Genomic DNA, 261,412 nt, shown 5'->3' with positions numbered 1-261,412 from the left:
CCTTCTCCTTTTTGACCAGAGTCTCCCCCCCTTTCTTTGAGATTTTGATGAGATGCTGTCACATCTGAATTGTTTTCCTGTAACTTATCACACATGTTAACTGATAGTGCCTTTTTGTTGGCCTCTCCTATTAGACTATAAGCCATTAGTAGGCAAGGTCCATATAGAAGGAGACTCTAGCACAAATTAATTCGTAAACAGACATTATATCCCAGATGCTAGACCATGAAGTGCTTAAACTGTTACAGTTTGACTATGAAATGACCCCACAGGCTCATGTGTAGAGTCAAGAGTAGCACAGTTTTATGAGGTTCCAGGATCTTTAAAATGCGGGGACTGGTTGGAGGAGCTAGGTCACTGGATGTGCACCCTACCTATTCCTTAGTTCCTCCCTGGTTCCCTGGTTCCTACCCACCACAAGGAGAAGACTCTCTTTTTCTGCATGCTCCCACTGTCATGATGTTCCAGGAAACAAGTGACCTAACACTCTGAAACCAGGAACCCAGACAAAGCAGTCCTCTCTTCAATTGTCCTCCCAGGTATTTTTGGTCACAGCTTTGAAAAGTAATTAAGACACAGACCAAAATTTAGAAAGTAGGCTTTCTGTATAAATTTCCAACAAATGGCGTATAGCTGTTAAAATGGAAGATAAGTTGCTTTCTGAATTATTAACTATATTTTCTGAGTAATACATAGATGACAATTTTGGTTGCATGTAACAGAAAACCAACTAAATTTCTGTGCATAAAGGCTGTTAGAAACACATTACTTGGCACTTTAAAGGCAAGGGTTAGGTTGGGAGTAACTATGGAAATTAGGAATGGATAGAGTCAAATCTGCCCATCTGCTGGCCTCTTGGTCTCATCTTTCACCCGAACAAGTACACAGAAACCAGTCCAGAACTGCAGAACACATAGCTTTGCTGCCAGAGACACACAGGTCTTCTTCCTTGCACTTAGTTCACGAAGTCCTCTAGAAAAGAGTTTCCTGGCCTTCTCTGAGTCAGACATCCTCAATGAATGAATCACCAGTGTCCAGAAGAAGAGTAGTGATCAGCCTTCCTTGAATCATCACCCTAAAAGAGTCACCTGTCACCAAGAGAGGTCACTCATCCGCCTGACTCAGGTCCACCCTGGTGAGTCAACCATGAAGGAGAAGGCAGGAATCAAAGCTAAGGGGGATGGGACCAATCCTTACTTCTCAAGTTGAGGACCTCAGCATCATTTGAGCCTACTCAAAACAAAGAGACCCGGGCCTTTGAATTCACTGGATCAGATCTGTATTTTTAAATAGTCCTCAAGTGATTTGCATTCAAACTGATGTTTTTGAAGATAAGATTAACCAGGAAGAGTCACTCTTAATTTCTCCGAATGATAAAAAGTTCAGCGCTGATGTCAAGAGATGGGAGGAAGCATTTCAAGAAATGTTTACCAGGTTATCTTAAGTACTTGGAACAAAATATGACAAATTTTGGAATTTCCTCCTTTGGAGGAATTAAAAAATATATTTGTGGCTTATTTACTTGTTTGTTTATTGGTTTTATTGAGACAAGAGTCTCCCTGTGTATTCCTGGCTGTCTTGGAACTCACTATGGAGATTAGTCTGGCCTTGAACCCAAGGTTCCTTCTGCCTCTGCCTCTGCCTCCAGAGTGCTAGGATTAAAGGCAGTGCCGCTATGCCCATCAAAGGAATTTTTAAACAGAAAAAGTCACTATTTTCCTTTAGGATAATTTGTTACATATGCAAAGACATAGACATTTAAACTTTGTTTATAGTTTTTATGACAAATTTACTTTCCTCAATTCACATGCTGGAGATTAAGTACTGGCTCAGAAATGGTCTGTAGCAGTGGTGGGCATTCTCCTGGGGATACCCTCACTGTGTTTCCCCATATGGTCCCATGCTGCTTGTTGCACGTTGGCTGATAACTCCTATGGTAGACCTTTAGAGGTATCAATATCCCCTCAGTACCAGAGTGATCTGTGTCAGCTGGTCAGCCAAGTGTGAGACACTGGGTCCTCTGTACCAAAGCCTCTATAGGTTGTCAAAGCTTTTTCTGCTAAGAATAATGGGAAGCATTAACATGCAAATCTTAAGTTAATACAGGTTTCCTGTATTTGCCAATCTTCTGGTACATATACATATATATCATATACACACATGCATATGGAGACATAACTAACTAGGTTAATTAATTTTAAGCACAGAAGACTTTTTACAGAGTTCATTTTTATGTAAAGAAAAATGGAGTCTCAACTGAAAGGCTTTTCTGGGTTATAAAGTAGGCTTCTGCACTGTGACAAATGACGTTTTGTATACACAGAGATACACACAGACACACTGATACATACACACACACACACACACACACACACACACACACACACACACACACCCTTTCAAGCTTTAAGACCAACTGTGTTCAAGTACTGGAAATATGAATGTTATATTATTAATAAGTCACCAGAAAACTGATTTGTAATGTGTTCCCCAGGTTTTCTGCCCTGTCAAAGCCCCTTGTCAACTTAACACTCTATGCCATTTTAGATGTTGCCAACACCAAGGGAAAGTCAGTATACCCCATCAGCTAAGTCCTGCCTCACTCTCCTCAAATACATACATACATACATACATACATACATACATACATATTTTAAGCACAGAAGACTTTTTACAGAGTTCATTTTTATGTAAAGAAAAATGGAGTCTCAACTCCATATGACATTTCATAAAAGACTTTGGAAAGAAGAAGGAAGGACCACATTACAACAGGCAGATTAAAGAATTAGATCCCATTGAGACTGGCTAACTTTGTGTGTGGCTGGTGAGCTATACACTAATTTAATGGAACATAGCTTGTCTAGCCAATGTTGAAGCATTTGCCTTTCATTTCCTGGACACATGGTTGGAATGTTTTGGATCATCATCTATTCTTTTGAACTGTGACAAGTTAGGGTAGCCAAGGGACACTCTCTGTCCAAAGATGTCCCTGAGAACTCAGAACTCAGGTAGACTGAAGATTAAGCAGGAATCAGGACACAATCAGTTTTCAAAGATTTATTTATTTACTTATGTATGTTATGTATACTGTGCTCTATTTGCATATAGTGCCTGCATGACAGAAGAGGGCATCAGAGAAAAGAGGGCATCGGGACCCATTACAGATGGTTGTGAGCTACTATGTGGGTGCTGGGAATTGAACTCAGGACCTCTGGAAGAGCAGCTAGTGCTCTTAACCACTGAGCTATCTCTCCAGCTCCCTCCCCCACAATCAGTTTTGTTGCTTTTCCAATATATTCCAATTTCTAAAGTTATCTAGGGGATGGTTTCTGAAGAATGAGGTATTCCCAGATGGGAACACCCTGGTTCTCAAGCATCCAGCTGCTACATAAACCAGTATGGGAGGATCATTCACATAGGCAGATCTAAGAGAAACAACCCCAGCTGGTCTGTTACTCCCTGTTGCTGTTTGTATGAGCCACTAATCAGAAGTTTCCTGATTTATATAATAATGTCAGAGAGTTTTCTAGGTAAGTGGTTTGGTTAAGCATAAAGTTTGAATCTATACAATGTTAATGATTCTTTCCTTTCTCGGTGTGTTTTGGCTTTTGAATTATACAGATGATTTCTTTGTTATGTGTACAAACATCTGTTTGGTAAATAAGGTATGTGTATTTGTTGTTTTAGTTTGTAACACACCTAAGGTTCAAAAAAGTTTAATTAGCTATTATTACACACACACACACACACACACACACACACACTTTTTTTATCTTAGAATATCAAGACACTCTAGCATTGAAACTTCTAAACCCTGTATAATATATTACTAACAACCCACTGAGAGACTTCTTTGGAATGAGAAGGAAGAGGAAAGCAAAGATGAAACATTGAAGTTGCTAAGTGCTTCTTCGGGGACCAGCACATAAGTTAAATATAGAAATGTATTAATTTTCCTAATTTACATATTTAGTGAGTATATATGTATTTTAAATAATTTATTTTGTCTGTAAAATGCTTAATAAATCCAATCTAGAAGAAGAATTTCATCATACAAATAAATCATAAATCACTATTATTGTTAAATGTTAAGGTTGTGTCCATTTGAGATCTTTAAAACCCTGCTGCTATGAAAGTTATTAAAATTTTAGCTACTTCCTTAAGATAGATAGCTCACCTAAACTGATGTTCTCAGGGCCAAAAACTTTTATAGACCTTAACATTATCAGCTGCCTTCTAGAAATATGTGTGCTTATTTCTAGTCCATGAGATAGCAGATAAGAACATACTCCTCGTTGCACAAGTATGAGCCTTTAAAGATACTTTGTTGGTGGGAAAAGTAAAGAATCATTATTTAATTTGACAACATGATTTTTGATGCTGTTGCTATTGCCAGTCATTTCAGTTGCACATAGAACACAGGAAATCAGGCCCAGATGCTTTCCCAGTTTTCAGAAGAGGATGTTAATGAACCAGTTCCGGTGCTTGGGATATTCCCTTTGATACTCCTGGTAACCTTTGTTACTCACTGCTTGTTATTCAGGATTGTTGATTCGATGCCAGGGAAGTATGTTCAGTACGTGTGTTTCCATGTAGATCTGACCCAATCCAGAAGTAAACAGAGGAGGAGATAAACTACTGAGACAACTTGGTATCTAGCAATTATGTTAGCTGGCAAATTTCAGTAGCATGTTACCCAGCATCAGGACAGAAAGCAAAGCAAACAGGCGAGTAAGACAATGACCTGTGACCATTGTTAGCAATTTGATTGACACATAATGCTAAAGTCAACAGCTATACAGAGAACAGTTTCTTTTCGTGAGTCAGTGGGGTTTTGGTTTATTTCCCAGTACCTGGTTGTCCATAAATTCAGACTTATAAAAAAAGTATACAGGCTATTCAGGTAAATGCCAAATGTTTCTTCAAGAGGAACTCCATTAAATGTTTCATGTATATGGAAACATTAAGATAAAATGTTTCCTGTGTCTGTAAGATCCCCACCTTTGGAAACTGGGCTATCAGATAAAAATGGTATCTATAATAACATTATTTAAAAATTCTTGCCCAGAAATTAAATTACAATAAATATCAACTATTAACTTGTGATTTAGTGATGTCAGATAAATTTTTAAAATATTAAAGTTCCCTACTATTATTCTGGAAATAGCTTCCAGTGATCTTGTCTGGGTCAGTGAGCAGTCCCATGTGCCTGCCAGCAGATTTGCAGTCATAGAGATGGATCCAAATTCAGAGCTGCGTGAGGTAGGAGAGCTGCCTAGCTTGGAGTGCTGACGAGCTTGTGACTTGAGCCAGTTTGTGGAATCACTCTTGGCTTTGACCTCCTGATTTGTCTAACTTGGACAATAATATCAGGAACATGACAGAGTTTCTGTGAAGGAAAATGTAATACTGTAGCAGACTCCTTGGTTCAGTGTCCAGCACAGACTAGCCATTCCAATGACTACATCTAACCAATAATAAATATTGCTATTTTTCAAATAATCATTACCACTAAAGAAAGTAAACGCTGTTCCCCTCATCACCAAGCTCATATTTCATTAATAGCATCAATGTAATTATAACTATATTTCCAGACCATCTTGTCAATGAATTAACTAAAAATGCTATCTGGTTGAAAGAAATAGAACGCCTGAAAATCTGAGGCATCTCCACTATTGGTCCAAGCCTGTGATTGGCTTTCTGTTTCAGAGAGATGGAGGAGTAAACTGATCTAAGGGGCTGGTCTCTAGAGTCAAGCTAACTTCAAGCTGCATGTGGCTTAGTCACTTCCTAAAGGAGACTGCAAGCAGTACATTTGGTTCTAAATCCCAGGTGCTTGTGGAAGCAGCCATGGGAGGACACTTTTCCTATGGGTGGCTCTATGCCTGCCCTTCCTGGTCTGTGCTATCCTAGGGCTGACTTCCTTGGCATCAGACTGTGGTCACATGTGGTCCTGTCCTCACAAGGGTCCTGTACTCTCTTAATGATCTTCTCTAGTTATTTTGAAATTCTTAAAAACTTAACTTCTTAATTTGTATCCGATAGAATCATGGAGAATGTGCTTAAGAAGAGGGGATAGGATGTGGTGTGTGTGTGTGTGTGTGTGTGTGTGTGTCTGTGTCTGTCTGTCTGTCTGTCTGTCTGTCTGTCTGTCTGTCTGTGTCTCTGTATGTGTGTGTTGTGTGTGTGTTGTATGTGTGTGTTGTATGTGTGTGTGTTGTATGTGTGTGTATGTTTTGTGTGTGTCGTGTGTGTGTGTGTTGTGTGTGTGTTGTGTGTGTGTTGTGTGTGTGTTGTATGTGTGTGTTGTATGTGTGTGTGTTGTATGTGTGTGTATGTTTTGTGTGTGTTGTGTGTGTTGTGTGTGTGTTGTATGTGTGTGTTGTGTGTGTGTGTTGTGTGTGTGTGTTGTGTGTGTGTTGTATGTGTGTGTGTTGTGTGTGTTGTATGTGTGTGTATGTTGTGTGTGTGTGTGTGTGTGTGTGTGTGTGCTGTTCCTTCTTGTGTGATTTATGTATACGTTTATGATGCTCATTTACACAGAATTTTATTTGGCCCTAAGTTGTGTGGGAATTGAGAGACTCAAAGACAAATGTGTTGCGTCTAGAATTAGAGATCATGTAAGCAGATGCCCTGAAGTCAGAGAAGCCACACCTCCAGTTCAGACCAGAACTTCAAACACAGAAAGAATGAACTGATAATTTAAGAAACAACTAAAGATTTTTTATTTGTGTTACTTCTATGTATCAGTAAAACTAACATGTAGAAGGGCAGATATAATGAACCATATTTCTTTTTCTTGTCCTTAATTTCCAGTAGGCCAAAAGTAGAGAATGTGGATAGAATGGGATCATATAAAGGGTGATATCAGTCTTTTTTTAATCCACATAACATTTTTATCAGTTCTCTGGGGATCTCACCTCATGCACCCGATCATTCTCACTTCCTGTCCTTCCACGTCTGCCCTCCCCATCCTTGTGACCTCCTCCCACAAAACAATAAAATATCACTGGAGCATGGTCAAACCCTCAGTTGACGGGGAAAGTCCTTCTGTGAATATGTTTCTCTTATTAGTTGATGAATAAAACACTGTGGCCATAGAGGGATATTCCGTGAACCAAGACACACGGGGGAGGGCCTAGGCCCTATCCCAAAGGCTATGACAGACTCTGAAGACCCCCTATGGAATGCCCCACCTTCCCTGGGGAGCAGAAAGGGTATGTGATAGGTAGAGTTTTAGTGGGGGGTGGTAGGGGAGGAGGGGAGGGAGAGGGAACTGGGATTGACATGTAAAACAATCTTGTGTCTAATTCAAATAAAAAATGAAAACAAAACAAAACACTGTGGCCAATAGAGACAGTGAGATAGGCAGGACTAGGAGATGAGGAAAATTCTGGAAAGTGTAGGCAGAGAACAGATACCACGTGAGACCAGGAAGGCATGACATGCTGGACCCTTCTCCGGTAAGATAAGACCCCGTGGAAATACTTAGATTAATAGAAATGGGTTGATAATTAAGACAGAGCTAGCCAATAAGAAGCCCTAATCATTGGCCAACAGTTTCATAATTAATATAGCGTCTATGTGTTTATTTGGTGCAAAATGGCTGTGGGAGCCTCATGTTACACTCAGTGACCTACCCCTAAAGTAGAACTGATTCCTTCCCTTCTCGTGCCCCTGCCAATTGTGGAGAGCTAATGACAGCGTCCCTTCACCCTTGTTGAAAGTTCTCTTCAATGACTTCCTGTCTAGACTGTTACGTTTTTGTGTGAGGGGCTTAGGGTGGTGGTAGGGGTTGTCCCAGAAGCCTTTCTTGTCCCTCTTTCTCAACTGTGCATCTGGATTCATCAATATCACCAAAGCCAGTAGGTTCAAAGTTTGAATGGAATATTGGGGTGAGAGATAGGGCCTCGTGAGAGGAAGCAGGTCACTGGTGGCATCTTTGAAGGGCACACTTTGCCTTGGCTCTTCCCGTCTCTGTTCTACTTCCTGGACAGCACATTGTGATCTGTTTTGTTCTGCCATGCACTCCTCATCATAACGTGCAGAAACCTCCAAGTGTTGTCATAACAGCAAAAATCTAACACATCAAGGGAAATGAAAACAGAGGCTGGTTTGTAAAATACTTTCATCCTTCTGGCCAAAGTACACAAGCATGTATGAGCAAGAAAATACACACTGTATACATACAAAGCCAACTCTTACCTCCTCTGGGAACAGGGCTATGGACCCACATCCATGTGCTTGTGGGCAGTACCACTCAGACTCAGGGGATTATCAGTAATGGGAAACTAGAGGACGTGAGGTTGGGTGGGCAGTGGTGTGGAAGGCTCTGGAAGGCATAGGAGGGAAGTGATGACAGGTGGATATGATCAAAGTACAGTGTATAATGGATAAAAATGTAAAAGACCACATAGAGCAGCTATTAAAAACTATTTAGAATGGACAAGGTGGTTTATGACAGTAAGGAGCTGAGGCGGGGGATTTCCATGGATTCAAGGCCAGCTTAATATATATGTATACATATATACTATCTATAATGTGTATATACACACAATACATATGTGTGTGTATATATATATATATGTGTGTGTGTGTGTGTGTGTGTGTGTGTGTGTGTGTGTGTGTGTTGAGATGCTGTCTCAACACTGAAACCAATCTACCCCATTAAGCCCTCTTGGGATATGGGGACTATGTATTGGAGAAGGAATAGAAAGAAAAAAGCATTCACTGGCTCATCTTGTCCTGAGCTGCCACATGCCAGTGTGACACTGAAAGACTTTAAAATCTGAATCTGGTCTTCCAGGTCATTCTGCAGATACATTTGATGAGATAGAAAACACAGACATTTGACAAGTTGTGCCGAATATAATAATTTTAAGGGCTTCGTTGTCCCCATACTCTTTGTGCCTTGGCAGCTAGCACAGAGTTTGTGGTGCAATGTGGGTACTTACAAGATATATTGAATAGGCAATGGAATGACTCAAGCCTGTTAGAAGATAAGCCCCTTCGTTTTTTGAGTGACCTCTCTGATCTTGTCATAGTTAACAGGGTCTAAGTATAATTTGTATCCCTGTCATGAGGCTGCTGGAGTCCGTGGTTTAATGCTGGGTTGCTGTAATCCCAGCCAGTGGCTGTAGAAGTTGGAGGCCCAGGGCAATGGACAGATAGTCTCTGGGTCTTGGACTACACTGGCCATCTGTATGCTTTTTAGCTTCCTCCCAGGTCGTCTGTTGTTCCTCAGGGGTCAGTGAGTTATCAGGATTAATTATAGGGCTTCCCAAGAAAGGTAAATTGGGATGGGTCCTCAGAGAAGCTTCCTAGCGTCCCCTGCATTGCTGAAGATCTGTGAATGAGAAGGGGACATGGATTCAATTGTTCCCCATCTATGATTTTCCTTAAGGGGAATGCTGGAGGCAGCACAGTGGGTGGTCAACAGCAACTCCACTCTCTGTATGGGTTGTAGGGCTAGACTCTTCTTTCCTGGTCACCTGGAAAAACTGGGAGAATCCAGAGATGGGTGGAGCTTGGCAGGGTGGCAGAAGATTCATGACTTCAATCCTGTTGCCCTTTATTTTCTGCTTTAAAAGCAGGATTTGGACATAAATGGGGACCTTTTAAGATAGGAGAGGTTTCTCTTTTGTTTTCATTTGCATAGCCCAGTCCCCAATTTAGACAGCTTGCACATAAAACACTTTGCAGCATTTCCCTTGATTTTTACTAAGTGGGTCCAGTTGGAGGGTAGGATTATAGTTTAAGTTTCCACTCTGTGTTGTCTCCCTTACCGCTTGTACTGGTGGTAGATGGCATTTTAGCAAAATGTTAGCCTCTTGCCTTAGGTTCTCAGAATCTATGTTAGTCCAGTTCTTGAAGCCGTATCATAGCAGGGAGTCTAGGGGACAATCCCAAGTGAAGAAACAGGAATGACAGCCTCTGCAGTGGAGACAAGCAGCCTCTGTCTCTAAGGAGATTTGCTGGGTTAGACTCTCATGACCACCATCCACTAACCAGGGGTCCATGGGTGAGTCTGAGCGTCAGCATAGGAGAATTAGAAATTGGAGCTTGAGTTCCTACAGGGGATGCTAAATAGTCCTACTTTATGTCAACACTTTGTACAACAACCTTTGGAAATAATTCGTAAAAAATTTCCACAATCTCTTGTTTATCATTATATGGATGATATTCTTTTATCGGATTCTAATAAGGAAACTTTGGAATGTATATTTGACATGTTGAAGGAAGTTCTGCCTAGTTGGGGGTTACAAATAGCTCTGGAAAACATACAAAGAGGAGATTCTATTAACTATTTAGGTTATAAGATACACTTACAAAGACGTACTGACCTCAGTATGGAAGCCTGGACATGTGTTACGTTGGGGTAGGGGTTTTGCGTTTGTTTCCACGGAGAAGAAAAAGTTTGGATACCATCAAAATTGATCACAATTCGAGTTGAAAAAGACAAACCTCTCGACAAGGATGACTGACAGTTATTTACTGAGGTATATTTCATAAACTAAATGAACGCCTCCCAAAGGAAAGGGAAATGCCTTGTTTTATCTTCACAGACAAACTCACCTCCAGAAGTCAAAGGACACTATATGGGTAGATGCTTAAGAAGAGAAGGTAGCTATAACCATCAAACAAAAGGAACATGCCATACGGTAAACTTTACAGCTGTCTCGCAAATAACTCTATTTCTCTTTATTTCCTAGTCCTTACTCAAGTAAATCAATGCTGGATTTAGAATTGGATTTGGCTTTCCTTCCCTAAAATCCAAGCATGTTGTTTAACTAAATTTTAGGGTTTCTGTATTATATCAAGAAGGCAATTGATGTAATACAGAATAAATTAAAAATTTGAGGACTATCTTTTGTCTTTTCTTGGCTTTTTCTTTTAAGGCGTACACCCTCTCATAATTGTTATTCTCCCATGGTTGCCTTTCCCAGCATGCATACATATACAAGCAAACATTTCTCTGCTAACTGTTTATGTTTGAGTCCCACACAGCCAATGAAGACCTGCCTGACAACAATCCCTGGACGCTCCAGAAAAGGAATTGGACCATACCTCGTAGACTGCACTGGATTCAACTTACTCCATTTCAACTGACACTCTGACCAGAGCCTCGAGTGCTGGCTTCAATCAAGTTGAGGATTTCAACCTAGATCTTCAATCAACCAAATCCCATCTAACATGGACTGGAGATAACCCATCAGAGACTTTCACTATACTAACATTTTCTTCCCACAGGACCCCACAAGGCTACCATCATCCCGTTTCAGCAGGAAGTAACTTGGAAGATGCTACATCCCCGTTCCCCATTACTGTCTATTTGGGTGGTGTAAGCCTAGTTAGGAATAACTTTCTTATTGTTTAGAATTGGGATTGGAAGGAGGTGTTCAAGTTGGACACCCTTTCCACATGACTTTAGGGCTTAGCTGGAATAGACATCGTTAGGATGTGCAATAGCAGATTATTGTATCTTCTTGTATTTCACCTTTATGATTGTTAATTTTGGATGTTTTACACTATTAAGTTTTAATCCTCTTTTAGACTAAAAGGGGAATTGTAGGGAGACACTGTAGCCCCACCTCCTAGGAGCTGGGTACAGGCGTGCTTGACTACGCCTATCAGGGCGTGGTCAGGGGAGGTTCAGGATGATGCCTGGGGAGTTCTTAAGGGGGGGACAGACATGTGGGGGGTCCCTCTCTCTGCCTCCCTAGCCTGCTGCCTCTGGGCACGCTCTGGCTTATGCTTGGCCGGTGTTTATCTAAATAAATATATCTTAACCTCACAGACTACGGATGGTCTTCACTCACGCTTTACCCAACCCCTTCCCCAGCAGGAGTCTCAACTACTGATCAGGTTGACTCCCCCACTCAGGACTGTTCTGCAATTAGGAGCACCTCTGAGGTTATCATTTTTACCTCGGTGGAGTAAGGTCCTCCTCTCAGGAATCCCTTTAAAGAACCAAATGTAGCTCTTAGACCTCTGGGTTCAGAGGGAGACCTGTTACTATGAACAGCTTTGGCCACTCAGGCTCCAAGTGCAAACTAATGGGTTTGGATCTCATGCTCAAGGGAATTTCCTGTCACCTCAGGAATTCTCTCCACACTCTTAGGACAGGATTGTCAACAGTAAGTAGTCAGAGAGAATCGGGGAGAGTCAAGGGTATAAACAGAAGTTCATAGGGCACAGAGGTAGGACAGTTGGGAGTAAAGTTGGCTATGTGTACTGAGAGGGCAAAGGACCCATTGCTCCTGCTTGAATAGCATCCTTGTGTCTCAAACACCAGCTCAGGTGCTTAGCTTCTGGATAGTGTTTTTGTTTGTTTCCCATCATGTCTCACTGTACTGCTGCTTTCATCTTACTCTTTAACCTCTGGGCTCATTGGGATTTGGTCCTAGACTGCAGGTTTCTGTCTCCACCAGGGATTTGTTTTGTAGAAAAAACATAAGCTTGGAGATGTCTGGTGGGACAAGCATGTGACACCAATGGGCATTAGGATCCTAGGGCTGGCAAGTTTGGCAACTGCTTCCCATATCTAGTTTCAGGAAGATGTGAATTCCTGGAGAATGTCTCTGGAGGAAGGTATGGGCAGTGGCTGCCACAATGCCTGTGCCAGAGCCCCAACCAAGTCTCTTGTTCTCATCCTTGTAGGCCTTAGGGAAGGTTAAAGGAAAAAGAAAAGAGGGAGAGAGGAAGAGTAGGTCAGGCAAAGGGTTGCTAGTGGCACTGGGAAGTCTGATACTGCAGTGATATTCAGAGGATTTAGTGGTAGTTGGGACCACTGGGCATCTCTTGTTTTATTAGCACCATCATGCTCACCCTTAATTGAGCCACCATATTGACTATCTACATGACAAGCCATTACCCTTAAAACAGGAGTCCCTGGAGGATCCTGGCTTTGTGCCTCTCAGGCTGCACTGGAGGCACTGAGGTTCTATGGTCCTCCCAGTTTAAGGCGCGGTCCCATAACAGCTGCTGATCAGTGTGTGTGCTTGTTTGCCTCTGCATTAGACCAACTAACATCCTGTAGTCTGGGTGGGAGAGGCAGTTTAAGCACTCCCTGGCCAGAATCTCCTGAAGGGACAGGAGGAGGGACAGGTTTCATATGGCTCCCCCAGGCTGTGCTCAGGCCTCCCTTGGAAGTTTGCCTTATAAAAATTTCTAAGTGCTCTGGGGAAAAGGCAAAAGGAAGTATAGAGAAGGAAGGAAGAGATAAGAAGTAGCTAAGATCATATCTCCTTGCTGGCTGCACTAAATTTTATAGGTGTGGATTGGACTCAGGGGTGTACCTGCTGGGATTTCCAGATTCTTGTTTCCTGGAACAGTGACCTGGGCCAGGGACACAAGGGTAGTAATAAAAATAGAAGCAGTTTATTAATACAAAAAGAAGTCACTCTTGAGAGTGGATGTGGACAAGTGAGCTAAGGAGACAGTTGCTCCAAAGACCTGTACCATGTGAGCTCTGTTCCTTTGTAGGTCTTTTGCGCAGCACTTGCTGTGTCTGGGAGAGCTGGCTGGCTGTGCCTCTCACACATACTGTTTTGTTACATGTGTCCCTGGTGAGGAGGAGAGTCCAGTCTTTCTGACAACTGGCTTTGAGCTTCTCTTTGTCTGTGAATCTGATGCCTCTTTGCCCATGCCTCTACTCTCCTGTCACAAGTCCTCAGACAGCATGCTCATTGGAAAGCTAGGTATCTTCAGGGCAGATGTAATAGGATGGTAGGTAGTGAGAAATGAAGGTGTTGTTAGGAAGGACACATGATGCCCAGGGATGCAGGGGCCCCACAGAGATGGGTAAGAGTGAACAGAGTAAAGATACACAGCCCTGAGAGCCACCATTAGATCACAAAGCCAGTGTAGTGGGCAGAAGGAACAACTCGAGGGGTTGGAGTTTGGGTGGCTAGAATAGGGTGCTGGGATTTAAGATTCTACAGGGAAGTGGTTTAGTGGAAGCATGGTGAAGTTAAAATACTTTTATTCATGGTATTTGCCAAACCATCACATAATTTCTCTACCACTCAGAGCAACTGCAGGAGGGTTGGGAAGAGAATGCTGTCACTCAGTGTCTGTCCGAGACAAGGCTAACAGTGACAGTGAAAAGAAGGGATTGTGGCAGCACTATATCAAAGGAATAGAACAGACACATTAAAGAAAGATTATAGGTGTAATGCCCAGCTCAGAGCTTCATGCAGGAGCTCGGTGAATGCCCTATGCATCCTTCCCCGGTATGTGGTGCTATCATCCAGGCACACCAGGTCCCGCCCCTTCAGGACCTGAGTACCTGCATGGCACGCAATACCCTGGCTCTGTACACAGGTGCAAAAGTCCCTTTAAGAGATAAGCTCTGGCTGGGCACTGGTGGTGTTTTCCTTTAATCCCAGCACTCTAGAGGCTGAGGCAGAGGCAGGAAGATCTCTGTGAGTTTGAGGCCAGCCTGGTCTACAGAGTGAGTTCCAGGACAACCTCCAAAGCAATACAGAGAAACCCTGTCTCAAAAACCCAGAGAGAGAGAGAGAGAGAGAGAGAAGAGAGAGAGAGAGAGAGAGAGAGAGAGAGAGAGAGAGAGAAGCTGTGACCACTCCTGCTCTTTCTTTCTCAATGTTCCCTTGAAGAGGCAAGCAGGTCCTTGCCCCCTCCCCTCCCCTTTCTCCCTTCTCTTCCTTACTCCTTTCCCTTCCCCCAACAGACTTCCCACATAAACTCTGTCTGCATGGTGTGGTCTGTCCCTCACCCACCGTGGGGCTTCCCACCAAAGTCCTCACACTGAATCACAACATTGTGCCATGAGAGACTGGCAGGTTCTCCTAGCAGTTCCTCCTGCCCGGTGACAGTCTGAGGTGCTCCAGAACCCTGAAACCTTCAACCCCGTCACTTTTCCAACTAAAGGATGACTGTACACTGGTTGGTCGGTAATGGTAAGCACCTCCGTCTCCATCTCTAGCCATGCTTCTAGGAGTGGATTCATCCTGCAACCATGGTTTCTCACCTTCGGCCACAGTCGAAAGCCCCATGGGCAGCCATGCATCCTTCAGGCTCAGAGCCCTCAGTACTCTTGTTCCAATGTGATGACATAGAACAGCTTGTGTCCATGGACTCATTACAGCTCCTGGACCTTGCAGGTCGTCACCTGACGACTCAAGGCCAGCCTGTGCTGTGTCCAAGCTGAATTTCTGGAACGCCACAGTTCAGCCTCTGGACCTTATTTCTATTTCACTCATGGAAATGTGCCCACCCTAATACCCCCACCCCCCATACCAATCTATGTGGCTGCTTATCACATCCAGGTATTGGACATTTGCAACATTCCACCAGCGATGAAACAGTTGGAAATGTGTACTCTATAGCCGCAAGTTCTCTGTTCTTTCTCCCTGTTGTGTTTCTCTGCCTGCCTCTTGTTCCTGGTGTGTGATCTAGCCCCGCTGAGACTCCCTCTCCTGCCTGCCTCAGCAGCCTCTGCTACCTCCCACCTTGGCTACAGTTTAGCCTGTGTTGTTTCTTCTGCCTCTGTTCCCTTCCTTCCTGCTGCAGCCCAAGGAGGTGGTATCATCTCTACCCAGCTGTGCTGCTAATGCTCGCCTGACTGCTGCAGGCTGGCCTGAGATGAACAGCGGGCTCCGGATGCTCAGGAAGAGTTTTTGCTTCCTGTCTGTTTCATATGTATGAAAAAAGTATGTGAAAGGTGTCCCCAGCGAGTGTGACTCTGAATGCCTGTGTCCTGTATGTGTGTCATGCTAATAGTCTATGGATTGTGGGTGGGCGCCATCTAGGCTAAGGGCAAAGACAGGTCAGATAACCTAAGTGCCATTTTTACCAAGGGTAACCAAGTGACCATTGCCATTTAGTTTGCATTTGAAAGAGCTACTGTACCACCGTTTTTACTAAGGGCGACTATGTGGAATGGCAGCCATCTTTACTAAGGGTAAAGACTATAATTCTTAATCCTAAAGCTCCCTCTCTCTGTTCTTTCTCCCTATGCTGGTCTGGGGCGGGTGGTGGTGAGTCTGCAGCCGCATGCAGTTGGTACTCTGACTCTGCACTTCCCCCTTGGCATGGCTAGGGCTGACTGATGCTCGGGGTGCTGCACAGCCCCTCACTTCACTCCAGGCAGCTGTGCAGCCTGAGGGATCCCAGGGGTGGTTCCGGCCCTCGTGGTTCCACCCTGCGTAGAGCCCACAGCCTACCCCAGCCTCTGCCTATAAAAGCAGCCGTTGGGCAGAGTTCATTCACTCTCTTTGCCTTTTACTTATTTCTTTTTACCTTTTACTTCTTTGTCTCTAATTTCCTCTTACACTGACCCTATTGCATGTAGCACGTTTTCGTAGTGGATGTTCCCAGATTTTCAAATTGAGAGAAGGAAAAAGGCCAGGGTCACAGTTCCAGCCAGAGGAAGGTCTTGTCTCCTGGAACCCAGTTCTAACAAGTTCCAGACCACTTTGCATGAGTTACAATCCTAGGTCGTTGAGCCAGATTTCTTATTTATGCATACCTCTTGCCTTCTCTTTAAACTAAACCCCGTGTTAGCACTTTGAATATGGAATGGGGGGGTGCTAGACATTTTTGTATATTGATATGCCCATATTGAATAAATCTCTGTTTTTCACGATTACTTGTGTATTTAATTATCCTAACTTGTTCTTAAACTCTACTTGTAATAAGGAAGTCTTGAAAGTAAACAAAAACACCTTGGATGTATGATGTAGGAAGAGTGGCTTCCTTTATTAGCTGTGAAAAGCATCCACGGATTTAACTGAGTACTGCTGAGTAAGCTCATGTTTGTAAGCTGGTGCCATCCTTTGAGTAAGAATGGCCCCATAGGCTCACATATTTGAATGCTTGGCCCTTTGTCGGTAGAACTCTTTTGGGAAGTGCTAGATGTGGCCTTATTGGAAGAGGTGTTTCATTAGGGGTGGGATTTGAAGTTTCAAGATACCTGCCAGGCCCAGTCCCACCCCTACCCTGCTTTTGCTACCAACTTGAGGATAAGATGTAACCCCTCAGCTATTCCTCCAGTGTCATGCCTCCTGACCTGAGGCCACACTCCACATCATGAAGATAGACTAACCCTCTGACACTGTGAGAAGCTCCCAATTAAAAGCTTTTTCCCGTAAGTTGCCTTGGCCATGGTGTCTCTTCACAGCAATAGAAAACTAAGGCAGCTGTTAATAGAGTATTTGTAAAAAATTATGAAATATATTTTTGTTCCTGTATCACTTGGCCTGAATCTAGCTCCCCTTCCTCATTTCCTACGACTGTGGCTTTAAGCATCACTGATTCTTGCAGTTGTGGGGACATAGTATGTATTTCTACACCCATGGAACCATCAATGTGCTATTCCTTCCTACGGTGAAATCCTTCTGTTGCGTTTGTACCACTGTGTTGCCCCTTGTGGGAGGGGGCAAGTAGGCACAGACTCTGGGAGACAATCTGGGCATAGCAAGCTCAGTTTATTTCAGGAAGGGGAAAGCCTTATATACCCTCCACCTGCCCAGGGAAAGGGAAGCAACCACACTGGCATCAGGGTCTTTTGTGGCAGCTGGAGACAGGCTCAGCTAGTCTTATCTCATGGCATGGCAGCTATTGCTGGGGCCTCCAGCTAGCTGGTTTAATACAGGTTAGGCCACCAAGGGTCTGTAGGCCCCCAGGCCATTTGTTCCTGGGCAAATATCCCCCCATACCCTTCCATAAATGTACCATCTTTACTCCGATCTAGGGAAAAGAAGACACATTCTTGGTGATGTTAGTCCAAGGCCCCAGAAACTAAGAAACCAGACCTTTTGCATTTAAATAATTTGGTTTGACATTTCTGATATTTTAGCAGTCAGTAGATTAACTAACTGCAATTGATTGTTATTTTTACCTGGTAAAGTTTTTTAGGACAAATTAAATTTGTACAAGCAACATTTGGTTCTTCCCAGCATTCAAAATTACCATCCAAAGATGTAGCAATGATCAAACTTTAGAATTTTAGCAGATAATTTTTAATACACATGGATGCAGATTTTGAGCTTCCTATATTACTATATTGCCCCCTACAGGAAGTCTAAAATACATTTTAGAAACTTCTACAATGAAAGGAATTATTTATTTACTTCCAAAAAATTCAGTGCAAGCCTAGAGTCACCTGCATCTCCCCCAACCACTTCCACATTATTTTTAACACATGGATGCCAGGAATGGTGCTGTTGACACTAACTTCAGGGCAAGGAGGAACCGTGTCTTCGGAAGTAGGTGGCTCCTCAGTGGGGATGAACAGAGATACACGTGCAATGTTAGAGATTTCTGATTTCAGGTTGGACTTATCCACAGCCTGGATAGCAATGAAGATGTCTGTGCCATTTCCAAAACTATTGTCTTCCAATTCAAATTCGAAGATTTCTTCAGAGTTGGCCTCCTTGGGGATGAGACTAGTAGTGTTCACTTGGACTGAGGTATTGAACTTGTCTCTGAGATCAGCAATACTTGTGCTTATTCGGATGATGTACTTGGAAGCTAAAATATGAGAGAGAGAGAGAGAGAGAGAGAGAGAGAGAGAGAGGAGTGAGGAAGGTTGTAACTTGTAATTCTCAAGTCCTGAGCTTTAAAAGCCTGATTACAACGTCATCTCATGAAGTTACCATGAATAGTCTGATCCTGCAAACCATATTTAGAAGGGTTATTACCTACTACATGCACTTGTTACTCTTATCAAAGTGATGACTACTGTGTGATTGTGTGATTACCTAAAGCCTCTGAGCATAGGGCTTGGCTGAAAAAGGGTGGTTTTGGTGCTAGTGTTTCTTGAACATTATTGTATTCAGAGGCTCTTAAAACACAGACTCTGGTTTCTTTAGGTCAGGCTGTCGTCCACACATTTCATGAACACACGCTAGAAATGGAGTGGCTTAGGCTCCATCCCAGATATTGGCGCCTTGAGAACCAAAGTCTGGTAGGGTGGGAGGCTTCTTTCGAAGATGTTTGGAACCCTTCTCTATTCATAACCCTTCTCTAGAAACACTACAACGCCTCATTTGTCGGCAGCTTAAAAAACAAAAATAACAACAACAAAAACCCAAAAACCAAACCAAAGCAAAAAATCTCAAAGTTTTTTTTTCCGAGATAAAATATTTTATTCCTTAAGTAGGACTTTTTAAATTTTTTCTTTTGATTTCAGAAGCCATCCGAGATTCCCTACCTCTGTCTTCTCCTGCATTCTACACAAGTGCGAACTTATGCTGTGCCTCTGGGTGGCTGGCAAACTCCTCTTTAGCGTCTGTACCACATTGTCTTACCTGTCCCGTGGTCATAATCATCCCCGGGAGCCGTCCAAGTCAGATTCACCAGGTTCCGCCCTTGGATGCTGGCCTTCAGGTCAGTGATTCGGCAAGGTGGCAAGAGGTCAGGGATGGGCGCCGAGGGGACATTGGAGGCTGTGAACGATCCCCCCGAAGATGTCCTGCTGAAGCACAGTTGCTTGTCTTGAACATTATTGGTTTCAGGTTGTGGAGGATTGAATTTTATTTCACCTGTGTTAAAAATTATTCAAAACATGAAGAGCAACAGCACCAAAAGTCTAGCCTTCCTGTTTCTTACTGGATCTTTCTTTCCTCCTGTTTCTTACTTCTCTCCTTCCACCAACAAAATCCACTTTAAAGTCTGGTGACAAGACACCAAGTCGGGTTGCATAAAGAAGAAAACGAGCAAAGGGAGGCCCACATTTCTTTACCTAACAGGTGTTTCCTGATTGTAATAGAAAAAAATGTAATTAATTTTTCTAGCCTGTGTCATGGATTATGTTCCTTCTGTCATTTTTTAGTGTAAAATTTTATTTAGTTATTATTGTAGGAGAGGGCATGTGGAGGTCAGAGGACAGATCGCAGGAGTGGGTTCTGTTCTCCCACTTGTAGGTCCCAGGAATGGAACTCCAGGTGCCAGACTTGGCTGCAAGCTCCTTTGCTCACCGGTCCATCTCACTGACCTCTTGTTTCTCTGTGTTCTGTAATGTCAGTTTAAATTCCGTGTCTGTTTAAACATGGCATTGCCATAAGAAGTCTCTCATCACTTTGATAATGTATCGAGTGTCACAGTCTCTCTATTTATTTCATACTTAGTTTCCTTGGCCTTGGAGAATTTCCTTGATTGTTTAATGTAGGCTATTTTCACACTCTCCATGCCTGTGTTTTTATCTTTCTTACTTGATTACAATTTCTCATGAAGTAGTTTATGTTAAGAGTTCTAAAACTTGATACTTTGGAAAGATCCCTATGCTCTCTCTTTTTATTTTGAGACTGTGACTCACGATGTAGCCCAGGTTGGTCTCAAACTCATGATCTTCCTGCCTCCATTTCTGGAGTACTATGATTGCAGATATATGCCACCCACATCCAGCCCAGTTGTCTCAGTCAATACCTGGGAATTTTTTCATGTAGGAATTACAGAATTCACTTCACACTCTTACATAAAACTAAGTCTGTCCCTCAAAAACTACTATGGCTTGTGCAGTCAACTAAGCTCTCAGAAATCTTCAATAAAGGCATTCTGTACAGAATATGGTATTATTCAGAATTTACTTTTTCATAAATTCTTTAAAACATTTTTTGTTTGTTATCAAATGGGGGGATTTTGCCCTCTTACAGGACAATGGGAGATGGCTAGGGACATTTTTGAATGTAGGAACCTGGGGGTGTGGCTGTCACTGGTAACTAGTGGATTAACTGATTCCAGTGATGCAGCACAGAGTCCTACAGGACCTAAGAGTGTACTCAAGACAAAGGAGCACCCAGTCCCAAACACCAAATTGCTGGACCGGGTTTGGTAGAGGTGAGACTCAGAATCCAAGAGTCATTATTCTTCCTCACAGGCTTAATGATTCTTCTAGATCCAAGTCTTTCAGTCAAGTCTTCAGATCACTTACCATTTTCAATCCAGCCATCGATGTACTTGGCCGTATTCTTCTGAGGTGATGTTCTCTGTCTTTCTGCAGTAACTCCTCCCAGAGCCCATATTTTTATGCTGTATCTGCCATTTGTATCAAAAGCTGTAAAATACCTTGAGTAGACACCGTCATTCTTGGTAGCATCAGCACCTTGACAAGGAGATGGAGGAATTCATGAATACCCTAAAGGTAACTGGACACCTGTATTTCCAATCCATATGTGGGTTAACATTTTGCAAACAGAAATTGAGCATTATCTATCAAGAGGCTTGGTTATGTATAGACCGAGGCCTGAGGCTTCTTTACATTGTGTGTGTGTGTGTGTGTGTGTGTGTGTGTGTGTGTGTGTGTGTGTTTATCTTCTCACTCTGAACTTTCCTTTTCTTCTGAAGTCAGAGGTCATGTCATATGTCTGATAACATCAGCTACCAACTCACTAACTATCTCTCAAGTCAAATCAGATGCTCTATGTACAAGACTGGGAAAGAAAGAAAAAATTGACATTTCTCCCCAGGTCATGTTTGAGTAGGAAATCCATTTACAAAATTCATTCTAATTAAGATACTTCTGTCAGAGTAAACAGACACCTTCCAAAAAGGAAATTCAGAATTGTATTTCTTCCTTATAGATTTCTTAAATGCAAGAAAAATGGGCAGAATTTCTCACTTGGAGATCAAGCCTAACCAAAGACCACATGGACATATACATCATGTAGAACTGTGCTGAAATTCATCTCTGTTGATTAAAGTGTGACAGTATTTCTTCACCAGTAATGGAGGGATAATAATACCTAAAAAGTATGTGGTGTATATGTTTACATGTGCATACATATCAAGGAGGCAATGGACTTGACAGAAAATTATTCCCTTCCCTTAGCTTGGAAGGCAGACAGTTCTGTGCAGTCTCCAACCCTGTTGCATGCAAACCACTAATGCTCTTTGGATTGAGGACTGGACCCCTCCTCATGTTTCCCAATGTTTTGGAACATGGCATGTACAAGGATGCTGAGAGCTCTTTAAGCAGCCCCCATTGCCAACTGTCCTGATGGGATCATGCCCATTAGCCATTCCATGGTGGTGTCTTAGAAGAAGAACTATTCTCTAGTTTCTTTGATAGTTACCTGCTCCGTTATCCAGTAATTCCAGGGTCTCTGTTTTCCCATTCACAGATTCTATCAAGGCTGTGACACTGGCCCTGAGAATGGGAGTGGCTCCTTGGCGAATAGTTGCATACACGATTACGGGGTTGGGGAAGGTTCCTGTGTTCTGATTCACCACTGGGGTCACTGTAATCGGAGGCAGGGTCGCACTTGCTGCACGGGAGGTGACAGTCAGAGTGAGGGTTTGGGAGCTCGCTTGCAGGCTGTATTTCCAGAAGCCAACCTGATGGAAACACATGCAGATGTTTCCAGTGAGTAACAAAGACTTACAACAAATGCCTGTGTGACCAAATTGTGCTGCAACCATGTCTAAGAAGATGTGGGTGTCCTTTACACTCTGTCAGTTAAGGCAAACCTGAGTGTATTTGGATTAACTACATGCCTCCCATTGTCAAAACAAACCTAATAGGGATAATGAGGCCCACAAGTGTGTCCTCATTGATCACTACTTGGAGTTTGCAAGGCATGGGTTTCTGAGGGATAGGAAATAATTTTCATAACCCCAAAGAATCAAGAATCATTTGTCATCCTGACTGCTATGTAGTTCAATTATTTCCCTTTCATTTGGGGACATAAAATTATCCATTTCTTCTTTCTTGACTTAATTGGCTGGCTGATTTCAATGAACAAACTGTTTTCATCTGAATCCAATACTCACTCTCTTTAAAGAAAAAATGTACAGTCTTTTGTTTGTAAAAAATAAATTTTTCTAGTCTGCAAGGAAGCAGACTCCATACCTTGGCAATGCCAGGGACTTGGAGGTAGGCCATCTTGGCAGTTGTGTCCACAACAAAACCACCTTGTTTGGTTCCACTGGGATCCCAGAGAAGGATCTGAGGAGCCTGTGTTGTCCAGGTGACAAGAAATAGAGTGTCCTTCCCCACTGTGCTGTCCACTACCACTGAGCCATTCATCCACTGGTTCTTCTGGAGATTCACTCCCCTGCTCTCCAGCTGTTGAGAAGACAAAGCTTTACTTCCTGGACAATACAGCATGCATCACAGTCTTTGCACCAGGTTCTGGCCACCAGGAGCCAATTAAAAGGCCTGCATGTATTCTTAAGTCCTTTGTTGAGAATTTAGGGTCATTTAGGATTCAGTTTTAAATTACTATTCCACCTTCAAGTTTTCATGGTATTTCTTTCTCCACCAAAAAGACCACCTCCCTCCAAGGATTTATGAATCCCAAACCTCACACTCTCTGCTTCTTCTAGACATCATTACTTCCTCTCTGCTTGTCTGAGTCTTACTGACTCTCCAGAATTCCATTCAAATGTCACTTTCTTCATGAAGCCTTCATTGACATCTGTCTCTTAGGACACAGGAGTCACTCCTTTCCTATGAGTTTCAGTGCAATTTTCTCCCTGGCCATCCTTTGATGCCCATCACATTCTGTCTAACTTGTGTAAACTTACCACACTAAACCCCGAGGGGACTGGCTGTACTCATTTCTTACCCGTGAACCGATGATAGAAACTAAAATTACAAATCACTAAGTGAAGCATCTTGCCATCCTTATGAAGGTGACTGAAATAAACCCCAGAACCAGGCCATCCCTGTTTGGTGTAGAATGGGGTTGCTACAGAGTAAGGACCAGTAGTAGGAAAAGAGTAACAATGTTTCTGTAGAAAACCGGACTTTGAGAACTGTCTCTTCCATAGTAATTCATTATCTCTAAGTTGATACCTCTTAGAAGAGGTAATGGCCATGTAGCCAGGCTTTCTGGTCCCAAGGTTAGATAATGAGTGAGTCTGGATGTAAAGGACTCTTGTTCTCATGGTAGCTTGATAATGAGTACAGCTCACCCTTCCATTACCCTCCTTGGTTGTTTTCTTAAATAAAACAAAAAACAAAAACAAAAACAAAAAAACCAGCCTGGTGGTGTGGTGCAAGCCTTTAATCTCAGTACTCAGGAGGCAGAGATAGGTGGATCTCTTTGAGTTTAAGGCTAGTCTGGTCTACAGAGTGAGTTCTTTGACAGGCTCCAAAGCTATACAGAGAAACTCTGTCTTGAAAAATAAAAAAAAAAATGTATGTCATAGACATGTCTGCGAGTTTCTCAGCTGCCGAATTCATTTTCTGGCGCACATTCATTTCTTTGCAAAAGAAGGCCCTGAGTTTCTTTTTAAATTTTCTGCAGGACAACCAACATAGGAGACATTGCTGTCTCCCTAGACTGGAAACAGCACATTGGTTGGCCCTAAATCCTACTGTTTTGAATCATCCAGGCTTTGATGCTCCTTCTTATTTATGCAAACTTTGATTGTGAAAGTTGGTATTCATGCTGTGCTGGTTGTTTATTCTCTCCAGTTGAAAATTCCAAGTACAGTTTCTGTGATTACTTTAATGGAGCACTTTGAAACCCATTTGTCCTTCTCAGAAATAGTCCCAATATATTTGAAAGATAATTTGAGCTTCTTGGCATTTTAGAACCAGAGAAGCATTCTGCTTCATACTCAGAGAGGTAAGGTTCTTCACTCAAAGTCAGTAAGTGGTTGACCCAGGGTCAAGGTTTAGGAGTCTGAATGGACTATGTGGGAGTTCCAAAGTGCAAAGTGCTGTCTCTCTAGTACGGGGAAAATCATGGCAAATCATAGGGAATGGAAAAATAGGACAAGTTATATCTGAACACTTGTCCTAGAAAATGTACTGATGATCTGTTCTGAAGACAACACAAGGCAATCATACTCCAATGAGTGCGTGGTAGCAAATGCTTCCGAGGAATTATTAGACACATTATACAAGTCATTTTGTTTTCTTATGAAATAAGTAAATGCCAACTGCCTCATTTAAATAAGGTTACATAATGTTTGATGTCAAGCTGAAGACTCTGAATTTTAGTTAACATGCAAAGAGTGTAGAAATCAAACTGTCTAGTATTCTAGTGTGGTAATATTTTGTTTGTGATCTAACAAATAAAACTTTCATGAAGATCAGATTGCAGAGCTAGCCATACTAATTAGACATAGACTACAGGCTGTGGTGGCCCACACCTTTAATCCCAGAACTCGGGAGGCAGAGGCAGGTGGATCTCTGTGAGTTCAAGGCCACCCTGAGCTACAGGAGATTGATCCAGTCTAAAAGAGAAACAGAGCCAGGTGGTGATGGCTTTAATCTCAGTACTTGGGAGTCTCATGCCTTTAATTCCAGCACTAGGGAGGTGGAGACAGGAGTGATATGGCTGGGCAGAGAGAGGACTATAAGGTGGGAGGAGTCAGGGCTCATTGCATTCAGTCTGAAGATTCCTAGAGACAGGATCGCCCATTTGGTTTAAGGATTCAGTAGAAGTAAGAAGTCTCTCTAGTGGCTGGCTCCTTTACTTCCCTGATCTTTTAGTATACGCCCCAATATCTGACTCTGGGTTTTTATTATTATTAAGACCAATTAGATCTCATGCTATAGACTAGTCTGTGATTACAAGTATATATGAGAAACCAAATGGCAAAAATTCCAACCTGGATGGAGCGCTGAGAGACAGCTCCATTTCCTGACGACAGGGCTGCAAAAGCATCCACAAGACCATTGTTCTGGGCCTGATCAGATGCATATGTCTGCAAACCTCCTAAAACCGAAATTACATCATCAGAAGTTATTTTCCAGGAAGCAGGTATTTACAACATTTTAGCCATAGTTAAGATAGCAGGATAGGCAATACAGATCAATATCAAATGTATGTGCACATCAACTCAGAAACTGATTTGGGTATACATTGTATATTCATATGCTTGAGACATAGTCTCCTGAAGCTCAAACCAGCTTAAAGCTCACTATCCAAAAATGACCCTTACTCCAGATCCTCCTACCTGTCCCTCTTTACCACTGGGATTACAGGTTTATACCACCATGCCCTGTTGCTACTGACTTTCCAGTCCTAGTAATGAATAACTTCAGAAACGTCAATCACGAGGCTGCTTCAACTCTGCACCAATCTCAGGAGAATCTACGTTTTAGAGGTCATGTGCTTCCATGCGAGAGTCTATTAAGCTGTAGTCTACTCTGATTGGCTTACTGTTATTTAATTGCAATTCTAACAAACTGAGTTTTAGACTTGAATCTCAAATCAGGGAAGACACATGTGTGACAATATCTAGAAATTACAGTGAGCAAAGGAGCTATTGCAGAAAATTGGGATGTACAGTAAAAGAAAGAATATGCCAGGCCTAGAAGCTTGGATATGGAGAATGAGTGTAACTAAAGAATGGGATAGGAAGTCACTTCTAACTATTTGTTTATATTTATGTATTCGTGTGCTCATGTGTCACCATGTGTGTGAAGGTCAGATGATGACTTGTGGCAGTTGGCTCTCTCTTTACACAGCGTGGGTTCCAGGGACTGAATTCAGGTTGTGAGCTTGGCAGCAAACACCTTTGCCCACTGAGCCATTTTGGGTAGTCACTTCTAAACTCTTAAATAGCATCCAAAGTTAGGGACAGTGTTTTATGCTGCTTCTGATGTCCCCCATGTGTCGTCTTGTAGGTGAGGGAAAGTTTGCCTTGCTCTAAGGGTTGCCCTAGTAACCAATGGCTACCTTATTCTCTAGAGGATTGCTTCACACCAGGACCAGCCTACACAGAAAAATGATTCTTACATCTGCTGTGTTCTAACAACAAATGAATAAATGCCCATTGACTGATGGGTGCAGTGATGCAAAGAGGAGTCCTCTTGTCTCGAGGGAGGACCAGGGAGGCTAGGGTGTAAATCTGCTTCCATCCTTTGCTCTGTTTCCTGCTCTGTCTGTCCTCCATTTCTTTTCCTTTGAGAACCCTTCTTCTATAATTATATGTGTCAAATCCTCATCTCAGTCCCTACTTCTAGAGAACATGGGCAGATATTTTGGGCTCCAACTGTAATAATTTATATTTCTAATAGTACCCCTAAGTAAAAGAAAATGTTCTCCTTTTCTGCTAAAGAAGCCAGGGTCAGATGAGATGTGGCTGAATGATGTCTGTGCATGGGACTTAGATACACAGCTCATTGGTCTTTGTGGAGAAACTGCCTGTGCACTGCATGATTGAACCAGACTTCTGCATTCACCAGGCTCAGGACTTCTTTCCTCCTTCTCCTTCCTGTCTTTCTTAGAGAAAATTAAATACTTATAAGGCATCCAGGAAGGGCTCCCTGAGTTGTCTCTAGTGTGTAGCACAATTATACTTTCTGTAGTTTGGTCTAGTCCTGGAACCAGGACCTTAAAGAGAATGGGTGGAGCCGGATCTGATGGTCATTTGGGAGAAGCTTAGCTATCGGCTGAGATTACCCTCTTCTCTCCTTATCTCATTTTTCCTGACTCCTCAGGTCCCTGGAGCTCAGGTCCATTGGTAGAAGCAGTGGTGGGTCTCTGCAAATCTTCCCTCACCTGTCATTTTGGACAGCTGCTCAAGCTCTTTAGCAGCAGCTGGTCCCAGGGCCACTGTATGGATGATGGCTCCACTCTTCTTCACTAAGTCAAAGCAGGTACTGATGGTGCTGTCCTCCCCGTCGGTCAGCAGCACAATTTCAGATCCATCGGTTGGATATTTCTTCTTAATCATCTAAGGGCAAGATTAACAGCAGGAATCAGTCTTGGGGTGGGCAGGGTGTGCGTGGAAACTGCATTTTCATGGGACAAGAAGGGGCAACTGCAGAGGGAACAAGTGTGTGTCTGCAAATGCTGGCCGAGCATCTGTCTTGCAGTGACACTGCTGTAGAATGTCTATATCATGGAACTCAACAGTGACCTTTTCAGGCCTGTTTCCCGCCGGCCTTGCTCTGCCCTGCTCGGAGACACCTGAGGCCTGGGGACTGCTCACAGTGGATCCCATCTGGGCGGGATCCAACCCACCCAGAGACTGCCAAGGCTCCAGTACAAGTCCCGCCTCCACCCACAGGAAGAGGAGGGGCATCAGAGTTTTGGAGTTTCCATGTTTCCCACAGAGAGGCCAAGGTAACTGAGTTGAATGGTCAGGTAAGAGCAGGTGATTCTGCTGTAGGCCTGGGAATGTGGAACCCAATAGAGCTGGATGCAGGAGACACATGAGACACATTTTGGGTGCAGAAATGCATGCAGAAATGCCTGATTGCCTAAGTGCAGAAAAGGACAGAGGCAGGGAGAAGTGGATTAATGATACCGGTTGGTGGCCTGTGTCTTTGGACCCTTTTACCACAGCTTTGTTCTTGGTCATATAATTCAATTTGACACCAGCCATGGATATGAAAACTTTGTAGGAGCAAAAATCCCAAACAGTTTCAAACGACCACAGTGGAACACGCCTTACTGTAAATGCTGCTTGAAGCCCAGAGCATATAGACGTCCTTCCTGAAGATACTGTGGGTAAAGTCTTGGTCAGCAGGTCTCTGTCAGCAGCACTGTTTATCTGTTTGAGTTCACTTTTTATATAGGCAGCACTGTCAAACGCCACCATCCCGACCCAGGATCCCTGCTCCACGGTCTGCAGCAGGAAAAGCTTGCTTGCTTGATTCATTCTGTTAAGACGGTTATCATTCTGAAAGGGCGAGCAAATAAATGGAGTCAAATTTGCCCTTAAATGAACTGGCTAACAACAGACCAGGCTAAAGGGTATTTGGAAGTGACTACCCAAAGTAAGTGTGTAATGAAGCTGTATCCTTCTATGGGGCCTATCTTCAATTTGTACCTATGATTCACTTTGGGTAAAGTTTTAGAGTTTTTGCATAAATAGCTAAAGGCAAAAAGCTGTATTAGGCAATCACTAGAATATAATGTATTAGTAACAGGTCTAAATAAGGCTGATATGGAACTCTAGACTGATTTATGATGGCAAAATATGAGCAATATGAAGCTTATTAATCAGATAATTATAAACATAATGTGCTCATAAGTTGACACTAGTTTAATTTGACAAAGGGGACAGTTGACACTCTGTGTGTGGAATGAGGCAATGTGAGGTGTGTGTGTGTGTGTGTGTGTGTGTGTGTGTGTGTGTGTGTGTGTGTGTGTGTTTCTCACCATCTGGAGCTCCCTAGTCAAAGAGCTACCTGTCTCTACCTACCCAGTGGTGGTATCATAAGTGAATTTTGGGCCTTGAACCCATGTCCTGATGCCTGCAAAGCAGACACTTTGTCAGCTGAGCTGTACCTCTAACCCAAGATAAGCATTTCTGATGACAAAGCTGTGACCAGGTTTTGACCCTGTTGCTGTGTTTATTCTCTACCAGGTCCCATTGTGAGCCAGATTGTATGATACACTTACACACACTTATGACCCACAGATTGTATAGTATACTTACACACTCCTATGATCTGCAGATTGTGTCCTAGACTTACACACTCCTATGATCTGCAGATTGTATGGTACAAAAACCTATTTGCCACATCCCAACAAACAAAGACTCCGTGGACATACCGACATACTCCCAGACTTATCAAGAACTAAAGACAAAATTCTTTGTCCCATCTGCAGTAATGAGAAGATGGGTGTGGGTGGCTGAGTCGTCATGGGAGTGCTTTGCTGAAAGTCCTTGGAGTCCTGGATGACTTCCCACGTGCTTCGGAGGTTACATCGTTTGTTCTGGGCATTGGGGGCTTCCTTGTTGTGATTTTTTTCTGTACAGAATTCAACCACCTGAAATTGTCAATATAATGATACACATGACAGTGATGTACTACTTGTTAAGATATCTAACAAAATAACCCCACGTGTCCCCACTGCTAGCACTCCTCTGCTAGCTTCTAACCGTGGCTCAGAGTCACAACTGGTGTCTGGCACTACTAGGGAAAATGAGTCTCAAGTCCTGTTTCCACCCATGTCTTCAGCCTCATTCACCTTCAGTGCTGCTCCTCAGTGAACAACCGTGACGCCCTTTACTCTTCAGAGTTTCTGCCCTTCTTCACACCACACTCTTCCTCTCACTGTCCAATCTTATCTCTCCATCTTCAGACTACCAAACTCCAATTCTTTGCCTTCTGCATCCCATTAACTAACTTGCCCCGTTCAGCCTTGAACATGCATCATCCCAGCTCTCTCTAAAATCTACCTGGAAACCTGTTTGCTCAGACTCCCTCATCACTCTCCTCTGGTGCTCCCCAGACTCCCTCATCACTCTCCTCTGGTGCTCTCTCAGCCTCTTTGCACATTTCCACACTTGATGTCAGCACTTGATGTCACCCAGCTCAAGAAATCAGGAAGTTTCTGCTCTTTTCCCTCAATGGAACAATCAAGTGCTAGACATTTTTTTCTTACTTACAGTTCATATTTCCCATCTGGTCCCGTTTCAATGAAATATCTGAGTCCTCATGGCCCTTCTTTTATGCCATAAGTATGACTAATCTGGCTTTTTGACCTTGCTGTTTCTCCAATTTGTTCATCCCACAGTGTTTGAGACCTCCTCCCTTTTACTCTAATCTGTAAGACTTGCATATTTATATTGTATGTTGTGTTCTGTGTGTGTTGTGTGTACAGATATGTGTGTGGGTGTACATGCAAGCATGTGGATTTGGAGGCCTGAGGTCAATGTTAGGTGTCTTTCCTCAGTCACTCTCCACACTCAGGTTTTTGGGACAGGATTTCCCAGTGAATCTGAAATACATTTATTTGATGACCTTCAGCGATCTACCTATCTATATCTCTCAGGGCTGGCACCCTTGGCTTTTACGTAGGTTCTGGGGATCTGAACTCCAGTTTTCTGTGCTTGACCAGACTCTTTACCAATGAGCTGTGTCTTCGTAACCCTACAAGAGCCTTTGTGTGTCCGTGATTACTCACACCCTACAAACCTTGCAGCTTCCGAGCAAACAGCACTTACAACGTGCAGATTTTCCCTTCGCTCCTCACCTTCCTTCTGGCTGGCTCTGTAGTCCAAGTCCTCAGCTCCTTCTGCTCTATCCTGTTGGTCTCCAGGGTTCTTCCCCCTATCCCATTGTTCCTGAGTGTTTATCAGGGAGTTCTTTCTCCATTGCCTGCTTTGTATCCCTCCCTTCATTCACTCCCCAAATGTTTCTCTCATCTTCTGTCCTCCTAGATAGTGTCCAACCATTCAGTCCTCTGTGGTTTTAGAGTGCAATGGACAAATATCAACAAACTCCTTTGCCATCCAGCTGTACATTTGGGCTATAAACTCAACAGACAATGTCACATTCATTTTGCTTCCTCAAGATTTGGCCCTGTGTGATACATAGCAAGAGTTTTGTATGTTTGTTTTCTGCAACCAACATTATCTCAATGAGAATCACTGGCTGATTACCCCCTAAAGCTGGTACTATCTCTAAAACTTGATCCACCCTTGGAACACCTGGGCAAAACCAAAACCAAACCAACCTCACTAAATTCGTACAAGCACCAGGGAAAAGAATAAGGCACTTACGGAACCAATCGTTTGATCATACATTATGGACGCCTTCTCACTTTGTTGTTTGTCTGGTAAGAACACACAATTTTCTTGATACAGTCCTGTTAATTTGTCTTTTCTGCAGGCTCCTTCATTGACACAACTGCCTCCCTGGCACCGACGAACTTTATTTTTCCCAGTAATAGCTGCTGAACATCTGAAAACACATTAAAAGTTAAATGCTTAGGCAATGTGTTCATCTCAAAGGGTCACCTGAAATTTGTATGATTTTTTTTCATTGAACCAATGAGAAATTATATACCCTCATATAAAAGAGCACTAAGTTTATATCAGTCATTTCTGTGGCCAGAAAGTACCTGAGGAGCTTCAAAAATAGTACCAAAATAGCCAGAGTTAGGATCAAGGTCCTCAGGCTCCTCCAATCCAGGCTCCTTATTCCAGAGAACCTGGAGTCCTTTTAGCTTCCCCAGAGGACTCACTGACATCTTCCCTGTGTGAACTTACTTGTCCTAATTGTCTAGGCCAAACACTTTTTCTACAGTGATTGTACTTTCATCGACATTTAATTTTTTATATTATATGTTTATGGGGTTTATTATAAATGGCATGCTTTCGCATGTAATTTCTTTGAATTACAGATTTGAGCGTATACATAAAAGAACATTTGAAATCCCATAAAAACCACAAAGAGAGGAGAAAAGCATGTTTCCCCATCAAAAATAAATGACTGCTAGCTTGTGGAAAGATTTTCTGTATGTCAGCATAACAGTGCTTTATTATCTAATTTTAAAAAATCTTATAAAGGTAGAATATTTCAAATCTTAATGGATAGGTATGTAGCACATTCTTGCACAATGCGGCTTTAATGGTTTCTATCTTTTGACATTATATGAATCCACCCGAACTTACTAAAGTGACTTTTCCAGTTAATTTTTCAATACCCCAAATAAAACATGTGTAAACATATCAAATTAAATGAAATTTTTGTCCAGACTGACTGCAATGAGCTTCTGTCTCCTCCTACCTTATAGTTCTCTCTCTGCCCAACCATGTCACTACTGTCTCCACCTCCCTAGTACTGGGATTAAAGGCATGTGATCCCAAGCCTTGGGATCAAAAGTGTGAGCTCTGTTTCTCTTCTTGCCTGGATCAATCTTGTGTAGCCCAGGGTGGCCTTGAACTCACAGAGATCTGTCTGCCTCTGCCTCGTAAGTGCTGGTATTAAAGGTGTGTGCCACCATTGCCTGGCCCCTATGGCTAACTAGTGGCTAGCTCTTCCCTCTGATCTTCAAACAAGCTTTATTTGTTAAAGAACAAACAAAATATCACATTTCCACTTTTTGTGCAAAATAAGAAGGTTATAACTAATATAAGAAAAACTACATATAATAAGTCCAATAATTATATACAAAATATAAACAGGCAATAAATACATCAACAATGTGTAGTCCATTAGCATTTGACAAATTCAGAGGAAATACTCCATTGTCTATCCTATCTTGGTGAGTTCAAAGGGTTGTACCTAATTCATTTTCTATTCTACTTGCATTACCAAAACTATCTTTTAATGTCTTTCAACCCTATAACTTTACCCATTTTAATTTGACAAATTTATCCAATTGTAAGAGATTCTGTTCATTTTTCCCAGAGTTAAAAGTTTTCTTTATATCTTAAGAAATCTTACTTCTCTTCATAGAACTATTAATCAAACTCTGTTAAATTACCATGAATATAAATTACTGTTGATATACATTATTTTATTTAATTTAGTCTTGAAATATATTTAAAAATCGACAAGTAAAAGTCCATTTTATTATGATCCCTTTTCAGAAATGTCACTGAATGAATGCTAGGATCTTTAAATAATATACAAATAAATATATTTTACTAGAATATTATAAAAGTCACAAATCAACTTTTGTTGAATTTATGTACTTCATGTATTGAACTCCTCTCTGCCTTGGATTTATTTTAAACCTTTTAGGATTATTTTGCAGTTGTTTTCAAATTTATCTTTAACACTTCTTGCTATCTCCAGTGAGTTTTTTTTTTCCACTATACTTTTGAATGCGTTTTGGCTAATATACAGAAAAGCACTTGGAACATTCCCTTCGTATCATGTCCTTGTGCTGACTTCTCTTGACAGTCTGAATTTCGCTTTACTATCTTGCGTTTTTTTAGGAGGAACACTCATTTGTGTAAGCTCCTTTTTCTCTTTTCCCCTCCAGTAGCCTTGTTTTGTGCTGCCGTGCTACCTCGGTTTTGTGTGCTGTTGAATTGGATACAACTTTCTGATTAAAGTGAGACCGCCTTTGTCTCCTTGCTGGACTGTCTCTACCACTTCTCTGTTAAATGTGGTATGGCCTGTTGGGTGGCGAAGATATTCTGTAATATATGAAAACAGCAGCTTCTGGACAGCTATTGTGTTTTGATTACTTCAGGGCCTACACATACTTTATAAGTTTGTTTGGGAGACAAGGGACAATGAATATTATTAATATGCTTAGATAAAGTTTTTGTTTGTTTGTTTTTCAAGTCAGGGTTCTCTGTTTTAACAGTCCTAGGTATCCTGGAATTCATTTTGTAGACCAGACTTGCCTCGAACTCAGAGAGATCCATTTGCCTCTGCCTCCTGCGTGCTAAGATTAAAGGCATGTGCCACCATGCCTGACTTGATAACGTTTTATTAAGAGGGCATGGCACTTATGTAGGCTAATGTGCTTCACAGCTGTGGAAGGAAGAATGAGTCCATAGATATTTCTAGATCTCAGAAATCAGTGTGCTCTTAAGAGGGACACAGTACGGAATGGTGTGGAGGCTTAGAATGGGAAAGTAGGAAAAGCAGACAACAGACTTGGAATGGTGTCCACTGGCTGAGCCTTGAATAGTCAAACCGACATGTGGTCATGTCAGCAAAGTGACTCAGGATACGAGCTGTGTGACAGATGACAAGCAGAGGCGCCTGGCAGACTGTGTACCGCCATGATTTACAAAGTAGGAACTCAGTTAACAGAACCGCTTGAGTAAGACAGAAAACTGGTATTTTTAAAGTTATTCGAGGAAAAATTGGTTTCATTTTAAAATTGTTTTGGTAAATTGAAGTCAAAATATACATACCTTACTGCTTCCACTCTTCCTTTGGATAAGTAGAATTTCTCTTCCTTGTTGTACTCATCAAACACTCCCCATCGGAAATGAGCCCACTCATGGACAAATGACCGCTCTGTGAGAAAAAAAGTCAAACAGCTGAAGATAAAAAATATGGTAAAGTAACCTCACACTAGAAAAACACTCTTCTAAATATCTGTTTTGATTGGCTTTATCATTTATTTCTAAATAATAAAATTGGGAGCTTGCTTTGCTTACCATGACCTAATATAGCAACTATACATTTATGTGGAACACACACACACACACACACACACAATTTTGGCTTGTTGTGTGTTCATGGGGTGACGAATGAGAGCCCAGAGGTTATTCACACTGGTCAGGCAGTTGGCTCATCACACAGTGTGCAGACTTGGAGGACATGCAGGAAGAGAGAGAAATGCCTTGCAGTATGTGGGTTAAGTCCATAGCACAGTGTGGGAGCACTTGATAACTCAGGGTGGGAGCGCTTGATAACTCCAGCTGTTTCCCTGCTGTTGGCCTCTGTGCTCTATCATCACAACACTTTCTGAGTATTTTACTCTGGGCCACATCATCCTCTTGCTCACTGCTGTTTTTTTTTTTTTTTTTGACACATGCTTTCTCTTGTTGGCATCTCTCACTGTCTCTGCAGTGCTGATTACTGCTCTTCTTTCAAAACCCAGCCTCTGTCTGGGCCTGGGGGAGAGTGCCTGTAATCCCAGCTGTTCAAAAGTCTGAAGCAGAAGGATCATTCATTCAAGACCAACCTTGGCAACATTTCCCAGACTCTGTCTCCAAAGCATTAAGAAAAACATTTAAAAAAGTCCTGCTCTACCCAACTGTTGCCCTAACATGCTCAGACCGGAGCAGACACTCTTCTTTTGCAATTTTATCATATAGCATATGGCTTTTAGCATCCTGTGCTGTCATCATCATAGCTTATCTCCATGACAACAGACAAAATGATTTCTCTCCTGTTGTATCTGGGCACATCTTATCTAGAGATTATTTGGCACCCATCAAGTATCTGTTATATTTGGATGACTCATAGTGGCTTATGTGCATGTTAGCATTTCTGATTTATAATGCCGGTGGGCTGAGTTTGGAGAGCTGGGTGAGAGGGACATGCTGGTGAACTCCAATCACTGCTGTGCTCTAGGGGTTTGCACCAAAATTTCTTCCAAGGTCTGGGAAGGAAATGACTGTCCATCAAGGTAGCAGATTTTGAGGGCAAAGGACTGGGGTCATGGTATATAAAGAAATTATTTAAAGGAATGGTGTGATGCCAGCTGTGGTGGCTAGCATAAGCTCAGGACTGGAAAAGCAGAGCTAGACCAATTAATTCCACAAATACTAATTGAGTCATAGGTCGGGAATCTTCTGTTCCATTTACGGAAACGAAATGGAATAGTGTAGAACTAAGGGGCAAGGTTCAGACCTCCCTAATCAATGTGTAATATACGGGGGTGAGGTACACAGCACCATGGCTTGCCCTTTTCCTCTGCCTTGCCTAGGTTGAGAAAAGCAAGCTGATTGTGCAGGAGTCTAGTCTAGTCAAGAACACCAGTTATTCAATAAGTAGCCACATTTGTGTATAGGTATAAAGCTCACATATGTACTTTGAATATTTCCATCAAAGATTGCTCTATATAACTCATATTGACACGATGGAGTGTAGTTTTGTAAGTAATGAACTTCTTCAGTTTCTTCCTTTCTTTTAAGCTTCTCCCTGTATAGCCCAGGCTGACTCATACTCATTATCCTTCTGCCTCAGCTGTCCTGGGATTACTGGTGTGCAACACACGCGCGCGCGCGCGCACACACACACACACACACACACACACACACACACACACACACAGAGAGAGAGAGAGAGAGAGAGAGAGAGACAGACAGACAGACAGACAGACAGACAGACAGAGACAGAGAGACAGAGACAGAGACAGAGAGACAAAAAAGAGCCATTTGACAGATAACAGCAAGATGATTCTGTCTGCTTCTTGTGCAGCACGATCTGGAACCCTGCTGGAAAATCAGAATGTGAGCCTCTCCTGAATCCTGCAGAATCAAGAATCAAATTCTGTATACATTTTGGGGATCAGCCCTCTGTCAGATGTGGAATTGGGGAAGATATTTTCCCATTCTGTAGGCTGATATTTTGTATTATTGACTGTGTCCTTTGCCTTACAGAGGCTTTTCAGCATCAGGAGGTCCCATTTATTGATTGTTGCTTTCAGTGTCTGTGCTACTAGTATTATATTTAGAAAGTAGTCTCCTGTGCCAATGCGCTCAAGGCTACATCCCACTTTCTCTTCTTTCAGGTTCAGTGTAACTGGATTTATGTTGAGATCTTTGATTCACTTGGATTTGAGTTTTGTGCATGGCATCTATTTGCAATGTTTTGCATGTTAACATCCAGTTATGCCAGCACCATTTGTTAAAGAGTTTTCCTTTTTCCATTGTACCATTTTGGCTTATATGTCAAAAATCAGATGATCATAGGTTTGTGGATTGATATCAGGGCCTTTGATTTGATTCCATTGATCCACCTGTCTGTTTTTATGCCAATACCAAGCTGTTGCCATTACTATCGCTCTATAGTAGAGTTTGAAGTCAGAGATGGCGATGCCTCTGGAAGTTCCTTTATTGTACAGGACTGTTTTAGCTATTCTGGGTTTTTTGTTTTTCCATATGAACTTGAGTATTGTCCTTTCAAGGTCTGTGAAGAATTGTGTTGGGAAATTTGATTGGGATTGCATTGAATCTATAGATTGCTTTTGGTAGGATTGCCATTTTTATTATGTTGATCCTGCCTATCCAAGAGCATGGGAGATCTTTCTATTTTTCTGATATCCTCTTCAATTTCTTTCTTTAGGGACTTAAAGTTCTTGTACAGGTTCTTGTTTTGTTAGTGTTACCCCAATATATTTTATATTTGTGGCTATTGTAAAGAGTGATGTTTCTCTGATTTCTTTCTCATCCCCTTTATCATCTCTATATATGGGAAGGCTATTAATTTTTTTTGAGTTAATCTTGTATCACGCCACATTACTGAAGGTGTTATCATCTGTAGGAGTTCCCGGGTAGAGTTTTGGGGATCATTTATGTATACTATCATATGATGTGAGACTAGTAATAGTTTGACGTCTTCATTTTCAATTTGCATCCCCTTGATCTCATTTTGTCTCAATCTTAACGCATGGGAGGGGGACCAGGCTCTTCCCTGACCTAATGAGCCAGACTATGTTGACTCCTAAGGGACCCCTTACCCATGAGGAGGAGTGGACTCAGGGTGGGCTGTGGGGAGGAGAGGGTGGTTGGGAAGAGGTAAGCACTGTATTTGGAATGTAAAATGCAATCAAAAAATGGGGAAAAAAACTCACTAACTTCCAAAAAATAAAATAAGTAAATAAAAATAAAAGAATCAAACTCTGCTGAATCAGGAATTCAAATCAATTGAGCCTGAGTACACTGTCACCATCTGGTGGCTGTCTTATGAACTGTGGGAAGGAGATTTAATTCAGTCGGGTGAAGCCATCGATCCATAGGCGTCTAAGGCTTCATGCCAAACATTTTTACTGTAATAACCTGGCACTACAGTAATTTATAAAGGTAAAATGCCACACATATGCCATTACACAAGTCAATGTTAAATGATAGCTCAGAAATCCACGGCTCTGATTCCTTGTTTTAAATGAAAAAGCATGCTTCACTGGCTTTTTTCTGGTTAACTTGTCGTCCATAGGCTTACTCGGAAAGCAAGAACGGTGGTTAATACACACTTGGTGTGCTAAGTGTTCGCTGGAATGCTTTGGCGGAGCCCATACCTTGTGGTCCATACACATCCAGCCTCTTTCCTGCTAGGAAGTCAGGAGTCAGGTGGATCCTGATACCCTTCTCTCCGCATGCTCCCACATGCTCAGTGTATGGCTGGTCATTACCCACGGGGCTGGTTGCTGACACCAGGACATCAGCCTGAAATGTAAGTAAAGATGATCACTGGTTCAGCAAAGACATTGACCTTACTCACAGTTGGGGGATTTTGGCACAATTCCATTTTATTCCACTCTATTCTGCCTCGAACAAACAAATAGAAACAAAAAGTATGTCACAATGCAAAAAAGAACTTGTTCTCACATTTTTGAAGGTTTCGAGTTTTGGCCTCTCATAATCAGGTTTTGTCTTCCAGTTTTCAGGAATCAAAATGGCAACATTTTTAAAATAGAATCTTTTCCCTGTAGCTTCAAACAGGTATGGGGAGGCCCGAGTCACCATGTCCTGGGAGGAGAGAGAGCATGAAAAACAACATCACTGAAAACAGACCGAGGTACAAGTCATTTAAACATGCATCTGTATTTTTCTTTCAAAAGCCTAACTGGGCATGGACATGGCTTTCTTGGTAACAGCAACTGTTCTTGCTTAGTGTTGATCACACCACAGAGCAACACTGAGCAACACAGATCCTAAAGGCAGATGCTAATCCTGGCTCAACCACTTCTCTTTTGGGACGTTAGGTACTTCCCAATTCTAAGCTCTGATTTCACCTCTTGTAGCATGGGAAACATTGCTGTGACTGCTTCACACAAATGACATCACACATGTGACACTGTTGTGGAATATTGGTTTCAGATGTGTTTCATTTGTTGATGCTGTGGAGTATTTGTTTAAAGATGCAAAGGTGTGTTGCCTTCTTTTATGTTGTATTTGTTCAACTCTGTAAAGCTGTGTTGCTTTTCCTTCCCAAAACAGCTGATTGGTCTCATAAAGAGCTAAATAGCCAATAGCTAGGCAGGAGAGAGAAATAGGCAAGGCTGGCAGGCAGAAAATAAATAGGAGGAGAAATCTAGGGGAGAAAGCAAGGATCAAGAAAAGGAGGAGAGGAGGATGCCAAGGGCCAGTCACATAGCTACACAGCCAGCTATGGCATAAGAAGGAAAGAAAGATGTATACAATAAAGAAAGGTAAAAAGCCCAGAGGCAAAATGTAGCTAAAGAGAAATGGGATAATTTAAGTTAGAAAAGCTGGCTAGAAACAAACCAAGCTAAGGCTGGGCATTCATAAGTAAGAGTAAATCTCCATGTATTTACTTATAAGCTTCGTGGTGGGCCTCCAAATAGTTAAAAAAAAAAAAAAAAACTGACTACACAACACACTAGGAAGAAGAGTGCTTCCTTAGCATTAATGCTTGCTCAGTGTCATCTAGTACCCCCATTGCATTTAATCTCTCCACCATAAATAAAGCTTGGAGAGAGAAACCGAGAGCTGTGAGTATAATTCTCCAGGCCTCACAGTGCACAGCAGTGGAGAGAATATGGTATACTTGAGAATTTCACAACAGTTAAGCTGAGTCTAATGGTAACTATTGTGGCAGCATTCATTTTAGTACAGTATTAAGAGTTAGATTTAATGAAGCAGGGTCCTTAATGTTTGCAAATTGTGCACAGCTTGATTTCTTAGAATTGAAGGCACAGCAGTAGAATGTACCCCTACAGACTCCCTGGGTTGCACTACGACAAGGAAGTAGAGAGAATGTGTAAACAAGGCTGTAGAAAGAAGGCATTGGGCCAGCTAGGACCACGGATGGGAAAGAAGGGAACTCTGGTGTTCTGAGTTGGGCAGGGGATGAGTGAGGGTCAGGGCACAGAGAAGAAATCAGAAATGATGGGAGAAGACTGGAAAGTGATGCTGCCTTGGGCAATATGGTGAGCATATCTGCGGAATGGAGACAACAGTGCTGTGTAGGTGGAATCAGGAGGGTGAGCGGTGAGAAACTAGAGGCAGTGACAACAGACAGCAGACTACGAGTGCTCATTTCAGTAAAAGGGGAAGGGGAGTATAGGCGTGGTCTTTGTTGTAATGGGAACCGTCATGATACGCCGATGCTTACAGGAGAGGATAGTGAAAAGAGAGAGAGGGCTCCCTGCAGGAGCAAAGTCCCGGCTGGGGCTGGAGCAGAGCTAGAGAGGAGACACTACACTGCCCAGTTGGAGAGGACGTGGGAGAAGACAGTCCATTGCAGTGAGGGGAGGCCACACTCAGCTAATAATGCAGGCCTGAGTCCTGGGCCTGCCCTTCTTGGTAGATAAACTTGGGGAATTTCTTTCTTTCTTCAAGCCTAACCACCACCCCCCATTTCAAATAGTGGCAATAATTATTCCTTTTCTAACTTAGAGAGCATACTTAGCACTTTGCATTTCTATCCCTCAAAGCCCAGATTTTAATAGTCACAGGGAGAATTTAACATGCTGCCATTCTCCCAAATTAAAAAAGAAATTAAAATCACCAAATGCTTGATGGTTGTGTATAAACCTGACTGTGTTTTAATGCTTGACTATGATTCCACTTGTGAGATGTGACTGCTTGATGCCTTCCAGGAGAAAGTTCAAGCAGCGTGAAGTAAATATGCTTTCTGGTCTATATGTTATAATAAAGGCACATACCATCTGTTCTGCATTCTGAGAGCATGACATCACCTTCACATAGATATTTAAACTGGGGGAGAGAAGGGTGTGGGACATTGTTTACTGGATGGGCCCAGTATTCCTTAAGGACAAACAGAACATGGATGGCAGCTGGATCCTGGTACCTGACATAATGGAGTGCTTTGCAAATATTTGTTATACAAATGCATAAAAAATGGGCTGACTGATGGAGCAAATTATTATGATGAATGACAAACTGGTACACTAGTACCACGCCAGGTAGGACCTGGGCTCTGTGCATTGAAGAGATGCCTCCAAATATTCCCATTGTTATTTGTGTCTCTGTGAGACAGAGAGAGGGAGGGGGAGGGGGTATTCCTCCCTGAATTTCATCTGTGGAACATGCTCCCAAGGCTTCTGCATGGGCCATTGGCAGTATTGACAGATGCCAGGAATGGGGGACAGTGCTACTGTAGTAACCCTACTTTACACACAGGTAGGAGACCCTTGCACACCATCTTGCTGAAGCTGAGCTGACTTAGTGGCTGTGCCACAACAAGGGATCCAGTAGAGAATCTCTCCTTGAAAAGGTCATTGGAGCAGGGATCAAGGAGGAGCCAAGAACGATAGCTGCACTCGTGGCAGGGGTGGGGGTGGGGGTGCTGTTCCCTCAACTCTTCAGACCTAGGATATCAAATAGTAGGAGTTGTCTCTTCCTAAGCAGGGACCCTGGGAACATCATCAGACTTAACTGTGCACAGAAGGATGTAGTGAAATCCAACTTAGCTCACATCATTCAGTCAGTGCTTACTTTAGAGAGCCAATGTAATAACTGTGGTGAGAAATAAATGTTTCCAGGACGAAACCCACCAAAGATGGTGAGGGAAAGCACCCTGAAGACTCAAAACCTCATGACACACCAGGTTGCCGTTATTAAGGATACGGCTCTCAACACATCCCTGAAAGACACCGGGCTGAGACGGAAACAAACTAGTCCTGCATCTCTTCCATTGTCTACCTCGCTTCTTCCTCCAGTATCTGCTTCATTCTTCCCGTGGCAATCAAAAGCTCAGCTGAGGTTTCTGACTACTGATCAAGCTCAGGCATGAGCGCGCCTGCACTGAAGATGGCCTGGAGGTCTTTAGATTGATCATGAAGGCTTCCTACGAAGCAGTGACACTCTAGCCAGGAATCCTGGCAGACAGAGATGGTTCTTCACCCAAACTCCACTTGTCCAAGTTTGCTTCATAAGGCATCCTTGGCAGTCTTCTGGACTTTTGTTCTAGGAATCTGACCTCAGAAAGGGTAAAATGGTGACTAATGAAGGAGGGGCTCAGGGGTCCTAACCTTCACCGCCCAACTGTTTGCTGGATAGATTCAGAGAGAAAACAGTCACTGCCTCCAGTTGTGCGCTCACTGGTGACCACGAATAGTTCCCATCCACTTGTCACACAGACAGCCACTAAATGTGCCACTAAGCTAAACTAGAAGTCATGAATCTAGGAAAGGGAAAGGGACTGTGAGAGGATGAGAGACAAGAGACAGTGGGGGGTGGGGTGGCTACTATTCATAATGCATTATATACATTCCGAAATTGTCAAAGAGAAACATTAATTTTTAGAATGCTAAAGAAGAAACTAAATATAACATATTGCCTAATAATGAAATGAACAAACAAATCAATACCTGAGAGTAACAAATGCAAACATAAAAAATTAAAAATACAATAAAGTAAAATTACTGCTAAAATGCGATAAAACTGAAGAACAAATGACCAGGTAACTGGAAGCAGTGACAGTAGCTGCAGTTTATGAAGCTCCTGCTGTGTCTCAGGTACTATCGTGTGTTTTCATACGCTCCTCCCAAGGCTCTGTAGGGGAACTGCTTATTATCAACCCACTTTACAGAGCAGGACACTCACCCACTCCACAGCATGGACCATGGATGTGTTATGGCAGAGAGGACTCCAGGGTGATCTGTTAGAAAGTGACCTCCTCTTATCCCTCTACCTGATGACAGTTTGGATGACTCTTCCAGCTCTTCCAGGACAAAGAGCTTTTGTGTACTGCTTCTCCCCTTACAGAAGAGGCAACAAGGTGTACCCATGCCCCCCTACACACACCCGTGCATCTCTTGCTTCCAGGTGAAAAGGATACAGCAATGTCTCTGCCCATTGGAAAGGTTAAGTTAGAACTTGCACCTCAGGTTCCTATTTAGCATCACAGATTAGTTTCAAATAGAGTAAAACAAGGGTCTACTTCGTGCTGGTGGTAGAAACCTGCAGAGGAATTACTTGCTATGCAGCTATACTCTCTGCTGAATATATCTGAATTGGCCTTTGTATAGAACAAAATAATTTTATTGACAACCTGCAGCCAGAAAATACAGATGCCATTTGTTAAGTGCCAACAACATTTCTAACTTGGAATTATGTGCATGTCCTTCACCTTATTTCTCGTAAAAATCTCATAAAAATCCTAGTGGGGAAAGAGTTATTGTTTTCCTCTTACAAATAAAGAATCTGAGATTCAGACATAAAAATACCTTGCCAAGTCAAGCAACTGGAGCAAGACAAATCATGTTCTCTTTACCACAGTATGCTCATTGATTTAATTGCTAAAAGCTAGGAATTGTCAAAGCATAGAAAATTGCCTCTTAGGACATACCTTTATCTGTTGAATGAGGGCTTCATCTTCTGGCACATTGTGGTCGATGGCGATGACGATGCCTTCATAGCCATTGTTGTTCAGCTGGATGAGGGAATTGCTCAGAACCCCTTCCAGTAGGTAGAGGACCAAGATGAAGACAGGACTCTTCAATGATCCCATCGTGTAGATTTCCCTCTGGAAAGGGCTGGTTGTAGAAGTGTCTTTACTACTATATATATGCACCAAGTAGAGACACAGTTTTCTCCTTATCAAAGGTTTTTTATTATAGGTCTTTAACCTCTTGACCTTAAGTGGTTCTTTATCACATTTGTCTACAATATAAGAGTAACTATTGTTTAAGACCAAACTGTGTACTTCTGAGTGTTTCTATTTAAAAGGAATGTTGGATTTGCCTTGGGCTGTGCCAGATGCTTGAGCAAGGGTGGGGGAGCCTACATCCGGTTCCCAGAAACATGCATGCCAGAAAAGCAGGTTGACCATTAGAAGATATGTTTACTTACAAATATTTGCCTAGTTAGGGACACTGATCCACCCACCACCACCCTGAACCCCACCCTCCCAGCTTGACTTTCATGCATTTAAGTGAGTTTTTGTTTCCTGTGAGACATCGCTCCCATTCCCTCTCCTGGTGGACTTGACGCTTATCCTCAGCTCACTGGAGTGAGCTCAGCATGGAGCTCTTGGCATGCTCCTTATACAGTCCTTACACACCCAAAGCATCAGTGAGTACTTCAGATGTCACAAAATACTTTACACTAGAGAGAAAAGGTAAAACTTTCATCTTATTTTGCAAAACAAACATCCTCTAGTTCCCAATGTACCCCATTGCTTCTCAACCACACATCTCCTGCCAGACAGTAAAGTTTAAACCAACAAGATGAACTAATTTTGCCAACATTAAATGTCATCCTGAAACATAAATTATGGAGGATCAGCTACTACACTGATTATTTCAAGCTCACCAAACTTCAGATGAAAATCCAAGGTGGCCCACCTGACTTCAAATTACTTGGAAATAGCTTTTACCCAAACTTAATTTGGTCTTTAGGTAGATGAAAACATCAATTTTACCTTGTCTGTCCATTTTATTTGACTTTTGGCTCATAACAATTAGTATTTGCTGCTAACATAATATTAAATGACTGAAAATGAAGAATTAAAGTAGAGGTTTAAAGTGATTGTCCAGATGATCAAAGTACATGTTCATAGGAAAAGATGAATGCATTTATCATGCATGAAAATACAAAGTTTAGATTCCAGGCCAGAGAGATGGCTGCGCTTTCTGTCAAGCCTGACAACCTAAGTGTGATCCCTGGAACTCTCACGGTGAAAGAGCAAAAAGCGTTCCTGCAAGCTATTCTCTGACTTCTACATACACACTTTAGCATATGCGTGCATACATGCACAGGCACACACACACACAAACACATGCCTATTTTCCATAGAAAAAAAGGCCCAAAGGTAAGTTTAGGATCTATTTGAGAGTTAATTCCATATAAAAGAAAGGAAACTGAGTCACAGAGGAATGGGACGCAATGAAAGCAGAATGTTGCAGGGTATTTGTACACTGTGAAGGTATTTGCTGTGACTGGTGTAATCAAAGCTGAGTGGCTAATAGCTAGCTAGGCAGGAGGTATAGGTGAGATTTCCAGGGAAAGAAAGGAAGAGGAGGAGATAATTGAAGTACAGAGGGGATGCCAGGAGATACAGAGAGGAAACAGGAGATGCAAGAAGAAAGAAAGAGAAAAAGCCACATGGTAAAACCTAGATTAATAAAAACAGGTTGATTCAAGTTATAAGAGCTAGTGGGATAAGCCTAAGCTAAGGCAGAACTTTCATAATTAATAAGAAGTCTCCATGTCATTATTTGGGAGCTGGCTGGCAGGACAGAAAAAGACTTGACTATAGGAGAGGCTACCAAATTTGTATGGCAGTGGCCATACAGTGGGAGACTAGCCAAGCCAGCCTGCATCTGTCCCTGCCCCGCCTTGGAGGAATGACTCATAAGGGGCTGGACTAAGAAACCATGCCTGGAAAGGACCACTCATCAGAGTAAGGGTAAGCATTTGGTTCCTGTTCATTTCCAACATGTAGTCTACTCCCCTGGACTGCCTCTCTGTTATCCAGTGCCTCCAGCAGTTGTATGGGGAGAACTATAGACTTTTAAGAGCCTTCCTGATGTAAGGAGTCAGCAATTGCAAAAGGTGTCAGATTGACCTGAGGTGGTGGGGACACTTGGGTTTGTCTATAAGCGATGGATGTTGACTCAGGTGAGCAAGTGCCTGAGGGTCCAGCAGACACATGCAAGCAAGAAAACCTGGAGGTTCACTAAGATGAATCTAACATTCTCTATGATGAGCCACTTTCGGGACTTCTCAGATTGACTCTCCTCAAGTTTTGTTTGAATACTAAACAAGGAGGTTGCAGTGTGTGTGTGTGTGTGTGTGTGTGTGTGTGTGTGTGTGTGTGTGTGTGTAAGCTGAGAGCAAGGGCAAGTTTAGTCATTCCTAGAATCAGAAGTTGATGACCAATCACAATTGCCTAAAATATATGAGTAGGACAGTAATTGGGAGACTGCTATCAAAACCATACATAGGCACATCTGTGTCGTTCTGAAATGTCAAAAGTTAATCAATAGACTTAGATTGCTAGGCTACACCAGTTCTACCTGATATGGTTCATCGAGTTGTCTTGATTTTTCTCTAGACTATGGCTGTCAACAATCCGAAGTTCTGGAATGCTCATCTTAATTGCTAGTGTTAATTCTCAGATCACATGCTGTACTGCACATAGATATACATACCCATAGGTGTGTATTTCAGAATATCTACCAAGCATTTAAAGAGGCCACACAGAGAACAAATAACCTCATTCAAGGCAGCGTTGGAAAGATGCTACAGAGGCAGAAGAGTCACTGAAGAAGCTTAGATAAGATGCTGACAGACCCACTGAAGAGCTTGTAGACATTGAGGCACTGAAGACAGGACCTTTGAAGTGAGTCATAGGCCAGGTTTATGTGTACAAACAGATGGATGGATGGATGGATGGATGGATGGATGGATGGATGGATGGATGGATGATGGATGATGGATGGATGGATGATGGATGGATGGATGATGGATGGATGGGTGGACAGACAGCAATTGAAGTGGCTCATATCAAACAGTGGGGACTACTGAAATGAAGCCCCTGGGTGACATTCAAGAGTCCTCTGTCTGTTCCTTGACACATGGCCCAGTTGATCAGACAACAGGTCCATGGTTACATCACCATCACCATCACAGTGTTAGGAGTCCCCCGTTTCATGGGTTCCAGTCCCCCTTTCAAGGGTGTTGCATCTTGTTCATCTGATGTGCTTGGTAAGGTCTCATTTTTTTTTTCTGATACGGTTTTTAAACCCCACATGCCAATGTGTTCTTAATTACTTTGGTAAGTTCTTAAGTAGTATTTTATTACTTGCACAGGTAAGTTATTTATCAGCTTTTGCCTCGTGGTTCATGCTGGACAGATGGCCGCATCCATATGTGCAAACAAGATGCAGATTTATTCTGCCTCTCTACCTTTTCCCTGAGAATGGAGACAAAGTGGAGCCTTTAGCTGCACTGTCCTTGCTGGGTTTTTGCTTTTTGTTTTGACAACAGTGGTTCCTGTGAGAAGGCCTCACTCGGTGTTTGTGCCTTCACAGATTGACTTGGCCTTCCAGCTGGGCCCCCACTGTTCTTTCACCTATGACATAGTAGGCTCTTCTTAGCTTCTTAGCCAAGGGCCTGACCTAGCATGGCCACCATTGTACAATCTGTGGCTGGTTTTCTGTTTGGGACCCACCTGTGTCCTGTTGAATGTGGAGGTCTTGGCTCAGATAAAGTGCCACAACACAGCACTTGGGATCTGGCTTTCCAAGCCAGCTCTTTGAGTCAAACAACACAAATGTCAATTGCAGGGAGTTAGCTTTCTTGGGGACACCTTTTTCCAAACATGGAACATTTGCTGCCTCCTAAGAGTCCCCTTTCTGAGGCAAAGCACCCAGATGACATTACTGTCTTCCTTCTGTTGTCACATTGGTTAACATTGTCTGATTTTGAACTTCAGGTTATGAAATTTTGTTTAGCTACTGTGACACTACATGTTATACGTGAAATTCAGCCTTGTTGTTTAAGTGGCAGTGTTATGCTGTCTTACCATCATATTCCTTTGTAAGAGTTTACCCAGTTCATTTTCCATCTGCTGTTGCTGAACTTTTGTATTGTTTTCAGTTGGGGCCAATGTGACTAAAGTGTCATAGAGAGTTGTTTTGATTTCAGTTGCATGTATTTTAAAATCTTAGCTGCTGGGCCTTAGAGTGACACATATCTAATGTCAAACTCTCCTTTGACCAACACTCTACCCAGAATCTGCAGTATCTTTGATGAGGGGTTTCTTCCTTGTAGAATCTGGTTTGAACTTGAATTCTGCTAAGATAGTTTAGGGAAAATCCCACACTTGGCATGTGATTAACTTCAAAATCTTATCTCCCTGGCCAGCTTTCAGACACTCCTTATTCTCCATGTTTCCTTTAGTCCATGTTCATCCACTGAACTCACCCTGTTCCTTGGTTTTAAATCTCAGCTTGTCCTCAGTGGAGTGAGAGTTAAGCATAACCTCTCTTCACCACTGCTAAACTCCATTGTGTGAACGCCACAGCCCCTCATAGCATCTTAAACAGATGTTTATGTCTAGGGTGTCTCAATGGGAGGGAATTGTCAATGGTATTTTTATAGTTACATTTTATAATTGTTTATTGGTGTTATATAAAAATATAATTGAAAAAATGTAATTGGTTTCATATATTGACCCCCAAATTCAATGATCTTAATAAGTTCACTTGTTTCTAGCAATTTATAGATTTGGTGTAGGTGTATATGTGTATGATCCTGTCATTTGTGACATGTTTATTCATTTTAAAATCTTGTATCATTTGACATTTCATTTTCATGTACCAGCAAGGACTACCAGTGTTGTGTTTAATACAGACAGAAAGAATGGATATCTTTTTGTTTCTTTGCCCAGTCTCAGGGTGAGCATTCATAAAATATTCCATATATCATCATGAAGCACACCATTACCAGAGATATTTTTATAGCTACCTATATTTGATCAAATCTACCAAAATATTTTTTTAAAATCATGAATACATTTGAACATGTGGCTCATGCCTGTCGTCCCAGCACTTGGTGGGCTGAGGGAGGAAAACTGCCACAAACTCAAGAGCAGACTTGCAACATAATTATTTCCAAGATAGCCTGAGCTACAGTGTGAGACTTGCCACAACCAACCAAAAGATGGCTATGGATAATTCCCAAATGCCATCAGATATTTTTGTATCTCTACTAAGATGAGAACATTATTTCCCTCTTTATTCTGGTAATACAGAGTTATACTGGTTGGTTTTGCAGTATTAAATCACTCTTGCCTCTTAGAATAAATTCCACTTTTTTTGTAATGCAGTATTCTTTAAATTCTACTGATATTTCACTAAGGATAGTTGCATTTTTGTTCAGATGAGAGACTGGTATATGCTTTCCCTTCCTGTAATGCATTTGCCAGCTAGCAATACCATGCTTGCTGCAGCTTTGCCCATATCCTTGAGAAGTTATGATTCTTTTTCCATTCTCTGAAAGAGTTTGTATGATTAACTCCAGTTCATTAAGTTTCATTTCATTCTTATACCTTCGTCATCTATGTTCTAAAATCACATGTTGTAATGATGCTTATTTCCAAGTACTTTATAATTTTAATTTTAAATTATTTTTAGACTATAAATTAAACAGATATTTACTGCTTAATTTCAGGACACTCAGTACTTCTATAACTGATCTTTTGTTGATCTGTAATTTAATTCCACTGTATTAGAAAATGTGCCTGGTGATTTATTTTTCAATGCTTGTGATGTCAGGTGTTTATATGAACCTGTGACTTGTATGTGTGTTCATGTGTATATGGAGGTGAGAGGCTGGCATCCCATGCCTTTCTTGACTGTGCCCCACACAGCTTTCTGAAACAAGGTCTCTTCTTGAATCAGGACTTACAGATTTGGCTAGATTGGCTAGGTAGCAAGTCCCAGGATCCTCCTGTTTCCTGGGCCCACATAGACACTGTTGTGGTAGAAGCAAGATCCATTATGGTGTTAGGTGGGACTCCATACTCCCCCACACACAGTGGGGTGGTTAGAAGCATGATCTACTATGGTGCTGGGTAGTTATCCAGACCCTGGTCCTCGTGTTTGCATGGTGAGTACTTTACTGATTGTGCTGTTCCTAAAGCCCACAGTTGAAGATTTAAACCATTTGAAATTTGTTGAGACTTGAATTTTTCATCATCTTAGGTATTTTGGTAAAATACTGCATATGCATTTGAAAAACATATATTCAACAATGGTGGGGTATATTTTTCTATATATGCCAGATAAGACAGGGTAGTTAACCATCCTAGTCAAATCTCTGTTTGTTGTCTGTTTGCTCTTTTACTTGCTAGGGAAGAAGTATTGAGAAATAAAAGCCAGCATAATTGTGGATTTCCCCCTCTCTATCACTTCATGTTAGATTTTGCTTTAAATGTATTCCAGCTATGTTATTTGGTGCATACAAATTTAATAGTATTACATTATAATCTCCAACAATATATCTTTCATTATGACCTTTTATATTATTTATACCATATTGTTGTTTTAGTGCAGAAATATTTAAAACCAAAGCAAACATAACATAGCTAACACAATGCCTTGCATCTTCAATTAATTCAGTAAAGATTTTCTTTATACCATTAATTTCCTTCTATTCATCCAGTAATTGCTTTTGGAAGAATAGATGAGAGAGTAACCAACAGGTTAAAGCAAGCTAGGGATTCATATCAGACGACATTAAGACAGGATGCCCATGGATTAATATAAAGATACTAACCTTAAAGAGTTAATTCAAAACCCTGTGTCACAAAGCCTTGATATGACACCTGCCCCTACCTCCTTCATTTCATTAATTCCCCAGAAGAAAGCACCTATAGGTTAACAGTGGGAAAATATGCAAATGTTTTAAAGAGTAGTAGTCATCAGCGTTTAAGTGTGTAGTTTTAACATAGCAATTCCACTTTTGGGAATATAGCTTACAAACACACAAGGTTGACAGTTTTTCATATATGAGAGACAAGCCCACGTAGACTTATGAAATTATATGTATGAGGATGTCTCATAAAGCCTTCTTAGTGTGAAATTGAATGGACCAAATATCTATTAATAAAATAATATTTAATATTTATTAAATATTTTTAATTTAATATTTACTAAATATTACATTACTTTATTACATCTTCTTTATTCATCTACAATGTTTACAATATCCATCCTTTTTATAATTGAAAACTTATGAATAAAAAATACTGGGCTGGACACCATCATTTTGAATCCTAACTAACCTGTTAATGTAAGAATGAGAATCATGTCTTCTTTATTGATGTTCTAGTCTCCCTTTTTCCTTATTCTGATTCCCACTTTCTTCTTCCACTGTTGTCTTCATGCTCTTCTTTCCAGGGAGAAGTGAGGTCATGCCAATTTATAAGTTTCTCCTTTCAGAGTTTTGTTCATTTATATTGCATCTGCTTCACAGAACAAGAAAGATAAAACGGGACGTCCTACCGTACTGGCTACCCTGCTATGTTCTGTGCTCTTAAGTCAATTGTTCCCCCAACGTGGCTTCTTGATAAGACTCAACAGATGTATCAGGAAGAGGGAAGTAAGATTAGCTGCCATCTGGGTCCCTCTCCACCCATGCTAGGAACCATCTTGCAGATAAGAGTGCTCCAATCCAAGGGAACAGGGGTTTATAGAGCAGGACTTTTTCTTTTGGTCCCTAGGGACAAACTGGAGTCCTCTCCCTGCATAGATGTGCAGACTCCCGAGAGCATCTCTTTCATCATAAACTTTGTGACCTGTGTCCCAAACTTTTATCTTCTTTCCTCTTGTCTTCATGTCTGTTCTGTATGCTTTGGCTTCCTGCAACATACACAAGAATCAGGTCTCACCACTTTTCTGATTTCAAATCTCCCTTAATTCCCCGTGTACTACATTCACAGATCCTAACACACAATGCGGCATCCACCCAAATACATACTGTATGCCATTCTTTATTTCCTCTTCAAAAATAGCTTTACTGAGATATCCATGTGCCATACAGTTAATGCTTTTAAACTGTACAACTCAGTTAGTTTTAGTTGCTTTCAGAATTATGTAGCTATCGCCACAAGCAACTATACAATATTTTGTCATCCTCAAAAGGAGCATCTGAAGTCATTCTTCCCTCTGCTGCTTCATGACCTCTATTTCTAGGCCAAGACCTCACAAGGTCAATTGTGTGTGTGTGTGTGTGTGTGTGTGTGTGTGTGTGTGTGTGTGTGTGTGTGTGTGTGCATGCTCGTGCATGCGCACGCGTGTGCTTAGAATTCATGTGTGTATAATCATGTTCTCTGCAAACAGGAACAGCTGACCTCCTCTATTCTAATTTGGGTATTTGCCTTCCTTCCTTCCTTCTTTCCTTCCTTTCTTTTTCATCCTTGCTCTGGCTAGCACTTGATGTACTATGAATAGAAGTGATAAATTAGGCAATGTTACCTTTTTCAGACAGAAGAACAAACACCTTGTCTCATTATAATGTAGCTACATGTTTGTCACTTATGGTTTTTATTTTATTAAAATACATTCTGTGTTTAATTTGTTGAGAGATTTTACTGTGGAAGGAAGGATTTTATCAAATACCTTTTTTCTTGAATTCTTGAGATGATCATGTGTTTTGTCCTTAGTATAACTGATCACATTTATTGGTTTGGTCATATTGAATCACCTTTGTATTTTTGTGGTAAACCTAATTGGGTCAAAGTGAATGATCTTTTTATATGTTGAATTTAGTTTGCTACTATTTTATTGAGGAATTTTGTGCCTATATTCATTAAAGATATTGGACTGTTGCTTTCTTTTCTGTTGTTTTTTTTTATTTTTTTGGTTTGTATGCCATGAAAGAACCCATCTCATGCATTGTGTTTGAAAGTATACATGCTGTTTAATTTTTTGAAAGCTAGAGAAAAATTGGTATAGATTCTTTTTGTATTTGTGTAGAATTCAGAAGTGTAATTTTGGAGAAGTTGTAGAGGAAGTGAATATGGATTCTACATATTTGAGGGTAGAATCAAAATAGAGAAATCATCAAGTCTCAGTCCTTCGTTTGATGGGACACCTTTTTATTACTGACTCAATTTCTTTGTTCACTATTGGTTTATTAAAATATTTCCTATTTCCTCATTAGTTGGTCTTGGAAGAGAATTTACCCATACTTCAAATCCGATGTTTATTGAGTTTTTGCTCTAAAGAGTGTGCATTGCTGAGGTTAAGATGTTGAAGTTCCCTCCCACTGCTGTATTGGGGTCTGTCTCTCCCTTCAGAACCATGAATTTTGTCTTTATATATAATCCTGTCTTCAAATCATCTTATGTTTCTTCTATAGTATCAATCAGTAATCCATTTGAAAATTTTCATAGATTTTACTTTTTCAAAAGGATTCCCACGCTTCCTTTCTCCCTCCCTCCCTCCCTCCCTCCCTCCCTCCCCCCCTCCCTCCCTCCCTCCCTCCCTCCTCCCTCCCTCCTCTCTCCTTCCTTCCGTCCCTCCTTCCTTCCTTCCTTCCTTCCTTCCTTCCTTCCTTCCTTCCTTCTTTCCTTCCTTCCTTCCTTCCTTCCTTCCTTCCTTCCTTCCTTCCTTCCTCCTCCTTCCTTCCTTGGAGCTTTTAACTATTTTAAGTCAACATCACTTTCAATACTATCCAAATTAATTTACAGAGACATCAATAGTCATTTTGTGCCTAGCTACATGCTTATATTGAGAAATAGTGAATCATTTGAGCGCATCTCTGACTCAGGTGATGTTTCTACTCTTGTGTGCTTCCTTTACGCACAGATTCTTTTCTCATACAATGAACCCTGACTATAGTTTCCCCTCCCTCCTTCCTCCAGTCCCATCCTCTCCTCACATCTGGATCTGCTCACTTCCTGTCTTCTTCATTAAGATTGCCTTCATACATTTTAGCAAGTTTCCATTGCACTACGTTTCCATAGCACCCCTGAAATGCCCCTCAAATTTAGGTGTCTCTCCCCCCATTTCCTCCCTCAACCTCATCTTCCCTCCCTCTCCCCAGTGGATCTTCCCATTCCTGTCCTCCCTGGCTGCCTGTCACCCAGAAAATCGACTCTATTTTCCCCTCCTCTATGCCTATAACCAGTCTGGGTCTATGGGTTATAGCGTGGCTATCATTTACTTAACAGCTAATATCCACATAAAAGTAAGTAAATATTTATCTTTCTGGGTCTGGGTTAACTCACTCAGGATGATTTTTTTTAGTTACATCCGATGCTATTTTTTAAAACAGCTGAGTAACACTCCATGGTGTAAACGTACCACATTTTCTTCTGTTAAGACACATGTAGGTTGTTTCCAGTTTCTGGCTATTATAAATAGAGGAGCAGTGAACATGGTTGAGCAAGTGTTTCCATGGTAGGATGAAGTGTACTTTGGGTATATGCCCAAGAGTGGTATAGATTGATCTTGTGGTAGACTGATTCCTATCTTTCTGGGGAACTGGCATGGTGATTTCCATAGCGGCTGTGCAAGTTTCACTCTAAAGAGCAATGAATGTTCTCCTTATTCCACATCCTTGCGGGCATGGGCTGCCACTTGTGTTATTGAACTTAGCCATTCTAATAGGTGTGAGACAGAATCTCAGGTACTTTTGATTTGCATTTTCCTGATGTCTACAGATATTGAACATTTCTTTAAGTGTTTCCCAGCTAGTTGAGTTTCTTCTATTGACAATTCTGTTTAGATCTGTACTCCACTTTTAAATTGGATTATCTGTTTTCTTGAGATATCTAGTTTCTTGAGTTCTTTATATATTTTGGATATTAGTCCTCTATTGGATGTGGAGTTAGTAAAACTCCTTTTCCCATTCTGTAGGCTGCCCCTTTATCCAAGTGATGGTGTCCTTTGCCTTACAGAAGTTTTTCAGTTTCATGAGGTCTCTTTTATTGATTGTTGATCTTAGCGCCTGTGCTATCAGCTTTCTGCTCAGACAGTCTTTTCCTGTGCCAAAGAGTTCTAGGTGTTCCCCCACTTTCTCCTTTATCAGGTTCAGTGTATCTGGTTTTATGTTGAAGTCTTTGATCCATTTGGACTTGAGGTTTTGCAGGGTGATAAGTATGAATCTGCTTGTATTCTCCTATGTGCAGTTTGACCAGCACCATTTACTGAAGATGCTATTTTTTTCCAGTGTATATTTCTGGCTTCTTTATCCAAATCAGGTGTCCATGGGTATGTAGATCTATGTCTAGATCTTCAGTTTGTTTCCTTTGATTGACATGTCTGTTTTTACTATGGCTCTGAGTAGGATGGTGAGATCTGCAGCTCTTTATTGTTCAGGGTTGTTTTAGTTATCTTATTTTTTGTTTTGTTTGTTTGTGTGTGTGTATGTGTGTGTGTGTGTGTGTGTGTGTGTGTGTGTGTGTGTGTGTGTGTGTGTGCATCTCTATGAAGCTGAGAATTGTCCTTTTTAAGATCTGTGAAGAATTGTGTTGATATTTTTGATGGGGTTTCCTTGGAATCTGTAGATTTCTTTTGGTAGTAACTGTTTTTACTATGTTAATCCTACCAATGCATGAGAATGGGACATATTTCCATTTTCTGATATTTTCTATTTCTCTTCCTTCCTTCCATCCTTCCTTCCTTCCTTTTTTTTTTTTTTTTTGGAGTAGGGTTTCTCTGTGTAGCCCTGGGTGACCTAAAATTTGCTATGTAGACCAGACTGGCCTCAAACTCAGAGATCCACCTGCCTCTACCTTCTAGAGTGCTGGGATTAAAGGCATATGACACCATGTCCAGTCAATTTCTTTTTTCAAAGACTTGAACTTTTTATCATATAAATTTTTCATATGCTTGGTTAGAGTTACACCCAGATATTTTATATTATTTGAAGCTATTGTGAAAGACATTGTTTCCCTGATTTCTTTCTCAGTCCATTATCATTTGTATATAGAAGGGCTACTGACTTTTAAGGTGAGTTAACTTTGTGTTCAGCTATTTTGCTGAAAGTGTCTAACAGCTGTGGATCCCTGGTGGAACTTTAGGCTTCACCATTGCTTTCTTTTTGAATGTTTGGAAAATTTCTCAAAATTCTCCTTTTCCTATAGTATATCATCTTTATAATAGTTGTTATTATCTCATTGTTATCTATTTCCAGATCTAGATAATTGTTTTCCTTCAACCAACAGATTTATTTACTTCTCTCTCTCTCTCTCTCTCTCTCTCTCTCTCTCTCTCTCTCTCTCTCTGTGTGTGTGTGTGTGTGTGTGTAGTATTGTATGTATTATTTTTCTCTGAGTTCTAGTCTAGTACTAGTTTAATTATTAGTTGTCTTGATTTCTAAGGAGACTTGACATCAGGCTTTTTCAGAGCAGATCAAAATTCTCCTTTGCTTCTAAGCTATAACTTAATTAGGTAACATGGTCTCCACTGTGGCCAGAGAAAACCCAATGTGCTTACCACCTTTCTCATGTAGATGCAGTTGAGTCTTCAAGCACCTTTTCCTCAGAATGAGGCAGTAGCTAAATATTTATCCAGATCTTTTGCCTTTGAGATATTTTTCTCACAAAAACACCCTGTGCAATGTAAGACTCATCCAAACAAGGAAAAGGTGTCGATTGGCAACTTTCCCCTGTGTGATAACCTGCGTTCTCAGATTTCACTTTCCAATTTCCAACTACACTAGTGTCCTGAGAGCCTAGTTTATTCACCCCATAAAACTCCTGCTTTGTGCCTGAGCATTGTCTAATGTTTCACACAAACAGTGAGAGTCTCCTGGGGAGAGCTGGCTAAATAAAATCAGATCTTACCTTGAAGACATCCCCACTGATGTGGCACAGCCTGCCTGGTTTTTGCCTGGTTTTGTTGGTGTTTAGTGTCTTAAGAACCTTGTTTCATATTCTGTCTACAGCTTTAGTTGTGGCCAGCAGGAAAATTTGTTTGAAGTGAGAAACTTCACTTATCAGTGCATTGGATTTAAAATTGAAATAAGTGATATAGCGGGTTCAGTACTTCTTGGAATAAATACATTTTAAGAGCAGACTGACAAAGGCAAATAAATCTTTTGGGGGGGTAGATTTTTCTGATAATAACATGCAAGCGACACAGTGCGGGCTCAGTAGTGGCCTTCTCAGTGGCTGAGCATATGCTCTGTTAATAGTCTGTAAGAGGGCACCATCTACTACTTTTGTCTGTCGCCCATCGAAATTTAATTTAATCTTTATTTTCCAGCACTGAAAGATGAACAAAAAGTGGGAAGGCTTTAATGTCTAGAACACAGTTTTATCTACTATATAACAATTACCGTTCTGTCATTTAAAGACTATGCCCTCTGCCTGTATTACTTTCACTTCCCAGACTTCTCTGTCCGGATCAGATAACTGAGTGTCTAGGTCACATTTTTCCTCCTCTTATAATCTCAGGTCAAACTTTTAATGATGCTATTATTCCCGTTGTATACAGCCGGTGACTAATACTTCATTCTTCCTTGTTCTCCCTGTCCCAGTTTTCTGTTTCTGCTTTCTCATTTGTTAATGATCAACAGGAACTTGACCACAGCTCTGCCCTGTGGGCGGCTGGGGTCTCGAATTCCGTAGTCCCTCTGTCTATTACTCTACTACTGCGTGGTTCTCGTTGCCTCCAGACTCTCTGCCCTCCTGATACTGAGTATCATCTACCCTCCCCACTGCACGCGACCACCCTGCTCTACGCATGCGTTAACTTTACGTCTTTGGTGCCCTTCACTTTTGCCTCTGCCCTTTGGTTAATTTCTAGATGTGCTTGTTTATACTTGCTGTAGAAAATGGGGGAGAAAAACAAGAGATAAATCAAGTCTTTTATTGTTTTTTTTTCCCTTTTCTTTTTCTTCTTTTTTTTTTTTTTTTTTTTTTTTTTTTTTTGTATTTTAGTTTTCTGAGACAGAGTCTAGGTATCTGGTCCAGTCTGGCCTCACGTCTCTATCCTTTTGCCGCAAACTCTTGAATGTTGGGATTCAAGTATGCATCAAACACAACTGTCTCTGGCCAGCTAGTGGACCCTGGAAGAGTGAAGCATCCCCGGCAGCTCTCAGACCTTCTTCAGTAGGCAGAGTGATAGCTGATAACCAGACTCTGTGTTTATGCAGTTCTGCTATCCTCCAGCACGGGGCCTTGATCCGCCCTGATTGTCTGTCTTTCTGTCTGTAAAATGAGAAAAACACCCGAGGACTTGAACCCCTTACTCAAGGCCCCGTCTCTGTATTTCACCAGCCAAATCTGAAGCCACAGAGACGCAAAATCCTGGCTATCAGTTGTGGTGGCAACACAGGGCAGAAGGGTTCAGCTCCATGTTGAGACCCAGCCTGTGGGGTTTAGGGACTGGAAACATAGATTGTCTACCCACCGACCGACCATAACAGGAATTCCTGGGAGGCAGCTGGGGCAGAGAGAACCCCTGGCTGTTTTTCTCCCACTCCACTGACTCTCACTCCTGGCCTCGTGTCCTCTCTTTCCATTTTTCCCATGTCCCCAACTACATGTCCCCAAATGTGACAAAATCACTCTTAATTGATGCTGGTTATAAACGCAAACTTCATCTATATTTTTATATTTATTCAATAGTTTTAAGTGCTTGAATGTAAAAAATGAAATGCTGTTACTATTCAATAACATTTATTAAAAAATAGGAAGTAATTTTCGAAGGCTTTCTTCGGTGTTATCTCTGCTGCCTCCTTTCTCTGTCCTTGATGAAGAATAATTGCAGGTTCTTATTTAACTAAAGGACAGATTTTCAAGTTGCTTCTGAATGCCTGTCTTTCCATGACTTCTTCTTTGAAACAGAATAAAACTGTATGGTGTACATAACAAAATTACTTAAGAATAATGTTTTTTATTCTTTCCTTAAAGCCTCATGAGAGCTGCAATTAGTTTTATTTAATCATTTCCAAGACAATATCTTAGAAAGCCACTTCAAAGGGACTAGAATCTTACAAACAACAAACTCTGGTGACCTTTGTCACAGGTCAGTATCTAGGAGCAAGGACATAGCCATATTCTAAGGTCTCTTCCCACAGTGAGAAAGGACCTGCCCAGGCACTGGTGGGGAATATCACATAGTGCCCTTCACCAGAGGAGAAGACATAAAGAGCCCTGCAGTGGAGACCTTGTCTATATAGCATCTTGGGGTTGTCGGTTGTAAACACTCACCCTGCTCTGCACAGATAAGCAGAGATGAGAAATTAGTCAAAGTAAAATGGTTTCTTCACACAGTGACACTGCCTATTTTCTGTGCCTGGAACATTTATTTTCCCCAACTTCAATAAGACTAGCTTTTCTTAGGCCGGGCATTGGTGGCGCACGCCTTTAATCCCAGCACTCGGGAGGCAGGAGGCAGAGGCAGGCTGATCTCTGTGAGTTCGAGACCAGCCTGGTCTACAAGAGCTAGTTCCAAGACAGCCTCCAAAGCCACAGAGAAACCCTGTCTCAAAAAAAACAAAACAAAAAAAGACTAGCTTTTCTTGACTCAGACTTGATTTTGCCCTTGCCTTCCTTTCAATATTTTTAAAATTTTTTAAAAATTATTTTCCGTAATTGGAACCTTTCTATTTTTAACTCTCCCCCTTAAATGAGTATTATAAAAGTTGGTTTTTTTGGGGGGTTGTCTATCTGCTATGTATAAACCTGAACCATATTATATAAATACCCAAATGCGTTCCAACATAGTGTTGATGTTAATTTGATTTTGTTGGCGTTAGTTTTATTAATGTAAAGGCCATACACATCACCTCAAGGAAGATAGGTACTATTTGTTCATAGCAATTTTGTTACATTGTCTTTCTTTGATTCTCTCTTTTTCTTGTTTAAAGTACAGTGTGCTACAGCAACAACAAGGCAGACGATTGCTATCAAACCTAATGCTACTAAAACTCCTTTCAGTATCAGGTCTTCTCTGTGAAATGTAGGAGCAGACTTTGGGAAAGCTGACAGTGACACCAGGGCAATGTTTGACACAGCTGACTTCAGGGAGTTTTGATCCATTGCTCTCATGGCCACATATACTATGTGGTTTTCTTGCATTTCTCCATCAGGTTCATGTTCAAGTTCCTCGGTGACAATCTTGGGTGAGAATGTAAACATCTCCCTTGTGCCAGCTTGCTGGGGATTTAGTTCTGATGTGTTCACTAAAATGGCATTGTTAAAGTCATCTTGAATCCGCTGTAGACTTTTACTCATTCTTATTTCATAGCTTGTAGCTGAAATTGAAAATACAAATGGGAAAGTTTAGTCACTGAGTAAGTTTTTTAGTTTATTGAAAATGAGTAATAAAAATAGCCACAAAAAGTCAAACCATCAAGAAATATACAACTAGAAAAGCAGTAAATACCAAGTCACAATGCAAAGATTCATGCTAAAATCTAAGCCTGAAGGACTTGGTGCTTTTTGAAAGCAAGATGCAACATAACCAAGATGTCATCCTCCCTACAAGTTATTACATAAATTTTAGGCTGTTTTATTTTAACTGTATCTGGGTCTTGATTTAACTAGTGAAACTTTTTAAAAAGTTTATATGGAAAACTGTTGTGCTATATTTGATCACATTGTGCCACTTTTTTTGTTCTGCTTGGTTTAATAAAGAGCGGAATGGCCAATATCTAGGCAAGAGAGAATAGGCAGGATTTCTGTTGAGAGAAAGGAACTCAGGAGATGAATCAGACATGCAGATTTTGACAGTGAGATACATAGGAAGTTGGACATACATTGTGGAGAAGAGATAACAGCCACAGGACAGAATGTAAACTAATATGAATGGATTAATTTAAATTATAAGAATTAATTGTGAACAAGCCTAAGCTAAGGCAAAGCTTTTGTAATTATTAATAAGTCTCCATGTCATTACTTGGGGGCTGGTGGCCCAAATAAAGACTGACCAGAAAGCTTACTACAGAAAACAATAAAAAATGACCACAGAGAAAGAAAGAGAGAGAGAGAGAGAGAGAGAGAGAGAGAGAGAGAGAGAGAGGAGAGGGAGAGAGAGAGAAGAGAGAGAGAGAGAGAGAGAGAGAGAGAGAGAGAGAGAGAGAGAGAGATACTGTCATACTATCAGTGGAAAGGAGTTATGGCAGTTATGTAACAAAGTCAGCAAACCTACCCTGGCCCTGATCATAGTCTTTCCCAGGCGCTGTCCAAGAAAGGATCACATCCTCTTCGAATTTTACGGCTTCCAGGTCAGTAATTTTGCATGGTGGAAACATGTCAAGATGGCTGCCAACTGGAACTCCCAGCACTGAGAAGGATCCCCCAGAGCTTACTCTACTGAAGCCCCACTGCTCCTTCATGCCTCTTTGGCCTATTTGTTTTGGAGCATTCATTTGAATATTATCTGGAGCACAAAGAGAAAGCCAAATAGCAAATTACAAATCCCCTGAACTGCTTTGACAGATTGTTGAGACAATTATTAGAACAATTGAGTTTGCTGAGTCAATAATGTGTCCATCCATCCATTTATTCCCTACACACATATTCTTTGTGTTGGACTGCTGTGCTATGAATCATACTAAACAGTCTCCCTCATGAGATTTATAGCCATGGCAGTCATATCAGTATATAGATATTTATAAACTGTGATTAATATAGGATAATAAAAACGCAGGGTGCTCTGCAAGGTCACATCATTTAGGGTGGTATTGAGAAAGTAACATTCAAGTTTACCAAGGGCTGAGCTGGTCAGGTAAGGAGTGAGGGGAGAAACATCCTGGGCAGAGAGAACCTTGCATGAAAATCTAGGTTCAGGAAAGCTGCGGGTTAGGGAGACTAAACTTAAAAAAAGAGGGTGGCTATAGCTGCTGCATGCATGCATGCTACCCTGGGATTCAGTCTCCAGCACTATAAACAAACAGAAAGCAGAAAGGCCAAAGAGCAGGTAATAACTGACCTCAGGGATCAGTGTAGCAGGCTTAGGTTTTAATTCTAGTGCTGTGGGGAAGCAGAGATGACAGGATTCATCATGTTGCTTTCTAACAGGTCCCTAGAGAATGGATCAAATGTCAGTAAGCAAGAGGCCACTTAGAAAGAACTATTCAGTGGCTAAGATAAAAAATTACTAAGGACAGCTTATGTTGCAGAGGGTGTGGAGTAAGGGGAACACTCCTCCACTGCTGGTGGGAGTGCAAACTTATACATCTACTTTGGAAATCAGTATGGCAGTTTCTCAGAAAGTTGGTAATCAATCTATCTCAAGACCCAGTGGTAACACTGTTGGGCATATACCCAAAGGATGCTCAATCATACCACAAGGACACTTGCTCAACAATGTTCATAGCAGCATTATTTGTAATTGCCAGAAACTGGAAGCAATCTAGATGCCCCTCAACCAATGAATGGATAAAGAAAAGGTGGTGTATTTACACAATGGAGTACTACTCAGCTATAAAAACCAATGGCATCATGAAATTTGCAGGCAAATTGATGGCACTAGAAAAATGTCATCCTTTGTGAGGTAACCCAGACTCAGGAAGACAAACACGGTATGTATTCACTCATAAGTGGATACTAGATGTAAAACAAAGGATAACCAGACTACAATCTAAAATCCAGAGAAGTTAGGTAACAAGGAGGACCCTGAGAGGGACACATGAATCACCCTGGGAAGGGGAATTAGATGAGATCCTAGGTAAACTGGGGGTGGGGTGGTAGATGAGAGGGCATGGGGGAGGAGAACATGAAGGAATGGGATGGTCAATTCAGGGGATGGATAGAGTGGGAGAGCAATGAAAGAGATATCTTGATAGAGGGAGCCATTAGAGAGAAACCTGCTGCTAGGAAATTCCCAGGAATCTACAAGGATGACCCCAGCTAAGACTCGTAGCAATAGTAGAGAGGGTACCTGACCTGGCCTTCCCCTGTAATCAGATTGGTGAATACTCCAACTGTCATCATAGAGGCTTCATCCAGGAAATGATGGAACAAGGTGCTGAGATCCACAACCAAGAACAAGCTGAGTTCTGGGAACCCAGACAAAGAGAGGGAGGAGGGAATATATGAGCAAGGGAGGTTAAGATCATGACAGGAAATCCACAGAGACAGCTGAACCAAGCTCATGGGAACTCATGAACTCTAGACTGACAGCTGTGGAGCCTTCATGGGATCGCACTAGGCCCTCTGCATGTGGGAGATAGTTGCAAAATTGGTTTCTCTGGTGACCCCTGGCAAGGGGACCAGAATCTATCCTTGGTGCATGAGCTAACTTTTTGGAGTCCATTTCCTATGGTGGGACACCATACTCAGCCTTAATGCAGGGAGGAGGGGCTTGGTCCCAAGTCAACTTAATGTGCCAGACTTTGTTGATTCCCTATGGGAGGTCTTACCCTTTGGGAGGAGTGAGCTGGGGTGGGGAGGCGAAGGAAGTTGGAAGGAGGGATGGGAGGGAGAACTGTGGTTGGGATGTAAAATGAAATTTTAAAAGAGGAAAAGAAAGAGCCATTCAGTAGTCACCGTGAGAGAAGACAGAGGCAGCCTTTAATGCTAACTTCAGGAGGATGCAATCAAGGGCAGTTCAATGCATAATTTGCAGACAGCACAAGCTGATGGTAGATTTGACTGTGGAATGGCAAAAGAAAAGTTGATGGAAGGCATCAATTAGACCCATGTGGGGAAAAGAGAACCAGTTTGACAAGTTGTCTTCTGAGCGCCACACACTTGCTTTAGCATTTACACACTCAATAATAATAATAAAACAAGCAAATATTTTAATAGTAGTTCCTAAAATAGTTTCTAATTGGTGTAATTTGATAGGAGAAGATGGCCAAGGAGCCAGAGACAAAAGGTAAGTTAATGATTCCTCTAAAATGGAGCTAGTTTCAATCATTTGAAAATTATGAATTTGGAGGTTGTGGGTATATAAATGTTATCAAAACTATATGAATTAATAAAGCTATCTAATGATGATTTTTAACTATAATAAATGGTATTAACTGCAAAGTATTTTAAATATCTTGTATTTAGTTCCCCTAGCAAGGTAATGTGGAAGGTGAAATTATCAATACATTTATTGGTAATGAAACCAGAGACACAGAGCTAAGTAAGTTGCTCCACATTGCACAGCAGTAAATGGAGGAGCTGGGCCCAGGCAGTGCCACCCCAGAAGGTAGATGGGAAGAACCTGAGAGGTGGGGGAGTCACATGTCCAGTGTGCGCAAGTGCTTGGGGGCCAGTCCCAGCACTGCAAAATAAAAGCAAAAATAAAGAAAACAAGTCAAAGCCAATGAAGATGGGGGGGTGGCGAAGGACAGCGCTTGTCTCAAATCCTCTATTTTTAGAAATAAAAATTATTAGGAATGGTCCAGAGGCACTGCACAGCATAGCACATCAGATTACTGTTTTGTTTTCACTAACGCTTCCTAACATGAACTAAAATATTATTTTTCCATAGAACTTTTATTTGAGGGGCAGCAGAACCTCTGTTTAGTTGTCTATAATGGACAAGCTCATATTTGGTCAGGAACTCATTTCCCGTGTTTATCTCTAGGGCTGTTTGCATCAAGCTTGCAACTTGTTGCTCTTGCCTAAGTCTCCATAAAGGATATATGAGACCCAATAAATTGTAAGGAATCTCTTTGTCTGTTACTGACTGCAGCCAAGCAGTCACAAGACAGTATTTAGAATAAATTACTAAAACAATGAGAGGATCAATCCATAGGAAATCCCTATTTTCGTTATTGTCTACCACAGATCATTAAGAATTGAAGAAGCAGTCAATTAATAGTGGTTTGAGCATAGTGTGTGTGTGTGTGTGTGTGTGTGTGTGTGTGTGTGTGTGTGTGTTACTGGTGACTGAATCTTAGTTCATGTGAGGCAAGTGCTCTACCACTGAGCTCTAGCTACAGTCCCGAGTATGGTTTGAAAATTTCATGTCTCTCTCAGTTCTTTCCCTTCTCCTGTCTACCTCCCTCTGCCTCTTTATCTCTCCATCTTTTCTCTCTCCCTCCTTCTTCCTTTATCATCTCCCCTCCTATCTCTGCCTAACACACACACACACACACACACACACACACACACACACACACGCACGCACGCACGCACGCACGCACGCACGCACGCACGCACGCACGCACGCACGCACACAACGCACGCGCGCGTTAATATTACATATATTCACAGTGTAAATGGTTCTTACCGTTTGCTATATAACCTGGTACATACACAGCGTGGCTTCCTGGAACAGAGTGGGCTAGGGTGGTTTTGCTGGGACGGTGAAGGACATGCACTGTCAAGCTATATCTACCACTTACAGCAAAGGAGAAAAAATACCTGGAGTAAATTCCATCATTTTTTATAACATCAGCACCTGTGCACATAGATAAAAATTCATCATCAACATGTTATCAGAGTTGATTGCTGATATTTGATAAGTTATTAACTGTTTATCCCTCTTGCTGGAGGGAACAGAGAGGTCTTTGTGCTCACAGATAGGCACTAGGGGAAGCTAGGATTTTAAGCACACCGAGTTGTTCCTCCTAGGAAGGAATGCAAGACCTGTTTTTCACCCAGAAGGCTGGGAGCAGGTGTGCTTTCTAGCCTGGTAACCTTTGTCCTATCTGTGTGGCCAGACCCTTGTCCAGACGCTTATCATAAGTTGGTTTTTCTCAGTCAGTCTATAGAACCTTTCTGTATGGAACTGTCACATGTGTCTCATAAAGGGTTTCACTGTAGTCACGTCTGGCCTTCATTTAGCTTATTTTGTTTCTCAGAGAGATTTGTATGTGCTTTGTTTTGCACACAGGTTTGAGTTAGTAGTCACCAGGAAAGTTTTCATCAGATTGTGTCAGACTAGGGAAATTTGAACCGAGCTGTCTTCTTGTCTCCTGCAGATGGTCTCTCTGTAGGCCTGTGAAGGTCTCAGAGACATCCCTCACCCCTGCAAAATTATTTCTATCTTGGCATATGTTACGGTAGCTACTTTTGATATTATCATGTGATTTAAAATAAGATGGCATCATAATTTCTTCCCGTGATTACTTCATCTCTGAAAAGTTGTTTCTAAAGCTGAACAAGCTGTGAACGTATCACTCTGAATGCACCCAGTGTCATTACACCTAATTCAGAGGCAACACTTAAATCAATCATCTTGACATCTTTCATTCAAATGATCCAAGATAACAACAGAATATATTGTACTAAAATCTATTTTCAACTAAAAAGCTAATAATAATGTCTACAGAAGCAAAGTATTCTTAAGATTATTTATGGACACATGACCACATTTATTCACCCCTTTGAAATAAAATTTGCCTCCAAAAGATAAACTCAAATGCACAAGCATAAATTTTCATGTAAGTTCAAGAGAAGCCTTTGTTTAAGAGCCTTGAATGAAATGCTAAACAGCTTTGGTAGTTGATAAAATAGCATGCAGCTAGTTGATTTCCTCAATAGAGGACACACTACGCTGCCATTTAGAGCAGAAAGAGTTCCCTGAGCTGCAGGCTTTAGTTCCTACCATTGTGCCTTGCTGTTGGAAATGAAATAGAACCCTGTCTAGGGACCAGGGTTTAAGTTATGGATCTGTACCAGGACAGCTTGAAGTTGGATGCCTTTGACCTTGGTTTTATATCTATAAAATGGGTGAGTGGCCACTTCCTCTTTCACCACTCCAGGCCCATCCTTCCCTCAGTTCAAGCAGAGGACCCTTCCCAACAGAGGAGGACCAGTCTGTGATCAAGGGTCCTAGGAGTAGCTGGATTCCCCTTCAGACAAGCTCTCGAGAATCTGATCAGATTGACTAGGAAAGCATCTGGGCTGAAAGGATTTCCCAGGGGTTATTAACACCTGCCTCATCATAGCACAGCGCCATGCTGCTCTTCCTTACCTGCTCCATTATCCAAAAGATGCAGCATAATGGGATCTCCGGCCTCTGGCTCAACTGTTGCCACCACAGTAGCATTAAGAATGGGGTACAGACCCATCCTCACGTTCGCATAAATAATCACCGGCTGAGGAAAGTGGGTGCTGTCTCTTTCCACAAAGGCTTCCACAGTGGCTGGGGATATGGCCAGGCTGGAGGCACGGGAGGTCACTGTCACTTTCAGGGCTTGAGGAGAATGGTGTGTGTTGTTCAGTGTGTAAGTCCAGTGCCCATGCTGCAAAACAAGGTATTGCATTTTGTCAAGCATGAAGACAATAATCAGCACTTTGTTGATGCTGCATTTTTTTTAACTTGCTGAAAATATGTTAGGACAGGTACTGTTAATTAAGTGATGTCTTAACTAATGGTCACTGTTACGGTTAGGCAGCTCCAGAGGGCAAATCCATCCTGAGTTTATTTGAGGACACATTTTGCCTCCTAGTTTTATTACATCATGGCAAACATCACAGCGTCAAAGGACTTTGAAATTATTCCTTTATTGAAAAGAAAGTTAAATACTTTAATTCATTATTATATAAGTTAAGTAGACCATTGTGGTATCCACCGATACTCTGGGCTAATATAACCACACACTTCTTTTGTTCCATGCCTCTCAAGCCCCCGAAATTTCGAAGAACAGAAAGTGCCCACACCACTGTTATAAACAGGTCAGAATCCAAAAGTGCCTATGCCCTGGGATATCCTAAAATTCTGCTACCTATCATCCTGTGATGGGGGAAGTCCTTCTGTGTATATGTTTGCCTTATTGGTTGATAAATAAAGCACTGTTGGCCAATAGGGGAGCAAGTTAGGCAGGACTAGGAGTTGAGGAGGATTTTGGGAAATGTAGTAAGAGACGGAGTCGCCATGTGATCCCCTAAAGAGAGGATGCTAGCAGCTGGCATCCTCAATAAGATGTCCTTATAAAATATATAGATTAATGATTATGGTTGGTAATTAAGACTGAGCTAGCAGATAAGAAATCCTAGTCATCGGCCAGCAGCATTGTAACTAAGACTCTGTGTGTTATTTGGGGCCCTGGTGTGGTGGAGGGGCTCAGGCGGCTGGTGGAAAGAGTTATCATTACAGTCCTGTTTACACAAGCTACCTGGAAGAAACAACACAAGTAAATATTAGAAAGAAACAAAAAGTCTAAGATTTCTATGCAACACAGTGTTTCTTTTTGACTGAGCTGTACATGTCTCTTTTGGTGTTTTTTGTTTGTTTGTTTGTTTTTTGTTTTTTGTTTTTGTTAGGATTCCTCTGTTGCCAGTGTTTCCCTCCTGGAAATAACAGGAAAGAATCCGCAGGAATGCAATCCATCAAGGTGAGACTTGGGGAGGGGAATTTGGTTGCCACTCCTCTCTGGCCAGTCCTTCCTCGATGGGACTCATGAGCTTTGCCATCTCCCAGGGACGACTGCATCAAACACCAAGGTCACCTCTTTCACCGTCTGCCTTTGAACTGATGGCATCACTAGCAGACATGTGGGAGGAACCTCCCGATCGAAAAAATTCTCTCTGGTGTTTCTAATCCAGATGAAGGGGTCAGGCAAGAGAGCAAGTAAGATAGGTGGCGGCCCCTCCCTTTTGTGAGACGAGCACAATGAGTTTGCAGAAAAGTTCACTGGGGACAAAGAAGGAGATACTTTGGAGATGGGGATAAGCTGGGGAAGATGCCAGACAGGAACTGCCCAGCAGCAACCGTAACTTGGCATTTAGAGTTCCAAGCAGGAGGCAGGCGGGCCCCAGGAGGGACAACTGAATGGTGATTGGAGGTCACCAGCTCAGAATCCAGTAAAGGAGCCAAGCTGGGCCAGGTGGAGCATCTGTACAGTCCCAGCACTCGGCAATTTGGGAAGCTGAAGTGGGAAGAATGCTTGAGTCTGAGAGTTTGAGACCAACCTGGGCAACATGGCAAGACCCTGACTTAACAGAGCTAAATGATGGGAGTAGGCAGATAAGGGCAGCGCTTGATTAGGCAGTCAGGACTGAGGGCTACCCATGCCCGCTCCCAGCCTCCGGGGCTCCCCTACTCTCTGTGCTGTCCTCAACAGCACTCGTTGTTTATTTCCTGGCCTCATCGCTCCCCTCTCCTCTCATCACTTACACTCTTAGCCTGCATGCTACTCTCAGGTTCATCCATCTTGAATTACCACAGCCCTGCTTTGTCTTTGAGCCTTCCTCTGTTCTTTTCCTGTGCCCAGAATGCCTTACCCACTTCCAGGTCTCTTGTGTTTCCATAATGATGTCTTCATTGCTAGGGAGCTTCCTTCTTCCCATCTTCACGTATGTTCTAATGGTACCGGATGCTTACTCCTAATCAGGGCATTTTATTCTAAGTGTAAGACCCAGGACAGAGCAGGCACTCAAAAACTCACACACTTTACTAGTCATATTATAATATATATATATATATATATATATATATATATATATATATATGCTCCCAAACATATAGGAAACTATATTTATATGGATACCTCCTATAAAGAAAGATACAGGTTTCATAAAACTGCTAATGCTATAGAGAAACATTGATTTACATTGCGAATGTAACAGTTTTATCTAGTACTTAACACTGTGCATATGCTCTGATTGCTCCTCTTAAATTTTTAGCACTCACAAAAATGTTTTTATGATGTTTTGATGTGTCAGCTCATTTCCTTTACACAATACATTTCAGCATGGGACTCACTTGCAAGCTCTACACTTGTCTGAGCACTGTCAGTTGTGAACAGGCTCCCACACTGACCTTAGCAGTTCCTGGAACCCGAAGGCTAGCTGTCCGGAAGGCCAGATTGATGACAAAGTCACTAGTGTTGTATTTCCTTCCACTAGGATCCGATAATACAATCTCAGGGGGACCGCTGGTCTGCCACATGACTAGGAAAACCGTGTCGTTACCCACAGTTCTATCCACAGTCACAGAGTTCGTCAGTTGGTGCTGGGGTAGCACAGATTCACACACGCTTTCAAGCTGTTGAAGAGAATGTATGAGAAAGTTTCCAGTGAACACATCCCCTTTCCTTCTTTTACCTTGCTTTCATAATGAAAAAATGAATAGGCAAAAGTAGAAGACATTTAATCCTGACATGCCCTATACATATGCAGATCAAAGCAAAATATTGTACATTACACAACTAGTTATAAAAAATACCTTCTTACAGTTAATGTAAGCATACTGAAATATTGGTTTTGTTTGTATGTGATAAGGTCTCGAGTAGCTCAGGCTAGCCTTCAAATGCTGATCCTCTATCTCTAAATACAGGGATTATAGTTTCAGGTTACAGTGCCTGGCTCCACTGTTCATCTGTCTGATTGCTTTCGTTCGATGCTGGGGATTAAACCAAGAGCCTGGCCTGCTGGGCAGATGTTCCACCATTGATCTGTACACCTAGTCCACTCCATTATACTTCAAAACCGCTTATCTCTTCGCCTGTTATCTCTCATGAAAATAAGCATTGGCTTTACAGTGCCAATTGTGGTAATGAGCTCTTAGAAGATTTTGTTTGTTAATACATTTAAATGGTTTTAATATGTATAACTATATCCACATGCTTTTACAAGTTTTAGTAAGAAACTTAAAAAGAAGTTTTAAATTACTTGGTGGTTGCATTTTTGTTTTGTGAGGAAGCGTAATGATACTCTCCTCAGTGGCTTCACTCACATTCTCGTCAACAGTATGAAGTTCTCACCTGCACGTCATCTTTCAGCCTTTTGACATCAGCCATTTTTCGTAGAACAAGGTGATATCCCAAGGTGGTCTTATCTTTATTTTTCTGATGATTAATTGTTTTAAACATCTTTTTATACACCTGTTGGCTATTTGTACATTTCTTTTTTAAAAAAATGTCTGCTTGATCTGTTGGGTATTTGTATGTTTCCTTTTTAAAACTGTCTACTTAGATCTATTGCCCAATTCTTGTTTTTTGTTGTTATTTTGCCTGTCTGTTTGCCTTTTTTTGAAACATGGACTCACTGTATATCCCTGGCTGTCCTGGAACTTGCTCTATAGACCAGGTTAGCCTTGAACTCACAGAGATTCTCCTACCTCTGGAGTTCTGGGATTAAAAGAGGTCACCACCGCATTCAGTTTATTGCTCAATTTTGGGGTATTTTCACTCTTTGCTGTAGAGTAATTGGAGTCCCTCATATATTTTGGATATGTCTATTGTCAGAATATGGTTTTCAAATACTGCCTCCTTCCATGGGCTCTGGCTGCATTGGGCTGATTGTTTTCTCTGATAAGCATCTTTTTAGTTTGATGTGATTCCCATTAATTGATTTTAACCTTTATTTCCCATGCTTTCAGGATCTTATCCCCTGCCCCATCCCTCTCCCAAAAACCCTTGTTCATCCTAAAGTACAAAACTATTTTCAATGTTATCTTCTATGTCAGGTTCACAAGGAAGAATTTGATCTCTGTTCACTTGGGTTTTGAAATGGGTGAGTGATCCAGGCCTACTTTCATTCTTCTGCCTGGGAACATACAATCTTTTTAGCAACATTTACTGAAAAGTTTGTTCTTTATTCACTGCATATTTTTCAACTCTTTTTGTCAAAATTCAATTGGCAATCTGAGCACAGTGGTCCATGCTTCTAATTCCAGCATTGGGGAGGCTGAAGCAGGAAGATTACTGAGAGTTTAAGGCCAGCCTGGGGTAGTGGGCTAGCCTAAAGGATAGTTTTGTATGCAGAAGACTATTGGTGGGCAGAATTTTCTTTAGCACTCTGACTATATCACCAGATCTATAGAGATTCTGCCCAGATGACTACTGTCTGATAAACTGGGAAACCCTTATGTGATATTTATTTCTTTTTTTATCAATCTTCACTTTGTCTTTGACCTTTGAACACTTGATTACAATGACTCTTGGGGCATTTATTTGGCTTCTAGTGATAGGACTATTACTGTCTTTACTGTGCATACAAAATCTGCATGTTAAATATTTTCTGACAATAATTCACTGGGTTCATTGTTTATATCAAGCACATCTTGGCAGGTTTACTCACCATCTGTGAGGAAATTGCACATGAAATTCTGTTTGAAACATTATTCATTCATGTCTAAACTCTTTAAAGTATTTAGACAGAAAAAATTTAATGGTACCTTGTTTAGAGGAACATTTTGTGCCCCCAATCAAATATGTTGTGCTAAATAAAGAGGTAATATAAAACTAAGGATGGTGGCTATGTCTGTAGTTTGAAAATAGAACCAAGCAGATCAGGAGTTCAAAGCCAGCCTGGGCTACATGCAGTCTAATTCATGTGAACCCTGTCTCAAATCAACACACACACACACACACACACACACACACACACACACACACACACACACACACGAGCACATCTACACACACATGTGCATGGCAGGGTAAAGATCTAGAAATTTCTATCTAGAACTTCATGAAATTATTAATATTCCTCATAAAAGTGAGAAGCTGTAAAGCAAGAGTGAAACACAGTGTGGTTTAGGGGAAATTAAAGTAACTGAAAAAAATGAAAATGTAGCTTCTTAGTTTTGTTTTGAACCCTGCTCCACCTCACCTACCCTACCCTGACCTACCCCACCCTACCCTTACCAACCCTACCCCACATTACACTACCCTACCATCCATAACCCACCCTACTCTACATCTAGATGAATTTTTAGTCATTAGGAAGTACTTTCAAACTCAAGAAGTTAGTCACCAAAACACCAAACAATCCAATTAAAAAGTGGGGTACAGAACTAAATAGACAATTCTCAAAGAGGTATCTAAAATGGAGGAAAGACACATAAGAAAGTCATCAGGGAAATGCAAATCAAAACAACTCTGAGATACCATCTTACTCCTGTTAGAATGGCTAAAATCAAAAAACACCAATGACAGTTTATGCTGGAGGGGTTGTGGAGAAAGAGGAACACTCCTCCACTGCTGGTGAGAGTGCCAACTTGTACAGCCACTTTGGAAATCAGAATGGCAATTACTCAGGAAAATGGGAATCAGTCTACCACAAGATCCAGCAATTCCACTCTTAGGCATATACCCAAAGGATGCACATTCATACAATGTGCATACAAAGGACATCTGTTCAACTATGTTCATAGCAGCATTATTTGTAATAACCAGAAACTGGAAGCAACCTAGAAGCTTCTCAATTGAAGAATGGATAAAGAAAATGTGGTACATTTACACAATGGACTATTACTCAGTGGAAAAAACAATGGAATATTGAAATTTGCAGGCAAATGAATGGAACTAGAAGAAACATCCTGAGTCAGGTAACCCAGTCACAAAAAGACAAACATGGTATGTACTCACTCATATATGGATATTAGACATAGAGCAAAGGATCACCAGCCTACAATCCACACTGCCAGAGAAGCTAGGAAACAAGGAGGACCTTAAGAGAGACATACATGGTTCCATGGAGAAGAGGAAAGGGACAAGATCTGAGCAAATTGGGAGCATGGGTGGTGGGGAGGGGAGAGGGAGTTAGGAGATAGAGAAATGGAGAAGAGGAGGGTGAGGAAGACATGAGGGAGCAGGAAGATTGAGTCGGGGGAAGAATAGAGCAGAGCAAGAAAACAGATACCTTAATAGAGGGAGCCATTACAGGTTTAAAGAGAAATCTGGCACTATTGAAATATCCAGAGATCTACAAGGATGACACCATCAAAGATTCTAAGCAATTGTGAAGAGGCTACCTTAAATGTCCTTCCCTAATAATGAGATTGATGGCCTTATATACCATCCTAGAGCCTTCATCCAGTAACTGATGGAAGCAGAAGCAGACACCCACAGCTAAACACTGAGCTGAACTCCTGGAATCCAGTTGTAGACAGGGAGTTAGAAGAAGGAGAAGGGGAGAAGAGGAGGGGAGAGGAGGACATAAAGGAGCAGGAAGATCAAGTCAAGAAAAGAATAGAGGAGAGCATGAAAAGAGATTCCATAATAGAGGGAGTCATTACAGGTTTAAAGTGAATTCTGGCATTAGGGAAATGTCCAGAGAGCTACAAGGTTGACCTCAACTAACAATCTAAGCAATAGTCAAGAGGCTACCCTAAATGCCCTTCTCCAATAATGAGATTGATGACTACCTTATATGCCATCCTAGGGCCTTCATCCAGTAACTGATGGAAGCAGAAGCAGACACCCTACAGCTAAACACTGAACTGAACTCTGGAATCCAGTTGCAGAGAGGAAAGGGGTCAAGACCAGGCTGGAGAGACCCACAGAAACAGGTGACCTGAACAAAGGGGAGCTCATGGACCTCAGACTGATAGCTGAGAAAACAACATAGGACTGTTTCAGACACCCTGAATGTGGTGTCAGTTAGGTGGTCTGTGCATTCTATGGGGCCTCTGGTAGTGGATCAGTATTTATCCCTAGTATACTAATGGACTTTGGGAGCCCTCTCCACATAGAGGGATACTCTCTCAGCGTAGACACATGGGGGAGGGTCTAAGCCCTGCCCCAAATGATATGACAGACTTTGAAGATCCCTCATGGAAGGCCTCACCCTTTCTATGGAGCAGGAGAGGGACAGAATGGGGTGTTTGGGGGAATGGAGGGAGAGGGAACTGGGATTGACATATAAAATAAGATTGTTTCTAATTTAAATAAAAATATGTCAAAAATAAAACAAATTAATACAGAAGTCCTTTTATGGACCTTCAAAGCTGAAGTGGTTGTTAGAGAAAGCAACTCCTAGAAATGAGACACACAGACATGAGGTAAAATGACATTAGGCTCTGGGGACACCAAGAAGCTCATTAGAACCTTCTGCACACAGAGTTACATATTCGAAGGATAATGTGGATGGTGCAGTCCATCGGGTCCACCCCCATCTACACATAGAAGACTGAGGTTCTGACCTGCAGGCTCTGCTGGAACATGTCTCCCATTCCAGAAGAGATTCTACTGAAAGCTTCAGTCATTCTGTTGCAGTGAGATTTATCTGGAATGAAGAACTTTAAACCTCCTGAAACACAAGAGATATAAGACATATAGATAAAAATAAAGATTAAATCCTCTCTAACACACTGTGTCTGCATCAGTGTTTTAGTCTAGAGTTAGTGGGGGGGGTTTGTTGGCTCATCGTGAAGGCTGTCTGACATAACTATGAGGCAAGTGGCCTTAAGGAGGTGATTTTCACTGTCAGTTCATGTACTCTGCCCCCTGCGGAAGAACTCAGTAAATACTTAGTGGGCAGTCTTAGATCCAAACTAATTCCTAAATAATCTAGATTAATTGCTGGTAATTGCATTTATATTCTGACATTTAAAAACCTAATGAATCTTAATTTTCAATGGTCAATTTGTTTGATTATCTTTATGGAATGTAAGATGAATTTACTCTTTGCCTTGTCTAGAAAAAAAGCAGACAAGTACCTTACAATGCTGCTTTTGCATCTACTCTAGAAGTCATGGCAGTTAGTTAATGTGATTTTAGCTTCATAAACATGCATTTTCAGGCTGGTTTAACAAATCCTAAAAATACTATTTTCATTGGAGGTACAAAACTTCAATTATAGAGAAAACATTTTAAAATTGGGAAAATTTTTAGCTAATTTTAGCGGTGATTTGTGTGTTATAAAAGAAATCTTTCCCATTTTACCCCCAATAGAGACATGTAACCTGGCTCTCATAGCTGGGCTTTGAATGTTTGGTTTTAAAGGCATGCTCTAAAAGACGCCTCCTTGGGAGGTTTTACCTGTAAGACGTGATAATTCCTCCAGTTTTCTGACTGTAGAGGAACCCAGGGCAATGGAGTGAATGGTGGATCCGCTGCTCGTCACGGTGGGCAGGCAGTTGTTTATGTGCTCATCTGTGCCGCTGGTAACCAGTATCATGATAGAGCCATCAGCTCTTCCATTCTTCTTCTCAACCACCTGAACACAGACAACCAACCATTGCTTAGAAGGAAGTATGATTCAAATTGTCTGACTAAATAGAGGAATTTATTTTTATGTACAACTGCCTACTGGTGTTGACAACACCTCTTCAAGGTTCCCTATGCTCTATGATCACCTCCATGTTGCTCCTCACCTCACTCTAGCACAGTACATTTGTACAGACTTTGCCATAGAAGATATTGTGCACATTAGGACATGAGACCCTTGCCTCTAAGATCCAGCCAGTGACAAGAAAGAGGGCTGAGAGCAATGGGTTCTCAACCCTAGCTACACCTTAGAATGTGGTGGGAATGTTTAAACAATTCATTGCCACACCCCAGATCAATGACATCAGAACCACAAGATACAAAGCACAGGCATCGTGGGTTTGTTTTTGTTAGTTTGTGTGCCTGAGATCGAACCTAAAGTCCCATGTGCACTAAGCAGGCATTCTACCTCTGAGCCCCATTACCACCTCCTGGTTTTCAATCAGGCAATGTCAGTGGGCAGCTTAGGTTGAACAACTGTTGGCTAGGGTGGCAGCAGTCTTGACTGATGTTTTGTTTTCTACCAGATGTGGACATGTGCATCACAGATACTGATTTAGACCAATTCTTTCTGTCCTGAAACATGTATCTAGTCTTAAGTGTGTGTGTGTGTGTGTGTGTGTGTGTGCTCGTGCACTGGTGTGTGGGTCCACACGTCAGTATGAGTGTTGACTTATTTATACTCTCAGGCCCTCTTGATAGACAGAGACCAAAAATGTTGATTTTTGCCTTGAAACATACAAAGATAACAACAGCCATGGCCAGGGCCACTTCAGAATGAATAGGGACAGTTTGGAAAGGCTCTAGATGATACTTCAGTCCCTTAGCCATGGCCATTGTACTTATTTATTTACTCATCCTTTCAACAAGCAGTTCTTCATCAATTATTATGTTGGTTACTTTGTTGAGCCCATTGAGGGCAATGGGAGTAAGAAATGGGTTGGGAATGATTCATTAGTCTCTAACAGGTGAGGCTGCTGCAACCATACTATAAGAGAACACTCCTTTTCAATAAACAAAAACAACAAGCAACAATGAACAAACACAAAAACCCCTCAAAACCTGAGATTCAAAATAAGAATAAGATAGTGATGACAATTGAAGCTCAGGGAGCCCTACCTCGAAGCCTCTTTTAACCCCTGCGCAGGTGTTCGTTTCCTCTTCAGTGGACACAGTGGTAGGCAGATAGGAAACCAGTAGCCTCCGGTCATTGTCACTGTTAATTTGTTGCAGCTGGGCTCTGATTTCTCCTTTGCTGTCAAAAGTGACGATGCCCACAAATGTGTGGATTTCAACAACCTGCATTAAGTACAATTCGGCCGCTTGCTGCAGTCGAAGGAGTCTGTCTGCCTAGGTCCCCGAAAGAAAAAGACAGAAGCAAGTCACATGTGATTGGTAGACCAAGGATGATGTAATGATTCAATTATTGAAGTGTCTGTTAATTCTTTACAGACATTGTATGGTTCTTTGAGGTACAAAGAGTGGCATAGTGCTAGAATGTATTTTTCAGCTAATTAAATACTCAACACACAATTCCGCTAATGGTGTGTTGGGTGTACAGAAGAAAGAATGCTGAGGAACTAGTCACAATTAAAATGATATACCCTCACCATTTCACTCCAGCTCAGACTTTTAACAACCTATGGCGTCAATTGAGAATAGGTTTATAGTTGATCTATTTGAAATCAGTCCAATGGAGAGAAAACATTACAAAGGGATCTGGTAATTGAGAGATATGGTAGTCAGCAACACCAGTGCCCATCCCTCTGCTGTGGTGACCATTTGCGGCTGGACACTTTGTCTATCAGTGAGCGTGCAACACTATGTTTATTGGTTATTTTAGTTGGTATATGGAGTGCCTTTAATATGTACATGACAGGTACTAATCAAGTGTAGAGATAATGCTACCAACTAATTCACTGAAGTTGCTTTTACTGATGGCTCCGAAGAGAGGCAAGGAGGCAGTCTGCTGATTGTCAATGTCCAGCTGCTCATATATGGCTATGACCTCTGTCTGTGGATATCTCCCTTGTCATTTACACCTACCTCTCACACTTCTCAGGACCCATCACCAATTCAATGTCTCATAGAGACCTCAAACTAGACAGCGTTTTCATTTATTGTCCCCTTCCCAAATACTACTTCTCTTCCAAGCTGGGATGCCACATGGACCTTGAATTCTGCCTCTACCTTTCATAATTATGAGGGCATAGAAAACGTTCCTTCTGTGTAGCTTTGGTTTCTTCTGTCACTGATCACGGGGACTGAGTAGGAACACAGTAACTTTTGTTTTACCATGGAAGTTGTGCCATCGTTCTCAATCACAACCTCTAAAAGTGACTAGAGTGTGACCAGGCAACAGTTTTAAATTGTATGTAGATTTCAGAAATGGGTCTTGGGGGAGAAAAACTATAATTAACAGCAACATGGGGTAGCCAATGGGGTTAGGGATTCCGTGTGAGTTTCACTTATCTCGCCTTCTCAATCTCTGGGCCCCATTCTGAGTTTGTCCTATCTACTTCCCAAGCAAATAAGATCATCTTGGACTCTTTAAAATCTTTTGTGCCTTCCCCTATCATACTTTGAGTAAAATAAAGCTAAAAACCTGATGGGGGGAATTGTTTTTAATTCTTTGGAATCAGTGTGTTACCTCTGCCATCTTCCTGGACACATCTATCACTAAGCAGATGACTTTGTCCCCAGCTTGCAGGAGGGAGCATGTGGGAGGGGGTGGAAGCTCAGCTCCATGCACAGGGGGGCTGTGACTGATGTCATCAGAGTCTGCAATGATGTCCCAGGTGCTCCTGAGGCTGCACATTCGGTTCTGCAGGTTTGGGGCCTCACGGTTGTGGGTACTCGAGTTACAGAATTCAACAACCTGGAAAAGAACAAAGCTCCCTTCCCAGACCAGAGACACTTCTCATTCTCCATGGGCCACAGGTAAAAAAGTTGACAGAGTTGAAAGCAAGATCACATCTTCCTTTTTTTCAAAAGTGACAGTAAGTTTGCAGATAACTCTTGACACCTTTTGCTTGAAATAGTAGCACCCTATGGTCACAGAAGCAATCTCTCGTAGAAGTGTGTTTGCACTGAGAAAACAGAGCAGACTGTGTATATATACCTTAGTCTTAAACAGAACAGCCACCACTCCTCCCTTGCATGGTGTTGTGTTAAAGAAACACCATAAGAGATGTTATCCTGGCCAGCCCATTCTTTGGAATCCCATTATGTGACACTCTATCTTTTCTACAGGTCAGTCAACATATATTGATCTAGTTCAAATATTGGTCTTTGTGAGGTTAAGACAAGGGCAAAACAACTTAAATCAACTTCCTGAAACCCTTTTCCCATTTGGAAATCTAGATGTAATTCATTTAATGATAACCAACCTATGCCAGCACCCCCCTTTAGAGTTACAGTTTTTGCAATGCAAGGGATTGCCTCTCTATTCTCAGTGGTTCTGGCCGTACAGAGGACAGATACTTCAGAGAATAAAGCCAGGGAGATAAGAGTTTGAAAGAAATGTATAGGTTCCTGGCCCCAACTCTGATTCCATAGAGGACGAAGCTTAGCTGGGTAACACCTGCTTAGTTTTTCAATAGAGGGGGTCAGGAGCAGCTGCTTCGTTTAGTGCTTTTTATCCCTATATTTCATGATTGTAGCAAGGTGGTTTTTAAATTTTTGTGACTGGATATGTTTGAGTGAGTTTTTCAAGAGGTTACAAAGATTTTATCTAATCACAAATAACATGGATCAAATATCTAAAACTGGGTTCAGGCCAGATATGGAAGTTATAAATTAAAAACAGAACGGATAAAGGCAAGAAACATAAACAGTCATGTTCACATTGCAAAGGACTCCTACCGTTGTCTAAAACCAGGCTGAAGAAACAAATTAGCAAAATGAAGGAAAGAAGGACAAAAGATGGGAGTGAAGGATGGAGAGAGGGAAGGACGGAGGGAGAGGCAGGAGGAAGGGTACAGGGAGGTAGTTCCAATGCAAGCAGGGCTGGTCAGCCATGGAACAGGGAGAAACTCCAGAAAGACATGTGCCCGCCACACTTGCAGCCCAGCAGAGAGAAGATCTACAGATAATGACTTTCAGGTCTTTGGAAAGTACAATAGACAAACGAAGCCACACAGGCTGGTTCCATTAAACCCAACAACTAGCCAACTCCCTCCTTTCTGACTCTATGCTTTCTCCTAGTGTAAGGTTCTGGTGACAGTTTGGCTATATATGTGACATGAACTGACCAGAGAGAAATCCTGCAATATTCTTAAATATCAGCTTTAAAATGAATTTACACATTCATCTCTTGTGAGTTAATATGAAATAGTACTTGACAAGACTTAGGTGCAAAGCTGAGGGTCAGTTCACTTCCCTGGGCTAGCTTGTCTGTCTTTTGAAATTCTAGATTTTTTTTTCAAAACAAAGGAAAGAGAGCCTCAAGTGAGAGGACTATCATTATTTGTTCCACCACTCTTGCAAACCTCATACCTCTTGCTCTGAAATGACACAAGAAATGAATGCCACAACATGGGCAGCTCACTTTGTGGCATCCAAAGTCTTCTTGTTGGACACTTCCTGGAAAGTGGGCTTTTGCTTTTAAAAACAATCTGTATTAGTTATCATTTGGGGGAGACAGATTTTATTTTTGTTTTTAATATGTAGGATAAAGACTAAATTAACTGTAGACCCCCAGACTCTAGTATAATGACTCTTAATTGTCCTAAGTTTTACATACTTTAAGCGTATCTGTGTGTCTTAGAAAGACGTGGTAGCCTATAGAAGTCCATTGTTCCAAGGACATACTTACAGAAGATAAACTTTGCATGAACATTATTGATCCAGTTGCATTCTGGGTGCTGTTGTAGATGAATGTGCATCCCTCTCTGAAAAGTTTGCTAATGATACAGTTTTCATGGGGACAAAGGCCCTTTTCACACACAAAAACTCCAGTGATGTCAGACGAACACCTAAAAAATGGAATGAGAAACTAGGAATTAGGTATTTTTTAGAAATACGTATTTTTCCTGGATTATCTTTTCTAATAGTTTGTTTCAGGGATTATAGTTTAGTTAACATGTATAAGCTTTAAAAAAAATGTTCTTGGGAAGTTTATTAACTTACTCTCCAATACACTCTCTCCAATTTATTTTAAAGCCTTGAATTGGATGAGTGAGCAGAAAGAGGACAGTGGCAGGAACGTAACTTTTTATGGTTTATAGAGGAAGCTGAATGAAGATGGTGAAGATCACAGCTTTTCACTGTTCATATTTGAATCACATAAACATTTGCCCATTTTAAACTTCAATAAAAATTAAGAATGAAAACAAGAATTTATTTCTTGCTAATATTTACTTGTCACTAACTTATTTTTATTTCTTATTTTTTCTGTCACATCATAACTAAGTCAAGACAAAGATGCCTACACTTTCTTATTTATCATTTCATGTTTTACCCTTTTGAGAACAAGATCTCACTAAGGAGCCCTGGCTGACCTGGAGCCCACAGTGTGGAGCAGGCTGACCTTGAATTTGTGGCACACCCTGTCTCTCTAGTGTTGAAATAATAATAGCATGTGTCAATGTGTCCAGCCACTTAGTGTAAAAAAAATTCTAAAGCCCTTCTAGTTTTTGAAAAACTCGGTATACTCAATCAGTAGTCAATTTTAAACATGAGAGAAAGCACTGACCTTGTGACTTGAATTTCATTCTGGCCATTTATGTAGAACGGCTTGTCGTTGTTGTATTCGTCAAACACACCCCAGCGGAGATGGGCCCATTCATGGACAAACACCCTGCCTGTAGAAGAGAGAGTTGCGGCTTTTTGAGCGCCTAAAATCTCAGCAATGGGCCTTGCTAATCAACGTAGACATAGTAACCTGACTACATTCTTATTCCAAACAGTTGAAGGCGGAGTTTTTGCCACTTTCCTCACTCTTCCTCTAGCGTCACAGGAAGGCAGCAGGAAAATGTTTGCTTGCATGACGGTGAGGCACCCTGCGCTGTTCTCCTCCTGGCTCAAGCGGTCTGACAGCTTCTCCTTAGCTTCTTGCGTGCAGCCCAGCAGGTTCAGGACTTAGAGGGAAGGCGAACATCATCTCAATTAAATAACGTTTCCAAGTTTAGTCTGGGCCTAAGCATGCCTGCTCTCCTGTGGGCCATTCCCGGTGTCTACATCAGTGACTGAAAACCAGAGTCCAGGGAAGGAGGAAGGATCTGAAAAGACACAGCATCCCCTCGCCAGCCTCCACGCGCCTTCCTCCTTACCCTGTTTCCTAGTCCTGGTCCTCGGAAATCCTCATTGTTAACGTCACATCTGTGACAGATTTACCTTGTCGTCTCCTATCTTAGATTTCATTCCAAGTTCAGCTCAGTAGTTAATTGTTCTCCGTGGAAGCGTTTCGGTCAACGCCATTCCCAAACCAAAGCACACGTTCATTTTTTCTGAATTAGTTCAGGTTCTGTAACTCAGGGACTGCCTGCCTGCTGCACTGACTGGCTGGGGCACGTTGTGCAATGTTTGCATCTAGGGAGGAAACGGCCACCCCTGAGAGTAATAAGGGAACGCATGTGTCAACTCATGAATCTAGAGATGCTGATGAAGTCTTACGCAGGGCCAGACAACGTCACCCTCATGGTTAGTTGCCAGATAGGGGGAAAATCCAATCTTTAAGAATTTTATAAAATATCCTATGATATATTGCTTTACCCCCTGCTTGCTAAGCAGGAATAACAAAATCTACTTAGTTTTAAATTTCATAAGAAAATAAAGATCTTTGAAAGGCCCTATTTAAAATTCAACCAGAACTGAAGTCACAGATTGGAGTTAGCACCAGGATGGCTGACTTGTTCTCACTAGTGTCTCCCTCAGACCTCACAGATGGCCCACCGTCTGCAGGCTAGCGACTGTCACCTTCTTCCTCAGTGCCCCACGCCAGTGTCTGACCACAGGCAGACATCTGTAGGGCAGTCCGTTGCTCCTCGCCACCCTCTTGCCTAACCCAGAGCCATGGCCTCCCCTTTCCACAACCCGCCTATTTCCCAATGCCTTCCTTGTTCTTCACGCCACCTGCCCTTGCCTCTTGACTTTTACTTGGCAGCCAGCCATGCAGAACTCCTTTCTGGGATACTCAGCACTTAGGGCCACTCATATTTCATAAGAAAACATTTTAAATGAAATTGGCAGAGCATTTGGGCATGGGAAATCCTGGTTGCTTGTATTCTGGGCTCTGGGCCTTTCTATCTTGCTGCCTCAACTCCAGCCTGCTGAGCACATCCTGCAGCACCCCCATGTAATGAGCTCACCCCTGCAAATGAGCTCACCCCTGCAGCACCCCCATGTAATGAGCTCACCCCTGCAGCACCCCCATATCCAGCCTCTCCTTCATCGATTCTAGCCAGCCCAGATATGCACACAGACAGTTCCATCTTCTGAGAATGATACGGCCCTCAGTGGGGACTTGATGATGTAGACATTGTACAATGCTCCCATCACCTGGTTGTTAGGTGCATGTTGGCATTTCCCTCCCTGCCCAATTTCTGCCCTGTCAGTGGGTCTAATGCTTCCCTCAAAAGCCTGGGGTTCCTCTTCGTACTCTCTTTTCTTTCCATTAATCAAAACGTTGTTAAGCTCTCTTTTGTGAGACTTGTTCTTGGCTCAGTTGTCTTCACTGAATTCTCAGAGCTCTGCTCTATGCCTAACCTGGTTCGTGGTCTTCCGGCTCATTCTGTTACTCTCTTTCCATGTGCACTTGGCCTGCCTCCCCCTCCAATGGGAAGGCATTGACAGGTGAGGGTTTTATGAGGCCATATCTGTGCCAAACACAAAACGTTGTGTTGTCACACACCGTTTTATGATTTTATGGTCAGCACTCACCTCTTGAGCCATATCCTGCCGCTAGCTCATCATTTAGTAGGAAGTTGGGAGTGAAATGGATGTGCTTCCCCTCGTCTCCACACCCTCTGTGCTGTAGCGTATATGGGTCATCCCCGTGTTCCCCATTCTGCTCAGTCACTATGACATTTGCCTAAATTAAAACAAATACATTTTAAATAAATTTGAGCTATAATTTTGCTGTAATTATACATGATTTCAAGACAGATTAAAGGCAAAAGGAATGCCTTGAAGTTAGAGTTAAGATATTCTGACAGCTAATTGTTAGCTAAATTCTTTGGCGCTTTCAGAAAGATCACCTTTAGAAGTTTAGCCAGATTTCATGGAACTTCTTTCCATCCTTTATTACCTTCCCATTCTCCAGAACAAAATATTCTCAGACATCAACATTGTTAAATTATGATATCATCGCACTGTAAAAGCCATATAATCAAGAACATTTGATAGTATTTACACATCATCCAGGACTTGAGAGTAAAGAGTTTCAGCTGTTTTCAGTCAGCTGTGTTTATTCTGTCAGTGTGGGCAGCAGGACATTGTGCAGGAGGTCTCTTCTGTACAGAACTCAAAACATTGTAGCCCCATCTTTCATTTCTATGGCCAGATAGATCAGTATCATTCACTAAATGCTTCCTTAACTGACATTATGATGTTTGTGCCCAAGACATTTGATCTTATAACATATGCTGTACTTATACCTCTCATAGGGAAAGGGCACCACCACTGACTTCTTAGTTGGACTGAAGGACAAGTTCATTAATGTAATCTTTGTAGAGACTACATAGCTTGGTGCAAACAGTATAGGTTTTGAAGTTAAATAGATGATCAGTAATTATTATTTGCATGGAACATAGTTATTAATTTTTGATTATAACAACTAACTTGAGGCTGCATAGACTTAAGGGGAGCTTAATAAACACTAGATTTCCCCCAGTTAGTTCCAGTTCCCTACTTATCTTTGTGCCAAGTGCTTCTATCTGATGAGAAGTCAAGTGTTTTGTAAGCCTCTCAGCATCTTCACGCCTTCGGGCAACAATCTACACTGCTAGGCCATTCAATTTCTGAGAGAATCTTCAAGGGAGAGCTAACAATTAAAATAACCTGAGGAAATTTAAACCAGGTGACACAGATCTTTAAAAATGACACATTTTCCCATGCTCCATCTATCCTGATGGCACCATAGCTACAGACACCAAGCCTATTCCATTGCTGAAGTCCCAAGTTCTCCTCCAGGCTCTGATACAAGCCCTTCCCTCTATGCAATGGACTCTCATTCATAATCATTTTCAAAGTGCTTTAGCATCTATTTTTATAGGTGCATGCCAGTGAATATTTACATATCATTTGCAGTTTAGTAGTGTTCTTCATGGTTAGAAAAGAAAATGGAGCCACCTGCCCCTCTTGGATCAGCATGCTGGCCTTAGTTAAAGGCAAAACATGCTCATTTACAACATGGTTGCATTTTTACATTCATGGATGGCTCTTCTCATGGACTTGACTGTTCCCAACACAATGACAAGTGAAGATCACCAGAGTCGGATTGTGCTGCTCCCTGCTCCCCCTCAGCAGGATAAACCCAATTCCTTTTCCTTGACTAAAAACTGAGCCAGGATCTTGTGCATCCCAGATAGAGATGTCCTGGGAGGCAGATCCAGCAATGGCACATGATTCAGTTTTTGACTGAGTAATTTACACTTATTATGTTTCCATTTTTCTTTTTCATAGTTGTTTATTAAGCTCTATGTGGTAAAGTCCACATACTTTCTCAGGAATACTCTTCCAAGTTGCATAGCTCTGTCCCAGAAACAACGACAAAGTCTATTTTGAAAGTACTCACCCTTAAGTTGAATCAGGCTCTTTTAAGAGCCTCCCAAATCCTTACCTTTTCATAGGATTCTTGCTTTATTTTGCTGTAATTATGAGCTGTCCAAGTAGCGGGTACTAAAATCTGAATATTTCTGAAAAACACTCTTCTCTTGGTAGCATTGAACAGATAAAAGGAAGCTTCAGTTATCATCTCCTATAACCAAACAGAAGGAACATGGCCACATGTAAATCCTTGTTTCTCTGATGACACTTAAACAACAGTGAAAAACAGGTAAACAGATTTTGAATGACCCTCTGAAGGTTTTTTTGGAAAACACATTGAATGGCTTACCTGAAAGGGAATTTTAGCACACTGATTATGTGTCGGGGCTTGCCCTTGTGACTTCCCCAAGTTTGAGAAAGGGTTTTAAGCTTTTACTGGACACATCTTTATGTCACACCTATGGGCATGTTCAGGCCTGTGCCTTTTGAGGATATTATTTTCACTTTAAGCAATACCTAACAAAGAGACTCTTCGGCAATGATCCTCCCTAACCATGCTAAAGTAAAAACATTTATTTCATAGAACATTGGGAGAAAACAAAGAATTGTTCTCTCTGGCGGCCTGTATAGATTCTCTCACTTGAGAATTCTCCTTCTTGAAATGAGATATCACAGGACAGTCTTAACTTGCACTTCCACACCCCTGTGTCATCAAACATCTGGCTTTCTTTCACCATAACCAACCTTCGCTTCTCTAAGCTGTTCTCCAGAGAACAGTCACCTGTGAAACACCTTTGAAATGTCCAAATCCTAAAGCCAACAGAAGCTAACTAATGAAAAGTCAAAAGAAGGCTCTATGAGTACAGACTACACACAACTATGTGATCTAGCCAGAGTACGCACAATCATGCGTACTTGTCTCTGTACTGCTCAAGTTCAAACCTGGGGGGGGTGTTTACTTCCTAAACATGGTAACAGGTCTGTACTAATGGGCTAGTGTTATCGACTGCGTAATTGCCACTCACCTTAATGTTTGTAATCAGGTCCAGATTCTCAGGTACCTGAGGACTGATCGCAACAAGCAATCCATCGTACCCATTGTCTTGAAGCTTCAATCCGGCTCCTAGGATTGGACTCAGGGCAAATAGAAGAGTCACAAGCTTCAGTCTGCAGACAGGTGCTGTGCTACTCCTGTGGGCCATGCTGTAATGAAACCTCTGGTTTACTCACAGGAGCCTGCTGGGAACCTTGAGTCAGGTGATCAGTGTGGAAGCAGATGGCTTCTTCCTGAATTTGGAAGGTCTTCCAATGCATGATGAAGGAGTTGCCTTCTTTGAGAAATCTGGGGTGGATCTCTCTGGGACCTGTCTGTACAAGTTCTTCTCTCAGGCTGTAATACTCACCTGTTCTGTGGCTAAGCCGCTTCCTGAATCATAGTTGGACAAGAGACCTTTCTCTTCCTAACTTCGTGTCTTCCCAGAAAGAAAAGAGAAAAGAGGCAAGCAGGAGCTTAAGAGCATTAGGCTTGCTGCATGGCAGTCAGAGCACTGAAATCAATCAGTCTGCCCAAGTACACCCAGAGGCCTCCAGTGATTTTCCTTCCCCGGTCCTTGGCAACTTCCACCATCGGCACCGCTTCCCGTCTTCACTCAGGACACTGCTCCGGTCTGAGATTCTATTGCTATTTTGAAGATTTGGAAGTCATCCCATATGCCTGCCCCTAGAGCCCTGGGCTGGGCAGTCTGAGCAAGCTCTGAGCTGATGGCTGGGAGACCAGATACCCCCCAAGGGAGGGCCAAACGCCAGGAACTTGGATGCTGTGCAGGCCAAGGAGTTTCACCTGGCCCCAATGCCACTTCTCCTGGTGCCAGGGAGAAGAATGAATTTTTTTCTAAGCAGGCCTCCCCTGGGGATAAGAGCTTGGTCTAGTCAACCTGTACCTCCTGCAACATCACAGCATGAAGTAACAGGCTTCACAAATATTTTATGCCTTGTGTATGATCGCTGATAACAACACAGTGCTGTGTAATTTGCAGTAGAACCCGTTTAAATGTCATTCCCTTGATGCAGTCATCATTTTCATTCCTGATTTTCAAATTCTGATACTTAGCCAGTGGGGAAAAGAAGGTGCATTTTTTATTTAATTTAATTTTTACAAAATTATAATTTCACATGTCAATCCCTTCTCCCTCTCCCTTCCCTCCCTCCCTCCCAACCCCCCTTCCCTCTCTGCTCCCCATGGAGGGTAGGGCCCTCCACAGGGGCTCCCCAAATTCCACAACATCATCCTGGTCTGGTCCTAGGCCCTCCCCCATGTGTCCAGGCCGAGAGTGCATCCCTTAACGTGGGGTGGGCTCTCAAAGTCCCTTCTTACACCAGGGAGAAATACTAATCCACTACCAGAGGCCCCATAGAGTGCCAAGGCCTCCTCATTGACATGCACTTTCAGGGGTCTGGATCAGTCCCCTGCTGGCCTCCCAGACAGTAGTCTGGGGTCCATGTGCTCCCCCTTGTTCAGGTCAGCTGTTTCTGTGGGAGGATGAACATTTTTATTGGATGGTGGGTTGTATCATCCCTAGCTCACAAGTGAATATGGTGGCTGAAGAAGAAATAGCCCCCATCCCAAGCTGGTGGCATCCCAAGTTTGGGGATGCTTAGGAGGTACAGTCTTGCTGGAGAAAACAATTTCACTTGCAGGAGGCTTTGCCACTTTAAAGCCCCATGCCATTTCCAGTTCACTCTGTGTGCTTTGTGCTTATGGTTGAGAGATCTGTCACCTTCCTGTTCCTGCAGGCATGCCCGCTGCTCACTGCCACACCTTCCCATTATAATGGATTCTTGTACCTCTGGGACCATAAGCCAAATAAACACTTTCTTCCTTTTTTTTTGAATCCTTTCTTCCTTAAGTTACCTTAGTCATGGTGCTTTATTTCAGCAACAGAAAAATAGCTAATAGTGTGTCAAAGCTAAGGCTCAGAAAACCTAAAAACCCCTTTAAATTGGTAGTGGCAGCATAGTGTTAAAATAAGAGTAATGGGCTTCAACTTCCGTTGTTTATCATTATGTCATGTCTTCTCTTAGTTATCAAATTATATTTACAAATTGTCCTTCTCTCACAGGCCTTTCAACCTGCGGCCTATGGAACTATGTAGATGACAGCATCTTGTGTCATTGTCAGGGTTGGACCTGCTGACTGGCTCCACACACAGTGACAGCTATTGTGAATCTTTTTGAAAACCAAGGGAAAGTTTTGTTTGCATGGAGAGCACATCTGGAGATCTCCAGTCACGTGTGCATCCTGCCTGACTGTGACCCGTTTCTGAAGACTGCTAAGGAGCGGAGGGTATTAGGTCAAGAAAAACACCTCTGACTGCTCTCCTTGTGGAGGTCACACTAAGTCAATGCTGTGCTCTAACGGCCATCTTCAGGGTAGGTTCATTGTCTTCTTCTTTCCCTAAAAACTGGAGTCTTTGAACCAGGGCTCCGGGCTCTGGTCTTTGCCTTTGCACATATTCACGATAGCATGCAGTCTTCAGCCAGTACTTACCACGCATGCTTCTCCCTTACTGTATTAGCTACTTACCATGTTCCTGCGATAGCATGACTGACATAAACAACTTACAGGAGGAGATACTTATTTTAGCTTGTGGGTATCTAAGGGTTTAGTCCGTATTTGCTTGACTCCATGAGCTTGGGTAGAGTACCATGGTTACCACGGTAGCTGAGCATGCCGTTCAGGAACGTCTCTATTTCCTAGCTGACAGCAGGCAGAGGTGTGTGTACCGAGGACCCAGTATAAGCTTCACAAGTGTGACCTTAGTTACTTGCTTCCTTCAGGTAGACCTCACTTGCCACTATATCCAGAATTTTCCCAGATAGTACCACCAGTAGGAGACATTTCATGATCAATCCATAACACATTCTATGTCTCACTTTCAAAAATAAGTACTATTAACATCTTAATTTTACAGAAAAGGATCAGAAGTTTAAACAGTGGGGGGGAGGGAGGGAAGGAGGGAGAGAGAGAGAGTAACATTCACCATTTAGGCTGGTTGATGATAGTGCTCAAATGCTTACAACAGTCCTTAACATACAGAAAGTGACATTTATCACTGTTATTACTACTGTCATGACATTTAACTCTGTCTTTCTTCCTCTCACTAATACTCACTGCTCATAGACTATGTACTATAGGAAATGCTTAGGATCTCAAAGAATCAGGTTGGCCCCTGTCCCCAGGAAGCTCACAGCCTAGCAGGACGGATGTTAACCTAGGAAGGTTAAGTCTCAGAAGCAACTGAGTCACACTGGGAAGGATCTCTCTGTGGCTCAGGAGGGAATGAAGGGAAAGAGTCTCCATGTAGGTTGAGTTGGGAAGGAAGAGTAGATGGTAGGTGATATAGGGAGCATGGGGGTGGGGAAATTTCCAGAGCAATCACTCTGAGGGTAGAACCATACTCAGAGAGCCCAGGAATGAGTTGCAGAGCTAAGAGCTAGTTCTGAGTTAAGAGCTGGTTGTAAAACTCAGAGATAGAGAGGGGACACTTCCCTGATGGCCTTTTCCCGACAGCCTCCTTTCTTACTGTTCGCCAGCTTTTCCTTCAAATTCCAGCTATGGACTAAAAACCTTACACAAGTGTCTCCATGAGCCAAATCTCCCCTTTCTTGCTCTGACAGCATCAGATGTCTGTATTCTCCTTTGATGTACCATTTACCTCACACACTGATGTTGTGGTGGCTGTATGACACAAGGGACATGGCCACTTTTGCTTACTACTCTTCCAGCATCTCACTCTATCAAGTCTGAATAAATATTTGTTGAATGAACAAATGCATCCAGGAGAAATAAGAGCTAGATCATGAAGGAGCCTAGATTATAGCATGAAATGGACATCCCCATCTCTCTCTTAGAAAAAGTGCCTTATGTCCAGGAAGTTTTCCCTTTCATTCCTGCCTGACAGACAGCTCTTGGGTCTTGGTGTTCCTCTGGGTGTGCTGGAGAATGGAATGTGGTTGGCCATGTGACTGCCAAACTTGCTCACCTGCAGCTCCCATTACACCTTGCCTTCTGAGGCTCCTTTGCAGTGTGGGTTTTTTCCACTGGCAACTCCCAAGGGCAGATCATAGGTGTTGACTCACTGAGCAGGACAAAGCTCTTCATTTTAGCTTTCCTTCCAGTTTATTTTATTATGCCAGTCTCTTGTGCTTTTTAAGAAAAAGTAGTCCCTTCTGTAAAGCAACACATACAAAAATGAAACTCATGAGAAGTGCTTCTTGCCATCATATATAGAATCACTGATTGGACAGCTGAGGATTATGTCCAGTCTCTCTCTGTTTTTGTCAACACCTACCAATGGCTGCAGGTATGGAGGGTATTGGCTATATAGAATACAAGTAGGTTTGCAAATTAAAGCTTTGCAAAATTAAATAGGTAATCTTGCCCAACCTCACCAGGTTAAACCCAAGCAGGTATGCTGGGGCTTTGCTTATCTTGCACTGATAGTTTAGGCTTGGCATCCATTCTTGTCTCTATTTTCTATCTCCTTGATTCTGGACCAGTCCTCTCTCTTGTCACTGTCCTAGATTTCACTATTATCTTCTGTTCCCTACAAGATTTCCAGACACTCACTCATTTTGTGAAGGTACCTTGGGAATCTCATCTATTTCTGAAATCTAGATCTGCTCCCTGAAACCCATTTTGCTGTCAGTATCCATGCTTCGGCAAGACCGTGTACTGAGATCATTTTACTACTTTCTCCTTCACCTGTCTGACCCTACAGGAGATAAAACAAAAACAAAAGTTGGAGAAAGTGGCTTGGCCAAGTAATTAAAAATCAGTCCTGAGCACAGTGTTCTGTTCTGTGAAGTGACTCTAAGTGAACAACTGATCCTTCTGTGGCCTTCAGAGCTGACGATGTCTGGTGAAGTGGGGGGGGGGGGGAAAGTGGGAATGCAATTTCCAAGGGCTCATTGCAATGTTCTATGAAATGTATGACTCTGCTCTGCTTTTATCTGCTTTCAAGAAAAAAATAAGTTACTCTTATTTCAGTAACTCAAGAATCAAAACCCATTTTTCTGTTCACTGTCTGGTCTGCTGGCAGCTTGGCCTTTGGAGGACCTGTGTGCTTCCTTTCATGAAGACTATTGGCACACAACAATGGGCAAAGCAATGAAACATGTGATAAGAAATTCCATGCCTTTCTGATCAGATTTTCTTTTAATTTATATTCATTTTCAAAGCCAAGGGATAAGGTGGATAGTCCACATAACTCCTGGAAAGCCGTTTGTGCTTGAGTCTTCACCTTCTCAAATCATAGCGATGGAGAACAAGAGGTGAAATTAAATGAGGTAAGGGCAGAAACGAGCATATCAGCAAACCAAGTGGCTCTCACAGGCTACTTATTGAGGAGTGGTAATGCAAAGATTCCAAAACTGAACAAGACAGGGGCATGTTTCAGGGCAGAAGGAGGCATTGAATTTGGATCTTGTGAAGAGTTTCCCACAAAAAAGAACTGGGAGCTTCAGAAATGATTATAGCCAATATGTTTGTGTGGTGTTTTGGAGTTTTAAAAAGAATTTCTTACATTTATTTACTTAGTGCATGAGGTTGTGCGTGCGTGCGTGCGTGCGTGCGTGCGTGTGTGTGTGTGTGTGTGTGTGTGTGTGTGTGTGTGTGTGTGTAGGGGGGGGTTGTGTGTGTGTGTGACATGGTGTGCAAATGGAGGTCAGAGGACAACCTGTGGGAATCACTCCTTCAATCTACCATGCTGGTCCCAGGGATTGGACACAGATCCTTAGACTTGGTGACAAGTGCCTTTGCCCACTGAGCTATCTCTCTGGCTCTGCTTTTGCAGTTTTCAAAGCACTTCCACATACCTTACTTTACAAGGCTCAGGGAGTTATGACTTCCCCTTTTAGCTACATTAAAAATCAAATATGGGTAGTTATCTTTTCTAAGAGTCATTTTAATAGAACTGTCCTGAGTTCAAGAGTGGGACTGAGGTTATGGGTTATCTAAATAATTCTGTGAAAATCAGTAGAATGTACCATGTCATGTAAAAAGTAAGGAGTGTGCATTCATTTTCTATAGAAGTCTGAGCACACCAGTTAAAATCTTGAGGCTTGGATAAAAATGAAGAGATTCTCTTGTTTAGAATTATTTTCCCCACATTTCTTGCTAACTTCAGTGTGGAAATAACTTCAAAACACACACACACACACACACACACACACACACACACACACACACACACACACGACACACACAGAGAGACAGACACAGGGAGATTATTTTTGCCAAAATGAGTGGCTAATAAGAATTACTATCAGCAACAATTTAATATGGAGAATTGGAGAAATAGTATTAAATAGTACCCATTTGAAAAGTAGGCATAAAATTACTTTCTATTAAATATTGCTATATCTGTTTGAACCTTGTAGAATATAATATCATATCTTGGATATCAGATGTTGTTATTATTACTGTAAGTATTTTTTCAGAGGTGAAAAATAGACAGCATAAACATAAGGGGATTTTTAAAAGAGATGAAAAATAGACTCAGAAGCAGTACACAGTATAAACTTTCTCTCTACTCTCCAATTCAGTTTTCTTTCTGCTCTGACACTGCCCTCAATGTGTTCCTAACATCCCAGGGTTTTGCCAGATTCCCCTGATGCCTCTAATCACAACAAGAAGCAGTAGCAGGTCATATTTGTTTTCCTTCCTCTATTTTTGTTCTTAGTATTTTATTTCACCCAGCCACCCCTGTGAACAGTCAGACAAACAGTTGAAAGACCTGAATTCTGGATTAGGGTTCCAGTTGAAAGGCCTGAATTAGGGCTTTCTCCTTTGTTCAGGTGGTGCAGGCCTCTGGCCTCTGAGTTTTCAGAGCAAATCCTCAGCAAAGGGTAAAGCAACAAAAGAGATTTAGAGCTTTTCAAATTGTATTATGTTTAAAATTATCACATTTTCAAATGCAAGTTTGGGCTCTGCAAGTCAAGATAAGAACATTATTCTGCATATCTACTGAATTTCCATAGATTTCCAGTGTAAGTTCCTTTATGATTACCACCCAAAGAAGGAGCATGGATGAATAGGACATTTTGTGTTTCAGTTCAATCAATATCATCTTTAACTAGATAATTCTGCCAGTGAAGACCAGTGAACCATTATGATGGATGTGAGTAGTATGACCAATGTGTGTGGTGCACATTGGAAATGCGTGCATATGCATATGTATATGGCTGGGGTCTGTAGGCCACACTGGGAGGAGTCTCTGGTTGAGAAGAGTGCAAGGGATGGGCATGAATGTTTCCCATTGTAGCCCTGGCACAAGAAAGTCTGTGTTCTTCTTCAACGTTTTTTATCAGAGTATGTCAATTTAAACATGCTGAGATATGCTGTAGCTTGATTATATCCCCTCTGCTCACCCTGATTGTCTTCTGACTCCACAATACTCCTCTTTCTACTGGTGTGGTTTGTTTTTTTCTAGATTCTACATATAAGAGAAAAACATCTGAATTTTTTTTTTGTGAGTTCAGCCTATTTTACTTAAACATGACAAACTCTGGTTCCATTCATGTTTCCTGCAAATTACATAATTTCATTCTTCCTATGGCTGTAAAAACTCCATTGTGTATACGCACAACATTTTCTTTATCCGTTCATCCATCTTTGGACAACAAGTCCATAACTTGACTATTTTGATTAGTCATTGGAAAATTGTATGGGTGGAATGTTATGATAAATCTTTTTGCCAAATGCTGCCTGAGCCCCACGTCCACATGTGAGCTTTACGCCTGCCGTCTGCCCGAGTTAGGCCCAAATAAATACACAGAAACTTGTATTAGGTTCAAAGCTGCTTGGGCAATGACTAGGATTCTCATCTGTTAGCTCAATCTCAATTATCATAAATCTATATATTTTATAAGACTTATCTTATCGGATGCCTTATTGGCGTCCCTCCTTGCTGGTGGATCACATCCTGCCGCTGGAGCAGGAACGGGAAAAGAGAGTGACACTTCCTTTTTCCTCTTCTTAAATATGAGTCTCCTTGCTATGTCATTTCCTGCCTGGAACACCATTTCTCTACTAAATTTCCCAGAATCCTCTTTGACTCCTAGTCCAGCCTAACTTGCTGTCTCATTGGCCAAGCAAGTACTTTATTTAATAATCAATAAGATAAACATACACAGAAGTATTTCCCCCATCAGTGGAATGTATTTTTTATTTTTATAATTGTAATTAGACCAATTTTAAATTAGAAACAAGATTCTTTTACATGTCAATCCAAGTTCCCTCTTCTTCCCCTCCTCCCCTGCCCCCCACTGACCCCCTATCTTAACCCTTTTCTCCTCCCCAGGGAGTGTGAGGCCTTCCATGGGAATCTACAAAGTCTGTCACATCATTTGGATCAGGGCCTAGACTCTCCTGTGTCTAGGCTGAGAGAGAATCTCTCTATGTGGAGTAGGCTCCCAAAGTCCATTCGTTACTAGGGATAAATACTGATCCACTACCAGAGGCCCCATAGACTTCCCAGACCTCCAAACTGACCTTCCTCGCTCAGGGAGTCTGGAACAGTCCTGTGCTGGTTTCCCAGCTATCAGTCTGGGGTTCATGATCTCCCCCTTGTTCAAAATAGCTGTTTCTGTGGGTTTCTCCAGCCTGGTCTTAACCCCTTTGCTCATCACTCCTCCATCTCTGCAACTGGATTCCAGCTCAGTGTTTAGCTGTGAGTGTCTGCTTCTGCTTCCATCAGCTACTGGCTGAAGGCTCTAGGATGGCATATAAGGTAGTCATCAATCTCATTATCAGAGAAGGGCACTTAAGGTAGCCTTTCATCTATTGCTTAGATTGTTAGTTGGGGTCAACCTTGTAGATCTCTGGACATTTCCCTAATGTCAGAATGCTCTTTAAACCTATGTTGGCTCCCTCTATGGTGGTATCTCTTTTATTGCTCTCCTCCATTCTTCTCCTCACTAGATCTTTCTGCTCTCATGTGCTCCTCTCCCCTCCTCTTCTCTCCTTCTCTTTCTTTTAGCTCTGTCTCCCCTCCGCTCAGGCCCCCAATTAGCTCAGGAGATCTTGTCCCTTTCCCCTTCTCTGGGGGACCATGTATGTCTCTCTTAGGGTGATCCTTGTTTCCTAGCTTCTCAGGCAGTGTGGATTGCAGGCTGGTAATCCTTTGCACTATGTCTAAAATCCATATATGAGTGAGTACATACCATGTCTGTCTTTTTGTGACTGGGTTACCTCACTCAGAATGGTTTCTTCTAGTTTCATCCATTTGCCTATTCCATTTTTTTTTCCCTGCGGAGTAGTATTCCATTGTGTAAATATACCACATTTTCTCCAGCCATTCTTCAGTTAAGGGGAATCTAGGTTGCTTCCAGGTTCTGGATATTACAATAATGCTGCTACGATTATGGTTGAATAGATGTCCTTGTTGTATGAATGCAAATCTTTTGGGTATATGCCTAAGAGTGGAATTGCTGGATCTTGTGGTAGACTGATTCTCTGGATTTCCTCAGTGTTCATTGTTATGTTCCACTTTTCATTTCTGATTTTGTTAATTAGCATTCTCTGTTTCTGCCTTTTGGTTAGTTTGGATAAAGGTTTGTCTATCTTATTGATTTTTTCAAAGAACCAACTCTTTGTTTCATTGATTCTTTGTATTGTTTTCTTTGTTTCTACTTTATTGATTTCAGCCATCAATTTGATTATTTCTTGGCATCTACTCCTCCAGAGTGAGTTTGCTTCTTTTTCTTCTAGAGCTTTCAGTTGTGCTGTTAATTCTCTAGTGTGACTATTCTTCAGTTTCATCATGTGAGCACTTAGTGCTCTGAACTTTCCTCTTAGCACTGTTTTCCAAGTATCCCATAAGTTTGGGTATGTTGTGTCTTCATTCTCATTGAATTCTAGGAAGTGTTTCATTTCTTTCTTGACCCAGCAATGGTGCAGTTGTGCATTATTCAATTTCCATGAGTTTGTTGGTCTTCTGAAATTTGAGTTGTCGGTGAATTAAATTTTAAAGCATGGTGGTTTGATAAGATACAGGGGGTTATTCCAATATTTTTTGTGCCTGGTGAGGTTGGCTATGTTGCTGAGTATGTGGTCGATTTTAGAGAAGGTTCCATGTGGTGCTGAAAAGAAGGTATATTCTTTTGTGTTTGGATGGAATGTTCTATACACATCTGTTAAACCCAATTGGGTCATAACTTCTATTAGTTCCTTTGTTTCTTTATTAAGCTTCTGTCTGGTGGTCCTGTCTAGTGGTGAGAGCAGGGTGTTGAAGTCTCCCACTTTAAGTATGTGAGGTTTTATGTATGATTTGAGTTTTAGTAATGTTTCTTTTATGAATGTGGATGCCTTTGTATTTGGGGCATAGATGTTCAGAATTGAGACTTCATCTTGATGGATTTCTCCCGTGATGAATATGAAATGACCTCCTTCATCTCTTTTGATTGATTTTAAAGTCTAATTTGTTAGATAGTAGGATTGGTACTCTTGCTTGTTTATTGGGTCCATTTGATTGGAAAATCTTTTCCCAACCCTTAACTCTGAGGTACCATCTGCATTTAAAGTTGAGGTGTGTTTTTTGTATGCAGCAGCAGGATGGATCCTGTCTTGCTATCCATTCTGTTAGCCTGTGTCTTTTTTTAGATGAGTTAAGACCATTAATATTGAGTGATATTAATGACCATTGATTGTTCATTCTTCTTTGTTTTGGGTTTGTTGTTGTTGGAATTGTGTGTGGATTTCCTCCCCTTTTTTTGATTTTGGCTGTTGGTAAAGGGGGGTTATCTATTACCATGTTTTTCCGGTTGTAGTTAGCTACCTTGTGTTACGATAAATCTTTCCACCAAAAGCCGCCCAAGCCTTACTGCCACGTGGGCACTCTCCACTAGCCGCCTGAGTTCTGCCTGCCATGTGGATGGACAAAATAATACAGAGACATATTAGGTACAAATGCTACTTGGCCAATGACTAGTATTTCTCATCTGTTAGCTCAGTCTTAATTATCATAAATCTATATATTTTATAAGACTTATCAGTGCCTTCCATTGGCGTACTCCCTTGCCGGTAGATCACATTGTGCTGCTGGAGGAAGAGCAGAGGGGAAAAGGGCCCACTTCCTGATTGTCCTTCCTTAAATATGAGTCTCCTGGTATGTCACTTCCTGCCTGGATCATCACTTCCTACTACATTTCTCAGAATTCTCCTCGACTCCTAGTCCTGCCTAACCTGCTGCCTCGTTGGCTAAACAGTACTTTATCATCCAGTAAGACAAACACATGCACAGAAGCACTTCCCCCATTAACCTTGGGTTGGAATTTTCCTTCCAGAACCTTCTGTAGGGCTGGATTAGTGGATATGTATTGTTTAAATCTGGTTTTGTCTTGGAATATCTTGTTTTTTCCATCTATAGTGACTGAAAGCTTTGCTGGGTATAGTAGTCTGGGCTGGTATCCATGATCTTTTAGTGTTGGCGGAATATCTATACAGGACCTTCTGGCTTTCAGAGTTTCCATGGAGAAGTCAGATGTAATTGTGATAGGTTTGCCTTTGTATGTTACTTGACCTTTTTCCTTAGCTTCTCTTAATATTCTTTCTTTATTCTGTAAGTTTGGGGTTTTGATTATTATGTGGCGATGTAACTTTTTTTGTGGTCCACTCTACTTGGTGTTCTGTAAGCTTTTTGTATTTTCATTGGCATGTCTTTCTTTAGGTTGGGAAAGTTTTCTTCTATGATTTTGTTGAATATGTTTCCTGCACCTTTGAGGTGGGTTCCTTCACCTTCTTCTATACCTATTATTCTTAGGTTTGGTCTTTTCATGGTATCCCATATTTCCTGGATATTTTATGTTAGGGATTTGTTATACTTAAGATTTTCTTTGGTTGATGAATCTATTTCTCCTACTGTATTTTCAATGCCTGAGATTCTCTCTTCCATCTCTTGTATTCTGTTGGTTATGCTGGCATTTGTAGTTCTTGTTTACCCAGCTTTTCTATTTCCAGTATTTCCTCAGTTTGTGTTTTCTTTATTGTCCCTATTTTAGTTTTCAGGTCTTGAACTGTTTCCTTTATCTGTTTTTTTTTCTCTTGGCTTTCTTTAAGAGATTTGTTGATTTCTTGTATTTTTTGGTTTGTTTTTTCTTCCATTTCTTTAAGGGATTTTCTCATATCCTCTTTGAGGGCCTCTATCATTTTCATGAAGTTGTTTTAAGGTCCTTCCCTTTTGCTTCATCTGTGTTGGGATATTCAGGTCTTGCTGGTGTAGAGTCCCTAGATTCTGGTAGTATCATATTAGTTTTTCTGTTGTTGAATTTGTTTTCATATGGTCTTCTTCCCATCCCTTCTTCCAGTGGGTGCTGAAGGAGTCTCTGCCTCTCCTGGTGGGTACGGGACCAAGGTTCCCTTCTGGTGGGTACAAGCAGGTCCAATACTCTGATGGCTCCCCTCTTCCTCATTCCATGGGCAGAGAAGTTTGATAGGATGCTGGCTGGCAGTCTCTGGGTGGTCTGAACCCTGCTGGGATGGGATCCACAGCATGCAGGCCTCAGGTGGCTCTGAGCAGGGTACCTGAAGGCGGGCTGGAAACAGGTTCAAGCTTACCTCATCCTGTGGGCAGAGAAAGGAACTAGGATGCTGGCTGGCATTTTCTGAGTGCCCCGGACTCTGCTGGGATGGGATCCACAGTCATGGGCGGAATTTAACTTCATGTCACTGGAGTTCCATGGAAACTATAGAGCATTAGTTAATATAGTTATTTTGCATCATTAAGTCTTCCAGCCCATGATTTCGGGGAGTCTTTCCATTGTCTAGAGTCTCATTTAATTTCCTTCAGCGATGTTTTAAAGATTTTCTTTAGAATCTGTCACATGCTCGGTTATTACCATTCCGAGGAAGTTTATTTTTCTTGAGGCTATTTTGTAGGCAGATTTTTCTTTGGGCTGCCAGCTCACAAAAATGCCACAGAGACTTATTATTAATTATGAAAACTTGACCTATAGCTTAGGTTTGTCCCATTAGCTCTTATAACTTAAATTAACCCATTTTATTAACCTACATGTTGCAATTTAGATTACATGACTTGTAGCTTTTACTTCCCCTCCTACATGTCTTGCTTGCTCTGGGTCTGACTAGAGACTCTTCCTTTCTTCTTCCCAGAGCTCTGTCTGCAGAAGTCTTGTCTAACATCTTCCTGCCTAGCTATTCACCATTCAGCTCTTTATTAAACCAATCACAGTGACACATCCTCACATAGTGTAAGGAATATTCCCCAACATATTAAGATGGGATTATTTTTCTGTGTCATCTTTAAACACATTTTTGTCATCTATGAAAAAGGGCTGTTTTCTTCAGCACTCCAGGGAGAAAAACATTGCATTAATTATTAATTTTTATGGTGGTACTATTATTTAAATACTCTTAAAAGAACTGCAAAGTGCCACCTTAACACACACACACACACATTCACCATCAGGTCCACCTTAGTTTTAGAATATTAAAATTCTATTCTTCACATTTTGGTTGTGAGTCCAGTCTTTAGCAGCCTAGCTATCACTCCAAGGGCCCGTAAAACTCAAGTACTTTTCTATTATTAAACGTATACTTCAAAGTTCATTTATTTATTTTCCTTTTTAATGGACACATTTGTCTTTTAAACCAACTTAATTTTTTAATAATTTTTAATATATAGTCTCTACCCCATAACTCTCGGTGATGTGCCTTATTTGTGCAGGGGATGGCTCCCATAAATCCTTCTAATTTGCTTACTCATTCATTTAAAAATAAATTTGGCTGACCATTGTTAAAACCATTAAAAATCAAGGCATGCTCTTACCAGCCCCAGTCAGGGTTAGCCATGAGTGACCACCGTCAACAACAGTGATCTTGCTTTCATGACATCTGCATCCTCGAGAGGAGACTAGAAGAGATCACAACATAGAGAATGTGACATCTAATTTGGGATGCCTGAGAGGCTGACTCGGGAGAGGGGACAGGTCAAGGTTGGGCTATGTGGTCTTGTATCAGTTGGAACATGAAGGCATTCCTGAATTGATGATCAGGTTAGGGAAGGAATCACGAAACTATCTGAGACGAGTGTCTTGTAGGAGGGAGGGGGTTTGAATCCAGTGTCACTTGAGTGTATGACGCACAGGGATCATAGCATAGGGAGAGATGAGGAGAGACGTGAAGTGTTTAATTATTCTTTATCAATAAAAACTTGGGAGTCAGACATTGGGGTAAGAACCTGAATGACCTGAGAAGTGGTGAAGCGACCAGTGGCCTCCTCTCTCCCTCGCCCTCCCTCCCTCCCCTTTTCCCTCCCCCCTCTCTCCCCCTCTCTAAGCCCCACCCTATTACTTCTTGTGTCTGTCCTCAGTCCTCCAAAACCTCTATGGCTATTTTGGTCAGCTAGTAGCTAGCTCCACCATCTGATTCAAAGCAAACTTTATTGTCAGTCTTGAGAGCATCAGAATTGGATCAAAATATCACACAACAGAGAGGTCTCAAGGCTAGAAGACACAGTGGGAGGAGGAACCTTGAAGGCACAGTTCCTGAGAGGCCAGCAGCTCAGAGTGCAGTTCATGACACGGGAATACAACTGTGTCAGTTAACATTGACTTTGTGCTGCCCCCTTGTCAAAATCACTCTGGCTGCTGAATGGAAAATGGGCAGGAGAAACCCATGGGTGAGGATGGATGCAGAGGCCAGCTGGGGGTCACTGTGGAATGCAACTCAGGCCGTGGAGATGAACAGAAATCAGAACACTTTTTTGTCCTTTATTTAAAAGTCTTTTTAAGATTTTCATATTTGTAGAAATTTCCTTTCCCCTCTCTATTGAATAACGCTGTTGTGTAGGTGAAGTTACTTACAGGTGGGGCTGTCAGCAGCAGTGTATTGCTTAATACTGTCAGCAGCAATCCCTTCTCTTTAGGAATTTACTGTCCTCCAAGTAAAGTCAGGTCTTGGACTATGAAGCACAAAGGAGTTTTAGTAGGATCCAGAGAAAAATAAAATTAGTGAATGTTTTTATTAAGTAATTTAATAGAGAGCACATAGGAAGAGGACAGTATACAATCCCAAGACATGGGGGAGATTCTACAGAAGTCCATTTAGGTGTTTTTACAAAAGATTTTATATATAATCCTGGGCCTTGCTAAGTCACATTCTTTAAAATGGTACACAAGGCGTAAAGATTAAGCAAAGCTAAAAACAGAAGAGGGTCTTAAAATTAAGTAAATATATATGAACTGATGTAATAATTAAGCACTACAGTGATTCTGTGATGGTTAGCTTTAATTGTCAACATGACACAATCTTAATTACCCACACTTAAAGCAGCACTGGTAGAATTGCCTTCGGTGAAGGATCACTCTTCAAAATGCACTAGTAAGCACCCTACTGATGTGGAAAGGGTGTTTTGTTGATTCCTCCCTACTTGCTCTCAATGTGCTGGCACTTAGAGATGGGGCCTTTGGGGGATGCTTAGATTACAGGAGTAGGGTCTGTAGGGAGCTGCAGAAAACCGCACCCAAAAGATGGCGCTGGTTTCCGCCCTCCGCCAGCCCGACGGTGAGCGCTCTCTGTGGTAAACAACTCCAAATTAGGTAAAGGTCATGTATCCTCTTAATTCTGCTTGGAGACAACCTATCCTGGCACGCCACGTAGGGTTAGGTGATTGGTAGATGTAGACTATATCAGGCCCCGTCTCCCTCGGCCCGGGGCCACCGCCATTATACATTGTACAAAGCAAAGAGGTTCCCGATTAAACTGTGTTTGAAGAAGATTCCTCCGTGTGGCGTCTTTCTTGCTGGTCAAGGGTGGACGCCGCAAGTGGTGGCCCATACGGGGATTCAGAACTTCTCACAGTCGGGGGTAAGTTCCCAAGGTAAGTGGAACTGTAAAGTCCGCAGTGAATTCGGAGATAGGTCTCCGGTAAAGGAGCACCAAGGTCCTCGGGAAAGAGGCGATAAAGTCTCCGGTAAAGGAGCAACACTGCTCTCGACAAAAGCGAACCGAAAGTAAAAAACCTCGCTTCTGCTTTAATTTGCAGAGTGAGAGTAAGTGAATGGACCCCGCTATTATAGTGGTGATTTGGCTGCCTTTTAACATCGCAGTGTGGGCTTTTGTTTTCTGGTGGTATTATCCGACTTGCAGTGAGAAAACAAAGGAGAAACAGAAAAGGGATAAGAAGCAAGTTTATCCTTCTCTAGGAAGGTTGAGAAAGGAGTTAAAAGAACCAGGAGAGGATTCAGAATCAGAGCAGGATATATGTGAGGATGAGGACATCATGGAGGAAGAGGAGGAAGAGATTATTGAGCTCATGGAAAAACATTCATTAAAAGTATCAGAAAAACAGCGTCCTAAAATGGCGACTGTAAAGCAAGGGCACCGCCCTACCGCTCCTCCCCCCTACTGCTCGAAAGAGGAAGTAGGAGGTCCTGGTTGCTCCACCTTCTGTCCGGAAGTGTGGCGTACGGTTCGCACTGAGCTTCAGGTTACTCAACCACTGGCTTATCCAGTTTTTACAGACGGTAACCAACAGAGATATCATGAACCAATTGACTTTAAAATAGTCAAAGCTCTGGCAGAATCGGTACGCACCTATGGGGTGACGGCAGCTTTTACAATTGCTCAGGTAGAAGCGCTTGGTCGCTACTGTATGACACCCAGTGATTGGACAAATTTGGTAAAAGCTTGCTTATCACCAGGACAATATTTAGATTGGAGAGCTTTTCAAATTGAGTTTGCCAATGATCAAGGTGCGATTAATCGCGCAGCTGGTGATCAATATTGGGATGTGGACATGCTTCTTGGTCAAGGACGTTTTGCACAGCAACAAACAGGATATCCTCCTCAAGTGTATGATCAGATTAATCAAATAGCCATTAGGGCTTGGAGGTCTCTGCCTAACAAAGGTGAGGTCAGTGGAAATCTTACAAAGATATTACAAGGTCCTATGGAACCCTTTTCAGACTTTGTGGCAAGAATGGTAGAAGCTGCAGGAAGAGTGTTTGGGGATCCAGATACTGCTATGCCTTTGATCAAACAGCTGATTTATGAACAGTGTACAGAAGAGTGCAGAGCTGCAATAACTCCATATAAGGGTAAAGGCCTTGAAGTCTGGATGAAAGTCTGTAGGGAGTTAGGGGGTCCGCTGACTAATGCTGGCCTAGCAGCTGCTGTGATGCAATTAACTAAGAAAGGCAGAGGTTCAGGAGCTTGCTTTAAATGCGGCAAGCAAGGGCATTTGAAAAAGCAATGCCCCGAGGGAGGAAACACTAAAGTCAATAACTTTGCTCTGCGCCCTAAGCAACCTGGCTTATGTCCTAGATGTAGAAAAGGAAATCATTGGGCTAAGGATTGTAGATCAGTAAAAGACATCAGTGGACAGCCTCTTGTTCAGGGGTATGGAGGAGCCCGTCCAAAAAACAGACGACGGGGCCCACGACCCCAGGGCCCACAAATATATGGGGCCATGGAGGATCAGAACCAGGAGCAGAGTCCCAAAACCTGGCCCTCTCTTCGTCATCCGAGGGACCGAGGAGAGCCACTACAGGCTCCGCGGGGCTGGACTTACGCTCCACCACCAGACTCGTATTAACTCCCAGAATGGGGGTCCAGCTTGTTGACACCAATTTTAAGGGTCCCCTTGAGCCTGGCACAGTAGGTTTGCTTATAGGAAGATCATCTGCAGCATTGAAAGGCTTACGAGTACATCCTGGAGTTATAGATCCTGATTACATGGGTGTAGTAAAGATCATGGTAGAATCTCCTAGAGGGATTACAGTCATTTCTCCTGGAGACAGGATAGCACAGCTACTGCTTTTGCCAAGTTTGCATGACAAGTTTCCAGCACAAGCCAGAGAGAGAGGAGAGGGAAACTTTGGTTCCACTGGATCAAACTTAACTTTTCTAGCTTTAGATCTTGATCAACGTCCAACCCTTGAGTTAATAGTGAATGGTAAGAAAATCTTAGGCTTACTAGATTCTGGAGCTGATAAGAGCATCATAGCCACTAAAGATTGGCCCTCTGGCTGGCCTATACAGGTTTCTTCTCAAACTTTACAAGGTTTAGGCTATGCTAAAGCTCCTGATATGAGTGCTAGACTATTGCCTTGGAAAGATCAGGAAGGGCATTCAGGGACCATGCAACCTTATGTGTTAGACTTACCAATTTCATTATGGGGAAGAGATTTGTTAAAGGATATGGGTTTTAAACTCACAAATGAATACTCAGAAACATCTCAAGGTATCATGAAACGAATGGGATACGTCCCAGGCCGAGGCCTCGGAAAACATCTGTAGGGTCGTGCCAGTCCTATTATCCTACAACCAAGACCAAAGAATCTAGGTCTGGGTTTTTCCTAGGGGCCACTGAGGGAGGTATTCCTATTACCTGGAAAACAGAGGAGCCGGTATGGGTTCCTCAGTGGCCACTTTCCTCTGAAAAACTGGAAGCTGCTAAGACTCTAGTGCAGGAGCAGCTGGATCTGGGGCATATAAAAGCCTCTGTATCTCCATGGAATACTCCTATTTTTGTCATTAAGAAAAAATCTGGTAAATGGAGATTGCTTCACAATCTTAGAGCTATTAATCAGCAGATGCAAATTATGGGCCCTGTACAACGTGGTCTTCGGGCAATCTCACTGTGGATAGTTGGGATAAGCTTGGAAAAGATCTAGATTTTGTCTGGGCACAGGGAACGCTGAAGCCAGGGACGAGGCCTATTTGGAAAATGATTCGCAGCTGTCTAGAGGATCAAAGATGCCGCAAGGCTGTAGAAGAGGGGCAGGAGGTGGTAGAATAGCTGAAGGAAATAAATAGATGCAAGTCATGGGGCCTGTGCAGCGTGGTTTACCATTGCTGTCAGCCCTACCCAATCATGAAGAACCTGATTTGTGATGTGTGCAGGATAGTGTTAGGTTTGCTTTTACTTTACCTTCTATTCTCCATACCATTATATGAGTGGGTGGTTTTACCCCAGGGTATGGTCAATAGCCCCACTATGTGTCAGCTTTTTGTGTGTCATGCTATTGCTCCTATTAGAGAGAAATACCCTGCTGTGAGATGTGTTCACTATATGGATAATATTCTGTTAACTAGTAAGGAGTTGAAATTGCTGCACTTAGCATATGGAGACTGCATTGGATATCCAATCTACCCTTAATGCTCAATTGGAAGGTGGCATTATGGTTTTGAATCAATGCATTGATCTAGTACAGGAACAATTGGATACTTTATGGCAACTGGCACAGTTGGGATGTGAATGGAGAATGCCTGGTTTGTGTGTAACAGCTGTTTCCTATCAGAATTATTCCTTAGCAGCAAACATGTCTAAACAACCTTCACAGTATCTTCTAGGCTACTGGTCTGGGGATTTTGACAAGCTGATGCAGGAGCTGAGACTCTCCATAGTGCATGTGAATTCCACCAGGGTCGACATCTCGGTTGCGGAAGGACTGTCTGCGTGCATCACTCAAGCCATGAATCATCTGAAAGAGTGGGCAGGAATGGGTGCCCTGGGAGGAATGCTTATCCTAGTTAGTTTCATAGCGTTATGGTGTATCTGCAGGATGAGGGTCATACAGCAGAGAAGTAATACCACGATTGCACAAGCCTTTAGTTTAGTTAAGAAATGGGCTGGAGTAGGGGTTATGTTTTCCATGATGCTGTTAGCCATTTTTGTTTGCCTGTGGTGCCTATGCAGGATCAGGAAGTCGCAAAAATCCCAAGCTGTTATGTTGGTACAGGCCTTTGCTGCTGTGGAAGCAGGACAGTCCCCTCAAGCATGGTTATCCATGCTGACAGACAAATAGATGTCTGTCTCGCCCTTGCTGAGTGAGTGATGTGTATCTGAATCAGTCATGCTCAATGATGGGCACCTACCCTCATGCTGAGCGAATAAGCATACATGTGTTCCCTTCAACCTAAGACATGAGCCTGTGAGGGTGACACAGTGACTCTTTGACGGGTAAGATAGGGACACTGGGGTTGAACCTAAGACAGAGATGACTGAAATCTGACAACAGATAGATACTGCTACTCCTATAATATTAAAACAAAAAGGGGGAACTGTAGGGAGCTGCAGAAAACCGCACCCAAAAGATGGCGCCGGTTTCCGCCCTCTGCCAGCCCGACGGTGAGCGCTCTCTGTGGTAAACAACTCCAAATTAGGTAAAGGTCATGTATCCTCTTAATTCTGCTTGGAGACAACCTATCCTGGCACGCCACGTAGGGTTAGGTGATTGGTAGATGTAGACTATATCAGGCCCCGTCTCCCTCGGCCCGGGGCCACCGCCATTATACATTGTACAAAGCAAAGAGGTTCCCGATTAAACTGTGTTTGAAGAAGATTCCTCGGTGTGGCGTCTTCCTTGCTGGTCAAGGGTGGACGCCACAAGGGTCCTCATTAGAAGATCAGGCCCCTTATAGAAGACAGGGGAGATTGTGCTACTTCTCTTGATACAAGTGAGAAAAAAGTAAGAAAGCATCCATCCACCTAAAACCACTAGGAACAGACACCTTATTAGCAGCCAAATTGATTGATTCTTGATTTTGGACTTCTAAGACTCCAGAAATGTGAAAAACAAGTTCCTGGTGTTTAAGCAGTCTGTGCTATTTTGTTATACTTGGCTGAAGACCCACTAACACTGCTCTATCCAGTAGCAGTGATGTAGACCTGTTCTGTGAGAACTCTATGAAAACCCAAAGCGCTGTTACTTTGGTGAATTTTCCAGGCTGAGAGGTCTGAGATACACTGTGTCATTACCTCAAAACCAAAGTCATTTCATCTTGTTTTCCTTTAGGTCCTGTTGCTGACTGGTTAGGTTACCTTATATTGTGCACTCACCTGGACCCAAGACAAGGAGTTGAAACTCTGGGATTCATACATCTGGCACCTTATTGGAGTGATTAAGACAATGAGAATTTGATCATATTTTGCTTTTCTATAGGGTAATTAGACTTTTTTAAGTTGCTGATTTCTAAGAGAAAAAAATAACTTGCAGGATCTCTTAATGCCACATTTTCCTGGTAAATTTCCAAATAAGGTAAACAGACTCCATTTTTGTGTGTTTAGGGATTAAGAGAATTACTTGAAAACCATTTTTGGAGACAATTTATGTCACCAAGCTGTCCTTTAAACTGCCTTTTTCATTTTGCCAAAATATGATGTGAACTCATCAAGTATCTTTAACCTATTTATCTGTCCATGAGGGAAATAGCCAACCGGATGGACTACTACTGCCCATATTCACATACGTAGCCAGTGAAGTGAGTTTAACACTTACTAGACACTTGTTTAGCTTAAGTTTTATATCAGCGGTCTACACACCATAACCTGTTGGTCAAATCCAACCTCCTAATTACTTTAATTAACATTTGATAGACACAGCTGCATTCATATGTTTATGTGTTCTCCATTTCTCTGTGGCTTCTTTTGTGCTACAATGTGGAATTAAACACTGTAACAGGGACAGCATGATCTGGAAAATCTAAAATACTACTATTGGCTCTTGAAAGAAAAAGTATGCTAGCCTCACAGTTTCATTATATGCAAATCCTTGGATCATAATCTTACATAGTCAAGTGTGTTATGTCTGGGGAAAGTGAGGACTTGTGATGGGCTAAAAGAGCTAGTTTTCTGTTTGCTTTGTTTGTTTGCTTCAGCTAAGTAGTAATAGAGCACAGAACTTTCTATTTGCTTGGCATGATGGCCCTGGATTGGAGGCATAAGGGTCAAAGTTTCAAAGTACTCGAGGCCGCAGAAACAGTATGAAGGTAGCCTGGACTACATGAAATCTAGTACTAAACCACTAATACAATGACAAGAAAATGAAATCTCATTTAAAACAAAACAAAACAAATGCTCCATCTGGTCCTCCTTTTTCTTCACTACGATCTTAATTTGCTGGTTGAGCAGTTTGGAAAGCACAGTTTGGGACCTGGAAGGCATTTTGGAGAACACGTTGACTCTGGGATAAGAGTCAGGGATAAAGCCATACATGGGAAATGAGGTTTTTTTCCGGTCACCTATCTTGGATTTTTTGTTTCAAATCTCTCCTGCAGAAAAAGCACAAGCAGGGAGGGCAGTTTCCGATCGAGTGTCAGGAGACACCCCGCCAGGATGGCAGCGGTTGAGATGCTCCGTAACTACACACAAAAGCTCTGCTTTTTCCTAAAGCAAAGGGGCCTCACCACAGAAACCAGAGCGGAGACAAAGCTCCCCGCCGGCCACGCCCCCTGGCTCCCGCCAATCACAGCAGGACCGGCGCCCGCGCTCTCGAGCCCTGGCCAATGAGCTTCGTCGGGCGGCAGGGGGCGGGGCGTCCGTTTCCATAGAAGCCGCGGGCCGGTTACTAGCGACGCTTGGGTTCTTCCGTGGCGACCCGTGGCCCCCGCCGCCTGTGCCGGCCACTCATCGGCCCCTTGCCTCGCGCGCCCCGTCCGCCCTTCCTTCCTTCCGGCCGTCCAATCTTCTTCCCTCTGCACTCTCTGGCGGCCGAGGCGACCCAGGGCCCGGCAGGCTCTCAGAGGACGCTCCGGCCATTGCAGGTAGCCACGGCGGCGGCGGCGGCAGCGGCGGCGATGACGTCACGGCGCCGCACGTTCGCGGGGCGGGCCCTGCGCGCGGGGAGCATGGCCCCGGAAGTGAGGCCTGCGATGCCCGCCCTGCCGGGATGCAGGGTGGACAAGCCCGCCGCTTCCACCCGGAGCAAGGCGGGCGGGCTGTCGCGGCTCTCCGCGGGTGGAGGTCCGGGGTGGGGGAGTGGACACAGGGTCCCGTTCATGTTGAGCCCGCCGTGACAGCCCGGTTGTTGAGCGGCCCGAGTCAGGTCCCGGTACCCTCGGGACTCCCGCCTTCTTCCAGCCTCCCGGCCCCCTGCTCAGAGCATGCTTGACATTAGGGGGCACGTGGGAGAAGCCAAGGTACTTTCATCCCAGCCCTGCCCTTTAACCAGCTGTGTGGTCTGGGCCACATCGCTGAACCTTTCCCGCCTCCGATTCGGTACTGAGAGTACAGATTGCAACCCGAGAGTGACACACTTGCAACAATTGATACCAAACTCGAGCTCACATACTCAAGTGGCACGGCAGGACAGCCAGTATCCACAACCAAACGGTGGCTGCCGCTGGGGATCCAAAAGGCCACCCTGTGCCTTACAGTGTGTCAGGGGTTTTTTGAGGGGGTGAGGGCTCGAGGTGGTTAAAGGATCAATAGAAACCCTGTCTGCTTTTAAACTTTACTTCATACTTTTGGATTCTGGCTTTTAAACTTTACTTCATACTTTCGGCTTCTGGCAAAACGGTGGGGATGTTTGTAAAGGTTGCTCTGTAAAATCAGTTCTGATCAACTCAGGAGGCTTGTGAGTAATTTTAAGAATAGGTTGGTTAATTCGGGATAATTACTTCAAAGGAAAAAATGGGGAAATGTGCAGACTGCTGAGAAAGCCCCAGCAGAGTGAGCCCACTGGGTTCTAAGTTTGCTAGGGCGTGGGGGCAAAGAGAAAGATAAAGTCCAATGACTCTAGTTTTTTGTTTTTTGTTTTTTTTCCTCTGCATGTTACTCTAAGTGTGGTCTGTATAGGTTATTCTGTTCTTGTAGAAGAGTCAAACGAAGCCCAGTATGGCTAATGGTTAATTCATTGTCCATGTCCAGGGGCCACTAAGAGTTAAGAAGTGATGTTTCGTGGGTCCTCGTCATTTAGTTTGATGTGCTGTCTTTGATCATCCAAGAATGGTTAAGTTTTGTTTAGTTTACTTGACCTCAGATTAGATAGTAAAGAAGAATAAAAAAAATTTAAAACAGTTTTATAAGTTATTTTTGGTACTGGAAGGGATAGTTTAAAAAATTAATTTACTTGTAGAGCCATTCATTAGAGCATGGTGGGCAAATGTTATATTTATATATGGCCACGTCTCTTTGGACTAGTTTCATGCTGTTGTAGCATTCTAATTCCTTGGTTTTGTACATGTCTCTATCACCCATGAAAGCAGCTGAGGCTGAGCTTTAGCCAGCTTCTTTCCATGACTCTTTCAATCCGAGTGTCCCTGCAGTGACTGACGCTGCACTTTCTCCAATAACTGCTCCTGGGCTTTCTTAGGAACTCTGATCTTGGCTCAGTTTCTGTTCATGGCCCCTTCTGTCCTGGGGTCATCACTAGAGCCAAGGCTGCTCTGTCCCCAGTGGCCTCCTGGCCTCTTTGCAGCAACTCTGATCCTGCCACATGGCGCCAAGCTTCAGCTCTCTCTGACTTCTTCACTCCTTCAAAAAGGAAAACTAACACATTACTAAGTTCATGTACTACCTTAAGATGAAGCCTTGGTCTCCTGGATCACAGCTTCCCAGAAGATTCCACCTCAGTGGTTCTGGTCTCTCACTAATCAGCCCTAGCTGGCCAGTATCCATTGTCCCCGTAAAGCACAGGTTTTACTTCAGTGGTTCTGGTCTCTTACTAATCACAGCTGACTCTTCAGCCCCAGTTAACCAGAAGCCACAGATTTTTTTTCTGAAGTTAGCTTCTCTGAATCATAAATGTCATCCCATTGCCTTATCTCCTCCCCATTATTTTGATAATTTTTACTTAGAAATCTGCTTTCCTATTTTGGTCATTTTTACTTACCTGTTTCTAAGTTTCACATATACATTTTTTTCCACAATGGAGTCTAAAATGATATGCATTTGCTTCTTTGAAACGTTTTGACTAGTTTCCAGAATACTGAGAGACAGAAGACATCGTTCCCATATCTACTTGGTGTTCCTTGCTGAGTATTTCATGGAAGATTTGTTTTTAAATTTATTTTTAGTAGAATTTGGATGCTATTGTTTAAAGTCAGTAAATTTTGTTTTTCAGGGATTTGTGTTTACTGTGCTCTTTCCAGGGAGACTGGTTTTTATAAAAGACATTTCCTGAACAGTCTAGGTGCCATGATCTTTCTTTTCTAATGTCATTGTCTCTGAGTATCCATCCTTCAACACACTTGTTGATCAAAGTTGAACATAGTTCTGTGGTTATGGCTCTATGAATACCCTTGACAGGTTAAAACGTTTAAGACCACTATCTTTAAGGAGTTGCTTAAACTTGTAGAGGATGGGTCTTTGTTTCACCGCTAATGTTTGTCAGTTGGTAACGCCTTGCACATAACTGAAAACTTGTGCACCACCTGGTTTCTACAAAAATACCTTTGTTCCCCTGAAGTGAGAGTATATTTTATTAAGATAGGTTATATTTTATATTTATATTTTATATTACTTTTTAAGCAGGCAAATATTTTTATATTAAAGAAAAGTATTACATTTTGCTCATCTAATTTTGATTATGGAATTGTATTGCTATCTTGGGGGGTGGGGCTGGCAGTCTCCAGCAGCACAGGGCTTTGATAGGAATCCACACAGTCAGCAAGGTTAGACTTTTCTGTCTGAGAGGGGTTAGGGAAAAAGGCACTCAAAAACTCTCTTGATGATTTCCTTTATTCTCCCTCTTTCTTTATTCTCTCTCTCTTCTCATTTTTTTTTCACAGCTTTTATACCCCAAGAGAATCTTCCAGTCAGTATAAGAGTTAAAACAGTTGCATTCCATTTCTCAAGTGAATGATGATAGGTAAAAGTATGTTTTTCATCTCACTCACATAATTAAACATTTTATTTATTTTAGGTGAAAAACAAATTATCCCAAGAGCCGACATACATCTATACCCAAGAAACTTGTTATAGATTAACCATGCGGGCAAGCAAGGTGTTCTTGTCAAGTCTTTTACTGGCAGGCTGCATTTTGTAGTTAAAAAAAAAAAAGGACCAATTACTTTATTATTTATCTTGAAAGGTAATCTTATAAGGAATCACAAACCTAAACTTTTATATATGAAAAAGAATCCAGTCGGCTCTACTTTAAATCTTTAGGGTGCATATCCATTCATATATATATATGTATATATATGTATGTATGTATACACACACACACACACACACACACACACACACACACACACTCAGGAGATTGAGGGCAGAAAGGTGTATAAGGAATTAATGATCACCTTTGGTCATCAACCAAACCTATCAAGGAGAGTATATCAGCCTGTAATAATTGGGCTGCTTTGTTCTTGTTCCCTGACCTTAAAGAGTTCCACATTCAACTGTGTGACTTTCTAAAACTTTAGATTGTCTTCTTGGGTTTTTCACCTCAAAATTATTTAATGAAAAGACCTTAGTCTAACTTTGTTGTTCTCAAAGCTTTGTTTCAGCTGTGATGAACTCCAAGATACATGAACACATCTCCCAACATTAGGTTTAAAAGAATCTAAACTAGCTGAGCTACTGGGACTCAATTGTTAATCCTTAACTTGAGCTACATCCATGCAGCTCCTTAGGTGAAACTCACAGTCCCTGGTTGTGAAACATATCCTTGTATTTATTTTTATTCCTCAAAACTCAGTATAAGCTATAATTATTATCAAACTAGACAGTACAGATTGTGGGGCGATCATTTTCTTGACAATCCACAGGTATTAATGCCCAGCAGAATGGATGTTTCCAAGAGATTAGCACACTATATTACAGGCAGTAGAGATCGTCCCACGTCCACTCACGCCATGCTACATAGCAGAGAAAGGGAGCTGCAGCAAACATGTAAAGGCACAGCAAAAGTAAAGACATTCCAGGGTCTGCAGTCCCGTGGTCTTGCCTAAATGAGATTCCATCAGAGGATTCCCTTCTGGTGCGCTGTACCTGGAACTTCAGTTGCAACTCGCTGCTCTGCTGGCATGGCCAACTGCAGAATTATCACAGAAACAGTGAAGTGTCTTTGAAAATGTGGATAATCTTTGTCTTGGTGGATATGACTTCACGTAACTTCTTTAGGCAAATCTGAGGTGCACTTCATTCCCTGCATTGTGTTTTGAGGATTCCATAGTGATAAAGCAGTAGTCATTGCAGAAGTCATTCCTAGAGCCCATCCTACTTCTGTTTCCTCTTGTGGTGATAAAGCACCTTGGCAGAGCAATTTTGGGAGAGAAAGGCTTATTTGGCTTACACTTGCATATTACAGCTCACCACTGCAGTCAAGGCAGCAGGACATTGAAGCAGCTAGTCACATCCACAGCCAGGAACAGAGGAAAACTGAATGTGTGCATGCATGTTTCTCTTTGCTCTCTATTTTATTCAGTCTAGGTCCAAACCCATGGTATAATGCTACCTACATTCAGGATGATTCTTCCCATGCCAACCCAACTAAGAAAATCCCAGACAGGCATGACTGCTAACCAGCCCAGTCAAGACTGTTTCTCATTGCAACTGCCTTCCTAGTCATTCTAGATTGTGTCTGGATGATAGTTAAAATTAACCACTACAGATCCCCATTTTTACCACACATTTTTATTTACCATTTAAGATGTAGTTAACAATTGTAGGTAATAAAGTACGACATTTTTGCTATATAATGTGCCTTGTGCTCACTTACCAATAGCCCAGAAAGCTGCATAAGAACTCACTTAAAATACTGATATCAAAGTGATTCTCAATTTATAAAGTATTTCCTAAGAACGGAAGTCCCTATCCTTTCTTGCTTGTTTTCAGTTTTACTTCTAAATGTAGAAACCATTTTTTTAAATCTCTTAGAAAGGTTGGTCAAAGGACAGATAAAGGCAAATCAGTATTCTATCATATTCATTGAGTCGTAGGCCTTGCATTCTTTCCATTCATTGCTTACTTCTCCAAGCTTTTAGGATCCAACTCTAAATATGACATTCTTTCTTGAGATTCCAGGCTGTAGAGAGATAAATATTTAAACACATGAATGAGTAAAAGATAAATGCTAATTCCTCCTTGAAGGGCTGTGGCAGCTACAAACCAAACACACCACAGATGCATTTGCTTTGACTTCCAAGAGCATATTTCTCTGTTGCCTATTTTAGCTTTTCATGTGATCTGTGTATTTGTGCTTCTGGACTGCAAATATCCCCGTGTACTCTCTACAGTGTGATGTTGTTGTAACAGATGTTGCACAGCTCAGCAGCCAGAGATCCAGGGACTATGGCTCAGGCACTCTGGGCTACTGTTCCTTTTGAATTATAGCTACTAAAGATTTGTCTCTGCATTGTATATAGAAACATGAGGCAAAATTTAATGCAGTTTTTGCAGGTGTTCTGGGAGGCTTCTGAATTGCTAGCTAAATATTGTGAATAGTTTCAACCTATCATTTCAACAACTACCTAAACTATTGAAAAGTTCTTGAGTATAATGTATTTTAATATGGAAAAATAAGGCTAAACCATAAATATTTGAAAGCAATGTAGAAACCTTAAATGTGACCTTTGATCTCGTATGAACAACAACAACAAAAGAGACACATGATCATTACTATTTAGAACTATGAAACCTTAGCCTCATTTTTGCCAATGTGTTAATTCATCTCTTTAAGTGTGGCAATTTTGGAGAAATTCATGTATAAGGCCACATTTTTTAAAATGACATCTTTAGGGCTAAATGAAAAGATTCTTGCTAAAGTTCAGAAGTACTTATTATTATCAGCAAGGAGTAGTCTCGATTGAGCTGGGAATGGGCATAGAGGAATGTATCACAACAGACTGTTTTTTAAAATAATGTCTTCCTGGCTCTGCAGCTGTTATTGCAAAGCGCATTAAAGGTGCATGAGTTTTGTACACTTCTAAGTGGGAACACCAGCTCCCTGTTGCCTAGGCCTGATTGGACTAGTTCAAAACCCATAGCTTGCACACTTGTTTTCTAGTCCTATCAGGTGATTATTGAAGGATTATTATAATGCTTCAAGAAATAGATCAATGAAGATATCTAAACATGGGGCTGGAGAGATAGCTCCATGACTAAGGGAGCTTACTGTCCTTTCAGAGGACCCATGTTTAGTTCCAAAACCCATGCCAGGTCGCTCACAACCCCTTTGTAACTGCAGCTCTAGGGGATTCTGATCTCTGTGTTCCCAATCCCTAGGACTCATCTGCACATACCCACTCAGAGACACATAATTAAAAATAATCTTAAAAAGATTATTGTACCCATATCTATATAATAATAACAGCATACATTATTAATATATAGTAATATCAAGCAAGCCTATGGAAAATTGAAATTGGTAAATTACTATACAATGCAATTTTGGTACTATTTTGAGTCACTAGAATAGAGGAGCATTTATAATTTTTTTCTTAAGAGACAGGTCTCACTATGTAACCCCAACTGGCTTGGAACTTGTTGGATAAACCAAACTGGTCTCAAAGTCAAAGAGATCTGCCTGCTTTTGCCTCTCAAGTGCTAAGATTAAAGATGTACGAAACTATGTCCTAGAGGGCAGTTATATATATAATATATATATATATATATATATATATATATATATTGTTTTTCGAGACAGGGTTTCTCTGTGTAGCTCTGGAGACCAGGCTGGCCTTGAACTCACAGAGATCTGCCTGCCTCTGCCTCCTGAGTGCTGGGATTAAAGGCGTGTGCCACCACCGCCGGGCAGCAGTTATAACTTTGATACTGTCTTTGAAACATGTATACATGGTTGGGTCTTTATCTCACAGGGTAATGAAGGGAAAAGCCCTACTGAAATGGTAAGTGAAACACCGTGTTCCCCAGCTTTCAGCACCCGTGGAAAGGTTGTTGCTGAAGCATCCTTTTCAGAGAGCTACTGAGTTGATGGAGACACCTGCTAGTGATGGAAGCCATCCAGAGGGACTCTTTGCATACCTCACACAGGAGAGAGGACCAGTCCCACAGTGTGCCAGTGAGAATCACCTCAGCAGGTACCCTTGCTATTGGCAGAGCCAATCTCGTTTCTAATTTCCAAATCAAGTGCAGTCATCATTCAAGAACATCCTTCTCACATTTAGTGTTCATTCATTATACCTGCATAATCTGATTATTAAAATGTTTATTTGGCAGTGTAGAGCAGTTGTCAGTATTACTATTAGTTCTTTGATTGCTTTACCTTTTGAGACAAGGCCTCACTGTGCAGCCCAGGCTGTTAAGAACTCTCAGGCTCCTTGTCTCAGCCTTTCTTAGTCTGGGATTACAGGTATGTGGTTTAAGTTTTTACTCTTAATGAAAGCAATAGAAAAGCCAGCCCAACCTATTAGTCATTTATAGGGCGAATGTTATTGCTTATTATATTGTTGTGTAACAAATAATTATCATGTTTTGCTTTGTTTGAATTGGAAATTTACTTGTTATTTGTGTGAATTAATTTAGTGTAGTAATCTTAAAATGTCATCGTTGTCATTACAGGTAGTATAGTCTAGCTTCTAGTTTAGCTGGCAGAAAATGGAAAATAGTCTTTCATCAAATGTAATTGATTTTCTGACCATGGTTTTGAATGAAGGGCAGTTATTTATCATAAGCTTTTGACATTAAGCCAGTGGTACTTAAGAACAAAATCCTCTGCCTTCTGCTTGAAATATATAAATATATGCAAGATGCCAATAATTTAATTTAATTTGTGTGTGTGTGTGTGTGTGTTTATTTGTGCTGTGTAGATCAGAGGACAATTTTCAGAGTCTGTTCTGTCCCCCCACCATGACTTCCAGGGTCTGAAGAGATCTCCAGGCCTCACAGCTAGTGTTTTCCTACTGATCCGTCTTTGTGGCCCCATCAGTTCTGAATGAGTATTTAGAAGGCATTCTGTAAAGAAACAGTACCAAGCAATGAAAGGCAGAATGCTCTCACAGAACTTGCTGTTTTGTTAATAGATATTGAAAAAGATTCTTTAACGTTTAGTTATACATAGATTTTATTTATTAAAAATTTAAAGATATGTTTGTTTTATATATATGAGAATTTGTGGTGCTGAGGACAGAACCTGGGTCCTCTGCAAGAGCATCTATGCCCTTAACTGCTGAGCCATCCCTCCAGCCTAGAGATAAATTTTATACGCACATAATTTATGATCCCATAAAGCAGAATGTAAGGAAGATGAATTATTCGCTTCCCTGTACTCCAGGTCCACTTTTTTTTTTTTTGCCTCTGCTCCGCCCACCTTTGGCCTGCATGCCTATAGGCCTGGTGATTAAGTCTTCCCCCCTAGGGCATCTGTAAATTAAACTCATGTCAGTCTGGAGGCAGGCTTGTCTGTTCTTGTCTTCTATTAAAGTCTCCAGTGTATGTTAGGTGTAACTGAAAGTTTATTTGTCTCTTACTAGCCTCAAGCAGAACATCTTAATTGACAAGATGGAGCTGGAGGCAACACTTAAGGAAGCTGAGTTGGCAACCTGCTCCGTAGAGTTACTTTTGCCGTTATTTAAGAACACCGTGGAAGGAATTAGTTTAGAAAATGTGAGTGTTGGACTTAGAATGGCTAATGAGATGGAAAGTGAGCATAATATCCAGAATGGCCTGACTAAAGGCTCAGATCTTAATGGGAATGCCCGCAAATGGGGACATGATACCAAAACTGGGGGGAGGGAGATCATTCTTTATTCCTGTCATTCTTTTCTTAAAAGGCAGACCTCTCTCAGACATGCACTTAGTAAGAGACTAAGCTGGAAACTACAGGTTGAGCCGTGACTTACCTTGAACTACAGAATGAGATTTTCTGAAGAGTTGATTTAAACTACAATTGGGGGCTGGCGAGATGGCACGGTGGTTAGCAACGCTGGCTGCGCTTCCAGAGGACCTGTCCCTAACCCCATTGCAGCAGATCTGATGCCCTCTTCTGGTCTCTATGGGCACCAGGCAAACATGCAGGCAAAACACTCATTCACATCAAATACAAATCAGGGCATCTTTAAAAAAGTAAGCTCGGAGAGATGCCTTTTACCTGTTGTCTGTGCAGTCATTTGGGACAGAGACAACTGTACAGTTTCAACGAAACTTCACTTTGGTCCAAGAACAGATTGTGCTCTGTGGTTTAGTAGACAAAATACTGCATAGCTGTGGTGTTGTACAACATGTTTTATTTTAACATACCATCTAGTGTATTGTGTCTGCTATGGGTAACTTGCCAGGGTTCACCAGTACTACATGCAAAATAATGATTTTCATTGATACTAGGAAAGAGTTCCTCATTGATGATATCATTCTAGCGTGTTTTACTTAGTGCTATTTTAACATGTATTTATGTGCTTCTTTTATTTTGTCAGGCTAATCTTTCTGCATCCAGCTTGAAGAAGATTTTTCAACAGCAGGAAATATTATCAAAAGAATTAGACACTTTTAATCGTGTGAAATTATCCTTAGAACATCTCCTTAAACAGACACACTATGGACAAGTAAGGCACCTGTGCTGTGTGCTCCTGTGCTGATAGTGATCCCCCATAAGGAGTGCTCCCATGCTGATAGTGATCCCCCATAAGGAGTGCTCCCGTGCTGATAGTGATCCCCCATAAGGAGTGCTCCTGTGCTGATAGTGATCCCCATAAGGAGTGCTCCTGTGCTGATAGTGATCCCCCATAAGGAGTGCTCCTGTGCTGATAGTGATCCCCCATAAGGAGTGCTCCTGTGCTGATAGTGATACTTCCCACATGGAAGATATTTTATTTCTGTAACTGAATCTTGAAGTAGTGGTATGTTGAAATGGAAGTAATTCTTTGATTTTTTTCTTTGAAATATAATTACTAAACTTGTAAAGTCTAAACTTCTTACAGTTTAAGCTCCCGTGTGTATCATTGTGTAGCCCTCCCCCCATAAAAGGTTCTGTATACATGGCTGTACTGTGAAACGGCCCACCAGCTCTCCTGTCTCCTCTCTGCAACTTAGTTCTCATTGACTAATCATTTCTGTCCCCCTGTCTCCTGGGTACGAACTCTGACGTATGGTAACTACCTTTTCACTCCCAATTTCTATAAAATCAGCTTTTATATTCCACATATGAATGATATGATCTTGCCCTTTTGTGTTTGTTTTCTTTTACTTAACACATTTTTACTTTTATCTATAGTAAAGCAAATGACCGGATTATTTTTTAAAATGGCTGAACAGTATTCCGCTGTGTATTTACACCTATATGTGTTATCCATCCACCAATCGATAGACACTTAAGTTGTCTGGGCCAATTTATATTCTCACCAAATAGTATGTATGAGTTTCCTATTCTCTATAGCCCTGCCAGCCCTTTCTTATTTTTCATAACCTTTTCATTCTCAGTCTGGTTTTAATTTGCTTTTGTCTGATGATCAGTGAATTGAGCACTTCCCTGTACCTATTAACCATCTGTATCTTTTTTGAGAAATGTCCTTTTAGATGTATTGATGAATTAAAAGAATTTATTATCTTATTCAATTTATTTTATATTTTCTTTGTTCTATTAGCATTTATTAATTGTATTAAATAGTGGGTTTCAATATGACATTTCAAACATGTGTATAATGCATTTTGATCATTCAGTCCTCTAGTACCATATCCTGTTTCCTCTTCCCAGTGCTAGAATTTAGAGTTATAGTGCCTCTTTCTAAACAGTATTCTGAGACTCATTAGAAAATAAGTGTGTGTGTGTGTGTGTGTGTGTGTGTGTGTGTGTGTGTGTGAGAGAGAGAGAGAGAGAGAGAGAAAGAGAGGGAGAGAGAGAGAGAGATTTGTATATGGGCCTATACTTTCTTTTTGAGATTAATTTAGCAAAGTAACTGATCAGAAATTATATGCAAAATAGTTTTGGGCACTCAGGCAGAGAGTTTACCCAGTAGAATCTGTACTGTGCACAGTAGCTGTCCATGTTGGCCTTTTAAAGGATGCCTGCGCTATGTTTTATTCTTTCCTTCCAAAGCACATACATGTACACACAGTGAAGGATTGCACACAGCATTTCAGAAGTGTATGTATCTCAGATTCCACAGAGTCCATCTTTGGGCCCTGTAACTATCCACAGAGCCAAGTTAAGATTTCTTACATTAGTTTCCAGAATTAGTTAATAATTTAAGGGCTGGGGAGTTAGGTCAGTGGCACACTGCTTAACTATCACATACCATGCCCTGGTTTCAATCCTCAATGAGGGAAGGGAAGAGAAGGAATTAGGACATTGGAATGGATGAGGTTTTTTTCTAAGATACACAAAGCAAATGAAACAAATCAAAAGCAAAATATGTAAATCCGATTACATCAAACTAAAAAGCTTCTAAATGAAGATAACAAACAGCATAGAGGCCATCTACAACATAGGAGAAAACATTTGCCAGCCATACTTCTTGCAGAGAGTTGATATCAGTAGAAAATGAACTTCCGAACTTGACAGACAATAGTCATGTTTATAAAAGAGAGATGTGGTTTTAAACATTGACATTTAGTATTTCTCCCTCACAGACAGGAGCGAATGCACCCAGCTTGTTGAAGGACCTCAGTGACAATGAAAGTGAGAATAGTGTAAGTCTTTCCCCACTTGACAGCCATTCTTGGCAACATATTTTGCTTCTTTGTATGCTGCTTGGTTTTAGCCAGTATTATCTGCATCCTTAATTTTCTAATTCTTCCTTTGTATTTCCTGAAGAATCTTAAAAGGAAGGTACTTGAAAAAGAAGCCTATATTGGAGAACTTTCATGTCTGTTTCAAAATGAAAAGGTAAACACATTCTGAGTTTTTAACCTTAACTTTTATTTTGTTAGTATTAACCTTCCTCCCACCCTGGTCTCATAGCCTCAGCTGTGAGCACAATAAAGGCTTTTTGACAGTTTAGGTCAGTATGGATTTTTATGTATCAAATAGAACATCTTAACTTTTTAAGTTGTTTTTTATTTGTTTGTTGTTTAGTTAGTTTAGTTTTTATGTTGCTTAGGCCACTGGCTTAAGTCAGCACAAATTCTATACTTCTGGGTTGGTGATGGTCAGTCGGAAGACCAGAACCTGAGTTTAGTCCCCAGAACCCTTGTAATTCTGGTCCTGGAAAGGCAGAGAAGGAAGGATCCCTGGGGCTTGCTGGCCAGCCAGACTAGCCTAGTTGGTGAGCTCCTGGCCACTGAGGGGGTCCGTCTCAGGAACTGGATGATGGTCCTGAAGATGACACCCAAGATTGTCCTGTGACCCGCACACATGTCAGACATGTGCATGTGTGTGTCTGCATGTATCCCGACACCTGTACACAGCTGAGAACACATGCAAATACACACATTCACATTTAAAAACTATAGGTTTATATTTTTATTTCTTTGGAAAAATTAAATAATTTTGGAATTTTGTACATTTTGTACATACTGAAAGTGTTCCTTGGGAGGAGAGAGGGTAAGGTTTGCAGGAGACCATTAGAAGGCATTGGATACATGTGGGAGCTTTCCATGGTGTGCAGCACATGGCAAGGAGAACCCTGATTCACCATCTGCTCTGACAAAGACAAAGGGACACAGTATCATTGTTGTTACTTTTCTGTTCTATTGCAGGAAAGCGCTTTGAAAGCAAACCGGTTTTCTCAGTCAGTCAAAGTAGTGCATGACCGTCTGCACCTCCAGATTCAGAAAAGGGAAGCAGAGAATGATAAGTTAAAAGAGCACATGAAGGTATGCATATTCATATTTATAGTCGAAGTAATAAGATCCATGAAAAACTAACTTTAATGACCTTGCTTAATTGTGGAATGCAGTGATGATAAAAGAATGTAATTTTGGTGTTTCCGAGGAAAACCCTGAACATAAATCTTAATCATAAAGTGTTCAGCCTTCTGAATATTTAGGTCCAGATCCCTGCATGAAAATTTTCTTTTTACATTTCAATCTAGGAAGATTTGTAGCAGATCTTTCTTTGTATTACTAGCTCTCTAATGACATGGAGACTTATTAATTATGAAGCTTGGCCTTAGCTTAGGCTTGTTCCCAATTACATCTTAAACATGAGCTACCCCTTTGTGTTACTCTTTGTTCCGCCACATGGCCAATTACCTCTCCTCAGTACCATCAGGCCTACTTCCTCCTCGTCTGACTGGAGACTCTTGCAACTCAGAATCTTTCCCAGAGTTCCGATCTCTGCCTGGAAGTGCTGCCTATCCTCTCCTGCCTAGCTATTGGCTGTTCAGCTCTTTACTAAACCAATCAGAAGGTGCCTTAGGTGGGTAAGGTAAAACAGAGACATCTTCACAATGTACGAAAAGATTATCCCAACAGAGATGTTAAATCTTTTGAATCTCTCTCATCATGTGGTTGATGCATGTTTACTGTGGACAGTCTGTAAATTTTAGAAATGTAAGTTAAAATAACTGAAGGACACCAGACTATTGCTAACATTTGGTTGCATAGTGTTCCAGCCTTTATTGCATAGTTTCACATGTTTCTAATAGGCCATCAGTAAGTTGTTTTTCCTGCTACCAATTATAATGATTTTGAAATGAGGTTAGTTTTTGCATTCAGAGTATTGAGCAGTTCCCTTTGTGTTTGTACAGTTAGAAGGAATGTTTGCTTTAAAATGGTCCAGTCATTTTGAGGCCAGAGCCTGAGGGTGCTGTTTCATGTCACAGTGTAATTGGATCCACTATCTTATTTGTTGTCAAAGGAAAAGAAACAGTGTTCCTACCTTGAGAGACTTCTACAGACCAAGAATGAGGATGTCTAGGTAGACCTCAGTTTGTTCTTCTGGTCACAAGTCATACAGACATCTGCAGCCTGTGGCACCTGCTGAGAACTCTACTTGTCCTTCCGTGGCAAAGACTTTGGCCTTTCTAAGGACATTAAGCAGGGTTATGGAGGATGTAATTTGTTTTAGGCAATTTCATACGTGTGTCTGGATTCTGGTTACGCTCCACCTGCCTTCTCCCTCCCTCCCATCTTTCTCATCCCGCCCTATCCCTATTGCTCCCTTCCCTAGTTAGGTGACATTCAGTTTTGCTTTTAGTTTAGCCATTGGATTGGAGCTATCCTTCAGAGCCTGGTCAGAGTCAGTGAGGTAGCCAACTGAGGCCATTAATATCCCCTCTACTGGACCTTGTCAATAGGAAATAGTCATTCATTCTCTGTACCTGTTTGTCCTATCACCTCCCGCCACAGTCCTCATGGATCTCTTGGCTCTTTGCATGGGTGAGATGGGAGCGCTGGCCGGTGTGCTGTGCTGGCACCACAGGCTACTAATGTGCCCTAGGCTGTCACCTACTCCATATTATCTTCCACAGTGTCCTCAAAGAGCAGTTAAGGATGCTTTCTTTTTAATTCTAAGTGAAATAATCAGTTATTTTCGAAGACAATCTTAACAGTAGTTTTCGTTTCTTAAATACATTTGATCAACCTGGAGACAGAACATCATGCTAACATCCAGAGTGCTGCTGTGGTCCTCCATTTTGATCTGATGCTGAGTGCGGGTCCCTCGGCACTGCCGCTCCTAAGGGACACTCAGAAGCTGGCTTTAGGGTCTTGCTCTTCTGCTTTCCTCACACACAGTTTTATTACATTTTGAATTTATTTGCCTGCATTAATTATATTATGTAAAATAAATACATAAGATTTGGGATTTAAAGTAGTGGATAATGTGACGGGATCAGAATTCAGTTGCTGGATTTGGGGTTTAACAAGTTTATTTTTTTGAAGTGTAGAAACAATTCAGACTGACAATATCAGGTTCTTAGTTGTTGTCATTCATTGGGCCTTTAAAAAATTTACATTGTATACCTTTCGGAATGTCCCCAAAATGCTTTGATCCAATTTTTCTTCCTAAGTTTTTGTAGCATGTCAGCTGGAGTTAGAGTATCTTTGGAGGAGATAGTGAATACTGATCTGTGTGACAGGTTATATGTCCTGCTGTGCCTGCACACATACACATGCACAGTAGGACTTATGTGCAGTCCTACTGTATAACCTGTTCTGTGGACACACATAATACGCACGCCCATCCACTTGGCAAATGGCTGAGGGTTGCAAATTAAGAAATGATTTGCCAATTTCAGCCTGCCCCTGGGCTATTGAAGTGCAGGGTTGGAGATGTATGCAATGTATTTTGGTTATATCCACTCCCAACCACCTCCACCCTCCAACACGAGCCCTTGAACCTTTTGGCCTCTTTTTAATCTTCCTGTGTGAGAAGCTTTTAAGCAAATGCACACACACTGCATGGTGTGGCGGCGACACCATGTGGCCGTCCTCAGGAGTGACTGGTGCATTTCTTGTGGGCGGGTCCTTTCTTGCACATGGACTTGACCTTCTAGTTAGTTTTTTCCAATTATTTACTGCAGTGCTCCATGAGACTTTTTCTTTTTTTGTCTGTTTGTTTAAGATAACTTTGTAGAGGCAGCTGAAGAGATAGTTGCTGCTTCAAAGTTTACCCAGCCAGTCTGCAGAGATGAAATCCAAAGACGTGAGTCTTAATGGTAATATTAGTGGAAGTGAAGGGAAACACAGCTTATATTGGTCACAGGATAAAGCAGAAAAGCCTGTCTGCTGCTGGGAGTCCTAGATTTACCTTCAGTTGAAATGGCTGCCCCCGCGAATGGGAACAGCAAGCACGTATTCTGTGATTTCAGATTTAACATGTATGTAATTTGAAAAACACAAAAGCATAACGATCTCTAGTCATTACTTCTTACATACTTAATGTTCATTAATATTTACATACAGCGCTCATTGCTCAGATACTTAGAAAAATTTGAAGGGAAAATGTAACAGTTGTCACACCAGACCACTCTCTCATATTTTATGAAGAGCGTGTCAAAGAATTGGTCCTGCCAGTTAGCACCATCCTGTTCAGTGGCTGCAAGTCTGCCCTTAGACATCATTTGAACTGATTCATCACGTTGTGTGGCCTGGTAGCCAGTGATTTATCTAAACTCTGCTTTGCCTTGGAGTCCATCATTCTATAAGTTTGCCTCTACTGGGTAAAGCAGTACTTTTACTCTCTTGGCTGTAATCTGCAGATACCTTCAGCTCCTAAAGTTATGTTTGGTCACTGGGTCTCTGCATGTCCTGTCTTCATCTTTCATGCCCTGTGCATCTTGTCATCTGCAGTGCTCCCATACCGAGGACTGAGACCATGTTTTCAACTGTTTTTTGTTATATTTCACATGTGAACTAAATGATGTCTTATCCCAGGAGCTTTAAGGAAGCTGATATTTCTGCCATAATCACAGTTAGTCTCTTTAGTCATAATACCATAAGTTTTTATGTATATTGAAATATTTTGAATTTTCATTTTTTACTTGCTACAAGAAGTTTTGGCTTACCGCTGTTATAACTTTTTAACTATTCATGATCAGTTGTTTTGATAACAACTGTGTGGAAGAGAACATATGTGTTTTTTGAAACATTTATATGAGCATTGAAGCTCTGGTATAATTTGATGGCTTTTAACATTTTTCAGGGCTTGGAAACCCAAATAGCCAAGTGGAACTTGCAGGTGAAAATGAATAAGCAGGTGGCTGTAGCCATCAAAGAAGCAAGCAGGCAGAAAACTGCAGCCCTGAAGAAAGCATCCAAAGTTTACAGACAAAGGCTGAAACACTTCACAGGGGACATTGAACACCTCACTGCCCAGATCCGAGATCAGGTGAGTGTGCTTATTACTGTATTAGATGCTTCATGTGCTCAAATGTCAGGCTTAGAGATCATGGTTAGTCAGACAGCATAGTTAGATAGTATAGTTAGTCAGACAGCATAGTTAAATAGCATAGTTAACTAGATAGTATAGTTAGTCAGACAGCATAGTTAGTTAGATAGCATGGTCAGACAGCATAGATAGTATAGTTTGACAGCATGTTAGAGAAATAACATAGTTAGTTAGACATTATAGCTTGTTAGATAGTATAGTTTGACAGCACAGTTAGATAGCATAGTTAGATAGCCTAGTTAGACGGCATAGTTAGCATAGACAGTATAGTTAGATAGCATAGTTAGTTACATAGCATAGTTAGTTAGATAGCATAGTTACATAGCATGGTTAGTTAGATAGCATAGTTCGTTGGATAGCTTCGTTAGTTAGATTGTATAGTCAGTTAGCCTAGTTAACATTGTGAAGCTTTAGATAATGGTGTTATTCTTATCTGTGTTACTATTAATGCTATAAAACTTTACTCATCATTTTTGCTTTAGACTTTTATTTTGAAAGATATATCATAAAATGCAGAAAAATGGACTCATCTTTTTTGCTTTAGACTTTTATTTTGAAAGATGATATATCATAATATGCAGCATTTGAATTATATAGCACGTTTGGGGACTTATTAATGGCAATGTAAGTGTATACCATGCCCCCTCCCCAATACACACACACACACACAGCAATAGCTCTCAGGGCTAGCTAAGAGTAAGGCTTCCTCCATCCTGCCCCCTGGAAAGTTACAGTGCATATTAACATATTAAAAGCCCTGAAAGGCTTTCAAAGGGCGGCAATGAGGGCATGGAAGTAAGAATTTCCCACACTTAACCACAGAACGCTTCTTGTACCCACAAAGCTGCTCTTGGAAATGGTTCTGAGGAATATCAGTTTGGGAAATGCTGATGTATGTTATTAGACCATATGACTTTATTCAGTAATTCCCTTCATTTAACCTCTGCAATGCATTTGGAACCATGTGCTGACGTAAACAAAACATGTGAAAGATATCTTTGAGTATAACGCAGAGCTGAAAAATAGACTTAGTGCTTTGTTCTCCTTGACAAATCATTATTCTTCTTCACTTGCCAACCAATAGAATATTCATTGTTTCTGTGGCTCACTAGTGTCCTACCTCTTAAGAACGTATGCTAAGGCTTATAGATTTATTAGTGACTTTGGGAAATGAAAACAGACTCATATAAAAGCTTGTACAAATAAAACAAGGTAATATTTTGTAAGCCCAAATGTCACCATTTTAAGGCTCTAATATTTAACTTACACTCACTTGAGTATAACTAGATATTGAAGACTAGGCTCAGCGCCTACAAGGTCATAGCTGACCGAATACCTACAGCTGCTTGGAGTGGTGGACACTAATCCTGGCATGATGCCCTTGAGTCTTTCCCACTGAGTTAGCTTCCTGGACAGGCTCCTGCACTGGTTCGCCCTGGTGATTTTGCGAAGGCTGTTAGCCTCTGTGACTTTGCACTTCTTTCATTAACTAGGACGTAAGGACACAGCTCCCCTCAAGTGACTGTAGGAGCATGCATGAGAAAACAGACAGGCTGCTCCATGCTGCTCTCTCCTGCCCTGTTGATTGGCTGCTGCCTCTGGCTTTACGTTCTTCCTTGCTCATTGTTACTGGCTCTTTTCCCTCTAATCAGTTAACTTTTCAGCTCCTTCTCTCCAGGGAAAGCCTTCTCTTACTACTCAGTAGCAAACCTTTCACAATTGATCATATTAATGTCTTAATTTTGTGGTGTTTATTTCATTCTGAAGCTATCTCATGTTTTCCTGTTCTCAAGGATATCTTAAGCTTGAACACAAATGAGTTCAACAGTGAGACATTTTGTTGAATCCATGTACATGCAATACAACCCAGAGAAATCAAGGAGGAAGGGGGGTAGGAAGAGTCCGTGGGTCTGCAGGAATTAGGAGCTGCCATAGTTCAGAAGCCATCCCATTGCCTTGGGAGGCGAGGGGCTCTTGCTATGTGTCTTCCCATAAGGACATGTGGAAGAAGAAATGAGGATGTTACCTATATAATACATACATTTCTTTCATGGGTTTAAGTCCTCAGTATCTTACATGATATACATGATCATATGAACTGACTTTATAGTATATGTTATAGCCATCTCTTATTTCAGAATTTGTATTAAAATTTTATTTTACATAAAATATGAAATAAGGTACCAGTCTTCAGTGTAACAGACATTTCTGTGAAAAACGTAGACAATGTCTTGTGCATGTAAAATGACCAGTATTCTGTGAATGAATGAATGATAGGAAACAGGAAAGTAGTATGTGAACTGTTGGGGATCCTCTGATTCATGGTTAACTGGCATTCTTATAACCAGTGAGCTTGCCTCTCTGTAGAATGTGGACAAAGCCACAGAGTGGTGCAGAGAGCCATTGGCATTTACTGCATGTTCCTGGCACCATTCAAAACCCTACAAACAGCGATGAAGCAAACACAAAAGTCCTCCTTTGTGAATCTCACATTCAAACTGGCTGAGCCACTGCTGCTCCTCTCTGCTGACAGGAACAGTGTTGGCAAGCTGATGGGCTTGCATTTAGAGAGCCATGAGCTGTAGAATTGCAAATGTTTCTGTATGTCATGGGAAACTCTCTTCACACATGTATATGGTTGTTGGCTCTTCGGTGTAAAGAATGGGAAATGAAGATGCAGTCATAAGTAAAATAGAAATTATTTTATTAACTGTGAAATATTACTTAAAACTTGTCACATCACCATCTTAAAATAGTAAGTTATAACTTTACTGTATGTACATAAAGTAATAGTCAGATGGGTATTTTATTAAAGCTTGCTTTAGATTTTTCTGTATTGGAAGCTGCATACCAAGCTTCTCTACAAGAAAAGTTATGTGTTTGCTGGAGGAATGTTTTCATATTTACAGTGCATCTGTGTCTAAGACCTGTAAAAAACACAAGATGAATGCTTTCTGTATTTTTAGGAAACCAAGTTGTCTGAAACTGTTTCAGCTTCCAATGCCTGGAAAAGTCATTATGAGAAAATGGTAATAGAGAAAAGTGAACTGGAAGTTCAGATCGAAACAATGCAAAAGTAAGCAAGAATTTAGACTGTCACTGTCCTGTGAGAAGTGACTTGACTCTTCTCCAACACTTTGCTTCTTCTGGGTTCTGTGTGGTAAAGATGCTGTCAGTAGTGCATATGCCATTCTCACGGAGTGAGAATCATGACTCCCTAACATGTATTGCTATTCCCATTTGCACTGTGTGCTTGAGTGTGGATCTGTTAATTCTTATAAATACAGGTACATTGTTCTAAGTAGAAGTGGCACTTGTCAATTAAACAAGAATATGAACGAAGCAAAGTTTATTATGTAAGTGTTTTAAAGTCTGAAAAATTATTATCCCATAATTCAGGGGACTAAAGTGCTTAACAGAGAAAATTAATGAGCAAAATACATACATTTGTTCTTTGACACTGCTGCTAAGGAACAATGACAGACCCTAATATTTGCTTTAAGTTTTGTTTCTGTGCTGTTCATGGAGAACTAACAGGTGATTTTCTTCTAAAGATGAGGTGTCACTGCCTCATGTGACCCTTCCTTTAAATGTACGTGTATGTGTGTCTGTGTGTGTGTGTCTGTGTGTGTGTGTGTGTGTGTGTGTGTGTGTGTGTATGTGTGTGTGTGTGTCTGTGATGGGCAGACAGGCATCCTGTGGGTGACAGTCTAGCTGACGTCATCAGTAGGTATTTCTAATCCTGACCGCTTTGCACATAGCCCTGGGTCACCACTCCTGTTCCCTTGCTACATCTGTCCTGCTGCCTCTCTGTGCCTTTTCCAGTTTAACGAGTGTACCCTACCAGAATAATTTTAAAAACACTTATAATCTGTTCTTTGAATGAAAATTTCCATGCTTTCACTTATTTTATAAAGGCAAATTGTTAATCTTTTGGAAGATTTGAAAAAAATGGAAACTCATGGAAAAAATTCATGTGATGAGATCCTTAGAAAACTTCACTCACTTGAAGACGAAAACAAACTGCTAAACATTGAGAATGTGAAACTAAAGGTAATGTGTGTGTGCACATGTGTGCATGTGTGTGTGCATACTTAGTAGCAGTGTCTTGGGTTAAAGGCAATATTGGGTAATGGGTAATGCTCGTGTATTGTTTTGTCTTTTATGTTTCTCATGATACTGTATTATTAATTAGATAATTTCTAGATACACAGATAATGTCTGTTCATGTATGAAAATCTTAAGATTTTTAGTTACAAATGCAAAAATAAGTTTAAATTACATTTAGCAGGACAAAGCAAGGCTTATGAGGCTAAACAACTCTCTCTTTGTCTCAACTTTAAAACAGTTTATTTACTCTAATTTTAGCAGTGAATCATTCAAAATTGCATTAGCTTTACTGTGCAAAATTTGTAGGTGTCATGGTTACCATATGATACACCATCAGGCTGGGTCTGTTTGAACCAGAAAAAAACCAGAAAGTATGTTCTTGGCTGCTTTATAACCAGAAAGAATTTCCAATGGAGCCAAGTCCAAGGAGTGATTGGTTTATATGTGTCCCAGAGAAGAGATGGGCGAGGAAGATTTTAGACTTTCTGAGAAAAAAGGAACCTGAGTTCTTAGACACAGACACGCCTGTTGCTGGACGGGACTTGACTGTGCATGAGGGCACCGTTCTCAGCTCCACAAAACAAAAATCAGAAGAGAAGCATCTGAACTATGAGATAAATAATCTCCAAATTCCCCAAGACTCATGTGCTAGAAACAGAAATGGAAGTTTAGAAAGAGTAGAAAAGAATTGAATGTCATCCCTCACCCCCTCACCACCCCACCCCATGGCTAAGGGAACTTCAACAATTATGAAATTCAAAGCCTGGAATCCTGTAATTTTTCTAAAACTCCATCAATAAATGCCTAACAAGTCCACTGAAATTTTCCTAATGTGAACATAATTTTAAACAGCCAGTAATCATAATCATTTCAAGAAAAGGAAACAAGTGTGTTTCTAATGCAAAGAAAAGAAAATGCTTCATTTCTTAAAAGATGAAAATTCCAGCAATTCTGCTTCCTGTCCCCACTCTTGTCCTGTGCAGGAGCTCCTCTGCATCCCCAGCAGCCTCAGTGGGCTGGTCTCCAGGTGTCCTGGAGTGTCATGGCTGCCTTTCCTTGAGCCTACAGTGCCTGCTTAGTTGGGAGCTCTCATTTTGTTAGAATATATCATTAAATTTTTCAGCCTTGAAAAAGAGAAAATAGGAAGAAGTGATGTAAAAAGGTTTTACATGTCTGAAAATACCTTTATTCTGCCTTCATTGCCTGACTCCCCGAAGATATAGCATCTCAGAGAGAGGATGGCCTTTGCTTTAGTGTCTTTTGCAATCACATTTGTTAATAGAAAACAATCAGTTGCTAGTCTGATTCTTATTCTGTGGAAATACTACATCAAATTTATGTTAAATTTTCAAAATATTCCTTTATGTTTGCTGCATTTAGATTTCAGACACATTGGTATAGGTATGTTGTGTTGTGTGCTGTGTCTTTGGAATGCTCTCTCTTCTCTCCTTTTCCATTTTCTTGAGTTCAGGATTACTGCTGAATGTACTGATGAGCTACTGACCTGGACTAATTCTTTGTTTCAGTCTCTGTTTTTCTGTAGCTCTTTGGGCAGTGGGGGATAGATTTTGTATAAAGCTCTGGACCACCTGCCTCGTGAGTGGTGCTGCCACAGTCCGCTGGGCCCTCCTTCATCACTTAATAATCAAGACAACCCCTCACAGTTATCTCCACAGGCCAGCCTGAACCCGGCAGTTCCTCAGTTGACTGGAGACCGGGTTGAGATATTTGAGTTTTTAAACTTTGCCTTCTTCTGATACATCCCAATGCATATGGAGTTGTCATCAGCTCCTTTGTCTTACCCCGTTGGAGCTGCGCCTCAGGAAAGCACACAGTGCCCGTGGTTTTGCTGTTGCTGCCTCTTACCCACTCTGTGCCATATGCCAGCATCTATGAAATGTGTGCTAACTGGAGAGTGGCCTTGCCAGTCTTAACATCGCAGTAGAATTTGTGCCGTTCTAAAGTCACATAGGTTTGTCTGGATCTTCTTTCATATCTTTATAATTAAAAACATTTAATTCATTTGATGCTTCTTTAGCAGTGGGCCAAGGCAGGTTGATTAACCTGTTTTCTAGTAGTTGTAGTTTTTTCAAGGTCTATTTACAGCCCATGTTTTCCCTAGTGGTTTAAAACCCAATGTTGACCATATGGTATGTTTTATGCATTCTTCTTTTCCTTTTCTGCTGTCTTCTATGTTCTTAGTATCTTGACAACTTATATATTTCAGTATCTAGTAAGCACAGATATTGTGCACTTTGTATCATTTATACATTGTTTAATCTTTCCTGTTTTTAATTTTGAGACTGGGTTTTATTAAGTAGCCTCTGCTGGCCTAGACCTCGAAGCATTCCCCGCCTTTGCCGAGTTATTATGGGGTTTGTGGTCATGTGCCACCATGCCCATCTGGTGTATGAGTTTTGAGTTAACTTTTTCATACCCCTCCAGCTCTCATGCTTTTCAGTTGAGATTGAAAAGTGTTAAATGAAAGTGGAAAACTTGACATGTCAACATTATTGATTCTTTATACTTAGAACACAACTTATTTTCAGCTCTCTTTTATTTGTCAGTAAATTTTTAAAAAATCTGTCATGTGTACTGATTAAATTTATTCGTGAGTATTAGTTATTAATTTTAGATGGCAACTATATGCCATCAAAATGATGTTGATAAATGAGGTATGCTTACTAATTCTTCAGCATGGACTCTAATGTTCTGTTGGCTGAACAACTCCATCAATCATGAGTTTCTTTCTAGGGTATGCTTGACACTTTGAAGGATGAAGTTGCTTCTGTTGAAAATGAGCTCGTAGAATTACAAGAAGTAGAAAAACGACAGAAAACTCTCATCGACGTATATAAAACTCAGGTGACTTGCATCTGTTTAATGTTTATTAGCATCTGTAGGTGACATCAAACAGTGTGACTCAAGTCGACAAAACTGAAGAGATGGGGCAAATATCTGTGACATAATACAGTACATCTCAAACTTTCCTTAAGACACCATATGCCTTCCTAGAGGTAGTCTTGCCAATTCATGGTGCTAGCCCTACTTATGGAAATATTAGATATTCCCAGAAGGAAATTTAAAATAGGTTGCATAGGTGTGATGAGAATCTCAATGTGGAGTCTCATTAGTATGTTTAATAGCATTGATTTAAAACAATGACTGTCACCTAGGGTCATGAAATCCAGTACTCCCTTTTCCTCATAAATAATGTATAACTGAAATTTATCCATGTGAAATACATAGAAAGAAACATATGAGACTTGGTGAGATGACTCAGTTGGTAGTGTGCTTGCCATGCAACCATGAGGACCTGAGTTTGAATCCCCAGGTCCCAACTACAAAGCTGAGCACAGCAGTGTGTAACCCAGCATGGGGGGGGGAGGGGGGGAGACATGGATCCCTAGAGCTCCTGTTCAGCCAGCTCAGCCAAATTAGTAACTCATTTCAGTGAGAGACCCTGCCTCAGAAAATAGGGTAGACAACGACAGAGAAGACACCTGATACCAACCTCTGACATCCACACAAAAGTGCACACACATGTACCACAGATACACTGTTACAATAAATCTTTCTGCCAAAAGCCGCAGAAATCAAATGTATTTTAGCAGCAGTAATTCTTTCCTCGGCAATCAAACAATTTAAAGACATTTAGTATCCAGATTCTCTGTAATTTTCATCTCTAGGTGGCTTTTTCACTATTCTACTTTTACTTCCTTTTGTTTCTTCTTTTCTGAGACAGGGTTTCTCTGTGGAAATCTGCCTGCCTCTGCTTCCTTCAGCAAATCCTACCGGCATTGGCCACCACAACCGATTACTCTATTTCCTCCTGTTACTTTTTCTCTCACAAGCCTACATATATTTTTAAACATAGTGTAAACCTTTAGAGGTTTTTTTTTTTTTTTTAATCTGGATCTGTCTTTATCATCTCAGAAGTGCTGAGTACAATGCCCAAGAGCACCGGGACGGAGCGAGCATATGGAAGCTGCTCCAATGCCTCTCAGCGGCCCGACAGGGCAGCCTGTGGTGGCAGGTTTCCCTCTTTCTCTGGGAACCTTGGGGCATGGAGTCATCCTGCTCACTGACACCATTCTGTTACGATAAATCTTTCTGCCAAAAGCCACCTGAGCCCCACCACCACGTGTGAGCTTTACGCCAGCCGCACGCCTGAGTTAGGCCCAAATAAATACACAGAAACTTGTATTAGGTTCAAATCTGCTTGGCCAATGACTAGGATTCTCATCTGTTAGCTCAGTCTTAACTATCATAAATCTATATATTTTATAAGACTTATCTTATCGGATGCCTTATTGGTGTCCCTCCTTGCCGGTAGATCACATCCTGCCGCTGGAGGAGGAAGGAGAAAAAAGGACCCTTTCTGTTTCTCCTTCGCTTAAATATGAGTCTCCTTGCTATGTCATTTCCTGTCTGGATCACTTCTCTACTACATTTCCTAGAATCCTCTTTGACTCCTAGTCTTGCCTAACTTGCCGTTTCATTGGCCAAACAGTATTTTAGTTAACAATCAATAAGATAAGCATACACAGTACATTCCCCATCAATACATGAAACAACATATGGTGGTTTATCTAAAATAGGATGCATATCCAATGGTAAGTTATAGCTAAGCTTTCAGTTTTAGAAATGCAGTATTGAAGGAAACCTTTGTGGAAAAGGCTAGAAGTACACAGATACTGGCATGATGGGAAGCAGATTGGTTATGAAAGAAAAAGCTGTTATGGGAAGAGTGTGAATTAAAGAAGAGTGATGGACTTGGGTGTGGTATCATCAGAGACTCTTGCTTGGCAAGTATGAGGCCTTGGGTTCAGTCCCCAGCATTGTTGGAAGGAGGAAGGAAAGGAAATGTATGAGAGTAAAGTGTAGCAGCAAGAGGAGCTGCATGTAGCTGGCTTGGGAGGCAGAATCCAGTTGAGATACCCAGCCAAAGTCCTGCAGGCAGGGGGAGCCCATGGAGGCTGCAGGACTGTGTCCTGCCTGCTTGTTTGGGTTTAAGGTCTCAGCAAGAATGCGCCATCTAAACGTACCATGTTGAAGCTGCTGTGCAGTGTGCACAGCTCACCCATGTTCTTTGGATGGATTTTGATTTGATGGGAAAGATTAATGGAATGAGAATTGTTTTTTTTTCTTTTATTGAAAATAGATTTTTTTCATTTAATATATCCTGATTACTGATTATGTTTTCTTTTCTCTCTCTGTTCTTCCTAGTTCCTCCTCACCTCCCCACCCATCCAGATCCACTCCCTGTCTGTCTCTCATAGCAGGCTTCTAAGGGATAATAATAAAATAAAACAAAATATATTAAAATATAATAAGATAAAAGAAAAACTAACACATCAGAATTGGACAAAACAATCAAACAGAAGGAAAAGAGCCCAGGAAAAGGCACAAGAATCAGAGCCCCACTTGTTTGCACATTCAGGAATCCCATAAAAACATTAAAGTGGAAGCCATAATATATATGTGCGAAGGACCTGGTCCAGACCCACGCAGGCCCTGTGCAAAAGGCCTTGTTTTCATCCCCTCTAGCTCTTACATGCTTTCTCTCTCCTCTTCTGTGGGGTTCCTTGAGCCCTGCAGCAAAGAATTTGATGGAGACACCCTTTTAGGGCTGAGTAGTGCAAGGTCTCTTACTCTGCATAATGGCTGGCTGTGGGCATCTGCATCTGTTCCCATCTGCTGCAGGAGGAAGCTTCTCTGATGCTGGCTGAGCATGGCACTGATCTTAGTGTAGTAGAATGTCATCAGGAGTAGTTTTTATTTCTACTTTTTCGTTTGTTTACTTAGAACAGTAGTATTTGGTTTTACCCTAGGTTCCTGGGCTATCTAGTGTCAGGTTCTTGGTCACCATGCAGTGTCAGGTATGGATTCCATCTCTTGGATTGGGTCTTAAGTTAAATCAGATATTGGTGGGTTTCTCCCACCAGCTTTGTGCTTTCATTGCCCTAGTAATCTTGCAGGCAGGACACCATCATGATTAAAAGGTTTATGGTGTTGACTTTCTCTTTGGTACTGTGCAGAGAACCTCCCTGTACCAGAGATGCTAGAATGTACTGAAGGCTCTTTGGGCACCAGCTCAACTTCTCAATGTTCAGTGAGCTGTGAGGTGTTGTCTTCAGCAATGGAGCCCTGTCAGTTTGTAGTGTATTGTCTTGGCAACAGCCTGGGCTGTTTGGGGATTCCCCTGTGATTTCTTTCCCAATTCTGGTACTGGAAGCTTTGTTTAATGACAAAAGACAGTTAGTAACTTGCTCTCCCCCATTATGTGGAGATTTCATTTAGATTGCCTACATGTATGTATATTTTCAAGAAGTTTCTAAACTATTAGGTTTCTAAAGTATTGGGTAACTCAAGTGACCCTTAATTTTAGATGTTTCTCCCTCTATTCCCACACTTGTCTCCCCCACAACTTGATCCTCCTGTTCTGGCTCACCAATCCATAACTATCTACTCTTTTTTTAACAAGTGATACCTGTCCCTATGGTCCCTTACTTTTTACCTACCCTCAGTAGTTCTGTGGATTGTAGCTTGGTTATCATTACCGTAACAGCTAATATCCACACACAAACAAATACATACCACATTTGTCTTTCTGGGTCTGGGTTACTTCATTCAGGATGGTTTTTTCCCTAGTTCCATCCATTTACTTGCAAATTTATTATTTAATTTTTAATGGCTAAGTAATATTCCATTGTGTAAATGTACCACATTTTGTTTATCCATTCTTCTGTTGAGGAACATCTAGGTTATTTCCAATTTCTGGTTATTATGCATAGATCAGCAATGAACATGGTTGAGCAAGTGCCTTTGTAGTAGGATGAAGCATCCTCTGGGTATATGCCCAAGAGTGGTAATGCATCAATTCCCATCTTCCTGAGGAACTGCCACACTGATTTCCATAGTGACTGTATAAGTCTGCATTCCCACCAGCAATGGAAGAGTGTTCCCCTTGCTCCACATCCTTGCCAGTATGAGCTGTCACTTGTTTCATTGATCATAGCCATTATGACAGGTGTAAGAGGAAATGAGAGACAAGTTTCTTAAAGCAGCAAAGACCTGGAAGTGAAAATGGATGTAATCTTTAGAGCTCAAACAAAGGGCATAAAAGTGTCAATCAGAGAAGACAGGAAGATAATGAAGACATTGTTAGAACTGAACACTGAGAGATTCTGTCAGGAGGGATGGTATGTAAACATGTGGAAAGCAGTAGTAGAGAAAGGGTCATTTCTTTACAATACAAATGCAAAGTGAAACAAATGTAAATGCATGCTTTAGCTCTTATTTCATGTTATACTTAAAATATACATGGTACTTTACAGTCTCTGTGTGTGTTTGTTTTAAGGTACAAAAATTGCAAGAAGCAGCTGAAGTGGTAAAAAGCAGATGTAAAAATTTGCTACATGAAAATAACCTAATAATAAAAAATAAAAACAAAAAGTTAGAGAAGGTAAGTTTGAAATTGAGGTAATAAAGTATTTAACATGTGTATATCCATTTGACCCCAACTGTCACACGGCGCTTGATCCTCTCTCATTTCACCAGTGCATGCCTAGGAATGGCCCCTTCAGAGTCTCTAGGGAAATTTTGTATTTCCCCTTGAAGATATAATGTCCTCTAAGTCTTGAAATGTTGTTTATTTGTGAGAATGTCTTTTTACTTTTTTATTCATATTTGAGAAATAGCATAAATGCTTCATTTTTGATGCAGGAGTAGATTAAAAGGGACCAATTATTTTATTATTGAGATCTATCAGCAGTAAAATGCAAACTAGTCTCTCTTTTTTTTCTATTTTTACATTTTTTGTGTCTAAAAAATTGCAAAGTAAATATTCTCTGGTAAATGCATTTTGGGAGGAAAACTGATATCTTGAAAAACTTCTCCTTTTATTCATCCAGTTGCAACAGAAGCAGCAGAAGCCAGTCTTGGCAGGTGACCGTGTTTTTGTGAATATTTTTAGATTTTTAGATGGAACCACATTCCATTTTGGATTTCACATTGTTTTGGTAAGGGAACAGGGAGAGTCGTAGGACACCAGTTCCTGGCTGAGAGGTCAGGGGTGTTAGTGGCCAGAGTCTGTGGCTACTGTTGCTGCATAGCTGGCACATTTTGAGTTTGGGAACATAGAGGGAGATATCACTGTCAAGACAAGGTCAGCCAGGACAGGCCGCCGGGTGACCAAATGAGAAGCCTGTTCCATCCTTAGAGCTACTTCTCACCCATTTTATCAGACCAAAGAAGATGCCATGTCATGTTGTCTATTTCTCACGGGACACATTTTCTCTCCTGCTAGGGAGTGCAGTAAAAGCCCAGTCAAAAACCTGTCCAAAGGCACAAAGGGCAGGAACATGGTTTTCCAGCTCCTGTCATTATAATGTTTTCTGGTTGTAGAAGTAGAAAAGTATGTTGTTTTAAAAAAGAAATTCTTCTTTTCATTTATCCACTGCTTGAGTCTCCTGATTTTCTCATGGCTTCTTGGCCGTTTTAGGGATTCAGAGGTGCACTTTATTCTGGTTTTATCTCTCGTTTTCAAGATGACCAGATGTTGCACTGACACTTTGGGTGTCTCTAACTCAAGCAAGTTATTCCTCTTGCACTGCCTCCACGGGAACATGCTAAATGTCACTTTTTAGTTCTGCAAGTTACACAGAGCAGTGTGGCATTCTTTAGACAGCATCATTACACCCCTGTCCATAATTTACAGGGGTGCTGCACTGAGAAAGGACAAGAGGTGAGGGGGGTTCTGTGGGTAAAATTGAACTTGCTCACCTGGCAGGACAGTGACCTTATACAAGTGGGAACTGATGTGTTAGCTGTCAGAAGCAGTGCTCAGTGAACACTTATTTGGGTCAAGAAGTCTCAAAGGACATGTGTGACCTATAAGGTGTTATCAAGCGATGGCCGCTGGAGAGCTGAAGATGAACCAGTGGAGAAGAGCACACCAGTTTCCCAGTCACTTCCACTGTGTGTGACACCTGAAGTGGGCTGATGTCACCATGCTTACTTGCCTGACAACCATTTTGAAAATGAATTAATTTTGGTTATATGTCTCATGTAGATTAACACCTGTAAAGTACTTATTAATAACAAGCATGTCTAGTCTTTAAGATAGAAAGAATATTCCTGCCAAATGTGTGACCTTGCGTTTATTTCCCCTGATGTCACAACTCAGATGAGAGGCCAGGTGGAGGCTCACTTGAAGCAGGTAGAGCGTGCCCGCCACTCCTTCGCATCAGCGGAACAGAGACTTCACGAGTGTCAGGAGAACCTGCAACGCTACAAGCAGAAGTGTGCAGAGCAGGCGCACACCGTTAGGGAGCTTCAGGGCCAGGTGTCCCATCGTTCTGAGTCCTGGAAGATGGGTTAAAGGAAGGAGCATTTGACATCATTTCGCCAGTCGGGGGCACTCGTGTTGGGTTGTATCAGTGGATGAAAATATTTTCACGCAGATGTTCTGCTGTTACCCTTTGGCGTGTCCTGGGGACACGGGTGACTGAAGCAGCTGCTGTAGGTTATTTCTGTGAGTCTGCGTGTGGACTAGGAGGACAGAGTGTGGAGATGCAATGGGAGGAGGAACAAAGCTGGGCTGCATGTCTGTTTCTTGACATCAGCATACACACGACAAGTAATAGTTTACCTTACAACAATTAGAATGCATTTTAATTAGAATTGTGTGTCAAGCTTATTGGGATTAATTCCATCCGTTTACTTGGTGCCTGTTAATCTGTGAGAACAGGGACCGTGCGAACCCTCTTAATCACCATGCATTTACCTCCTCCCTCGGTGCTCATCAAACAGTAAGCACTCATCCATGTTGTAGGGTTACTTCCTGTTTTCTTAAAGAGGCATGTTTGTGCCTGGTAGCCAGTCTGTTTCTTCCCTTACAAGACACTTTCCTTTGTGTCTTCCAAATGAATGTATTCAGCTTTTAAAAACAGTAACAAGTTTCTAAGAAGGAATTCTAGGAAAATAATCATTATAGTTTACTTAAGTTACTGCTTCATGAGAAAAGGTGTTACTTTATGGGTATGGGTGTTTTGTCTGCAGGTCTCTGCAGCACATGCATGCAGTTCCCAAAGTGGCCAGCAGACGGCATCAGATTCCCTAGGACTGGGGTCATGTGACGGTTGTGAGCCACCATGTGGGTGCTGGGAATTGAAGCTGGATCCTCTGGAGGAGCAGCCAGTGCTTTTAACTGCTGAGCCATCGCTCCAGCCCTGATGAGAAAATATTTTCATTATAAAGCTCCTTTAACTATTTAAATGAGGCTTTGAAGCACTGGGAAGAATAGTCTTGACTTGGGCAGTCATGTCTTCGCAGACAATTGTCAGTAATTTCAGTGCATCATTATTGATACGAGAAACCTTAAAAATGTTTAAGATTTTCACACACATTTTTTCTTTTGTCTTGTTGTCATTTGGTTTTTGAGGCAGGGTTTTGTGTAGCTCAGACTGGCCTCAACCTAAGGATGAACTTGAATTTCTCATTCTCTTTCCTCTACTTCCTGAGCTGGGATTGCAGCTTGAGCCACCACACCTGCCTTTATGTAGTGCTGGGTTTGTGCGTGCTAGGAAAGGTGTTGGCAGCTGAGCGACATTCCAAAACTAAATGTCACTTTTCAGTAAAGCATTCATTGGTCAGGATATTTTAATTACCATTACACAGAAAAAAAAATGTTAATTTTCTGACATAGACAATGTCAGTCTTTCAGACTCATTGAGGAGCTGGAGAACTTGTGTGTTGGCATTTAAATGTGGCTTGGTGTCTTTCTGTGTATTCATATCTTCTTGTTTCTTGTTCTAAAATGTGTTATTTCCTTGGACATCGATGAAAACAAATAACTGAAAAAGTGTTTGTTTGTTTGTTTTTCCCACTTAGGTTGATGGAAACCACAGCCTTCTAACCAAGCCTTGTCTTGAGGAGGAGAATCATCTCATTCAGTTGAAGTGTGAAAACCTTAAAGAGTAAGCATCAAGTTGATAAAATTGATGTTGCATTTTACCCACCACTAAACTTTATATATGTGTGTGTCTGTTTGTGATATATCACACACACACACATATATATGTATATATAAACACATATATGCATATATAGACATATATATACATATACATACATACATGCATACATACATATATGTTTCTGTAAAAAGAAAGCTAGAGCAGATGGATGCTGAGAATAAAGAGCTGGAGAAGAAGCTGGCTGACCAAGAGAAGTATCTGAAGCACAGCGACCTGGAGCTGAAAAAGAAGGCTGCAGAGTACACAGTGCTGTCCAGGCAGCTGGAAGCCGCTTTGGAAGAAGGGAGGCAAAAGGTACAGATGGCTGTTATTTAGAAGCTTTTTAATTAGTTTGCCAGAGTCATCTCCCATTGCCAAACCTACAGTTATTGTTTTTATGCTGATGACAGGGTGGAGGGAGCTGCTCCATTTTGTTCTTTACTTAATTTTCCCTCAGAATAAAACAGAGCTGTTCCTGGGCCAGGACGGCCCTTCCAGATGAGCGGTGATGTGTCAGGGCAGTGGGCAGGGATGGGAAGGGTCTGGAGTGTGACCCTCCACACACCCGTGTCCTGTGTGTGTGTGCTTGCATGCCTGTGTTTGTGTATGTGTGTGTATGTGTGCTCGCGCATGAGTATTTGTGCTTGTGTGTGTGCCTGCGTGTGTGCTCATGCATGTGTGTGTATGTGTGGGTGTTTGTGCATGTGTGAATGCATGCATGTGCACGTGTGCATAGTTGAGTAAATAAATAAATAATTACAGGTTTGGTCTTGATTGAGATCCAGTGAACTCTGAAGTTCAACTTTTCTGGGGCAGACACAAACAAGCACATATAAGAATTGCATTCCATTTAAACCTGTTAAGCTGGCATTCAGCCTGCCCAGCTCCTTGGAGTGTGGGCACTTTGAGAGTGCTTCACAGGCAAAGATGAAAAGGCCAGACCTGAGCTCTTGGGGCACTCAGTGTAGTATGGATGTCATCTTACCTACAGGTTCTGTAGAAGTGGGCTAAAGCGATGCCATAAAAAGTGGGTATTTCAATCAGAGTGGAAGGGACTGGTGGGAGATCTCAAAGAAGAGATGAATTTAACAAACAACTTGATTGAAAGAGACTAATGGAAAGAGGCTACATTTCAGGGTCAGGTAAAATCTTGACACAAGGCAATCTCCCAGGAATCTACAAGGATGGCCCAAGCTAAGACTCCTAGCCATAGTGGCTATGTAGCCTGGCCATCTCTTGTGACCAGATTGGTGCCTGGTCCAGTTGTCATCAGAGAGCAACTGATGGAAACAGATGCAAACCCACAGGCAAGCACTAGGAGGAGTTTGGGGGATCCTGCGAAAGAGGGGTAGGAAGGGTTGTGGGAGCCAGAGGGGTCAAGGAAAGCACAAGAAAACCACAGAATCAATTCATCTGGACTCACTGGGGCTCACAGAGACTGAACCGACATCCAAGGAGCCTGTGTGGGACAGACCCAGGCACTCTGCATATGTTACCGTTGTATAGCTTGTTCCTCTCATGGGACTCCTAACAGTGGGAACAGGGGCTGACTATGACTCTCTTACTGGCTTTTGGGAACCTACTGCTCACACTGGGTTGCCTTGCCCATAGGGAGGTGCTTAGTCTTAGTGCATCGTGATATGCCATGTTTTGTTGATACTCATGGGCGTATCAATGCCTTTTCCTGAACAGGAATGGAGGAGGAGCGGATTAGATGTAGGAACAGAGGGAGGTGAGGAGAGAGGGATTAGGAGGAGAGGAGGGAGGGGAAGCTGGTCAAACAAATACAAAACCAACAACTTGAAATCTACATTGAGAGACCATGGGGTGAGCTTTGGAGTCCCAGCAGCTGGATTTGGATCCTGGCTCTGATGCATGGTACCCTCACCAAGGACAGGCCGCCTCTCTAATCAACAAAATGAGGCATGTGGTTTCCCTTGTAGGATGTGTGAGTCTAAAAAGTGACCATCTCAAGCCTGGGGACTCTACTTTACTTAACACTGACTGGCTAAACCTGACATGTCTAAAACTAAACTTTGAATCCTTCTCCTAACTCTCTTTTATTTACTGTATTCCTCAAAGTCCTTAGTGTCAGTTTTGTCAAGGCTAAACTCTGGTGTCTTCCAGGGTTTTGAATTTTCTTAAGCTCAGAGAAACCAATTTAAGTTGATCTTCAGGGACACACCATTGAATAAAAGCTAAATAACCAGGGGCCGTGCCAGTTGTAGACATGCTCCACAGATTTCTCAGTCCCTCACCTCTGGAAAGAAATGAAAGCTTTACCTTTGGTTCAGCATAAGGCCTTGGCAATGCCAGATGCTCTCGGACTTTTTCCCAAAGTGGCCAGAATCCCCAGAAGTTGCCTGCTCTTTCCTGACTCCTACACTGGTGGAAGGTGGTGATGTCTCTCATTTCTGACCACTTGACAAGGACCATCATAGCCTTGTCTGTCACCCTTGTCCTCATTGAGGGCAGAGGTGTTTTCCTAAGCCCCCTCCCATCCTGGTTTCAGAGCTCACTGCTGTCCTTTCCTGCTGCCTTTGAGGTCTGTGAATGGGGCCACAGTAACTTACAACCGAATCCTCGGAGTACTTGCTGTCCCATCAGTGCTTCCTGCTTAGCTCTTTGTTCTGGACTTACCCCGACCTCTGTTTTCACACTTGTGGCTCCAAACTAACATTCTTACAAATGGGCTTCCTCTCACCTGGATCTCTGATGAACATAGCTAGACTAGACTTTGTGCTAACATAAGCAACCAAGAGAAATAGAAAAACTCAGGTTCAGGCTGCATTGAAAGTGGAGGATGAGGCACCTGCCTCGTGTGTCTGTCTAGGTGCTGGTGCACACTGCCCCTCCATTGGCTATTCGGATATAGAATCAGTGTGCAGTGAGACCCAGCTTTGTTCCACCAATCCCCCAGATAGCACAGTGAATATAAATAAATGTGACGGAAAGTGGTAATTAGGCTTAGTATACCTGAAAACTGTCGGGGAGATCCCTACCCAAGTCACAAACAGTTCGCAAGCCACACACCTCTCTATCTCAAGTTAATTTTCCAGATACTTGTGATGCATAAACACACATATGTTGTCTGTGCTTCTTTAAATTAAACTCCTCATTTTCCCCCTTTGCAGTGCTGGGGTTGAACCCAGGGCCTTGCACATGCTAGGAAATCATCTACCACTGAGCTATATCCCCATCTCAAGATAAAATACATTGAATATTTTCTAATGGAACTGTCCAATACCCAATTAATATCTACTTGGGAAAAAAGTGGTATACTATGATTATATGAGTACTTCAAAATATATTTTAATGAAGGCACATTTAGTTATTTTATTCTTTTAATGAAAATTACAGGTTTCTGAAGAAGTAGAGAAAATGTCATCTAGAGAGAGGGCTTTGCAAATTAAAATATTAGATCTGGAAACTGAGCTTAGAAAGAAAAATGAAGAACAAAACCAACTTGTTGGCAAAATGAACAGTGTAAGTATTAGCATGGCTTTATTATCGAAGTGAGCATTTAACATGTGCTCCATGTAACTTCGTTTTCTTCTAAAAACATAGCTGGGGGTGAGGCAAGGGTTTTGTTTTACTGCTACTGTTAGAAATGACAAATAATAAAATTGCAAAACTGTGCTGTCTCACTCATGCCAGAGAATTCACCACCGTGCTTTGTGGCAGCTTGAGTCTCCCTGAAGCCGCACCAGGCCATTCCCCGCATGGTGTCTTTGTGTAGCAGCCACTCAGGGAAGGCGCCACATAGAAGATGTGTAATTATCATTTAAATTTTATTTATTTGAATTTTCATCTTTTAAAGATACGTGCAATTTAAAGTTATGAACTAGATTTTATATCTGTCTTGATTAATGAATATATCTTAGGAAGATATGATTTTAATATTCACCATTATCCAATCTGCATAAGAGCTGGATGCTTTGATCCACTCAGCCGTGAAATGAGAATACCAAATTGGCTCTGTTTAATTAGTCTCATATTTGTACTGAATATTCATGAAATAGTCTGTTGGCATAAGATAATCTTGCAGCTGACATTAGTTGTGCTTAAATTACTTAGTAACTGTCTACTTGATAATTACATAGAAAATATTGGTACTTTATTTTTTCCAGGAGTTGGACACTCTGTAAAAACTTTTTTTCATTTCCCCTAAAAAGATGTAAACCTAAAAGATTCAAAAAGTTATTTTGACATACACTGTTTAGTCTTACTGCCTTCAGACATTTAGTGAAAATTTAATCAGAATAAAGCATGCATCATTTTTAATTTAATACAGCTGTTTGCTGGGTTTCTAAACCTAAAAACAAAAACAAATAAACTCCCCATCAGGATTCCCGATATTATAAAGTATGTGTGATGTTCTTTGTGCATTTGTGAAGCCCCTGAAAAAATAAACTGAGATGAGATGGGTTTCTTTGTGCTGCGTTTAGGACTTTGCCAAAGCCACTAAAATAAATAGGTTCAGATCTGATGTTAAATCTCAATCTAGAATTGTGAGCCTGAGTTCAGAAACAGCTAGAGATGAGTTAATGTGTCCTGTACCTTCCAGGGCCCCGACAGCTCAGTGGGCAATTAGCATTCAAATGCACACACATTAGCCAGAGTTGGCCCTAGCTGACTGTCCCTGGTGTCCTTCACAGTACACTGCCTGCCCTGTGGGCCTTCTCATGGTTTTGGTCCAAGTACTTTGGTTGGGAGGTGGGGTAGGTGCACAGCTTGAAGGGTGATCTCAGAGCTCCACAACCATGGCATCCCTACTGAAGAAGCCACAGTGCCTTTCAGACTTTACTCATGGTCCCAAAGTCCATTGCACTTACATTCTGCCCTGCAGTGTGTGATTGCATGGCTACTGTTTTCTCCAAAGTGAAGCTCCATGAAGACCAGCTCCAGCCCACTGACTTTGCCACAAGCTACCTGCCTCTTCTCCTGGGCACTGCTCAATCTCGGGGTGGGGACACCTGCTGCGAGAAACACAAAGGGGCTTCTTTCTCTGTTTAGGGTTTAGCCAGAACCCATCTTACCTAAAGCATTTGCAGTAAGCAGCCCAGCTAGAAACCTGTCACAACCAGAAGTTCAAAAGTTGTGTGAGTTTAAAACTTCTTTCTCAAGTGTCTCGATTAAGTTTTTGAAAGAGTTTAGGAGCAAATCTTCACCTTATCAAAGCTAGGATTTTGTCAGTTTTTAAAACAGCTTCCTTTCTGATGGGGTTTAATGGTACAGCAGACTATTGAGCTGTGTAGACTTTGTGTCTGGTTAATTTTGGTGCTTGCTATTTTTACTTATAATGCAAAGTTTTCATAATAAAGTTTATAAACTAAATTTAAAGCAGTGAAGTTTTTGTCAGAGAAATGGCAAAAAGGAATATGAAAAGTTGTCATGTTAAACATAATAGGACTAGTAATGACTGCTCTAAATAAAATCATCTTAATCACATTAAATCTGTAATAATTTAGGGCTAAATAAATGTATTATCATAAGCTATCCAAGTAGAATGATCAACCATTTATGCTTTAATCACTAAGGATAGTGTTTTAGGGAAGATGATACTTAAAAATTCTTTGGGAGAAACTGACTTATTTGGTTACCGCATGTATGTTTATAGGTCTTCATCTTGCATATGAGTGCCGTATTGACGATCTGTTCTCTCTTCATGTAGAAAGCCCAGCACCAGGATATTTTGCTGAAAGAAATACAGCACAGTCTTGAGAAGTCAGAGAACCAAAATGAGAGCATTAAGAACTACTTGCAGTTTCTTCAGATTTCCTATGTAACAATGTTTAGATAAATTGTTGAATTTATTGACCACTGATTGTTATACCTTATGATTTATAGCTTAGCAGTGTTATACTTTATGAATTATAGCTTACCAGTGTTAGAATTTGCATGTGAAGATATTTGAGACATAATTTATTATCTGATTGAAACTTGAAGAAATGATAGTTCTTAGTGTTCCTTTGTGCTAGATAATTTGCACTGAACTCTGGCTTCATTCTTTTTAAAAATATTAATTTTTAAAGTATTTTTCTCTATGCAAAAATAAGAATTATTCTTATGAACCATTGGAGTAAATTTGTAATAAATCTAGGCTAACTATGAGCCAAATACATGGTTTTAAATGATTTATTTACTTCTTTTATATTGTAATGCTATGTAAATAAAATAGTAAGATATTTAATTTTAATAATGATAAACATGTTCTAAAGATAGCAAATGTCTCACTGTACTTAATATTGCTTTCAAATGTCTGTTGAGTTTCCATCATCATTTCTATGAGATTTTAAACATAAACTATGAAATCATAGCCATTCTGTGCCAGCTGATGGTAACAGAGGAAAACATGTCAGCCCTTGTTTTTTGTTTTTTGTTTTTTTTAATAGTCATTCAGGCTGTCCTATAAAGCCAGAGCTCCTCTCATTTTGTGTTAGGAATTGTCAGATATTACTACTACAGATACCCTAAAGCCTTGATGTTAACTAAAGGGTCAAAAGCAGAACAACTTCCCAAACAAAATCACATGGATGATCACGATTACTCATTCTTAACACTAGGAGGCTTTGGGATAAGACCTCTTGAAAACCTTCCTACTCTCCTTCAAGCTTCTGACCTTTTCTTCCCACAAATAGTGTGTGTGTGTGTGTGTGTGTGTGTGTGTGTGTGTGTGTGTGTGTGTGTGTGTGTGTTCCTAAATATAAGTTGTTGAGTGTGTATCATGTTACTTGTAGTATGTTTTCAGGGCTGACATTTGGCCCTGGATAACAGTTGACATGCTGTTCCCTGGGGAGGACTGCCTTTCTTCCTGCCAGCTTTCCTTGATTGCCTACAGTTCTTTATACAGGGTGAGGTCTTGTGGGCTTTTCTCGGTCCGCTTTGTTGTGTCTATTGGTGTCATTTTTGTTTAGCTCATCTTTGGGCAGCCATGTTGGTGAGACCTTATGGGTATAGCTTTTGATATTGCTAGGAGACACAATATCACAGCAAATTCTTGATCCCCTGGCTCTTAGAGTCTTTCTAACCCCCTCCCACAAAGTTCCCTGAGCCTGAAATGCCCGAGGGTTTTATATATGTATCCAGACACTTACCTAACTGCAGTGCTGGTAAAGTCAGGGAGACTCTACAACTGCTAATTTACTAAACTAATGTAGTTCCTAACAGCCATCTGTAGACATTTGTTCCCACACCCATAGGTAAGTGAAGTGTTCACCCAACATCAAGGAAACTTCTCTTTGCAACAGATGGAGATTGTTAGACCCCCGGAAAAACTCAGGCCTCCGGGGTCTCAGCCCATGACCTTGGTCACCCCAATCACCCGGCAGATTCAAAAACTTGCTGCAAACTGCATGAGGCTTTATTGTTTTTTTAACCCCATGTTAGCTCGGGTCTTTCATCCACCCGCCATGGCAGATGGCTAGAAAAGACACCTCGAACCGGCTGCCGAGCGATCTTGTAGGGCAGCATAAGGGGAGTGTCTAGGCTCAGGATTGGTGTGCCTCTAGGCTTGGAGGGTTTGCCCTGTGTTGATTGGCCAATTGGTTATTATGGCCCATAGGCCCTCGCAGGGTGGTTGCTATGCTCTGCACGTCATTGCTGTGCACTTGTCCATAAAGCACACCCAGAGCCATAAAGCATAGCGCCACCAGCTAACTTCTGATTGGTTCCTTGCCACCAGGCAGGCACTTAACCTCTAGTGACCAAGGCAAGGTCAGAAAAGCACGTGTCTGGCTGTTATGGCTGCCAAAATGGGGAGCTGGTCCCTTCAGAGATCACAACAGAAAAAAAACAACCAATCAGAATGTCCAGTTGTGGGGCCTAGTCCCAGTGGAATAGGTCTTTATTATTATTAGCATGCCGTCAAAGGGAGATCAATAACCTGTCTGCTGTCATCTCACCCACTGTGTACCACAGTGGAGTCCTTGGAAAGGGTGGATGTGGATTCCAGGGATCTAGTGATTATAACTCCTCTTGGAGAGTGACTGAGAGTATTGTTAAAACTTACTCTTCAAAGATCACCCAGTCTGGCATAGTGGCTCAGGCTTTATTAATATCATAACTTCTTTGGAGGCTGAACCAGGAGGACTTAAAGTTCAAGACCTGTACAAGACTACAGAGTGAGTTGGAAGCCAACTTAGTAAGAACCTGTCTTAAAGAATGAAAACAAAGGAAAGTTTGGATACACAGCTCAGCAATAGGTCACTTACCTAACACAGAAGTTCTGGGTTCAAACCTCAGTACCACAGATAATAAGGTAAAATAATAAATAAATAATGTTAGTAGTAGAGTCACTCATAGAGGCCAAAAGGGTCTCTCTATGTAGCCCAGGCTGGTCTTGAACTTGTGGCTCTCCTGCCTTAGCCTCCCAATTCCTGGAGTCACAGTCATTTCCTACCTCAACAGCTTTTGTTTTGCTTAAAGTAACACAATACAGAATGTCAGTTTTTTTTTTTTTTTCTCTCACAACTGTCCTTTTACTTTGATTTTGTCCATCTGAGTTCTTTGTTGGTTCTCCTGGGGCCAAAGGAAGTACTTCCAAGGGCTGCTGAACACTTGCTACCAGCCGCTCTCTTCTGGCCAAAAGCAGACACATATGCTATTCTTGTTGGTGTCTCAGGCCCTCCATAATGCTTTGCTATCTATATGTAGGACAAAACAGAAGCATAAAGGAAATGAACTGCAATGGCTGCAGTGTGAAGCTCAAGTTCTAAAGTTGACATTGGAGCTCAAGGCTGCTGCTGGAGAATTCAAGTTCTGCACCACAGCAGAGAAGGAGCACGGCTGGCTCTTAGCTCTTAAGCACTTGCTACAGTCCAGTCCTAAATGTGATCCTTGAGCAACTGTCACTTTTCAGGAAACTGAGAACTTAGACATCAAGGAACTCACCCTCTTCACACAGCTAGCAGTTGGGAGGCATGCCTCTCCACATACAGTCTGTGTCCAGCTCTCCCTCCTTCGTGTACATTTTAAAAATAAAAGCAGTGACTTCTAACAAGGATACACTTATTTATGAGTGGTTTCTGTTGGCGTCCTTAATTATGCATCTTCATCAAAGTAACTTTTGCCTATAGCCTTCAAGTGTCTGTGTCTGCAGTGTGTTAGATAGAATGGGAAAGGAAGAAAGTTGTCTGACAGCATTCCTGCAGTTGGTACTTTGTGATGAGTATCTAGATACAATCTAAGAATGGAAATTTGCCAGATCCTGGGCATTTTACAGTCTGTGTGCTTCTCGTTTTCCCTGGGAAGCACTGAGACCCAGCACCCCTGAGACCTCAGAGTCAGTACCCAGTGTCCCTGAGCAGGGCTTGTCTCCTGTCTTCCCACCGCACACTGTCTCATGGCTGTGGTAGCACATGTGGGGGATTATCTTTGTTACCCATGTCCAGGGCCTTGAGATTTTATTATACAAGTTGTCTTCTGCTGCTCTGTTATCATCACTTCTTCCTGTGATCCTCTCTTAACTTCGGATCTCTGGATGTGATTTCTACGTGACTTGGCCTTTTATCAACACAGGATCTGTCATTAGGCGTCTTGTAAGGTTCCATCTGATTTTTTTTTTTTTTGACCACTAATAAAGTTTTGGAAGACAGAAATTCCCCTTTTCAGTTGGAATGTTGGATTTTTAATCTAAAACTTATGTGTTTCTTAGTTTCTAAAATACTCTTTTGAGTTACGTAATCCCATTATATTTTCATTTCCATCGGGGCCTTTTCTGTCTCTTCCATTGGTTCTACTTAAGTAGGCTTCTCTTATTTTGGTCTGCTGGCCTTCCTGCCTCCCAAGCCTCACAAGTGAGTTTCAAGTTTCCTTGCCTGCTTAAGGCTGTGGTTTTCCCCAACACCTGCCAACAGCCTGCTGTGCACATCTGCTGAGCAGTGCAGACCAAGTGGTGAAAGGTGTGGAGACCTCAGTTCTCATGGCACTCTGAGACACCCCACCATCTGCCGAGTCTCAGCGAGGAACCCTTCTGCCCACAGACTCTTCTGGTTACAGTCAGCCACCCTTTCTCAACTACCAAGACTGGAAAGACGTCACTAGAGAGGCCCCTTGAGTGTCTCTGGGGTCAACAGGTCTGGCGAGGCACACAACAAATGAAGTCTTCGTTCTTTGGAGAGCTGAAAGCATGATCAGTCATGTAAGGTGTGCACTACCTAAAGACTCAGATCTATCTGATGCCCTGTGGTTTATCCACTTTTTTTAAATTTGAAAAATCCCCAAATTTTACTTTCAGAGTGAACACAAAATATTTTTGATTTCGTGTAAGTTGACAGATGTTTGGAGATGCAGGGATGTGGGCCTATGTGCCTTGGTAGGCCGAGGAAACCACTCGGCTTCCTGTTTGTTTTGCTTATTCTAATGCAATTTTACCACTTTTATGCTTTTGTTTTTACTAAGATAAGTACAAGTCTTGAAGACTTGCTAGGTGGGAATAGGAGGGTGGGATTGGGGAGAAGTCAACATCCAAGAATGGGGTGCTGGGGTGTGATTTTCAGAGCTGCAGTCATTGTCGACAAGAGGGAAAGTGAAGAGAGGTTAAGATGGCCGCCACGAGAGTGCGAGTATAGAACGATGGGGGAGCATTGGTGGTGAAGCCGGCCTGCTGTGCCAGCGTGGAGTAGGGCAACTGCAATGTGAAAGAATGATGAACTCTGCCCCCCAAGGAGGTGGCCAGTTCTATCATGGCTTCTCCTCTGACATGCCTCCACTAATGGAGGAGACAGAGTCAAGAGCGGGCACAGAAGTTCAAACTGGGAAGTAGAAATTTGAATGGGAAAGTGGCAATAGACCCCCATGGCAGTAGAATTCCAACTGACAGACTGGCTTTGTGCTCTTTGTGGACACTGGCAGGTGAGTCCCTGAGAGTGACTGCAGAGGGCTGTTCACCGTTGAGCATTGTAGGATCTGGTCTGACAGTCCCAATGACTGATGGAATCCCCTTGCCTGATGCTGAAACAGCAGCTTTGGGGGGTCTGTCTCCAGGGTCTCTCTGGCCTCAGCAGTCTTCCTTCTTCTGGAGCATCTGAGAGGCAGACTGAGAGCTAGATTCCAGCCAGAGCCAGAATTGTAGAAAACTAGACGCTGTCCTGCCTAGTTTTATGTCAGCTTGACTCAAGCTGAAGTTACTTGAGAGGAGGGATCCTTAATTGAGAAAATACCTCATTAAGGTCCAGGTATAGTGTAACGTGAATGTTTCTGGCCTGGCTAGGCCTGGCCACCACTTCAGCCCCAAATGATCACACACTCACTATATTAATTATGAAACTATTGACCACTGGCTAAATTATTAACCCATTTCTAATAATCTAAGAATTTCCACGTGGTCTTCGCTTACCGGACACAGGGTCCTGTTACTCCTTTCGAATCCTACGTGGTGACTGACTGTGCCTACATTTCCCAGAATCCTCCACCTCTCCTAGTCACACCTATCTTGCTTCCCTATTGGCCAACAGTGCTTTGTTCATCAACCCATAAGACAATCATACACATGGAAGATCATTCTCCACCAGTATAGGGCATTTTCTAAGTGATTGATTGTGGGTGGTGCCATCCCTGGGATGGTGGTCCTGTGTTCTATATGAAAGCCGACTGAGCATGCCATCAGGAACAAGCCAGTAAGCAACACACTTCTGTGGCCTCTGCATCAGTTCCTGCCTCCAGGTTCCTCCCCTGTTTGAGTTCCTGTCCTCACCTCCCTAGGTGATGGTCTGTTACCTGGAAGTGTATGCTGAAATAAACCCTCTCCTTCATGAGTTGCTTTGGTCATGGTATTTCATTGCAGCAATAATAACCCTGAACCGGCAAGCTCTGTTGTATAGAGCCCAGTGAGCTGTGATTGTCTCTGGTGTGTATACAAATGAAGTGTAAATGGAGCCAATCAGGAAAGAGCTATCTAACCTGAGAGAAGGAAAAAGCCCACTAAACACTGAGAGTATTCCCACTAACCCCCTCCACCACACACCCCCACACACAACACACACTCATGGTTTTGTAGTACAACTGGAGAAAGTGCCAGGCAAAACACTTGTTTCCCTGGGTTCCAGCCAGAGCTCCTATTGCCACCTGCTGTGCCAGAGATTTGAGTTTGTTTTCAGCTGCCAGATCTTTGGTTCCTGGCTGCTATAAGGAAAGCTCTGATCTCTGGCATTGGCTGTGATGTTTAAGCTACTGTGACTGGTAAGTGGTAGCCTGCTGGTCTCAGGACTGCTTCTGTGAACATCCCATAGCCCCCATGCAGGGTTATCAAGTCCTGGCAGTGACTACCACCAGTGCATCACCAAGAGACGACCTTCTCTTGGAAAGGGTGAGCATTTCTGTTTAGGGGAGGTAGAGAGTCAGAATGCATGAGACCATGTTTCTAATCAGATGTACATTCCATAGGCCATGGGGGAAATGTTGGAATCCCATGTGGGAGGGAGTCCTGAAGGTGTTTTGAATCCGTAGCTTGAGAAATGCTACCTCCTCACCTCTCTCTTCCTTCAACAATATTGTTGCCCTATCTTTCCCAACAATAACAGCCCAAAGAAATAACCCCACTGAAAGTTGACCTTGACCAACTGATGTCTTATTGGGATTTCTTTTCAGGACTATGGGTGACTTAAAGGCAGCTGCCATAATGAAAAGCCTCCTCCACCGAGTGATGTGTCAGAAGCAGGAACCCTGGACTCTTCACACAATGTGCTTCAGTGGGACAGGTCAGTCTTTTAATCCCCAGCCTATTTACTGATTGGACAATATTGAGGGAGGGGTCTTGTGACTCTTGCAAGTTTGGGGGACTTCCTGAGACTTGTGAGTTGTTTATTTCCAGAAGCTTAATAGTCTTCCTCCACTATGGAATGTTTCAATTCAGAAGATACTGCTATATAACTCCCTTCCCCTTCCTGTCCCCTCTCTCCCTCCCTCCCCTGCCTCCTTCCTTTTATTTCCTTACTTTTGTCTTCTTTTTTTATGACTGAAAATCCTAAGGGGGGTGGAGAGATGCTCTTGCAGAGGACTGGGGTTCTATTCCCAGCACCCATAGGTGGGTAACAACCACCTGTAACTACAGCTCTAGCCAATCTGATGACCTCTCTAGTCTCTGGGGCATCAAGCACCCACACATCAAACAAAACATCCATATACATAAAATAAATAAGTAAAACAAAATCCTGTGTGTTACATAATACCATTTGAAGATTACTGAATTGGACAAGGTGCTTGGTTCTCAAAAGATCACTTAATATTTTGGGTTTATTTACTATAATTAGTTGTGCCTCTTAGAATTTTGCTTAAAACTTCAAAATTTAAGATCTATTTTCAATAATAATTGAAGTATTTTTCTTACTTTATTTATACTTTGGCATTATTTGGGTAGGGATTAACAGTGGGAGAAATATTGTTAATACTAGATGAGGTTGCTTTTGATAATTACTTTTGAAAAACAGAGATTAAGTCTGTGGTTTCCTGTCATGTTGCTTAGTGAAAAGAATAAACTGTTTGGCAGCTTCTTCTCTTTTTTTTTTTTTTTTTTTTTTTTTTTTTTGCTAAATTAGGTAGAATTCCACAAAACTAAGTCAACTATGTCATCCATGGCTGAAATAAAGTTAGGGGGCCACAATCACACATGTAGTCTCTCACTGACCAAATCTATTGTATAACTATTTAGCGAGAAATGTTGTAACTGTATGCTGGCGACTATTGGTTTTTACAACTTTTTAACAATAATCTTTCTATAACTAAATGTAAAAAACACTTTTAAAAAGGAACCTAAGAGAAAGGGAATCTAAACCCAAATCAATAAGCAAATGCAAATGATCTTTAGGAAAAAAACAACCACTATCTTTATTAGAATGGTGACAGAGTAGTGGCTTTCTTTTTTGTGCTGGGAAAGCCAGCACCTCCTGTGTGCAAAACACTCAACACTGAGCAGTAGCCTCACTCCAACAAAACTTCTTCCATATCAACTTAGTGTCACCCCACCCTACACTTCTTATTTATCTAGTGTAAAATTTGTTCTGTTCTATGGACAAGTATAGTTAATTATCATATGGACTCATAAGTTTGTGTTTCTAGGCTAACAGTACAGTGGTCTTATTACTTTGAATTTGTCTTATTTGCAGAATTTAATTCAGTCTTCTTGAAATCATTCATGTGAAAAGTAATAGGCCCCAAGAAATAAGAACTTTAATTTCAAATAAGCTAACTCGTGTTAAAACACCAAAGTTAATGCTTGGTAGTGTAGAAGACATTTAAAGATACATCCTTTTTTTCCCCTGCCTGACAAACAGAGCATGCTGTATACATTTGCGTCAGCTCCCTTAACATTAATCATAATTATTTCTAAGTTCATGTTTGATAATGTAATGTCTGAGTCATTTCTGTGCTTGGTTCTGTGGTTGTGTGATGGGGTATGTCCTTCTGTATGCTGTGAATACGTATTTCTCTTACTGGTTAATGAATGAAACTCTTTTTGACCAATAGACAGGCAGGATTTAGCCAGGTGGGAAATCCAAACAGGGATAGAGAAAGGTAGTAGGCAGAGTCAGGGATACACCATGTAACTGCCAAGGAAGCAACAGATCTAGGCATCACCAGTAAGCCAAGACCATGTGGAGATACACAGATTAATGAGTTAATAATTAAGAGAGAGCTAGCTAATAAGAAGCCTGAGCCATCAGCCAAACTAATATAAGCCTCTGTGTGTTTATTTGGGACTAAAGGCTGTGGGACTAGGCAGGACAGAAACTTCTGTCCACAGTTGTGTTTTTCTCTTTGTTTTTACATGCACATACACATAATAGTTTTAAATATTGTTTTGTTTTATGTGTGAATATCAGAGAGCAACTTGTAGGAATTATGGAACTATAGGAATTAATCTTTTTCATATTCCATTTTGGTTTTCTGTCTAATCTTACCTTGTTATTTACCCATTTCTCTCTTTTCATATTAGAACAGTTATTTTGTGTTATTGTATGTTGAAAGCGTGCACTTTAATTTTTATTTTATAAAGGTTTACAGCTATAAGTTGCCTGGAGTTTCAGAGAAGACTATAAACTTGAACTCATCTTTTTTTTTTTTTTTTTTTTTTTGAGGCAGGATCCTATGCAACACAGGCTAGTCTCAAACCTGCTATTTTTGTTAGTCATTTTTTTTTATTTCTTTGCCTGCTTTCTTCAGTTTGATGATCATTACCTTCTGATTAAAATAATTAGCCTATTTATGTTTAATATAATTTAAATATATTTCAGTTTATATCTACTATATTACTAGTTGTTTGTATTCTTCTGTTTGATCCATCCATTTATATTCCCCTTTGTCCTCTTGGATTCCACTTGTAAATTGTCAAATGTTTTAAATTTAACTTTTCCTTTTGTTTTTAAAAGGCCATAAGAGCTTCAGATGCTGTTTTGCATTTTTAAAACAGGACATATTTTCAGCAGGGAAAAATCTCCCTTTTGTGGGGAGAGATGGTGTTAAACTGTTACTCAAGTTCCAATAGGTTTTAATAAGAAAAGCCTGGGGTCAGATACAGGGGAAAATGCAGGAGACAGAGAGAAGAAGAAACAAGCCAAAGTCACCTTTACCTCACGAGCTTCCAGCAGAAAAGAGAGTGAGTTTCTGTTTCCTCCTGCCCATAATCCTTTCTCTGCCCAGCAGTCTCACTTCCTGTCTTTACAGAAGTCCAGATCTCTATGGTTAGCTAGTGGCAAGCTCCACCCTCTGATCTTCAGACAAGCTTTATTTGTACAAACAAGATATCGCCACAGTAAAGAGATTGTGTAAGGAGGCACTGACAATCTTAATCCAGTGGTGGGATTGAATTGTGTGTTACATTTTATGTGTTGAAGGCCTAATTCCCAATATCTTATGATGGAACTGTGTTGCGATAGATGGTTTAAACGGTAGCTAAGTTAAAATGAAGCCATTAGGGATATTAGAGCACAACCTAATTCCTACAAGGGAACAAAGGAAGAGAAGTTGAGGAAGGACCAAACATGTGCACAGTCCAAAGAAGCCATGTATTTTTGGGATTTGGTCTGCGTGCAGAGCACATGCAATTCTGTCCTGCTCTTTACAAGTTTTCAACCTAAGCCTTTAGCATTTCCCCCGACAGTCCTCATTTCACCACACAGCATATATGTTCAAGACCAACGTTTCAAGACCATGAGCTGTGTTCGTCATCAGTTTTGCCTATACTCCATTCCATCCACCTAGGCTTCTGACAGTTTCTCTGATGTCCCTTGCCCTCCAGAAGTGGCCTTGTGCCCACGACCATGCCTGGATTCACAGCTTATAGTCATGTCCAGAACTGGCAGCTGTACCCTCAAAAAGCCACTGGCTCCAAAGCTCCCAGCCCTTGCCTCCTGCTTGCTGGAGGGCCTGCTACCCTCTGCAGGGCTTTGTCTTTCATCACTGTGTGAGTCTGCATGAAATTATGCTTCTCTTCTCTGTGGTTTTCTGCTTGGCTCTTTAGTCTCCTACCCTGTATAGCCTCAGAACCTGACAAATACGTTGAAGTATAAACCAGCCATGCATTTTATTCCTCTGCCTCCAACTTTGTCACTTGAGCCATCTGAGATCTCCCACGCTTTTGCCAGGGTGCTGAGCACCAGCTGCGGCTCCATGCCTGGCCAAGCCCAAATTCTTAGCCCGTGACCTTTCTGGGAAAACGCAGCTGAGAATCCTTAGCTTACCTCTGAAAATGAGTTCCTTTAGTCATCCTGGCTTCCATGGCTCACTCCTGCCTTTTAAAAAGGTTCTGTATACTTTATTTGGGTTTTCTTGTTGTCATGGAGTGACCCCCTATCCAAGACTGCGTGTGAGTGGAGGGCTTTAAATGTCAAAACTGTGAGGGCTTTGGGGAAACCAGGATTGTTGGTGAACCTAAAGATCTGCAGGAAGTCTGGATGGCCGAAAATCTCTTTGTCCCTACTCAAAACTGGAGGTGTAATTTGTTACGATAAATCTTTCTGCCAAAAGCCACCGAGCCCCACCGCCATGTGTGAGCTTTACGACAGCTGCCCTCCCGAGTTAGGACCCAAATGAATACACAGAAACTTGTATTAGATACAAATGCTGCTTGGCCAATGACTAAGATTCCTCATCTGTTAGCTCAGTCTTAATTATCATAAATCTATATATTTTATAAGACTTATCTTATCGGACACCTTCCATTGGCATCCCTCCTTGCTGGTGGATCACATCACACCACTGGAGTAGGAGCCAAGGGGAAAAAAGGGCCTACTTCCTACTTCTTCTTCCTTAAATATGAGTCTCCTTGCTATGTCACTTCCTGCCTGGATCACTACTTCTCTACTACATTTCCCAGAATCCTCTTTGACTCCTAGTCCTGTCTAACTTGCTGTTTCATTGGCCAAACAGTATTTTATTCAATAATCAATAAGATGAACATACACAGAAGTACATTCCCCATCAGTAATTATCATGGATTAACTAACCAGCATTAGGAAAAACACTCCTACCACCCCCTACTTTTAACCAATGAGAAGGAAGGGCAGTGCCAAAGAGCTCTGATGAGAAGGCTTCAACAAAACTAGCCATTCTGTGCTGTACCCACCCTGTGAAACTGTTGTGGTTGGTTATGCTGAGAACTAGGGGAAGTCAAGGTGAAGTGGGGTCTTGTTGACTCAAATCTTATTTCCAGTCACAGACATGGCCTTTACACCACAGGAAGGAATTGTGACTCCTTTATTTTCTCTCCACACGGTCTATGTTTCCTTCCACCCTATCCCCCACACTCCACTCCTCCATATCTGTTCAGAAAGGGGCAGGCCTCCCATGGGTAGCAACAAAGCATGCATATTAATGAAGAATGGCATACTAAGTTGCTATAGGGCTAAGCTCCTCCCTTGTATTAAGGCTGAGCAAGGCAACTTTGTGTGAGGAATCTACAACATTTCCCAGAATCCTCCTTCTCTCCTAGTGCAGCCTATCTTACTTCTCTGTTGGCCAGCAGTGCTTTATTTATCAACCAATAAGACAAACATATACACAAAGGACCTCCCCCAGCACATAGTATTTATGGATGATGCAATTCTTACCTTGAACATAGGTATATTGTTGATTCATTTTGTGAGTCTTCCAATAGGTTTCTTGTGCCTGTTATAAATTGGCTTTCCACACTGTAATGATGTCACTAGTATTGCACCAATATTTGACATCAGTTCCAAATGGGTTTGCTCATACGAGAGTCCAACGCGCTGCCTGGGTAGAAGAGTCCTTGTCATTTGTAATCATCCTCACCTTTGTTTTCATTCACCATATATAATTCCCCCCAGTCTGAATTTGGTTATTTTATACTCATGACATTATTTAATATGTTTCCTCATCTCTATTTCCTGTAAACTAGTTAGGGCCAAACCTTGATTGAATTCAGGTTTACTTTTTTTTTTGGCAGAAATACGTCCTAAGTGGAGCTGTGCTTCCAGTCCCTGGAATATCACATTAGGAGCACTGTGATGCCTGCTTGTCACATATATTAATGTTAAAGTGAATGTGTTTTAGGTGATGTCAGACTGACTGGTTCATTAAAAGGATTAGGTCAGCCTTTTTACCTAATGCATTTAAGCAGTCACTGCTGGTTCTTGCCCAAATCCATTATTTAATTAAGGAGTACTAAAATGGTGACTTTTTCCTATTATTTGTCTACATTTATTTATTGTCTCTATCTCCTGGTTATTTATTCTGACAGAAAGACTATAGGGGAAAGTAAGAAGGAAGCTCTTCTGTAGAGTAACCAGCACCCCACCATGGCATGCTTTGTTTTCACGGAAACTGTATTTTGGTGAATTTCTACAGAACAGGGAGTATATACAGATTCATTTCACTATATTTATATATCACAAGTCAAAATAATACTCCAAAGTTTTCTTGTTTAAATCTAGTCACATCTTGGAGTTGGCTTTGTTTTGAAACCTGTTTATTTGTGTTCCATGAGTAGCAATTTTTCGAGTTTCCAAACAGGCAGCTCCTACTGTCGTCACTACTCTTCATTCCTTCAGCAATGTTTAGCTCTCACAAAGCTTCCAACTGCATTTTGCTATGAAGGGTTATAGAAGTTACAGTTTTTTCAACTTGAAAATAAATGGAAACAATGCTGTTTGGAAAGTGCACTTCAGCTGCTTCTCATCTAGATTCCAGTCCTTAATTAGCTGCCATTTGTGTTTCCTTAATCTTGAAAGAAAGTCCAGTTCTTAGAATAATCTGCCAAGGGGGGAAGATACACTCTTAGAAGTGAGGAGAAACTTCAGCCCCTCCTATGTTTGAAATTATTAACTCCTGCAGCCAAGAGATGGACGAGTGATGGCATGGCAAGTGATCACTTAAAAAACAATTTCCATTATTTCTTTTGACTAAGAACAGAACTTAACTTTAAAGGGTGATTTTCTAGATTTCTGGTAGGTGTGACAGGGCTTTCTATACATGTAATGTATAATTTTAGTGATCTCAGTCTATTTAAAGCTGGAAAGCGTGGTTTATTAGTGGCATTGTAAGTTGTTTTCATCTTCTTTTAAAGCCATACATTCCAATTCTGAAGTCCTAAAGTAGGTTGTGTACACCCAGCATGCAAGGCCATGACTTTAATTATTTCCTCACCAGAACTTCAATTATGCCAAGTGCTTTTTAATTATCCTGTATCCCGAACCTCTATTCTTAGTAAAAAGCACGCCTTTTACAGAGGCAGGATACTCGTCTGTGGTGAGAATCAACTTGCCACTTAGCAACCCCACCCATGAAAAAAGCTCAGTTAATTAAAAGCTACTAAATTAAGTGTGTATTTTTAACAGCTTCAATTTTAAAGTCAGTTTTGGCATAAAAATTGAAGTTTTTTTTTGGTTTGTTTTGTTTTTAGTACAAAAATGCTATGTTGGCATTTGAGAGTATTTTGGGCATGCATTTGTATGTTTGGGGCTGTCCCTTTAACAGAATATAGGTAGTTTCTTACAGCATGCTTTTCTTTGTCCCCAAGTGGATATATTTAACCAATTTGCCTGATCCCTTTTTATTTTTGAGTTATTTTTGAAAAGCAGATTCTGAGAAAAGAAAATAATAGGAAAAAATGTATGTAAGAAACTGGAACACCTGAAATACTAGCACCTGGAAGGTGACTGCAGGGAATTGGGAAATTGAAAGACATCTCCAGCTACACAGTAAGTTGGAAGCCATCCTGGGGTTCATGAGACCCCATCACAAAGATAAACAACAGCCCTCAGTCTTGTGCCCATCAAAGAAAAACATTTTTTTTAAAAAGAAGTATTTATTAAAAGGTAGGACTATAGGCGAGAGGGAGAAAGTTAGGAGGCTCAGGTATGGTTGGAGAAACATCTTAGGGAAAAGGAAATAGCATTTCATATGCTGATTACAAGGTAAGCGCTAACAAAAAAGATAAGAGAAAAAGAAATCACACAGAAACACTGTTTTTGCTTACTATATTTAATTTTCAATATTGGGAAAAATTCTCTCTTCTTTTTTAATGCAAACAGTGTAGCATGCAAAGCTGGGGGAAATGTTCACAAGAGGGAAATGCTAATTACAGATGCACAAAGCATGGGATGCTGCATAATATGTGTAGTTGGTTGGTTTCGTTTTTCCTCTTTCACTATTAACTCTTTGGGGCCCCACCACCCAGATCTCAAATCACAGGGAGTCTTATTCTTTCATTCTTTCTTAGGAGTGCCCGGCCTTAGATTGGCTTGTTTCTAGCCAGCTACCTTTTGCCTCTGGGCTTTTACTTTTCTCTGTTTCTGATTTGTTTCTTTATTTCCTACTCAGTAGCTTGCTGTGTACCTTGGTGGCTAGCCCCTGGAATCCCCTTCCTTCTCTTGTCCCTGATTTTTCTCTCCCAGATTTCTCCTATTTATTCTCTCTGCCTGCCAGCCCCGCCTATCCTTCTTACTGCCTAGCTATTGACCGTTCAGCTCTTTATTATACCATTCAGGTGTTTCAGACAGACAAAGTAACACAGCTTCACAGCATTAAACAAAAGCAACATAGAAGAATGCAACACATCTGTGCATCATTAAACAAATGTTCCACAGCATAAACAATGTAACGATCTTAAAATAATATTCCACCGTCCTGACCTCTGCTGAGCCATCACCCCTTCCTTCGCTCTTTCTGGGCCTGCTCCTGGCATAGAGCAGACCTGCCCAGACAGGGAGGACCTCTCTGAGCCTGGAAACACCTCACTCTTCCTTACCCTTCACCCTGACCCCATCCAGCGGCTGATGGAAGCAGAGGCAGACACCCACAGCGAAACACTGAACTGAACTCTGGAACCCAGTTGCAGAGAGGGAGGAGTGAAGAGCAAAGAGGTCAGGATCAGGCTGGTGAAACCCACGGAGGCAGCTGACCTGAACAAGGGGGAGTGCATGGATCCCAGACTGATGTTTGGGAGGCCAGCACCAGACTGATCCAGACCCCTCAATGTGGATGTCAATGAGGAGGCCCCGGCACTCTATGGGGCCCCTGGTAGTGGATCATTATTTATCTTTGGCATAAGAAGGGACTTTGGGAGCCCATCCCACATGGAGGGATGCTCTCTCAGCCTGGACACTTGGAGGAGGGCCTAGGCCCTGCCTGGGATGATATGGCCGACTTTGGGGAACCCCCATGGAGGGCCTCACCCTCCCTGGGGAGCAGAGAGGGGGTGAGGTGGGGGGGGTAGTGGAGATGGGGGGAGGGGAGAAAGAGGGAGAAGGGATTGCCATGTGAAGCAGCCTTGTTTCTAATTTGAACTAATAAAAAAAATAATCTCTTGGGGAAAAAAAAAACAAAACAAAACAAAAGGAAAAAATATTCCACAACAAACATACTCATTTGAGAAATAGTTAATTAGCACCTATGATGTTTAAAGCTCTCTCCTTAATTTGTAATAGAACCTGAATTTGGAACAGAAGTAGATACTGTTAGTGTTAGTATGGAGGCCAGTCTCCCTCCTCCCCTTTTCCCCCTTTATAATCCCTTTCCCTAATTATAAAAAAACCTTCACTTGAACTCTGTCATATGGTGTCTTTCTCTCTTGTGCCACTTTTTGTAAATTACAGCATTGGTTCCCTGACTAGAAGGCTCTCCTGGCATTTCCTCCTGCTTGTAGGCAGTTTACGGCATGCCAGGACCCTGGGACCTGGTCCATATACAACAGCCTCTCTTCTGCAGATTTCTGGGTTCCTCCAACCAAATCCTGCATGATTGGTGAGCCCCTCCCCTTCTCACCTCTGACTGTTCCCACAAGTAAGGACTCATCTCGTCTGTCCAGTATGTTTTCTCACCTTTTGGCTTCATTAAGTCTTGGTGCCAGGCAACCACAGCTCTCTGGGGCTCATCTGAGCCGTTGGTCCCTACCCTTTGTGTGACAGCCCACTGGTGGCTTGTGCTAGTGTTGTTTCTCAGGCCCTTGGGTCCTTCATCCCCGCCCCTTGATTGATGGATCACCAAGGCAGCTTGTGCCTTTCTTGCTCAATCCTCGACTGATAAAAGCCATTGGATTCTGTTCTGCCTAACTCATGGGTAATAAGCCTACTAAAAATCTGCTTCCCAGCCAATATATCCTGATATTTTATGGGACCTTTGCAACATTCTGCCACTTTTTAGAAATTACAACAGTTAGCACTATCAACATCTGTTTTTCCTAGCTTTGTCTATTATACAGCCAGACTGTTTCTCCTTGTCTTCATCTATTACAGGTGTTGGGTTAGTTCAATATTCAGTTTCCTGAGTTTCTTACAAATAAACACTGCATGAATAAGTAGAGAGAAGGCCATTGATGTCACATCACCTTTTCCAAGTGTGTCTGGAAGTGCTGAGGCTGTCTAGGGAAAGGAGTGAAAGATCTGGAGCCTCAGAGGTGTCCATCACCCCACCACAGCATCTGTGTGTTGCCCACTCTGGGATTTCTTGTGACAAAAAACAACCACTTGTAGCTGCATGTGTTAGTGAGGAAAATGTAATCAAATGGTAGCAGGCATGCTTCTAGGTCATGTTTCAAATTGCAGTGACAAGTCTTCAAGACTGTGCGTGATGAGCCTGTCTCCTTTAGACCAGTGTGATTCTTCTTCCTTTCTCTACCTGGGCCAGCTTGTAGGCCAATAGGATACAGCAGCAACAAGGGTGTGTGACTTTTAATTCATCTGGTTATGAAACCCTACAGATCCATCTCTCCTGGACTCCCCTCTCTCCCTCTTCCTTATTCACTCTAGGGAAGCCCCCTAATGCCCTCCACCATGTGGAGATGCCATAAAGAGACTCTGGAGCCTCTGGCCAAAGCCGGATGAAAGAACTGAGTCTGTGGTCCTTTCAGATGCCTCCACCTTGGGAGAGACCTAGAGACTGTGAACCGGAGCCACCCAGCTGACCTCTCCCTCCCAGTGTCATAAAAAGTATGTTTGTGTCATGAGCTGCAGGATGTAGGGCAATTTATTACTTGCCAATAGAGAACTAATAAACCAATGGATTCATTACTGTGCTCTAAATGGTTTTCTTTTAAGGTATTCAATTCATAAAAATTTGGGTTAGAGCTCTCCCATAGGACATCATGGGGAGGGTTCAGGAAACGGCCGTTCCCTGGGTAGGCTGTAGACGCTCTTGTTCATACTAAGATAAATGGCTTGACATGCTGCTGACAGCACCTGTGTTCATCGTTCAGGTCAGAAGAAGTTCCATATTCCCCCAATCTGCTGCTCTAATGTGGAAGGCAAATCACTAAACACATTAACAAGCAAGTCAGTTTCTCCTGGGGCTAATCAATGTGTCAGAATAAGGCAAAGAACTGACACACCAGGGGTATGGGTGACTTATTTAATGAGGGAACAATTTCATTTAAACCTGAGTGGCTGAAGAAGACAGACATGTGATGGTTATTCCAGCCAGAGGAGGAGGGAGTACCAGGCCCAAAGGTGGGCCCTGGCTTGTTTAGGCAATGGGAGGCAGGGAATTGTGGGTGAGACACAGCGAAGAAAGAGATAAGAGTGTTTGGTGGTGTTTGTTGCAACAATGAAAGGAGTTGAGGTAAGGCCCTGGGCAGCTACCTTTGTGGGGAGCTACCCGAGGACAGCCTTCCCCAGCTGCCCCATGGATGCAAAGCTTCCTTTGTGGTCCAGAGTTCACATGTTAGCCTGTTAGCTTTGGGCCAGGAAAGGGTAGTTAATTGTATTTGTTCTTGTGAGTTTATCTTTTACCCTTCTGTGATTGTTAGGGTTCAGGCGTGCAAGGAAACTTCTTTTATCTTTGTGACCAGTGTGAGCCCTTATACTGTTCCTTTGGTTCATTTTAAACCGAGCAGTGATGAGTGCAACTTGTGGAAAAGATAATATTTGAAAGTTTAAGTCACCTCATTTGAGAATTCGCCTACTTTCCCAGCTCTGTAACCACGTGCTTATCATAAGAGGGAATAAAAGGTAAGAGCAGATGTGGACAACACTCAGTGCGTGGTTGCGCTGAACACAAGGTAGGAGTTGAGAGAGTTGACGGGTGATTAAGTAAAACTGTTAGAATCAGACAGAATGACATGCTTGGGCCAATGTGACGACAGCTGTGAAGATAAATCATAGAGGTAGATTTTCCCTCTATGGAAACTTCCCTCTATGGAAGTTATGATTTGAATGGGAAATGCCCCTTCAGCTTTATCAATTTGAACACAGTCTCCAGCTGCTGCTAGGGTTTGGGAGGATGTGTTCTCCACAACATGCCTTCCCCACCAGGACAGTGTGTGTCCTCTCAAACCCCATGCCAACTACAATTCTCTTCCTTTAATATCTGATGTCACTTCTCATTAGATATTTGGTCACAGCAAAGAGCAAAGTAACTTTCATGTAGGTATAAACAATCATTGATAGATTGGGTATGCAAGCTTGAAACTTCAATGCAAACAGTCCTCAGGGAAGAACTCCCTCCAATGCTGTCTGAGAAACTGAATGGATGAGTTCCTGTTATGGAGCTGGGCTAGGATCAGGTAAAGAGAATGTATTTGGAAGATAAAAGCATCTACTAGTCTGGGAGGAAAGATCTGTGATGTTTTCAGTAAAGTTGTACTCAGAAAACAGAGCTGGGTTTGTCTTCCTTAATTATAAGAGAGGGAGAAGAAGTAATCGAGGAACTGTTACAGATTTCTCAGAGATTTATAGTGGTGACTAGTTTATCACAGACTCTCAGCATCAAATTAACGTTCTGTCATGTCAAGGTGAGGAGAGCCGTCTGTCATAACTGATATGAACTAGCAGGTTCAGAGTATATTGCGGTTCTAACAATGTCTAGCTCAGCAGCATTGCAAAGCCTCCCAGCATTCTCAATGATGCTCCAGTTTGTCAAAATACATACAAGTTGCCTTCAGAAACATTTTGAATAGTTTGCACCTGTTGTAGAGCTCTTTTTTTTTCTTTTAACTTTTTCAAATAAGTTGATACAATTCTGTGTCTCAGACTAATTTTGGCTCAGCACTTTCTCCAGCATCAGAACCATGTGGGTTTCCATGCCTTCTTAAAATTAGTAGTTCTCATTTCCAAGACTGTGCATTGCTTTATTATTTTCAATTGAAACCTTTACAATTGTGTATGTAAGTATGTGTGAGTCTGGGTGTATGCTGTGGAGATCAGAGGACAACTTTGGGGAGCAGTTCTGTCTTTCCATAGTGGGATCCAGGGATGAAACCCAGGTTTTGGGGCTTTCAGGGGGAGTGTACTTTCAGCTGAGCCAGCAGCCCAGTTGCAGTTGGTTTTAGATTGTTGGTGTGTTCATGGAAGGCTTGTACAGAAACACTGTCTGTGCAACACACTGAGCTAGCACATTTTTACTTCTTGATCCAGCCAAAGCACAAGGGTGGGAAACAATGGAAGTGCTCTGCTGTTGTAGACCCCAGCACTGCCTGGTTGGGATCTGTTAGCAACAGGGAGCTGCTGCTCACTGCAGGCACAATTTGAACCCTCTGGTGTATTTGTGCTTGACACGTCTACACACTGCTCTTGTGCTTGTCCAGCTTTCATGTTTTTCCTGGAATTAAGAACCCTCATTTAAGACATTTTGTTTGTTCAGAGCTGTAACAGTGAAAATCAGCTGTTTACAGAAGGTGATATAGGTGTCTGGGCCACCTGCTGAGAAGAAAGGATTTCATTGACTGGCGGCAAAGCGCTTCTGGGATACGGGCCTAGAATACGGCAGCCAGCTACCTTGCACAGGTGCACAAGCTAGAAAAGCTGCCACCACGTGCAGCTTAGTGATAAGAATGATTTCAAAGCAGTGATGAGTGTGCAGGGCATTCAGAGATACTTGCAACGGCAACTGAAAGGATGCAAATGTCTTCTTATTACTGGTGACAGAATCACCGATTCTGTCCATTGTAATGTGATCTTCAGTTGACATTCATGACTGAGAGAAAGGCTGAATGTCAGGTAGAAGTTAGTGTAAACAGAACTGGGAGGCAGCTCAGCTGGGAGAGTGCTGAGCTAGCAAGCACAAGCCATGCAGAAACCAGGAATGGAGGTGCATACCTGAAATCCAAGAACTGTGGACATGAAAGGACCAAAAGTTCAGGGTTATCCTTAGCTGCATAGAGCACTCAAGGCCAACCTGGAATACATGAGATCCTGTCTCAACAAAAAGTTAGTGAAAACAAATATCTCATTCCCCCCCTCCATTTACATTTACATGGGCACACATGGACCCTTGTCAGGGCCCCTGGGCTTAAGTATAAATTAAAATATTATTCTTGGACATTTTAATGTTTAAAATGCTGCCCTCTAAGGGGCATTGTACTTTTATCCCTCTGTTGGGCCTAAAAAGGCGCAGACACAAGACCTTGTGGAACTTCCTAAGCCTGGCTAGAGTTTGGTGAACTGTATTTGGCCTGTCACTTCCACATAAGAGTGACTCAGCAAAACTGCCTCTGTCCAGCTACTGCTAACGTGGTGAAATATTATTGGCCCTAACACATCATCCCATGCTGAGGTCCCCACCCACTTCCTCAACCCTATATAAGTCCCTGCCTGTGCAATAAAGAGAGATCCTGCTTTGACAAGTCTCCCGACTCAGTGCGGTTCTCTCTGGTAACTAGGAGAGGGATCTGGGTCATCCACACTCTCCATCCTGCTCAGCTCTAGGAAGAGACAGCTGGACCAGCCCTTCCCACAGCCTGACTGACAGAGGACCGGGTATCCCTCTACCCCAATTTAGAGCAAACTAAGAATAACAGGCCCCTAAATAAACTCTGAACCAATCTGAAAGATTTTACTTCAGATGGGCTATTTGAACAAGCCTGCTCAGAGACACCTAATTGATGGGGGAAGTCCTTCCATGTATATGTTTGTCTTATTGGTTGAAATAAAGCTCTGTTGGCCAATAAGAAATCAAGATAGGTGGGGCTATGAGTCGAGGAGGATTCTGGGAAGTGTAGTAGAGACAGCAGTCACCATGTGATTGCCCTGAAGAGGACACATTCCGCTCGTATCCTCGATAAGACAAGTCTTTATAAAATATATAGATTAATGGTTATGGTTGATACTTAAGGCAGAGCTAGCAAATAAGAAATCCTAGTCATTGGCCAGCAGCAATGTAAATAATGTAAGACTCTGTGTTATTTGGGGCCCTAACACGGCAGCAGAACTCAGGCGGCTGGCAGGAAGAGTTATCGTTACACCTAATGGATGCTGATTTTGATATTTGTGAAGCTTCACCTAACCTTCACTTGCAGTCTTGACCAAAGAGAACCACTGATAATGTTCCACCAGCATATGCACTCTTAGCCTCCTCTCTGCTCCGGATACAAAGCCTGTCACTGAGTATAATCTCAACCACCTATTTTTAATATAATCTAGCTCCCTCACACATATTTAATAGTATGTGATATATTTCCATAGTTCACATTAGCTGGTGATCATTACTAGTAGAAAATTCACATGAAAAAATACAGTGGATAGAGAAACAAAAATATGTGAATTCTACTTGAATTTTTTTCTTATACTGGTCATAGCTAAGATAAACATGGTACCATATGTCTACCAAGCTTAGTGTAAAACCATTAAAATGCCATTCCAAGCCACAGAAACACCAGCATGAAATTAAGTTCCTTCTAGTCATCACCTTTTAATTTTAAGAAATTGGAATTAATTTCAAAGAGCACATGTCTGGCTGAGGTATTTTAACATTGGGGAAATTACTGAATATTATATGGAAGGATCAGTTTTATATCAAAGTAATGCCCCAAGCAGAATCAAGTTGGACTTTTTGCCATCTCTCAAATGGAAAATGTTTCCTCTAAAATGTTTTAATTTAAAAAGTTCTTGGCATATGTGTGTATTAAAAACAGTTTCCCTTAACTGTGGAGATAGAGGTTAAAGCTCTAACCTGAGATTTTATTACTATTTGAAATTGTGTAGCTATGGTTTGGATGGTGGAGGAAATGGTTAGAAATTTGTTGTGGGGGTGGATCTGATCTAAAGTGACTCAGAAAGCAAAGACATACCTCTCAGGTCTTCCCTGACTATCCAAAGTCTGTTTTGGAGCTCACACTGAAACGTCTTTAAGTCGAATGGGATAAAAGAGCTTGGGTAAAATCTAAAATCCTAGCAAGGAGACCAGCAGAGGGTCATATTAGGTGATGAGGAAGGATAGGGAGGGGCAACAACTTGAGAGAGGAAAGCAATGTTGAGCAGACAAGGGGGGGGGTAGTGGAGGCGGGGAGAAGAGGAAACCCCAAACACACTTTGTTCAAGAGCATCGCAGCGATGTGTAAGACATGCTTGGCCTAACAAATACAAAGAGGCTGAGCCGGGAGTGACACCAAGTGAGCACCAAGTGACACAGACATGGGGACAGGATGAGGGACCAGCGCGTGCTGCTGATTTCACTGAGGCACTTTTTGCTGCTGTTTTTAATGTTACCTGTAGACTGTGCTCAGGACTTCTCATTTCAGTCCTTCTGTGACATTGTGACCATAAAGCACCTGACATGATTCTATGACAACTCCAAAGTTTGGGAGCAGGGTGGATGTCTCTGACATCTAAACATATCTAAGACCTGGTCTCACCGGTTCTGGACCATACACTCTGAGCAAGGGCTGGGTTTTATTTAACCTTCATTCCCAGCAGCCCGGTCAGCACACAGTGCCAACTCAGAATGAGATCACATGTCTTTGTTAAATGTATGTTTATATAATGAAGAAAATTTCATTCAAGCAGCCATTGAATGAGATGTGTGCAGGTCCCTTTGAAACGCAGAGTGCTGCCACCTACCCCCTTCTCAGTCTCACAGAGGTGGTGTGAAAAGTCTCATCCGTGATTCCAGAGGAAAATGCCAGAAACTCCGTTGTGACTTGGAAAAGGTTTTGCAGAAAAGTAGTCACATGTGTGAAGTCCTGGGGGACAAGAGTCCATTCACTGAAGAACCACTTCACTGCTTCATTTCTGTGCACTGGTTTTCATTTGGACCCTGCCATAATAGTACTTGATGGAGCAGTTCTTGCTCCATGTTTTGGATGGAGCAGAGATGGAGTGTGTGGTGATATATTGTTTATGATCTAACAAAGCAACCGGAGATCAAATGCAAAGGTAGCCATAGCTATAGAGACAGGCAGTGGTGGTGCACACCTTTAATCCCAGGACTCGGAAGACAGGCAGACAGATCTCTTGTTAGTTCAAGGCCACACTGAGCTACACGAAATTGTTCCAGTCTAAAAGAGAAGCAGCTCATACAAAGGTGATCCCAGCACTTGGAATCACTCGCCTTTAATCCCAGCACTAGGGAGGTGGAGACAGGAGTGATATGACTGGGCAGAGAGAAGAATATAAGGCCAGAGGAGACAGGAACTCCAGGTGTTGCAGTCTGAGGTTTGGTGGAGAGCCTTGTATTCTGAGGATTCATGGAGACAGAATCACCCATTTCTATCTGAGGTAGAAATAAGAGCTGCTGGCTGGCTGCTTTGTTTTTCTGGTCTTCAGCTTGAATCCCAATATCTGTCTCTGTGTTTTTATTAATCATGCTACAGGAGTTATCAGAGGAGGGAGCAGTCAGCACCCAGCATGACTCCTGCAGTAGCAGAGAGACTAGGGAGAGGAGAAGACATGGGGCCGGGGGTCTGGGGAACAAAGGGTGGAGGAAACTGGGGAAGGCCTTTTGCTTCTGAGAAGAATCTATTTGTAAGACATCAGTAGATTTGAGGGTACATTGTTTGTGGATATTTGTCCCATGAATGTATCCTTTTCACTAGCCATGGCTTTTTCTCTCTGGAATCAGCAACACATGCTAGCCCTCCTCCCCATCCTGTCCCTATGAAGGCTCCTTTCTGCCATCTCTGTCCTTTTGGCTATAGCAGCTTGAAGCTGGGTAGTGACAAGATAAACATTGCTTAAAATGCTGTTATGAAAACTGCTTAACTAAACATTTACATAAACCTTTAAAAGCTATTAAACTATCCTATCCAATGCGAATTGTTATAAACTTTATAAAAAGTTCAAAGGAACAAGAAAAATTGGCAATTTGGCCTTGTGGAAAATTGGCTTTCTTTAGTTGATTTTTGGCAAATTGACCTTGAACTAGACTTGAAGGACTAATACAGATTTGCTTAGCAGAGATAGGAAGGGTGCATTCTGGGTATTTGAGAGTCAAGTTGGAGATGTAAACAAGAAATAAACATTTTTATTTCTTAATCAAAAGTATCAGAGCACAAAACCCACCATTATAAACTGAGCAAGTTAGACCACATGAAGCTTATGCTGTTCCTCTTTGTATAAATATCTTCTAAAATGTAGGTTTTAAAACACACATGGAGAGAGAGAGAAACATTTCAGACACTAGATATAAATTATTATTAAGGATACCCTATAGATAGTAGATAAAATAATAACTGAAAGTAAAGAAACTAAATATTTATCTCAAGAATCTAAAAAATTATGAATTTGAAAATTTTAATAAGGGCATAGAAAGCAGAAATTAAAGAATGAAATACAATAAACAGAAATTAATAAATGATATCAAGAGCTGTTTCATCTAACACTTCAATTATAAAGATAAATCTTTAACAAACAAACAAGATGAAAAATAAAGAGTACAATTGCAAATATTATAAATGATAAAGATATATTTCATAGAGGTTAAAAATAAAAGCACAATGACAATATATAACTATCAGGAAAAACATATCTAGATTAAATAGTTTAAGTTAGAGATTCTCAATCTTCCTAATGCTACAACTCTTTAATACAGTTCCTCATGTTGTGGTGACCTCCAACCATAAAATTATTTTGTTGCTGCTTCATAATGGAATTTTGTTTGTGTTATGAATCATAATGTAAATATCTATTATACCACCCCAAAGGGGGCATGATCCACAGGTTGAGAAGCACAGTATAAGCTAACCCAATTCAACAATAAAAAAAGACAGAAGCATAAATAAGTCAATATCCATAAAAAGTGACTTAGAGATGAGAAATTCAGCAGTTTTCTAGATCATCAACAAAAGTATCAAACTATGGAGCCCAGTCTCAGTTATGACAATGGAAAGATGCAGCAGGGTAGACAGTGCCTCACACCAGCAAGTTACAGGTTTGGTGCCCAGCATCATAAAGATTTATAAAACCATTGATTAGCTGTATCAAGATAATCTCTTAGGTCAGGCTAATAGCAGAGATATCATAGATCAGGTGGCTTGTAAAAAGCAGAAATGGATTTTTCTGCCTTTTCAAACTTGAGGTTTAAGATCTGGGTGCCAACATGGTGAGGTGACACAGAGGGCCCCCTGCTGAGTTACAGGTGCCTGACTCCTCACTCTCTTCATGTGACACAGCAGAAGGTGACAGCAAGAGATTCTGTGATTCATAAGGACACTGATGTCATTCATGAAGCCTCTATCTTGTGTAGTGAGTTTTTGCCTGTCCTGCCAGCTCCCAAATAATGTCATGGAGACTTCTTATTAATTAGAAAAGCTTGGGCTTCTCTCAACTAGATCTTATAACGTAGATGAGCCCATTTATATTAATCTATATTCTGTTATTTGGCATTACCTCTCTTTCATCTTGCACCTTCTGTTTCCTCTCCATCTGGCTGGCTTCTCCTGTCCCAGATTCCTCCTCCTCTACCTTTCCCTCCATGGAAATCCTGCCTGTACCTCCTGCCTAGCCATTGGCTGTAGCTACTCAGGAGGTAGAGGCAGTCAGATCTCTTTGAGTTTGAGGCCAGTCAGGGCTACATAGGAAGTCCTAGGTTGGCCAAGGCTGCATAGTGAGACTGTGTCGAAAAAGAAAAAGAAAAAGAAAAAGAAAAAGAAAAAGAAAAAGAAAGAAAAAGAAGAAGAAAAAGAAAAAGAAAGGAAGGAAGGAAGGAAGGAAAGGAAAGGAAGGAAAGGCAGGAAGGAAGGAAATAGAGAAAGAAGTAATGTTAAAACCTTGCTTAGGGGCAAAATAAATGGAAGCATGTGTCAAGTTTCTAGATAAAGTCTGAAGGTAATAATGGTCCTCTAAATTATTCAGTACCACACAGTGGAATCCTGCAACTATAGGGCAGACAGGAGCCAGTTTGTGCTAAATATGGAAAGTAAATAGTAAAGGAATGGTATGAAGTAGGGGCATTCTAAAGGATGTAATTATTTAACTGCAATGCTACAGCAAAGTAGCAATAAAGTATTCTCTAGAAAGACAGGCTAGATTGTTAAACTTTAAAAAATAAACAAAGCCATTGCTAAAACTATAGAGTCTATGTTTGAACGACTGAATGCATACGGATCCTATAAAGGGCATGAAAGGCATGACTACCCTTCTTATGTTCCTTCTCACCATGGTAAAGTGAATGGGGTGTGGTGTGTGTGGTGTGTAGTATGTGGTGTGTGCGTGTGTGTATGTGTGTGTGTGTGTGTATGTGTGTGTGTTTGTGCGCGCGCGCTTGTGTGTGCGTGCATGCGTGTGTGCATGTATGTATGTATGTATGTATGTATGTATGTATGTATGTATGCGGGGTGCGTGTGTGTGTGTGTGTGTGTGTGTGTGTGTGTGTGTGTGTGTGTAAGATATTTGTAAAAATACATAAAATGTGTATGTGTATATGCATATGTATCAACACAATACAGAAATATTTGAAGACAGTGGACTTTAGGCAACAAGGGACAATGACCACTGAGATAAGAAATAAACAAGAGGAGCATGTCACTGTCCCAGCTTGCTACTGCGTTTCCGGCAGGAAGAGCTGTGGTGAGGGGAAATTCAGGTGAATGTGTAGACAGATGCGCTAGGACAGAGTCCAGGGAGACAACAATGGGCTGAGGTAAACTACATACCCTGCTTCTACATGCAGAAATGGATTTCCCTTTAGTATCAGAAAAATGTAGATATATACTTTTTAGTACTTCTTGAAAACACTATGTTGGGTATTCTAGCTTCCAAATAACACAAAAAAAACGTAAAGGGCATATAGATCAAATCCACCTTCTCAAATGGCATGATCACCTATCTAGCAAATCCTCCAAAATCTTTAGCACTGCAATCTTTAAAATCCTTGGTAGAACTAGTAAATTCAGCAGGCCAGAGAGTACAAGGTCCACGAACAAAGACAACTTTTGATATAATAGAAATAATAGCTAGAATGTATTTACTGCTCTACAATTGCAGTGGGAACTGGGAGAGGTAGGCTAAAGTCTCATGTGATAGCCAACTTTATTCAGAGCGTCAGACAGTTTATACTCTGATGGTTAAAAAGAGTCACATAAGCAAAGTGTATAATCACAAAGACAGTAAGCCACATGCAGCAAAAACATGTTTTTCCATAAACAAACGATAGCCAGTTGACAGGAATAGTCAATCAAAAGTAAACTCCTATCCACTACCCCTGGGGGTGGGAGAAACAAAAGCATAATCCAATAACAATTCCGTGTTTATGAAGAAACGGGTCACAAGTCTTGGTTTCTTGGAGTTTTCTCACAAGCACTCAGGTCTCCTTACATAATTCCATTCTTGGACTGTATTTGGATAGGAGCGTATTTTAAATTATCACTCACAACAACAATCTGAGCTTTCCCTGGATGAGCCTAGCAAAAGCTATGGAAGTCCTGCTCATCGACAGGAGTGCAGCATAGAAAAATTATGGAACAGCTAAAAGCACAAATATACTTTGCTCGTGAGCCAAGTGACTTGACCACTGCCTCTCCACATTGATCTACGGATTTATTGTAATTCCAAATAAAATACAAAAAAGTATCTTTTTCATTGAAGTCTCTTTTTGTAGACACATCATAAATGGTGTAGTGTCATGTGATTATCAAGGCTATATAAAGAAAAAAGATTTCAAAGTAGCTCATATAATTAAAAAAAATGTTAAAAACATAGTTCGTGTTTCATTCTGTAAAGGGTTACTTGGTGCTAAGTGGCCACTGCAATAGTCAAAGGCAGCATAGTATGTTAAGAAATATGGCAGGTAACAATATAACAGACTAAGGGAAGTTTCCTCACAACAGATGAGAATCATTTCTAAACAAAAGAGACAACTTGCTTATGTGAAAATCTGTGAATGTGATGAACTTGAACAATTATTAAGCATCCTTGAGGTGAGTTTTGAAAAGCACTGGGCGAATTGGATTCAAACCAAGCAAAATTTAGGAAGAAGGTGAAATAATATTCCAGCATTCTAAACAGGCAGACAGATTCAGCCCAGTCTTTCTTCCTTTTGAACGCATGTACTTCTGAAGTACCTTTTGAGTTTAAGCAGGAAATAGCAAATCTTAATGTCTTATGGCTTGAAAATTTAGTTTCCATATAGCTGTGAACCTTCATAATGGGAAACCGATCCATTTTGACTGCTTGCCAATCTATTACTTAAATTCATGTTTCAGAAGTGTTTGAGACACTTCTGGAATTAGGTATGACCTTTCTGTTGCTGGAAATGACACTGTTTTATTTCATTTAATTTTTATTATTTTTATTTTTATTCTGCTAAACCTGTAATGAAAATATTTGAGAGATCACATTTCTAAGAGTTCATTAAGAAGAAATGAGTTCAATGTGGTTAACAAGAGTAACCGAGTGAACCCTCTGAAAGACTGAAACAAAAGTGTCTTGAGAACAGACACCAATGCCAGGAAGGAAAGGAGCTAGGAACATCAGTGCATCACAATCAGAGCTATCTGGTATTATCCAGGCCTGACTTGTACAGCTGGAGTCCATCCTGATGTGCTCATAGCCACCCTGGCTTGTCCCAGGGAGACAAGCTCTATGGACAGCTCCATACCCTCTTGCAGTTAAACAAACAGCATCTAACCTTGGGTGTTGGGTGATTCTGAGGGAGAGATCTCTGTGGGATCCTACCAATTGTGAAATTTCCCCTGGAAGAAATCTGCAGCAAGCTGGGTGCTCTTCTGTCTATACTGCTCCCGACAATGCAGACTCTAACAGCGTTCTCTCCACCTTCCCAAAATCCTCCTCCTGTAGTGGGTTGCCATAAACTGATTTCTCAAATTAAGAGCTCCACCAAAATGTGTTTTTGTAGCTGAGGATTAAGCCAAGTCAATATATTGTTGCTTTTGTTTGTTTCTTTGTTGTTTTAAAATAGGGAACTGGGATTGGTATGTAAAGTAAGATTGTTTTTAATTTAAATAAAAAATAATTTAAGAAAGGCAACTCCAGGTGCAAGGGCTTACAAGTTTTAGAGGCTTTTTATACCTCATATAATAGTTCAAAGGCAAATATTCACAAAATCATCTGAACACCCAGGCTGGTGGAGCAAATTTGGCATCTTCTACACAAGGCTTTTCTTTCTGGGTCTAGGGAGTTCCTACAGTTGTCTTCAACTGCACAGTATCCACATTCCAGGCTACAGAAAAGAAAAACACGTGGATTGCAAACATCTTCTTAATGAGGGACATGAAGTAGAGGTCTGAGCTAAAGTCTAGAAAGTAAAACCATGGCTTGAAGCCTCAGTAAGACCCAAGAGAAGAAAATGGAAAACAAACTGCAATGGTCACTGCTCCAGCTGAAGACTGGAATGGTCACTATGCTCTAACTGAAGCAAATGTAATACAAAGTGAAATGGTTACTACTCTAACTGAAACATTGTCAGTACAGGGTGTTTTCTCAGAGACAGAAGAAAATAGATGGCACCCATTTCTCATCAGACTCTCTAGCCTGTAGCCTGTCACTTGTCACTGACAGCCAATTTCCCAAAACAGGTATCTGTGAGGCACCTGCATGAAGATCAGAGCATGTTGGTTTTCAGCCTCTCCTCCTAAGTAGCAATGTGTCAGGGAGAGGTCCGAGCTATTTTGACCCACTTGGTAGAAAAGACATGTCTAGATGTTAAAATATACTGACTCTTCCATTCACTGTGGTGAACGCTGCTTTGTGAAGACATGGCGTTGTACTTACAGAAATAAACACAGCCAGCATGTCTGCTGCTCTTCCAGGACAGAAGGACCTGGAATGCATCATTAGGAGTGGACCACTTAACTGATAAGTGTTCCAAGGAAGTACAGGGTAGATATGTAATTATGTTTGCAACAAGGACTTTGACCAAGGCTGAATGCCTTTTCTTCTTAAAGCAACATTTAAGTATCAAAAGAATTATGGGCACTTCCTAGCAAATGAATTTATGTCTGCTCTTTGGCAGATGTTTATTATAAATATTGCTTTTTTTTATCTTTTTGTGTTATGCTAGTGTTGGTTATGTTTGGCTACATTAGGATTTTTGTCCTTTAAAATATCATTCACATTTGGAACAGGCATTCATTGACTTGTCTTAAATATTAAAAAGTCCAAAAGTGTATAGACCCCGATTCCCTCTTTCATTGCTACCATCCACATCTCTCCAATGAGAGACAGTTGATGTTTATTTTATATTTATCCTTGATAAGAATTGTACTTAGTCAAGGTGTCATGGCACATGCTTGTAATCCCAGTACTTGGGAGGTTCAGATAGGAGCATTGCTGTAAGTCCAGTGCTAGCCAGGACTACAGAGTATGTTCAAAACAAAATAAAACAAAAATAGCCATTATAAAAAGAAATAGTGTTTATATAAAAGTTAGCACAGTGTGTTTGGTTTTCTTTCCTGCCCCTTAAAATTACAGATAATAGCAAGCTATATGCATTAATGCCCTTCACTTTTTCATTAAGTGTAGCATCAAGAAATTCTGCTGTGATGTACCAACAAATATGTTCTTTTGTGTTTTTCCACCTCTAACATTCTATTTTCTAGACATACAGTTTGTACCCTTGCCCAGCATATAGGTCACTTGCAATAAGCTGCTGCTATCAACAGACAGTGCCTTAACAAATACCATACAGAATTTATTTCACTTGTAGTATTCTTAGTGTTGCTATCTGTGGAGTGTGTTCGTAACACATTTGGAATTTTATTTTGAATTGTAATGACTGACATAGATCAAGCCGTAGTTTTTTATTTACATGGCTTCCTAGTTCTCCCCTGATGATTCATTCTAGCATTTTATACTCTCACTGATTTGAAATATTACGCTTACTATACATAAAGCTCTGTTGATGTCCGTCTAGGCTTGCCTCTGTGCTCTGTTGTGATTTCTTTTCTGCTGCCTGAACATCAGTGCTTTATTTATTGTGGAATTTACCTGACAGAAAAATTCTCTTCAGTGCTCTCCTTTTACTGGGATGTCTTGAATTCTTTTTGTTTCTATTCCAAAGGAAGTTGAAAATCCCACTTTCTAGTACTTTTTGGTACAATGTTGTCTCTGTTAGAGTTTTTGTTGCTGTGAGAGACACCAGGACCACAGCAACTCTTACAAGGAAACATTTAATTGGGGTGGCTTGCAGTTTCAGAGGTTCAGTCCATTATCAGAATGACGGGGAGTATGGCCTTGTGCAGACTGAGGTATGCTGGAGCTGAGAGTGCTACGTCTCAACAAACAGGAAGTCAACTGTGTGTCACAGGCAGGGAAGCATGAGAAAAAGAGGCCTCAAAGCCTGCCTCCCCAGTGACATACTTCCTCCAATCAGGCCACAGACAGTTTTCTTTATCTTTTTTTAAATTTCCTTTATTTTATTTTATTTGTAATTATTTTTTTTAGTTCAAATTAGGAACAAGCTTGCTTCACATGACAATCCCTTCTCCCTCCCCTCCCACCAACCCCCCACCTGATCCCCACCTCATCCACCCTCCACTCCCCAGGCAGGGTAGGGCCCTTGACGGGGCTCCTCAAAGTCCACCCCATCATCCTGGGCCAGGCCTAGGCCCTCCCTCATGTGTCCAGGCCAAGAGTGCATCCCTTCACATGGGATGGGCTCTCAAAGTCCCTTCTTACACCTGGGAAAAAAATACTAATCCACTCCCTAGAGTGCAGAGGCCTCCTATTGACATCCATGTTCAGGGGCACAGACAGTTTTCTTTCTTATGTACCTTGTTAGATTTTGCATCATTGTCCTACTTCCTTTGGATTTTTTTTTTATTTTAGAACAATGTAAGGAGCATTAGAAAGAATTAGTTTTCAGAGGTCTTGTAGGATCCCTTTACAACAATGCTTTTCCTTGTTGTTTGAACTAAGGAAGATAGGCAAGAGTTGACAGTAGCTCTTAGATTAATTTCTCTTTCTTCTATGTAAATTATATATGTACATGTATGTTGCATAGATATAGCAAGTACTATATTTTATTAGCATTGGGAGTTGAACCTAGGATTTTGAGCATGCTGGCGTCAGTTTCATTAGTTGCTAGAAAGAAAATAGCCCATTTTTGTAAGGTTCTTCCCCTCACTGTGGTTCTTTCTTTATCATTTCTGGTCTTTGTTAGCACACTCTTCATTTCTTGATGAAGTTGGCTAGCATTTTATCTATTTCATTGACACTTTTCAGAGTATCATCTTCTAGTTTATACTTCCACTTATTCAATTATTTTAGCTTTATAGTCCTATCCTTAGTTCTTGTTTATTTTTGTTTTACTTATTGTATAACTCTTAAGTAGAACAGTGAATTCATTTATTCTTGTTGTTTGGTGTTTACAATCAAATATTGAAAGCTATGGTTTGTTCTTGGTATTTCTTTAGTCATCAGTAGTTTTATGAACATCGATTTTTAGATGTTCAGTAATTATAGTTTTGTGTTTTCCTCTTAGATGTAAAGGGCATTTAAGTGAGACTTCATCAAGAGATATTGGCTTTTGTTACCTGTTTTTATTCTGGTTCCTTGTATTTTTTAGTGAGCAGAGAATGTTATTCAAATAACTTCTGCTTTTGCAATGTATTAAAGAAGTATCAAATATTTCTGTGACTATTTCTCTTTTTTTTGTTTTTTTGAGACAGGGTTTCTCTGTAACTTTGGAGCCTATCCTGGCACTCGCTCTGGAGACCAGGCTAACCTCGAACTCACAGAGATCCGCCTGCCTCTGCCTCCGGAGTGCTGGGATTAAAGGCGTGCGCCACTAACGCCCGGCGTTCTGTGACTTTTTCATAAACATTTAAATAGAGTGTTATTTTCCTCTTGAGGCCATGTCCCAAGAAAGATAGATAAAGTTTTCTTCTATTAGTAGATACCAACTCCTCCTTGTGTTCCTTTTGCTAAGTTGGACTTTAAATAATTCTAATAATTGTGTATTTATTGTGCATTATCCTTGGCATTGCCAAGTTCCTTTCTTTGCTTAATTTCAAAGTAGATTTTAATATTTGCTGCATATCCCCTTTCTCTCTTTTCTCTTACTCCCTTCCTCTCTCCTCCACCCCTCATCTATCTATCTATCTATCTATCTATCTATCTATCTATCTATCTATCATCTTTGTGTCTGTCTCTTATTTTCAGAATATGCTATATTCATTTGGCTACACCAAAATACCTTATTTTAGGAGATATGTCTTGAAGACAGTGCACAGTAGATTTGATAATGTGATATGAAATCCTTCTGTATTTTAACTTAAGCCCATGTGCACATATCATATTGACTGATGATTGTGCTTGATTTTTATTTCATTATCTAATGATGTAATTTCTGAATTTGAGGGTTATTTTTAAGCCTGACTTATATATAAACCCTGTTACCTATTTTTCCTATTCCTTTCAGTATATGATTTTGCAGATAGTCAGAAAGATTGCTGGATTTAATCTCACTTTTTAAAATGTTAGTTTTAACCTCCTCAGTTCCTCATAAATCTACATTAGTACAGATTCTCTAACTGAATAAAATTAATATGATAGGTGGGAGATTAACAGAGGTAGACATAAAAGGATAGATCATTAGGGATTGGCTCACAAAATTATGGATTTTACAAAATTCCAAGGACAATGATGGGCAAGTTGGAGATGCTGAAACTCAGAAGAGATTCAGTCACACAGTTCTAATCTAAGTCTGAAACCCCAGATCCAGGAGACTTACAGATGTGGGCTCCATCTTGAGAATAAAGACTCATAACCGGGAGAGATGATGGTGTATAATCCCATTGAGACTGGATCCAGTCTAAAGGCAGAAGACCAGTGTCCTAGCTTCAGTTTAGTCATGAAGGCAGAAGAAAGGGGGGGTAGGCAAGCGCAAGGGGGCAGGGAAGGTAAGGAAGGGGAAAGACAGGGATAACAGGAGAGGGAGGGAAGGAGAGAAAGAGAGAGACATCTTTATTCTTACCTTATTTGTTCCATTCAAACTTCAGAGTTTATTAGGAGGTTAAGTCCTGCAATGATGTTTACGTTTCTCCTTCATAGCTCCTAACTCAAATAATGTGCTATGAAATTAATATCTCAATAATGTGGCACAAAATCAAACATTAAGAGAAGAAGACAGAATGAGACAAAAGTGTTTGATGTTTGTATCTCTTTACTTTGTTATAAAAGTGTTTATTTTTAACACAAAAATCCACACTGGAATAGTTTGCATTCCACCCACAGAAAATCAAGAGATACTTACGACAAGGGCAATATTTGCTTTTATTCTGTGCTGTGTGGCTGTGATGGCAGCATGTATTTGGGGTTTTGTTTCCACTTCCTATTCTATATATCCTTTGTCTTTGGCAAGTTCCTCTGCTGATAACAGTTCTTTACCAGAACTGAACCAAATCTTCTAAAGAGAATGGTATATTACTAATCCTGGATTGGATTGGAGTGGTTTTATCTTAATCATAGCAATGCGGAAAGATGTCCCAAGAGCTCCTGTCCTGTATCCAGCCACTCTTTTCATTTACTATGGAGCAACAGTTAAGACTGCCCTTAGTGGTCAATGTTAATAAACTCTGCGAGCAAAGATAGTATCTCACTCCATTGCCTCTTGATTCAGAGACATGAGGGACCTCAGATTTCCAGGTAATAGACTTAACTTTCAGTTCATTTTACTTATTGATTTTCCTCAGGCAGAAGTTTTCTTCCTTCCAAAATCATCGCTGTAATTCCTCCAAAATATAAGGTTATGAAAACAGGAATTAAATTTTTTTCTCATGGATCCCTGGAGGCAAGAAAGTGTGCTACCTCTTTCCTATTTCCTCTTGGCGTCTGGCTCATTACTCATGGCTATAGGAGAATCAGCACCATGTACTGGACATGAATTTAGAGAATACATAGCCCTTTGGATCAAATCATCCCATTATGCAAGCTATTGCCATGCTGCTTGAGCTGTGATCACATTTTCAAAGGCTACTCCACTAGGCCAGTCCACAAAGCCAGTGTTTTAAGATGGCAGAGATCATGGCAAGATCAGTGACTTCCACAAGTTGGGGAGCACGGCTGCACTTCCTTGGTTATGGAGTAAGCTCTTTGGTTAGAAGCAGTGCCCTGTGGAATATCACAAGGCATTTTTTGGCAGAAACACCACATGTAGGAGAAACAAATTCACACCCACAAAGGAAGAAATTTGACATAATCAGCCTACCACTAAAGAGCTGACTGACTGTCCCCACCAGTGATACTATTTGGGAATTTGGCATTGGCCGCTGATGCCAGCAGAATGGGAACTCAACAGTTGCCACGCTCAATGCAGCTTTTGTGGGTGGAAGTCAGTTGCTAAGCCTATGCATAACCACCATATCTGTCGCCAACATGTCCCTGATGTCATTGGTCAGAGACAGTGGTAGAAGTGGAAGGAAAGACACAGGTGCCTATATATTAATTGGGCCACTCTATCATGTCCTTCTCTGATGATGTCATCTTTCAGAGAGTATTCATATAGAGAACAAATGTTCTCATTTGGAAACATGTTTGAGAGTGGATTTTTTTTTTTGGTTCAGTTAGAGATCAATCCATCTACCTACCTCCTCCTCAGATTTCCTCATCACCAAATTCCTTTCATACTCCTTCCAAGACCCCAACCATCTGATTAAGCCATGGCCACAGTCCATATATTAGAATACAATCAGACATCTGGCCATTTGCTTCTTAAGCAAATGGATGTGTTGCACAAATTTAGCTTCCTAGGAGAGTCTCTCTTCAGGATTGTTTTTCTGGGATGTTCCTGCAGGGCGGGGGGTTCTCTGGTGCTGCAGCTGTCCACTCTTGGGGGTGCGTTCATATCATATAGAACATCTGTGATGAAGAACACCTGTGATGGAGGACACCTGTGATGGAGGACACCCGTGATGGAGGACACCTGTGATGGAGGACACCTGTGATGGAGAACACCTGTGATGGAGGACACCTGTGATGGAGGGCACCCGTGATGGAGAACACCTGTGATGGAGGACACCTGTGGTGGAGGACACCTGTGATGGAGAACACCTGTGATGGAGAACATCTATGATGGAGGACACCTGTGATGGAGGACACCTGTGATGGAGAACACCTGTGATGGAGGACACCTGTGATGGAGAACACCTGTGATGGAGAACATCTATGATGGAGGACACCTGTGATGGAGGACACCTGTGATGGAGAACACCTGTGATGGAGAACACCTGTGATGGAGAACATCTATGATGGAGGACACCCGTGATGGAGAACACCTGTGATGGAGAACACCTGTGATGGAGAACACCTGTGATGGATGACACCTGTGATGGAGGACACCTGTGATGGAGAACACCTGTGATGGAGAACAGATCTTCTCTTCCTCTGTCACCTAACAATAGACAACTTTTCATGGGGCGGTAGAGGTGAGGTAAAAGATGTAGTGCTATGTGAGGCAGCCCCTGCCGTCCTCATTTTACTATCCTGCATGATTCTTCTCTTAGGAAGAGGTTTCCATTTTGCTCTCATTGCTGCTTTTACAGTTATGGCCTTATTTATTCTTGATCGCTTATATATTTACATGAATTGGGCCCTGTATATGGAAAGGGATAAAATTGGGATTTTTCTTTTTCTACTTCATCTTTGTCATCCAGCTTTAGAATTTCCTTTGGTTTTGTGAAGTATTAATATGATATAATTAAAGGTGTCATTTTAGTATTATTATTTTTTTCGAGATAGGGTTTCCCTGTGTAGCTTTGGAGCCAGTCCTGGAACTAGCTCTTGTAGACCAGGCTGGCCTAGATCCACCTGCCTCTGCCTCCCAAGTGCTGGGATTAAAGGCATGTCCACCACTGCTTGGCTTGAAGGTGTCATTTTAAATGACAGCATTTTTCCCCAGATCTGTGGCAATGAATAATTTTTCCTTCCAGTTTCTTTGTCATTCTCCCAATTTTTTAAATGATAGAGCCTCTACCTTCTTAGGGCATAAAAGAGTATGTATATTATGTATACTTTTATGTCACTCTGATATCCAAATTCTTTTAGTTTTCATATAAACTGTACTGGCATCATGTTCTGTCTCTTATTGATAAACCTATGAGATCATTTTGTAGCTATTCAGTTACATACCTGCATTAAGAAAAACTAAACAAAAACATCAGGAAATTATACACTCAAAAAACCCAAGAATCATTTGAAAAGAAAGACATACCAAAGCATTTTTTTCTGGCAGTAATCCTTTTCATTTGGCTTTTCCTCTTCTGTTTCCAACTTAAAAGAAAAAGTAAACCAAGAAATCAAATAGCAGCTATCATCAAATCCATGTTGAATCCACATATGGTCTGGAAAAATTTGAAAGCTAGCGGTGTATAAGAAAATGCAGATGCTCAACTCTTTTTCATTGAAAGTATCAGCTTTATTAATTCTGTGTGATGATAAGATTTCACACAACACCCTGGAATTGATGTCCTTTCCTCTTGCAGAGCTCAAGCCTCCAGAGATAGCCCATGACCCACTGTCCTCAGTAGACATCAGGAGGACTCCACTGCTCCCTGTTATCTTGACCTAAGTCTTGCCTCCAGATGTGTGAACTAAAGGTCTGCAAACATTGAATGAGCCCAGGGCATTGGTTTTATTAGTGTTGATGTCCAGGTGATTGGGGCACTTTAGAAGGAAGTCATGAGTTCATCTGCTTCTTCTACGCCATAGGTCACTTCAACGATCTTAGCTCTCAAAACACGTAAATTTTCTTTGCCAGTTTCACAGATTTTGTTTATTTGGACATGAAGGCTAAAGAGCAATTCAAGAAAAAGTAGTTTGTAAAAGTGGTGTTGTGTAATGTTCTTTGGTGACAGGTAGAAGAAGACACTGACTTGTTGTCATTGTGTCAACAATAGAAGCAGTGGGAGAGAGCACATGGCAAGAGTCTAAAAGTGTGCTTAACATGTATGAGCTCCATCCTGTGAGGTACAACTGTCTAAGTCTCCATTGATTATGTATTGCTGGCAAGCATGGGTTGACATTTGACCTATACACCTGGCTTGGAAAGAATATCAGTGCCAGCAGTGTTCTTGGACTTGCTTTCTTGAGTGACATTTTATCAACACATTGACACCAGCTGTGGCTGCAGAAAGCATTCAAAGCAGCATATTTAAGACACAGCAAATAGGGATTTTATTGAGTCCAATAAAATTATTACCAAATGGCTATTTGAGAGCAAGACAAACTTTTGAACACATTTTAGAATGCAGCTGTGTTGAAAACTTATGTATACATTTTGGATCTTGTGACTTGCTATGGTTGCTTCTAATCAATGCAACTTCAAACTTTTACTCTGATTCTCAAAACTAACTGAGATATTATTCAGATGAGCCTAATAATTGAATAAATTTTTGTTTGGAGACAGGGTCTTGCTGTGTGCCTCAACCAATCTTCACACTTAAAATGTAGTTCAGGCTGGCCTTTAATCTGTGGTCCTCCTGCCTCAGCCTCCAAGTGCTGGGATTACAGGATCTTTCTTGCCCAGTTGAAAGTTTCTTGGCCATTTGTTCTACAGTGACTGGACTTTGAGGTTCAGAGAAAGTGCCCTCTAGTGGACAACCCTCTGTTGTCTGTTAAAAGTTTGAACTCATGTCTTAGAACTCATTTTTTTTTTTATTTTGAAACAATCTTTTCTTATTTTATATACCAATCCCAGTTCCCATTTCCTCCCCTTCTCCTGCTCCCTCCACCTTCCCCCACTCCATCCCCCTCCTCAGAGAGGGTAAGGCTTCCCACGGGGAGTCAAAAAACTCTGGCACCTTACTTTGAGGCAGGACCAACCCCCACCCTATATCTAGGCTGAGCAAGGTATCCCTCCAAAGAGAATGGGCTCCAAAAAGCCAGTTCAAGCACTAGGAATAAAGTTTGGTCTCACTGCCAGTGGTTCTACAGACCGCCCAAGCCACACAACTGTCACCCGCATTCTGAAGGCCTAGTTTGGTCCTTTGCAGGATCCCCCACTGTCAGTCTAGAGTTAGTGAGCGCCCACTAGCGCAGGTCAGCTGTTTCTGTGGGTTTCCCCAAAATGGTCTTGCCCCCTTTGCTCATATTATTGCTCCTCCCCTGCTTCCACTAGACTCTGAGAGCTCTGCCCAGTGCTTAGCTGTGGATCTCTGCATCTGCTGCCATCGGTTGTTGGGTGAAGGTTCTGTGATAATAATTAATGTAGTCATCAGTCTGATTACAAGGGAAGGGCAATTCAAATTGAAGGCTCCCTCAATCAAAATATCTTTCTTTCTTCTCCCTCTCTGTCCTTCCCCGTCTCTGCCATCCCATTCCCTCACGTTCCTCTCCCCCTCCCTCCTGCCCATTCCACCCTCCCTTCTCCCCCAACTACCATGCTCCTAGTTTTCTCAGGAGATCTTGTCTATTTGCCTTCCCAGGGTGATTCATGTATGTCTTTCTTAGGGTTCTCCTTGTTGCCTAGCTTCTCTGGGGTCATGGACTATAGGCTGGCTATCCTTTGCTTTATGTCTAATATCCATTTATGATAGCTTATGCCGGAGAGTAAAGGGAACACTCCTCCATTGCTGGTGGGAGTGCAAACTTGTGCAGCCACTTTGGACATCAGTGTGGCAGTTTCTCAGTCTACCTCAAGACTCAGCAATACCACTCTTGGGAATATACCCAAAGGACTCACTCTCATACCACAAGTACATTTGCTCAAGTGTGTTCATAGCAGCATTATTTATAATAGCCAGAAACTGGAAACAAAGAATGGATAAAGAAAATGTCCTCTCCTGATAACGAGATTGATGACTAATTTATATGCCATAGTATAGCCTTCATCCAGCAGCTAGTGGAAATAGAAGCAGACACCCACAGCTAAACCTTGAACTGAACTGAAATCCAGATGCAGAGAAAGAGGACTGATGAGCAAAGGGGTCCATACCAGGCTGGTGAAACCCAGAGAAACAGCTAACCTCAACAAGGGAGAACTCTTGGTTCCCAGACTGATAGCTGGGAAACCAGCATGGTTTCCAGACCCCCTGAATATGGGTGCCAGTGAGGAAATCTATGGGACCTCTTGTAGTGGATCAGTACTTATCACTACCATAGGAATGGACTTTGGGAGCTCATTCCACATGGAGGGATACTCCCGGAGCATAGACATAAGAGGGTTGGCCTAGGCCCTATCCCAAAGACTATGACAGACTTTGAAGACCCCCCTATGGAAGGCCTCACCCTCCCTGGGGAGCAGTTAGGGTATGGGATAGGGCGTTAGTTGGGGGGTCAGGGGTGGAGGGGAGAGAGAGGGACCTGGGATTGACATGTAAAATATTTTTCTTTCTAATAAAAAAAGTGATACAATTACATAATGGAGTACTACTCAGCAGTGAAAAACAATGACATCTTGAAATTTGCAGGTAAATGGATGGAACTAGAAAAAAAAAAAACATCCTGAGTGAGGTATCTCAGACCCAGAAAGACAAACATGCTATGTATGCACTCACAAGAAAGAGGCTTTTAAAAAATACACACAATAGGTCACACACATTTTCAGCTGGAGATTGCAAAAAGAAACTTCAGACATCTAGTCTTTTGCCTTTCACTTTAGGCTGCAGGTGAGGTGGGGCAAGCATAAAATCTTAAGTCTTCTGGTTCTTAAGGCTCCTGGGGCTTTTCTTAGTCCCCAGAATTTCCTTCCAGCCATGCATGTCTCTGACAAAGACAACTTAGACTGAGTAACCACTCATTTGTTTCCTAGAATGAAGACTGAAGCTAAGAACGTTGGGTAACCATGCATTTCCTATGATGAGCCAGTGTGTACCAAGCATTGGGCATGCATCACATGATGCAGCCCTTTAGCAATTCCATGACCTAAGTGTGGTTTCTGTAACTGAGCAGGTAACTGATGCACAGAAGGTTCGCAGAGCTGGCTGAAGTCTATCCTCAAAGCATATATGTTCTTAATCACAGATCCTTCAAATTCCTTCAGCTAAGCATGCTATCTAGTTTATTAATTTTGGCTTTGTCGTATGGCAGAAGTTCATCATTTTTCTTTCAAAAGTTTAAGCACAATAAATATTTAAGTAAACACACATGGAGAGTATTGGCATTTGGAGAACAAATGTTGACTTCTGGACTTTTGTTGGTATCTTACAGAATCATTCTTCTGATGTAGCCAGTACCCTAATATAACTAACTTTGGAGACGTAAGAAGTCTGATCATTTAAAGAAAATGTAGAGGGGTTGGAGAGGTTGCCCAGTGGTCAAGAACACTTCTTGCAGAAGACCTGGCCTCAGGTCCCTGAATCCAGGGACCCAAGGCCTTCTGACCTCCGAAGATACCAGGTATGTACACGGTACACATACATATGGCAGACTGACACTCATACACATAAAATAAAATGAACACATCTTAAAATAAATAAATTAATATAGTAGAAAGGAATACCCAAAAGTGTACAGTTTTAAGATGATTGTGGTATAATTACATCTTGGGTTCCTCCTGGGCAAGATGAACTACAGGTCCTCAGAACACACACCCCAGGATTCTGCTACAATGTAGAGTGCGTTAGGTAGAAAACACTTGAAAATCTTGTTTGAAAAAAAAAAACTCAGTGTGTTTAGTGTCTCAGTAGGAAAGCAGTTAATTGGGGCATGCTTACAGGTTCAGAGGTTTAGTCCACTGTCATCATGGCATGGTGGCATGTGGGCAGACCCGGTGCTGCAGAGGTAGCTGAGAGCTCCACAGCCACATCATAGACAGCAGGAAGAAAGAGACAGACCCTAGCCTGGCTTGAGCATTTGAAACCCAAAGCCCACCCCCAGTGATACACTTCCTCCAACAAGGCCACACCTACTTCAACACGGCTAATCCCTGTCAAGGGACATCATTCCCTAATGACCAAGCATTCACATATATGAGCCTGTGAGGGTCATTCCTGTTCATACCGTCACATTTAGTATACAATATGCTATTCACATAATATGGGCCTAAGAGTGTCATTCCTATTCAAACGTCACATTTAGTATACAATATACTAACACACTCGGTATCTTTGTCACCACAAATGCACTGATTATTTGCGTATGAATGACCATGCTCCTCACCTCAATCAAATACACATCTGACACTCCAAATAGTTTGATCCTGGTCCCTCTGTACCCTGATGTTAGGAATCCAGTGGTCTGCTTCCTGACAGCACCAAGTGTCTATTCTGAATTTTACATGGAATTAATCGTATGTTTATTATTCAAACTTCTCAGAGATAATATGCTCTTTTTGAGATTATCCATATTGTGACATAGCCAGTGGTTTATTTCACTGTATTGTTAAGTAGTTTTCTATTGTAGGAACATAGCATAATTATCCTATTTATGCTAACAGACATTTGGGATATCCTCATTTTGATGTGTTTTCGATATATCTGTGATGAGTTTTAGTCCTTTGTAAACATCTTTATTCATTTGTGGCTTCGACTTTCTTCAGATTTATTTGAGTAGTCTTCTTAAAATGTTTAAAGTTAAATCATTTATGTCTTCATTCCTAATAAAAGTGCATTTTTCCCCAAATTTGGCCTCTTATAACACATTCATTTTTAGTTAAAGAATATTTTAAAATAATTTCATAAATAGTTCATGTTTTCATTTTGATCTCAGACTAATATAACTTAATTTTCAGTAATTGAGTTTTAACTCTTAATTAATTAGTTTATAATAAGAAAGTAATGACTGGGAAATTTCTGCTTTCTGGAATACTGTTTTTGTTTCGGGCTCTTTGGTAGCCAAATGTATTATCAAAATACATTCAAAGGAGTAATATGTTCTGTTTCTGTAAGATGCGTATGTCTGGATAAACAGATTTATAATGTCTATCTATATATAAATAGAATGATGTTTCTAATATTCTCCTTATTTTCTGAGTTGATTTGGTATTTAGTATCACACAGTGCAACAAACATTGTTCTATCTTCTTCATGTCATTTAATAATCTCATTTTCCTTAAGTACCTATGTAGTCTAACATTAATATTATTGATGTTCTTTTGTATATATTTTTGGTTTATGATAAATGAAAAATTATTTGGCCTCCTCTTTGTTTCTTTTAAGTGAGTTTCTTACTGAAAACTTTAAACAGTTAGGAAATAGCTGTGCCTCTTCAGAAACCAATGGTGTTCACTGTCTAATATTTGCCATGAGGCATGTCAGCTGTGGTCTTTCTCAGACTTCCAGTTAGGGCAGGTTTCCCAGAAGTTGGTCCTTTTGCTCTTGGCTCAGCCACACAGAATGACTAACTCATCCCCTAGGGATGCCTAACTCATCCCCTGGGGGTGCTTGGAGGATGCAGAACCATAGACACATTCTCAGGAATTATCTCTGTCCTTTCTGGATCCTCTTGGTTCACTGCCTTGCAGAACAAGTCAGGGCCTGAGGAGCAATGGCAAGGCCAATATCTTCTCATGAGTTAAAAAGCATTCACATTTCAGCCCTGTCGTCTTTTGTGGGGTTGCTCATTTATATGATATAATACTTATCAAATTAAATTCATCATGGAAGTTCCCATGGTGCTTTTTAAGAAAACAAAATATTCCCATTTGACCCCTTTATTAATTCTACTAGTTATGACCCCCAGTCAAGTTCATGTCTCTGAAACCAATCTCCATCTGAGAATGGAGATGTGTCTCTGCTTGGGGACTACATTAGACTGAACATCTAACAGTACCCAAAGAGTAGTATGAATTCACTATTTTCTCTTCACTTCGAAGGAAAATTTAATAAGTAGCAGGAAATCTATTTCTAGACAAAGAGGGTCTTCAAATTGCTTGGTGGCTAGCAATCTTATCGAAGAATTGTGGTGTAGGTTTTTTCTGATGTCACCATCCTAGCAACTATGTAAGGTATCTGATGATTTTAATAAGGACAATATTGCAAAAACTGCATTTCATTAAATGGCTCTCCATATAGCTTTCCTTTTTCCTTTGAGCCGGGTTCACTTTCCTAGATCCAGAACATTCCATAATTCCTTCAGTCTTTGGACACGTCAGAGACAAAATGTCATCTGCTCTTTTTTTCTTAGTGCTTGCAAATTGGTTTTCAGTTTATACACTGCTCTTTCCTACCTAATTATTCATGTTCTAATGTAAAATACAACTCATTTATTTTCTCTGAACTCCAATTCGTGAAGACATTTTCTGGGAGTTATTCTGCCAGGCAGCATTACTTACGGATATATAACCTTAATATATGTTTGGGTAGGACTGTGAGTCTGTACACTCTAAATAAAATAGGGGACTTTTGTGTATACATTACGTTTTAAATATTAAATCCACTGTCATTAAGTTAAAATGATGCGTGCTTTTTTTTTTTTTGCTCTGTTTTAAGGGAACCATTAGGATTTTATATCAAAGTTATCATCTTAAATAAAACATTTATTTTTAAGAACTCACCCTGAAGGAGAAAACACAAATTAAGGCAGGTGGCATTAGGCTAAATTAAAAGCATGCAGGATTATTGAGTTATTTGGAATTTTCCTTAACTGCATGACTTAAACAGAAAACATTAGCTTCTATTTTCCAAAGTAAACAACTTCTGCACATAAATTACACTGATGATGTCTAAATAGAACTTTGATTGACAGGTACTCATAAATACCCACAAACGTAGGGTAATACACGATGCTCTTTCATTTCACAGTTGGGAACTGAGACCCAGTCAAATACTGGGGATTCGGGTCCTGTCAGCAAATAATGATGAACCTTCCACTGAGAATCTGAAATGTAAAAAAATGCATGTGTTACTGTCTAAGTTCAAGGGCATCCTTGCTGGGCGTTGTGTCTCTAAAGGGAAACAGCCCCAGCTCCCATGGCCACCTTCAGCAGGAAATCAACACAGTATGGCAACTTATTGCCAGCAAGGGACAATGCAGTGTGGCTATTGACCTGACCTGGGAAACTGCAGCCTGGGGGTGTTATCTCAAATGCGTAGGCAGTGCCAAGAAGGAGCTGGGTTTCAACAAAGATAATTTATTTCTATGTGCCTTCCAGGAACAGTGTAATTCTGATGGGTGTCTTCTTTTACTTCAAAGACTTTTTTTTTTTGTAAAGTATGTCTGGAGTTCATTTTCACCGCAGTACCCAGAGGTTGGCAAGCCGACAAGCCCATTCTGTAGATTATATGAGCCCAGGGCCAGGCACATGGAGGTGCTCTCAAATGGAGACAGTTAAACCATGGAAGAACACGGTAGCTGTCGAAGTTGGTGGGTCTCTAGATCCAGGGCCAGAGGAAGACTTTCTAGTTGATACTAGAAATTATTGGGCAGCTGAACTCTCAACAGTAGAGATGAAACCTGTCTGTTTGTCTGGGTTTTACAACCAAGCTTACAGGAAGTGCCAGCCATTCACCCTCCCACACCTCAGTGTCTTCAGCAAACCCGTCCCCATGAACCTCCCATGACTCACTGTTCCCACCTTGCTATCACTCAGCCCAGCTTTGCTCCCACACTCCCTGCCCCTGTCTGAGTCTCCGGGGTTGTCAAACCTTTATCTTTCTCGATTCTTTCGCAGCATGCACAGGGATACTCCTTCAAACCCCAGGCTCTGTCTGTCTCCTAAGACTGCCAGACACTCCCTTCCCACTCTTCTGGACTTTCCACCTCCACCTCTTCCCGACTCTCCAGGGCTCTGTGGTCAGTTCTCTCATCGTCTACCTTTCTCTTAGATGTACCACCCATCTCCATAGCTTCAACTATCGCGTAGAAATCTATTTTGTCCCAAAGAGGATTCAAAATTTAAGCCCAAGCTCTCCATTCGCATCTTCACTTGATGCAAAAGTGGCACCTCAGGCTCTCATGTACCAAATGAAAAGTTGTCACCCCCTCAATCCAGACCTGCTCCTTCGCCAGCCGTTGCTTAATCCAGAGTCTTGTACCGAGTGCCCTGTCGTATTTTGTAAATAACTTTGAAAACACTTAATTACTCTGTACTTTAGTCATCTTTTTCTTTTCTTCTGCCTGTCTGGCTTCCTTATGAAGACTTTCCATATTCCACAAAGGCCAAGCACGTGGATGTCACAGGCGAAAGTATGGAATCCAGAGTTCTCTACTGCACAATGCCTCAATCAGCTGGGTTATATTGTCTGAATTCAAACATTCAAACACTCATTTAAAATACAAAGTCCCCTTTATCTTTAGCGACTGAAGGGGCTGTTGTCACTGTTCATCATAGATGATGAATCTCTTTGTGTTTACTGTTTGTTAGGGTACAAACATAGGTGAAGCAGCAACGCATGTTTACATAATTAAACAAATGCAACATAAACAAAAACAATACACCTTTATACAGTTAAAGTAATATTCCGCAACATAAACAACTACAACACATCTTTATATATAGTTAAATAATATTCCATAACATTTCCCCCTTTTTGTCTAAATCAAAAAGGAAGGGTTTTAACTTTAGCATAGTAAAACTACATACAGTAAGAACAGTTAGTAAGAATTACAATATCCAGTCTCTTTGCATTAGGCAAATTCAGAGAAAATACTCCATTATTTATTTTATCTTGGTGAGTCCAAAGCTCTATACCTAATTTACCTTCTATCATAACCAAGGAAAACCATAGCTATAACTCTCTAGTCTTCAATTCCATCAAAGACCCCACAAGGATGTAATATTACCTGAGTAAACAGGAAGTGAAGTGCAAGCGATTTCGCAAACTATGGAAATGATAGAGACATCTGGCTACCTGGACAGCCATCCCAAGTTTCTTCTTCAGTGTTGTGGTATCCATCTTTAGCCTACAGGCCTAGAATATCTGGCAGACACTTCTATGAAGCAGGAATTTTGAAGTACTGTCCCATCTTGTTTTGGGAAAGTTCTGCATCTTTTTCCTCTGTGTCCTGTTTGTCCAGCAAACTGTTAGCAATCAAGGCAAGGGCAATTTTTAATTTTTTTGGCCCAAATGACAGACTTTTCCACAATGAAAACAAATTCCAAATGGAGTTTCTTTTGCCTATCATCTTCTCTGAAGTAAATCAGTGCTGCCAGGAGCAGACATATTTCACTGTCATGAAAAGCCTTAGCTTATTAAACATCTTAAGTGCCATATTCTGTAGATCTTTGAGTTGTTTGAAGATCACCTATATATCTAAAATATATGTTTAATTTTGACAACATATCTAATATGACTACAAGTTTAATTGTAATAGATGACTAACTACTAACCTTATTTCTTAATTATACAGTACATTTTTAAATGACCTGCCTAAGTATAATACTCCAAATAAGAGCAGAAACATACACACAGGATAACAAAACTAACTTTAAATTTGTATATTTACCAAAATGCATGCCAATGTAAAACATTGAGGTTAATAATTGTATTTTTATCCTATATTCCTATATCCCACTAAATGATGGCAAACATTTTTAACCTACTAAATTATTCTTGGAAATGTAGGCATCTCATTCTCTAGATTTCTTCCTGTTGTCTGGGATTGACAACACCCCAAGGGACCCTGAGAAATTGAAATGATGGTCAAGTCCTAGGAAAAGTAGTTGTAACATGTTTTTTTTCCAGTCTCAGAACTGTTTCCATGCAGAGGGATAAATATTTATGTCACCTGTCCTGTAGTTTTTTCTGTTTTTTTTTAAATGTCTGTAGCTAAGATTTTCATGAGGTCTTCCCTGATCAAACCTGATCTCCATTAACCTTGAAGACATCCACAGCTCTTCATTTCCTGTGGAAACAGAAACATAACCTCTTCCCTAATGCAATACATCTTCTGAATTCTATTTTAAAGTTAAGACATCCCTAAAGTATCTAGGCTGGTTTAATTCAACAATCCCTTATACAATCCTGTGTCTCTCAGCAGCTGTCATTCATTCATTAGCACTGAAAAAATTCAAAGTCAACACAACACCATACAGGATCCTGACTCCATGTGTATTTCTCATCTTTTAAAGATTTATTATTTTTAAAACTATTTATTTTTTTCCTATAACTGTCTATACCCATTTTCTTTTCTTTCATAAGCCTATGCACATTTTTAAAACACTGTAACCTGCTTATGGAGTTTTTCTGTCTGGATCTTTCTATACAGCTTGCCTCTAGCCTTCTCTGACAGTGTGAGCCAAACTGTTGGCTGGCCCACCCTTCCTCTGGTCGTTAGAGCCAAGCTTTATACCCTGTAAACCTGGCCTGGAGATGTGTTCAGCTGGGAGCTTCCTCTAACTGGGAGCTTCATTCAACAGTCCCAGCTCTAGGAAGTTGGTGCCTGCACTATGGCAGGTGTTTTTACTTAGCTTGTTGTTTCTACTTTACATGCCGGCTGCTCGAATGCTTGCTGTAGTAACAGAGTCTCTTAAAGGAGCTGTATGTTTTTTTTTGTTTGTTTGTTTTCACAGCTTACTCAGGCTCTATGTGGAAATTTAGACCCCATGTTGGAAGGCCAAATGTAGCAAATTTCTTTTGGGCCATCAACCAGCTCCCGCATCATGACATGAAGACTTACTATTAGTTATGAATGCCTGGCCTCATGCTCATTTCTTGCTAGCACTAACAACGTAACCTGTTTCTCTTCACCTATATTTTGTCTTGGGACTTTTTCTTTTTACATTTCTTTCCTTCTGTATGTCCTACTCTGCCTAACTGACTGGTGCCTGCCTGGCTAGCTGACCCTGGGAGTCTCCCTCTCTTCCTCATTCTCTCCTCTCATTCTCTCTTCTTCTTAAACCTAGATTCCTCCTCCTACTTATTTTCTCTGCCTGCCAGGCCCTCCTGTGCCTCTACTTTTTATTAGACCAATCAGGTGCCTTAGGTAGACAAGTTGAAACATCAACACATCCTCTTATAATTAAACAAAGGCAACATAAACAAAAGCACCACATCTTTACATGTTAAAGTAATATTCTGCAGCATAAACAAACGTAACCCATCTTTACATAGTTAGTGATATTCTACAACAGGTTACCATTGCTTCACTGTCACACTGTACATTATTTAGTCAAGATAGACATTAATTAGAACATATTCTTTGTTACACAGTGGAAAGACTGTGTCCTTAGAGTCAGAGTTGAGTTTGGCTATTCACAGTCACTTATTCACTGTGACAGTGCAGCTTATCCTTAACCTTATTAAAGGGCACCAGAAATAGCCCTGTCCAGGGTTGACTTGTAATTTAAAAATAATAACTAAGAATCTCCTGTCACTGTGCCTTAAGGGAGAAGTGAAAAGCGACCCTAGCTGTTGGGAGTAGAATCACTTTTCCTTACTCTGTCCTATAATTCAGTATGTGATCTGGCAGATGACTCCATCTGACTCTGAAAGCTGTGCTAACCCCCCATGGAAACAGGAAAAGAAGCCAACTGCTGCAAACAGGATACCAGAAATGATCTTCACAATTTATTTGGGAAAGAAAGAATATGACCGCGGAACATGCACATCTAGCTGGCTTTCACTCTGAGTAAGCATCATCTGTTGGGTCTTAGTGACTCCTGTGCCTCCAGGCATCTCTTAGATGCTCTGCCTGTCCCTTTCAGAAGCATCCACTGAGCTGTTCCTAGGAACAGCTCAGTTAACCACCAGGCTCTACTGCTCTGAAGCAGTCTTCAAATGCAAAATTATAGTTTACTTTCTATATTCATTTACTGTATTAAATATTAAGTGGACTATGAAACTGAGTTGTTTATAAAAATAATTGTATTCATTGTCTGGGTCGACTCTCTTGCCCCTCTTTTTCAGTTCTAAGATTGAACTTATGGCCCCCCACATAATGGACAAGCATTCTACCACTAGCTGTATACTCAGCCATTTGTTTTATTTTGAGACAGTTTTGCTAAGCTTTCCTGAACTCATCATTTCCAGAAAATAAACTTGACATGTGTCCATATAAGTTGTGTATTGCTGTTGGCTGTCTCTTGGGCACTTACTGTCAACAGTTGGTGCTGAGGCCACAGACGTATGCAGGTGTTCAGTAAATATCTGATGAATGAATATTCAATTAAACCAACTAATAAAAATAGCAGGCCCGAAGATTCTAAGAGAGACGTATCATGGCCTGCTCCTGGGACTGAAGGGTATATGATATAGGGTCTGGGTGCTGAAGACAGCAACAGCAGCGTTCATTTAGCACCTAGTGTATCATTCTGCTAAATATTTTACTCACTGTGCTTCCAGGAAGCTCCCACCCAGTGCCCCACAACAACCTCTAGAGATCAGAGTTATTATCACTACCCCCTGTAAGGATGGGGAGGTAGAAACTCAGAGAGATCAAGGGCAAATATCCACCCATGGAGGAACCCAGGGCTCCTGCTCTGTGCCACTGGATAGCACAGGAAACAAACCATGGGGAGTGTCCATATCTTGGAAACTGTCAGGCAAGGGAGTGAAAAGAGCACATTTTTGTTGATTTGCATTTTCAAGAGATCTTTGTGGGGGAGGTAGAGCAAATAACTTCATAAAAGACAAAACACAAGTCAGGGCAGAGTCAGCTCTTAGTACACGCCCAGCAGTAAGTAATGGCAGTGTCACCCAACAAGACAAAAGAGATCCCTGTGGGGTTTCCCGTGTGGCAGGGAGGTTGGGAGAGCCTAGGGGAAGGATGCTGTGGGGGTAAGGGCAGGGAGGCACTGATGACTCAGGGCATGGGTGGTGTGAAGGTCAGATGACCGATAGCTGCTGTTCTTCATACTTCCAACCCCAGCATTTGCCAGGGATCCCCAAGGCCAAGTTGCTCACTGCTGTTTCCTTATGGCCTGAGAAAGCCTGAGAGGCAGCACGGAGGCCTCGCCACTGAGCCTGTGCCCATCTCTCATAAAGCCAGACCTCTGAGATGCTTCAGGGCTGTTTTTAGTGATGCAATGTGTTCTGGAAACTGCATAGGGAGCTCTTCCCACCTGTGGCCTCCCTGCTGCTCCTCAGGGAGAACACTGTCCTGATGTCACTGAGATTTCCTTCAACTGTGTGAGGCTTTGTTCAGCTGCAGAGATGTTCCTGCTCAATTCTGTTTCTACTATCTTCTTTACTGACACATCTGATTGGTGCATGTTTATGAAGGGTCAGGACAGTAATTCAATAGTGTGTACAATATGAGGCTCAAACCAAAGGAATTCACAAACTCACGTTTTCATTTCCTCAAACACTAGTCATTTATGTGTTAGGAAACTGGGTTCTTCTGGTTGTTTTGTGTCATAGATTGTTGGAAACTCTGATTACCCTCCTGTACTATGGAATACCAGAATAAATACCCCTGTTTCAGTGCCCTGTAGGGAATATTTGCTTCTCTCCTATTGCTTTTCTCAGACTCTGGAGATCACAGGGGACAACATTTATGAAGTTGATATCTTAGCTTTTATAAATGCAGAGGAACATGCATTTTCTTGTATTGCATTTAACATAGTTAACACTTTCATCAACATTAACACAAATTAGAGGGATTCATGTCCATGAGTGAATAATATTCCACTAGATATATCATACTTTCTTTATCTACTCTCCCATTTATAGACAGCTTAGTCAATCCCATTTTTGTGACTGTTATTAATAATACAGGTGTCTCATTCTCATTATCTCACTTCCTCTAAATGTTTTTCATAGAGTCCACATATATTTACATTCCCACCAAGAATGTGTAAAGGGTCCCCTTTTTCCTAATCTTCTCCACATACGAATTTTTGTCTTTTTGATAATATTCTATCTGGAGTGACAATGACATCTCATTGCAGTTTGTTTTGCAGGTCCTTGTTGGTTAGTGGTCCTCGGTACTTGATGTACTCACCGATTATTTGTACATTTTCTTTTGCAAACTGTCCACTGAGATCCCATTCAGAGGTTTTAAACATGAATGAAAGCAAGTTCCTACCAGCAAGCCAGACAGCCTCATGGTAGACAACTCACAAAACATGTTCTAAACCAGAAGAGGCTGACAATGAACTCTCCTGTCTGTAAGTTATTCTTTCATCTCCACCCAGGTAGATGGTTGAAAGAAGATGATGGTGTCTGAAGGACACCTCCCAGTTCAATGAAAGACTGTCGCTCTCCTTTGGGAGATGCCATGTCATAAGTGGGGGTTGTGTTACTCAGTTGATTAAAACAAGTAGGGTGGCTCTAAAACTGTTAATGATACAACAGATGGCAGAAATTAGACCATAGACTCTAAACAACTCTGAAATTATAAACAGTGCTTAGTCAAAGCTTTTCCTTAATGATGCCCTGATTCGGCTGCCATCGCCCAGTAATTCCAGTCTGGATTATTTTACTTGAAAGGAGGAATTTACCCACCCCAAAAATGGCTCTCTAAGAAAAGCTGTCTTCCAGTCTGACTTCGTGAAACATAAAACACCCTGCTCTGATGGCCACGTCATATACTGCCTGCAGCTGACATCAGGCAGTGAGTGATCAGTGAGGAGGTTAAAAGACTCATGTGATGAAGAGAAACTGCAGGCTCCATCCTGACATAGGCAGGGGCCTAACTCAAGTCAGTGAGAGCCATGACTAAATGAGACTGTCAGGGCTCCCAGGCAGCAGCTTGTGATCCAATCCAGCTCAGAGCCAGCATTTAATCCAGGTCTTCCTTTACTTGTCCATGAGCATAGTTCTGGAAGGGCAACAGAGAGATGTCTTCTTAAATGATGATATTGATACCATTTACAGCTGCCTTTTATTAAGCAGTTATTCTATATGAGGCAATGAGTCAAATATTTTATGTATGCTATCTTATCTAATCTTAGAAACTCAAGATATATACTGTTAGTATCTCTTCAGTAAGCATGGAGACTGGGGCTCCAAGAAGTTGACGTTTGTCCAAAGTCACACAGCAAGTGCACAGAAGCCAGGACCTAACCCAGTTTGACTCAGTGCCTGGACAATGAGCTATTAATAGTTCTGCCCTGATTCTTTCAAGAGGGTGAATTAAGAATATGTGTGTAAAAGTGTTTGGAAACGGCCCTTGCTATAGAAGTGGTAGGGATAGGCTCTTGAGTCAGGGAGAATAGACTCAGTCTACCACTTAATAACCAGATGGTAAACCTTTGACTATGCTTTTGTTCCTCTTACTCATAGTTCTGTACATCTTCTTGGAGCTCAGAGAAGAGGCTGTTTCTGGTCCTCCTGGTGAGAGGCTCTTCTTACTAGCCATCCATCAGAAGTGTCTCCTTTCCTGAGACTGATTTGGCTGGTACATCTTCATGGTAGGCAGCTGTTGTGTGCTGACTCCAGATTCTACTTCCCCCAGCCCTGGCTGCAGGGGTGCAGAGATACCTGTAGATTCTGCTGTTGTTTGGGAAGGTGGGTTTGGGGGTAAGAAAGCCCATGTGATTTGATACAGCACATTCCTGCTATTGAAAGAAAGAAGGAATTAAGATTGTCGTTTGGTAACATAGAGCAGAAGTGTCTCTAAGAACAAGGACTTTGATGTGGAAAGTAAATTTAGATGAAAAGGAGTTTAACTTTGAAAGTCCATGGTAGAATTTCCTCCTGCTCAAAAATGGATTACACAGTTGACCAAAACAGTGTATCTCTCCAGTCCAATGCCTCCCTGATGCATGGGGGTGCTGTGGTGCCCCAGTTCTCCCAGCCTCCAAGTTCATTCACACAGTGTGTCCTCTGACACCATACTTACGGGTGTCACGAATGTGCATGAAGCCTGTTCTCTCTGCTAGGTGCTATGTGATTTAGATGCTGCATGAATCCCGTTCTAGAAAAAACCATAGTATCATGAGGACTTAGTGTTTAATTAAAGGCAATATGAGATGGGTGAAGCGAGAGAAAAATCTTACTAGAACGTGGACTATGCAGGAAAAAAAGAAAAGCAAGTTCTAAGGTACTGCAGGGAAGCTGTGTGTGAACTGCCTCTGGCTTTAACTCCAGAACAGAGACTGGGGTCAGTAGCTGATGCTGTTAGTCTCAACAGTGGCCTCCAGAGGAGCAAGGGACAGGGACGATTTGAGTATCTTCTCATTCTCAGTAACAGGAACTATGGCATGTTAAAAACTACTTAAGTATTTCTAATCGTTTGAGCTTTATGGAGTGACAAGCTGAGAAGCAAGCATTCATGCCAGGAATTGTGACATGGCTAGAAGCGTCTGCATAAGCACAGAGCTGAGCAATTTTGAACCTTTCATTCTGCACAGTGCTGTGGTCCATGCAGAGACTCCTAACCAATAAGATTTGGGTTGAATCTTCTGATGAGATCCTTGTTAGAGCATGAATACAGCTTAGGTTTGTGAGTCAGCTCCACTCATGGCAGCTATGTGAGGCTTTGCTTTGCTTTGATGTGCCTCAGTTTCCCCCCAACCCCATATAACAATGCCACTTTTTAAGTTAAAATGCCATTAAAAAATGCCACTTTTTTATAACAAGTTTTGGAATTTCACAGTGATGTGTAAACAGGAAGTGATACAATCCTCTTTAGCAGGTCATCTTTTCCTTAAACACAAATAGCACTGTGGAGACAGATGGAAGACAGACTCACTTTTAGATATTGTGGAAAACTTTCATGTCTTAGATGCTCTAGGATGCAAGCTCCTTCCTGTCTGTATTCCATTCTTTACAGTCTCCAGAGCAGTGGCTTCTGTTTATTTCGTAGTCATGACTCGTGCATTGGAACAGTGGTCTTAGAAAAATTATGCTTATAAATAATCATCAATAATAACAGTAATTTGTATTTGGCTTATAATTTTTCCAATTTGCAACTTTAAAACAAAGAACCTCTTTTAAGAGGAACATTTTTTTCTTTTGGATCTATGAGAACTGTGGCCCAAAATCCAATCCAAACCAAATTTCAAATGTGGAATTGTAACCCCTCTGAATGGAAACCATGGAGCCCCTTAGCCAGTGGCAATTGGCAGTTATACCTTGGTCTCCAAGGACACATACAGTGGGATACAAACCAAGAAAAAGAACTAGGAAGGAATATGATGGAAAATGCTAAAAACATCTGTAGAGAGTTGGGGTTTCTCTGCTACTGGTACAATAGAGTGCTTCTTGTTATCATAACCATGGCCCAATCTCATGCCTATAACTACATATAAAAGAATAGTGAACCTCACTAAAAGTATAGCTTCAGAGGGCTTGAGTTATTTAAGGGAGGGGCCATGGTTCTACCCCAACTCTATTATGGATGCCCTAATATTTTGCAGCAACTCTCTTGCCCACCTCCAAAACTCAGAGTCATCAAGTATATGTGTAGATATTAACAGTTACACTGTCACAGGTCATGTTGGAACACACAGACTATGCTATAATGTATACACCATTCCTTCAGGATCTCACACAATGGGTACCCAGTACCTCTAAGTCAGTTTTTCTCAACCTTCCCTAATCTGTGACAATTAATATAGTTCCTCATACGGTGGTGACATTCAACCATAAAATTATTTTGTTGCTATTTCATGACTATAATTTTATTATTGCTATGGATTGAAATATAAATATCTGACATATGAGCCTTGTGATTGCTCTACCCCAAAGGGGTCATGACCCATAGATTGAGAACCTCTGCTCTAAATGCCAGCCTGGTGTGCTGTCCCAAAGCCCTCAGTATGAGTTACTCCCTGGGGTATGCCTAACTGCTTTCTCTTGTCTGCAATATAGAAAAGCCCTCTACCGGTGTGGATGTTGAGATAATTTTTCTCTGGTGGCCTTCACCACTCCTTCCTTCATACCTCAGACAGCGCCAGGAGGCAAATCTGTCACTGCCTCAGAAGCAATGATGTGAGGAGCTTGGCCTCAGGTCTGCAGTATGATTGGCCTTTGCCACATGCCAACCTGTGGTTTCAGTCATGGACCATGTCCTGTGACCCTAACTTGGTCCCAACAACCATTATTACTTTCTAAGAGTAGTAGAGAAACCCTTAGACAAATATGTGAGTTCAAAAGTCATAATTGGTTTTTAGATAAAAGGAAGAAGATGATGAAAACAAAGTAATTATGAATCAAAGTAGAAATCACCAGTCACCTCCTATGTATGAACAGGGTTACAACTGTGCTAGCGATGACATCATTGTGGTATTGTCCTGATAAGTGGCCCACACTGAGGTCTTAACAGGTCCCGGTTCACCTCACAGATGCTTAGCCAGAGAACAGCTTTACAACTGCTCAGAGAGAACCAGCTGACCATCCTTACTGTAGTGTTTGCTCCCTGGTCAGGGCTGCTTCCTTCTGACCCTTCTCCCAGAGTGTGTTTGTACGCACTTGTGCAGTCTTCAAGGGGATAACTTCGATAGGCCCAGGCACAGGAAGAAAGGACCTTCATATTTACTTGTATATTCTTTCCTACATTTTCCTATCTCTAAATCCTCCCAAAGACCGATTTTATTTGGTAGTGGAGAATATATTTCTCCTAAGGTTTGTAAAAGGAACTACACAAAACTCCCCAGACACATCTTTAAATTGTGTGCTCAAATTGCCATCTTTCCTTGGAGAGTGCCAGCAGTGGGGAATTTTAGCATTTTTGCCAGGTGATACCTCAAGGAGATTTTATTTAGTGAAACACCAGACCCTCAATTATAAATTGTTTTCACATTTCATACCAGTAGAACATTCGACTTTAAGCTGTTTTTGTTGTTGTTGTTATTGGAAAAAGTCATCATTCATGAACCCTGGTTCCTCTTAGTGTTTTGACTTTAGAGGAGGGTTTACTTTTGAAAGTTGCCAGTAGAATAAACTCTGCCTCACATGAAACCAAGTATAGACAAATGGATTTCTAGAATACTCACTCTAAGAGCTATTTATATCTTACACAACAACTGCCACATTCAATAATAGATCGAATTAACAGTAGATCCACAGTTAATGCAAGATTTAATCTATGGAAAATTTCCTTTTCCAAATTCCAAGGAGGAAATCTCTCTGGGCCTGGAGTCCTCTGTTTTGTTGATCCAAGATGTCAAATACTGCTGTAGTCACCTGATGCCAGTGGGTATTAAATCACAGCTGAAACACAGCTGAAGCACAGAAATCGATGGGGGAATGACATAGGCAGGAAGAGGAAATAAGCTCAATATGTCTGCAGAATCTTAAAGAAAATAATTGTAGGGAGCTAGGTTGTCTATATCACATATAAAACAAAGTCAGAATTAATTTGCTCAGAAGCTGGAAAAGAGGCGCTAAGCTTCATTAAGAATTCTAGCCTTGCCACCAGACAAGCTGCTCACATTCTTCCTCTCCATGTTTTTCCTTGAGTGACTGAATTTCTGCTTAATTTTTCTGACTGTTTCTACATATCAAAAGTGGAAAACAATTCCTACCTCTGATGGTTATTGCAATGATTAAAGCATTTTTTCATAAAATGTGGACAGATACATGTTGATGCTCAATAAATAGGATTGGGTCTGAAACTTTTAGCTTCATTGTAATAAGAACTACAGAACAGCTTACTATGTAATCTTTTCAATGGCCATGTTAGTAAGATACAATTTACATACCATAAAACCTACCCACTGTAACTATGTAACCCAGTGAATATTCTTACTAAATATATAACATCATGGGCTTCTATTTACAATCTAGGTACAGGGTTAAAATAGCTTTACCACCAGAAAACATTCCCTTAATGAAGAGAACAATTCACCTATAAATCATAGCAACTGTGAACATATATGCCCTAAACACTGGGACTCCTAATTACATGAAATAAACCCTAATCGACATAAAAGTACAGACCAGTTCTGAAATTAATTTTACAACTTCAAAGACAAACCCAATATTCCAGGATTCTCTTTGGTTTTATTTCTGAAACTGTTTACACACAAACACACACACACACACACACACACACACACACACACACACACACACTTTGGAATGCATCAGAATAGCTGTTTATTAGAGTAAAAGGAAACATGAGAATACTGTGTTGATTTCTGTAGAATTTGAACAGAAACAAATGTCACAGATATGTAAAAGCAAAGAAAAAAATAAGAAACATAACTACAGCCAATGAAACAAGCAATTGATCTTTGAAAAGACCAACAATTATCATGTGTCTTTAGCTGATTGACTGAAATCAAGAGAGAGCAGATGAAAAGTGGCAAAATGAATGAAAGATCGGAAGTGATTACTGCTCAATCTACAAAACTGTAGGGAAGAATGTTATGATAACACATTAGACAAACCTGGATAAAATGGAAGAATTCCTCTAAAGAAATGATCAAAATCAACAACAAAAAACAATAGATTGCAACCAAATAAACTGAATTAGTAACTTAAGATCTCACAAACAAAGGATCTGGTCTTTGTATCTTTATTGGTGAATTCTTCCAAATAGTTCGAAAAAAGAGAGAACATCAATTCTTCACAAACTCTCCAAAAATAAAGACTGCTTCTCAATTAATGCTGAGAGGCCAGTGTTTCTTTGATACCCAACACAGGACATGTCTTTTCTAAAATTACAGACAATTGTTTCACATGAGGCAGAATTTATCAACTGAATCTAACCAAGTTTTGCACTTTGACTAAATTTGATTTATCTTGGAAATGCAAGGTGGTTTATCATATGTAAAACAATTAATGAATTGTGCCCCACTGATAGAATTAAAGGCAAAGTTATGGTAATTTGGAAGATGATGAAGAACAATTTGAAGAAATTTAATGATTAAAAAAAAAAACCAGTCTCTCTACAAATCAAGAGTAAGATGTTCCAGTCAAGGACATCTGCAAAACTTCTGTGGCTCTGTGAGACCATGCTGACAGCACAGTGCTTTGTTTGTGAGAATGGAAACAGGCAAAGACATCAGCCATCACCACATGCATTCAGCATCTTACTGGAGACAGTACTGAGTGAAAAAATTAAGCATCCATATTGGAAAGAGAGAATCAGAACTGTCCTTATTTGCAGTACATGTGATCCTATGTGTAGAAAATAGCAAGAAGAATTTTAATTAATTGGAATTAAGGGCTTTTCAATAGAATGCAAGGAGTTTCATAGAAAGCAATATCAACATACAAAAATAAGTTCTATTTATATGCTGAAAGTATGAAATTAAATTGAAAAATAATTTTGTTTACATTGGTGCCAAAAAGTAATCAAATGCTATTGGCTTTGGTGGCCAAAGTAGACTGTTCTCAGGACGTATGTGTATTCCAAAATCTGTGGGTATTAACATCACTTATACAAAACAGCCCTGTATTTCCATATAACCTGCAGGTATCCCGTATATACTCTAAATAAACTATAGATTAACTATAATACCTAGCACAGTGTAAGAGGTATATAAATGTTATGCTACATTGTTTATAGAATGATGGCCTGCACTTAGATTAAGCTAAAAGTGAAAACACCATAGATGTGAAGGGATAACTGGGGTCAGAACAAATTTGAGAACATAAATATAACAGTTCCATGGAGGGAATTTAAACATCTCAACAAATGGTGATTTCCCAGTTTAACAATGTAAGACTCCATACTGAGCTAAGAAAAGCTTTATCTAAACTGATATGCAAATTCAAAATAAGCCCTATCAACATCTCCTTTGACTTCTAAGAGAGACTAGCTAGTTATTCTTAAATTTTATGTGGAAAGACAAGGACCTCATTTGAGCTAAATAATCAGGCTTTGTTCCTGTCATCTAGTTTTGGCGGCATCTATTCTTGGGAACACCATGAAAATTGTGTGTTTTCATGAATGAAGAGAGCTTCCTTTTTAAATCATAAAAGTAAAAAAGGGAAACATGTATTTGAGAGCCTAGGTGGTCTGTATCTGCCTTTTTGGGAGTGGTTGCAATTCTCAGTGAGTTCTTAAGGTTCCTCTTGGTATACTTCATTTTTAAAACAGGTACTCACAAATGTCAGTGATGCCAAAAAGCCATGAGACATGAATTAGCTAATCGCACAGCCAGAGATATTTGTCTCTGGGAAGATAGAACCTGTAAAATTCTAAGAAAGAGGTGCAGTTGATCTTTTCCTTTAAGTTGAATGTCCTGTTTCAGCTCTATGCCTTCCCCTTGAAGATTTGCCAGGTAACATATTCTTGCTGACTGAAGATGGGGTCATATATATTCCACAGTATTATTTCCCCCAACTCCTGAGATGTATTTGAAAATTCTTGTACCAAATAAAAGAAATAAAAACAAAAGCTACATAATTTTCACTATTCACAGGGCTGCGTGAAGCCAATATGTCAAAATAAATGTAGCTGGTGTGTCAAAATATATAAAACTGTTTGTTTGCCTTATTTAAGCTTGCCTAATTCATTTCAGTTTCATTTGGAAACACTGTTAGAATTTGAATCATTGTATTGGTAACTTCATTATCACCTGGAAAACACTGATTTAACTCATTTAAATAAGCCATCAAATCCACTAAAATGTTAAATCTATAAGCTGCAGGTTTCCACCATCAAGTTCCAATGCAGTTTATTTTGATGCTATAAAAGACTTCCATGTGTCAGGCCAGAAGGTTTTCAACCTTTGACCTCTAATTAGTCAGCTCACTTCTAGAAAGTAAATGATGCTGCCAGCACTTTCAAGGAATCCCAGGAGTTCCAGTGATGATTTAATCTCTTGGTCCTTTCGAATTTCACAATCTTGATCACAATTTAAAAGGTGTCATCATTTTTAAGTGCCATCACTTGGGCACCATCAGTAACTATGCCAGATATGTTGGCAATAGACCAAGAAAATTGCTGTCTTAGGGTTTCTATTGCTGTGAAGAGAGACCGTGACTATGGCAACTCTTATAAAAGAAAACATTTAATTGGGGTGGCTTAGAATTTCAGAGGTTTAGTTCATTACCATCATGGTGGGACATGGTGGCATGCAGGCAGACATGGTGCTGGAGAAGGAGCTGAGAGTCCTACAGCTTGTAAGGCAACAGGAAATGGTCTGAGACTCTAGGTGTGGCTGGGCAAATATGAGACCTCAAAGCCCACTAGGCCACACTCACTCCAACAAAGCCACACCTCCTAATATCGCCACTCCCTTTAGGGGCCCCTGCTGTGGGATGATCCCTCTGTACACTGTGAATGTGTATTCCTCTCGTTGATAAATAATAAAAGCTGTTTGACCAACAGCCAGGCAGGATAAGGTTAGACAGAAAAATCAAACTGAGAACTCAGATGAGGAGGGGTGGAGTTGGGGGAGTTGCCAACCAGCCGCCAGAGCAGCAAGACCACAGGTAAATCCACGTGGCAATATATAGATGAATACCAATGGGTTAATTTGGAAAAGCTAGTTAGTAATAAGCCTGAGCTATTTGGCCAAGCATTTTGTAATTAATGTTAAATCTCTGAGTCATTATTTAGAAACAATTGTAGGACAGGGCCAGACAGAGAAACCTCCATTTTTAGGCCATTTTCTTTCAAACCACCACTATTTCTGTAACATTTTTTTGTACTGATTCACATAAGCCTCTTGATATAGTTGTCTCTCTTAATGGCACTAAACAAGCTAGTTTTGTTTTCCAGTGAAGTTACACTCTACATCAAGACCCAGAGTGAAAATGGCAAATAGGACCGTACAATAACACCGGTGAAACCATCCATCACCAAAATTTAAAATTAGCCACTCTGCTCTCCTCCTTTTGATAGATTATCAGGTCTCTTCAGTTTCCCTGTCTGTAGCCTGGGGAAACAGACTGATTTTATACCTGCTTCCCTTTTCAGGGCTTACTATATCTGGCGCCCTCTCTGTGAAATTCTTAATGGATTCACCATCAGTACACAGCTTTTGTAGGGGTGGGTGGCAGAGGTCTCTGTGCTCACAAACATGCGCTGGGGAAGCTGGGATGTTAAGTGCACAATGCTGTTCGAGGGAAGGAATGTAGAACCTGTCTTCCAGCCTTCTACAAATGGACAGGATTTCTACCTGGTGACCTTTGTGCTACCTGTGTAGCCAGAGACTTGCTGGTTCCAGGGTCCCCTCCAGATCCTTCTACAGAACTTACCTTTATGGAAAGTGTCACGTAGACTTTACAAAGAGTTTCAGTGTTGTCAAGTCTGATCTGTGTTTAGCTTACTTTGCTCTTCTAACAGATTTAGGTTTGTTTAGCTTTGTTGTACACCTGGGGTTGAGTCAATCAACACAAGAACAGTTTATTGCAGATTGTGCTGCAAGTAAACACACTTACAATAAACAACTCAAAGTCAGACCCCCAAAGTTTGAATCAACACTGGCTGCTGAGTCCTGTTGTGCAGAACTCCTTCTTGCTTCATGGGCTTGTCAATTTGATGCCCAAGAAGGTCAGAGACCTTGATTTTTTGCCATTAAGTTTACTACCACACTGTTAGCCTTTACCAAAGAATTTGAGTTGTAACTTTAAAAAAATGAGAAGATCGATATCTTTTTCAGTTCCACTATTTTGTATTTATGACATAATACTAACACAATACTCATAGACATTGAATTTAACAGTGTGTTTTTACATATTGTGCCTTTTCAAATCATATTCTTTCCAAGTTTGCATCCTGCTATTTGCCTTGATATGTCCTTCATTCTATAGTCTTTTTCATTCATTGCTTTCTCTTTGGGGATGTTCTATTTTTTCAGTGTGTGTGTGTGTGTGTGTGTGTGTGTGTGTGTGTGTGTGTGTGTATACAAGGGTCAGCAAAGGAAAAATAATAATGAATAATAAAATAAATCACTTATTTTTAGACATTTTATCTTATCATAAGTCTACACAAATTCAAAACAATATTTCTAATAAACAATGGAAACTTTGTTGTTTTTATATACAAACATCTAGAAAAGACTGTTGGGCTAGAGAGATGCAGTAGCAGTTAAGAACAGCGCTTTCTACTCTTCCAGAAGACCCAAGTCTAGTTCCTAGCACCTTCATTGGTGACTCATAAATGCCTGCTACTCCAACTCCATACCTGATGGACTTTGCTGGCCCCTACAGATACCTGAACACACATGTCATACACGCACACAAATAGACACATACACATAGTAAATACATCTAAGAAAAAGTCTTGTGTTTCCTTGTGTCCTTGTCTGGTGCTCTGGGCCTGCTAAAGGATGCTGCTGAGATCAACTTCTAACCCATTCCCTTTGAGGGTCCAAGAGGACCGGAGACAGCTGTCACTTTGAAGAGTGTAATTACAGGCCTGCCAGCACCAGGTATGTGACAAGGTGGACTGGGAATGCACGCAGTCAACAAATTGTGAGTAGGGTTTTTTTTTTTTATTTTTATTTTTCTTCAGAACACCCTTCAAACAGCAAGAGTTCCCCAAGGAAAGCATCAAGGATCCCAGTGAGACAGCTAAGGAAAGTTTCCAATTCACAGTTTTAAACTGCCCACTGGAAAAAAAAAATGGCTTCTTGTAAACGTGAAAAGGCACTTAAAGGCTTTCTGGCCACTCTGCCTAGTAGACTCTCCTCTCTTTATTGGCCTCAAGGAGAATTATTCTTATGGACCTTGATACAGTTCACTGTTTGTACAACCAAATGCAAAAATACCTTTCATAACCTCCCCACCCCAAACCTATTTCCCCATAGTGATAAGATATCCGTATGCCATAAACCAAAGGCCTCAAAAGAGCAACATTTGAAACTAAAAAGAGGGTTCTAGAAGTGTCACAGTGTGAGCTCTGTGTACTGATGAGCCATCCTCCATACTACAATGGCTCCAGGTTCTTACTCAGCCATGTCCTCACTCCTTCCAGATTCTGCACTCCAGGAGGTGGCTCTTACTCCTGCTGTAGCAGGGACACTGCTTGCACCACTTTGAAGATCCAACCTCTGCCTAGATGCTCCTAGAATTTCACAATCAACTTGAATCAGAGAAATAGACCTCCCTGTGATGTAGATCAGGCTTCTCTCTCTCCTTCCTTCTCTCCCTTTCTCTTTCCCTGCCTCTCTCTCTCTGTCCTTCCCCCCCACACACACACACCTCTAACCATCAGTAGTTACTCCCATCTCTCAGCAGTCCACAATCTAGCATGTGGTTCCTTACTAGGACCACACAGAATGTGACTACACCCAGAACTGCTAAGTGGAGCGAGAGAATGTGCTGATGTTTGGGAAAGTCTATGGGCTCTCCCAGCCGTCCTTGCTTTTCATCTTCAGTGTTTAAAGTGGCCAGAGAATCTCTTCAAGCTGCAAGAGAAAACACAATCTTTGGTGAGGGGTAGTTGTCTTCTACTCCACCTAATCAGCCTACAGAACAGAAAGCCAACTTAGAGCCCAACATTCTACTGTGCAGTATTACATTTCAATAGTAGCTACACATGTGTAATGAAGCTAGGCTTCAACCCAGAAAACTAATCCCAGAATGTAATCAGGAGGTAGGATTTGCTTCAAGTACAAGATGGAAGGAATTAATGACAAGTCACAAATAAAGTGGATGGTGCCAGGGAGAATGGAGCATAGCATAGGGGCAGGGCATAGGCGCCAGCTTGCCTACCCTCCCTGCTGCTCCTCAACCCTCCCCAGCCTTGTGGAAGCCTGGCATGTGATGGAACCTTCAGTAGCTTTCAAAATGAAAGAGGCATGGCTGCAACCTGAAGCTCCATGTCCATGGCAACTAATCATAAAAGGCAAGCCCTCAAGAAAATTTTGTGGTGAATTTTCCAAAGAGGAATTTGTATGTCTGCATGTCTCTTAATGAATCTGTCTGCTTCTTTCTTGAGCGCTAACCAAGTGAACATCTGTGTGACAGAAAGGGGAACAAGATGCCCCGTTGAAGCCCTAAGGGGATACTCTTAATAGAAAGGATTTTTATCCCTTGGGGAAAAAAAAAAGCAAATCTTGATTAACTAAAGGTTCCTGCTGCTGGTGGTAGGGGATTCAGCTATATACCCACAGGCACTGTCCCTTAAAGGTAACCTAAGAGCTGACTTGGTGTGGGAATTTGTGATGAACCTTTTCTTTCTGGTCTCTGTGGTGGTGTTCCAAATGGCGCCTGTCATTCCACTTAGAGTGGCTGTCCCTGCCCTACTTTGGGAGCTACTGTGCATCTTGTCACTGTTAACATTTATACACAGGCATGAGAGATGGGCGGAGTCACTATCAGGGCTGATCTCTTTGGATACTTGCAGATGGTCTCATTAGAAACTAAGTCAGCTGGGCCAGAGAGATGGCTCAAAGGTTAAGAGCACTGACTGTTCTTGTAGAGGTCCTGAGTTCAATTCCCCGCAACCATGTGGTGGCTCACAACCATCTATAATGAGATCCAATGCTCTCCTCTGGCGGACAGAAAAACAAGCAGACAGAATACTGTATACATAGTTAATAAATCTTAAAAAAAAAGGAAACTAAGTAAGCAAACAGCAAATACTGTCAAAGCAAACACCAAACAATATTTGTCACATAGAAGAGATGGAAAGTTTCCTGTTATTGTAGAACCTTATACCAACAGAGTGGGATCTGGTAGATTGTGATCCAGGGGCCATCATGGCCACCCATTCTACCTGGTGGACTACCTCCAGCTTGGACAAGCAGTGGAAGTATGCTTAGAGGCCTTTGTGTGTTTCAAATATTGTTTTAAGGAAAATGTAAATCTCTCCTCTTCTTTTTCTTGAGAGTCTACCAAACTGAGAGTATCTTGGCCTTGTGCTATGTGTATCCTATACTCAGTATGATTGATATTTACTTGTACCTATTTTATATGATAATTCATGATCCTCCTAATTAATTTGGAAATGTAAGTACAGGAACTGTGACTGCCTGGCCCCCATTCTACACTCAATTTTGTCACTTGGTATATGGGAGGTTTCAGATTTAACTCTTTGCTCACTGAACAGCCAGAGACCCTTCTGAAAAGAGAGACACTGAAGTGCTTCACGAGGAGCTAGCCACTAGCTGGTTCTGATGTCAGACTTCATCGGCTCTCTCTGCATGAGTTCCCTTACTTGGAAAGCAGAAGTGCAGGAATAATTTTTACCTCAAAACTCTTCATTTAGTACTCAATGTGTATGGTTGAAGCTCTTCGCTGCCAGCTTAAAATGTTTTTTCAAGTTCAATTTTCTGTTTAAAATTGCAGGTCAATTTGTACTCTGTTCTATACAACCATAAACTGTAGTCAATGAACTTCCACCCCAATCTTCAAGAAAAATGACAATTCAAGCAGAGAGTGGCCATTTCATCCTATGTCTTTGTGTCCTGAATGGAGAGACATTCTTCAGTTTGAATTGCATGTGTTAGAGTCACTCTGTGGTCTGATACTTCCTGTTAGTCGCTGCATTGCAGACAACACTGGTAGCATGCATTGTCTGTGCAATGGTAGAGCAAGAAGCTGGTCTTGGGAGGTACACTGTTGCTTCTAACATCCTGTGGCTGATCTTCGGGCAAGTTCATGACATAGGTGCAACATTAATGTGTGTTTGATTCCTCTTCATGCAATAGGCTGTTTGGTTTCATGATTCCCATAGGCTGTTTTTCAGATTTCATGATCCCCGAAGATTGATCCCTAGAGAGGCCATCAGTGGTGTCAGATTAGTCTTCAGCTGGAGGGAAATCTGGGAAGACAGACTGAGCTTCCTCAAGCTACCTCAGCTTTGTCGTTATGTTTCTGTGTAGTGTATAGATATTTACATAAAACTTCAGTTTTTGTACATGTCTGTGCTCAATCAAGACATTCTCTCTGTTCTTTGATTTGGTTTTAATAAATAATTGATGTCGGGTCCTCAGGAATGCCTTTCTTTTAATCATTGAGATTATCACATAGGTTTTGTAATTGTTGATAATTTATTAATATAGTGAATTATGGTGACTGGCTTTTAAATTTTGAACCAACCTTGTCTTCTCTGGATATATGTTATCACATTTATATTTGATGCTTCAACTTGTTAATATTTTTATTGCTCATGAGATTTGGTAGTTTGCAATTTTCTTGTAATATCTTTGTCTTGTTTTGTGTCAGAGTAAAGCTGAACTAGAAGGTGTTGGTATTTAGTACACTTTTTATTTGTTTTTATTATTTTTCTTCTACCTCTCTTTAATTTGCTCTTTGCTTATGTGAGCAGAAACTGGGGTATTTTAAGTCCTTTATACTTTTAATGATAGATATCTAAGACTATAATCTCTTCTGTTTGAGTAGGGCTTTACAGAGATATACACATTTTAACTTTGGGGTCTCCATTATCATTCAATTTAAAACACTTCTAAATTGTTTAGCCTTTTGAATCAGTAAAACAAAAGAAGCACAGTATTCCAATGCAGGGTTAGCGTAATTCAATCAGCTGAAGGCCCAAATAGAAGGAAAGGGAAAGGAGGGGGAATATGCACCCGGGGTGAAACATTGCTCCTTCTCCGCGCTTGAACACTGGCACCCCAGTTCCTGGCAACCAACACTTGGGCAGAAAATATACAACCAACTCCCAGGTCTCCAGACTCACTGTGCACTATGGGATTTCTCAGCCTCTACAACCCTATGTGTGAATTCTTCACTACCAATCTCCATGTGTCTGAACATATTTGCTGTTTCTCTAGAGAACTTTGACCAATACATAATGGACACATACACACAAATGGCTCACAAAATGTGAAGCTTACTGATCCAATACACACACACACACACACACACACACACACACACACACACACACAAATATATATGTATTTCACCCACCCACACACCCACATAAGAGTCACACACATACACACACACATATAAAGGAAAAAAATTAGTCCCAATTTCTGTAAGAAAACTTCAAAGACATTGAAACAGTTTGTAATTTAATATATTTACACCTCACCGTGGTTGTAGCCAAGAAGAGGTAGAAGTTTATTCCACACATTTGCTCCGAGAATCTCTCTTTATTGCAGATATAAGGCTCCCATTCAATGGGGCTTTTACTGCTATATTTTCTAGTTAGGGAACAACAAAAATGAATGTTGTGTTTCTTCTTGTCATTATCTTATCAGATGCAGCTAGGGCAACAAAGCTACTCTACCTGACAAGTCAAACTTCAGCCCAAGTTAGGGCCTTTGCTCCATGCAGGGTGGGGTGAGGGGATTTTGACAGGATCCAGACGATATGTGAGTGCACTGGCTCCCAGACAATTCACATTTTTGTTGTTATAAACTTAGCAATCCAAAGTCACATGTGAGCTTACATAAGACAATAAAAGCCTGTTGTTGTCCTTTAGTGTGTTGATGAATGAACAACATAACTAAGAGGATGGGGTTGATTGGCCTACTCTGCTCTGTCTGTGCAGGACTGCTGGTGTATTAGCCACTTTTCTGTTGTTGTGCTGTTATACCCTGACATAAGGCAGATCAGAAAAGAAAGGATTAATTTAGCTTATGGTTCTAGAAGAGATACTGTTCATCACAGCAACAGGCAAGGAAGACATGGCTAGCAGAACCGGAGGCTGGATGATCACATTTCATCCAAACACAAAAAGCAGAGAAATAAAACAGGGAGTGGAGACATGCTACCAAACATCAAAGCCAGATCCTAGTGACATACCTTCTCTAGTAAGGTTCTTCCTCTTACTGGTTCTACAACTTCCTAAAACAGCTCCACCTGCTGGGGACCACATGTTATAGCACATGAGCTTGTGGAGGACATTGCACATTAAAACAAGAACAACTGGCTTCCAGTGTTCAACAAAGCAGCCTCAGGATTATCTTTCTTAAATGGACCAAGGCAAGATTAAGGGGTTCACTAGGGGGAAAAGAATTTATAGATTTATAAAAAATAAATAAAACATCTTTAGAGGACAGATCGCCTTTTAAGAAAAGGCATGTTCTCAAGTCAAAAGGCTCAGCCGATAGCCCCAATCACTGCAGTGTTCTCAATATATTCACGTTGAAATAGCTGAAGTTATGAAGTCCAGTCCTCTGAACTCTTGGAAGAACAAACTAGAATGTTACTTATTTTTTCCATTTTAGAAATCAAAAACTCTTGGCCATTATTTTGTATCTTCTAATACTGTCTGACAGAAGAGCCCACTCACAATGGATTTCTGTGCATCCCTGAAACTCTGTCCTCCACATTATATCAAATTAAGTAGGTATTTAAATAAACATCAGGAAATCAGAAATTACCAGTGTGCAGATTAATAAGTCAGTACTGCCACACTTGGAAAGTTAGCTAAAAATACTTCTGTTGAGTAACCTAGAAGCATCCCTCCTTCATTCATGACCCTCACTATTTTGGAGATGAATGTTATGCTCTGATAAATGGGTAATTGTTAAATAAGTAGCCACTAGATGTTCTGTTCTAATAGTGCATTCTCTGCCCAGTCAGAGTTTCAGGTTTCTGTTTTAAAGTTTCCCATGAGCACATTAAGATACATTAGAAGGAGCTGGCTATGACAATATGAACTTTGGATCACCCATGAATTCATAAAAATGAGAAAGATATCATTCATCTCTGATCCCCAGGTACCCAGTTCAGTGCTTGGCATAACTCAAGTTATCAATGGCTGTTTTGTTTATGATGAAGGCTTCACTGTCAGGATTCCAATGGAAGAAGATGAAACAGTCCGGAAATGATTTGTATGTTCCTTGACAGAAACAGACTTTATTGAGACTCTGAATATTCAGGTTGGATTTCAATGTCTTTCTTTACTCCATGATCACATAACTTTTACTTAACATTGAGATTTGATACTGTATTTGACAATGGCATTCTGTGTAGGACACAGAATATCTAAGCCTTTCATTGAAGAAACATTCTTGAACTTTATTTTGAACTTCCTATAATCAAAACCCAGAGAAATCTTCTCCCAAGACTGCTTTCACCAGCTTATTATTAGCAGAATTCAGTTGTCAAAAACCAGACAAGAAGCACTGAACAGGAAGAGACTCCCACTAAAATAGCCATACACTAGAATAAAGATGGTGTCAATGTGTCATATGAAGGTGCTGGCCATCATGAGATGGCCTGTGTGGGGTGGGATGTGCCTACCAGGGCCTGACCTTCACTTGGAGTGAGTAATGTCACCTATTCTTGGGACCCTATACAGTTTCTTTAGTTCCCCAGCTCCTCACAACCTTCTTTTCTGACCTCAGAGCTCTCTCAGACCTCAATTTTCCCTTGTCAACCACCTCAACTCTCCTTTATGGACCCCAACATGTTTGTTTTAGTGAAAATGGCTTTGTATGATAAGTTTGTGTATGGGGGATTCATTCATTTTCAATCCTTTGTAATAAGCAGTAAGAAGCACTGCTTTCTCAGGGTCTATCTCTAGCTCCTTGGTTACTCTGGGCACCAGGGTGTCTATGTATAGGGCAGACAGAACATTTGTCTGTTCAGGAAGAGTAGATGAATGCCTGAATGAAGGATCAATGATCAATGGGAAGGAAGTGTGGTCAAAGATGACCTCCCATAAGGAAACTTTCCTCTAACTCTTTTCCCCACTCAAGCCCTTAACCCGAATGGCACTTGCTTTTTATTGTAGGCCATCACTATGCTTTTGAAATGCATCTCTGCTCTGTGATTTATGGGTATGACATGAGAAAGTTTTGTTTTGAAAATGCTGTGTGCTTGTCACAGGTGATATAATTCATTGACCAAGACAATTCAGGTTTTGGAAAGACTCCAATATTTCATTTTGAAAAAAAAAGCAAAGTTCAACCTTTGCTAAATGATCCTATTTTATTACAGAACATAAATATCATAAGCTACGGGATTTTTCAAATACTACTTACTTTTCATCTCATGTAAATTAACTCCTTGATACCCATACCAAAACAAACCAACCCAAACCTTCAAATATGTTTAGGACCTCCTAAGTGCCTGACCATTATCCTGCGTTCTTTCATCTAAATAACCTCTAGTCTGTGTTATTGCCTCATGTCTTTCTCCATTACTCCTTTTCCTACACATTGTTTGAAGCTGTGATAACCAGGAAAGACTGAAGAAATAAAAGGCACAGTACTAGTTTAGGCAGAATACAGTTTATTTGAATCAAAGTCATGGGAGTATACGAATGTAGATCCCTGTGGAGGTCAGATGGGTTCTTCAAGCTGGAGTTATAGACAGTTAAGAGGCACCCAACACGGATGTTGGAACAGAATTCTGGTCTCCTATGAGAGCAGCATGCTCATAGCCACACAGACCATTAGGACACAGGGCTTTTGCACCATCTCAGCTGCTCACACCTAAACTCTTTGACCACCCCTGGGTGGATATTGACTGACAATTTCATTGTGCCTTGAGACTTAAGATGCATCTCAGGTTGTCAGGCCTTCCTTCATGGGCCTTTGCACTGGTTAGGCATGATCATCTTTATCTTCTAACATCCATAAATCATGTTTTCAGTGTTCCATTGTATGGAACACAGATTCAGAGCAAACTCGGCTTGATTCTACCAAACTGTAGAATCTCCCAGCCCCTGAATTATGCTTTCTTCGACATTTGCAGTTTCTTAGTTTGGACTGACTGACAACAAGATCAGTGTAAACTAGTCTAAGTCTAAGGATTAAAACATGACACTACCCAATAGAATTGAAAATGCTCAGCCTTAAAACATAGTAATTCCACTTTTAGGTGGTGCCCTTGGGAAAATCTTATGTGTATGTAGAATACGCATACAAATACTCTTAAGAAGTCAGTTTATAGGCAAAACAAAACCAATCAAAGTAAACATAGAAGACACAGATGAACCATGATGCACTTGGAATTATAAGAAAAGGAAGGCACAGTTGGGGCTGAAATGCTTCTTTCTAACCTAGCAGGGTTTATAACTAGAAGGATAATGTAAATGCAGATATAGGCAAAGAAGTAGAGGAGGTTGGTGGGATGTGGAGCTAGCCAGGCAGAATACTCATATTTTAACACTGCTGTTCTGATGATGGATCTTTCTAAATTCCAGCTCTCGATTGCTGAGGGCAGAAAGAATAAAACTGCAAACATGACCCAAAGATGAGGGGGGAATGTCTTCCCTTGCTATATCAGAGATGAGGAAAAGCACAGTAGTAGAAAATTCAAATTTAGCTGTGAAACATGTAGGGCACCCAGACGAAAGGGTTTCTAGGAGGAGGTCAGTAAGAGCAATAATTCGGGTGAAGGGTCCGTGGGCACAGAAAACACAAAGCTAGTTTGGTGAGAAGGGTAATTAGGAAGGGCCAAATGAGAAGTGAGTGGGAGCCAAAAGATGTGAGCATCTGCTTGCATTTGCAACATGTTTTGGGGGTCTATGTGAGTGAGTGAACCCAGCTTAAAAGGCAGCAGGGTTGAGGTAGCCACTTGGCTCACACAGGAACCACATGGTCCCCCAGTGGTGGAGCTGAGGACCAAAGCTGGAAAAGGACTTGTGGGACGCTCACTTCTTATGACATTACTTCAGAAGCAGATGGAGTGTCTTGGAAACAGGAAAATTCAAGAAAAAAAAAAACATTCCTAGTGGGGAAAAATACTGGTGTATTCGATGTGTGAGACTTAACCCTAGTGACCAGACTTTTCAATGCAATAGCTGTATAATCGAGGAACTCACATAAAATTCCTGAGTCTAAACCTTCCTGTTTTTAAGGTTAACACTTAATAACACTTAAATCAGTTGTTGAAATGGCTGACTTGATGATAATTGCTATGGTTTGAATGAGAAGTATCCCTTACAGGCTTATATGTTTGGAAACTATATCTTCAGTTGGTGACACCATTTTGGTAAGTTGTGACAACTTTTGGACATTGGATCTCCCTGGTAGTTGTAAGGCCATAAGGTTAATAATGTATTATAGCTAACATGGTTCTGGCCTAGGCTCTCTGCTTCCCTATCCATTGAAATGTAACAAGCTGTGGCTCAACTGTTTTCCTACAGGGACAGAGCCCCACCCACCATGCCTGTCTTACCATAGACAGTAAGCTAAAACACGTCTGCTTCATCCAAGTTGCTGCAGTCAGGTATTCTATCCCAGGGATCAGAAACTATTACATAAAATTGGGATTGCAAATTGGGGCTGTGGCTGAGATAAACCAGACTGCACCATCCATAGACTTTTGAAACCAGTTTAGGAGAGGGGTGTGGAAAACCATTGTTGATAGAAATGTGGATACTGATGATGGGGGAAGTTCTTCTGTGCATATGTTTGTCTTATAGGTTGATAAATAAAGTACTGTTGGTCAGTAGGGAAGCAAGTTAGGTGGGACTAGGAGTCAAGGAGGATTCTGGGAAATGTAGTAAAGAGAAGTCTTGTGATCCAGACAGGAAGTGACATAGCAGGCAGACTCAGAATATAAGCAGGGACAAGCAGGAAATTGCTCTCTTCCTCCTCCTCCTCCTCCTCCTCCACCTCCTCCTCCTCCTCCTCTCTTCTCTGTGGAGCCGCCATGTGATCCTGGAAAAAGGATGCATTCCGCCAGCATCCTCAATAAGATAAGTATTTATAAAATATATAGGTTAAGAAATCCTAGTCACTGGCCAGCAGTATTGTACCTAATATAATTCTCTGTGTGTTATTTTGGGCACCCACGTGGTGGCTTGGTGGAAAGAGTTATCCTTACATACTGAAGGTTGGGTTCATGAGATTTCAGAGAAGAACCGGGTGTGCCTGAAATGGGATTGGCCACCTTTCCTACAACATTCTGTCAGAGTCTGACAATGTGCTTGCCTGTGCATTAAAATTGAAATAAGTCTATATCCAGTGGTTACAGAGTACTTTGTTTGGCAGATGAAATTTCCAGACATCACAGCATTAAGGCCATGGCATGGTTTCTATCTACTATGTTTAGTGAGGTTTAGAGTAAGAAATCAAAGCAGAGAGTATAGGACAAAGATGTGAAAATGTGCTTTTTTGTGAGACAAGAACTGAAAATGCCATGAAAGTTTTGTACAGGATGGAAAATGCAGCTGCACACAGAATGACTACAATTGCTAAAGATGGTGGTGCCATGATACAGAAACCTGAACTCTGACCTGGGACAGTAGGAAGGCACCTAGTAGGTAAACTCCTACACATCAGAGGCTACAGAGTGTAAAATCCAGTTGTTTGAAAGGAGAGTATCTGAAAAGCGAGTGCCTAAGAAAACAGATATTTCAGGATATTCAGCTGAAGCAGGGCTACCTAAGGAGGCATTTTCCTAGGTTCAGCTATGAGGACGGTACACAGAGGCCACTGCATCTGGGACTCAGTCTAGACTACATCTTGAGCTGTCAACAGATCTTATCATTGTCCATATGGTGCAGTTTTGTAGGCATGCAGGATGTTAGTGTGAGAGGGTTGTGGAGGCTTACACTAAGGTTCCAGAAAGATGTTGAGACCACACGATGCTGTCAGACTTCCTGCATGGCATGGCACACTTGAGTAGGCTGTGCATAACTATGGAGTAAAATCCAAATTGCAGTGGAGACCCCAATAAACTAAAGATGTGGAAATGAGGGATAATCATTGTGTAAAGCTGAAGGCACCACATGGAACCACCCTAAGGGAGACATTATAATTGTTATAGACAACAGAAGTAGAATAATAAGGATACCCAAGGTTGTTAGAGTCCAGATAATACCACCGCGAGCACAAGATGTCCAATATGACACTGTAGGGCTTGGTGTTTACCCTGATGTCTTTGAGTATTGCTTTGATCCAATATTTTCTTGTTATCCTCCTGACTCTCCCCTTTAGAATGGATCTTTGTACTCTGTAGCCTCATATGGAACTTGATTTGACTCTGCAGGGGAATCAGAGTCTTGAAATTGTCTTGAATCTTGGAAGAGACTTTAGAGTTTTGACTCATGTTGGAAATAGATTGGGGTTGAAGTTGGGTTAAATACATTTTTCATCATAGGATGGCCGTGAGCCTCTGGTGGTCTGGGGACAAATGCCACAGTTCCATGGTAAAATGTTCCTTAGAGACTCATGTTAGAACACTTAGTCTTCAACTGGTAGCACTCCTTTGGGAAGTCATAGACCTTTTGGACAAGAAACTTAGATAGAAAATGTAGTGATGGGGTTAGAGGGTTACAATTCTGGCCGGATCTCTCTATTTTTCTAATCAATACTCATGCTGCAAGGTCCGACTGCCAGAAAGAGAACTCTAGCAGCTGTTCATCACCTACCATGAAACCATGAGCTAAAATGCATCTTTCTTTCCCCTAAGCTGTTTCTGTTGTATGTTTCCTTCTGTTAATAAAAAAATACAGTAACACCAGCAGAAATAATATACATACGTATAAATGTATTTATAGTGAATAAACCAGTAAAGTTCCCCAAACATAATAGATATTAAACTGGCTTTTCTCTATTGGCATAATCCTTGACAAATGATTAAATTAGTAAGCAGTTCATTATTTATTAGCAAGTATCATTTATACAACAATGTAAGTAAACAACGGGCTGTTAAATATAATGTATTGCTACAGATGATTGGAGATATTGTAACGGGAGATAAAAGGCCAACTGGGAAGTCTCTATTTTCCAGTCAAATTTTCTCTTTTCTAAAATTAGCCTTAAAAATAAAGGCCATTAATTATTTTGAAACTGAAAGGCTGGCCTTGGCGTCACTATTCTCCTGTCGCCACTGCTACACTGCTGGGCTCACAGACCTACACCACCAAATTCTTCATTCATAGTTTATACAGATAAGACAGAAGATGTGAAGATGAATGAAGCCATGGAGCTTGCTTGCTTGAATATTAGTTTCATTGAAATTGCAGAGTTACAGAGAAGAGCAAGTCTGTGGAGGTAAAGCAGAGTTTCTGTCTTTCTTAATTTTTGAAATGTCACTACTTTACTACTTCTCTAGTACAATTGAGATATTAGCAGTTTTAACATTGATGACCCTCAGTTTTGATTTCCAAGTCACTTTTTATGGATCAATATTTTAAGATTAATTATGTTTGCCAGTAACTTTTAATTATAAAACTAGCTCAATTCTTGCCATTGTATTTAATATTTAATAAAATCTCAAGTCTTTGTGTCATCTCTCAGGGCAAAGGTCATTAACCTGACATATGAACCTTGTAGTCTTTTATTTTCCTTTCATTTTATTAACATAGATTCTTTCTCATATAATATATCCTGATCATGGTTTTCTCTCCTACTTCTCTGAGTCCCTCCCTACCTCCCCTCCCTTCTGGATAAAACAGAGTTTCTCTATGGCATTGAAATCTACATTGTGGTAAACATAATTATTGTAGATAATTGCTTGTAAGACAGTTAGCGATGTGGCTCCAGAATTTGTCATGTGTCCCCTAGGAGGCAAAATTCCCTGCCAATACCTTGGTTAAACAAAGAAAACCTTCTTCCAGCCTTCTTCCCTGTGATCTTCCAGAGCATGCTCTCTACTTCCTGTCCTTTGATTACTTTAGATCTTATTTTCTGCCATGGGATATGAGCATGTACTGTACTTTAGCTGTGCCATCAGCATCTCTTGTCCGGGTCACATCAACAGACTGGTAATTCAAACTACTGTATTCTTCATTCTAGCAATCAATCTTACACACACACACACACACACACACACACACACACACACACACACACACACACACACACACACCACATAGCTCCCCATTTAAAACTCTTGTGTAGTCATTCTCCACACAGGTAGACTGTGTGGGGCTTGAACTCCACCCTACATCTCTCTGAGACAGCATGATTGCTGGGGTCTCTGTCATGAAGATTAAGCTGCACCTGAAATTTTCATTTGAGCCTCTGGGAGCCTGGACCTCTACATACCCAACTTAGCAGGCATCCAATAATTTAAGCGTGAATTACATGAGGCTTCCTTTCCTGCAATTTTCACTTATTTGGGATTTTGCTCAACAATAAAAGCCAGGGTAGCTATAAAGCTGTGCTCCACCTCTCCCAGGGATCTTAGCTCTTACAGTCCCACCACAACTGTCTGTTGTCCAATGCTTTAAAAACAGTTGTGTGTGCTTCATTGAACTTTTAAAGTTATTTCCAGTGGAAAATTTAGTCAAAGTCAGACTAGCGTCTGGTAGAAGATGCCCAGGTCATTTGACTCTACAGTATAGCCAAGACTGAGAACTACTGCCATTGTTCTCAATTTTAACAACTTGGGAGAGATTGCCTTGGACTTTTAGTTCTGCAAACTCCAAGGGCTTCTCTTGTTTGTTCATACCTGAAGCATGTGAGCTGAAACAGAACTTAGATAAATACAGATAAATTTGATAATCTACAGTGTAGATATTGATTGTAGATATTAATTGAAGAGATGGACTAAGTGATGGCTCAATTGTGTTTGTTTTGCAAGTACAAAGACCTAAGTTTGACTCTTAGACCTCAAGTTTAAAAAAAGATCTATCTAGGTTTGGTGGCAAACCATTTGGGACACCAGCCCCGGGAAAGTGGAGACAAGCAGATCCCTAGAGCTTACTGGCAAGCCAGTCATCCTACTTGAGCTCTGAGCCAGTGAGAAGTCCAGTCTCAAAAAATGTACATGGTACTAGAGGAATGACACACAGTTTGTCCTCTAGCCTCTGCTTGTGTGGGGAAACACACATGGGGGTATAAGGGAGAGAAGGAGAGTTGCAAGGAAGTATCCCATGTTGAGAACAAATGAGACATGCACAGAATACAAACAGTAACAGACAGATCAGAGAAATTAAATGATGACTATGACTTGTCAATCAAACCCTAAGTACAATTCGGCATCAAATCTCCTGATAGTACGTGGAAGCTTAGAGACTAACTGAGCTGGCTTTGTATGGAGGTTGATGATGCCATAAATCATATGTGACATGCCAGTGTTAAACACTTGAATGATCTGAGAGAAACTGCAAGGAAACGACTAGTTAAGAAGAGTCAGAAAATTCCAATGAACATGATGGACAAGATCTAGCATTAGAGAAATCACAGATTGAACAAAACAGCTGGTTTAGCTGAAGTGTGATCCAAATTAAAGCCAGATGAAACAATGAAAATAGCAACAGCAATAAAAAGTTGATTTCAGAGCCCAGAGCTTAAGAAGGTCAAGGAAAGCCACAACGACATTCTGCTTTCTCAATAGAGGTCTGCAACGTGGGGTGACAATGACCTAAGAAACACAAAGGCCACATATTATTTAGATATATGAAGACTACATTGAGGCCCTGTATTTTATATCCTTTCTTGAGTCCTTGTTTGTGGTATCTTGAATATAATTGGTCCCCATAATCTCATAGGGAGTGGTACTATTAGGAGGTGTGGCTTTGTTGGAGTGGGCACGGCATTGTTGGAGGAAGTGTGTCACTGTGGGGGTGGGCTTTGAGGTTTCCTATGCTCAGGATACCACCAGTACCTCAGTCAACTTCTTGTTGCCTGCAAAATGTAGCACTCTTAGGTCCAGCACCACATCTTCGTGCATGCCACCATGCTTCCCATCATGAAGATAATGACTGAACCTCTGTATCTGTAAGTGAGCCACCCCAATGAAATGTTTTCTTTCTAAGAGTTGCCATGGTCATGGTGTCTCTTCACAGCAATGAAAACCCTAAGACATTGTTACTTGTCAATCAGAAATGTTTTCAAGAAAGAAGGAATATCTGAACTCCATCGGTGGCACCTGCTACTCCAGCAGAAGACATCTACATTTCTGCAGTGGAAATGTCTTTGCTCTTGTTGTCTTCTTAAAATTATCAGTAAACTATATGATCATAAACACACACATACCAAACAATCTTAAAAGCCAGGGTAAGGATGCCTGGCCCTTTGTAGTACTTGTTAATTAGGACCCAAAGGTTACATATTAAAGCAGGAGTAAAAATATCTATGGCACGTATAATAATCAAAAGACTTACAAATTGAGCTGTGATATATAAGAACTTAGTAGCTTTAGCTGTGGGACTAAGTCACACTGACCAGTTTTCCTGAGGTCCTTGATGGGAGGATGGCTGAGGAAAGGAGTCAGAAGAGGCCAAGTTGAAGCTCAAGGATGACCTAGCTCTGTGTCATTTTTTAGGTTCATGATGCTGAGATATAAGAACTGTGACTGTTGCAGTATTCCTCCTGTCTCTATTATCTGTCTGTCTGTCATCTAGTATATATTTGTCATCTAGCATATATCTATCATGTGTCTACTATCATCCATCTACTAACATCTGTCTACCTATCCATCCATCCATCTTAGGCATTTGTATTTCAAATGAGGACGACAGCTCTAAAAGCCACAAGTAGGATGGGCTGCCATTGTTTCTGATAGAACTGAAAGCCACTGTGTTAGCTTCCCACTATGACTGCCACAACGCACCCAAACTCGGTGTCTCCCAACTACAGAAATATTAAGTCTACCTATCCTGGAGGCAGTTTTAAGGTCTCATTGTTGGCAGATCATGCTGCCCTTGGCCCTGCAAGATATGCTGCTCCACTACTTCATTGCTTCTGGTAATTTGCCAACCTCTTTTGCGCTGGCAGCTGCCCTATTCCCATCTCTGCCTTTGTTATCAACTGGCATTCTCTCTGTGTCTGTGTTGTTACATCACCATCTTAGGATAACATTAGGTATGCGGAACTACAGGTCTGTCCAACTCCAGGAAGATTTCTTCTCAGCTGATTATACCTGCAACAACCCCAATTTCCCAGTGAAGTCATTCTACAATACTAGGATCGGATGTCCTCATATTTTGGGGGGACACACTTAAATCCATAATGACTTTCATATGACCATGCTGACCACAGCAGAGTCAAGAAGTTCCTTGGTGATGGAGCCTTCTTCTGTGCTAATACCCCACCGGGGCAGATCTGTGGCTTCATGGGACATGGGCTGTCCTCTATGGGGTAGTCTGCTTTTCTTTTCTCTACCAATGTATTTCCCTTTAAACATGTGCAAAGCTGTATATTCTAACTGGCCATCATAGCACAATTATTTTTCTTGTCAAAAAGGAAGGTTTTGATAAAAATTTAAGGCAATCTGCTGACTATTTCCCTAGGCTTCTATCTGTGACCCCTTCTAAACTCTCAGGCTTCCGTATGAAAAATCACATCTGTTATGAGTGAGCACAACACAGGACATGGGAAGGTATCTGCTTCTTATCTGCATTTCTAAGTTGTGTGCCAAGGTCATGTCTCCCAGTGATAGGAACTATTTGCCTTTCACATGCCAGCCAGTTGACTATGCTTTGAGGCTATTAAAGAGATGAAAGGAGAAGAACAGGCAGATATATTTCTTCTTGACTGCCTGGATAAATTGAGCACTAGTGTCTTAGGAAAGTGTCCCAGGTCTTCCTCCATACTAGTGACTAAATGCTCGAGAAGATGATATACAAATGTCCTATTTGCAGTGCTTTTCCCATCCAGGATTTCTTCAGGGGTGATGGTCAGACATGGATGAAATTGTTAGGAAGATCAGATAAGAACATTTACAAAACAGTTCAGTTGTGCTTGGGTTTCATGGGTCCATTCAACTTACATCAGTAAGGTCACAATGGAGCTGAAACCATCATTCTTTCCATCACAAACCCTAGACATTTAGCAGAATGGTGAGAGAAAATAACAGAGGTTCCAGGGTCAGAAACAGTGAGTTCAAACCCACTGAGTTCCTGGCTTCCAATTCTGAGCAATTCTTGAATCTGTTTCCATATCTGAAAAAGATGTAAGTCGAGTTTCCCAGGTGCCAATGGGTGTACTTATAGTCTGTCACTGAGGCTTATAATTCTGAATTCAAATGCCTTCATTGAGCCCCTTGAACTAAGTCCATTTCTCCATCTTACCAACAACAGCAGGGTCTACCTCAGAGCATGATGGAAACATAAAGAGTGTAGGCCCTGATGAGTAAAGAAAGCATCACACAAGCTGGGTGATGTCTGTGAATTGACTACATGAATTTATCCAGTAAGCATGCTGGTAACTTAATCCAGAGGTAACTTCAAGGGGAAAGGGTTTCCTTTTAGCTCACAGTCTGCCCTGGGCAAGGGGAGCCAAGGCGGCAAGAGCTTGACACAGCTGGTCACATCATGGTCATAAAGAGGAAACAGAGAAGGAAGAATGCCTTGCTGATGCCCAGCCTCCTGTCACTTCCTATTTTACACAGTCCAGGATCCCAGGCAGAGTTCCACCCACAATGATCATGTCAATGAGATACCCACCCCCAGGCATGCCCAGAGGCCTGGCTCCCTTGTGGTTCCAGATTCTGTAAGGTGTACAATTAACACTAAGCATCGCACATGGCTCTGCTTGTAAATACGAAAATAGATTCACTTATTCAGAAGCAGGAGTGGATGTCGTGCAGACTGGCTGAAAACCCAGGAGAGTCATTGTGTTCCAGGGAGAGAGGTGTTTGAGGAATTTCTGGGTTTGTTTTTTACTTCCTGCTTCAATTTCCCCTTTCCCCAGAGACGATATTGAGAATGGGGCAAGTGCTTGGCTGAGATACATAATGACATTTGGGATCTATTAAATTCTTGATCCTGGGTAGGGTTTTCTGGAGTCTAACCCGAAGTCAAACTCAGGATAAATACTTTATCAGACACTGACAGTCCTTGTACTGTTCCCCTTCCCCAACGCCCTCTTCTTCCTTTCCCATGGACTAGCCCAGGCTCAGAGGGGAGCACGAGCAAACAGACATGACCTATCAGGTCCTGGAGATCCAGAGACTTGCTGCAGGGGTGGAGATGAACTGTGCCTTAGGAAATTGGATGGAGCCCCCATGCCACCAAACCCACGACATACCATAATACAGTGGCTCTCCCTCTGCCGCAGCCTCCCATGCATGACTCTCCAGCCTGCCTTCTCCCGAATTGGCTGGCCTGTGATTTTTGCCCTTGTGCTTGGAGCAGGAGCACAAGTGCCTTTTGTGTAGGAAGCTGTAAAAAGGCATCTCGAGTGTCACTTGTCATTATTTTCCCAAGGACTATTCTGGCTTTCACAGGGGCTGTGGGTTTGACAGCTTCCCAGGGTCTCTCTCAATCCCATTTTCATTTTTCTTCCATGCCCAGTGGCTCTACTCTTCCTCTTCTGCCTTGCTGTTACAATCATCAGGAACTGTTGCCATGGTGGGTTTTTTTTTTTCTATTTTTGATATTTGCTTGGGCTAAAATATCAGACTCTGCATGGAGCTGACCCAAATTAGAGAGAAGAGCAACTGAATGGCCAGGCATAAAAGCTCCAGTCTTCAAAACGCCACAGTTCTTCCAAGCTTAACATTTCTCTGGAAGCGAATGAGCAGGTTCCCCACTAGGGAGTCTAGGGAGAAAGCTCATTTCTTCCTCTGGACCCACTGCCAGATTTCATTTTCCTAGTAGTTTGACATAACCACTGCTCACCTAGCATCTACTATATGCAAGCACCATGCCAGGTATGTGTACAGCAGATGAGCAAGGCACCTCTGAGTCCCAGAGTTGAGAATGTGCCAGTTTAACCAGGGAAGTTCATGCTCTGTGATCATGCCATTTGATAGGCTGACCTGAGCCTGGGTATATCAGCATCCCCTCCCCGTTCAGTCCTCCACAACAAAATCCCTGTTCTCTGAAGACCTCCTGCACTTTCTCAGTAGCTAGAACCCTCCAGGTAGTGAGCATTCAAATCATCTAGCCCTTATGTTACACTTTAGGATTTATAAAATACTTGCATTACCAATCCCCGTAACACCACAGGTCAGGTGAGCACAGACTGAAGGCTCAGGTAGATTACACAGTGCAGGCAGATGTGAGCCGGCAAGGAAAGACATGGCATCCTGGGATAGAGCTCAGACTGTGACTATTCCATTTCTGCTTCTGTCATTGCAGTCTTTCAAAACCAGCAATCTGATGGTGGTGATGTCTGACAGATGAGAATAAAAATACTGGTACTTACTTTATACACTGTAAATACTCAGCTAACATGAAGTACAGTGGATATTATTGCTATAATTAAAACTATACTAAAGTGAGCAATAAAATAATCCTAAGCACCCCAAGATCTTCAGGTGGGTTCCTCAGAGTTTCTGAAAACCGCAAGAGGACAAACCGAGGTCCATCACCAAGGCACTGTCCGACTGGTCCATTTGCTCTGGGAAGGCATTTTCCCAGAAGGCATTGCTTTGAGGAATTTAGGCAGGAGAGGAGGGTGGAGTAAGAGGAACAGATGAAAATGAACAACAGCTTTGCTGAATCGGGTCATTGCCCATCAGACACTTTCGTCTGTAATAGTCAGGGCAAGGGCTTGTTCACAAGTTGTCCTTGTGGAAGACAACGGTTCCTTTCCACAGATGTGGACACTGATACCAGCTGCAAAGCTGGAATGGAATTTAATGAGAGCGTTAGGAACTGGGCCAGGAGTCTAACCTCAGGAGCCCCTGGGACATGTAAGCACCTCACTGCCTTAACACAGAACCCTAAGTGACAGCTCCACACACATCTCATAGGCATCCAGGAAACTGGTAACTCAATAAACGTGCCTGCATCGCGATGGAAGAACAGGTGAGACAATGGTAGTTAGGAAAAGATCCAAACTGCTTTTCCTCTGAAATTATTATTTCAGTTGCATGATTCAAATGTCGAATTGCCACAAACCTTTGAAAAGCAGTTGTTTATGTCTGGATAAGGTATTTTGTGTTGATACTCTTAATTAAGAGATTCAATGAATTCTGAAGGATTTGAATGATCACATGGAGAATTTTCTTTTTCTGATTGGCACAGGGCAGAGTTGGAGGGAGGGGCATGGCTTTGAAGAGGCTTGACCAAAAGCACTCATTTGTATGCCACAATTCTGACCTGGTTTGGTCTAGCAATCTTCCCCCTACAGGAGCCACCTACAGTACCAGTGGGTCAAAGTTTACTTTGGACTGAATGAAAATGAGGCATGTGAGAAGCTTACTTACTTACACAGCCCTTCGCTGGGCAGGAACCGCAAGTCTTTTCCATTTCCTCTTTAAAGCTGAAGGCTGGGAAACTCATTAGGGAGACAAACTCATTCATTTTAAACATGTTACATAACTCGAGATTGTTAGATCTGGAAACCAAGTGGAAAAGGCATTTCTGCAGCGGCCTGTGGCAGCATCCTACCAGGTAGTGTGCATGTCAGGGACTGCGGCCTCCCGGGAGCTTTATGTTCAAAACTTTAGTCTTACCATTTGCATTTGTTATATCTGGGAATTTGTAAATTTGGCCCATAAATATTTGTAGAAATGCACAACTTCTATCAACATGAAACTGGTCTAGTCCCCGGCACACATTAATCATGGTTGAAATCGTACAATTTTAATTAAGCCACAATTCGCCTGCAGGAAATCAAACATATTTATTTGGCCATTTCCTTTTCACATCCATTATCTGAAGAAATTCCCAAATGTATTTTTCCATACAGAGAAGTTATGTGTGTGAAACAACACCCTGGACAATGATCTGTAATCGTATTACATATGCAGTTGCTTCCATTATGCCATATTACACATCTGCTATTGTGTGGTGACGCAGGCATTGTAACCTGGGACATGCATTATTTGGGCTTCAGTTAGACTTGCCTGACTGCACTGCTCAAAAGTCATGCTTCCTGCTTCTGGTGTTTCCAGTTGGCCCTTCTTTTCCAACCCCCCCATCCCCCGCGAGAGAGAGCTGAGAGCCAAAATATATACATGTAGAAATTGACACTGTTCCAGTTTTCTGAATTCTTAAGCAAAAACAGTCACTTAAAGTGAGGCAAATCCCAAAGCCATCTTTGGCATCAGAGTCACCAGGAAATTCCTACAGAAGAAAGTTTAATGTCTGTGCCTGTGAATGAGATTCAGCTCTTCACAGAATGGCTGAAGCGGTGCCGTAGGAAATAGTAGTCTCTGGAGCTAACCTTTGGGTGACATCTCAGAGGCTGACTGATTATAACAGAGACAGCAGGTTTGGAGATAAAAGTCCTAAAACCAAAAACAAAAAGCATGCACATCTTAGTGTGAGGGCATTGGTACCACCTCAGGGGTCCACTCTGGAGAAGGAAGAGAGACGACTGCGAGAGACAGAATTGTCCATCCACCAACAGAACACTCTTCCATCCCTTTTCTATTACTGTTTAGTAGTGGTAGCCCTGGGTGTGCACACACTTGTCAGTCTGAGCAGACACACTTTCAGCTTTTCATTCAGAAGTGTGATGTTTGTTATGTTTTGCAGCTTGAGGGGGTCCTTGGTGGATCCCATGGCAGTGAGAGGCAAATACACCATGCAGACTGAACTCATACAGGAAGTTTTAAAGGGAGAAGAGAAGGGAGTGGGGAAAGGGAAGGGAGAGAGGGAGAGAGAAAGAGAGAAGAAGAAGAAGAAGAAGAAGAAGAAGAGACAGAGGCAATGACTTCCCTGCCTCTTGAGAGGAATAGCAGGAGAAAGAGCAGGAGTAGGCAGAGCTTGTCTCTTAAAGGGATCCTTTGGGGCAGCGTGCAGAGCCAGGGTACTGTTTGCGAAGCACAGAGGGATGACACGCTCTGCCAGGTCCCCAAAGGGCAGGGCCAAAGTGTGTCTGAATGGTCACATCAGGTCTTCTTGTAAATACCCTTTTACACATTAAGAAAGGTTCCTTTTACTGTCTGTATATACAATGAATGAATGTTGTTTTACCAAAATGCCTATATGTATTGTAGAGATGATAAGGTTTTAACTTTTATTCTCTTGATGTGATGAATTGCCTACATATATTGAAATAAAATAGAATTGCATCACTTCCTGTGGTAATATATTGTTTATGATTTATTAAAGCTATTGGAGATCAGAAAAGCCAAGCCAGTAGACCTTGCCTCTAGCCAGCTGAAATGGCAATTCTATCTCCGCAAATCCTCAGAGGCAAAAGGCTCTGAATTCCTGTCTCCTCCTCCTTTTATTCCTCTCTCTGCCCAACCATATCACTCCTGTCTCCACCTCCCTACTGCTGGGATTAAAGGCGTGCCATCCCAGGTGCTGAGATCACCTTTGTGTGAGCTGTTTCTTTTAGGACTTTATCAATTGCATGTAGTCAGGGTGGCCTTGAACTCACAGAGGTCTGTTTACCTCTTAATCCCGAGTCCTGGGATTAAGTGTGCACACCACTATTGCCTGGCTTCTATAGCTAACTAGTGTGGCTACTTTGCTATTTTGTTCTCCAGTTTGAAGCTTCAACCCCAATGTCTGTCTCTGAGTCTTTTATTTTTCATGTTACAGCTTCATCCTTCCTTTTTGCTCTCTATCCCCTTCCACATCCTGTGCCCCCACTCCTCCCATGACCTCCATCTCTCGAATTTGATAGTCTCTTTTTCTTTGACTATTATTGTTATATATATATATATATATATATATATATATATAATATATATATTCCCACATATAAATAAATTACACACACACACACACACACACACACACACACACACACACACACAGAGTCATTTTTTGTCTGTGTATATATGGTTCAGGGCTGACTATTTTGTATTGAGTAACCAGTTAGACATCTCATCCCCAGGACAGGTTAATTTTCCATCTCCCATCAGTCATTAGTGGCCCTTAGTTCTTTGTCTAAGGGTGGGGCCCTGTGAGATTTGCTGTGTACTAATATTAATTAGCATGTGTACTAATACTGTCAGGTCTTGTTTGTGCAGTTGTTTCCGGGAAAGACATTCTCACAGCAAACTTCCTGGTATTCCGGAGCCAACAATATTTCTGCCCCCTATTTCATGAAGATATTCCCTAAGCCATAGATGCAAGAGCTGTGCTTCAGCTATACTCACTGGGACTAGGGGTGCCACAATCCATTGCTCTCTGCATTGTGTCCCTCTCTCTCTCTCTCTCTCTCTCTCTCTCTCTCTCTCTCTCTCTCTGTGTGTGTGTGTGTGTGTGTGTGTGTGTGTGTGTTTTCATTGTTATTGTCCCCATTAGCTTTAAAGGGATGCATCTGTGATGATAGGTTGTAGTTACATTTGTATATAAGGTATAAGGATAGAGATAAGGATAAGCATGTAGGAATTATGCTGGTCTAGTAAAGTGATGGCAATAGATTCTCTTCTAAGATCACCAGAATATAAGCACCACTTATTGCTCCTGATGGCTGCCTTGTCGTGCAGTCAAAGTTGTGTTTCATGGGCATCACAGCTGGGGAGTACTATGGCACCCCCCTCCCCAGAGCTGCATTGTGTCCAGCTCCAGTGATTTCTGGTACTACGGAAGCTAGATCACAGGAAGGAGGTTTTCCAGTCAGCTCAAATCATCTAAGTCCTGTGTCCTAAGTGTATGGAGTCTTCAGCAATAGGGACTCATAGTCAGCCTCTGAGAGGCAACCAAGGGCAACAGCAGTAGCCTACATTGTTTGGGGAGTTACTTGAGCTACCCTGCTCAACCTCTAGAAAGGAGGTTTCTCAAGTCTTGTACTGCGGTATACAAGCATTTTTGAATGTTATACATTTTCCGAGTCTATGAACTTGCTGATTATAGCGTATTATTCATTTCATAGGCTTTGCAATTCTGTTTGCTAATGTTTTGCTAAGCATTTTGGTCTCTGGGCCAAGAGTAAAATTGGAGGCTGGAGAGACTCTCAGCAGTTAAGATGTGTAGTGCTCTTCAGAGGATGCAAGCATTGATGGCTGTGGCTTCCAACCTCCCAGAGCTCCAGCCCCGTGGATCTGATATCACTGCACCCTGTGTGCACTTTCATGTTACACATACAGCCTGTGGTAGCGAGTCGTGGTTGTCAACTTGACTATGTCTATAATCAAGTAAAAACCAAGCAACCAGGCACCCGTGGTTGGATTATCTGAGGCAGGAAGGCCAGCCTAAATCTAGGGCACACCTTCTGGTGGCAGCACACTTAAAAGAACTCCTAAGAAGGAATCCCACCCCCCCACCCCCGCCGCTGTTCTTCACTCTTATTGGCAAGTTCATCTCTCCTGTTGCTGAAGCATTTCTTCGCTGGTATTAAATTAATTTCTTCATGATTCCAGTGTGGACTGAAGACCAGCAGCTCTCTAGGAATTCTCTGGGACTATAACACCCCATTGAGACTGCTGAGACAAACAGTGCTGTGGACTAAGTACCAGATTCTTGGTCTTTCCATTGGGAGATAGCCATGTTAGACTGTGTGTGTGTGTGTGTGTGTGTGTGTGTGTGTGTGTGTGTGTGTACACATGCTATCAGCTGTTTCTTTAGAGAATCCTAGCTAATACATACACATAATTTACAATAAAATCTAAAACAAAGAATATCACACCATTATTTCTTTCTTGCAATACCACAGTCAAATTCTGATGGCAAGCTCATGAATCCTCCATGTAAACTCTCATTTCTTTGTTGGACTTAGAAAAAAACCAAGCTTCCAGGAAGTAGGTGGTCTAGGTACATAGGAAGCCTGTGGTACATAGGTACATAGGTACATAGGTACATAGAACTGCATGTGGCTATTAGTAGGATGCTCAGCCTCACTCCAGAATCTGCAAAGAAACCCATCCTCCAATCGCTGCAGGAGCAGGAAGTAGATACTGCCCCCTCCCCAGGCAGAATAGGTGCCACCTAGGCAGCAACTTCTCATATTCACTACCTCTCCTAATTCTAAAATTTTCTCCCATTCTTTGATTTAAACTGATAGTGTTTTGTTCACTGTGCCTCCCAGGTCAGCTAATATAAGACGAAGCCGTTCTGAGTAACACAAAAACTCAGTTGAAAGTGACTGAGCACCAATGAAGCAGAAAATGAGCAATGATTATTGCTGACTAGCCAGGTCTGTCTTGTTTCATATACCTGCTGTCTCTGGGGTTTGTACGCCTGTTCTATGGTGTCTGAAAGGTGACAAAAATCACTAATGATGCACACCTCAACATGCCCTGTCTGTCAGTAATGCACGTGCTCATTTCAAGCTGACTGTCACCTCCCCCATTGTCACCTGAAGTCTCTGTATTTGATATCCCCTGCACTGTGGTTGTCACCTAGAGTCTCCATATTTGATATCCCCTGCACTGTGGTTGTCACCTGAAGTCTCCGTATTTGATATCCCCTGCACTATGGTTGTTCCTTTTCCTTCCCCCATGAGCTGACAAGAGCTCTTATCCAGCTTCTTAACTACTTCCAGAATTATAAGGATCAACCGAGAGATAAAAAGATCCCAAACCAGGAGCAGCTAGCTCTTCAAGCTTGCTGCTGCTTCTGAGGATTCGACTCCTAATTTCCCCACTACTGTATCACTTTACAGCCTCAGTGTAAATCCTGAAAGTATATTCTGTTCAACTCATGTAGTTGTTATCACTAGGAGAGTTGGTCCAAGTTGTCTGGTCCCATCTAACTGGGAAAAAAAGACTTTCTTACAAGTATTTTCATAGTTTCCCAACAGATTGCTGTGAATAGTTTCAAACACATTTAGGACAGGATCAAAAAGAGCAATTCAAGTTTGGGGTCCAAATGCCCCACTATTTCCTCTTTTTATCTAAATAAGAATAGTGACTATTTTAAGTGAAATTAAACTACTTAGGTGGGAAAACAAATCACCACTTTAAATCCATCTTTGTAAGTTTGTGGTGCAAGCTAACTCACAGCTCAGGAACTTTCTGGCCCTCCTTTGGAGAAGGAATCTGTCAGTTGACATAAAATTGTGCACCAGGAGCGGATGTGATACAGGCAGACAAACCAGGCCCATCTCACAGATACAGCTGGACAGGAAACCCTAAATATGGTTTGCTTTTCTTAGAAAAAGAAAATCCCAGCCACATATGTTTTTGTTTTCCTTCTCGGTATTTGGCGCATGAAAACATGGGGCATATTACAGCAGGTAGCAGTTCCCAGGAGGGTCTTAGCATTTCTAGCAAAGTCTCTCAAGGGCTTGAATTCCTTCAGAGTTGAAGAGGAAAGGATTTTTTTTAGCCCCAATACTTTTTTAAAAATGTATTTATTTGTGCTTTTTATAGAGACTCTAGAACAGGTTAGCTATATTTTTCTTGAATGTTTGGGGAGGTTATTCCTAATGCAGAACAGTTCATACTTTCAGTCAGCATCCTTTTTGTAGGGGGGCTGTGAAGCTGAGTCTCTGAACCTTCAAGTTTTCTTGAAGGTTCTCTGAACCATGACTTGTGCTGTGTCTCTTTGAAGTTTTAAACATAACATCTGGTCTGTCTTCAGAGAAGTCAGCTCTTTCCAGGAGGATGACAACTTTCCTTCCAAGGCACTCTTGAGGTTTGTGAAGAAATAGGACTGATGCGTGTTGGTTGATTTCCTGATTTCCTCAGAGGCTTTACAGGGTGGGCCTGATTACATGACCTAACATAGGGTTGCTAGAACAATCTCTGAGTAGTCTAGAGTCTTTCTCTTGCTCTTATGTATTCATGATATTTCATTTTTGAGTGTAAATCTAAATCTCTGTCTCTCAAGTTTTGAACTTAACTAATTGGTCCTTTGACAATTTCATAATGTGCATAATACATGCTGGCCACCCTCAGACCTCACCTGGCCACCCTCATACCTCTCCACTCCCATTCCCACTTCCCTTTTGTCTCCCCTGCTCCTCAGTCTTCCATAAATCTTTGTCACATTCATACCTATTCATTTTGTGCCCCACTGAGTTCAACCCTATGACTATGGGTTCAGAATAGCTATTTAAACCTTATTCTCATAACTTTGAGTGGCCAGGACAGTGCCTTCATAGCCATTCAGTGCACAGGCAGATTAAGACTGAGGGCAGAACATTTTTTTGATCTTTATGCGTTTTAATAAACTTTTAAAATTTTTCATACAATACATTTTTATCAAATTCTTTCCTTTCCCCAGTCTCCTCCTAGATAGTCACCCCTCCCTACCCACCCAACTTTATGTATTTTTTTTCTCCTCCCAAAAACATACAAAATATGGGGTCATATTTTTACAGGTATAAACAGAGATGTTTAGAAGAGTGTTTGATGGCTTGATGATTTAGCTAAAGAACAGTTATAACTTCTCACAAGGGGCAACCCCAATCATGGGTTGAAATCGAGATTTACAGTACCAGGCATGAGTTCTCCCATGAAGTAGGCCTCAATACCTATCAGAGGCCTTTGGTTACTTCTATGGTAAGGATTCAGGCATTACGATGGCCTGCCCCTGTCACCTGGCAGAATGCAATCAGGCAGTACCCTGGTCAGCCCGGGGTTCCACGACTACTAGTCTGCACACAGGTGCAAAGGACCTGTTTAAAAGAAAGACCCACTCCCACTTACACTCTCTTTCCTTCTCTCTTTCCCACTGTTACTCTGGAGGGCAGACAGGAGCTTTCCTGCCTTCCTCACCCCTCCCCGTCTTCTTCTCTTCTGTCGTCTCTCTGTCTCTGTGTCTCTTTACCTCTTTTCTCTTCCCTTCCCCTCTTCCCTTTTCTAATAAAACTTCTCACTTAAGCTCTGTCTGCCTGTGCTGCTATTACCCATGGGGGAACATTTGCCTAGAAGGTTGATTTTTTCATTCAAAAGTTTCACAGCAGGGTAGGACCACCAATCCTCCCCCATTCCTCCAGCAGCCTGAAATTATCCAATTGTTACCATGTGATCATGGCCAAACTAATAAAAAAAAATGTTTATGGGGCATTTAAGCAGTTTATAGGTATCTCTTTTCTTTTTCTTTTCTTTTTTTTTCAGTGTAGAATTTTCTGGGAAAAGTAGCACATTAACCCATCAGTACTCCTATACACTTGTTTCTGTTGAATTGAGTGTTGGAATAGTTAGATCTAAACTGAAACAGGTTAGGACCCTATTAGTCAACCTTTCTGGCACTATGGCAAACATACTTAAGAAAGCAACTTAAGCAAGTAAGGATGTATTTTGCTTACAATTTCCAAGTCCCTATGGCAGGGAAGGCTGTTGTAACAAAACAGATCATGCCATAGTGACCAGGAAACAATGAGAGAATTCGCTTATTTTCAGCTCTCCCACCCCATATCATCAGTGCCTCCAGCCCATGTGGGGAAGATTTTCCTACCTTAGTGAATCCTCCGTGGAAATGCCCTCAACAGGGATTTGCTTTATCTCTATCATAGTTACTTCTCAATCTAATCAGGATGACAATTGAAATCAACCTGGGATTACCCCATCACTCCTTGGAGAACCCCACAAAGGCAGCATTTTCAAAATTTTTTGATAATCAGTAGAGATAGAAGAAAAATAATTTCTAGTAAATGAAGCAAAATAGCAAAATTACAGAATTTGAAAGATGTATTTCTGGAGGTTTAGGGGATGTCTCAGTGGGTAAAGGCCCTTGCTGTGTAAGCATGAGACGTGTATTTGGACCCTCGGTAGCCATGCTGTGTATGACCACACAGGACTATAACCAAACACTGGTGGAGCAGAGACAGGGGGATTGCTGGGGCTCTCTGGCTGCCTGTGTGGCCCCAAGTATGTAAGAGACCCTGTCTCAAGGGGATAATGGGAGAGTGGTAGAGCAAGATATCCTCCTCTGGCCTCTGTATATCCCACCAGACATGTGAACATGCAGCCATATACCAGACTCTCACACATTACACACATACACTGCATATACTTGCATTTATAATGTGCTATTATTGGAGTTAGATAGCTTCTTGGGTGGAATGCTGAATTATGTAAGTTTTTAAGTGAAAATAAATATTCCACTTTACTGACTTATTCAGATTGATTGGTGATTGGTCTCAGAGCTATCTTGCCACATTAACTTACTCATGTGAACCACAATGGAGTACACTGACGTAGGGATTCGGTGTAATTCCCACTCATCCCCATTTTGATTAAAGCAGCCATTTTGGTGAAATGAGTTTTACAAGTTGTGTTAGAAAGTCAGAGAAATCTGAGTACAGCATTTCAGTGTTTCATATGCCCGTTTTGAATACAATGAACCCCATCAAGGACAAATGCCATGGAAGCCAACCCTATAAATCATACGTATATGTTATGACCCTCTTGAGAACTCCGCCTGGGGACGGGAGAGGTGCCCCAGTGGTTAAGAGAACTCTGCCTAGCACTTTGTGAACAGAGATTCCATCTTGAAACTATGCCTCAAGGTTTTGTAAAACGAGGGCAATATTTATGGGTTTGAACCACAAGGCAGTGGGAAAGTGGACACTATACCACTTTTAGAATAGAGTGATGAGTGGTGCTGGGGTCATAAGAACAGGATTTGTAAGAAAGGTATAACTTTACGTGCCGTGAGGTGCTGGGTGTGCTCTGTGTGGCTTTCATGTCAAATCACAGGAGATCGTGCTCTGCTACAGTTCCGCTTGTCCACAGAGCAATCTGTTCTGCAGTGGGGCATCGGAGAGAGACAGGGGTGCACATAAAGTGGCAGATAACTTCTCTAGGAGAAGTTATTGGGAGGGACATTGTGTGAAAAGTCAGAAGGTATTCTCGATGATCCAGAGACTGTAACTCAGTCCAGAGGGTCAGTTTGAAAGCTGAGGATGCAGGCAGACCTGTCTACAGCTAGATCAAAGTTTCAGTGACTGCCATGTCTGAGAGAAGCTTTAACGCATATCAGATGAGTGTGCCTGACTTCTTTTGGATAGCTCTCTTTGACACATAGACTAGTGGCTTTGGAGAATACCTCACAGGGTAGCTACTCACCTTGCCTCTGGGTGTGACATAATCAGCTGTACCGACAGCAGAATCAACTTATCTTTGTAAAGAGTTTTTACTAAGATGCTAAACTATAGTATCTTTATAAAGAACAACTGAGAAATTCCATTTAGTTTCAATCCTAAGAAAGGCTTCTAAGCAAATGATTTGTTTGGATATTTCAAAAGCTGTGAATTAAAGGAATATTTTTTTTAACTGCTTGTAACTGAAACATTGAGTCAGATTAGTAAATGACTTTTGGAAAAGTCCAGGGGTCTTTCTGGATTAAAAGGAGCTTTATAAAATTAGCCTTATTTCTGGCTTCATTTTCTGTTCCTCCATTGCTTTTCTTTGCCCCATAAGTTATCTTTCCTTAAATATCTTCATAAACCGCCGCTGATCTTCTGGAACAAGAAAAGCATACAGACAGTCACCACAATTTCTAACTTTGCAAAGAACTTATTTACTAGTTTTGCAGAGAGAATTCAGTATGCTCAGGGAATGGAATACTGTTCCATGAGAGTTAGAGCGATGATTTCCCACCTGTGATAGGAGTAACAGGCTGGCCTTCCATACTGCAGTCAGAAAGAAGGCTAACTAAGCAGAAAGGGGCTCCAAAATTAAAGCTGGCACACTTGACCTATTTCATAATTCTGCAGAGAATGAACTCTTAGAGACACAAAAACTATCTGATAAATTATTGCTGGAAAACCTTGTGGAAAATTGGTGTATGCCTCAATTCTGGTAGCCTCTGCATGCTTATTTCTATCTAGTTCTCTCCAAGGCATACATCTGGGGTTAATTATGTTGAATTATCTCTAACAGGATTGGCTCATGCCCGCCTCTTCTCTAGGAGACTTTATCAACTCTGTCAGTCCTGGCCAACCAGTAGTGTCCTAACTGCTCACTGCGCTTCCATTCTGTGAGCATGCTGGACCTTTGAGCCAACATGTGCCGCTCAGGGGCTTTGTCCCGTGAGGCCAGAAATGGAACCCAGAGGTGCTGGTCGTGCTCTGTGTGGCTTTCATGTCAAATCACAGGAGATCGTGCTCTGCTACAGTTCCGCTTGTCCACAGAGCAATCTGTCCTGCAGTGGGGCGTCGGAGAGAGACAGGGGTGCACGTAAAGTGGCAGATGCTTGTGATGACCCAGAAATGGGCATCCTGACTCCGGTGATACAGTGATGGCGCCCATCTCCTTGGACACACATGGCCCATTAATGTCTGCTACATGGAGACCAATGGTACCTTACAGAATCTTGTTGTTTTAGTGTGAAATCTCTGCCATGAGTCTAAGCTTTAAATGCTGGTGACACTATTTTGGAAGGTCCTAGAAACTTTAGGGCCTACGTTAGACTTTAAGTTTGACTTTGCTTTAGGAAGTAAGCTAGTTGGAGGGGAAGGGAGGTGAGTTCACCCTTCCAATCTCATTCTCTGTTCCTGTCTGCCGTGATCCTGCCATGAACTTTTACTATGAGGATTTTACCCAAAATGCACAGGGCCAAGTGACTATAGGCTGACTTCTCTGAAACCACAAGCAGCAACAAATCTCTGACCTTTCAAGTTGTATCTGTCAGGTATTTGGTCACAAGGTGGAAGAGGTAACTAATACACAGTAAGCCCTAAGAAACAGTGTCCAGTGCCATCACCAGTATGCATGCCATGTACACCTCCATCAGGAATCCACCGATGGCCACCCTTGATTGAGAATAAACTACCGATCAAGATACAACAATATATTTGTCTTAAATATTTGGCAATGGCATTTTTGATGTATTTTGCTGATGAATTACCCTCAAAAGACAAGTAAGTTTCCTTAAGAAACACTGAAGATTCCTAGCATGTGTCCAGGGTTTTTGAAAGGGAATTTGTATAAATAATGCAGAGTCATAGTACATATAATAGTGGGATCATTTTAACCCTTGAACTAGGGAGGGCCAAGATTACTGGTTAGTTTCCTTTTCGCCAATGTCAGCTCTCTGTAGCAGGTACCTCTTGACTGGGGGAATCTACTGTCCCTTTGCTTCTTTGCCGGGTATGTGGCTATATGTCTCAGATTCCCTTTCAGCTGGATACAGCCACATGACTAAGTTTCAGTTTGTAGTATGGGCATGGAAGACACATGTATGCAGTTCTCAAGTTATGTCCTTCAAAAGTTGTTTCTTGCTTGTTGCTTTTGGGAGTGGATGTGTTTGAAAAAGGCAGCTTCAATCAGTAGGTGAAGGCTGAGCCTACAGGTTAGGAAGCAAGAAAATGGAAAGACCCTGGGTCTGTAGACCATGTTACCTGATGACATGATCTCACCACACCTTCAAACTACCTGATAGCTTGGCCTTGTCATTGTTCTAGAGGTAATGGGACCTGGGAGAATAGAGCCAATAAATGGGGCAGACCAAAGTCTCACTTAATAGCCAACTTTATTCAGACCATCAGGCAATTTATACTCTGTGGCTTAAGAGGAGTCAAATGAGTAAATCATACAATCACAAGGACAAGCTGCAATTGGCAAGCAAGCCCCACATGACAAAAACATGTTTCTCCACAAAGACACATAAGCAAATGATAGCTGGTTGTGCTGAATAATCTGAAGTAAAACACTTCTATCTGCTATACCTAGGAGGGGCATGAAAACACATTCCAAGAAAAGTTTCGTGTTTTGAAGAAACTGAGGTTACAAAATTCTCATCTTTTTTTTGGAGTTTCCTCCCAAGACTCAGAATTCTCCTCGTACAGTTCCATTCTTGGACCCTATTCCAACAACTCCCCCCATCTTTTATTTTTTTAATAGCAGGGAATCCAGAGTGGTTTTGCTTTGAAGCACTGTAGAGAAATCTAATTGTCATTTGGTTCTTGAGTATCCTACAAGTAAGCAACTTATAACGAGTAATATAAGAGCAATGAAAGCTTTGTGTGCAACACTCTGCCATCAAGAACAAGGACCCAAACTATGTCCAGTACTGTGTGTTATATTATTATATTTTTCAGAAAAAAATCTAGAGAAAAGCTTGAAAATAGACACATATGACTGAGAGTTCTGGTGTCTTGTAGAACGTAAGCCCATAGCTTCCACAGAAAGAGTAATGATGGACTTTTGCTCTGCTTAAACTCCTTTCAGACTCAGTTTTCTTAAAGTCATTCTCTTCAGCACCAGTGTCCAAAAGATTTATGCAGTGTGACAGAAGTATGGAGTATGCAATGTATTTTTTATTAGAAGAAGACACTGTAGAATATGCAGAGAGCTACCCAAGTGGGCATAGTTGCCTGAGGGAATGTTCTAGAGCACAGAGCTTTTATGGCACCATCTTTTTAATTGGAGCAACTCCAGACATGCCACAGGCTCTCACGGCTTATCGTTCACCAAATGAGTGACGTGCTTCAAGAAAACCAGGCTAATGCTTAGTCAAGTGAGCAGGAATCTAGTTCTTAATACAAAAGAAATAAAATGTGAAGATTTTAAGCAAAGTGAGCAGAAAAGGGAACACCCATATTAACATTTGTATTTGTGAGAATTAAAGCCAGACACTGTGCTGTTTTCTGTGTAATACACACTCAGTCTTCACCCCTCCCCGTAAACCCCACAAACAAACAAACAAACAAACAAACAAAAACAAGAAGATTTTTATAAACCGGTAAGACTCAGAAATCATGGATAAGACTGAGTCTGACCAAGATTTGAACCCAGGTCGCCAAATTAGACAGGTGAATATATTAACATACATTCCCAAGTCCATTATAAAATCCACATATGCACGAACTAAACATGTTCATTAACGAGGATTCAGATAAAGTGGTTTGCCAACAGGGGAGTGGTGATCATGATCTGTAAAAAGATGTTTGTGAGTTGAGAAAATATTACCCTTAAATGTGTTTTATAGAAAGAAAGTCTTATATAAACCTTTTAGGGTAGTATGGTTTCAGTGGGACCTGGAGCAAACTGTTTCTGGTCTTCCAGCCTTGAGGGTCCCAACAGCTGGGGTCCCAGGCAGCTCTAATTCACAGTGGTGCTATTTCAGGAAGAACATGATGGCCTCCTGGGTGACAGTAGCTCATTCAGGCTCTCCCAAATGACACGTCCCATTCTCTGACTAGTGACCAGCAGTTTAAGGGCTGAGGCTCGTGAGCAGGCTGGAAGCTGAGGAAATTCAAGGAAAGCCAGTCCAGATGTTTGCTCAGCGTTTGGTTACCTGCTCTTTCCTCACCTCCTTCCCGGTCTCCAGACTCCAGATACCTTCCCCCCACTTGTGTGCACGGCAGGGCTTTCCAACTCCAGTTCCTGAGCAACTTTTGCCAGTCTGTCTTCCCAGCAATGCCTGAATGTTCAAGCATGTTCACACATCTTTCTTAACTGTCTGCATTTCACTTTCATCATTCCCTGGCTGCTGGCTGCCCACCTAGATGGTCAGAGTAACAGAGGCCATTGCTGCTGATTACCCAGTCTCATTCCATAGCGGCAGACAAGATGGCTGCCCACCAAGACCTGCAGAGGACAAGTATGAAGGAGCTTTCAGGATGTGCATACACTCGCTGTAGAAAGAACTGAAATGTGCCTTGCTGCCAGAGACATTTCTTCAGCTCAAGCCAATGGAGTAAATATTTCCGAAGTGCAGTGCGGTTATGTGGCAAGGGATTTAAGTGCTCCCCTCATGCAAGCTCTGCTTGAACAAATGCAGAGTTCGCTTCTGGAAAGGGTTTTGGTGTTCAGCTGCCACCCTTTTTCTGAGGCCGAGGACTAGAGGGAATAATCTAGACAGAAATTCACAGTCTTGAACCCAGAACAAATCCTGAGATACAGTCCTGTTCCCATAGACTCTTGGCAGTTCCCTACATCTCCAGCATCACAGACACAGACACCTAGGAGAAATGCCCCGGAGGGCAGATATTAAATCAAAGGAGAAATGCCCCGGAGGGCAGATATTAAAGCAAAGAGTGTCACTGCATGTGGAAAAGTGACACTGGGCATTGAAAACAGAGCTTGTGTCCTTGGTCTGGGGGAAGTGGGAGCGACCTTAACATTTTCCTCAAAGATAGAAACTCTAATACGTAAGAGTCAGGTGGAACAGTCTTGTGGTAGTCAGAACATATGAAACTTACTTTGAATATTATCTGAACTAAGATTATTTGGCAGCAAATTCTCCAAGAGTAAGGCAGGAGCCAGGTGAGGTGATCCCAGATCCTTCTCCGACTCTTTCTCTGTGTTGATGAATGTAGACCTGGGGATGGAGAGATGGCTCCATGATGGAGAATACTCCCTGCTCTTGTAGAAGACCCAGGTCGGGTATCATCACCAACATGGGGACCCACAGCCACCCAGTTTCAGGGAATGACGCCATCTTTTGGCCTCCACAGGTGCATACATGCTAGACTTACTACATACATACAGGCAAAACACCCATACACATAAAATAGAAATGAAAGAAACCTTTAAAAATGTTTAAAAGAATGTCAGACATGAATGAACACCATCCTGTCATGGTGGCACCAGCATCCCGACGTCAGTGGACTGAGTCACAAGCAGTGCCCGGTGCCTGGATCATCTTTACAGTGTGACCTTCCTATTCTTTCTTTTCACGTCTAACTCTACAGTAAATATTGGCCAAGTTGGGTTCTTACACAGTTTTACTGGAAAACATTGCTTATTTTGTTGAAATCTATGCCCTCAACCCCAAAGGTCTGAGGGTGTGTGTGTCCGTGTCCGTGTGTATGTGTATGTGTGTGTGTGTGTGTGTGTGTGTGTGTGTCTTTGTGTCTGTGTCTGCGTATTGTGTGTGAACTCACATTTTGCCTTGAAGTCACTCAAATGTTTGAGCTGCGAGTTTTTCAGTGAGCTATTAACACTTTGGCATGTGATAAGGAGAAAGGGCTAAGAAAAGTTGAGCTCTGAATGGCCATCAGCAGACACCAGACAACAAAGGCCTGAGACATGTGTATGAGACACACATCTTCCCAACCATCTAAACCCTCAGCTCAGACAACATCCAGCAGCAGGGCTCCTTCCATAGCTTCTGAGGGCCCACAAAATCAGATTGGCAGAGAAGAGACTGCCAGCTCCACCCACACACCCACCATTTGATTTGGAGAAATGGCTGGACTTGAGAAGCTATGTTTCCTCATGGTAAATATCCCTTCATAGGGTTTCTGTTAAGATAAGAAGGCCATTGAGTGTGTGAAGGGCTGGGCTCATGTGTAAGTGCGTAGCAAGCAACAGAATCACATCTTCCCACTGAGTCATAAGTGTCCCAATGTGTGTTGTTTAACCTTCCCTTCCTTGGGATAAATCATTCCAGTTCCTTCAATCTTTTGACGGAGTCTTGTTTCCCAGTCTCTCATTATGTCTTGGTAGTTTGCAGACCTTGCATTTGGTTCTTTGGTGACATTTGAGCAAAGCCCAACCTTCTGAGAGCTGAAAGGCAGTTAGATTCCAGTCTGCCTTGTTCTCACCCATCACACTCCTTCCATTTCCAGTATCCTCCTGGGAAAAAGGCCAAGCTGAGAGGCTTAGCCATCACCCGGCCCTTTCCCAAATGGTGGTGGTGACTAGTCTTGTGAGCAGCCACCCTGGAAAGCAGCTCTCAGCAAGGTGTTGTCAAGAAGCAACTCTGGTCCCTCCTGTTCCCTCATCTGGGATGAGGGTCTCCAAAGAGCATAGTGGACAAGGAAAGTCTCTTGGTTGCAAACCCATCTGTAGCAATTTAAGACTTAGCTATGGAGAGAGTGACTATATAAATTCCTCGAGGGTCCAGAATTGACACCCATTGCCAAACATTCTCTGTCAATGTGTAACTAATGCAAAACCAATGCAAGGCTGGACTTCCAATACAGGGCAGACACTTGAGCTGGAACAGAACCCAAATAGCAATTGTTATATTCTATTGTTTAGCCTAATGTGACCCACAGCTGCTAAGCAATAAAAGGATCCCAGGAAGTTCCTCTACTACACAAAACAGTCTCCTACCCATTTATATTTTCAGCATACATCCAAATACATATTAGAATAACATTCTATTGATATGTTGTCCCCATGGAGACCATCTGTGATACTACAGTGTAACTAAGTGTACTTCAGTGTTTGTTGTTTCTTACATGGTTATATGATTCCCATGGATGTCAAAACAGTCAGAAGGCATTTGTCTGATGTAGCCCAAGACCCTGTGAGCAGTGTCTAGGGACCGGCCTGTTGTTAGGATGGAGAGCCTGAGCCTTCACAGCAGTTGCAGGTCGGGGCAGGCTAAAAAAGTAGTGCTGCCTTGGCCAAAATCGTTCTTAAATTCCCCCTTGACATTCAGTTTCATTCTCATTCTTAATACAGTGCCCGAGTGCCAGGGAAACCCTTCACATCTTATTTTGCAACCTCCCCAGGCCCTTCTGGGGTGTTTATAGCGCTGGAGTGATTCTGTGGTGCCGGCACTCTTTAAATTAGTCTCACAAATGGAACTTTACACAGGAGAAAGCAGGAAAGTCCCTGATTTTTGTTTAGCCTCTGAGTCTTACAATCATACACTGTGAGACTCTGTCAGGGAGACCTGCAGGGGAACTACAGACTTAGTCTCTCAGCAGATCTTGATCTTTAAGGTAAAGTGTATTAATGTTCCAAATGTTTGACTCTTCATTTTCACATTCTCATCAAGGTTTCTCTGACTGTATTTTGTGACTTGGCAGTTCAGTTGATACTTGAGTCACATTTCAGGCCATTTCTCCTGTAATTATTTTAATGCATGATTGAAGTGTGAGGAACTATTAAAAATTAAAGAAATTTGCAATGTAATAGAATTTTAGCTTGAGACATTTAGTCATCTTGTTTAATTCAAACCTAGCTCCATTAGAGATCTTTCAAAAGACAATTCCCAGCCTTTCCCATTCCATTTTTCCCTGAAAGTAAGATATAAAAAACCCAAGTCTTTGAAATATGTGTCTGAGTAAGGAAGCTAGGAACTACTCCCGTGCCTTTGTGCAGGAACTCTGAGGTTAGCATGAGTCACAGCCCTGCTATGTGGGGTCGCTGACTGCTGAACTTTTCCTGAATAAAGAGCACATGCTTGGGGGTGCTCCCTTAGGACAGGTCTGATGCAAAGTCTCGGGATAAGAGCTTGTGACAATGTTCATAAGCTCATCATGACCATTCCTCAAGGGACACCTGATCCAAGGGTGTTTATGCTCTTCCAAATCACTGCTGGGGAAAATGGACTCTTGGCTTCCAGGGAAGCAGGTTTGACAGCGCCTTTCCTTTTTGCCAGCTCCCAACAGTAGAACTTCTCAAAGTGCTGCTGATCGCGCACCCTTGTTTGATACAGCTTCTCCTCCTCTAGAAAAGTGGTGTTGAGACAATGGGTAGGGGAAAGAATTTAGTCTCTGATTTTGTCATATACATTTGTTAAACTAATTTAATTATTTTTCCTACTCAAAGGAGAAATTATTTACTAATGTTTGCTATAGTTGTCAGTCCCATCTGTTGTCTGATAACCAAACTGGATTTCTCCTAACATAGTTTTCTTTCTCTTCTCTCATAAACATCTCAAGAAATTCTATTTTCAGATACTATAATAAAATATAAGTTATTACCACAAATACCACAGGATTCTATACAAGGAGTATAAAAATTATGATTTTCTTCTATGGTGTGATATTCTAAATGTTGAAGGATTTCATTGCCTCTGTGGTGCTGACTATAAGCCAAGTAGGTCAGCAGACATTTTGTAGGTAATCATAGAAGTGTGTGTGTGCCATCCATTGGTATCCATGAAGAGTTGGTCCCAACATATCTACTAAGTTCCACAATTCACAAGTCTCATATAAAATGACAAAACATTTTCATGTAACATAAGCATGTCCTTGCATACACTTAAAAGTCACAGCAGGGTTACTTACAATGCCCAGTACAATTTAAGTTCTATGAAAATAGTTGTTATATTCTATTGAGTGAATAATTGCAAGAAAAATACATGTACATGTTGAGGAAAAATGTGATTAAAATCCTTTATTGGTTGATATATGAATGTGGAACTGGTAGATGCAGAGGGATGACTAGATAGATAGACAGACAGATAGATAGACAGGCAGATAGATAGATGAAAGATAGATGATAGACAGATGATAGATAGGTAGATAGACAGACAGATATAGATGATAGATAGACAGATATATGATAGAGATAGATAGATAGACAGATAAACATACAGAGATAATAGATGATAGAAGATACATAGGTAGATGATGGATAATACAGTCAATCAGACAGACAAACCAGTAGACAGACAGATGAGAGAGAAAGGGAGGAAGAGACACAGACACAGAAACAATGACTGGAAAGATGGAATTTTTTTACTAGAAATTCAGGCATGAATAAATATTGTATGTAGTCTTGAAGCAGAGTTTGTTTTTCTCTGACAATCTTATATTTATTCTCAAGGTCTTTATCAGACAAGTCTTCCTCCAATTGAGGATAAGTTTTTTGTTTTGTTTTTTATTTTTAAAATTTATTTTATTTAAATTAGAAACAAGCCTGCTTCACATGTCAATCCCAGCTCCCTCTCCCACCCCTCCTCCCTTGCCCCCCACCAACCCTCCTATCCCAACCCCCTTCACTCCCCAGGGAGGGTGAGGCCCTCCATGGGGGGGAAGTCTGTCATGAGGATAAATTCTTGTATGTAAAGTCAACTAGTGTCAGCCACATCTACAAAATACCATATTTGCAACACTGAAGTGAATGCTTGATTAAAAGCTGGGTGCTATATTCTAAACAAGTTGAGTGGTAAAATTCACCCTTGTATACTTCCCTCAAAGTAGAATGTGGGTTCAGTGGATGCTATTTTCTGTTTCTGGGCCTTTCCCCAGCCGCAACCACCATATGAAAATGCCCTGTCTCATATTATGCCTTAGTTAGGATTAAGTTTCTTACTTTCTATTTCAGATTTCACCCTCTTATTAAAGCATATACTGTGGATATGGAGATATATTAGCAGTTTCAAGAACCAATAGGAGTTAATGGCTGATGTAATTGGAAGGAGAGAGGGGAAAAGAAAATACTGGCTAGATCCCAAGACGTTGCCTTGTATGAGGTGGTAGGTATTTGCTGATGCCAAAAAAAGAAAGAGAGAGAGAGACAGAGACAGAGAGAGAGAGAGAGAGAGAGAGAGAGAGACAGAGAGAGAGACAGAGAGAGAGAGAGAGAGAGAGAGAGAGAGAGAGAGAGAGAGAGAAGAAAAGAAGAAACAAATTTTGCAGAGATCGCTGTTTGGACATACTGATTTGGACCCATTGGAATGAGCTGTCTAGGATGTGCTTCTGTGTAACTGACGGTTAAAACCATGGAAATTGAACATTATGTCTAAGCAATTGTGTGAAATAAGAAGAGTATTGGTAGAATCCTGGAAAAATTCCAACATAGAAGAGTGGATGGAGGAAGGTGTTTTGAGGAGAATGGGGAAGACTTTTCAAAGAAATGGAAGGAAAATACAGTGTAATAAAACAAGGCAGAATGTGGAGCAGATATACCAAACAAAATGAAGTCAAGATACTCTCCAGTACAGCTGGTACCAATGTTGTTGGTGACCTTGGGTAGGATAATTGATTGACATGGCACATGTGGGAGCTGGAGTACAGTGGGATGAAGAATGATAAGAAATAAAGTGGATGTAACTAATACTGACGAATTGTTTATTGACCAACATTTACAATGCATAAATAAATCTGTTCTTTGACTTTGTCAGTTGGGTCTAATCAGGAGACTAGAACTGCAGAATGATTTAACATGGTGCATAGTGGATAGAGTTAACATTTTAACTGTGGTGGTAGAGGGGATAGAGGGTATACGAATATTCCCTGGTGTACTCCAAAGCAAAGGAAGAGTGACAGCAACTCAAATCTCCCGGGCATTATAGAGTTGGACCCAGTAGGTGGTAAAGACCTTTGCCAATTTGCTCTAGAGTCGGTCTGCAGTGACAGGCAAAGACAGTGAGTCACAGCTAGGGTGGGCATACAAGAATGCAGTAGGAGGTGGATTCCAGTGCTGTAAGAAGGCTGAGGAGTGGTGTGAGGTCAGAAGGGGTGTATCATCAAAAGGACTGTGAAAGGCATATCTGAAGAGGAGAGTGGGTGCAAGCAATCAAGGATCTAATGCCATCAAGAAGCTTGGAGCACCTTTTACCTGTATGAATACTACCAGAGGTCTTACTGGGGATGCAAGACTCCTGTGAGAAGGTGCCTTCTGGTTGAGAGGCAGAGGCCCAGCACCAGCAGATGTCTGCACACCAACACGGTTGACACACTGTGCCGTATCACAGCTAGAAACCTCAGGACAGCATTCTCTACTGAGAAGGGTATCATTGTGTTCATCTTAGCAGGGTCATGATTAAAGGGCTTCCAATCAGTGATCAGAACATGTATTGGCTTATGGACAACCAACAGATGTTTGCATTGACTCCACCCGACCTGTTGCTATGGTTCCTAGAAACTTCCCTTCCATCTCTGAGCAGGATGCATGAGACAGAGACGAAGAAGCAATTAAGTTTGGCAAGTATGCATTTGTAGCAGCTTCACTTAGCAGAGCTGTTTGCTTCTGCAGCTATCATCAGCCACTTGGGATAAGAATAGAGAGAGAATCTAGATAAGGCAATGATGTAGACTGGGGCTTTGCTTCTGGGGGAAGAGGGGACTAGTATGCTGCAGTCTTTATTGAAGAGGGAATCTTCAGGAGGCAGTAGATGACATTGCAAAAGAGAAATAGAATTGGGACAGTGGACAACAAGAGTTTCAAGAACCACATACTTTCACTAGATGGTCACAATCCATGAGAAACGGGAAGCAAGAAGAAGCTAAGTCCTCTTGGCTTAATAGTTTGAAGACGTAAGGAAGTTGGTTAGAATGGAGTCAAGCAGCCTTCTTAGACTTTCCCACTTGGAATCCCTATTTCCTTGAGAAATTATATCTGACCCATTGGTATACAAATCAAACACTTACTGCTAATAAACAATAAATGAATTTATTAAAAATAATTATGCATACAGATTTGAGTGGCCTGCACTGCCACATGGTGACATCAGAGCCCAGACTGCAGCCGACGACCATGTCTGAGTCTGTTGTTCTGACTGCAGCTGGGTCTGTGTTGATGTCCCTGGCCCATGTTGTCATCAGAAGCAACACAGATGCCTGGGCTGCAACCTGTGGCCATGTTTGTGTTCAAGGGCTGTGCTGCCACTGGGGCCATGCTGATCTCAGTGGCCTGTGCTGCCACCTGGGGCCCATGGCATTGTCCAGGTCCAAACTTCTGCCTAGGCCTTTGTCTCGGTTCTCGGTCCTACAGCAGCCAAGGACTGAGTTGGTATCTGTTGCTCCTGTTACCACCAAGGGCCATTGCAATCTGATCAGCCAGCTGAGACCATTTGGTGTCAGAAGCCCAGACTAACCAGCTCAGCTACTACCCAGGCCCACATCCTGAGCCTTGGGTTGGCCAGCCCTAACATCCACCACATCTCTGACCTGCTAGAGCACGTAAAGGGCCTGTCCCTGTGGAACAAGAGCTGCAGAATCTCCATGACTCAGGTCAGCCATGGGATATCTGAGAGGAGTTTCAGTAAGGGCCCAGTAAGGATGGTGCGCCAGAGGCCAGAGGCCAGAGGCCTTGAACCAGACCATTGAACATTTGTGGGTGGGGCTGACTGGACCAAAGGGTATACTGCATGACACACCACAGGGCACTAGGAGGAATGAAGCGGTGTTGGAGAGGCAGGAAAGATGGATCATGAAGGTGGTTTTATTTTTGTCTGTTTCATTTTTAATTAATTTTGGGAGGTTCCTTTGTGGGGACACTGCAGGTTTGAGGGGTGCATGTGGAGGGACTGGGAAGTAAGTGGGATTGGGGTGTATAATGTGAAATTCCCAAGGAATCAATAAAGAACTAAGTTATAAAATTTTGGGATGATATAATTTTAACATTTACTAAATGAGAAAATAATTGGATTTATGTGCTAACAAGATAAATGTGCATGATTGCTTGTGCATCAATATTTTTGTTTTCATAATTATCAATCTTGATGACTTTGCTTCACAGAAAAATGTACCACAAAATGGCAGGAGTACATTTTTTCTTATTTCAGAAACTATTGGACATTCTGTCCTAATCCCATCCCAAAGTTCAGATTTCAAAATGACTCTCCAATGTGACTTTTAAAATCAAACACTGTCACACAGAAAGACCCACAAGTACATTGCTGTGATATTTACATGCTAAGGAATGGTGGTAGAACAATACTGTCTTAGTTTTCTGTAGTAAAATCTTTGTGTTTCTCTGGGAGCAACAAATTTTATATGTGCAGCAAGACATTGAGATTAGGAACAGTAAATAGTCTCGAACCTAAGCTGAGGTAGTTGAGACAACCTTTGCTGGCACTGAATGGTCGGGTGGCAGGCTCAGAGCAAAGGGAACATGCTGTGTACACAGAACCAAGGCTGTGGTGAAAGTCACGTGATGCAACATGGTTGAGCACTTCCAGAAATACTTCACAGCATTGCGTATTGGAGTTTTGTTCTGTGTGCATCTGGGTCCCAGTCTACTGTTTATGAATGTGGGCAAAGCACCCAGAGGCCGCACTGAAAGGAGAGAGGCAATCTGTAGAGATAGCACCTGAAGAGAGGCTTTCTACAGCAGTAAGAGCATGAATAACTCAGGCCCTTGCTGCCACTTAGTGCCAACTTTGTCACAAACCTCTTGGATCTTTGTTGTTTCTGGCCTTAAAGATGCCATGAGTGTTGCCAAAGACTTGCAAGAGGAGAAAAAGGGTCCCATTCAGGCAAAGGTTGTATCAGTCCTGATTAACCGTCTTCATAGCATAATAGCATACTTACTGGATGTTTTATCATTTATTTACTTCTCTGTCATTGGAATGATTTTCTTAATACCATTAGAGTTCAGAATGCTTGCAATCTGGGTTTATGTGTATGCGTTTGTGTGCAATTGTGTGTTCATGTGCACAGGCCCATTTGAGGGGCTACAAGTTGATGTTGGGTACATCCTCTATTGCTCCCCGCCTTTATAGAGACAGGATCCCTAATTGAACCTAGATCTCACTGGTTCAGTTGGACTGGATGGGCATCACACTCCTGAGATGTGCCTATCTCTGCCTGCCTTCAGCTCTGGGGTTGTCCTACCACAGCAGCTTTAAGTAGGTGCTAGGGATCCAACCCAGGTCCTCATGGCTACCCAGAAAGCATTGTACCCACTGAGCCATCATCCTAGGGTAAAAGCCTACCTACTGGGAACACAAAACTGTATTTCTTTGTAGTTGGAATGATTTTCTTAGAACCGTCAACAAGTTGTTTAGTAAAGTGTGATGAGTGGTCATGGTCACATCTGCTCATTTATTTTTGTGACAAAGCACAATATTTTTAAAATCTAATATTAAAAATTAAAGCTAGTCATGGAGAATTTCCCCAGCTACAATTTGAACTCAGCATATCCTTGGGTGACATCATAATGGGATGCGTTTTGTTGATGAGGGAGACACACAATGCTAATCTAATGTTTCTTTGACTCAACATCAAAGAATACGCTTTTGTGCATTTTTTTTTGTCTTTTATAAATCAGGAGAGAAAGAAGATAAGGGAACTCAATGTCATTAGCAATCACTCTTTTCACTGGTGGCTATAGATCTAGAAGCCCTTCAGCTTTAGTAGTTTTCAGAGAACCTCCAAACCCCCCTCCCTTCTCCAATCCAGCTGCTGACTCTTGCAGAGCCTCAATTATCACCTGCACATCTGTATAAAACATTACAGTAACATAAACTTGTAAATGTGTGCTAAGATAAATTCCAACTACCATAGTGCTCCCTGAAAGTAAGCCAGCCCCAAGGAAAAGAACTTCTCACAATGCACCCAAAGCAAGACAGGGAACAGAGACAAGAGGAAGTCTGCAGAACCGAAAGCTGACCCAGTAAATCACTAGAGGGGCCCACAAAGAGATTCTCCATCCCATTATGTGCTCTCCAGGTTTAGGGATGGGAAGTCAAAATCTGCTGTGTCATGGCCATAGGTTAAGGTTCGGCAGTCTTACCCCTAAAGGACAGCAATGCAGGCGATTAGGAACAAGTCAGGGGTCCTACATTGCCACTGTAGCTAGAGCTCTGTTTGGGGTACACTGGGAAGGAGAAGGGCTGGCACCAGCTCCTGAAGGAGATTGGTAGTTTTAAATCAGCTATCATGGAAATATTTACACCACAGAAGTTAGCACCATGGCGTTCCACCACAGAATTGCTACAGAGTCACCCTGTCCCCAATCTTGTTGTTAAACGTTTCTTAGAACAGCTCTACATATAGCAATATGTAACCAGCATTCCCAGCTTTCCTTGGAGAGCCCATCTCTTGGAGTTTCAGTTCTCTCATTTGGAAAGTGTAAACACCAGCAATTAAATCAGATGAGGTCTCAGGCAATAGCTGGCCCAATGCTTCCTTCATTTCCCTGGTGCTATTTAGTTCTACCGGAGAGTAGTCAATTCTTTTTTTTTTCTCTGAGAAGCCACCATAATTTCTACCTCTCTTATGAACTATCGTCATTTATTTTAGGAAGACAGTAATAGTTCTTCCTGGTGGGTTACCTACAATGTTTTATGAAATGTCCATATGGAGTTGGCTTTTCCTCTGAGGAAGTCTACTCCCACAAATTCATGCCATAAAATACCTTTTAGTTTCTTCAATAATAAATACCTATGATATTGATAACTGAAGGCAAGGTTGGGAGAAGGGTAGATTTGCACCACTCCAGATATTCTATGTCCCATCCACTGACGATGCCAATTCTGTATGGCCAGTGGACTAATTACAATGATGCTGTCTGTGGTGCTCCCTCAAGGAAATGGAATTTGGGTGAACTGGTGAAGCTGATATGAGGACAAGGGCACAGCTTGAAGTTAGGCACATGGCACCATTAGTCACGGATGCTAAAAGCAGTGGGGAAAACCATGGGTTAGCAGGAGGAGGATACAAAGCTAGCATAAAGCAGTGCTGGGCACCCAGTTGACACTGTTTTGTCTTGAGGAAGCCTATCTCGTCTGGCCTTCTGCTTGTCGAAAAACTGGAGACTTGACTGATTACACTTCAAAATTGATGGGCTGTGTGGAATGTAGCAAAAAAGCATTGATGTTAAACAGCTGTTTTGTGATTTCCAGTGCCAGCATCAAGGAGGCCAAAGAAAATTAAGATGTTCTGGCATAAAAAAAAAAAAATCACTGTAATCATCAAGACACTTTCTACACATTGTCCTGAGACCATTGTGTAATTGTCTGACTCTTTTGACAAGCTCTTCTCTGGCCCCGGGCCAGTTCTTTTGAGAAGTTAAAGATACAGAAATGTGACGAGTTACAAGTCTACAGCCAGGCACAGCATTGATCCTAGAGGGAGTACCTACCCATCAGTCCTTTTTATTGATTTGTCAGTGCGTTTTTATAAAACTGACACCTCCTACCATACGCACTCCTCCCCACAAATGTCTCCAGGATTTCTGTCTGTACCTGTCCTTCTCTGCAGTAGCTCCTCTCCACCCCAGCTCTTCCTCCTCCTTGCGGCACTGTTAAAACTCACACCAGCTGCCCTCTGACAGCCTCATTTGGTTCTGAACAATGCTCCGTGAATTCTCAATTATCTGTTGCTGACACTGTTCCTGGTTTCTAAACACTAGATGTTTCTGTAACATCTGCACAACTAAAGTACTTGTAGTTGGCCTCACTGATAATTGCCTTTGATGACTATAAACCCCTTTGGGGAACAAAGATTCTGGAATAAATTAGAAATAACTGAATGTAAAATAATCTTGGTCAGACCAACCTTGGTCAAACCAACCTAGTCAAATTTTCCCTGCTGTCTGAGTTTAAATTCTTAATTAATTAGAGCTTAGATGGAAATTGAAACTCAAAACCAAATGAACTGGGTAAGTACCACCTTCTCCAGCAGACAAAGCATAGTTGGGAGTCTTGTACTTAATTTAGCATTCTAGTGCCTTTAAGAGAGTCTGATAGTTTACTTGAAGGCTACAGAAAACTTGAAAGACATTATCTATCTATAAAACCACACTCAAAATATTCCTTTAGGAAACTAGTATTGAATCCAAAGTATTTCAACTTTAAGACTTAATAAAAAGCCTATCTGTTTAGGAGAAAAAGTTATTTCATGTTTTAATGATACCTTTAATTTATCAATAAGTATTATGGGGATTCTTACAGATATTATTGGGGTGTTACTGAGAACAAATTATCTAGCAAAACATGGCTTGTGTCTTCACAGTTGGTGCAGACTTCTTTGAGCTACTCAGAATCATCCACAGAGAGGAGGAGTCAGGCTGAAAGCCAAATCTTTCTGCTGCTCCATGTTTGGGGTGGAGATTGTGCTATTTGAGCTGGAAAAAGGAATTTGTTTTTCCAATTAGAGGAGGGGGGGGAGGAAAGAGTTACTCCTTACTATCTTGCCCCAAGTGTTCATTGCTTTATTAACACCTCAGGCTTCTTCCAAGCAACAGTTGATTAACCCTGGCTAAGTGACACCTCTGGCAGTCCTGTTTCTCCAGCGCTCCTTGAACCCAGCCCAGACTGCTTTTAATCCTTACAGGGGTGGTTTTCCCATTAAGTGAGGGCTACTGTTTGGCTTCTAGGACCCAGATTCTTATTATTTAGAAAATCATTTTTAAAGGGGTGCCCATGTGTCACTTAGGAGGCCTGTGACTGAAGACCGTGGTAAGGATCAAGGTTTGTGATGACCCTTGCAAGATACTGATGGACTGTAAGGGATTCTGGAGAGGTTGGAAAGTTCCAGAGCCCGGTTCCTCTTTATCTTTCGATGTCTTTGGCCTCTTTGATAGGCACCCCTTGCCCACCTCTTTTAGTCCTGCTGACTAACAGATGAAACATTTGGGAATGTGTTAGCTTAGCAGACTGAGGGCTAGGGCGGAGATCTCCCCACTTAGCCATAATTCAACTGTCTGATATTCCCACCAATATATTTGAAAAGTCCCTTGATTTGTGACTTTCTTCGTTGTGTTATTATAAAAAACCTCATGAAAATGTTACCACTGTTGGAACATGAAATTTCGGTGACCTGATTCTGTGTTCCCAGCTATGTTCACTCACATTTGGCTCTAGAGTCAACTGTCCTTTGTTTACTTTGAGGTGAGAACTGCTTTTCAGCGCTGAGTCTCATAGCCAATGAATGTTGAGGGTGGAGAGGGGGAACACAGTTGTAATGTTTGTGGCGATTTCACCACCTCAGGAACCCTGTAGGGCCTTCTCATATGTAGCCATGCTTGATGATCACGATCTCTACATTATTATATTATCCGGTTCAGAAAAGGAATGAAGCCCTGTTTAATACACCTGTTTAGAGGAGCAAACTAAGATCCACCATCACATACGGAGGCAGTAAGACAAAGAAGTAGGGATACGATGTTCACTGAGAGCCGGAGAGCCCTGTGGATTCTGTGGGCAAGTGTTCAACCACGTCATGGTGGTTGAACACTTTTTCTTTTCATACTTGGTTCTCCGAGTACAAAAGATGTTATAAGGCAGAATTCTCCCAGCAAATAGCACTGTGATGGAAACCAAGAAGAGCCTATTCCCACAGACTTTCAGAGAGCGCCAGACTAGGAGCAAACAACTCCATAGATATTTAAGCTTCAGCAGGGATCCTGGGGACAATAAGCTGGGTGGCTGACTTCGATCTGCACCCCCGTTAGAGGGCCAGCAAAGCTCCACGATGGGTACTGAAAAAGAAAGGATTTGAGGACGGTCTCATTAATTTTGTCAGTAATTCTAATAAGTTGCCCTCATAAAAAAACAGAGTATTTGCTTGCATTGGTACCAAACACACAATGAATACATCTAGTAATCTCTTGTGATAAATAAGTAAGACGCTTCCAGATCCCAGAAAATGTAATTTGTTTTCTGAAACGCAAAACACATTTAATGTATTTTATATGCCATGATAATGGCCATTGCTAACAGTTATAGAGAGCTGCTGCTGATCTAATATCTGGGAAAACATCTAGTCTTTTTTTCTTTTTTTTTAATTTTAGAAGCACTATTATTTACATATCCATTTCCCCATTCCCCCATTCCCCCATCCTCCCATGCTCCCCACCAGCCCCCCAACTCACACCGCCCCCCTCCCCAGGGATAGTGAGATCCTCCACGGGGGAACCTCAAAGTCTGTCATATCATTTGGGGGAGGGCCGAGACCCTCCTTTCTTGTGTCTGGCATGCAATAGTCTCCCTCCATAGGAAATGGGCACAGGGGATAAACACTGGCTCCACTGTTAGAGGTCCCAAAGACTGCCTTGGCCTCCCAGCTGGCACCCACATTCCGAGGTCTTGGTTCAGTCCAATGCTGGTTCCCCAGCTTTACTACTAGGGTCTCCATGCTCTCACTAGGTCAGGCCAATTGTTTCTGTGGGTTTCTGCAGCACAGTCTTGACCCCTTTGCTCATCCCTCCTCCCTCTACACAACTGGATTCTAGGAGTATGGCTCAGTGTTTAACTGAGGGTGCTTGTTTCTGCTTCGATCAGCTACTGGATGAAGGCTCTAGGAATGGTAACCAATCTCATTATAGGGGAAGGGTATCAAAGGCAGCCTCTCCACCACTGCCTGGATTCTTAGTTGGGGTCATCCCTGTGAATCCCCTAACATTTCCTCTGTGCAAGACCTCTCTCCAAACCTGTACTGTCTCCCTATATCAAGGCATCTCATTTCTTGCCCTCCTCCATTCCTCCCCTGCCTCAGTCCTCTTGTTCTCCTCCCCCTCCCCTTCTTCCTCTCTCCCCTTCCTGCCTCCTTCCTCTCCCTCCACCCCCCCCGTGCTCCCAATTTGCTCAGGGGTTCTTGTCCCCCTCCCCTTCTTCAAGGGACCATGCAATCTTCTCTTGGGGTTCTCCTTGTTTCCTAGCTCCTCTGGTGGTGTTGATTGTAGGCTAGTAATCCTTTACTCTATGTCTAAAATCCATATGAGTGAGTACATACCACATTTGTCTTTTTGTGACTGAGTTACCTCACTCAGGATGATTTCTTCTAGTTCCATGCATTTGCCTTCGAATTTCAAGATTCCATTGTGTTTTTTATGCTGAGTAGTACTCCATTGTGTAAATGTACCAAATTTGCTCTATCCATTCTTCAGTTGAAGAGCATCTAGGTTGCTTCCAGATTCTGGGTATTACAAACAACGCTGCTATGAACATAGTTGAACATATATCCTTATTGTATGAATGTGCATTCTTTGGGTATATTCCCAAGAGTGGAATTGCTGGATCTTGAAGTAGACTGATTCCCATTTTCCTGAGGAATTGCCATACTGATTTCCAAAGTGGCTGTACCAGTTGGCACTCACACCAAAAATGGAGGAGTGTTGCCCTTTCTCCACGTCCTCTCCAGCATAAACTGTCCAGCATTGGTGTTTTTGATTTTGGCCATTCTGAGAGAAGTAAGATGTTATCTTAGAGTTATTTTGGTTTGCATTTCCCTGGTGGCTAAGGATGCTGAACACTTCCTTAAGTGTCTTCCAGCCATTTTTGATTCCTCTATTAAGAATTCTCTATTTAGTTCTGCACCCCACTTTTTAATTTCATTGTTTGGTGTTTTAGTGGCTAGCTTCTTGAGTTCTTTACATATTTTGTATATCAGCCCTCTGTCAGATGTGGGGTTGGTGAATACCTTTTCCCATTCTCTGGGATGCTGTTTTGTCTTGTTGACTGTGTCCTTTGCCTTACAGAAGTTTCTCAGTTTCAGGAGGTCCCATTTATTGATTGTTGATCTCAGTGTCTGTGCTACTGGTGTTACGTTCAGGAAGTGGTCTC

At 41.5% G+C, this 261,412-nt stretch overlaps 3 protein-coding genes across 11 annotated transcripts; 1 reads left to right on the top strand and 2 right to left on the bottom strand.

The window, feature by feature from the left end:
- Positions 1–18,109: 18,109 nt before the first annotated feature.
- LOC100754570 (calcium-activated chloride channel regulator 1) lies at positions 18,110–43,756 on the bottom strand. The gene is made up of 14 exons (XM_027395421.2): positions 43,595–43,756; positions 38,644–38,784; positions 38,334–38,481; positions 34,495–34,600; positions 31,393–31,573; positions 29,436–29,654; positions 28,330–28,557; positions 27,432–27,606; positions 25,534–25,640; positions 22,817–23,032; positions 22,041–22,302; positions 20,900–21,070; positions 19,278–19,511; positions 18,110–18,498 (listed from the first exon to the last, which is right to left on the bottom strand). The coding sequence occupies exons 1-14, from the start codon at positions 43,754–43,756 to the stop codon at positions 18,110–18,112; spliced, it is 2,739 nt and encodes a 912-aa protein (XP_027251222.1).
- Positions 43,757–59,527: 15,771 nt separating this feature from the next.
- LOC100754285 (calcium-activated chloride channel regulator 2) lies at positions 59,528–86,453 on the bottom strand. Its single transcript, XM_035450542.1, has 14 exons — positions 86,277–86,453; positions 85,325–85,462; positions 83,425–83,575; positions 81,239–81,347; positions 80,360–80,519; positions 78,194–78,421; positions 76,663–76,893; positions 75,316–75,493; positions 74,478–74,584; positions 69,369–69,593; positions 66,579–66,849; positions 64,890–65,060; positions 60,867–61,097; positions 59,528–59,970 (listed from the first exon to the last, which is right to left on the bottom strand). Exons 1-14 carry the CDS (start codon positions 86,451–86,453, stop codon positions 59,528–59,530), a joined length of 2,820 nt encoding a protein of 939 aa, XP_035306433.1.
- A 22,148-nt stretch (positions 86,454–108,601) lies between these two features.
- Odf2l (outer dense fiber of sperm tails 2 like) lies at positions 108,602–149,859 on the top strand. 9 transcript variants are annotated; one of them, XR_003481308.2, is made up of 18 exons: positions 108,917–109,192; positions 115,872–116,038; positions 117,431–117,563; positions 118,370–118,498; positions 120,522–120,581; positions 120,706–120,777; positions 121,590–121,706; positions 125,479–125,664; positions 128,691–128,800; positions 129,642–129,777; positions 132,589–132,699; positions 137,198–137,302; positions 139,025–139,183; positions 140,731–140,816; positions 141,008–141,170; positions 144,216–144,341; positions 144,513–144,628; positions 146,530–146,665. XR_003481308.2 is itself a non-coding variant. In XM_027395899.2 (17 exons), exons 2-17 carry the CDS (start codon positions 115,932–115,934, stop codon positions 146,656–146,658), a joined length of 1,929 nt encoding a protein of 642 aa, XP_027251700.1. In that variant the 5' UTR covers positions 108,602–108,817; positions 115,872–115,931; the 3' UTR covers positions 146,659–147,209. The 9 variants fall into 9 exon arrangements, 8 of the variants coding, with proteins under 8 accessions (XP_027251700.1, XP_027251699.1, XP_027251701.1 ...); XM_027395899.2 differs by lacking the exons at positions 108,917–109,192; positions 144,513–144,628 and adding an exon at positions 108,602–108,817 and having other exon boundaries at positions 146,530–147,209; XM_027395898.2 differs by lacking the exons at positions 108,917–109,192; positions 144,513–144,628 and adding an exon at positions 108,602–108,817 and having other exon boundaries at positions 115,817–116,038; positions 146,530–147,209.
- The last annotated feature ends 111,553 nt before the right edge of the window (positions 149,860–261,412 follow it).

This window comes from Cricetulus griseus (genome assembly GCF_003668045.3).
Source record: "Cricetulus griseus strain 17A/GY chromosome 1 unlocalized genomic scaffold, alternate assembly CriGri-PICRH-1.0 chr1_0, whole genome shotgun sequence".
Lineage (NCBI taxonomy): Eukaryota > Metazoa > Chordata > Mammalia > Rodentia > Cricetidae > Cricetulus > Cricetulus griseus.
Note: the sequence above shows the minus strand (reverse complement) of the source record. Positions and strands in the feature narration are given on the sequence as shown.

Coding starts and splice junctions, on each gene's coding strand:
- LOC100754285 (XM_035450542.1), bottom strand. CDS start 86,453: ATGGCCCACAGGAGTAGCACAGCACCTGTCTGCAGACTGAAGCTTGTG. Junction 85,463..86,276: donor ACCTGATTACAAACATTAAG/GTGAGTGGCAAT, acceptor GTTTGGTTATAG/GAGATGATAACTGAAGCTTC. Junction 78,422..80,359: donor TCATGCAAAGTTTATCTTCT/GTAAGTATGTCC, acceptor GTTCTTTTCCAG/GTTGTTGAATTCTGTAACTC.
- LOC100754570 (XM_027395421.2), bottom strand. CDS start 43,756: ATGGGATCATTGAAGAGTCCTGTCTTCATCTTGGTCCTCTACCTACTG. Junction 38,482..38,643: donor AACTCGAAACCTTCAAAAAT/GTGAGAACAAGT, acceptor CTTACATTTCAG/GCTGATGTCCTGGTGTCAGC. Junction 34,601..38,333: donor GGATGTGTATGGACCACAAG/GTATGGGCTCCG, acceptor TTTTTCTCACAG/AGCGGTCATTTGTCCATGAG.
- Odf2l (XM_027395895.2), top strand. CDS start 109,157: ATGCTTGACATTAGGGGGCACGTGGGAGAAGCCAAG. Junction 116,039..117,430: donor AGTGAGAATCACCTCAGCAG/GTACCCTTGCTA, acceptor GTCTCTTACTAG/CCTCAAGCAGAACATCTTAA. Junction 120,778..121,589: donor GTCTGTTTCAAAATGAAAAG/GTAAACACATTC, acceptor GTTCTATTGCAG/GAAAGCGCTTTGAAAGCAAA.